The sequence below is a fragment of the Abramis brama genome (genome assembly GCF_963993115.1).
Source record: "Abramis brama genome assembly, chromosome: 3".
Taxonomy (NCBI): Eukaryota; Metazoa; Chordata; class Actinopteri; order Cypriniformes; family Leuciscidae; genus Abramis; species Abramis brama.
In genome coordinates this window covers 24985234-25229026 of record NC_139965.1, presented here as the reverse complement: position 1 = coordinate 25229026, position 243793 = coordinate 24985234, and the positions used below count along the sequence as shown (strand labels likewise).

At 37.9% G+C, this 243793-nt stretch overlaps 9 protein-coding genes across 17 annotated transcripts in view; 5 read left to right on the top strand and 4 right to left on the bottom strand.

Moving 5' to 3' along the window:
• Window positions 1–415: 415 nt before the first annotated feature.
• On the bottom strand, window positions 416–2275 carry mcee (methylmalonyl CoA epimerase). The gene is made up of 3 exons (XM_084107605.1): window positions 2145–2275; window positions 1592–1938; window positions 416–821 (listed from the first exon to the last, which is right to left on the bottom strand). Exons 1-3 carry the CDS (start codon window positions 2182–2184, stop codon window positions 669–671), a joined length of 540 nt encoding a protein of 179 aa, XP_083963731.1. The 5' UTR covers window positions 2185–2275; the 3' UTR covers window positions 416–668.
• On the top strand, window positions 2227–6651 carry mphosph10 (M-phase phosphoprotein 10 (U3 small nucleolar ribonucleoprotein)). The gene is made up of 11 exons (XM_084107604.1): window positions 2227–2535; window positions 2868–3531; window positions 3609–3781; window positions 3877–4036; window positions 4431–4572; window positions 4652–4719; window positions 4906–5043; window positions 5591–5701; window positions 5827–5934; window positions 6075–6299; window positions 6393–6651. The coding sequence occupies exons 1-11, from the start codon at window positions 2255–2257 to the stop codon at window positions 6540–6542; spliced, it is 2220 nt and encodes a 739-aa protein (XP_083963730.1). The 5' UTR covers window positions 2227–2254; the 3' UTR covers window positions 6543–6651.
• Window positions 6652–7388: 737 nt separating this feature from the next.
• On the bottom strand, window positions 7389–37417 carry mtmr10 (myotubularin related protein 10). The gene is made up of 16 exons (XM_084107603.1): window positions 36944–37417; window positions 35778–35838; window positions 26061–26197; window positions 23470–23542; window positions 20366–20508; window positions 15032–15125; window positions 14084–14231; window positions 13149–13236; window positions 12783–12871; window positions 12119–12249; window positions 11718–11787; window positions 11451–11521; window positions 10995–11167; window positions 10715–10885; window positions 9948–10136; window positions 7389–9809 (listed from the first exon to the last, which is right to left on the bottom strand). The coding sequence occupies exons 1-16, from the start codon at window positions 37001–37003 to the stop codon at window positions 9207–9209; spliced, it is 2301 nt and encodes a 766-aa protein (XP_083963729.1). The 5' UTR covers window positions 37004–37417; the 3' UTR covers window positions 7389–9206.
• A 1783-nt stretch (window positions 37418–39200) lies between these two features.
• On the top strand, window positions 39201–88839 carry myo1ea (myosin IEa). 3 transcript variants are annotated; one of them, XM_084108012.1, is made up of 29 exons: window positions 39201–39444; window positions 56239–56382; window positions 57857–57946; window positions 58701–58795; window positions 64430–64517; window positions 66862–66951; window positions 67638–67769; window positions 69191–69325; window positions 69481–69613; window positions 70967–71163; window positions 71249–71329; window positions 71748–71834; window positions 72025–72111; window positions 72937–73104; window positions 73900–73985; window positions 76405–76486; window positions 76666–76772; window positions 78608–78706; window positions 79265–79409; window positions 82036–82150; window positions 83422–83591; window positions 83699–83844; window positions 84665–84811; window positions 84966–85123; window positions 85237–85326; window positions 85415–85625; window positions 85810–85839; window positions 87197–87366; window positions 87569–88839. In XM_084108012.1, exons 1-29 carry the CDS (start codon window positions 39442–39444, stop codon window positions 87643–87645), a joined length of 3363 nt encoding a protein of 1120 aa, XP_083964138.1. In that variant the 5' UTR covers window positions 39201–39441; the 3' UTR covers window positions 87646–88839. The 3 variants fall into 3 exon arrangements, with proteins under 3 accessions (XP_083964138.1, XP_083964137.1, XP_083964139.1); XM_084108011.1 differs by having other exon boundaries at window positions 85807–85839; XM_084108013.1 differs by lacking the exon at window positions 85810–85839.
• Window positions 88840–88952: 113 nt separating this feature from the next.
• ccnb2 (cyclin B2) lies at window positions 88953–93341 on the bottom strand. 2 transcript variants are annotated; one of them, XM_084108023.1, is made up of 10 exons: window positions 93223–93341; window positions 92049–92192; window positions 91923–91968; window positions 91649–91765; window positions 91292–91561; window positions 91045–91203; window positions 90619–90855; window positions 90384–90524; window positions 90170–90280; window positions 88962–90030 (listed from the first exon to the last, which is right to left on the bottom strand). In XM_084108023.1, the coding sequence occupies exons 3-10, from the start codon at window positions 91938–91940 to the stop codon at window positions 89920–89922; spliced, it is 1164 nt and encodes a 387-aa protein (XP_083964149.1). In that variant the 5' UTR covers window positions 91941–91968; window positions 92049–92192; window positions 93223–93341; the 3' UTR covers window positions 88962–89919. The 2 variants fall into 2 exon arrangements, with proteins under 2 accessions (XP_083964148.1, XP_083964149.1); XM_084108022.1 differs by lacking the exon at window positions 93223–93341 and having other exon boundaries at window positions 88953–90030; window positions 91923–92217.
• Window positions 93342–93393: 52 nt separating this feature from the next.
• Window positions 93394–136679, top strand: rnf111 (ring finger protein 111). Of its 4 annotated transcripts, none has more exons than XM_084108014.1 (15): window positions 93394–93827; window positions 103905–104890; window positions 110297–110423; window positions 118782–118939; window positions 121676–121888; window positions 121989–122335; window positions 124428–124680; window positions 125747–126113; window positions 126833–126958; window positions 128127–128244; window positions 128663–128743; window positions 130484–130579; window positions 130914–131000; window positions 131489–131592; window positions 135005–136679. In XM_084108014.1, the coding sequence occupies exons 2-15, from the start codon at window positions 103987–103989 to the stop codon at window positions 135120–135122; spliced, it is 3099 nt and encodes a 1032-aa protein (XP_083964140.1). In that variant the 5' UTR covers window positions 93394–93827; window positions 103905–103986; the 3' UTR covers window positions 135123–136679. The 4 variants fall into 4 exon arrangements, with proteins under 4 accessions (XP_083964140.1, XP_083964143.1, XP_083964142.1 ...); XM_084108015.1 differs by having other exon boundaries at window positions 93396–93827; window positions 124431–124680; XM_084108017.1 differs by lacking the exon at window positions 130914–131000 and having other exon boundaries at window positions 124431–124680.
• A 5874-nt stretch (window positions 136680–142553) lies between these two features.
• On the top strand, window positions 142554–156016 carry sltm (SAFB-like, transcription modulator). Of its 2 annotated transcripts, none has more exons than XM_084108330.1 (20): window positions 142554–142736; window positions 143471–143558; window positions 144741–144796; window positions 147102–147129; window positions 148215–148794; window positions 149416–149459; window positions 149640–149743; window positions 149882–150031; window positions 150169–150281; window positions 150380–150540; window positions 150648–150745; window positions 150823–150879; window positions 150989–151131; window positions 151218–151398; window positions 151493–151617; window positions 151712–151885; window positions 152037–152360; window positions 154956–155091; window positions 155174–155331; window positions 155481–156016. In XM_084108330.1, the coding sequence occupies exons 1-20, from the start codon at window positions 142602–142604 to the stop codon at window positions 155575–155577; spliced, it is 2952 nt and encodes a 983-aa protein (XP_083964456.1). In that variant the 5' UTR covers window positions 142554–142601; the 3' UTR covers window positions 155578–156016. The 2 variants fall into 2 exon arrangements, with proteins under 2 accessions (XP_083964456.1, XP_083964455.1); XM_084108329.1 differs by having other exon boundaries at window positions 155171–155331.
• Window positions 156017–159773: 3757 nt separating this feature from the next.
• mindy2 (MINDY lysine 48 deubiquitinase 2) lies at window positions 159774–184870 on the bottom strand. Its single transcript, XM_084108331.1, has 9 exons — window positions 183940–184870; window positions 182243–182300; window positions 174347–174411; window positions 169243–169401; window positions 168504–168606; window positions 167387–167529; window positions 166113–166286; window positions 162448–162639; window positions 159774–160358 (listed from the first exon to the last, which is right to left on the bottom strand). Exons 1-9 carry the CDS (start codon window positions 184759–184761, stop codon window positions 160194–160196), a joined length of 1881 nt encoding a protein of 626 aa, XP_083964457.1. The 5' UTR covers window positions 184762–184870; the 3' UTR covers window positions 159774–160193.
• A 2456-nt stretch (window positions 184871–187326) lies between these two features.
• adam10a (ADAM metallopeptidase domain 10a) overlaps window positions 187327–243793 on the top strand; it is a 66534-nt gene continuing 10067 nt past the window's right edge. Inside the window, exons 1-6 of one of the 2 annotated variants that reach the window (XM_084108019.1) lie at window positions 187327–187555; window positions 203399–203549; window positions 229585–229703; window positions 236980–237138; window positions 243391–243491; window positions 243743–243793. The exon at window positions 243743–243793 is cut by the window's right edge and continues 108 nt beyond it. In XM_084108019.1, the coding sequence (XP_083964145.1) occupies window positions 187489–187555; window positions 203399–203549; window positions 229585–229703; window positions 236980–237138; window positions 243391–243491; window positions 243743–243793 (648 nt within the window). In that variant the 5' untranslated portion in view covers window positions 187327–187488. The remainder of the gene's footprint in view (window positions 187556–203398; window positions 203550–229584; window positions 229704–236979; window positions 237139–243390; window positions 243492–243742) is intronic. The other variant, XM_084108018.1, reaches the window with a different exon arrangement.

Genomic DNA, 243793 nt, shown 5'->3' with positions numbered 1-243793 from the left:
AGGACCTTTAGAGACCACACATTAAGAAAACCACAAGCCCACAAACTAATCCCGCCCCTCTAAGAAAAAGGCAGATTTAAGGCATAAGAACAAAAACAACTTTCTATTTGGCGGCGGGTTGACGACAGTGGAGAGATGGATATGAGCCAACTTGTCTTCCAAATACATGGTTGTCGGCCAAAAAAAGAAAGCTTCAATCTGTCTGTTCCATTTAGAGCCAGATGAGAAGCTTATGAGGATTTCAATTCAAAATTCATAAACATGGCAAAACTTATCTACCATTTTATTATAGCATTTCCACGAATTTAATTGAGCTTATTTCAGCTTCTATCGTTGTAATAGTAGGCTAGATACAGAGTTAATTTATTACTTTAAATTTGCAATTACTTAAAAAACCTAGTGCACCCCATAAATATAAATACAATAAGAGGAAATTTTATTTACAAAAATTTGTACACATTTTGAATTTGTAAGAGGTTAAAGGATCATTTCAAACTAACTTAAATTAGTCATTTATTCAAGTCATTAAAGAAAATCATTACTTAAGGGAAAAAAAAGGCTCAAGTCATAAATATCAAACACTCACAACCATTGCAATGATCAAATCTCTTAAGTGTCAAAACTGAACAAAGTCACCGTTTACAAGATAAAACTCTCTTGTGTAAAATCTAAGCTTGCTCTATCTCCACAAGAACCCCATCACAGTCTTTAGGGTGGAGGAACATCACAGGTTTGCCATGAGCTCCTATCCGTGGCTCTGGGGAGAGCAGTCTGATTTTCTTTTCCTTCAAATCAACTATTGCTGCATTGATATCATCCACCTGCAATCAAACAGGCAACACATAAATGATGGATAAGTTTAACATTTATGATAGGTCATTACTGTATTCTGTCCACTAATAAACTGATTACTCTCTGATAGCATGAGAAAGTCTGAAGACACCTACAATAAGATTGTACAAAAAATGTAGTTTGTGAATTTTCAGCATTATCCCATCTAATGTTACTTTTATATGGGAAAATTGTAAATGGAATGAACATATAAAGTAGTATTTTAATATCGTATTCTGGTATTTCATATTCATTCTAAAAGCTATTTTAAAATATGTACTGTATATATAATGATATATTTTTAGTCCATTTACTTTTTTTAAATAAAATATATTTAAAAAAAACTATTTCTATCGCCTAACCCAACCCCTCCCCCCAAACATAACCCTCACAGAAACATGTGCGAAACACTAGATTTAGATAAAAAACAATGTTTTGGCCTTTTTAACTAGTGATGACCAGTAAAATATACTTTCTTGTCAGTTGTCACATACAAGTGTACCCAAATCTGTCCACACACACACACACACACACACACACACACACACACACCTTCCCCCACCTCATTAACTATTATCTTTCTTGAAAAACATACTAAATCTAAATCTTAAAGAATCACTAAACATTTAATATATATCGTTTATATATATTTACCAGAGGAAACATCTTAGCTAAAATGGGGGACCTTTAAATATTGTGTATATGTTTTTTAGACAAAAATGTTGACAACCACTGATCTAACCTAATCTTAAATGTTTACCTCAATACAGATATGATGCATCCCTCCAGCCTTATTCTTCTGCAGGAATCCTGCAATGGGGCTTTTTTCTCCCAGAGGGTGTAGAAGCTCTAATTTGGTGTTTCCCAGTTCCACAAACACAGTGTACACTCCATGTTCAGGGAGAGGCACAGTGGCGCTCACCTGAGCCCCCAGCACATCGCGGTACAGCGCTGTGGCTCTCTCTAGGTCTGGGACTGCGATAGCCACGTGATTCAGCCTGCCTAACTTCCACAATGACTGAGGGACACCTTGACTGACGGGTCCTGTCAGAGACAATGCCCTCACTGTGGGGACACTGAGCCGCGCACATCTCGAGAGACCGGTCACTGCATGTGAAATGAGATTGCAATATGGATGCAATATAGAAAGATAATTACAACAAAAGTAGTCTATGATGGATTTTATTCACGACAGTTCTCAAAAGGTAAGATACAGACAACTGCAGGTAGAACAAAACAGCTCTGAATGTTAAAAACAGTCAAACGAATTACATAACGCAAAAACAAACTAAGTTTACTACTAACTTACTTACCTGCAACCTTCAGTAAAGAGGAAGCCATCTTTGCGGTCATTGAAAACAAACAAAACTTTATTTAAACAGCTCGAGGCAGTCGTTCAGTTACGTGTTCTGGTAATAGACGCATGATTTACCCATATAAATATTTTCATAATATTTTAATTAAAAAAAATCATGATTACGCTATACCACAAACAGTAAATTCTCTAAATATTGAAACATTGCGGTTATGTGGAAACTTCTATGTGGAACGCAATACAGTGTGTAATGTTTCCGGGGGATGTATTTACCAAGCGCACTCGGAGACCCATGTGAGTGCTGAGATGGCGAACGGGGATGGCAGCACGCTGGAAAGCTGTTTACAGCTATTAAGCAGCAACACAGTTCACCCGGAGTTATTTCTCAGGTTAGATGCACGTTGAATGATTGAAATACTTTGTTGAACGGGTTGTTCATCCTAGTTAGAACGTTTTCTAACGTTAAGCGAGCCGAAACGGGTATCGGGCCACCCATGTGCAAAACTCTCACGTTGTGGTTGAGCGTATATGTTAAGTGAAAATGTTGCTCGTACAGTTTAACATGTCTCTGTTCATGTCATTTTTCCATGGTAGTTTTATTTTTAAACTCTAAATAGATAATTAGTGTGTAATATCATGTTATTACGGTGATATTAAACAGTAGATGGGTGCTGGAAAGAATGATTGACATTTCTCTTTTATGCTCTCAATCTTTATTCAGTGTCCAGGATGCTTTGGCAACAGACTTCACATCACTTACCAAGACTCTTTATGATCTGCATAAATCCTACGAGCCTGCATACTACAAAGGCAGTCCACTGGTGCAGCTGGCCATCGAAAACTTTGATGAGGAGCAAATCTGGCAGGAGCTGGAGCTTCAGAACACTGCATTACTGACACGGTTTGAGAAGTCAGTTGAGGAAGCTGTTGCAGATGACACGATAACATTTCTTGAAGATACGGAGGAGGAGGATGATGATGGGGAAGTGGATAATGGTTTGGAAGAAGAGATTGAGGGTGAAGATGATGATGATGATAAAGATGAAGAGGAGAAAATTGAGCAGAGGCTGAAGCCATCGGCAAGCAACGAGGAAGACGACTTCTCTGGCGAAGACTCAGATTTGGACTTTGATGTAGATAAATTTGAGAAACAAACCAAACAGAGACAGTCCGCTACCAAATTATCAAAATCTAATGGGACTCCATCAGAAGTGGATGACAGGTTTTTCAAACTGTCCGAAATGGAAGCTTTTCTGGATAACATGGATAAAAGAGAGGGAAAGGAGAGCGTAGATGAGGACATAGACTACTTTCAGAATTTGCCATCCGATGAAGAGGAGGAACTAAGGTTTGATAAACCAGTCAAATTGAAACAACAGAAAAAGGTGATGGTGTAACAGGGTTTTTGAACATAAATTTAAAGTACCATGTCATGAAACTCACAATGTCTTTAATTTTACAGAAGAAAAGCTCCAGAGATATGAAGTACAAAGATTTCTTTGCTCCAGTGGATGGAGCGCCTGAACAGAGAGATCCGGATGAAGAGAATGAACCAGAATCTAATGATGATTATGAGGGAGAAGATGATGATGAGGATGAAGAGGATATGAATGAGGAGGACTTTGATATGGAGGAGTAAGTCATGACTGCTGTCTTTGTTGTGTGTTAACAGAATATAGTGATACAGCATTTTCTTTTGGAGATCTAATGCTTTCCCCTTCTTCATTTAGGGATGACATGGGTGATAGAGCAAGAGATGCTTTACGCAAGGTGACCTTTGACCTTCCTGATGAGAGTGAGGGGGAGGATGCGGAAGACATTCTGGGTGGAAAAGCAAAAAATCTGCTTCAACCGGAGGTCAAGTCATCCTTTGAAAAGCGACAGGAAAAGGTTTGTCTTTAAAACGACCTGTCCAGTAGCCCTCAAACTATGGATTTGATAGTGTTTTAGTTGTGGTGTGTCCAAACTTGGTCCTGGAGGGCAAACAAAAATTTGCAGGACAGTGTGAGCAGGATTGGACACCCATGTTTTAGTAGGATTTATTCAATATAATTGTTATTATTAATATTTTGAATTGGCTTTTAATTTAGTATTTTTAGTTTTCATATATTTAATATATTCAAATTCTGTTTTATGTACATGTTTATAAGGTTTAATTTAGTATTTATTTATTTTTTTTCAAGTTAATAAGTTAAACTTATTTCAGTTAGTTGCTAAGGCAATATAAAAATAAAAAAAAATGTATTCAACAATAATAACCCTGGTTTGATATGATTTGAAACAGATGAAGAAACAGATTGAAGAGCTGGAGAATGCTGCGTTGTCAGAGAAGCCGTGGCAGCTGTCGGGAGAGGTGAGCGCTCAGACTCGACCGGAGAACAGCATGCTGGAAGAGGATGTGGCGTTTGACCAGGCCTCTAGGATGGGTGAGAGTTTCATGCTGGTTTCCATTGCAAAATAGGCTTATTCTTTATAGATTTGTTCATTACTTTTTCTCCTTCGCAGCTCCTGCAATCACAGAGGAAACTACCTTACAGCTTGAGGATATAATTAAACAGAGAATTAAAGATCAGGTTTGTTTAGACTTCCATGTTTATGTTGAGGGGCTTCTTTTTTGAATGCGAGCAAAGTAAATGATTAATAAATCCAATGAATAATGTTCTGTTTGTTTTATGCATTTAACGTACGTAATATTTTTGTCACATAGTATCTGAATAAAGGGATGCTGAGCTCTTTGTGTTTGATTTGTTGTGTGTCAGGTGTGGGATGATGTGGTAAGGAAAGAGAAGCCCAAAGAAGAGGTGTTTGAATATAAGAAGAGACTCACTCTGGACCATGAGAAGAGCAAACTGAGTCTGGCTGAGGTTTATGAACAGGAGTATATCAAACAGACACAGGTGAGTCCTGTCCCCTGTCTCTCTCTTCCATGTCCTGCCCATACTTGTGTATGTATGGTTACAACTGAAATTGTGTTTTGAGGGTATATATATATATATATATATATATATATATATATATATATATATATATATATATATATATATATATATATATATATATATATATAATAAAAATAGTAATATTTGTCAATTTTATTACAAATTTTTATCATATTTTATTCCAACCATGTATTTTATTTCTGTGATGTCAGCTGAATTTTCTGCATCATCACTTTAGTCTTCAGTGTCACATGATCATTCAGAAATCATTCTAATATGCTGATTTGCTGCTCTAGAAACATTTATTTTTATTATCAAATGTTAAAAACAGTTGTGCTGCTTAATATTTATTAAAATGTAATAATTTAACTTGAAGCATTTCTTTGAAATGGAAATCATTTGTAACATTGTAAATGGCTTTACTATCACTTTTTAGTGATAAAGAACTATTTTTATATATATATAAAAACTAACCTCAAACTTTTGATTAATTGATTGGCCTCAGGACAAGAAGGAAGAGGAAGAGAACCCAGCGCATGTAGAAATCCAGAAACTTATGGACACCCTTTTCCTCAAACTGGATGCTCTGTCAAACTTCCACTTCACACCAAAACCAGTGAGTAAAACATCCTTTGTGGCTCGAGCCAGCTATAGTGTGTTCCTGCATGTGTGAAATGTGAAAAAAAACATGTTCATTTGAGTCATTCTTTATTAAAGAAGTGTTGTTCTTTTTCTGTTTAGCATGTTCCTGAGGTGAAAGTCGTTTCCAACTTGCCTTCTATTTCTATGGAGGAAGTGGCTCCAGTCAATGCCAGTGACGCCACACTGCTGGCTCCAGAGGAGATTAAGGTTTGTGCGGTCTGCTCGCATCTCTTCCCGTTTATCCTGTCAAGAAAGAGTTTGCCTTGTAGTGTTTGTGTGAAACATTTTCACAAGTCAGATTTCAAAATCTCCATGAGATGTCAATGCATTTCATTTTCTTATCTCAGGAGAAGAATAAGGCAGGAGACATACTTGGAAACACAGAGAAAACCACTACCGATAAGAAACGAGAGAGACGAAAGAAGAAGAAACTGAAGCGTCTGAAGATTCAGGAGCAGGAGAAGAGACAAAAACTCAAAGAGGTGATGAAAGGCAACAAAAAGAAGAGTAAAGCTGAAGTTGAAAAGACTCTCAAGAATCTTACTAAAGGAGGAAAAGCGAAAATACTCACGGTCAGTAACTGAAGTCTAATGTAGTATTAATATATGTAATTATGCTATTATGGTTTGTGTATATTTTCTAACTGTTCCTGTATTTTCCAACAGAATGATGGCATGGATAAGGCCCTGCGTTCCTCTCAAGCTTTCTTCACTCAACTACAAGACCAAGTCAAGAGCCAAGTCAAGGGCTCAAAGGACCAGACAGCAAAGAAGAAGAAACAAAAAGAGATTTCTGTAAGCAAGCTGAAGTTGTAATGTTATAACTTGTGTCAAAAACAATATGTACAGTTATTTGTTTTTTGAGAAATCTAATTGACGTTATATCCTGTCATTTTTATTCAAATACAGATTTCTTTTTCCTGTATATTTGTGTCCTGGAGTTTATTTTTCCGGTCTATTTTTGGACTATACATTTTTAGTCCAAAGGTTAAAATTGTATTCCTTACAGAGAATGAGTACTATATTAATAGAACAATCTTTCATTAAAATCATTGATATATAATGTCAAATATATATTGTATTTAATTTTTGGCCATTTTTCATGGATGCATAAAAGTTCCCATTAATCACATTAAAAATGAACATGTTCTATGGCATTTTAAAACCAAAAAGACTGTTTTTGAACAATATACTTGTTGCATTAAAAAGTATCTTTGTGCTATATTTTTTAATAAGTTTTGACATTTTGATACATAATGCAGGCATATGCCTTTATTTCTTGTATAGAAAATACTACCAGTCTGTGACCACTGTATATCTTTCAATAAGTCAAATGCATCATCCAATGGAAAAAAAGTATTTAATTTATATTTATTCATTGTCACTGTATGATTCACCTGAGCATTTACTAATAATAGTGTCTTCTAAATGAATACATGTAGATCCTCATGTTCAGTTAGTCATAGCAGTCAGTGGTCAGAAGGGGGCAGTACTATTGAGTGAAGTGTCCTTACTCCGGTTACAGCTTGTTAAACCTGAACTCGTTCTGAGAGCATGAACAAATGGAATTTAAAGACTGCTTTTGCTAATTTCTAAACTCTTAAAACCATTAGAAAGTCATATTTAATGTGCTGAAGAACAAAAAAGGCAGATAATAAGTCATATGTGGCAATTTTTTTTATTTGCATGATGAAAATCTGAAGAGCCCAATTTTGCATATTGCCTCAAAACAAGGCTCCCCTGAGTTCACAAACCAAAACTAAAATAACAAAACTTCATTGAGTCTCCACAAAGACAAAACTGTCCAACCACTGATATCTTTAACAACTTCCACACAAAGCTTTGGAATTAGTCAGCGTTGTTCCACTCGCACATCAGAGGGGAAACTCCTGTGATGTGTTTTGAAGCATTTTTTTCATATCCAGAGGAAAAAAATAAAAGAAAGAACAGGTACACTGCAATTCAGGGCCCACAACAAGGCACAGAGGATTTGTACAATATCCCTGTTTCAGTTTCTTTGCATAACTGAATAAATATCAGTGCTGTTTGACAAATCAAACCGTGCCATTAAAGCAAACAGTTTTCATACTCTTGACAGCATTAGTGGTAAACTACACAAATACTGTGCATTACTTCAGACTAATTAAAGGGCATCAGGGAAAAAGGGTAAGTACCAGTTCTAGCAAAAAAAAAAAAAAAAAAGAATATAAATTTCAAACTTTTACAAAAAGAAGTCCCTAACCATAATTAAAAGAAAAATCTAAAATTAAAGAGGCTACATATCAAACCAAGACCAAGGTTACTGTTGCACTGATAAAAATAAGCAAAAGTTCACAGGTGCATAAGCACAACTTTCTCAAATTATAATGTCTTATGTGACACTGGGATGCTGTTTAAGACACTGACTGCATGACTACTTGTCAAATCAACCAGCTGATTGGCTCGAGCAGCTGTCAGTCCCTTAAACAGCCATGGTGTGCTTCAGAAAGCGCAGGGTCTGACAGACAGGGATCCAGCCAGCCTGACAGACACCCATATTGTGCACAGTTATTGCCTGCTATTGGGGTTTATGCTGATAAACCCTGTCAATTCCTATATCAAGATTCACAATTTTGGTTATTAATTTTAATAAAGCTAACTACGGTTAGACCTTACCAGAAGGTTTCAAGAAATCTTAAACTAGTTAAAATATAAGCACATTTTATACCATAGATTTAAGTTATAGTTCTTCGGTAACACTTTATAATAAGGTTCAATTCGTCAAACATCAATTAATGCATTAGGTATGGAGATCCAGCATTCAAGCCTGGTTAATGTTAATTCAACATATACTGTACTAACACATTTTTAAGTATACATTCACTTTCACTAATGTATTATGAATACATGAATTAGCAAACAATAGCTTGGGGTCAGTAAGTATTTATTTATTTTTTAAAGAAATTTATACTTCAGAAATCAGCATATTAGAATGATGTCTGAAGGATCATGTGACACTGAAGACTGGAGTAATGATGCTGAAAACTGAGCTTTGCCATTATTTTATCAAAAACACAACCCCAAAATTTTGAATGGTAGCATGTCTCCCATAAAAAATAGTTCATGATATGCGCTTTAACTAATGTTAACAAATTGAACTTTAATATAAAGTGTTACAAGTTCCACGTCCTTTCCAATTAATGCCACAAGCTCCACACAAAAATCCACCAAGTATTTTAAGCTCAACACGAGGAGAAAAGTCCATACAGGCAGTGTAGAACAAATCCAAACAATCCTAAGTCAGAAAGATGTGCGATTGGAGCTTTATATTTAATCATGTGCAAAAATCCCTCACCGACTGACAACTCTCAACAGACAGGTAACTGTAGGTACCCACAAGGCTGCACATTCAAAATGAGAACTAAATACAAGTGAGAAGATCTTCAAGCCTTGGATCTTCATGTTTGCCTGACCTCACAGTCCTCTGCCAGCAGTGTGCCTTCAAATCGTCTCATTAGCCAGTGTCTCCGTAGAGAGCCATATCTTGGCTCCATTGAGGAACTTGCTAAGAGGAGTCCCCAGGATGCCGGGGCGGCACAGGTTACCCATAGGAGAGAAGGGGAACGAGGAGCTGAGGTACTCTGGAGGAGCATGGGACTGGTGAGGGGTTGAAGTCGCCTTAAAGTACATTTTGCTGTGCTCTGTGTGTGGGTTGTTGGGAGTACAGCCTGCTCCGTTGTACTGCCTCAACTGGTTCTGGAGCATTTCAATCTCATCTGTGAGCAACGAGAGCTTGTGGAAGGTGGTGATGGGGCCGCCCTGCGGGATCTGTGCCTCGGGAACCCAGCGGAGGAAGTAGAGCTTCCAGACAGAGAGGTGAGACGGGAGGAGCTGGGGCAGCAACAGGCCCTGCAGGTCAACAGGACAAGAGAACCAGTCCCGAATGAAGCGCTCCGATGGGGTTTCCTGCTGCTCCCGCACCTGAGACAAATCAGACCGGAGACGCAGCATGAGGGAGTTCCGGCGTGTCAGGGTGTCGTTCGGTCCAAGCGATCCATTTCGCATGGCGGAGGGCAGACCCCGCAGCGTGGAACTGTAGTTTTTCTGAGGGAGAAGCAAAAAAGATGTTTGCATTTATTAACCTTTAGCCTTTTAAAAAAGAATTTGCGTTCAATTGTGGATTGATTTCGACTTAAAGTTTAAATCATCATAACATTGGCTTGCAGACTAGTAGAGATTCACCTTGCTGCGTCTGTGCGTGAATGTCTTCACTGTGCCGTTTTGCACACAGTTGGCGATCTTGCCCACGTACAGGGGATTGTTAAAAAGAGTCTGGTCTTTAAGACTAAACTGTTGGGACCAGTCCCACACTGATGGAAAGCGCAGAGCCTGGTCCTGCCCCAGGTGAATACTCTTACTGCTCGCAAAATCCTGAAGAGATGAGAGAGGAAGAGGCAGACAGACAGAAGGGTAGACATCAGTTCAAAGAGGTCAAAAAAAGTGAAGGAAAATAGTATTAATATTGATTTCTTGCTATTAAATATAAACTCATTGTAAAATAGCTGATATCCAGTTTAACTGTTAGTTGGCGGAATTGTTGACAGTACATGCTTATGCTTAAAATTAATTCATATATTTAAAAGAAAAATATAATAAAAACATAATACTTCTGTTGTCATGTTTTATATAGCTGGAGATCAAGAATTAATGCTTGCTTTATTTATGTTTATTACATAATAAATAAATAAATAAATAAATAAATAAATAAATAAAAATATATAAATAAATAAATATATATATATATATACATAAAAAATATAAAAATTGTATATATTACTAAGATTATTATTATTATCTTACAGTTTCCCAAATAGGACACAGGTGATAGTGGCAGTGCAAGAACTCCCTTAGATGTTAATAAACTAATCAAGCATGCATTAATGCTTTTTAAATGGAATAAAAGTGTGTATTGCAAAACTAATTACAAAACTTGTCAAAAAGCATCTAACCCTGCTGTGCTCTGCTCTCTGCCGGGGGCAGTTGAAGAGGAAGGTGCTGAAGACAGGGACCCACATACTGTCCCCCAGCACTGTCAGGTACACCTCAGTGAACTCAAACGCTGCTGGGTACTGATTCCACAGCTGCCACACACAGTCCAGGAACAGCAGGAACAAAGGAGACTGTAGACAGAAAGAATATGAACAATAAAAACAATTTACTTCACATATAAGTACCTCTTATAAATGAACAAATAAGATACTGGAATCTAACTGTTAAAAGCTGCACTACCTCCTCTTTGTCACTCTTCTTCAGATGGTTGCAGCGGTCCAGGAACCGATGGCCAGCCATCACCCACTCCTTCTGAATCAGACCCTGGAAGCCATGCAGACTCCTGCAGTGAGGATCACACATCAGCTGCACCAGACAGGAAATCACACAACTCAGGTCCCGGTCCTCCTTCTCTGCTCACACACATACGGAATAAAGGGGCAAGATCATTTATCACTTTACAACATATTACATTTGTCTATAAGAGACAACAGAACAATAAAAGGAATATCCCAGGTTATTTATAACTTCATGTGTGTGGACAGCATTTGTGGGATCCTGATTACCACAGAAAAAAGTTTGCACTTACAATGGATGCCGGCAGGCAGACAGCACCATAAATAATTTTGTTTCAAATATGAAAATTACAACCACACAAAATAATATAATAGAAAATAATAGAAAAGGGCTTCTTACCTAGGAGTATGACAGACACGTGTCTGCTTTCCAGCATATAGACTACGTCTACTGCGTGCTTCAAAAATGTCCTGTAAAAAAACACATACCACACCAATCTTACAAGTGCACACAACTATCAACATCTGAAAACAGATTTGTTGAGACTGAATGCACAAACAGAAAGCCTACGCCTGTTTCCAACATTTCTAGCACGAAATAACTTCTGGCACAAGCTGAAAGCTCAAATATGCTGTGTGGTGACTACTGAGTGTTTCTCAATCATACCTGACATACTCCATCCATCTTGAGCTATCTAAGGATGACAGCCACTTCTCTTCAGACTCCTCAAAGGGCTCTGCATATGCATATAAGTACAGAAGCAAGCAAAAAGACACATTAGAGCTAAAGTGGACAAGGCAATAAACAGATTATATACTGAAAGACCGCTTAGATCATTTAATAATTTTACAGATTTTAACTAGTAAGAGTATCAACAAACATGTTTTTAATGGCACCAGGAAGCACTGTGTGGGATTCTTGGAATAACATTCATGGGCTTTACTGTAACCCAGTCTTAAGCTAAATTATTAACATGAATAAGCCTGGTAAGTATTTCCTACAGTTAAAGTCTTATTAAATTGAGTGTGTACTGCAATCCCCCCTTTCTCCAACAGGGTATTAATTACCTATAACACAGATCTGCCTCAGTTTCAGAAGAGCAGTCTGAATATCCTGGATGTTTGGGAGGTTTTTGTCCAAATCCGACTTGAAGACATCACTGCGCAGGGGGTGACTCTTAATGATGGCACTGGAAATCCTACAGAAACAGAGATGATTTAACCACTGCGAACTGGTGATAAATACAGAATATGACAGCCTGTATCTTTGGATATGAGCAGATCTGGCAACCCTAGATCTGAGATGAGTAAACAAGCACAATCACAACATTTGATGAAATTTCAAAAGCAATGAAATGATACATTTTGGACAGTTATTTTCCCAAATATTATCAAATAAAGCTGATCTGCTCTCTTACAACAGTATGATTAGTGCTTTATTTAGGCTTAAAACGGAGGTCAAACTAAATCTATTTCCCTTAAATTCACCATGAAATCAAAATTGAATTTGATCAAAACAAATTATTCATGTGTGCTTGTATTCTTTAATCAAAAGAACTTGCAACGACATCGTTTCTCTTCTCTGATGACAAGGGCAGGATAACCTGTCACTCACATGAGATCACAGCAATAGCAAACCACAATGATCCAGTCAATTCCCCATGGACAAAATCAAGTCCTGCCCTAAATTTTTTCTTGTCTGAGAAATGTTTTTCTTGTCTCTCTTTCTTACCGCTGCTCCACCTTCCTTTGCTGCAGTGGGTCACTGATGTTAGACATGCGGACCAGAGCGCTCCCACTGGAGTGATTCCAACACCATAACTACAAACCAAAGCACATACACACATAAATACTCTTCAAAAGATTAGCCTATGTATTTTGACACACATGGTTGACTCACAACTATTCAGTGAAAATCCATCCACCAAGTAAATATAAATACGTCATGATTTCTCATTCTGCAAAGTTTTAAACTAAGACACTAACTGATGACTCTCTCTGAGTAAGAGCAAAACAGACTGGGGTAGTAAAAGTGATTTGTAGATTTCCTCCCCTCTAACTCCAAAACTAATAATCCAGTCCAGTAAACGGCGCTCACCGGGATGCGCTGGGAGTAAAAGCAGCAGGCGTATTGCTTCAGATCCTGATCTGCCAGAGATACCGGAACCACAAAGAACTCTGGGAGACTGCAAAGAGCAGAAAAAAAGGAATTAAATTCCACAAAAGGGCTCCTGAAACTGTCAAGCACAATGAAATACGTGACGCTTCTTTGTGTTAGTATTATAAACACAATGACCTGATACTGAACTGCATGTGGATCAGTGAGATCAGTGCTTTCATTCCAGAGGATTACTGCATTCCTGTCTGTCTGAGCAGATTCATATGAACCTGTCATCATTTAATCAGTTATCCTCATCCTGTCAGGAGATTTATTAGGATGACTTTAAGGGGCCTTTTACACAACACCGTTTACAACTAAAAACGAAAAACGTTTTATGTGTTTTGGCCGTTCATTTACAACGGTGCTTTGGGGCCTGAAAACATAAACTTTAGAAAAGGGGTTTCAAAGTGCAAGTTATTAAAAACGATTCCTTTATCGTCTCCGTATAAACTACAAGAACATGAATTTTTGAAAATGAGGACGTCATGTGCATTACATGTTCAGTCTATAGGTCCATAGTGTTTCTTTACAAAGTGACATCGCCAACTACTGGCCTGGCATGCATAAGAGAACACAGCTTTGTAATCTTTGTTGCGGATCCGTGTGAACTGATCATTTTGACAATGTTGTCGTCTGTACGCGTAAAACGTAAAGGAAAAACCTTTCCGTTTTTAATACATCATTGTCATGTAAGCGTACCATAATTCATGTTCACTTAAACAATACCCATTTGTCCTGTGCATCCCTGTGTTTCTGTTACATTTACTTTCTACATGAAAGTTATGAGCAGCAATGAGCTTTAGCCTAAGATGCTTATACTAAAAGCTGTTTGCAAAATAGATCATTGTGAACTCTCATATATGCACACTCACCTGGGTGAGATGAAATAGCCTTGATTTATGGTGCACACCCTCCATTCAGAGGCACCGGTACGCTTGATTTCTCTGTCCCAGTCTGAGGAGCAGTCGAACAGGGGGGTCTGCAACCCCCCGCCAGGGTCAATACCATTCACTGTCTCATCTAAACAAACCAGACATGTACATGCTTAAGGATATGCTTACAGTGCATTAAATAATTGTGATTTTCTTAAAAACATTAATGTTATAATAAATTATAATAAAAATATATAAATTATAATAATAAAATGTAATAAGTAATTACATAATTTCATTTTAATAATAAATCTCATTAAATAAAAAAACTTCTATGGCCTTGAATTGGCAAAGTAACAGTGATAATGGAGACATACACTACCGTTCAAAAGTTTGGGGTCAGTACAATTTGTTTTTTTCAAGAAAATAATACTTTTATTCAGAAAGAATGGATTAAATTGATCAAAAATTTCTATTCATCAAATAATCTTGAAATCAGTTAAGTAAATATTAAGCAGCACAACTGTTTTCATCACTGATAATAATAAGAAATGTTTCTTGGAATGATTTCTGAAGGATTCTGATCAAAAAACAAAAACAAAACCTTATCGTCTGTAACAGTAGTGTATATACTGTGTATAAAAAACAGCCCTCTTCAGATCGACATATTGTAACATGACTTTACACTGAAAAGCAGTAAGTTTGCATTACTGGTGGTGTCACATTCTCCTACATGTTACATTCTGTTATTTTCTTAATACAGTGTTACAATGCAGCCCAATAATAGCAGCCATAATAATCTTAATATAGGCCCTGCTATTCACATGAGCACTTTGCACTCCCTGGAAAGTGTCCTCATGTTTTGACTTGCAGGGAGGCTGAATGTATGGACAGCTCAACTCAGTTTGGCAATCATTTGTGGTCACAGTCGCACGTGTGTTTTCATACCCGTTGATCCATGGTATCGCTTTCCGACGTATTCAAAGCCAAAGAGTAGCTGAGGGTCAGCAGGGTGGGAGTAATGAGCGATGGCCAGACAAACCTGTGGGAGCACACAAAATGACCTTCATCATTAGTTTCACTGTAACAGAACAAAAACATGACTAACAATTACTAACAAATTGTTTGAAGTCCAGTTTACCTTTGCAAATACCAAATGCTCCATTACAAATGAGAAATGTACTTAAATGTACGTAATCTTTGGAAGAGATTTGAAAGAGCTTTTGGGAGAGAAAATTAGCCTGTGTTCAAATAAGCCATCATAACTGACATTCCTGCCACAGGGCACTGGAAAAATACCACCTGAACTGCTTGATTTAAATTCTAGGCACAAACCAGAGTTAGGTCCCGAACTGGTTGATATCCCCACACCCAGGACTATATAGTGCAGTTTAGGAATTTTTCTCCCTTTTATCTGTTTTCCTGCAACACCTGTTGGTCAGATCAACTGTTCATTAATTCAGAAGAGCTTTTCTTGGCACAGATGTTGGATTCAGACATGGAAATATTCAAAAGCACTGAGCGCAGAGCACAGGCTAGGCTGGACTTTTACCTTAAAGGTGCTCTAAGCGATGTCACGTGTTTTTTAGGCTGACATTTTTTTTTGTCACATACAGCAAACATCTCCTCACTATCCGCTAGCTGCCTGTCCCCTGAACACATTGTAAAAAACGCGGTCTCTGTAGACAGCCCAGGCTCCACAAACGGCAACAAAAACAAACGGGCCCAGCCTGGACCACGAAACATAACAAACAGTGTTCCAGGCAATAACCGACAAGAATGATTTGGGGATGGGGGTTGGGGGGTTAGTGCATGTGCACATGAAGGGGGGTGTGGGGAGTGGAGGAGAGAGAAGCATGAAGAGGGAAGTTAGCTAGAAGTTACTTCCACTATACTACTTTCCATTGTTTTTCTAAGTAAACATGTGGTAGAGGGATGTGTTTGACCCCTGTGTGACCCCATAGTGGTTGAAAAATATGAGATGGGAGGAAAAATATCAAGTCAATGTTTTTGCATACTCCTGCAAAATATTTGAGTTCCCCTGAGAAACTCACTCGTTCCCCTGCATTCACTCGCAAAACCTTTGCATTCCCTCACAAAAACGTTTGTTCGCTTGCAAAACTTTTGTGTCAGGGGAACGCAAAACATTTGTGAGAGAACGCAAAAGCACTGCCTGTAACAGATGTCCAACCCAAGAGCAGTTTATATACAAACATAAAACAATGGCATGGCATGGCATGGCATGAACTATGAACTATGACCTATGAATGATGAATTATGGACTATGGACTATGGACTATGAACTATGGACATGGACATGACAAACATGAGGGCTTAAATACACAAGGCTAAATGACAAGACAAGGGACACCAGTGAACAAAATCCAGACAATCAACCAATTAGAACATGACACATAAGGCAAGGGAACACATGGCAGGATCACATGATGACTAAAACAGGGGATCACATGACAGACATGAAACAAGAACATGAAACAAAACCAAAACGTGACACTGCCAAATAATTTTTCATCCCATCTCATATTGTTTTCTTCACCATGTCCATTTAGGGGCTCTGTATGACTGTATGTCACTGTGTTCTAAAAAAAAAAGCAGCGCTCAAGTTAAAAGAAGTACAACCTTAAAAATACGCATCTCTAGACCTTGTTTTTTTTTTTTTTTTCATTACACATAATTTCAATGCAAAATCGCATTCTTTGTGAGTGGCCTCTAAATCTTGTGCTTCTCAAAGAAAGAATTGAATGCTTGTACTGGTAAAATGACATCAACGTTTTCAGATGCTTGTTTGTCAGAAGTGTTTTCCTAAGGAGATAGGTATAGGAAACTCTGAAAAAGAAAAACCTGCTCTAGGGACAGAAGTGCTGGGAATTAATAGTGACAAATATGGAAACACAACAGACAAGTGATGTGAACAGCAGCTCTGTAATTTCCAACTGGATATTATGAAATTACCAGTTGGCTTTTTTCCATTGCTCATAAAGAAAAACAAAGTATTTTTAATTCCACTCAATATTTAGCCTAGCCTATACGAAAACGGCTCATTAAAACCCAAAAGCACACATAAAAGAGTCCCTCCTCCATAATCCAAATACAATATTTGACATTTAGTTCCATTTTTGTCCAATCTGAGCTGAGATGTCTAACTGACCCCCAGAGCTCTCTGCATTAGACTCCATATGGCTCCTCCATAATACTAGCACCAGAATATGAATAAGCAGTGCGCGTTGCAATGGCTGTCAAGGAAACGCACTCTACTTGCCCTTCACGTAAGCTCCATAGTTTAGCGTTCAGAGGCACTGAGCAACAAAAGCATCAGAGAAGCTCTGGAACGGAACTTCAGGATAAATGTGTGTGTTTGCTAAGCGCTCAGAAAGTGAGAGCCGCGCTCAATGGGCTTTTTGTTCCTCTTGTTTTTGTGGTGCTTTTCTTGCCCCTTTCTCCCCCTTCCTTCACACATTCTCAGGAGCTGGCAGACTGTTTAGAGCTGAACTCTGGCATCTCTTTTTTCCTCATCCCCCCTTACTTCACTCCTTCTGTACCTCCAGTTATTCCCCTTAGATTTTGGGCCCTGTACTTGGTGGATAACTGCAGGTGAAAAGCTTGGCTTCCCTCACAGTCTTTTTCCCATTGCTGAAAGGAAAACTCCCTTTTCAGCTTTCAAAAATATAAACAGCTCTTAGTGCAGCCTTTGAGATTCTAGTGACTAATACATGATGACTAACAATCATTCCAAAGATGCTGTGGAGACCATTCATTTCGCTCTGAGTCATGCTACAGGAATGGCCAATCAGGGCTCATTATGCTGCAGGAATGACGAACAGGAGGCCGTTCTCCTCTTCTGACAGCCTTTGAGTCAGGAGCACAATGTGGAATGTTCGTTTTACACAAAGTTCCACATTGCCTGGCAACAGCAGCTGTTGTGAAGCAACAGGATGGGTTTGTAGGCCGGTGTGAGTCACAGAACTCGGACTTCATCGCATGATCTGATCGGCTTGTATAAAGAGCTCATTTTATCTGCTTTATGGCACAGATATATATAACGGGAGGGAGAGACATTCCTCAACAGAACATGCTTTATTTTATGAGGCAGAGAGCCTCTGATGGTTTTGGTTGGAACTTTCAAATACTTTACTGCAGTGCATTTTTTGTCCTTTTAAGTCTATCAGTAGAGAAAAGTGGAAAAAAAGAAAAGACAATTACCTTTAAAAATTAAATTACTCTATAAATCTGAATAGATTTTTTTTTTTTTTTTTTTAGTTAGAGACCTGAGGTTGTAATGAAATGCTAATCTAACAATTGGATGAGACGGTATGAAAAAACAAAATCATCAAATCACTACCGTTCAAAAATTTGTGAAATATTATTACAATAATTAAAATATATATATATATATATATATTTTAATATATTTGAAAATTTAATTTATTCCTATGATGAAAAAGCAGCCAATACATCAGTCTTCAGTGTCACATGACCCTTCAGAAATTTGCTGATTTGCTGCTCAAGAAACATTTCACATTATCAATGTTAAAATCAGTTAAGTGGTTTAATATTTTTGTGGGATTTTTTTCAGGATTTATTTTAATGAATAGAAAAAAGAATAGCATTAATTTAAAATTGAAATCTTTTGCAACAATATAAAAGTCTTTATCGTCACTTTTGATCAAATTAATGCATCCTTGCTGAATTCTTAATAGCTGAAGTATTAATTTCTTAAAAAATAAACGGTAGTGTATGAGGTTAAATAGTTAATAAATTACTCATTTTATAAATCGCTCAAACACTGTCCAGCAGCAACACCACTGGACAAAGTTTATTTGGCCTCCCTTGAGCTCATTTTGGCCTCACAGATGTCCTTTAAAGTGGAGTGCATGTGAAGGGGTTACTGCAAAACACATGTGAAAAGTAATGTTAGAGGAACCAGTGCACTGTAATTGTACGTTTTTGGCTGATTACACCGTCTTTATTAAGATTAACGCCTGACTCTTTTGACTACAAAAGGTCCACAAATCCATATCAATGAAAACTGATGAAAATGAATGGACTAATTACAAAGTAAACAACTCGCCCATATGAACATTACCAATGAAATTCCCATGCAAATGGAAATGAACTTAAAATGATCTTTGAGTAAGTTTTTAACCACAAAGTTTGGTTAAATTAAATGTTTACAGGAGTTCATGATTAATGATTTGAATAGAAGGTGATTCTTAAAGGGATAATTTCACCCTCAAATGAAAATTCTTATCTGCAAAACACAAGAATAAATGTTGAAGAATATTTGTAACCAAACCATTTTAACTTCTATTGTATATAAAAAATGTATAAATAAAACTAACCCTAACTCTAAACCACAGATGAAAAATAAGTAAATTATGACAGAATTGTTATTTTTGGATGAACTATGCCTTTAATAATTAGAGCCAAACATCAAATTGAATTAACACAAGAAATTGTGTTACTGACTGGCTTACTGTTATAATATATTTTGAAGCAATCTAAAAATATACGGTAAGTGGGAACTCATATGTACGTAATCAGGAAACCATGATTTAATTTCTCTTTTTTTATTTGTATTTTATTGTATCCCTTTGAAATTGTACAGCACTTTGGTACACTCAGTGTTTTGTTTTTTAAGGTGCTTTATAAATAAATTTTTATTTGATTTGATTTGATTTGATTTGATGAGGGCTTTGCATGCGCATTTCAGAATCTACCAAATGCCACTGGTTTTGCAGTGGGATCAGTGTCCGCCAGACAAAGAAGGTGGATGAAAGCAGTGCTGTCTAGGTAAGGAGAAAAACTATAATCCTCTCATCCTACAACCTCTCAGTAGGGAAGGGGAGACGACGAGAGGAGAGACTTCCTGAAACACCACAGGCCTACAGTTCTAGGAAAAGATTCTTGCTTAAGTGGGACACTGACAAAAAAAAAAAAAGATCAAGGCTAAATGAGTGCATAAAACCGCATACACAAAGAGGCAGAACACTGACTGAAATTAATACAAATCATAAATCCACTTCATTTCAGGACTGGACCCAATAACATGCAGGAATTTCTCATTCATGTTTACAAATTTTACTTCAGGGAAAAACATCCAGACTTCAGCAGGGGCTGCAGTCAAACCTATTAGCTCTTAATCCTCTCTCAGACTAATCCAAAAGCGTCAGGAACGCGGAGGAGGCTGTGAGGCTAGTTATTTTATTGTGTGTGTGTGTGTGTGTGTGTGTGTGTGTGTGTGTGTGTGTGTGTGTGTTGTACCTTTTTAGCACTCTCGGGTCCAGCTTCATCAAAGCGGAATCGGATGATGCGGAAGTCTTTGCAGTAAAGGATAAGCTCTGTAGGGTTAAATTTCAGCTTCTGATTGGATCCTAAAATCTTCTGCTTCCCCTTTACATCATTCACTATTAAAAAAAACACACACAAAACAATCTTATTTGGATTTTGGAACCATTACTGACAGTGATGAAGAGAAAGAGGACAGGTAATGATGGGGAGACGATGGGAAAACAAGATTGTGGCAAGAGGCAGAAATTAACTTGTCATTTGCACGAACACTACAACACTACAGAAACGTGTCAGAGAATGTGTACTTACTGCCAAGTTTACAAATCTCACTATTGGATAGTACATGTGCTAGTGAGCAGGGGGAGTATAATCTGTATTATGTGTAATCTGTATTGCATAACGTTCAGGCAAACAGTCTGAAGGCACAAAAAAAATTATGACCAGGTCTGAAAAGTAACAACAACAAAAAATAATAAAGGCAGTTTTCCTTCCCTAAAGTAACTACCAAAGAATACAGAAGTGATAATTAAGATGACTTTTCCATTTTCAACATTCCGAGTTCTAGAGAACACAACACTATTTTTATCATAAGAGGAGTTCCTCTACCCAAGTATCATGTATATCCAGCCATGGATCGAAAGAGGAAACGCTCATATTAACTTCATGTTAGCAGAACTGGTGTATTAAAAATCAATATCACACAATCATGCTGTTTATACATGTATTGTAAATAGAATTTAAATTTTAAAACTCGCAAAATCAGATTAAAATCACTTTTGAGACACTGAAGTGCCTTGAAACGCACAGCAATATTTAATGTGTTGACGTAATTTCCACTGAAACAGGAAGACAGGGCGAGACATATCGAGCAGCTCTTTCCCTTTTTATAAATAGCCAATAATGTTTCATTTATATCACAGCTCAGCCAGAGACGTTGAGCTCGGCAAAGCCGCATTTGACAGCCACAGTCTAATAGATTTAATATGAAACTGTTTATTAAAGCAAAACAGCGACCGTAATCGTACTGAGGATGTGTAGTCTGAAAAGTGTGTACTTTATGTTGGTGCATGGCACCGATGTTATCTCTTCAACCTGTCAGTGCTGTATCTAATGCCGTGTCTGCCTAACCGTTTCTCCACCTAATCGCCACCATGTCGCTTTAAAATACAGCATTCTGTGTAGAATTCAAATGGGTCCAAGTCCGATACGTTTTGTGGTCTTCGTATAATGCTATATGAAGACCACAAAACGTATAATTCTGTTCATTAATTGATGTTTGTTCATAATATATCAACTGATGTTAATTAATAGATCTTATCCTAGATTAATAAATGCTTCAAAAGTATTGTTCATTGTAATTTCATGTTAATAAATGTAAATTACAGAAGCTTATTGTATAATGTTACCAAACTACTGAAGGCTCATTGTGTAAAGGTGTAGTATAAGTAATACTTTTGTAAGAAACTTGTATTATTATAAATAAAAAAAAGAAACAAACAAATATGAGCAGATAAGGTCTGTGTGATGTGGTTCAAAATTAGCTTTCAGTCCTGTAATTAATACAGTATAGACAGCCTCCAAGGGCACTATCCCAGACTGCAGGGGTCACTCTGCCTTACTGACAGATCGAAGCCTCAAAGAGAGTGTTTTTTCCAAGCCTGAATCTCTTATAAAGGTCTTTTTGTTGAATCCACACAGACAGACAGTGAAAAAAAAAAAAGGCTTCATGCTATATCTGTTTAGCACAGCAATTCAACACTTGGGGGGCTAAGTCAGCAATGAGGGGAGTGCAAGGATCTAACACAAACAAGATTAATCGCGGCCGGGCTCAGGCTGCAGTCTGGCTGGATGAGCTCATCTACAGCTATGCTAAAAACAGCCACCCAAACAGGTTCTGCAGCTACGCTACACTTTCACGAATGTACACATCGCTCGTGGAAAAATCCAAGCGGACAGGGTTACAGTCATGATTGTTTTTGTTATGTTAATAAAAATGCTGGGAGAACACACAAGGGGAGATTAAACTAAGTACTGGTTAGTAAAAAAGGTTACACTTTTTTTCTATGGTCCACTTTAGACATTCTTCTAACTAAGTAACTTTGCAATGACTTGTCAACTAACTGTCATTATAGTATTAGTAGACGGTAGAAGACTGTTATATTATGGTTGAGGTAAGATGATATGTACTTGCAAAGTGACTTATAGTCAGGAGAATGTGTGTTGGGGGAGCATCAAACTAATGTGCCAGCATTATGCTGACAGTCTACTAATACTCTACTAATACTGTAATGTGAGTTAGATGACATGTAGTTGCAGTTACTTATAGTTAGTAGAATGTCTAAAGTGGACCGTCGAAATAAAGTGTTACCGAAAAGAGATGGAGAACAACCCAAGTTTAAAAAGAAGGAAACCAGCGACTGTATAAAAACACATTTGCAGGCACTGAAAATGAGGAGAGAGGAGAGAACGTCAGAAAATTCAGAACAAAGATCACAGTGCAAAAGACCCTTCAAGACCCTTGACTGGGTGATGGAAGTATTTTTTTCCAATCATTTCTTGGATCAATTCTCTTTAAATTTGAACAATTTAAGCTTCAAACCAAAACAAATTGAATCGCAACTTTACAAACTATAATTTGAAGCAAAAAAAAAAAAAAAATTGATGGATGACTTTTTGCGAACATCAAATCAGCAGCAACCACACATTGCAAAAGTATTTACTATTAGCATCAAATACAATATCATAAAATTATTAAAATATACAAAATCTCTTGTTAAGAACACAATATTGCAAAGTTCACTGCAAGTGCAGGAAACTGATTCGATTATGTCGTTCACAACGCTGTACGTGTGTGGGAGGATCCAATGACAGTTTTGGGTTATGAAATCCTGCCATAGAACAGTTTAGTCGAGCCGTATTACTCTCCTCTATAGTGTGCACACTATAACTGCTAAGCTGATCTTTGATAGTCATCCAATTGATAGTAGAAAACAGCAGCAGAAAAAGCCTGAAGAGTGGCAGGTGGTCTGCAGGTGTTGTTAAGCATGGTGAAGTATGTTCACGTGCTGTTGAATTACCTGTTACTACCTGCTCCACACAAGCCAGTGAGATATCATGCTCGCCCAGGAGGCGGTGGGTGCACTGGAATCTCTGTGAACAGTAAAAAAGACAAGGATTATTTTTGATTTTATTATCGTTTTGTTGACATTATCCTGCAAAGAGAACCTAATGAGCTATGGCTTCCATATGAACAGATGTAATGGGTGACCTTTATTATCTTTAAAGAATGTAACAATTTACTTCTCTTTTCAAAGTAAAGTCTGATCATCGGTTGTCTTAGCGAGATTATTAACAAGTTTAACTTGTTTGAAAGCTGCTGAACAGCAAGGACTATAGAGGTTAATATGTAAAGAAGATTTCACTGCTCTGGAAAAGAACTTTGGATTCTTTTCCATGAAATGGTCTGAAAGACAGAGTATGTATTTCCTTCCTTATATGCCACATTTATCCACTCTAGTTGGGAGTAATACTCATGACACCAATATAATCAACTGTATTACATTGTATAAATGCATAAAACTGTAAACAATTTCACCTATATGTTTGTGTATTTAATTCCTCAATACTTAAAGCTGAAGTGTGTATTTTTTAAATACTCTGTCCTATTCCAGTTTAATGAATCAACTACAGTGTATGTACTGTAAGTCATTAGTAGGTTCATTCAAAGCCACTGGAAGGCAAGCCTGCAACCTTTAGCCAAAGAAGTATACCGGTACAGCTTTGGAAGTACGCGGGGAAGGAGACAAGAGGCCATTTTTTTAAATGGATGTCAATGAAGGAGAGGCTTCACTACGCTGAATAAACAGCTTTTGTGAGGAAATAGCTAATCATTTCATGAATCGACAGCCTGTTCGCTAATCAATACACTAAACAATACTTTTGTTGGGAACTGTGTAGATTTTACCTTGATAAAAATGTTTTTTTTAAGAGAAGGCAGAGTAGGGAATGTCACGACAGGTACTGTAAAACTCATTCACGGCATTACCACCAGCAAATGTGTAGTAGTATTTAATAATAGGTGTTGTGTAATATTGAGTGATATTGTATTTTGTCTAAAGAAAATAAACAATATCAATGTTTTTTTTTTTCTTTGCCTTTCAAGTTTTACTAATTATAATAAGACTTGAATGACTATGACTGCCATACTGATACACTATGATGCTGATATAATGCATTTTAATAAACAAAGAGAAAATAAATAATTTAATTACAAATATTATATCATCATGTTGTTTAATGAAAAATGAAAAATAATGATGTGTTCATCTCTATGGCTTCCAGGTTTCAACAAATAAATTAGACTTGAATTGTAATGATTTATGACTGATGTGTATGTCTAATAATGATAATGAATGAAGGTAAACAAAATACAAAGATTTTAATAAATAAATGTATTATTTTTATGGCTTCCAGAAATTATTAGTGACTATATCACTGCTGTGTGCCCAATAAAGCTGTTTTTAATAAACAGATTCAAATCTAATCTTAAATACGGTTTTATGCGCACTGTAGCGACCAGTAATCTGCAGCTAACAGAGCAATTTGTGCTCTTTTTTTCGCTTGGTAAAGCACATTCCACAAACATTGCAGTCCTAACTGTACATTTACTAGCGATATTACACCAAATATAGAACATTTTTCACAAGACGAATGTGCTCATCCACAAGAAAAATTGTGCAACGTAAACTGTAACTGACTGTCATAAAACACTGATGTCACTGCCACAGACAAAAAAAGAATGTCTTAAACCAGACACTAATTCGCACTGCTCTTTGTAGACTGAGTTGGTCATTATGGAAATGATCTGGCTGCGTCTGTGTTCTTTAATTTGCGTTAAAGTTATACGTATTGCGTTAAGTTTCTAATTCTCACCAACAAGTTATGGAGAATAAATGCTAGACTACACGCCAACCATGATGCTCACAATCCTTTGCCTACATTCAGGCCTTGAAAAGAGTCTTTTTTCTTCAACTACAAGAGATGTTTCTGGGCTAGAAGGTGAATTATTTTCCACTTCACACTGAAAATAGCTGAACAAGCTAAATAAAATTCACACACTTGTATTTTCTGCAAGCAGAATTGTTCAAGTCAGCAATTCACCAAAAAAGAAATAAACCAAACAGAAAAAGCTAATCTTTTTTTTTTTTTTATGTTGTGATACCATTCAATAAAACCTGCAATATTATAAACTAAAACCATGTTTTGTAAGTGTTTCATAATAACCCATATTATAATCACTGCTTAAAGGTGGGGTATGTGATTCTCTTTTTTGTCCATTTTTTCAAAATCACTTGAAATCCTATTCCTAACCCACTTACAGCCACTGAGTTAGAAGCACTGAAATGAAAATTAAGCAATTTAATCATCTGTGGAACAGGCAGGACTCGAAAAACTCCAGCCAATCATTTCCAAGACCACCTAGAATCATTGGACAGTAAGTTCGTCAATCAAACGGTCGTACCATACCAAAAATCTGCTGGCCGTTTTGCAAATCCCATACCCTACCTTTAATGTCACTGTGAGGCTTCTTTGTATAAATATGTCTTTAGGCAATAGGCTTCCAAATCAAGGCAGGTAAATACTGACTTCCAGATAAATCTGAGCTTACCTGTAGTGGCAAGGAATTATGGGGAATGAAGGAAACCTTGAAGTTGGTACACACAAGTTTCCCCCAGAGGCCATCCTGACAGCTTTCTGTGCCGATGCATTTCTTTACAAAGTTCGCCTCATTCACAACTATTTCACCTGTAAAGAAGGAACAAGGAAGTGAGATTTAGAGGAAGGGAAAATACTACAATCAGCTGAGCAAAGGATGACTAGCTCACATTTTAACATATTTAACATATACGTTAAAAGGAGATGTTGGTGCTTCACCATGCTTGTATTTAACATGTACCATTGATTTGTTTTGTTCTACTCTGCTCCAGCAAATTTTCAAGAGCTAAACATACATCAATGAAACTGCAATCAACCACTTCTGGCTGCTAAATAAACAAGCTGTAACACTACAGTTCCTCCACAACACACAAGCAGAGTCTTATTAGACTTTGCACTCTCCACATAGGTAGAGTTCAGAAGCAACTTCTGGATCACTGACCAATAGCCACTCATGTAACACACACTCGAGCCCCTTCATAATGGCCTTCCAGGGAAAACCCTCTCCTGAGAAGCTACTGCTGTGACTCCTTTCATGTTGGTTGAAAAATGATGCCCTATTAAAAGAAATTACCTGTTGTGCTGACTAAACAGTCACATAAACTTTTACCATGTACCGAGAGTGCACATGCATGCTGAGAGTCCTGAACATTCTCTCTCTCTCTCTTTTTTTTTTTTTTTACACAAAGCAGAAATGAGCAGAGTTCAAAGGCAGGTGTACCAGGAACCAACATAGGCTTTCAGGATGCAGAAACACACCAGGTTTGGGGAGAGAGACTTTTGTTTGCACTAATAATACTCATTGGTGCAAGTGTCTATGCTGAGCTTTTGAGTATTTAGAGTGGATCTAATATAATTCTAAAGAGACATTCACACCAAGGACAATAACTATATATTAGATATTATTTGTGTTATGTTATGGCAGATAACCAATAAATGACCAATACTAAAAAGAAATTACAATTAGGTCTAAATAAATTAAAAATAGTTATGATAGTATGTTAAAAACTAAAATCAATTGTTTTAAATGCTACAAACAAATTTAGGCAACACATCATAATGTACAGTGTTGAAAATGGATATTCATTTTAAAGTTTTAACATCGTTATTGAATGTATATAAACAAAACATTTAAGAGGGGAAAAAAACTGAACTTGAGTAGTCAAAAGTACACTAATTCAGACAGAGCATGGTTTAAAATTGTGGGCTGCAGCCAACATCTTTACTTCCGTCTCTGGTTGAACTCAACATAAGTCACACACATGGGAAATAAAGAAACCCACATTGCTTCATTCTAAACATAGAACTTCCTCCGCTTTTTGCATCCAGTCACATTAAGAGGTAAAATGAACAGAGATGTGTGTATATTGGAGAAGAATAATCAAGCTGCTGAGAGAAAGAGTGAAGGAGAAGAAAACAAACTCCAGCTCTTGTGTGAGCGCAGTGCGCAGTGTTTGTCTCACAGCTGGGACTGTTTCAGGGGTTACAGTAGGGCAGGATACAGGCTAGCTAAGATGGAGGTTGGGCACTGTGGCAAAATATTGGTGAACACTTCACTAAACGTCAAGCCATTAAACCAGTAGGTCAGCCAGAAAAATGATTAGTTTATGACTGCACCTGCTTGGAATTTGAGCCTGCAGAATTCTGGAGAAAGCTCTGTAGTTTTCTGAAGATTCTGAAAGTCTTAATTAACAAAATTCTAAACATCCACCACTACTTGCATATTTAACTAGATAGTTTAACTAGATTTAGATAGTTTGGTTAATCTGATAATGCTTTCAGTTAGTGTAATCAGTTTAACACTTCCATTTTAATATTGTTGTTTTTTCTCTCTACAGTGAGAGCAGATAAATTAAATAAGTCTACGGATTCCATGACGGCCTTTATAGCCTGTAAGGTTGTGCATTGGCCCACTTGAAGAGGTGGGCTCGTGCACAGATCGATTGCACTAAGGCGCGGTCTCGCTAATTGTGGCAGAGAATTGAACAGATACTACTTGTGTGTGCACTACTGTCAACATTACAACAAACATCTTATCTTTATTACTTTATATTGAGATACATAACAGGTCTGATTCTCACCTTATTTATGAAAAGTAATTGTACTTTGCGAGTAAAGCTGCAAATTCCTCCCTTAACTTCAGCTGCCGCCGTAATAAACATCTTATGATACATGCAGCATGATTAAGTGAAAATTGCTGCGCTGCATAAGTGATAAATCTATTAGGGAGAGCACATTTCTTCAAAACAAATTGTTGCATCGTAATGAAGTAAGCGTGCTCAAGGCATGGAATGCTAAAGCGCAATGTGAGTGCAGGCCTTCATGGGAGGACAATGGTGCTCGGTACAAGGCAACTGTGCTTAGTTTGAGTACGCCCTGAAGGCCCGTTCACAACAAGTACGATAACTATAAAGATAACTATAACTATATCAGTGTCCACACCAGCGGACAATATCGTTCCGTTTATTAAGCATGCGCTGCAGTTTTGTCGCCTGCAGCTTTAAATGCTCAAGCTCTTTAAAGTAGGATGAATTCAAATTTTCTGTCAATGTTTTTATCATTCATCAGCTGAAAAAAAAAAACGTGATTCACTCCAGAGACACGTAATCGTTATAGCTGTAGTGTGGACTCTGCTATTCTTTTATATTTAGAATGATTTTTAGAACTATATCATTATCGTTAGTTGTTCTTGGTTTGAGTGAACGGGTCTTAAAGTTCCCCTGTGGTGAAAATCACGTTTTTAATGTTGTTTATGTCTATGTGGTGTTTTTAATATGCTTTAAGACAACAGCACTGTTGAGTATTTTCTCCTTAAAACTGCAGTGAACAGTCTCAAAAACGTGATTTGAAATCGCTGGTGTTTCTGACAACACAAACTACGACAACATGTAACCGCCAACGAGTGTATCTCTGAGCTGGTGTGAGTGAGTGGAGGTGGGGCTAATTTGAATATTCATAGAACCGCATACAAAATGAAGAAAGGGTGTAGAGTTACATTAAAGCTATTTCGAGGAAAAAACATTTAAATATGTGATTTTGGATATCAAAGATGAGTTTTAAGGGATAAAATTGACTACAGAGGGACTTTAAGATCTTGGTATGAAGCCACAATCTCTTATCAACCATCTTCTCACGACTCACATATTCACAGGCGTTCGCCCACTCGCAAATTTCAAACAACTTCCGCTCCACAAGCAGCTTGGTAAATGGCCATGACAACATATCAACGTGTGTCTGATCAGCAATCTACAGGGATTAACCAGCAGCTCATCCTCTCTAATCAACCAGTAAGCGGCAAAAGATCAGTCCAGGCTGCTGATGGGAAGGAAATGCACATGGTAGTTTGGCAGATGCACTATATGAATGCAGCAAGATAACACCACATTGAAACTGTACAAACAATATTTCTTAAAATAACAGCATCAAATATTTATATACCATGTGACCAGGCTTCCTGTGTTTACATCCTGTTAGAAAAGGGGGGTTAAGCTGGTGGCATGTTTGATCAGAACACCTTTGGTTGTGTTTTTCTTTGAATTTGGACAACAATTATAGCAGAGCTAAAGTATAAAATTGTTTCTATGGCTGAAGCAGGGACAGAAGATGCTAAATATTGCAAGTGGAGGAAACTGTGTACTTAAGGTCGGATCGATTTCGGCACAGGAATTCTCTCTTGTTGCATTGTGCTGCAAAAGTTACACTTCAATGGATCAGAGCAACATGATAAGAAGAGGCCTAACAGAGAGAGTGACAGAGAGAGAGATGTGTGCGTGGGTTTGTAAAAAGACACCATTCATGAGACAACGGCCATGTTTTGTTGAGATGACTAGGCACTATTAGGCTTCTATGTGTGTAGGGAGTGGTAGAGTGGTTTAAATGGAACAGTCAGTAGGAGGTCAATCTGAATGGATACGTTGTACTAAAATGTCACCAAATTCAGGACTAAAACAATCCACAGAGTTTGACGAAGACAGATTATTTTCTTTTTCTTTACAACACAGAAAGCCATTAGGCCTTTTGAAGTAGAATGCACCAAGAATAATTGTTATGCCTAACATGCCTTTGATTACCATCTAATGCTCACATCAAGTTATAGTTTAAAAACACTCATTTAATAACACTGGTAAAGGTAATCTTTAGAAAATCCCCAAACGAATATCTATTTTTTATACCGTACATTATAACTTTAGGATGCTGAAATTCTGCTGAAAGACTGATTTTAGTTTTGTGTGTTTTATTTTAAACTAGAACTATTTTAACATCCGCAATTTATTATATCAATAATGTGAAAATAATTCAAAAACCAGAAAAACAAATAAGAGTGAAATATAAATAAAAACTACTTAACTTTAATAACTTTATATGACACAATGATATTGTGGTCTCAAAAGCTTAAGAATCAGAAGGTTTTAAAGACATCTGTTTACTTCAAAAAGCCCTGCTCACAATAATTCATGTGCATTGCAAACATTATATCAGTGTTCAATTATCATAGATGAATTTACAACATACAAAACTGTTAAAAGTTTGGGGCGTTAGGAAGAAGTCTCTTATGCTCACCAAGGCTGCAAAGATACAGTAAAGTAATATTGTGAAATATTACACTTTAAAATATCTGCTTTCTATTGTAAAATATTTTAAAAATTAATTTATTCCTGTGATGGCAAAGTTGCATTTGTTCCTATCATCAACAGTTGCGCTGCTTAATATGTTTGTGGAAACCTTGATAGATTTTTTTTTTTCAGGATTCTTTGATAAATAGAATGTTCATTTCATAGCATTTATTTGAAATAGAAATCCTTTGTAACTTTATAAATGTCTTTACTGTCACTTTTGATCAATTTAATGCAATATTTACAAAAATGTAACAAATAATAAAAAAAGCATCTTCACTAAACCCTAACTTTTGAATGGTTGTGTACTTGGTCGACTTGTCCTGGTCAAAAAAAAAAAAAAAAAAACCTTGGTAAAGGAACCAGCCCTTGATATTCTGGTGTACACTGTACACTAGCCAGATTATTCAAGCTTCTGAATACATTTTACCACACCGTGTGCCACCCTGCTATCACCACAGTCCACAAAACACAGTGACAAGGGAGGTTTTGTTTTAATTTCAGATGAGGCACTAAAAAATGCATAGCACGTCTATTTTGGAAACAGGGAAGGTCCATGATGTGCGGCTTAATTATAAGGAGTGAACGCAGAGTACTTCCTGAGACGCCACAGCACTACAGCCTTTCTGTTTATTTCCCAACACTTCTAGGAACAGAGAAACTGTCTGGATGCATTAAGACCTCCGCCATCACACAGCTGGAGCTGACACGTGTTGTTAAAGGGTTAGTTCACCCAAAAATGAATTCTGTCATTTATTACTCACCCTCATGTCATTCCAAACCCGTAAGACTTTCGTTCATCTTTGAAACACAAGTGAAGATCTTTTTGATGAAATCTGAGAGCTCTCTGTACTCTCCATAGACAGCTATGCAACTACCGCCTTGATGTTTCAAAAAGTTCATAAGAGATCAAAAAACGAATCCATATGAATTGAGTGGTTTAGTCCAAATTTTCTGAAGAGACGCGATCGCTTTATATGATGAACAAATTTAATTTAGGCTTTTATTCAAGTATAAACACTGATCAGCGAACATAAACAGAAGCTCAATCTAACTTGCTTGATGTGCGAGAACAAATCTTTTGCGGGAGCTCAAACGTGAATGAACACGAGACTGAACCTCATTAGTTCTTGCACGTCAAGCGAACATGCTTGAGCTTCTGTTTACCACAATTGATGTGTGAGTTGATGAATGTTTAACTGTGAATAAAAGCCTAAATTAAACCAGTTCATCATATAAAGCAATATTGTCTCTTCAGAAAATTTGGAATTCATATGGATTCGTTTTATCTCTTTATGAACCTTTTGAGGCATCAAAGTGGTAGATGCATAGCTGTCAACGGAGGGATAGATTTCATCAAAAAGATTTCATCAATCTTTATTTGTGTTCCGAGGATGGACGAATGTCTTGTGGGTTTGGAACGACATGAGGGTGAATAATTAATGACAGAATTTTAATTTTGGGGTGAACAAAACTAATGGCTTGGAAATATTGGATCTGCCATTGCATCGGTTAAGAAAGGTAACAAAAAGCAAAGCTTTATATTTATTAGACTGGGAGGTTAAAACCACCTGTCAGAACATGAAGCCTTTATTCAGAAGAACCCGGACATTAGGATTAAAGGTAGAAGGGTACACACCCTATGCAAGTGTGCTTGGCAATGGTAATTATAAGACATACGGGAACAGGTTTGATAACAGATCCCATTTCTAAAACCAGGATGGGATAGAACAGTCTCCTAAAGATAAGTGGTCGTGATACTGATCAGTTGATTTAGCAAGCACTAAACTAGTCTTGAATGTGTTAAAGTAGGCAGAGTACACAAGAGCAAGGCTGCTGCATACACTTTCCTCATTGTTGCCATAGAACAAATTCTTCATTCTGTACAAGAGTCGACTAAAAAGGGTAATTCACACAAAATGAATTCCAGCGTTATCATTTACACACTCATGTTGTTCGAAACCCATATGACTTGCTTTCTTCCATGGAACACACTATGCACTGCTCGCTCTTTTCCATGCAATTACAAAGAATGACAAATTTTAAAGCGTAAACACACACACACACACACAAAAGCACTAAAAAAGAATCATAAGAGAGGTCTATATGATTCATATGCTATATTCCAAATCTTCTGAAACCAAACAATGGCTTTTCATGAGAAACAGATGAAAATGTAAGCATTTTTTTATGAATAACAGTTTTTAATTAAACAATTGATCCAGTTCACAAAACTGGTAATGATTTAGTCACGATTGGACTGAAACAGGTCACAGATCTGAAAGTCCCTTTGCAGTCAATAATTTTATCCCTTAAAACTCATCATTGATAATCAATACGACATTTTTAAATGTTTTTTTTTTCTGTGGAAAGAATTTATTCATGCCATAAAATAGCTGAAATGTAACTCTACAGCCTTGCTTCATTTAGTATACACTACTATATTCATGCGCTATATTGCTATATGTACCCGGTTTTTCCTGTCCCTTCTTAAAGGTGTTTTTGTGTTCACTGTGTTAAAATGCCCACAGAGCAATAGAAAAAGCCCCGCCACGCACTATGACGTTAGTGACATCACCAACCCTAAAATTTACATAAACCCTGCCCCCGAGAATGCGATATATAGATTATCATGACAGAATATGCTAATCAACGACTAGAAGATAACTACACATAAGCTACATAAATTCATCAACTAACAATTCAGAAATGTTGTCTACATGTTGTCACTTCTTCTTGAGTCTCTCCATCATTGTCTGACTCCGGTTTGAACATAAAAGGCTAAAAGTTTTTGAAATTTTCAGGACACAAGCTGTTGAAGCTCCGCCCCCTGTGCTGGGAACAGCAGCTCATTTGCATTTAAAGGGACAGACACTGCGTTTTTGCTCACCCTCAAAAAGTGACAATTTTAACATGCTATATAAAAATATATGTGGGGTATTTTGAGCTAAAACTTCACAAACACACTCTGGGGACATCAAAGACTTATTTTACATCTTGTGAAAAGGGCATTATACCACCCATTTAAAGGAAAGATTATCAGTAAACAAAGAGGTAAGTTTGGTCTGTTTCTCACTCAAAGCTACCATAGGGATTTAGAAGGCATGGAATTTAGAGAATAAGTCATAATGACCACTTTTATGGTGATTTTGTGACTTTTGATGAAGTAGCTCCAGTCTCTAGATCAGTGACCAGTACATCAAGATTTCTCTTTTAATGTTCCACAAAATGAATACCATGTCATTAATATCAGCTTAGCCACACATACCTGCTCTATTTACAGTTCACAAATCAGGAAGTGTGGCATTAATAATGCCTTCTAAAGGGAAGTAGACCCTCTGTAAACTCTTCAGCTGGCATCAAAACCCAAACACAACAAACCAAGGCAGATCACAGGCTCTTTATGAGAGGCCACGCATTAAAAATTCAGAGGCTGCACAAGTGCAGGAAACGGGTTGGATAAGATACTGTTCCGTATACAGGAAGGACCTCTGTGAATATCACGTTCAACTGATCTCTAAAGACGACTGAGACATCATTTCTATTTCATTTATCTCGCTGTCATACACACTTTTCTCCTGCCAGAAGCACAGAACATGTTCACCACACAATAGCAGAAGCTGATTGGTGATGCAATGGTAAAAATAGAAAAAAAGGCAAAGACAGCTGATTGCTATGGCAACGAAGAGGCGGGCATCTGTTCATAATGTACCAAAAATGCAGCTATTTGAACAGCCAGTTAGTTAAACAAACTCAGGTTTACAGGATTAGTTTTGAGCTGATCAAACCAACCCAATCAGGCTTTGTTGGTATCTTGATGCTGATCATTAACTTTCTTCGCAACTAGCTTGAGTTCACGTAGCGCGTGCACATGAAAGTGTGACATCAGTAGCGAACAGCCAATCACAAGCCTTGAAACTTATATACAGTGCTGGTCAGAATTATTTGCCCCCTTGGTAACGGGGCTGTAAAAAATAAATCTGCATTGGTAATCCTTTTGATATTTTATTTAAAAAATTAGCAAAAATCTAACCTTTCATTGGATTTATTTTTTACAGCCATCTTTGATCATATTTACCAAGGGGGCAAATAACTCTGACCAGCACTGTACGAAGGTATACACAGACTCAAACATGTAAGCTCGCATGTAGTCATTTTTAAAGCTTTACCTATTGATTCTAAAGGGTATTTATATTACTTATTTCTGTATATATTTATATTAATTTGAACTAAATGCTTAATTATAATCATTAAACTAAAATTGTAATGATTATATAAAAAATTATATTAAAAAATATCAATCATATAAAATAATCATAATAAATAATCATCACTATCATTTTGTCTTTTTTATTATTTTACTATGTAGTGAGTGACCTTTAACTAGGAGCAAAATAAACTGGGAGAGTGATTTTGTGTCAGAAATGTGTCACTTTGCTCACAGCTGATTGGTCCCATTTTGGTTTGAGATCCCTTACCATAACCTTACCAGGAGGGTTAGCCATGGAGCATAAGTTACTATGGTATTACGTATTAAGACATGTTATAAGTGGGAGTGTTTTACTTGTGCTCTGCTTTGTTCTGTTTGTTTTCTTTCTCTCAAACTCTGCTAAAGACTATCAGGTGGAGTTCAATGTTGATTTCGTTGATGAAGATAGCTAAAAGTCACTTTCATGGTGCCTGAAACCCAGGGATGGCACAAACAAATCTGAAACATACCTGGCTATCCACCTAAATTGGGTTCATGGTATAGGCCCCAGTTTTGATTTGCAATGTCTTACCCAGACCAAAACCTGCTCCAGAGCAGGTTAGCCGTGTAGTGTAAGATAACATGGCAAAGAACACAGACCAACTTCTTGAACTCGAAAAACCAGAGTTTGCTCAAACTTGACTGGGTAGCCACTGAAACCAGCTTTGTAAAAAAAAAAAGGCCACATGGGTTTAAACCTACATTCAATTACCAGACCAAATCTTCAAATACTAAGCCACACCACTCCAACCCTGTGATGGTTCTGAGTGGTGATGGTTCTAAGGAAATAGTTTTGAAAATCACTCACCTGGTAGAAGTTTTGCTTCTAGTTTCTTGATGGGCAGTTGAGGACTTTTCTTTGAATCAGTCTGTGAAACATTAAGAACACTTAAAATCACGTAACCACTTTCAAATATTTGAGAGAAAGTCCTGACTAGATATTTACTCTGACATTTTTCTCCTCACCAAAGATGGAATCTCAACACATTTAATGAGTCATTTCATCTGAACATCAAAATTTGTCACATTTAGTCAGTCAAATTGGTTAATTGATCTAATTATGTGTCTCTGGAAAATAGTGTATTGTGACATTGCATTATGTTGAATATCAAAGGTTTTTGTGTCAATTTGTTAATGGGGAATTTGTGGACACATTCATGCTTTTAGAATTGCTGAGTACTTTAGAAACTTTTTGGTAACAATTTATTGGGTGACGTAGTTACACGTTACTACATTTATTTACTATAGTAATAACAGTAAATTATGCATAATCATACATAAACACTAACCGTAACTCTAGTAAGTGCATGTAGTTAATATTACTTAGTACCTATAAAAGTTGGGTACAATGTAACTACGTCACCTTAAAATAAAGTGAAACCAACTTTTCTTGAATCTGAAAAGATAAAAGATGTCTCCCTGTAAAGTTAGGGTTAGGATTGGGGTTTGATTTAGGGTTAATTGCATGTAATTATGCATAATTTATAGTTATTACTACAGTAATTACATGTAACAAGACACTGTAAAATAATGTTACCATAATTCTATATTTAATTGTAAATTATGGGGTTATTATTTAATAATTCCATTAGTTAGATGAACATTTCAAACACCTCGCTACTCTTGTTTTCCTTACTAACACACTGGCTGATGCATCGACCAGCACATGCTAAATCCACATTGTTCTTAAAGGAGGCATCTTCACCCATCTTATTCTACATGTCTGAAAACACGGTAGTGGCGTGGTGCTTTTGGATACTAACTAAATAACAAAGTGAATAGCACTGTGAACAGCTGACACCTACGGAGTTAACGTTACCACTCTCAAACCAAGTAAAGACATAACTACAGTATGAGGTTACCAGTCGTCCAGATGTCAAACATATGTGGTGACACAGTTTTCACAATAGATTAATAAATACGATTAATAACTCTAGTCGTTGCTAGTCGTTAGCATGCTAGTGTCTCACTCACCTGAAGTGGAGGAAGATAAGACTTAAAAGTAGGCTTCGTTTGTTTACCGGAGAACATCATTTAAACCGGACGATTTCACAAAAATGCGACCTGTAAATCCATATAAGAGCGTTTTAAAACTCTTAAGATGTAAGCCAAACTGTTTTGGGTTACTTCAGACCTTTAAATCCAGGGTTTCCTCAGCAGCTGATGTGTTTACATGCATAATTTCCATAAATGCAAAAGCAGTTTTTAATCTCAGCTGTGCCTGCAGTAATATCTCAGCTGGATCTGGTCTGTCCCGCTGAAGTCTCTTCGTTAGCGGCTGTCAAACTCAAACTTTTGCTGCTTTAGTTTCCCACTCTAAACATTCACGTCATGCTCAGTCTTCTTGATTCAACAGTTTGAGTGTGTGTGAGTCCTGTGGTGGTGTGCAGACGGGCTCAGTCCTGTAATTCACCGTCCGTTTTCAGTTCAGCCATGTTTATTAAAGGCGAAATGGGGAGGTGCAGCGTGCTTGAGCTCTGGACCACAAAAAACAGGAGGAGTGAGCTATGGCGAGCCCTCTGGACCATTGGAGCGTTCTGTTTTTAAATATTCAAATTGTCCATAACATTAGAAAAAATATATTACATTAACACATTTATTTGAGTGAATATGTAAACTTTGAGGTGGAATTTAGCCTACTAGAAATTTATATTTTCGAATGCAGAGAACACATTTACAATTATTTCAAAAGCCCACTATTTAAATGATTCGCAACTGCGTTGCAATGTCGAAAACAGCATGCATGAGTAGATAGTTTTCATACTGTGCATATTTTGGCTCGAGTGTATTATTGTACTCTTAGCGCCATCTGCTGGAGTGATCTGAATCCTGCACGCACGGTCTCTATAAGGCCACAGAACTTGACTTCCAGCTCCCCCTTCCTGAACGTCATGTTGAGCTTGACCTAGTCCAGCTCCAGCTCTTGTGGATCTTATGGGTGGGGGGGATAGAGTTATGGGTAGGGTTAGACTAGAGCAGGGGTGTTCAAACTCAGTCCTGGAGGGCCACTGTCCTGCAGAGTTTAGCTCTAACTGTAACTTGCCTCAACACACCTGCCTGGAAGTTTCTAGTATGCCTAAGGACTTGATTAGCTGGTTCAGGTGTGTTTATATTGTAAAATATTAGGCTATTACAATTTACATTTTCTGTTTTCTATTTTTTATATATTTTACAGTTTTCAGCAGCCATTACTCCAGGCTTCAGTGTCACATGATCCTACAGAAATCCTTATCATTCTAAAATCATGATATCATGTATCCAGAGATATTGTCAAAACAAGCATCAGCTATCAATATTAAGATGATTTAGCATTTCCAATGCATGTATTAAATGATTATTAGTATTATTGTATTATTAGGGAAGGCCTACTTTTATTATTAAATTGATAGCCCAGGTAGCAAACAGACGTTGGCCCAACGTCTGTTTGCTACCTGGGAGGCTATTATAATTAATTTGCCATGCAATAATTTCAAATATCCTGTGAGGATAATAAAAGATTACATACCTCCTCATTGAAAATTGTCTGAAAAAATAAAGGTCCTATAATTAAAATGATTAACAGTCTATAATATTTATGAACACTGCAATAATTAGTTTCAAAAACAGTTTGTTTAACATTTTTTAACAAATTAAAGGGGCACGGTAGCTATCGCAGGTGGCTTGGAAGACGTGGTGGGTAATATATGGTTTATCCATTTTGCAACACAAACTGGAGGTAAGCAACAGTAATTTGTAGCTAGTTTGATAGCTACAGAAATTAAGATCTCCCTCTTTCATTTTCTTTCTTGCTGCAGATGAAACGGTTAAACTTCTGTTTTCGCGCAGGCGCAGTGAGGGAAACAAACACTGAGTTTAGGGCAATCGGTTCGTAGCTTTGCTTTAACTGTGCGATATAGTCACGAGGAGCGACCAAAATTTCTGACATGCCAGGAATTCTTCCGACCATTCGATTGCCGGTCGTGAGAGGATTATGTACACTGCACGAACACTGCACGACAGACGAAAATCGCACAGTGTGTGTAGTGATGTAGTCATTTATTTTACGCAGCCACACTGCGCATATAGGACACGCTTTAATACGCCTGAAATCATCTGGTGGGATTCCCTTCGGAATGACGCGCTGCGCTGCGCGGCGCTCCTATTGGCCAAAGGCAACGCACGAAATTCTCCATTTATGGGTTGTTTGCCTCTTTGATTCCGTCAAGCAGCAGCAGCCACAAAGTTTAACTTTGTATTGTAGAGCAGCAGACGCTCACTGCAGTTCAGTCAGTCAGTGCGCTCGAGTTTACCGGTGCGGTGTACACTAGTATGGAGCGGCGACACTGGTCCTGAGGAGACATTAAACAGCACGAGAGGCCAAACGAGACAGTGACATCACACCGAGAATTTCAAGAGGTTTATTTTAATTGAATAAACAGTTACAAAACGGATTATAACAGAAGATCGTCTGCGCTGTGATAAACGAATAAAAAATGGTGAGTGAAAATGTATTTCTCATCACAGTCGCCTATCGCTTACAGAGATAAACATAAGGGATATAGTCTTCTGCTTCCAGCATCCTTATCGACATGCAGAATGCTGATGCTTGGTGTTATTATTTTCAACTTCTTTCTATAGTCTCATCCCTATGGATGTGACGAAATCTTATAGGCTACTAATATATGTAGCCTACTTGGCATCATAAATGCTTAAAATTCAGATAAAAAGATTTTCACTGTGATCAAAACAAGTACAAACTTCTACTAGTTTTTTATTTTTTCATTTTAGTGGAATTACAGATATTTAAATATAGACCTATCAGGGATTTGTAAATGTACATGCACCTTATGTACATTTTAAGATTACTTTTTTTATTCTATGGCCACGTTATTATTATGAACATATCATGAAGGTGGTGTCTGGTCTACTGGACAAACACCCTCAGTTGTGTGTCATATTCAGCTATTGTTTGCCCTGCATCTCTTGTTCACTTAGACAGAAACAGCCTCCCTGTCCCAGCCCTACTGAACAGGTTGTAGCTATTTATACTGGTCCCAGTTACAACCCAGTTTCTCGTTTTATTTTTTTTATTTTTTGGCACTGTGTGTTTATTGAGGCTTCAGACATGCTTGAATCGATAGAGATCACTATCGTGTTTCCACTTTCTCAGATCAGTGTGGCAGTTACACACATTGTAGTATTTTGATCTTCACTCATTATTAACGTAGCCTATTCTTTCATGTCATCCTGACTTAGTGTTACGTAATAGTGGAAAACTGCACGTTACACACATTAGTGTCCATGGTTACAGCACACAGAGAGATGCAGATAAATGTAGTTGCATGTGAAACTCACTTCCGTACTCATGCCCATAAGGATGGGTTGGGTTCTGCTTTGAATAAGTGTGTGTGCTTATTCGTGTGTCCACAATGAGACCGTTTCCTCTTGTTTTGGTGGAAAGCGACACCGTTTTTCATAGCTCCTCAAGCAATATGTTACGCTTGATTGTTTTCGGCTTTGTATGATCCCAGATCCCATGGCAAGATGCTTTCACAGACCCTGCTTGTCTCACATTCAGTGTCCTTTTCGGCCTGTCAGCTGGTAAAGAACTGGTACAGATCAGGTGAAAAACCAGTAAATCCAGTTCAGCCGTCTCTTCAGCGCACACCGAGACATTCTCTGCAAGCCATGTAACCGGTAGAACTAGTTTTCCCTTGGGCTTTGCACATATGGGACAAACCTTTTCTGTATAGTCTCCGTGCTGCCTCTGGTATTTAGTATTACAATATTATAATTAGATCTTCATAAAGCATTTTCATGCAAAGAAAAGGTTACTTGTGGTTGGCTGTGCTTATGTGGTCACAATTTTACAGATACTTATAAGTGGTCCATTAAGATGTTCTGACAGCTTCTATAAATTAGGCTAAAACCAACAGTGATTAGTGTGTACAAGCATTATTCTTTAATGTTATCCTGCTTGTGAATTCTCCACCCATTTCTAATGTCACATATGATTCCAAACTCGGTATGACCTACAGGCATCTATACTTGCCTATATATATATATATATATATATATATATATATATATATATATATATAGATAGATAGATAGATAGATAGATAGATAGATAGATAGATAGATAGATAGATATATATATATATAGATATATAGATATAGATATATGTATATATGTTTGTGTGTGTGTGTGTAATCAGGTGGAGTTTTGAGCTGTATTTGTTTTGACTGCAGTTTTACGTCAGTGTCCTTTTATGAGTTTACTCATTTTGGTTACAAAGTTTGTCAAAACTACTCATTTTACTCATTACTCATGAGTCGACCCTACTCATGACAGCTCAAAGGATATGGAATGATTTCTGAAAACTGAACCAGCGGTTAATGTATGTTACACAACAACATTACCTAATTTTATGATGTATACCAGCTGTGAAAGAGCAATTTAGGTTAGATTTTGTAATATATCAGTCAGTTACCTATATATGCCTGTCTGCTGTATTTAGAAAAATAATTCAAAAAGCTTTGTGTGTAGTATTTTTAGGACATTTTTGCCCATATTGCCCACGATCAGGCTGAACACAAGGCCACAAAAGCAAGATACATTTGTTCTTCTTGTTTCCTCTCCAGTGTCTATCTGGGTCCCGTTTGCTTGGTCTCCATATTTCAGAAGTTGCTTTACAGGTTAAGCTGTAGTAGCATGGTAGCTTGATTCACTTTCTTTCTTCCTCCTCTGCACTATCTCCTCTTGTCCTCTTTCTTTCTCTGCCAGGTCCTGAATAGTAGGTCAGTATGGCAGCATATGTTTTGCATTAAGAGCTGCAGAGGGGCGGTACATGCTGAGTAACATCCCCCTATTCAAAGCATCTATGTCACACCGCCACAGGATTGCTGAGGAATCCAGACTCTTTCTGGAAGAGTCAGCAGCCCTCACCTAAACAAGAGAAAGATCTAGCAGGATGGCTGACATCTGTGGTCCCCATAAGTCAGTCCTTTCATTTAGGGGGGTTATTTTTGTACATGAACATATTACAGTCATGGCAATGAATATCCCTCAATATCAGCTGGCCTCTTTGATGCTCTTTTATTGTTGGTTCTGAACTACACTTAACTGAGATTGTTAAAAACATCCAATTCAGAACTTCACTCCCATTAGTTTAGATATAAAAGATAATATCCACTGATGTGTTCAAATTAAGATTTATATGGTTTGTTTACTGAAAAAGTTGAAAAGGATGAAGGAAAACATCAGTTAGACTGAAATAAACCCTTAATTGAAAAATCTCTATTGACATTTTCTTTGTGATGTGCACCATATGTTGATTAACGTATTTGCCCTTCTTTTTTTGTGGTGACTCTTTGAATGGTGGTTTCTATTGACTTCAGCCCTGTTAAATGTGAAGTGAAGCCACTTTCTTGAGCTCATGAAAGTAATTTTGTTGAACTCTAGTGCCTCATCACCTACAAGCCTTCCACATACAGGGGCGCCTATGATTAGCAGTGTATCTGCTTCTTTATGCAGCTTAGGCTATAAAGCACCTTTTCTTACTCTTTTACTGAGTATTAAGCAGCACAACTGTTTTCAGCATTTTCAAAACAAGAAATGTTTCTTGATCACCGAATCAGAATATTAGAATGATTTTTGAAGGATCACCTGACACTGAAGACTGGAGTAATTTCTAAATATTACAGTTTTTATTGTATTTTACATACTGTAAGCATGAGACTTTTCAAAAAAAAACATTTTATTGGTAAAAGCAGTTTAGAAAGACCAAAAACAATGCTTCATAGGTGAAGAGAAGGAGAAAGAATGAACGCTTTAATGATTTAATCAATCTGGATATGGGTGCTATAACCACTAGGCCACGGCTTTAAAGGAACACGGCGACTTTTTGGGACTTTAGCTTATTCACCATATCCCCCAGAGTTAGATAAGTCCATACATACCCTTTTCATCTCCGTGCGTGCCATAACTCTATGTCTGATGCACCCACCGCTAGCCTAGCTTAGCACAAAGACTGGAGGTAAACGTATACGGTATAAACGTATAAATGTATACGGTAAGAAGATGGCTGTGTCTCATGTGTTATTTGTACACGCTGTGACTATACAAATCACAACATGTAAATAGGAAAATGTTGGCGTTATTTTGTCACTTATTGGGAGCAGTATGCTAGCTGGAGCCGTTTACTTCCAGTCTTTGTGCTAAGCTAGGCTAGCGGTGGGTGCGTCAGACAGAGTTACGGCACGCACGGAGATGAGAAGGGTATGTATGGACTTATCTAACTCTGGGGGATACGGTGAATAAGCTAAAGTCCCAAAAAGTCAGCGTGTTCCTTTAACAGTATTTTTCTTTTGATTACTCCATGTGAAATCTCTCTTCATCTGCATAAAAACATGATTAGACTCTAATGGAGAGCAGGCCCAGTTTCCTTAAGGAGTTGGTTTTGAGAGATGTGCTGTCAGCTGTAAAATGAGATCATTGTCACTGTGCTCCTGCCAGCTCACGTTCGGCTCCTCTCACCTTGCCTCTCCTGTTTCTCTCATCTGAATTAGTCTCTTATGTGGGTTCACTGGTGCCGTCTTCTGAAAGCAGGTCAAGGGGACTGGTGAAAACATGATATCAAATATTGTTCAGTTTTGAGAGTGGATAAACAGTATGCTCGTGTGCCTCATAAACAGACAGAATGCATGCAGAACAGTCTCTAGTTAATAATATACAGTATGTGCAAATTCATGGCTGATGTTTGCTTACTGATAGAACAGCTCATAATTTGTTTAAACTGCAATAAAAGCCATAATGATTGAAACCGATATTTAGTATCTTAGTTGGATATTGTAGAATTAGATTTGTACTACATTTTCTTGTTTGTGAAGAAATAGTAGAAAACAGCAACGAGTTATGAGCTGGTGTTTCTGTGTTTCTGTCTGCTGTATAGTTTCTGTTGAGGTGACCGTGGGCTGACTAAGCTGTGTTTACTCCGCAAACTCAACTCAGGGCTACAGAATGACTTGTGTTCAAATATTCTCACATGCCTTAGAGATAAATGCAAGTGAGAACATTACAGGCAAGGTCATAACAGTGCTCTGTTTAAAAAATGTAAAGGTTATTATTTCATATTGCCAGTCTCTTTCCTGGCATACACTTAAGTAAAGGTTCTTTTTTGGCATCTATGGTACCTTCACTCTTAAAAATAAAGGTTCCAAAAATGTTGGTTCCCCAAACAACCTTTCATTGAACAGTTCTTAAAAGAACCATTTTTTCTTGGTGTTAAGAACATTTTAATAATATAAAGAACCCTTTTCCACTATAAGAAACCATTTGTGCAATTGAAAGGTTCCATGGATGTTAAAGGTTATTTATGGAACGAAAGATGTCATTAAAGAATCATTATTCTTAATGGTTTTAGTGGAACCTTTCCATTGCACAAAAGGTTGTTTATAGTGGTAAAATGTTCTACACGCTTAGAAAAACAGTTCTGTTAAGAACTGTTCCCTGGCAGGTTCCTTGGAGAACCAAAAATGTTTTTATGGCATTGCTGCGAAAAAAAACCTTTTGGAACCTTTATTTTTTAAGAGTGCAAGTACAAACGTTATGTGGAAGACCATACTTTTTTTTTTCTTTTTTTTTTAAATATTCACACGCTTCACCTTCATGTTATGCATTTCTGGCCCAAATATTACGGCAATGTTTCCTCAAACCGCTCAGTTTTAGCTCAACAGTGTCTCTGTTTATCTGCAAAGCTGACCGTGACTCTGAACCCATGTTTCTCTTTTTCCTCCAGCACAGCCAGTGACATACAGTATTTGTTCACTGACATGATCAGTCTCAGTCTGTATCCTAGTCATGTATTTGCATATGCTTTATTATGGGAAACTGCTCTGAAATTCAGTTGACTAAGACATCTAAATGTCCTGGCTCAAATACGCAATCTGAGATTCACGAATATTCACGAATAATTCACATTGATAACAGTGCATAGCTGCTGTCAAAATATATAGTACAGTTGTAATTGACAAGTTACACAATGGTACATTGGTAACAATTAAGGAATAGTGAGTTTAAAGATTTGAATATAGACTGAATAAAGATTTTGGCTGACCACTTGAATAACTGTAATTGGCCAAGATAAGATTTTTCAAAGCTTTATGCGGACGAGTGATGCGATGCTGCAGCAGCCAATGGGAGTGCAGACAGTGACATGCTGCCTAATGCTGTTGAATATTAAAGCTGAATAAAAAGGTAGAAACCATCAGATCTTCAGTGTGAACAGGACTTTAATCTGACCCATAACTGCCTCGGTCATCTCAATGTTTTCCACAGTGCATGAGGCCAACCATATTTATCCTGTGTCATTTCCCAGAGGAAGTATGATTTACAAAGCTCTTCTTTCATATGAGGGCCAATCGGCCATTGCCAGATAAAGCTGTTGCTAGTATTGTTTTCTTGTCATTATTAGTTTTAGCTTATAGTTTTAGAAAACTTTTCTCAATTGAATAAACACTCCAGAGGGCCCGAACAATTGAAATAATTTCTGACTGTTTTGATGCTTAAAACAATGAAAAAATGTTATCCTTCTTGCCGAGTCTCTTGCTGAGCCTTTGAACTCTTTTGTCATTTTCAAAATGAGTTGAGAGATCAGACAGTTGAGCATGCGCGGTGCCTGATCCACATGTTTGGAGGAATGTAAATATTTGTGCTTTTGATAAACCTCTGAAAGAGCTACGCAAAAGCTAGAGGCATGTATTTGGGTGATCATTCACTTCAAAACCACTTTGACTCAATTTGTCGGACCTTCACTACAGCACGATGTTATTAAGTAGGTCAGCATATGTGTTCAGCTTCTGTCCTTCATAGACAAAATAAGTAAGAAATAGCTTTAAATAAAAATACATGCTTATTTTTGCAGTAAACCTATAGTGCAATGCTAATTATAATATGCAAATATGTGTTTTTCAGCACATTATATATTCAGTTCATGCAAAGTAACAGGATATAGCTGGGATTATATAGATTTTGTCAGAGCATTGAGTCACATGAGTCACTATATTTTAAGTTTTAAAAATGATTTATTTGAATATTTCGGTGAAGTCGTTCCTTGACCAGAGCAAAAAAATAACATAAAATGTTCTGAAGAGAGGGTAAGGTTTTTATGGAACTTTTTTTTAATAAGATGGCATGGACCTACAGCTCAAAATCATTTGGTGTTGGCATCGAAATATAACACTAAAAATGTATTTTTATAATTGTATTTTAGATTAAAACTGTAATCGTGTTATGTAATTGGTGAAGATGGAAATTGTCACCTTAAGTCTGAAGAATTTTAAAAATAATTATAAAAGATGGATGATGTTGATGTTTTGTGTTGTTATGCAAAAAATAAATCAACACATTCCCAAATTAATACATTAGTCTTCATTTTGATATAACATGTAATATAATGTAATAAAACATGTTTTATATAACACAACATGACCTGTTCCGCATCCTGAAACAGTATTGGACAATTATTTACATGAATGCAAAGGTACTTTCATTTAACCTCAGTAATTAAGTAAATTAAAGCTGTCTGACTATCAGAGTGATCGAGCTGTGTGCTTGGCAGCGGCACTAATGCGAGATCTGTGTTTGCTGTTTCTGATCAGAACCATTACTCAGTTGGAAACTGTGAGATTTCTTCTCGTCACTTGCCAGCTCCCATTTCCCGTTGGCTATGTGTAAGAGCCCCTGATCCGAAACATTCCTCTGCTGGTTCTGTTTACTCTTCCCTGAGTCTGCCATCGTGAGTAACTCGTGCACACAGGCCTGACCACAGCAAACCATCCCGCTGAGTCTCCCGGCCCATTTCACCCTGTCTATACAATTACGGTAGACATGAGATCTGTACTGATATTAGATCAGTTTGAAAGGATGACGTTGACAAATACCACTGCCATAGACCTGTCTGACTGGCCCTTCCATACGGTTGTGCATTTAAATGCATTCTCCTCATTTTTATGTAGGTGTGCTCTAGGGTGTTGCTAAGTCAGGGCTCTTGATTCTTAAAGATCAGCTCAAAATAGACAGCAGCGAAATAGCTTGAGGTTACTTGAGCTTCACTGTTGTGTTTAATCAAGTTCCCACACATGCCTGACTTTGATTAATGACCTCATTACAGGCTTCACATGTGGGCTGGTAATATGGCCCCTATCTGTGGAAAATTTGTTTTGACGGGACAGTTTTATGAGGCAGAAGTTATTTATGCTACCGAACACTTGTAGTACGGTAGGCACCATGAATACTGCTCTTAAAGGGATAGTTCAGCTAAAATATGAAAATGGCGTCATCATTTACTTACCTTAATGTTGTCCCAAAACTGTATGCCATTTTATTTCTTCTGCGGAATATAAAAGAAGATATTTTGAAAGTAAATGAGGTTCAAACAACATTGCACCCTACTAAAACTTTGTTTCACCATAAGAAAGTCATACAGGTTTGGAATGACATGAGGGTGAGTAAGTGATGACAGAATTTTCAATTTTAGGTGATCTATCCCTTTAAGAGTTTGACTCTTAAAGTAAATATTGATTCTTCTTGCAAGGTCCTTTGTGGAAAGACAAAACCGGTATGGAAATGATTTTATTACTTGAATTTCTTGGTCAGCCTATTCTGTGAGACACTCCTTTATTTTGAACCAAATGACAAGGTGGCATTTGTTTGTGTACACAAGAAGCTGCATGAAATGGTTATTATCTGCTTGTCTTTGCGTGGAATATCAAACACGGTAAAAGCCTTCCTGATATTCATCCTTGGAGAGATTGTACCTCTCTAAAAGGTACAAAGCACACCATATAACCATAAATCTGCCCCATGGACATAGCCATAGGTTTTTATTTATTCATTAGTGTGCATCTGGGAAGATCTATTGTCATGTATCTTTTAAAAGCAGACAATTAGAGGATCCATAAGCCATGACTGCTTCTAAGCAGAATAAGGTTATCTTTAAAGCATGGGCATATATTACCAGTTCTCATAGTCAACTGAAATATTTGGCAACAAGATGACAAAAAAATTGTTCTATGTTTTATTTTGTAGTCAACTAATTAACTAGTTGATTGTCTCTAGTCTTAACAAGAACGTAGTGGGTTGTGGCAGGACCAGTGGCCACTGGCCAGTTTGCATGGCTTCAGTTTGCTTAAAGTAAACAGAATTAGATGATGTATAATCATGCTTTTCTTTGAGAAATTATTTTTTTTGGCCAGCATTTAAAAACTGGATATTTATAATTTATTCTGGAAAAACAAACCTTGTTAAAGAAGCATATGTATTTTGTCTAGCTACAGTTTACAATTCAAGACCACCCAAATGTACTGTCACACAAAATACACACTCTAAACTAAACTAATTTCTTCTGATCAGCCATCACTTTGTGCAGTTAGTTGAATATTTTAGCAAAGGTCCATCTTAAAAGGAGTGTGGGATGCCAATCACAGATATTTATCATAGATACCATGAATTGGAAATACAATGATTTGTATATATTGAACAGTCAGACTCAGGAGATGAGATGACTTCCTTGATCCCGAGTTTAAAAACGGCTGTCTGTATGATGATGATGCACCGTCACCTTGTCTCATTAGCTGCACTATTAGAATTTCAGCACTTTTTTTAGAATCCTAGTCTAAACATAATCTATCTCTATGTGTACTTCAGGGAAAATGATGGCGTTCCAGAATTCCCCATCAGACAGAATGTGCTACATTCTTTTCCACTGCCTTCAAAAGCAGGCAGAAATAATATGGCTGGGCTGAACTTGGCACAGAGTTTCCTGGCTGTAGCCAGACGCTTCAGAGCCACTCCTATCTCGGTTTACACAAACCCTCTGTGTTTGCTGTCTCTGGAGAGACGCTATAGTCAGCCCTGCCTTCATTGCCATTTCTTACCCAGAAACCTCTCTCTGCTCCTCTGGGTGTTCTCTCCAGCAATCTCCGTTACCCAGACCAACGCCCCTAGAGGTATTTTACTCCACATCTAGTCGCTGAGATTAATTACAGCTTAATTATGTAATGCTAGAAAACAAAATCCCTTTTCCAAATCACCAAAAATGTACGATGACTTATTTTGAATGTGTAACGTGTTTATGTGTTAAGTTATTGCACACCTATATGATTAATCTAATCTCTGGGCTTGGTACTTTGCTTGAAACCTCACTGTAGTGTTACAGCATTGAGGGTTTTTTTCAGCAGTTGAGACTATTTGTGCCCTGAGTGTTTTCAGTCTGGATATGGATGGGCCTGTTTCTCTTCATCACATTGCAGTGAATTTACTAGCTTGTTGTGTCTGTGTCCAGGGTTTACAACCACTCAGAATGTAGGACAACCACCTTGAACATAGTCCAGGCTGGGAGTATTTCTGTCACACATTTTCCAGGACCGCTTAAGATTGTAAGGGCTGTGTGTGAAGTGTCTACACTTTTACATTTTGGCCTGGGATACTCATCAGTATTGATTCCCTTCTGACATTGTTTAAAATCGCCAATGAGTCACATTCAAAGGGCTTGTAGTCACACTTGTACTTTAAGTTTTTTCTTTCATTATCATGCCAAAATTCAATTATAATGCATCAGATTGTCAATGGTTGTCTTTTGAGGAATTGATTGGATGGGATTTACTGTACTGGTAATGACCCAGGGGTCAGAAAGGACATATTTTATGTTGTTAACATAGAGCATTGATGGAGAATTTAGACAGATGGTATCATATTTTGGGTTGCAGCCTGCAAGACTCACTAACTTTCTTGCAAAACTAAATGGCCTAATACATTGGCATAAGGGTAAGTACAAATTACAGTCAGTGACTGGCTCCATGAATTATTTTCATATGTAAAAAAATTTGTTTATGGCCTTGTTTTTCTTCAGAAGTTCGAAGGTCCTGTTTACACCTGGTATTAAAGGTGCAGTAGGACATCTGGGAAAATGCTAACTTTAGCCTGATAGCACTAAAAGCATACGTCCCACCTTCCCTGCAAATCACCGTCTAAAGCCACTCCTCTTGAAAGCTTGAACACACAGCCCAGAAGACCAGAGACAACGTTACTGCAATACATCATGTGTCATTCACCGGTGAGAAAACTTTATAGTACAGTTAGTAACAATACTACAATACCAAACATAAACAAGTTCTTAAAAACAGAATTATATGCAGCAAGTTTTCGGTTTGTTTAGCTAGCAAAACTTGTCAGTGTGTAATAATATTTCTTGCATGCCAGGGGTTCACCGATGAGAGTCTGGTTGTTGTTGCTGCTTGCCTGCCATTCTCGCTCTGTCTGCACAGCGTACATGAACCGTACATGAACCGTACATGAACTGTACGTGAACCGTACGCGCTGATGACTTCTTATGTCTGTGTGAACAGCCTGCGCAGTGGTATGCAAACACACATTGATAGGACCGTTCGGACCGAACGCAACGATTGAACAAACATTCTATGGTCCTACGCCTTCCACAGACGACATATATTTATAAAAATACATTTAGACCGCTTAACAGAGTGATTTCTATCAGGATATGAGGAGACTTTTAACCAGCATAACAAAAAAAAATTCTGCAGAGAATCACTTACGGCACCTTTAAGATGCCTTTTGGTTAATCCGATCACAAGTGGATGATGCTAAATACAGGTGTAAACGGGGTCTAAAACGTTTTGAGCTTGTCCAGTTTCGACCACTTCCAGAGGTAGTCGAAAACGCATTTGACCAGATTGCTTTAGTAGTGTAAACGCTCATGTGGTCGAAAGCGTTCAAACAGCCACAAAAGACCATCTACTCTCCGCCTACTGACCTAACGCATAAACATTATGGGAAGTGTGCTAGCCAGACGGGATTTAAACTTTGTTGACTGAAGCCCCAAATTTGGTTTAAAGACAAAAAACATACCAAGCACAATGGTCTCTTACCATTCCTGATTTCTAACACGCTCTCACTTCTGTAAAAGCCCATACATTTACCTACCCATAGACCCTCCCGTTGAAGAAATCAGGACAGAAGTGGTTAAAAGTGGACAAAAGAGACAGATTAAAATACCAGGTGTAAACTGGTATGTGTCTCCCTTGTCTACTTGTGATCCGATTGACCAAAACGCATTTTATACCAGGTGTAAACAGGGCCTAAGAGATGGTTATTATTTACTTACCCTAATGTCATTTCAAACCCGTAATCCTTTGGTTAATCTAATCTGGTTTAACTAGCATGCTACTGTAACAGATTTAAAATTTGCTGTTAAATCTCATCTCCAGTTCTCTCTGAAGAACACACAATATCTCTTTTGTTTAAATCCGACCCTGCATGAGATCATGCAGGTGATCCCTCTGGCATGATAATCTAAATAATACCTTGTAGTGTGTGATTAGCCACGATTTTCAAATATTGTAGTGTGTGCATATTTGTGATTTGAGAGAAGAAAATCTGTAAAGATTCTCCTTATGTGCGTGATGCAACCAGATTTTATAATCGGTGGTCAGGATTTAAAAAGCCCGGTTTAAATGATGACAGAATTGTTTTGTTTTTAAGTGAACTATCTGTTATGAAGTCCCAACTCAGTTCAGCCTCTTTTAGAATATTTTACCTTAATGCTAAGCAACAGTATTAACTACTGTAGGGAGACATTTTCTTTTGTTTTCTTTAATACAGACATTTAAAGAGTATAGGCTAATTGGCGACAGAAGTCATGATTTACTCCAACATTATTTGATTTTATATTTATTTTCTTTGTTCACTGTTCTTTATTTATTGACTTTACTGGTATTTAGAATTGTTTTACTAAAACTTACACTAGAATACACTAGAATGTCTTTTTCATCTTGGCCAAAGTGACTTAATAAGAAATGTGAATCTGTAATATGTTGAAAAGAATTCCTGAAATAGCTCTCAAACTTCATTACACATTCCTACCTTAATCTGCTATTAGCACTGCCAGGTCTGAGCTGGATTCTCAGCCAAACCGCAGTACTCTGGGCCATATGCTAAATGCATTAAACGGCGAACCAGACTGTGTCTTGTAGCTTTAACTGCATTCTGGTTGTATTCACTCATTTGATAATATTTTCAGTTGAGAGGCATACTTAGTGATTCTGGGTGATTTCAGCTTTCTCTGTCACTTCAGAGTAAAAGACTAGGGCTAACCTGATCCCACTTCAGCTCTGCCATCCTTGTGTGAATGCAGGTCCTCTGTGTGATATCCAGATGGTTAAGGAGGTGAAAAAATTTGCCGCCTTATTGAATCAAACCCAGTCATTTCCTGTGCCTGAGTCTTCGCTCTTCTCCACACTCTCCATATAAGGCAATGGTATTTGCATGAGGGAACGGCCTGCCGTGTCAGTATGGATCTAAGACTGGTGCTGCTGACGTTTTTCAACTGCTGTAGGATTACAGTGGGGAAATGATCTGTAAGGTATTCTCTGGCAGGGTCTTGCAAGGAGAACAATGGATTTTTCTCTCCTCCTTTTTATGAATGAAGCATTTTTTTCTTTCGGGAATGTTTTTGTACAGTTGTACATTTTCTAAAACTGCCACACACGTAATAAGTGGGTATAATGAAGGACAGATCTTCCTCTGTGTGTGACGCTAGCGAGACTCAGTTGGAAGGATGATGTTATTGTAGCTTCCCTCATTAGTAGTATATATACTCTCCAGATGTGCCATTCAACAGTATGGAGAGTCACATTACACTGACTACACAGCTGCTCCTTAGTCAATTAACACAGTGAATTTCCTAATTTATTATGTAGCCATTTGGATAACTTGATTATGCTTGGTCAGTTCCACCATTTATCGGTCAAGTATATCCAGATTATTTGCCGTCATCCATGGCAAAGTGGTAACATGGTGCCTTCAAGTCATGAATGACTCATAAATGACTCATAAACACACATGAATGCTTCTGCGTCTGTAGATAATGGTAAATTTGTTGAAATGTATGTTGTTGTTTTTTTCCATTTTCAATAAAACTAAGTGTTTTGTACAAAATACAATAGTGTTATACGATAGAATATATAACAATAAAGCAAAAACACACCTGATGCGCATTCTTTATTCATTATTTTGTAGTTGTACTTTTTTCATAGGACTTCTCAGGAGAACTTACACATTGTTTTCATACTCGCATTTTCTTATTTCATATTTACAACTTGCATTTACGAAGCTGTTATGTTCCCACTGTTTCTAATAGTGAGTGAGCATTAATGTAAAGTAGTTGGGGTTGAGATGTTTTATGCTAAGTTTTATGCTAAGTTTTATTTTTATGCCTTCCCAGGGAGTTTGGGGTTTTGACCTTGCTTGGTGCAGATGGGTATCATGTTTGTCATGGTGTAAATGATGCCTGCTGTTCCTGGGTGAACCACAGCACAAGCTTAGTGAACTTTAGCCTCCCTGGTTTCCGGTGTTCCTTTTACAAAACGGAACATTTTCATCCCTAAATAAGCCTAGTGGGAGCAACTATAGCTCTTTAAAAGCAGAGATGCTGTTTTCTCTCTTTTGCTTGACTTTGTGTGGTCTATGACTTTGAGTTTTGGACAGTAGGTGTGGTCATTCTCTAGAAGGAGGAGAGTAAAATTATGGTGATGTGCTTTGTCTACATGTTTTTGACCAATTTTCTGTGGTTAAATTAATTGTTTGCCAATTAGATTAGTTCAGAATATGTAGGGAACAGAATATGTAGGAATTTTCAAATTAAATATGCTACAAATGAGCAAACAGTAAAAGATTATGCTAAGCCAACCAGTGATGTCTTCATATTATGATGATGATTATTAATATTATTATTATTATTTAAGTCCCATTTAAGTCATTGTGTGTTCACATATATAGCATCCTGTTTTGCATGTCTTTGCTTTGGCTCACAGTTTATAAGGAACATGTGCTGGGAATGAAGATCCTTTTCAGGTGTTTCTGTGTCCTGTGGTGTGACAGTGATGTGAACTTAAACACTGTGAAAGAAAGGGTTCAGTAGAATTGGAAAAACAACCACAGGACAATGAACTCTCTCTCTGTTATATATGCAAAAATAAACTAAACAAAACAGTCTGTAAAGATCTGAAATAAGTGGTTACTGTTCTGTTTAAAACGCTGCTTTCCTCCTTAATTGCTTTTGAGGTAGTACCACTACTAATAATGTTCAGGTGAAGTACCTTATTGTTGTCATGGTGTTCAGCGGTTATTGTGTTTCTTTATTTTCCTGTAATTTACCTCAAACTTGTACTGTGCTCGTTTACGATGGCAAGTTAATTAGTCCTTCAAGGGAGGAAAGAAATCTTCCATACTTGGTCTGCTTCTACTTCCCTGCGCAGCTAGATTGAGAGTTTTTCAGTCTGTGGAATGTACAATTTTGAGAATGTTAAATGACTTTCCAGTTTACCTCATATCATTGTCATGGCATTCTTCAGCTTGGGAAAATTGCTGTAAGAAAAGAATAGACAAATGTGGCCTTCAAATCATACAAAATGCACTAAATGACTGAACATAAGAGAGGGAAATGTTTAAAACAGCAGTGCGTTTGGATCATGTGCTCTCCAAAGCGGTACACTCACTGTTTGTGTCTGTCTGGCTCTTTTTCTGTATCTGACCTCCTTTCTTGAGTCACACTCATTGTACGCATCTCTTTTGATGTCCTGTTAAATGCACTTGAGGCTTTGTGCCGTTCTGAGTAAGTGGCCGGTTCCTCACGGCGGGGCCATTGTTACCTCAGAACGGTAGCCAGAAGCCGTTGACTCACGTCCCATGATGAATGACCCAAGCTCTCTGGAGACACACCCTCTGCAAAAACATTACTAGAGCGAAAGCAGAAGGAGACTGAAATGGGAAGGTAAAAAGGGGGACAAGGGAGAAGAGGAGAAATGGTGAGAACATCAGGAGAAGATCAAAAGAAGTGTTTGTAGTTCTCAAGGAGCTTTAGGGAGACTCCTGACCATGCACTTTTCATCGGTTTAGAAAAACAAAATCAACATCTGCTGCGGTGAAAAAGAACGAGCTGTGTTAAAAGTGCTGCAGGCGGGGAATTGGACGTGGTCATTTCGCTGACTGGACGGTTTGCTCACATTAACTGTTGTCAGCAGCAATGCACTGTTTATCAGTGTTCATGACTGAATGAGATTCAGAATGGAAGTTAAAGTGTGTAATGTCTCTGTCAGTGGCGACATTAAACAAGGTTGCAAAATATTAGTTTGTTTCTGAACAGGTTATCAACAACCCCATCTCCCCATCTGCCACTGTACAGGTGAAAAGGTAGTTCGGTCCATTGGGGTTTTCATGATACCATAAATATGGCTATTAATATGATATCAGCTGAAGGATCACAATATCAAATTGAAATTCATTCATTTCAAACCCTTCTGATAAAAACATCTTAAACCAGCTTTAGCTGATTCACTGGTCTTAGTTGAATTGTTATTTTACTGCTGAAGTATTTATTAATATTTTTAATTAGTTTTATTTTTTCAATTTTAGTTTTAGTCATTTCAGTCATTTTTATGTGCTTTTAATAATATATTTCTATATAGCGTTAATTCAGTTTTAGTAATTTTAGAGTTAGTTTAACCTTATTCAATTCAAGGCAACATTTCTAATTTTTAGTTTCTTGAATTTGAATGTTTATATTTTATTTCAGCCTCAATTACCGAAAAATTTAGCACAAAGTTTTAGTTTTAGTTAACAATAACAACACTATTTAGTTGGTCTGCTGGCTAGTTTTAGAGCCATTTTGTGCCATTTTCAGGTTGCTAGTTTATCACCAGCTTGGTAGGACTTGTAGGCCATCTTAAACCAGCTAAGACTAACAAACAATCTTAGGCTGGTTTAAGTAACTTCTTTAAGTTAAGTTTTAGAAGCATTTTCTAGTGACAGGGAAATTGTTGTTGCTTAGGTACCACATGGCTTGCTATACCACCAGTATCCCTTGCTAAACTGCCCAAAACTCATACTCATTAGTTTAGAAAAAGTTAATTGAACAAACACAGCAAGTGTTAAAAAAGTTCAACAGAGCTGCAATGTTTACATTCTTCTGGGAAGTCAAACAATGTCTAATGGCTTACTTACAGTTGTCTCTGTACATTAACTTTGGGATGAGAGAAAGTATTTAAACATTAAAAATATGATGCTATCCTTAAAGGGAAATCTAGTCATGGAATGTCTAGTGTTGCCTTTGGGATGTGCTAATTCAGTTTCTGCCAACTAGCTACACAAAAGCTATGGGTGTGTATACAGTCTAACGAGAGTTTCTTGTTTATGTTTGTGTTTGCTTTCACAGGGGAGCCGGGGACACTACCGGTACCACTGGCAAAGCCACAATGTCAAGCAGAGTGGAGTGGATGACATGGTGCTGCTCTCCAAGATCAGCGAGGATGCCATTGTAGAAAACCTCAAGAAGAGATACATGGATGACTTTATATTTGTATCCTTTTCCAGCTTTAGTCTATCTGTCTAACTTGCTAATATCTTAATCTGATATGAAAATGATCCTAAATAGGGAGGTCTTTGCAGATGGATGTTTTCCTGTGGCTCACTAGAAAACTGTTCTTGGATTCCATCTACTCGAGTGAAGATTACATCTTGATTGGGTTTATTTTTACTAATGTTTCTTTAAACACTGACATTTAACGATGACGAAAGTTGTCCTTAAACTCTGGTACAACTTCCAAATCCATGTTGTCCTATTTTCCCACAGTAGCAGGGACTGTTTTTGATCAAAGCCGCATGTGTGATGCTGAGAGCTTAGATTGCTGAAGGCAGCCAAAGAATGCTGGTTTACCTCTCTTCTATTTGAACCCAATGTACTTGGCAGGGTTCATGTCTAATTCAGCACACATTACTGGCACTAAAAATGACCTTCTTGATAAATCGCAGCATTTCTTGATGGAAACCTCACTAGCAGCGTATTTCTATTTTCTGCCCTTATTAGGTTTATGGAGACTTAGCAGACTCTGGCCATTTTGGTCCCAAATCAGTCCTGTGATTGTGGTCAGAAAATAGCAACAACACCAAAGTGTTCCAGTCAGTAGCATATGGAAATGAGGTCACAGTATGCCAGGCTCAATACTTCCTTTATTTGCAGTGAGCAACTTAGAGCCAGGCGGCCAAATAGCTCCAATCACTCACTGCCGGCTGTTCCCTTCCCATTGCATTCAGAGGAGAGCGCAACAGCATCTTAATAAGGCTCTGACCCATTAACCAAAATCTTCACTGCAGCCACATATAACTCTTCACTGATGTCACCAGTCCATTATTCACACTCAGGCCATTTTTCATCTGCTAGTCCAGACAAAGTTTTATGAATACTCTGAGTATTAACAACCACAATGAGTAAAATGGTCCTAGAGGTTTTCCTCAATTGTGAATGCTAAACCTCTAATAGTTTTCAGAGAGAGAGTTTTCAATCTAACAGTTTCACATAGAGAGAGAGAGAGACATATTTTGTATAGAAATAGTTAGTCATCCACCAATGAAAATTCTGTCATCATTTACTCACGATCATGACACTCCAAAACTGTATGACTTTCTTTGGAACACAAAAGAAGATAATTAACATTTCAACTGTTTTTTGTCCACATAATTGAGGAGATAGTTGAAGAGAGTCCCCCTTCCATGTAAAGTGCTTTGAGTACCCAGAAAAGCGCTATATAAATGTAGCAAATTATTTTTATTATTATTATATAATGAAAGTCATTTTGGAACCAAACCAACATTGGGTCCCATTGACGTCCATTGTATGTACAAAAAACACATTTGTGTGTGTGTGTGTGTATATTCAACAGGAAAGAGAAAGTCATACAGATTAGGAGCGACATGAGGGAGACATTTGAAGTAAACTGTCCCTTTACTGACACCTTTTCTTTCACAATCTTTTGAGCCTTGACCTTCTCCTGCAGACATACATTGGTCCTGTACTCATCTCAATAAACCCTTTCAAACAAATGCCTTACTTTGGGGACAAAGAAATAGAGATGTACCAAGGCGCAGTAAGTAGTCTTTCATGGTTTCCTGAAGTTTAGTCCTGATCCAGAATAGACTGTTTACTGTGGTGCAGTGTTGTTGATAACTAAAACTATTTAAAAAATGATTTTCATTAATTGAAATAAATCTGAAATCAAATCAAATATTAAATGATATATTAAACTTAAAAAAACAAACAAACAAACAAAAACAAAAATCAAAAAATCACAAAGGGACATAACTAAATTACTAAAACTTAAACTTAAATGAAAATCAAAGCTGAAAATATAAAAATAAAAGCTATAATAGTATATGATAATAATACTAAAATAACACTGCTGTTGGTGTCCAAGAAACAGTTTTGTTGTAAAAGCTGTAGCCATTGGAAATCATAATAGTTTCAGTAATGATTTTAATAGTTTTTTTTAAAGTGTGTAGGTGTGGTGCAGCTTTTAACAGCTGCATTCTTAATCAGAAAAGTAGCTGCACAGGCCTGCCTTATCCATTGAAGCCACCTGGCAATACCTCCACAGAACAGCATGTACGGGTCTATGTTCTCAACCACACTTGCCCAGAGGTCTTGGCTCCTCATCAAGCTTATGGTTGCTGTCAATAATCATTAGCTTGTGGAGGCAACAGCAAAAAGACCATTGAATGTGTTTTGACTCGTATGCCACACAGTAGCTTATTTATAAATCTGAGCTCAGGCCATCCTAAATATGAACCATAATGTAAATTATGAAATGTATCTGCTTTTCTCCATTTCTCCCTCTCTCTCAGGCTCAGTATGAGAACCCTCCTCATATCTACGCTCTAGCCGATAACATGTATAGAAACATGATGATTGATCGTGAGAACCAGTGTGTCATTATCAGGTGAGAGAACTTTTTAACTTGAACTCTGAACATATCATCTCTAAACATCAAACTTGCTGTTTAGACTGTAGGTGCTTTTAGTCACAATATTCTTAATTAGCAATTATCATTATTAGGATTCTTTGTTACACGTTTTAATTGAATTATTTACATTTAATTCTGATTAATTAATCAAATTGATTGGAATAAATTAATCAATATGTGTAGAGAAAAGCCCCCAGATGAAGATAGTTTGGAATACATAACATTAGGCTGCTGTAGTATATATTCTGTATATTGGTTGTTTTATTTTTATTTTATTTGTATTTGTCTGTTCTACTATCTTTTAAATCTATTAATTATATTTTAATTCTGACCTATGTACACATCTTTGGTTGTGTAACATCTTGCTGTTTTTGGAAAATCCACTATGCTATTTACGCACACGATTAAATGTGCTAGTTTTTAATGCGTTATTATTGTTTTGTATGGCTTTACTGGATAGGACAGTGTAGCGATCAGACAGGAAAGCATAGGGTGGAGAGAGAGGAACGGGATCAGCAAAGGACCTAGAGCCGGGAATCAAACTCGGGTCACCGGAGGCACAGTTGCGCTCAGTGGTTGCGTTAGTGGTTGCGTTAGTGGTTAATGTTTTTAATTCCAGTGGTACTGGTGGATTTCCGTGGGAAATTCAAGCATGTTTTTGCGTCATTACGTCACATCTGTACACATAAAGAAGTGTCTCGGCTACTAGGCTATATTGCACGTGAGGATGTTGGAGGTTGAGATTTATAGCCTTTTCTCACAGCACTTGATATAATTAAACTTATCAATTTGATGGCGGATCCAGAAAGGTTCAAACGACAATCACCAGTGACAACTGGAGATTCACCCGTTGTAAAATGCAAAAGACTTTGGACTTCAGAGCGGCTACAAAAAAAGAGAGACTGCAACCGGGCCCATGCGAAAACAAGGATAATATCGGAAGGGCATTAAATGTAGTCACGCAATGCTGATGTTGTTAACATTAACAATTTGAGAATAAAGTATAATTTCCAAGGTTTGACGTGATATGATAAGCAATCGTTAGATTTAATCAGCGTGATTTACTTCAATGCTTTTTTTCCCTTAGTTGGTCGGAACAAAAGTGGATGTTACTTACTTGTTCAGATGACATTTTCCGGTGAAAGTTCTTATGTTGGTCATACTTCCAAAAAGTATAATCTGTGATTGCGAATGACAGTATCCACACCGGCGCGGTGACTGACAGCTGCACATTCTCCTCAAAACATTGGAATCATCCGCGCTGTGCCGTGCCGAGGCACAACCCACGTAAAGTTGATAATTCTGCGAATAACTGCAATTGCAGATTTCGAACAGAGATGGCGACAAAGAGGAAAAACTACGGACTGCAGCTTTAAATAGCTTTTGGTTTTGTTAAAATTAAATTTTTGATCATGATCTTACAGGACCAGCATATAGACTAGATTATGCATTTATTTTTCCATAACTGCTAAAAAAAAATCAGTCAGTGACGGAAAATATTCGGTTAACACGACCACTGGTTGCGCTATATGTCAGAGCGCTGCCCACAAGGCTATCGGCTCTGACTATTGTGTTATTCTTTATAAAATGATTTGTACTAAATTAACATGTTAAACTGGCAGTTCTACTTTTCAAACCATGAAGACTAAGTGTTGCTCCATTCTGTTTATGTGTGACGTAGAAAGGGTGTGACATACAATTAGGTTTGGTATGATATCAGTGCAGACATTGCAGTGGGAGAGTCACCTGGCTGTCAGTTGGAGTGAATACATCCTCATTACTGTTTTGGTTATGTTATTGAGGGTGTACAGTTACATTACAGTTGAATAGAACAGATTCAACAAGCCCAACAGCCTCAGTGGTTGAGTATAATTTTACCCCCCTTTGATGATATGTACAAAATAAAGACCAAAGGATGTAAAATTACTTTGTCTATTGTTATATTTTCTCCAGGATGTAGGGGACACAACGCACAAGAGCTTTTGTTACCTGTGCTTCCTGCTCGAGCACAGGAAATGCACTTGTAAGGCCCTTGTAAGGCTACTGTAAATGGAGGAAACTTCACTGAACAGCCAGTTGCGATGGGTGTAATATTGCTTAGTATTAATAGTGTTTCTTCATGAAGTAATCCGGTAATTCATGAAGAGTCATTGAATCAAAACGAGTTTCTTGATTGGAGAGCCACATAACATAAGGAGTGTCAATATTTCCTATTACACTTTAAACAGCTTTTTCATCATCAACACTTTAATCTATCTCAGTTTATATTTATATTTATATTTACCTTCAGAAAAATGAACACTGGTTCTTTAGTGCATTCAGTATTGCACTGTTTGTTTGTACAGCAGCTAGTTGTACAGCAGCCAACTTCTGGCTCAACAAGTGGTGTGCGTTCTAGGAATGAGCGAAGAATTGACTAATTTGATAAGAGCATTGTTTTTGCTCTCACTTTTGTTGCTGCTAGTTGTCCAGGTTAAAAAAAGTTGGGGAATTTTAGCCCACCTTAGTTTAAGAAAACAACATGGTGAAGGAGGGGAAGTTGCTAACATGGAGATTTTCACTGCTGACCTGGGCCATTTCTTTCAGATCGCATAGTCACCTGTGGGCTGGATGGTGACTGTAGTGCTTACTTCATAGTAAGTGACTTCAGTTTCAGCATTTTTCTCACCCATTTGTTTGTATAGCGGGAAAACTGCTTCCAGTTCAGTTAGACCACATAAAGAGACTGGAAGTGGAATTGTGATGATCCAGATTAGTAAACAAAACCATGAAATTGCTGCCCAGGCATCCTGTGGTCAAGCTGTATTTTGGTTAGAACAGGCACAGGACCATTATGCATTAAAGAAAGATCCTTTTCACATGGCCAGTTACCGTTCAAAAGTTTGGGATTTTTTTGTTTGAGAAGTCTTCTTTGCTCACCAAGCATTTATTTGATTTAAAAAATAAATAAAAAACAGTAAAAACAGCACTATTGTGAAATACTACAATTTAAAATAACTTTTTAATATTTTAAAATGTAATTGAATTTTCAGCAGCCATTACTGTAGTCTTCAGTGTCACATGATCCTTCGGAAATCATTCTGAAATACTGATTTAGTGCTCAAGAATTATTTCTTATTATTATCAATGTTGAAAACAGTTGTGCTGCTTAATATTTTTGTGGAAACCAGAATCCTCTTTTTAAGGATTCTTTGGAGAATATAGGCTTCAAAAGAACATATTTTCTTTTTTAACAATGTAGAAGTCACTTTTGATCAATTTAATGTGTCCTTACTGAATAAAAGTATTAATTTCATTTAAAAAATAAACTTACTGACCCCAAACTTTTGAACAGTAGTGTATGTTGCCACAATCTATGATTTTTTTAGGTATTTTGTTTGGAATGTTGTGATCTTCATTGTGTATGGTGGTATAATGGTACGTTAAATCAGTATTGTCTGGTGGAAACAATGAGGAAGGATGTGGCAGAATCTGTCTTACTCTCCCAACAGAGGAAGCCATTTATTTACATAATTAGGCTTTGTATGTGTTAAAGGACAAATAGACTGACCATTTCGCTGAGATCAGTAACGCTTCATCTTGTTAGTATGGCAGACCTGGTGGTCTGTACAGTTACAGTATGATATACAAAAGCATTCCCACTCATCAGTGTGAGCCAGTGCTGTATTTGCTGAGCTGATGTTTCAGCTGCTGAATAATCAGTCTCATGACTCGTCACTTACTGAATGAGACTGAATGGCTGATGTGTCTCTCTTTCTTTCTCTCTGTGTCCGTTTTTGGTCAGCAAACGTATGCAGGAAGTTGAAAAATAAGCATTACAGCATACAAATTACAAATCGCCCAAAGACATGTTTAAAAATAGTCATGGACAATTAATCTAAGTGGACTGAGTGTACAGTGTACAATAAGAGTGTGTTCCCAGAGCTTTCATCGCCTGTATCCGAGCAGGGACATTTCCTTTAAGGTGGAGAGCCTATAAACTCGCAAGACAAAGGAATGAGAACCACATGGCGGACTAAATCTCTTGTAAGAACTCTTGGAGCCGCCACGAGAAGATTTTCTGCATGTATTGCAAGGCTCTCACGATAGAACGAGGTAAAAAGAAAGGTGTGTAGTACCACTGCTGTGTGATGTAATGGACTTCTTACCACTTCCCCAAGCCTCCTTTAATACGCACAGCTGTGCCTTCTCGAAATGGTATTACTGACATGGGTAATAGAAGAAGTATAGAAAAATAAACCAGCTCCTTCTTGTCATCATCCGCCAAACCACATACATCTCAATATGTATGGCTCTGCCAAGGCAAAGGGCAAGCGGAAGGATGCAAGTAGAGGGTAAAGCAACTGAAGGAAAAGAAATGGAGCCAGCGTTTCCAAACAGGATTAATGAATGGCATTTTCATCAGCAAATTTTCCTGTGTATTTCCTTGGCTGTTAGTACCTAATTATAAGTAGCCCAGTTATTGTAATTGCTACAATAAGTACTTAGTATGTACATGCGGAACAGGACTGTGCTAACTTTTTTTTTTCTTTTAAATTGATGCTTTTATATTATAGTATGTAAAAATAAAGACATTTATAACTGTTATCACAGTTTCCACAAAAATTTTAAGCAGCACAACTGTTTTCAACATTGATAATAATAATAATAATAAATGAGCAGCAAATCGGCATATTGGAATGCTTTCTGAAGGATCATGTGAGAATGAAGACTGAAGTAATCACAGGAATAAATTACATAAAAATACATTACATTAAAATATATTAAAATAGAAATCAGAAATAATATTTCACAATATTTCTGTTTTTACTGTATTTTAATCTCATAAGTGCAGCCTTGGTGAACATAAGATGTGTGTGCATGTGTGATTGTCATCTACGTTTTTTGGCATTCACTGTTCAGATGTATACATATCACCTCGTAAGAACATTACTGACTACATAAACAAACCTTTTGTTTTATGTGCATTCTGTATTCAAACAAGCCATTCACATATTATGTAAATAAGCCTGTGCTCCCAGTATCCAGCAACACAGTGCAGACTGTAGCTCACTGTGGAGTAATATAGAAACATATTTAGTTCATTAAAGGAATCCCCCTCTCGACAACACCATTCTACTTGATCTGCATTAATTGAGGATAAGAATCTACTAAACCCTCTCTGACCCTCTTAAAAGCTTGCTGAGCAGATTTTAGTATTGTGCTGTGGGGCACACAGGGGCTGGTTTTACTTGTTAATGCCCTCCTGTTCTTGTTTTTAAACTGCTGTAGGTGAAAGAAAATGTGAGTTTTTAATATGCTCATAAAAATGTTGATTGTTAAAACATTAAATGCAGTTGCTGTTATTTTGTAACAATCATTAAAAGTCTAATATATGTACTGTATAATAGCAATAAATTATTTTTTTAAGATCTATACATGTATCCGTGTATACACTACTGTTCAAAAGTTTGGAATAATGTTTTCTCTTATGTTCCGAAAGTCTGCATTTTGTTAATAATTCAGATCATTAAAAACAGGAATATTGTGAAATATTACTATTCATTTATTTATTCATTTATTTTGACAGAATTAACTTAATATTGTCATCTTTTTCTTTGTTCTTCACAGTGGTGAGAGCGGAGCAGGGAAGACAGTAGCAGCGAAGTACATCATGAGCTACATCTCCAAAATTTCAGGTGGAGGTCCTAGAGTTCAGGTGGGTTGCACAGAGACACTATCAGGATTAGTTAAGGTGTGATCAAATAGAAAAGAGAAAAAAAACCTTCCTGTATCTGATGACTTTACTGAGACTCTTTCTGACAGTTAATGTTAGACAGAAAGTTGGGCTCATGACATCATTCCTCTACCTCCATTTCTTAGAATTGTTCTTTCATCCCCTAAATCCAACCAGCAGCCATCTGTCCCCCACAATCCCCCTCTGATCTATCCTGTGTCCCCCATGTGAGTGAGCTCAGAGTCAGAGGACTGACACTTGTTGATTGCATTAATCTGACTAAATTAACCCTTTGTTGATGAGTGTATATAGTTCAGTCCAAAAGTCTAAGAACCCATAGTGAAAATGCATGTATTATGCACAACATTCTGAGTGTAAATTAACATGACCTTCATTTGTTTTTTTCCGGCTTTTGCTTCAATGACAGCATCACTCGAGCTTCATGAACTCCATACGTTTGTTTAAAACCTGATGATCATGTTTTCCAGCATGATTTGAGAATGATCCAAAGAGAAACTTGATGTGAACTTCTGTACACTTATCAGTCACAAATTTACTTATTTGATTAGTGACCTATAATACAAAATCTGAAATGTTTCATGTTAATAAAGAAGTCAAAGACAGTACATTATTGTTTCAGACAGATGCATTGAATAGACATCACAAAAAGTGCTTTTACAAGTCAAAACACTGTAAAAAATTATATTCTTTTGGAGTATTTTTGTCTACTCATCCAGGTAAAATATCTAAAAATGTGCTCCGAAACGTACGGGTCAGCAGCGTGCACGATTACTTGCATTGTTTTTTAAAGCCTTATTTTGTTTGTTATTAATCACACTGAATTAACGTCTTAGTTTAAATGAAATTTTAAATCTCTTTATTGTGAATTTTCAATGTGGACATTTGAGTCCCACTGTACTTTTTTGGGACTAAGAATATCCATCATGAAATGATTCCCTGTGGATTAAATTGAATGATTTGATCATGTGTTTTGATGGGCATGTTTGTTTGCGTCTTAAACAAGGTAGAGTATTGTAGTATAACAGAAAGCCCCTCTGCTCTGCTGTGCCTTTGTCTGTCTGATCCCTCGGATGTCACTGTGCCTCATGATCATATGACCATCACTGTTGTATGGTACATCCTAATTTCTGTGATGTAATAATCATTTCCCTCTTTCTTATTTTTTGTCTCCTTTTCCCACTGTTTTCCTGTCTTTTATTTGTCTGTATCTATATTTTTTAGGTGGTGAAAGGTGGTACCCTTTCTCTTTGTGCAAATTATCCATGTGTGTTTTTCCTGGTATTGCAAATGCAAACAAGCTTTCAGCTCTAATTTGTTTACATCAGCAATGTGGCTTTTTTTTCAAGTTCATCATTTTATTTTTGGGGTCTGCTAGAATAAAATTACATGATTTAAAGTAAAAAAAAAAAAACATTATTTTTCTCATACGGTACGTTGCTGCTTTTCACCCTCTGTCTGAAATGCTCTGTTTTAGTTCCCTTGCCTTTAAAGCCCACCTTTCTGAAATACCCAGTCTGCTCTGATTGGTCAGCTGGCCCAGTCTCTTGTGATTGGTCAACTGCTTAGAAGCGTGTGTGTCGGAAATGTTATGCCCCTTACCATAACTGGGTTCCAGTTCCCAAGGCAACTGTAAACAGTATTATAGATGGTAACTATGGCTTCAGTATTAGAAGTCCATACAATGTATTCTGCCCTTGCCGTGAATAAAAAACAGCGTCTCCTCAACATAGTAAAATCAGTTACCCAACTGTTCTTTTAGAGTGGCCAGAAGAAGCCAGTAGGTGGGAATTATGCAAATGTATAACATGAAACTCATGGAAATTAATGGCAGGACTACAAACGGGTGTTTTTTGTTGGAGAAATTATAAATATGCCCTTTAAATATCTTTATGCGGTTTGTGCCCTATATACTGTATGCTTGATAAGGACTTAAACATGGGACTTCAGTCTCCAGAAGCCTATTGTTATAAACAGTGATGGTTTTTGGATATCCCAGAACTTCTGCATCTGTCTGTCTGTCTCTTGGCTGCTGAGTCGAATGGCTCAAACTAGACAACACTGTGCAAATGCTGTGTGGAATGTGCACATGTATTGATATCAATGTATGTAGGGTGGATTCAGGCCATTTAAGCCACTTTTTGACATCGAGATGGCCAGTTTTACCTGAATTCACCCTACAAACTGGATGTTTCCTCATCCGATCAGTTCTAGATCAGCATAGGTGCTGTACTTATTATCCTCCACAGTGTGCCAAATGTCAATGTAACTCTCAAACCCTCTCTGTTTCCTGTTTCTTTCTACACAGCATGTAAAAGACATCATTCTGCAGTCCAACCCTCTTCTGGAGGCCTTCGGGAATGCTAAGACAGTGAGGAACAACAATTCCAGTCGATTTGTAAGCAGCATTCCTTCTCCCATAGATTTATTTTATTGAAGAGAGCAGACAGCAGATGTCTTGTGTTGGGGTGTATCTTGTGCTCAGGATAAATTTGAGAGGAACACAGTTGCACTAGAATCAGCAAAAACAGGGTGATCATCCAGTTTAAATACAGAAAGAAAGAAAGAACAATTTTGCCACTGAAATAAGAACATTTGATAAATATGATGTTATCGTAAGGCTTTAACCTAAACGTGGCAAGTACTGCCCTTAAAAATACTCACAGGCCAAAGCAGTCATTACAAACTGTGTTTTATACGCCACATTTACTTGCAGTTCTGCTACATTTATGTCCACACATGTCTTGTTTTTGGGACTGGTGTAGTTTTGTTTTAAAGAAGAATGAATTAGAAGTAATACTAATGGATTATGTAGTGGATGTAGATGTTTTGTAGATGTAAAATCATTTTGATGAGTTCAGGGGCTGGTAATGTCATTACAGTTTTAAATCTGGGCATGTCTGGTAACCGTGGACAGCTCAGCACACATAAATGGATAGAGAGAGACACATAAATGATAGTGAAGAGTGTGTGTGTGTGTGTGTGTGTGTGGCACCCATTTCCTTTTTTTCTGTTCTGGGCATATGCACATCCACCTGCAGAATATCACGTCTGTGCCTTTTTAACATTCATCTTCACTGACAGGGGAAATACTTTGAGATTCAGTTCAGTTCCGGCGGGGAGCCAGATGGTGGGAAAATCTCCAACTTTCTTTTGGAAAAATCACGCGTGGTGATGAGGAATCCTGGAGAGAGGAGCTTCCACATCTTCTACCAGGTGAGAATGAGGACATGAGATGGGCTTCTTCCCTCAGAAAATGTCACTGTGAACGTCAGTAGCAAAGGTACACAATGTTATGAGGAAAAATTGAATGAATAACCACAGTAAATTCCAGGAAAGGGAAGATGGAGCCATTTGGCTCTGAAAAGCAGGTCACGTTGTTTTGAGTTTACCACTTGAGCTCTTTGGAAGAGGGAGATACTGTCTAACCTCCTCTTAATAGGTCTCCTCGCTGCTGTTTCTTCTTCACAAGTTTGGAGAGTTTGACTGTTTCTTATGGTTGAGTTATTTAGGACCTTTTGGATTTTGGTGTTTCTTCAACTATGGACACTTTTGGCTCTGTAGGCTTTTAGAAAATAAATTCTCTTACACTTTTCACACTCACTAGGTTTTTTATTTCTTTTCTGCTAACATTGTCCATGAGAATTCCTACTTTATTCCACCCCAGAGTGTCAAAAATTCCCAACACAGTATCGTTTCCTCCACATCTAAAATTTTGTATTGTGTTTAATGGCTTTCTGTAGTGAAAATGACAGTGGTGACGCTTTTGGAATAAAATGGCTGACTCCTTTGTCTTGCTGTCACAAGATACACAACATTAAATAATATTTCACACTAACGTTCAAAAGTTTGAGGTTGGTAAGATTTTTTTGAAAGAAGTGCTCACCAAGGCTGCATTTATTTGATCAAAAAATAACATTTCTTATTATTATCAAAAAAACGGTTGTGCTTCTTAATATCTTTGTGGAAACCGTAATATTTTTTCAGGATTCTTTGATGAATTGAAAAGTTCATTTATTTGAAACTGAAAACTTTTGTTACAATTTTGATAAATGCAGTGCACCCTTGCTGAATAAAAGTATTAATTTCTTTTAAAAAAAAAAAAAAAAACCTTTCTGAACTCAAACTTCTGATTGATAGTATATATGAACTGACAAAATTTAAACTTGATAGGAAATTATACATAAAACAATATTCTTCTCACAACTGTTATTTAAATTGTTTAGGGCTGTGCAACAATTAATCCAAAATAAAAGTTTGTGTTTTCATAATATATGTTTTTGTACTGTGTATAAATACACACAAACTTTTATTTTGGATGCGTTTAATCGCGATTAATCATTGCATAGCCCTCATTTTTTTCTTTTTCTTTTCTTTCTTTTCTTATATTTCATCTCAGGCAAGCTCTTCACTGACACTGTTGTTTCCTTAAAAACTATTAGATAGCAAAAAGCTTACAAAATGTTACAAAAAAGTTTTAATGTGACCTTCACGTAACAAAAAACAGAAAAAAAGTTGAAAACTCTTGGTTTTAATAAAATCCTTTGGACATAAAATTTCTGAAGCTGAAGAAACACACTTTAATGAAAACTCTGAAACGAATTTTATGTAATAAAATATATAATTTCTCTTCACAGCTAATAGAGGGAGCCAGCGGAGACCAGAAAAGCAGTCTAGGTATCACAAACCTGGATTACTATACTTACCTCAACCAGTCAGGTTCCTATAAAGTTGACGATATTAACGACAAGCATGATTTCCAGGAAACCTTGGTAAGTATGATTTAGGCAGCTTGCTATTTTGAGATAGACTCTTCTGTTCTTTAGCTGTGAAAATTTTACCTGTTCAAATATGACAACTATTTTCCATATCCCTCTCCCCTCTTTTCATATTCCCTCTCCCCTCTCTTCTCTCTGTCTGATCCCAGCATGCCATGGACGTGATTGGTATCTCAGGGGTGGACCGTGCCCTGGTACTGCAAATTGTGGCTGGAATTCTTCACCTCGGGAACATCAACTTTAGGGAAGCAGGGAATTACGCTGCTGTAGAAAATGATGAGTGTATGTACCTAGTTTTGCGTCGTCCCTTGTTTTTGGTGTCCCCGTCTGAACTATGTACTGCTGATTTTTTTTCTACATTAGCTCATGCCAAACTGTCTTGCCACACCAAATTAGCACTCTGTTTATGCGCTCTTGGTATCTGCATATTACATCACACAATAAAATTACACAAAGTGAAACTCGGAACGTTCAGCCCACCCCTCTATTTCCCTCTCTCTCTCTCTCTCTCTCTCTCTCTCTCTCTCTCTCTCTCTCTCTCTCTCTCTCTCTCTCTCTCTCTCTCTCTCTCTCTCTCTCTCTAGTGTCTCCAAGCTTTCTCAGGTGGAGCAATGCATTTGAATGACAGAGGCTGTTTGCTGTGGCATAAAGCCATGCTGTGCTGGGAGCAGATCAAGTTAATCTGTGCCTTTTCCTGTTCCCAGCCCCCCAACCCCTCTTCCTGTCTGCCGCCAGCGGCTTTCACACATTTAGTGTTGGTTGGCCAATGTAAAAAGCACACACGCCACAACTGCTCAGCTGCCTGCTTATGACAAAACCGTATGCGAACAGTTATAGATAACATCTTCAAATCCATAGATTTTTATGAAGGTCTTTGACTGACATCATGGTAGCTTTGAGAACCATGGACAGTCTCAGATCTTTTTATAATTGCGTTGTTTTGGGAGGTCAGTTTTGTGCGCTCTGTTCTACCACACCCGTACATCTGAATAATGAGCCATACTTAAGCAGTATGACGGATTGTATCACTATCAGGGCTGAATGAGGGAAGTTTCTTTTTTAAGGCGGTGAGTCAGTGATGAGGTGGGGTTGCTCAGAAATGGAGTGAGGCTCAGGACTGGTGTCTCACCCGTGCCTCTCTCCTCAGATGAGATCTATTGTTGTGACTACACAGAAATAAATGATCATGAGTCATTTTTATGACATACCCCTTTTTGTTACTTGTTTTTTTTTTAAAGCAAAGTAATGTTATGTTGTGTTATATTTCAAAAGTTTGGGGTCAGTAAGATTTCGTTTTTTTAAATAAAATGAATGCTTTTTATTCAGCAATGGTGAAAATATTAATCGGCACTACTGTTTTCAACATTGATAATAACGAGAAATGTTTTTAGCACCAAATTAGCATTTTGGAAGGATCATGTGACACTAAAGCTGAGAATTAAGCTTTACCATCACAGGAATTTATGACCATAAAAACATTACAATATCTTACTGACCCCAAACTTTTGAACAGTAGTGTATATTATATATTTAGAAACACTCATGTATGCCTTACTGTGCAAATATATATATATATATGTGTATATGTATATGTATATTCTAACTCTACCAAACTGTTCTCTCTCCTTCTCGAAGTTTTGGCATTTCCTGCCTTCCTGTTGGGCATTGATCAGAATCGTCTTAAAGAAAAACTCACCAGCCGTAAGATGGACGGCAAGTGGGGGGGCAAGTCAGAGTCCATAGACGTAACTCTGAATGTGGAGCAGGCGTGTTTCACACGCGATGCCCTCTCCAAAGCTCTGCACTCTCGTGTTTTTGACTACCTGGTTGAGGTACAGGCAATATGCACCTACATCCCTTTTAAAAACAGAAGTTACAGAACAAATAAGCACTGAATGGGTTCCTGTTTTTCTTTAGTCAATCAATAAAGCCATGGTTAAGGACCATCAGGAGCTGAACATTGGAGTATTGGATATATATGGCTTTGAGATCTTTCAGGTGAGTGTTTTAAAATATTTTTTCTAGTCACTATTTGAATTTGGAGCTATCCAGTCTACATAATGAGATAAGATGAATGAGATGTCTGATTTTTAATTGTCTGGATTGGTTCACCTCTCTTTTTGTAAACAGATAACATATTAATGAGCTTGACTAATCTGATAATCTCTTGGTTTAGCATCTGGTATTGAGACTATTAAGATTACTACCTGTGTTGCCTTCATAAGAAGGATAAAGCTAGATAACAGGGCTTTCAACCCTTTTAATTTGATCCTGTGCTGCTCCAATTCCAGTTTCCAGAAATATGTTGAATCATTGTTTGTGATATTTACATCTTGTTTGTTTTCATTTGACTACTGGTATTATTTTTGGTTCATAGTTATCTATCTGTCTTTTGTGTTTTCATTTGCTCTTTTAGAAAAATGGATTTGAGCAGTTCTGCATCAACTTTGTGAATGAAAAGCTGCAGCAGATTTTCATTGAGCTGACTCTAAAAGCTGAGCAGGTAACACTTCATTAGACCCCTGTGCTTTTATTGTTGTTGCAATGTGGATCTTGAATAAGACTCTTGTCATTTTAAGTCACACCTTTCCCTTAACCTTGTTCTGGCAGCACAGGAAGTACTTCTGCTCCACCCTAGTATAGGATCATTTTCATCATTTTTCTTTTCTTTTCTGTCTTTTTCCTCTCTTCAGGAGGAGTATGTACAGGAAGGAATCCGATGGACTCCCATAGAGTACTTCAACAATAAGATCGTCTGTGACCTCATTGAGAGTAAAATAGTAAGTTTTGCCAACTGTGTAATTCTAGCATCCATCTATTTCAAAAGCTGGATCTTATCTGCCCTTGCCAAGTGCAGTTAAATCAATAAAACTAACATTAACACACTAAGAAGTTCTTCCCATGACTGTTTGTCTAATGGCCTCAAAATGGTTGATATGCCTCCAAATTCAATTTGCTCCACTCACAGAGAGACTAGACACAAAGAGCCATGAAATTCACAACTAGGGAGAACCTCTGTATGACAGCATGTGAGAAAGTGCTTCTCTGTGTCACTGCTAAAAGCTAATGCTTGTCTGTGAGAAATGTACAAGCTGTTTTCCCTTTGTTGGACTCTGTGTGGATAGAGAGATGTCTGAATTTTCTGACAGGTGTGATTTTACTAAAGATTAATGTATGATAATAGTTTTGATTAAGCTTGAAAGGTCTGTGAATGTGGACTCAAACCGTTTCAGACACTTTAGGCATGAATGTTTGTAAATTTAAATCTTTGTGTACTATAGTATGGGGGTACAAGTTAACATCCTGCAATGCAACATGCTATACATTATCTAAAACTGTACTACTACTGCTGCTGCTGCTGCTACTACTACTAACAAAATATTTTATTTGTATACCGCAAATGCAGATCAAGATGCATTGATATTTTGGCTCTGGTTGCTTGTTATCAAGGCTGCATAAGAATCAACAAAATAAAACCCTAACAAAAAGAGAAAATGAAAAATTAAATAAAATGACTAATAGGAGCCTAATAGGATGTCTCAAAATGATTATGAATGCATTTTACAGTATAAATGTCATTTTCATTTGTTTGTGTCCTTTCCCAGAATCCTCCAGGCATCATGAGTATACTGGACGATGTGTGTGCTACTATGCATGCGAAGGGTGAAGGCGCAGATCAGACGATGCTGCAGAAGCTCAGAATGCAGATCAACAACCACGAGCACTTTAACAGCTGGAACCAGGGCTTTATCATCCACCATTACGCTGGCAAGGTATTTATACCTCTCTCTGTCTCAAACATCTCTTTATCACTCTTGTAGTGTTATTAAATGTTTTACTTTCTACTTCTACTCTTTTGCCTGTGTTTCTAAATTGCATTGTCTCTTGCTGTTTCTTTCCTTTCATCTCTCTCTTAGTTTCTTGTATACTCTTTGTTGGCTTGAAGTAGTTCAGTATGGGTACCTTCCACATACCCTGTGTTCAATGAGGCGTGCTCTGAGGGGAGGCCCGCCCACATCCTGCACCATTAGATTTATAATAAGTACATTCAACAGTCAATGGAAATCCCATGATAAAAAAATGAATTTTATATATATATACATATATACTTTTATATATATACTGAACAAAATTATTTTTAAATGAACCAGAACCAAAATTATCTCGGCAAAGGAGAAGTGCTCACTAACACAGATTTAGACAGATTTGTGAAAAATATTTGAGAAAAATAGGCCTTTTGTGTACATAGAAGTTCAGAGTTCAGAAGAGTTCAGTTCATGAAAAATGGGGGCAAAAACAAAAGTGTTGCGTTTATAATTTTGTTCAGTGTGTTTATATATATATATATATATATATATATATATATATATATATATATATATATATATATATATATATATATATAGTTACCCTGTTGTATATGCAAAGACTAAGTAAGTCATTGATGATAGGTTGAACTGACTTTGATCTGAACATTTATTGGCTCAACGTGGCTCAAAAAATTGTTTGATTTTCTAACCCTGTTCAGAACGCACAACTGATTTAATGCTGTTATTTGTCCCCCCCAGGTGTCTTATGATGCAGAGGGTTTCTGTGAGAGAAACAGGGATGTGCTGTTCACTGACCTGATTGAGTTAATGCAGAGCAGTGAGATGTAAGTGTCAATCCGCCATCATAACAACAGCCAGTCTCGAATCATTCAACAGCTGCTTGTAACAGACTCTCAGAGAGACCTCAGTCACTGTGAGCACTTGAACATCTTAATATATGTAAATCATGGATATAATCAGGCCAGCTGAAGGCTGAGGGCCTATAAAAGAAGTGTGCAGGAGATTAGCATTGTTTCTGAGTCCAAAAGGCCCTTCTATCTCTCAAGGGAGTTGGACTGTAGAGCGTGCCCATCACTCTTATGTGCTCCTGGCCCTCTTTTGTGCTTCAGAAGCCATCTGTGCAAACCGTCTCCTCCAGCAGCCCTTTGTGAAGCTTTCTGGGGGTCCGCTTTTAGACGGCATTCAGACATGTGCTGTCATGCATATATACACACCATACACACATGCAGAGTTTGCAGAGGAACTTCCTTTGCACCAGCCAGCAGGTCTTAAGCACAAAACAGAAGAAAGAGAAATCTTAGTTGTCAATTCAGTGACGAAGCAGGGCTTCCTGTCCATCTGCGCAGACGTGGCCCTGCAGCTCCACCCCCATTGAGAGGTTAGAGCAAAGCAAGAAAAGCTGTTACCATCATATAACTATGTGGATTTTCTGGTATTAGAAATATTATGCTCGGATTTTAGAAGAGAAAAGAGCTTTAAAAATGTTGTTCTCTTCATTACTAACGTCACCATTATCCCTGACTAGGTTCAGTACAGTTCATTTGAACTCTATCGACTACATTTGTGGCATGCCTGGTTGGCTGATAATAATTTCTTGTTATAAAATCTCTTTCTTAATCTCTTAGCAAAAGTTTGTTTATTATAATGTGCTTTCAGTGGACGTCTGGGGGGCAGGACATTGCACTGGAATAGATGTTAAAATACATGCTACATTTTGAAAGTATAGCAACAAGACTTAAACATTATATGTTTTTATAGCCTTTTAATTGTATAGCCTATAACTTTCACATAATGCACACAAGAATACCAGAAATGGATTTGCATTAAGAAAAATCCACCCACAGGTATAAAAAGGATTATTTAGGGCCCACTCACATAGAATGTGTTTTTGTGTTTATAAAGCAAGATTTCTTCCTTTAACTTGAGTGCCGCATTTTACAAAGCTGTGTCATGCACAAGATGCTGCTAAAGACACAAACATTTGCAATTGTCAAACATGTCCGTCTAGTGCATGTTTACATAAAAAATGTAATGATAATAAATATAGCTGCAAGCAGCAATTAAAGGGCCAAGCACATAAAAGGCCAGATGAATCATGGAAGCCTGGCTGGGAGCATTAAACCAACTGCAACAATGAGTAATTAAAGGCATTTTTAGATTATTTTAGGCAAAATGGCTGAAAAATCATAAACACAATCACTTTTAATATGATTTAATCACTTTTGACCAATAGGTGACGCTGTTACCAAATTATGTCATATGGAATGCAATCGAATCATCTTGAACCAAGAAATCAAGAAAACTGAATTTTGTTTCTAGCCCTTTTATGGTTCAAAAGTTATTAACATAAACGTAAGTAAAATTTTGGACAGTTAGTGGCGCTATAGTGATTGAGTTAGAGACTCCAAAATTGCTGTGGTTATTGTTCAGACTCTTCTCTATCAGTGTGCCAAATTTCACAACTTTTTACCATACGGTTCTATGGGCTGCCATAAACTTCCATGGCAGAAGAAGAAGAAGAAAACTACTGGATACAATAAGCCTGTTAATAAAATTAGATGCCTTAGTAGATGATTTTTTGTTTTACTACCAGCTGGCTTCTGGTACAGAATCTGTCCAGAGAGCACAACTGTGCTAAACAAGGAATTTTCTGAAATACTAATAGGGTTTTATGAATATTGAAATCCAATAAAAACAAAGCATTTAGTTCTACAAGCTCAGATGTTCCTCATGCCAGAGTTTAGTATCTCTTAAACATATTTTATTAAATTGTTCTGGTTTAAGTTCTCTTAGGAAATTATATTACAATACATTTTTAAAAGAGGTAACATAGAGGTCAGTTTTTATCTAAAGCAAACTTTAAAAACATCATATAGTTTTTTTTAAAATTGCTTTTTTATAGTGGAACTAGTTATTTGCCATGAAAATAGCCAAAGAATCTGGCATGTCATTAAAACACCAACCAACCAATCTATAAGCTTAGTAAAAGGCTTATTCAGGAGGCAGTGAGACTAAAGGATAGTGAACACCAGCGATTAAAACCCACAAGTATTCAAACTCTTACCCTGTCCCAGTGATGATGAGCTCCAAAACAATGTGCACTGTGGCCTGCAGGAATTCAAGTGACCCTGGTCTGCAGCGGAGAGACACGATTAAAATCATTCCTGTCTGTTACAGTCTGTATTTCTTTATCCTGTATTCACCTTTCAAATCATTCCTATCTGTTTTGATTCTTTTCGTTAGACCTTTCATCCGTGCCCTGTTCTCAGAAAACCTCAATGCTGAGAAAAAAGGCAGACCCACTACTGCAGGGAGTAAAATCAAGGTGAGTTGAGTCTATTCTGCAGGCTCTTTGCAGGTTCTCTGTTTCACCTCATATGACTAAACCATTTTTCACACTTTCTGGTTGCCTGACTGTCTGTGAAGTGGTTTGCAGGTTTAATGGTGTTTTCTTCTAAGCTGCTTTAGCTTTTTTACATCCTTTCTGTTTCTTTCTAATGGCAGAAACAAGCCAATGATCTGGTGAGCACCCTGATGAAGTGTACACCTCACTACATCCGCTGTATCAAACCCAATGAGACCAAGAAGCCCAAAGACTGGGAGGAGAGCAGGTAAGATATTATGGTGAAGTTGAATTCACGTTCATTCAAAAGTCTCTTAAAGGAACACGCCGACTTTTTGGGACTTTAGCTTATTCGTGCCGTAACTCTGTCTGACGCGCCCACCGCTAGCCTAGCTTAGCACAAAGACTGGAAGTAAACGGCTCCAGCTAGCATACTGCTCCCAATAAGTGACAAAATAATGCCAATATTTTCCTGTTTACATGTTGTGATTTGTATAGTCACAGCGTGTACAAATAACACATGAGACACAGCCATCTTCTAACCGTATACATATTGGGAACTATATTCTCAGAAGGCGAAGCACTGCTACTTCTGCGGAGTGATTTACTCCAACTCTGAGCGAACTCTCTGCTCCTCACCACGGGGCTTCTCAGGTGCTGCGAGCAAATCACTCCGCCCAAGTAGCAGTGCTTCGCCTTCTGAGAATATATACACAACATGTAAATAGGAAAATGTTGGCATTATTTTGTCACTTATTGGGAGCAGTATGCTAGCTGGAACCATTTACCTCCAGTCTTTGTGCTAAGCTAGGCTAGCGGTGGGTGCGTCAGACATAGTTACGGGACGCACGGAGATGAAAAGGGAATGTATGGACTTATCAAACTCTGGGGGATACGGTGAAAAAGCTAAAGTCCCAAAAAGTCAGCGTGTTCCTTTAAATCTTTGTCAGTGCTGTGTTACAATTATATAGGAAACTGATATTATAATGGACATAGTTGAGATTTCTTATTAAATTATTATATTCTCTTAAAGTGGCCATTATTCATATTGAAGTAAAAAAAAACAAAAAACAATACTTTGAGAGGAAAACATCCTCTTTAATGAGGCATCTGAGTTTGTTTGTGTTTTCACAAGTCACAGCAGTTCTGCAGAAAAATCACAGAGAAACTTTCTCAAGGAAAGCATATCAGCAAATTAAATTTCTGTTATAAGTTCTAAGTTTTTTTATTTATTTTAAGTCAACACTACCATTCAAAGATTTGTGGTTGGTCCGTTTTTATAAAGTCTCTGCCTTGATGCACCAAGAAATTTTTTTTTTTCTATTTTAATATATTTTGTGTAATTTATTCCTGTGATGGCAAGACTGAATTTTCAGTATCATTAATCCAGTCTTCAGTGTCACATGATCCTTCACAAATCATTCTAATATCCTGATTTGCTGCTCAAGAAACATTTCTTATCATCAGTTTTGATATTTATTTGATATTTAAAATGAAATCTTTTATAACATTGTAAATGTTGCTTTTGATCAATTTAATGCATCCTTGCTGAATAAAGGTATTAAAAATCGTACTGACCCCAAACTTTAAACTGTAGTGTAAAATGGGAAAATAGTAGCAACATGGATTCAGATTTTATTTTTCAGCATGGTTGTTCTTTGTCCCGACAGTTCTTTCATCTTTTTTTGTTCGCTTTTCTTGGCTTTTTCATCTTTCGCTATAGTTTTTTTTTTTTTTTTTTTTGGAACGAAATGTGGAATGAAATGTTCTGATCCAGGGTGTTGGATTGTTCAGGCTCTAATGGTCTTCCTGTTATGAGAGTTTGTGAGCATTGTTCATGTTGGACACAATGGGCAGTATAATTAGCACTCACACTTCATTCTCAGGATGTGTATCAATGAGATTTGCAATTATTCAGTCATTTATTTAGGAAAGGCTGATGGGGAAACCACCAGAAATGCCTTTTTTTCTCTCTGAAATTGTAAAAAACTGAGATGAATTTCTGTAAAGGGGCTTTTTGACTGTTGCTGTATATATATTAACCTTCCTTCCTCTCCATCTCTCTCTCTCTCTCTCTCTCTCTCTCTCTCTCTGTCTCTCTAGAGTGAAGCACCAGGTCGAATATCTGGGTCTCAAAGAGAATATTAGAGTAAGGCGTGCCGGCTATGCTTACAGACGAGTCTTCCGCAAGTTCTTGAACCGGTAAAGACTGATTTCAAAGTCATCTTTAAAGCCTGACCGGGATCTCTTCATAGAACTTCATGGAATGAGAACATATCTGGCGTTACAATTTTGAGATCCAATGACAAGACACCATATTTTCACAAGAATTTTACAAAGAGAAGGAAGAGAGATCTTTAAATTGGTAGTGTGTTATAGTACTTTTATGTTGACGAATTTTGGTTCCTCTTCTGTTATGGGCCAGTAGTTGGACAGTTTCCTCTTATTGTGTTGGTTTAAGGGTCTAATATGATCAATTACTTCACATGCTTCATTTGGTTATTAACTTTTTACATAAAGTAAAACCCTGGCCTGAATCATCTTTTGATGTGTTAATATTTTTTTACTCCACCCTGCAAGTGTTTATCTTGCACACACAGACTGCCTACAGTACTATATTTACACAGGGCTCCACTTCAGAAGACAACTGAGCATTTTTTACTTTTATATGAATGAAAAATATGTAGTTTAATAAAATATGATTTCATTCTCAAAATGATGAAACCTTCCTCATCTTCTCTCTCTGTTTCTGTGTCTCAGGTATGCTATTCTGACGAAGGAGTCGTGGCCAACATGGCGGGGGGATGAGAAGCAGGGTGTGCTGCATCTCCTGCGCTCCGTAAACATGGACCAAGACCAGTATCAGCTCGGACATACCAAGATCTTCATCAAAGCCCCTGAATCGGTAAGTTCAATTTTTCAGCAACAGGATATGATATCATGCCCCAGGGAGTCTGTTTTTAATCAATAAAAAGTTATCCTAACAAATTGTAATACATTTAAAATGTCAAAATGCATGTCTACTCCACTTTGAAAAGTCAGTATTTCACATTTTGGTCCTCTGTCAGTCAAATGTCTTTTTCACTACAACAAGGCTTGGTGGGAGAGGAACCTTCTGCACACTTGTTTGCACTCTGACTCTCCCACATTCACATACAAATGAATGAAAGTGAATGGAACACAAAGTCTAATTTGGCCATACCTTAAGTTTGACAGCCAAAAACCAAGCAAGTTTTTTGCTTGAACAGTGTGCTTGTACCATCTTTCTTTAAAATACACGACCGTTCAAAGGTTTGGGGTCGGAACACTTGGTAAATGCTACTTTTTTGATATTTCATTATAACGCAATGACGCTGATACATTTTTAAATGTTGCTTCAGTATCCTTCTACTTTTGGATTGCTCTACAATATGCACACTTCAGAAAAATACATCAGACTAGATACACCAGCAATACTTGACACAAGCCTCCCTATCAGCAGCATGTTGAACATTGTTTTTTCACTTTGGTCAAGATTTAACATTTGAGTTGTGCTGTAATGGCAGAAGAGAGGCAAAGTGTAAGAGTCAGCCTTTGTCTGGCAGACACCAGCTCAGCTCAGAGTGGGTTGATGAATAGTGGGCAGTCAGTAGGGAAGGAGGAGGGACACTGGGCTGGTCCCACGTCAGCACCGTTAGGTCAACATTGCTCTGGATCTGATACACACAGTGCTGTGGTAAAGCTGCTTCTGTTATGTCCAAGACAGCTTTGCTTTTTCCACTACTTTTTTTTTCAGCTTGCTTATGAAAGCACTGCTTGTGGATGTGCTGTGATCTCACTGTTGACATTTAGATGTACACACGTATACATAGAGACACAGTATAAGGCTCTGTGGCTCGGCATGAATGCACCAGATTATCCAGAGATGTGTGACTTTGGCATGTATGTGTTAAAACGTGGCCTTTTCTGTGTAAAATGTGTGTGTTTGTGTAATATAAAATTTAGGAGGGCCCAGATTTGAACTGCACTGCCTCTCAAAACAAAACTCTTTCTGAGATAAGGTGCTGATACTGAGTAATTAGTTCATGACTACAGGAATTTCTTTAGTGAGAGAGAGTGTGTGAGTGTGTAGTAGAAGTAGGCGCTCTTTAATCCTACTGAGAGCTGATGAAGTCTTACAGTGTTTGCATGAGACATCCAAACAATGTGATTTAATTTCACAAACACTGTTAAGAAATGTCCAGGTCATATTTTACCACAGAATTAAAAGGGGGAACATTTTAAACAAATACAATTAAGATCCAGATATCTTAAGGTTTTTATATTATGATAATTTTTTTATGTCAGTTAAGCATATTTTGACCATCCTTCCCTACTTGTCAGCATCTGTAATGCAAAAAGAATCTCAATCTCAGCACTGCAACAACAATATTATACATTATTGAAATAGTGAAATATATTTGTACATGCATTATCATTCAAAAGTTTGGGGTCAGTAAGATTTTTTTTGTGTGTGTGTTTTTGAAAGAAGTTTTTATTTGATTTAAAATACATTGTTAAATATTGAGAAATATTGTTTTTTTAAGAAATACTTAAAATAATTCTTTTTATTTTCATATATTTTAAAATGTAATTCATTCCTATGATGGCAAAGCTGAATTTTTTGATTTTTTTTTCCAACTTTTTCATTCTTCAGTCTACAGTCTGTAGAGTGTCCCATGATTCTAATCCGTGAATTAGAATGATTTCTGAAAAAAACAAAAACGTTATTATCGGGATTGATGTAATCTTGGCTTAATGAAAGTAATACTTAAAAAAAAAAAAAAAACACTTATGCACTGCACTTATTTAATGTTTTATTTGTATTTATGTTTTTCATTTATTTGAACAAAGCAAAATAAGAATCTGCCATTTATCAGTTAATGGCAATAACATGAAAATAATTATCAATGGGAGGTGTGTGTCTGTTTGTTTGTTAGTGTGTGACATGGAAGGCAAAGAGGGATTGTGTATTTGCGTCTAATATCTCATCCTGTGCCAGCCGTGTATGTGTGTGTGTGTGTGTGTGTGTGTGAGGCAGTGCCAGGCCTCTGTGATAATGATAGGATCTGCTGTTTAGTCTACAGTGCGGCAGAGCTGTGACAGTGTGTTCTGAGATACAGGAAGCACAGTGGATCTACACAGTGCTCAGAGCATTATGGGATGACCGCAAAACACTTGGACACAGCTGCTTACTGAAAAAGAGAAATAGAAAATCTGAAATAGAAAAAGAGAAGTTGCTGCATGACAGACAGGACAGACTGAACCCACCATGTGTCATAATGGGCCTTGTCTTTCCGGGACTGTTTAATAAGCTCCAATGACAAGTGACCTTTAGTGTAATGGACATGTTTATGCAGCTCTATTTACTAATGTTATTTGCACTATTAGATGTTAAGTCGGTTTAGTGCATTTTTTTTTTTAGACTGATTTAAATGGATATCTTGTGAGTTTTTTGTGAGTATTTTTGATTTGATTCATGTAAAACAACCTGCATTATATTCTATTTGCAGCTCTTCCTGCTGGAGGAGACGAGAGATCGCAAATTCGACGGTTATGCCAGAACCATTCAGACGGCCTGGAGGAAATTTTGCGCACGCAAGAAATACGTTCAAATGAGGGAGGAGGGTGAGTTTAACCTTCAGACAAATAGTTGGACAAGCACCTACGTACAAAGATATTATATGAAAAGGGAAATCAATGTTGTTTTACATGGCAGAATGTGTCACAGTTTGGGTTTTCCCCCTGTACATCTTTGGAGTCTGACCACAACTGCTGCTTTCAGCTGAATTATTGTCATTATGTTGAAAAATAATAATACACACACAAAGAAAACAAAAAAAACCTCACACCCTGTCTGAGTGTCCATGTTTGGGTGTTTCTTCAGCTACAGGCTCTTTTGGCCCAGTTTTAGTATACAAATTCTACTAAAACACGTTTTTCCACTCTCACTGGTATTTAGTTGAGCTATTAACAGTGTGCAGTTATGGACATACGCTATCGTTCAAAAGTTTGTTGTTAGTAAGAGTTTTTGAAAGAAATCAATACTTTTGTTCAGGAAGGATGCATTAAATTGAAGTGGCAGTAAAGACTTTTATAACGTTACAAAATATTTCTATTTCAAATAAATGCTGTTCTTTTGAGTTGTATATTCATAAAATAATCCTGAATAAAATGTATCAAGGTTTGCACAAAATATAACAACTGTTTTCAACATTGATAATATTAAGAAATGTTTCTTGAGCAGCAAATCAGCATATTAGAATGATTTCTGAAGGATCATGTGACACTGAAGACTGAAGACACAGTAATGATGCTGAAAATTCAGCTTTGCAATCACAGGAATAAATTACATTTTAATACAGATTACAGTAGGTTACAGTCATTCTAATATTTCACAATGTTTTTACTGTATTTTAATCAAATAAATGCTGCCTTGACGAGCATAAAATACTTCTTCCAAAAACATTAAAAAAAATCTTTGCAAACCCAAAGTTTTGAACGGTAGTGTACATGAAACCAAGCAGAATTCTGTAATTGTTTTCCCCTGAACCATCTTTTTTTTTTTGTAACAAATATAATTTCAACCACGTATCCAATTTTAAACATTTTTGCAATAAAATGGCTTACTCCTTTTTTCTGCTAATTTTATAGCCTGCATTTTTGTAAATCCTACATACACACAATTAAATATTTTCAGAGTTTTTGTATAATTTGACAAAATTACAGCTTGATTGTAAAGGATACTCAAAAATTCTGTTCACATATACAATTTACTTTAATTGGTCCTGTTTTCTGGGGAATTTAATCTCATCTCATCTTTTGGACATGGCGGGACATGGCACAAGAACTAAAGCTCTTTGAGAATAACACTGAAGATGTGTTCTATCTTCTTCCAGCCTCTGATCTGCTGCTGAACAGGAAGGAGAGAAGAAGGCACAGCTTGAACAGGAACTTTGTTGGTGATTACCTGGGTATGGATGACCGGCCTGAGCTCAGGCAGTTTGTGGGCAAGAGGGAGAAGATTGATTTTGCAGACAAAGTCAATAAATTTGACAGGCGGTTTAAGGTGAGCATACCAAAATTAGCACACGGATGTGCCCGAGTATCAGTGACTATTTTTAGCACATTACATGAAGCATTTATATGCATGTATGGGTGTTTTTATCTGTCCAGAGCATCAAGAGAGACCTGATCCTCACCCCTAGATCTGTCTACCTGATTGGAAGAGAAAAGGTGAAGCAGGGGCCAGAGAAAGGGCTTGTGAAAGAGGTCCTGAAGCGCAAAGTTGACGTAGAGAAGATTTTGGCTGTTTCTTTCAGGTACGTCACCACACAAGCTCAGTCAGTTTAATTAATGTAATGGCAAGCTACAACCAACCTTAGCACTCGAGGTGATCTGACACACACACACACACACACACACACACACACAGACACACACACACACACACACAATTTTTTTTAATTCTGTTCAGCCACAAGAAGCCAAAAGAGCTGCAGCTTCCCTCCCATGTGTAAAACAGAGCCTGTATTTTCGAGCCCTGTATGCAGTCCCATAATGCCTTGGATAACCATCTGCTGAATTATAGGCGTAGAGACATCAAAGGTCCAGTTAGATGTTCGAGCCTTCGTCTGCCCTGTGTTACTTAACACATGTTGAATCGAGAGTGTCTGGATATACAAAGCTTCAGTCTTTTAAAAAACATTTATAGTTTTTTTAGTGGTCCCTGGAAATGATTCAGAACATTCAGAACTCTCTCAAAGAAACCTAAAGATCTTACAAATAAGGGCCAAGGAAGCGGTACCAGCACCCCACAACCTTGCATACTTTGCTTTTGTGAGTGGGGGGTTGTCAATAATGTGAACCAGGTGTTGCTGGGAAAGGAGAGTATACCTTGTAAAAAAGTAATTAGAAAAGACTTAAGTTTATTGGGTGAAGCAGGGCATCTCTGCATGTGTCCCAGACACGAAAACTCCCAACAGCCCCCGTATCACTTGCGTTTTTTGTGACCCGACAACCTTTGTGTCTTTGGAAACCCGTAAAAGTGCCTCAACACGTGTTACCTGAACCGAAAGGCATTGAATGATCGAACAAATGTGGATATTTCAGGTCTTGAAAAGACATTTGTCTCTCCTACAGCACAATGCAGGATGACTTCATGATCCTGCACGAGGAGGAGTATGACAGCCTGCTGGAGTGTGTATTCAAGACTGAGTTCATCAGTTTACTGGCACGCAGATACGAAGAGAGAACGCAAAAGAAACTACCTCTCAAATTTAGCAACACGTAGGTTGAAATATCTTTCACATGGCAAAGGCATGAATTTTAAATACAAATTAAACAGAATAATACATAAGATGATTTTTTTAGGATCTGTATTTTTATCCAGTGTTGTTTTGCGGCCGCTCTGTTAATCATTGACTGTGATTTGGACCTGCAGGCTGGAAATGAAACTAAAGAAAGATGGATGGGGACCCTGGAATGCTGGAGGATCAAGACAGGTGCAGTTCATCCAAGGTCAAGGGGACGTAGCTGTGCTGCGACCCTCAAACAAAATGCTGCAGGTCAGCATTGGACCGGGTTTGTCCAAAAACTCACGTGAGTGATCACTCGTATTGTGTTTTATTCACAATGTCATTTAATATTATTTAATATAATGCTATTTGTTATCCATGCAAGATCTCATACACTCAAATTCAACCCTCATTCAGGTCCTACTAAGCAGGGCGTCACTCAAAGCCGCCCCAACACGTCCAGGACACACCACCACACCCCAACACGAGTCGCACCTGGCCCTCCAGGTACGTTTTCCCATTCAACTTAGTACTATTATCAAATATCCTAATCTTCCATTTGTTATAGTCAGTAAGCATGCGTGTTTCTCAGCAGTTGCTCACCAAAATGGAGGGCTGAAGAATGCAAATCACACTGCCAATCAGAGGAACTCGCAACATCACAGCAATCAGAGGCCGTCATCAGGAAACACGGCCCGTCCGTTCCTGCCTACTAATGTCAGTCAGCTCAAGGACAGAGGCAGCAGACAGGCACCCCAGCAACCCAACATGGATTTCCTCAAAGTGCCAGACCAAGGGGCTGCAGGGTGAGAGGACACAGCACACACATTTTAAAATATATGGCTAACAACTATCTGAGTACTGAAGATGGTTAACATTTATCTAATTGCTAGATGCATAGCTGAAGCTCATCTACCAGACATTATCCATGCAAACAAAATCGTGAGCTATGTTTGAATGTAACATGCATGTATCTCTTTACCGTAGCAGAAATCATCAACCATCTGGCAATGGAGGAATGTGAGTCTGAGCATGTGTGTAGTTTCTGTTAGGTGGCAGTGGTTGTGGTTCATTTGACTAGTGATAGATCAACACCAGAGATGCCCAACTTCAAATCCACCCTTGCATTCTTTCTCATTCTTGTTTTGGATTTCTGGTTCCTTACATTAAACTATCACATTTAATTTTGATTTACACCATTGTTCAAAAGTTTGGAACTGGTAAGACTTCGGTAATAAGTCATTTATGTTAACCAAGGCTGCCTTTATTTGAACAAAAAGGCAGTACAAATAGTAATATTGTGAAATATTACTACACTTTTCTGTTTTAATATGTTTTAAAAAGTATTTAATTTCTGCAATGCAAAGCTGAAGCTTCAGTGTCACATGAGCCTTCACAAATCATTCTAATATGCTGGTTTGATGCTCAAGAAACATTTCTAATTATTATTAATGCTGAAATAAGTAAAAAAAAAATGTGTTGGAAATCTTGAGAAAAGAACAGCATATTTGAAATGTAACAATGTAAGAGTCTACTCTTTACTGTAACTTTTGATCAATTTAATGCATCCTTTCTGAATAAAATTATTAATTTGTTATTTAAAAGTATTAAGGCCAGTTCACACCACACAAACAAATGCCAACAAACAAGTTTGCCATTGGATTTAGAATTTTATGTCATGTTCACACTGCCCGTACAGACACCAACAAACGCTGATTGAACATGTTCAGTGGGGTGAAAACAAATAAAACCGACCAACGCCGACAGGGAAACACTGATCCGACAAAACCCAACAAACATGGTTGTTGGCATTTGTCTGTGCGGTGTGAATTGTCCTTTGAATCTGACAGACCCCAAACTTTTGCACAATAGTGTGTTACCGAATGGAGATCAGATTGTGAATAGCTAGTCATATGAAAGAGGATTTTCTTTCTTCTTTAACTTCAGCAAGGTTAAGGACTCTGGATTGGGCATTTTCTAACATTTTCTCGGTTGTAGTCATGATGAGGGTCGACTCAGACACATCATGAAGACTGAAGGGCTAACAAATGGCCCTTCGTTGCAACAACTGAAAAAAATATATATATTCTGAGGTGGAGGATCAACTGAATGAAGTCTATTTGGGAAATGTAGACTAGTTCAGACTGACAGTGCCACAATGGATAAATGTGAATCTGTCGCCACCTAGTTGGGAACACATGAACTAACACCACAAAATCAGACCGCTAACCCTCTCACAGCAGCTATCTGGTACTTCAAGATCCTAGTTGACTTCACACTTACCTTCACTTGTAGAAGCATGTTCCCATGGTTGCTGCAATGTTAGAAACGTCACCTGCAATTCCATCAGTTAATGTCCTCTGTGCTTTTTTCCAAGGGCCCACAGACAGTCCACCAACAGGCCCTCTCCAGGAGGTGGTCGGCCCAAACCGGCCCCCAAGCCGAAGCCCCAAGTGCCTCAATGTAAAGCCCTTTATGCATACGACGCCCAAGACACAGATGAGCTCAGTTTCAATGCAGATGACATCATTGACATCATTAAGGAAGGTGAGAGCGTGCAAAATGCTTATTTATGAAAATTATTTTCTTAATGTTTCGTGAATCCAGTCCCTGTTTGTAAAGTTTTCATGAATATTGCTGGCATTTTACATATAGGGCCTATCTGAATCTTTTTAAAAGATACGTTGTGGGTCTTGTTTTTTTAGTGGCAGAATGTGGTCATTTTGATATGCATTATTTGTTTGTCTAGATGCCTCTGGATGGTGGACAGGGAGACTGAGAGGAAAACAAGGTCTTTTCCCAAACAACTACGTGACCAAGATCTAACGTCTTCTGCTGTTGATGACCTGTTGGCGACCAGAACCTCAGCAGACTTGTTCGAAGAAGGACAAGGACAAAGAAATTAGGGAAAATGGAGATAATGAAGGAACGAGCGAGGTGTGCTGTGGCTGAACTCTTCATAAGCTTTGCGTTGTGTTGCCACAGACATTTGAGGCCATGCGGGCAGACGCCGACCGGACACGAAAGTTTTCTCCAGGGCGCTGAATACTGAGCACTCCCTGTGAGCACTGATCAAAACTATTTATTGTATTTATATTACAGCATTCTACAGTTTATTTCTGATATGGTTTGTTCATCTTTCATTGATTTTATAGGTGATCTTAATTCACTTAGCGATGAAGTAGCCATTTTATGTGGGAACAGGCTTTTTTTTATTTTGCTTTTGAAATGGATAGATTTTATATGTAAATTAAGGGGCTTGGCTTTAGAGTCACCTGCTGTTTGTGATTTATGTTTTTTTTTTTTTTCAATCTCTTGAAGTCATGTCCGAATCAATAGTTTTAGTGGGAAATGTTTTGCTGCTAAGGAACGTTTTACCATGTTATTGCCTTTCATATTGTAGTTAAGAGAAACCCAAATGTTTAAACTGCACTACAGCTCTTGAAAACCATGGATTGTACTATGCTTTTGATGTTACGTTCATAATCTTATAACAATGCTGAATGTATCATTGTACAAAAGATTCCAACAGTTTAAATTTAAACTGCAGTGGTATTTCCATTCATTATTTGGAAAACCCATACTCACCACGTTACTGTATAGATATGAAGCACTTTATGAGTACAATATCATTCAAATGTACTGGTCAGGTCATCGACACCATTCGTCAAGGTGCTAGTCAGTGAAGAGATGAAGCGGGGCTGGATCTACAAAAATTCTTAAAGGGATAGTTTGCCCAAAAATGAAAATTCTGTCATCTTTTCAAGTTTCAACCTTCAGGTTGTTCCAAACCTGAATTAATATTTTTTTTCTGCTGAACACAAAAGATGTTTTGAAGAAAGTCGGTAACCAGTTCATGGGCCCCATTGACTTCCATAGTATGTTTTTCCATACTATGGAAGTCAACTTCTCAAGATAAATTCTTAGATGTTTGTAAGAATGTACCCAAGATCAGTTCCCATATATTTTACTGAGAACATCTTAGTTTTTTTCTTAAGAATAAAGTGACAGATATTGGTGTTTGGTGTCTGATTGTGTACTATCCTACTGATGAGGTTACCTTGTCTAATACAAATACATTGGTAAATCTTTTTTACATTAAATACAAAGTTAATTGGTTTGGACAAATCATTAGACATGTTACTTCCATCAGGAACTTTATTTGGGGAACACACATCAAAATAAACATCTTAATTTGGGGCATTTGTAGAATATCTTAACTTTATTTACATTGACAAACATTTAAGGACAAGTTGTTTAACAAAAGTATTTGGGAGATACACAAGCTAACTTTTACAAAATGGCAAAAAAAAAAAGTTTCATGAATGCAGCCCATGTAAATGGTCTAAGATTGGAATGTAAAATGGAAGCAAATGTTTCATTTAACTATTTTAGAGACACATGAGTTTGGTGGAACAGTTAAGCAAGAGGCATAATTGATGTAAAAAAAATGCCCACTGGATCAAAGACAATAGGTTTCAATCACTAATTGCATAACCACAAATTTGCAGGACACCTGCATCTAAACAGTTTCACTAGCAATGTACTTTTGTACTAAGATTAAATGGAACAACTGAAAACACACAAAAACACTCTGCAGCTTAGTGTTATAGATAAACTTCACCTTAAATATTTCAAAGGCACACATTTGTGAAATAGAATTATTCATAAATAAGGGATATTGCATGTGTGCAATATCCCTGACAGCAGGTTGAAAGTCTAGGGACTTAATTCACTTAGCAGTTGCATAATTTGTGTTTTAAACACAAATGATGCACAAATTTAAACCTTTACCCCAATCCTAATTTATGACATCATTAACACAAGTCAGAAAATGGCATTAAATCTTTGGATTTTAATGATTTCAGCTCCACTTTTGCCCACTACGAGGTAAAGCAAATACAGCTACAAAAAGTTCATAAACAATAAAACTCATTTAAACCCTCAGCTTAAAAAGAAAGTAATCTTAAAATGTAGAAACATTTATTAACAGACAATCCAAAAGTATGTACATCGGTTTAAAAAGCAGCAGTCCATCTCTCAAAATGGCTGACACAAAATAAAGTGCAAGTGTTAGCGTTCATTCCCACATAAAAATCCTCAGGAGCTGGACATCAGAGGAGCAGCCAGATCCTTCACAAGTGACGACTTCAACTGAGGAAGGAGGCTGATCTTCATGAGCCTACTGCTGGAGTATTTCTTTTTCACAGTCTGTAAGAGATGGGACAACATCAGCCTAGAATTCAGTACAAGTAAACCCATGCTTTCGTTCCTTTTTTGCAAGTCGCTTTGACTCAGAATCGGCCAAATCCATAAGTGTAAATGTAAAGACTAATAGAAAAGTGCTTACCACATGCTTTGAGAGTCCTTCATTGACTGTAACCACATTTTTGGCAATATGCTGCATGATAGGCTTCAGGTGGGCCTCATCATAGGTGGAGTAGTGTTGTTGGGTTGGTGACTGGAGCAGCAGGGGAAAATAAAGTAATTTATAAAAGTGTGTGCCGGGGGTGTATGTATGGCAGAGAAGAAATTTTTTTTTTAAAAATAAATAAAAAAATTACCCATTTCTGGCCATCAAGCACAAGTTGAGAGAGGCACAGAGCAGCAGCAGCAGTCTCAGAAGGCTTATAGTGGACCATGTCATAGTCAAGTAGTGTCAGTTCAAGGAAATATTTTGCCAGCGTATGCTTCTCAGCATCCGCCTAGAAAGCAGTTTTAAAATGCAAAGACTTAACATCTGAAGCTTAAGAAAAAGAAAACTGCCAAACCACAGTGATTATAAAAACCTGTACTTGCATTGCCAGCCTTTGAAGCTCTCCGCAAAAAGTGCAAGGGCAGAGGACGTCCAAGTTCAAAGTTCAGCTCGCTGAGAATCAACATCTCCATCTCTCTGATCTGGGCTTTCGTGAAGGCATCGTCAGCGATGTAGGCAAAGTCCCCAACCAGCGGCACATACATTTCCTCATATTTACAAGCAACCAGCATTGCAGTAACCCCCACTAGCTGGAGCTTCTTACGGGTCACAGGCTGAACCTGAAAGTGCAAGAAAAAGGGGTTTAACAATTCCATACTTCTGTAGATTTTTCAGATCATAAATAACATCCGTTACAAGGTTGTAAAATACAATTTGATTAAGTCATCACCCAGAAAGTATTCACCAGTATAGCATAGGAAGTAAGGTACTGCATGAACAAGAAAATACCAAATGGCTGTAACGGTCACCTGGAGAAAGCGATCAAGGACGGCTACAGTCATGTACAAGGTTTCCTGCAGGAGCTGAAATCTTGAGTGCACCTGAATCAGCCAATCGACCAGGAGAGCACGCATTCGTCCATTGATATCATAACCACGCATATAACGGGGACGAACCGACTGCTGAACCTGCAGTGAAAGCACAGAAGCTGTAGGAGGAACGAAATGTGGAAAAACCAAGAAAGAAAAATACTATAAACAGACAAGCAGCAAGTACCTCAAGGCTTTGCAGATACACATAGATGTCCTTTACATATTCAGGACACAGCTGAGGCATGTCAGCATCCCCCTCATCGATGTCTTCGACTGGAAAGAGGGTGTTGGAAAAGGCTTGACACAGTTCCTCTTCCTTCATGCTCACATCAGCTTGAGCAGAGGGGGGTAACGCTGGGGCAGGCTGAGGGACACCGTGCTGTACCTGGGCACGTTTGGGTTGCACAACAGCTGGCTGGGCAGTCGGTTTAGCAGATAGCAAAGGTTGAACCTTCTGAAAAGGAAAGAAGAAAGAGAAATGTGTGGCATCATGTCGTTCCTCAAACGCACAAGTTGCACGGTGGTCAATAAAGACACGCACCTTGGTCTGAACTGGTTTGTGGGAAAAGTTGGAAAGCTCGCCAAACACGGCCCTCCTCGCTGCACCATTTCCAGGACCGCCTTTGCCACCGATAAAAATAGGGTTGTTTGCATTTCGCTGTATGGGGAAAGGAAGTAAGAACTAAAACCATGCTCATACAAGCTATTTCAACACGACTCTTAGCTATTTAAGCTAACGAACATGAAGCTGCTTTGACGCTAGCAAGCCTTTTATCAGACAAATACAGACGCATATTTCTGCATTTAATACTCACCAAAGCGTGCATTTCCATGATGAATATGCTTTTCGAGAGATCTCGCCTAAATGAAATTTAAAAAATATTAAAACAGGCCGTTTAGCTTCGCTTAATGTTCCTTGTCCAACTCAAAACAAACCGTACAGTACAAAGGCCTTCTGGTGATTCAAATACCGCTCCGTGCTGTCTGATTGGCCACTGCCTCACGGAATACTCGACTTCGATTGGTTGAAAAGGGAAGGGACGCTTTTCAATCATCCCTCATCATCTCTGGTTTCACATGTAGCTCTGTAAAACACGACGACATTGAACTGAACTCGTTTAAAAGTTGTTTGACTTGATTCCCTTAGTAATCGTTAGTTGAGTAGTCATGTATTTAGTATGTTGTTGATAATAGTGTCTGCTGATCAAGGACCTTTATTTTTTAAAAACTGGGCATTTTTAAAATTAAACACCCTCTTTCAATAACTCACAAACAAATGGAAAAGCCATTTGGGTCTTTGAATATTGTTGGAGTCCAAAGGTTTAGAACCTCTGTAATAAAACACAATAAAAGGAAAATTCATGCTTGTCATTCATGTAATGAGAAAGCACATCTGAAATAGGGATTTGTTCATGAACAAATCTTTTAAGTGAATGAATAATTCTTGTTCATTTCTATGTTCTGACTCATGCTTAACTCCATTTTGAATCAAATGACTGCTGTACGTTAGAAAAATGATATTACAAGTGTTAAACATATTCTGAAAGTAGTTTTTTTCCTAGAGTGCATAATATGAGTGCATAACTCATGTTGAGTCAGTTGAGTGAGTTCAGAACACACACAAAAAATAATTACTTGTCGCCACCTAGCGTAACCTCCATAAATGGACACTGAACGAATATTTGATGAGGGGCTCAAAAGATTCGAGACACCGAAATACAATGGGTTGATAGTAGATTACGGGATTTTTTATTTTTTTTACATAAAAACAAAGTGGTTTTGTCGCCTTTGACTTCTCAAAAACAAACAAACAAACATTAGAATCGAAATTGGTACCTAATCAGTAGACTAATATCATTAAAACGGTAATATTGCTTTTACCAGAGTTGTGATATTAAGGCCAATTCTGTGTTGTGTTGTTTCTATATTTTTTATATTTAAATAACGAAAACCCCATAAAAAACATACAAGCTTATTTTGCACCTTCAGTTTATGTGTACATGAAGCGCTGACACATTCTGCCACTAGAGAGCATGAGGCTACCAACTCCCTAATACAACACAGTATCATATTGGTCAGCATTCATAAACTGCACTAAAATATCTATAGACTCACAAGAGTCGGTAGTCAACCGATCATTAACGGTTATTCACAATATATTGTCATTTTCGGCAAGCCTTATGGCGATGTTGTTGTCCCGGAGAGTCGTCAAGGATGCGAGAATGTCGTAAAATGTCGAAATGCTCGCTCGCGCGCGTGTGTGTGCGTAGCAGCAGGGCTGTGTTCACATACACACACATAGCAGCGCTCTAATGGACGCCGCGAATAGGCAGGAATGGGGACTCGCACCCGAGGGCAAACGGGGAGGAATTCGAAACATATATGACCGCTAAATTAAATGTCCTCTCCGTACGATTAGCTCGCCGTGACGTTAAACGTCTGATACTGTAACTCGCGTGCGTATTCTCATACACTTAAAGCGTAATCGTCGAAATATCCGTCCGTTAGCGGGGAGGCTAAAGCGCTGGGCCTCTCTCTCTCTCTCTCTCTCTCTCTCTCTCTATCTCCCTCCCTCTCCGGGTTTATTTGACTGTCAGTTTCACACAAGCCTCCGCTGACGTTCACTCGCTTCCCCAATACTTTTCTACTTATGTCGACGAAAATTGTACACTGGAAAAGGGTTTAAGTCCAAGAGGGATAGTTTTCCGACGTGTAAAGAGGTAAGTGGCTCTGTTTATATTTGTTTTAATGGTAAATTTCAATTGGTATGAGCTATTGTTTGAGTAACTGGAGAGGCTAATAGCCCGCCGCTAGCAGTTTCAGTAGAGAGTGTGTTTGTCCCAGCACATCCAGGCCCAATGGGCTACTGATACACAACATTATCTGTCACTATTTGTTTAAACGTGTCTTAGATGTCTGTTTTAGGATGTGTTTTATAATCTGTATTGCTGTCACCTGATGTGTCGAAGGAAGTGAGAGCAACAACATCAACATGCCATCGGTGCCTTTCTTTTTCTGTTGTTTATCAAACCCTCGTTGCCTTTGTGTTATGAGTTATTGAATCGACGTTGTTATTTGATTGGAAATGGAGAAGCTGGTTTCATCTGGCCATTTTGAGACGGAATTGGTCAGCAGCTCTTTTTTTCTTGAACAGCCAGCTGGATCAGATTCCAGTCTTTGCATTTACAATATCATTTTTAATGTGCCCCCCTCTGGGAGCATGACATATGTGCTGTTGACTCCCATAAAGCAGTGGCATCTGAAAAGAGATTATTAATGCCACCATGGCTCAAACTACTCCTCAGTGATTTGTTCAAATAATCTTCTCTTTCACGGTGCACTTCCATCATCTGTTTTGAAAAACAAAACCTACTTGTGTTGCTACTTGTGCTCCCAATTGCAGTAATCTTCATATTCCATCCAGATGAAAATGCTATTCCTGTCATTTGTCTTAATGGCTTATTAAAAGATATAATATAATATATGCCTCTATAAAGGATTCATTTGTATGTATTAATAATAAAGTGTTTCTGCTTTCCAACATAAGACATCATGCTTGGTGAAAGAACTAGTGTTTTCTTTAAAACCTGTTAATGTAATCTGTGCTTGATCTCTCAATATTTACTAATGGTCTTTTCCAGCTATACTAACATTGAGGAGAAAATGACTGTCACAGTTGTTTGGATGATACTTTTTAGTTAATTCTCTTAAATTGTAGAACAATTGAAAATAATGATGCAGGGCTGTTAAAGGGGTCAGGACATGGATTTTCCTTTAGGTTCATTTATAATGTTAATAAAGTTTTTTTTTTTGTACAAAACAAATTTGCTTGTTTAAGATACAAATGATCATTTTCAAGCTTCATTCTGATTCTTTGTCTGAAATGATCCGTTTTTAAGGGACGGCTCCTTTAAGGCTTGTCAGTAAATACCCACTGTTATGATTGGCTAACGTCATTGCATAGGAAACGGTAAAACTTCCACTCCCTATTAGTGTTAGTCTACGTGAGTAAGTATTTAAAAAACATTATCCCAGTGCTGGAACGGCTTTGTATTTATTCATTCTTGTTTTATTACTGACTATTGCAACAAATTACCTCATAAAACTCATAAAAACACAAATAGGCTACATTGAGTGAGCATACATTTTGGTGAGATGATTGTAATTTCTCTTTAAAAAATATGTATAAAAATAAGTTTGTTTAAGTATTATTGTTATTGTGTTTTTTTTACCGTGGTATTGACTTTGGTATCGAGTATCCTGTACTTTTGGTGGTATTGTGACATCCCGATTTCACGCGAAACAAAACTCAAGTGCCAAATGCTAATGGATATTATAGCATAGCCGCTTAATACGAGCCTGCACATTTTCAGGACTCACAATCGCATTCAGCGACTGTGTAAAAATGGTTTCCCTCATTGCATTATTATACATTATATTTAACATTTATATCTGAAACGACATGAGGGTGAGGGTGCATTTTGACTGCAGTTACTCAATGATGACAGAATTAAAAATTTTGGGTGAATTATACCATACAATAGGCTGAGCCTTGGATAAAACTAACTCTATATCGCTAATCATATCATTTACATCAACAATATCTCGATATAATGATGTATCGTTACAGCCTTATCCAGTGCGGTTCCATTCATTCAGCGCAGGTTTGTAGAGAATGCAGTTGTGAGTCCTGTCAGTTCGGTTCTAAAGTGGGATTGTCATGCTCGAAAAAAACAAAATGCTGTATGAACGCTGCCATACTAGCCATTAGCTTCTGCTCTAGAGTTGTAGTGTTGAACATGACAGAGGATTATGGATGAACATAAACAGCCTAATTGATTACATCGACGCGTCCTTCCAGCCCTACATTATCCGTATAAAACCGTCATTTACAGACAAAGCATTATGAAATCGTTTGCTTAAGGTTTGTGATGCATGCTGTTAGATCCAATACAGTTGGCTGCTTCATCTTTCAACAGAAATTTCTTTGCAAACTCTATTACACTGACAAAACAAAATGCTCCAAACAAACATGCATTTCTCCAAACGTGATCCGGGATGCCATTAAAATAAACCATCCACTAGTTTCTTATGCTGGGATCCTTCTGAAGTCTCTAAATAGACACAAACGTTCTTGAATTGAATGCGTCCATTAAAGCAACACTAAGGAACAGTTTTTACCTTAAAATAATGTTTCCAAAATCGTATCAGTGGTTCAAGTCGTAACAGGGTGAAAGGCACTTCTGCCTCCGCTTTGCAGCCCTATATCTGCTATAACCACACTATGCAAGTTTGCCAAACCGGGTCGCGTTTCTGTAGTTCTGTAATGAGACATAAGAAAACTACAAATTTGACTTGCTTTACGTCAAGCGTTACAATAGTCATTATTTAGTTTTCCTTCGTTTCTGATGTCGCAATACATCATACTTTCATGAAATCATGCAACATACTCTACCTTGTCTGTGGACATCGTTCTTTCCAAAGCCGGTGCTGGATAAACAGCGAGTGTGCGTGTGACATTAGGCTGCGGGCGGCAAAATTATTTACGACAGCGGTAATGGACAATTCCGCTTCCAACCTGTAGGGCGACCGAAGAGGAAAAGTTCCTTAGTGTTGCTTTAAGCGACTGAATGTCAGTGGTTTATGGTGCGATGATGTAAAACCATTCATCCATGTCTTGCTCTGGAGGCATGTTTTTTGGAGCTTGATTAAATAAATGTTTGACATCTTAAGCATATCCAGTCAGAAATGAACCACGAACCCTCTGTTTTTATATTTGTTGTTGTCCAAGATTTTATGTATTTTACTATATTTCATTATATTTTCGTTATGTTCCATTACAGTATCTAGTTATAGGGTTGTGCCACTGCAGATTAGTGTATTCAAAATTAATCTTTTTAGTTGAATGTGTTGCTAAAAAAATCCAGTAGCACCTCACTGCAGTACATGAGATCCAGGGGGCGGAGTTGGATCCAGATTTAAGGGGTGGAGATTGGTAGGTTTAGGGGTGGGTTTAGGGATCAGGGGGTGGAGATGGGTAGGTTTAGGAGGTATATGTAAGGTGGGAGGAGTTGGATCTGGATCCAACTCCTCCCCGTGGATTTTGTGCTCTGCAGTGAGGACCATCTCAAAAAATCCCCAATTCATACTTGAAAAAGCAGTTACATCAATGTCTTCTGTGACGGTAGACAGTGACTGCTGTGTCTTCTGTTACTGCATAATATAATATCTGATGATAATTTATTTATTATATTACTATTAATTGCGTATTGACTGCAAAAACCTTCTTTCACTTAGACAGTTACTGACTTTTTGTGCCTCTGAACCTTGATTTGTGTGGTGAATTTGTAGTGATATTTACAGTTATTCTCTTACGCTTGGGCTGTGTGTCATGCTATTGCTTATGGCGGAGCTACTTAACATAGATATACACAGCGATCCCTGGGGAAGGAATTAAAACAGCGCCCTAAAATCCCCTATCTTCTGAAATCTGTATCCACCTTGGCGTCAAGAGGCACTGCCGCAATGGGGCCCTCTGGGGCCGCTTCATATGGAGGTGATGTGGTGCACTTTGTTGTATGGCACAGTGGTACATCACAGGTTGACAGGATCAGCCTCAGAGGAGCCTGGGAGAGCAACGATGAACGCTATTTGAGCTCTTATTTCTTGATGGAGTGAAGAGTGAAAATTGTGCTAAGAAATGTAATTAATAAATCAGTTTAGTCATGCAATAGAAGCCCTATTGTTTTTATGTGGTGCAAGTCTGGATTCCTCATCTTGTTTTATCTGAGTCTTGCAGTAACAATAATATTTATAGCAGGGATACATTTTAAAACCTGTTTTTGTGTGTGTGTGTGTGTTTTCTGATTATAAATAAAAATGTTTCTCAATGTTCCCCTTTTTTTTATAAATTCACATCTTTATAGGCATAGGTTGATGGGTTGTTAGAGGGTTTCTCTTGGTTTGCTTTTGTGAAACTGGATATTGCTCAATGTCAGTGGGTCATAAAAGTTAGTGGTCTTGATAGAATAACAATATTACTATAGTTACAGTAAAACATTTTGACTGCAGTTACTGGGCACTTGACTTTGTTTACTTTTATGGAGGACATTTTGTAGGGGTTTTATTCTTTTTAATTCTTTTTGGTTTTCACCTTTCTGATACAGCGACGGTTTCTAATTTATATTAAGTCTAGGCTATATTAATATTCTATACATTGACTGCACCCAGTGTTTGCAAGTTAAACTGCTTTCAGTGAGTTTGGGGTAAAATCTAGATGTTTCTTGAGCACCAAATCAGCATATTAATGATTTCTGAGGGAACATGTGACACTGAAGACATGAGTAATGATGCTGATATCAGAGATAAATTACATTTTAAAATATATTCAAATAGAAAACGGTTACTTATTTTACATTGTAATAATATTTCACAATATAACTGTTCTTGCTGTAATTCGATCAAATAAATGCAGCCTAAACTGCAAATGTTTAAATGGTATACAGACCATATACCTAATTTCTTTATGATACCAATAATAACATAATGGTGTTGAAATTAATAATTTATGCGATGTGGACGTGGACAATTCTGCATCGATCCAGTAGGTAGGGCTGGGCGATATATATCGCATGACATTGTTATGCGCATCTCGTCAGTAAAGCCGGTTCCTTGATTAGTAGTAAATCGCCATCACCTGCTTTCAGACGGAGCGGCATTTAGAGCCGTAGTTCACTGACAAGCTGAGCCATATCGCATTAATTATCGCAGGCGATACGTCCGTCTGAAAGCAGGTGATGGCGATTTACTACTAATCAAGGAACCGGCTTTACTGACGAGATGCGCATAACAATAGCCAGGTTTCCATCCAAGTGTTTTTTTGCGAAAAAAGGTTTAGCGCATCAAAATGTTTACCGATATAGCTGATGGAAATGGCAATTATCGATATTTTTTTGCAAATGTCGACACAATCCTTTTCCGTTTAACTTTAGCGCATACATTCTATGTCGACACTTTAAATGACGCGAAAAACTAGTTTGGAAACACTTTTTGTCGAAAAAAGGGCTTTAACGCAAATAAATGTGGTGTCACATGATTTTCATCACGTGAGCACTAGCGGCGCCAGGATTTTGATTGTAGGTGAATCAAAGAAAACTGGATGGGCCAGTTAAAATAAGCCAAAAAAAAAATAAAAAATGGGTTCCCCTTCATCTCCGTTTCAGCGCTTTTCTGCGGCACTGAGGACAGCGACTCAGTAGCCTACCTGAATTTAATGCGTAATTAGCATAGGTTTAAAAAAAATTAAACAGGAATTTTTTGTTGCTTTTTTAATACAATTACAATTTCATTTAATTTATTGTTTAATAAAATTATAGGCCTATTTATTATTTTTAGTTTATTAACAGCAACAACAGCTGTAAAGATGAAGTTGACGATCACCATCTCCGTAGTAGTGAACGCGCCTATAGAGAGAAATGCACATCATGGATTACATAACCAGAGAGTAGCCTATTTCTTTTCGTTTTAAATTGTTAAAAAGACATTTCAAGCTTTCTTAAGATATATTTCATGTCTGTGAGGCATATGCTGAGTTTCGTTAAGTTAGGATGAGATGCGCTCCTGTTCACGAGCAATGCAAGTGACCGCGTGGGCGCCTCTATGATTGTTGTCTGCTATATTTAAATATTTTTATTTATTAAATGCAGGCAATAGGTTGATAAAAAAAAATATTAAAATTAAGATACAATTTATACAAAACGAAATTCACTTTAAAAAAAGTCTTTCAGCAAAACTTAACTTAATTAAGTGGTCAAAATCATGTCTGACCCGCTCCATGTCTCTCGATATTGCTCATCTTACTCGTGCGGTTCACTTTTCATAATCAACATAGATGAAAAAATAACATTATAATATTTTAACAAATATGACACTAAATGCGCTTATTTAATGGCAACAACACAGTAGGCCGCCTACAGACTCTCTATTTGTACAAATTGCTGCACATTCATTTTATTCTGAATTTTGCACAGATAAGTTGAAAGGCATTTGTTTGTGCATGCATGTAAAACATATCTGCAACATTTATCAAGTTCACTGATAATTATGCGTGCATTTATTAATTATTATCAGAGAGAGAGAGAGAGAGAGAGAGTGTGTGTGTGTTTGTGTGTGTGTGTGTGTGTGTGTGAAACGGCACAGGTTTTGTGATTTTGGCTAAAAACGGCATAATCATCATTTAAAGACCACTGAGAATGTTTAAAAATAGCTCAAAATATGATCGGAGTGGGACTTTAATGAATAAATCCACCCAGCATCTCAAACGTCGGCCGTGTCATTCTAAAATGTTGCACCTAGAGACTTTCTGTAAAGTGTCTCTCCACAACTTCGTCCCAGAACGTCGTATTGCGTGGTCTCTCCCAGACCCCTGGACTTCGTCGCATAACGGTAGTTAATTTGAGCCCTATCAGATGAGCAACTGTTTAATTCTGCCGTCGTCTTCTGATATTTCGGACACTTGCAATTATTTGTGAAATTGAAATGACAGCTGGCAAATTTCAATTAACTGCCTGAATACTCTCTCCATTATTATTATTTTTTTTATTTGTTTGTTTGGTGTTGGGGGGGTGCTGACTGGAACCCCAAAAGGTAGAATTTGCGATAAAAAAATAAAATAAAATAAAAGATGTATGGAAACGGCTCAAGGGCACTTTTTTTTTGCGATACACCAAAACATATGCGACAAATCGCTTTCGTCATTCGTGACGTCATCACGCACACAATCTTATCGGTAAAAGGCCAATTGAATGGAAACAGTCTGGAGACGGCAAAGTTCGTAATGTTTTTTTTATCGCATATTCACTTTGTCGATAACATAACAGCGCAAAAAGTGGATGGAAACTAGACTAATGTCATGCGATATATCGCCCAGCCCTAGCAGTAGGCCTAATGTACCATAATCGATTATAGCCTAATGACGTTTCTCTGGCTTTATTCGTTGCATATGCGCTTGTCTCACTAGCATAAAATGACGTAGGGAGGCGAAACACTAAAGCGAGTAATAAAAAATCCACCCACTATTTAAACATTTACAGTGTGAGAGTGCGAGTGTGTGCGCTGTTGTAACTCACTTCTTGACAGTTTTGTGTGCTTTTAGAATTTTTCTAGTGTTTATTAGTTCCAAATGCTCCTGTCATATGCTGTGTTCAGACTAAAGTTTTGTTTGATTACATTCAGGAAGTGTACTTTCTTGGAGCAGATAAAATTAAAAGGGAGTTCATATATCTGACTACTTGTATTCATTTACGAAAATGTAGCCATGTGCAGTAATATAGCAACGCATCGTGTTGCATTGTGATATCGAATCGTTGACTTGATAATCACAATCGAAATTAAGCGTGAGATCAGTGACGATTCACACCCCTAAATGGTGTATGCATAGTATAGTAAAACATGGTTAAAAAGTCTTCTTCTATAGTCCTTTCATTGTAAGAGGCAGTACGTTTTGCAGGGCAATCCTTTCTTTGTAAGTTTTGTTTCTAATTTGGATGTTAGGTCGATGTGCTGTCCTTAAGCACGCACAAACTGTGGCCATATTAACTCCTGGAATGTTTCGTCTTTAAATTGCTGAATACAGGAAAGTAACTCTTTGACACTGTTACCAGAGACAGAGAAGTTGACTTAAATAGAGAGACTATATGCCTTATGAAACAGATGGCTGCTTTCATAATTTACAGGTAAGGGAACTCAGGGCCTTACTGTGGCTTTTGTGAAGGCGTTTGGGGCATGGTGCCACTCTGGGTGCCGAGATGTTAATTAGGAATGGCTGAAGAAATGTTAGCGCATAATGGGATTCTGGTGAATGGAAGAGTGATCGGAACACAGCGAGATTTTGATTAAAGAGGGAAAGATGGTTGTGAGATGAGAATAAAAGAGGTAATGAATAAAATGGCTGAATTGTTAGATTTTCATAATGAAAGGAGGAAGAGGCTTTGTGGACGTTGGTAATGATTGTGAAAATTACGGGCAGTGATGGATAAATACCCATTATGCAAGCAAGCAGGAACCTAATTTGAGAGGGATTTAATTAGGTTGCTTCAGCCCAAATAACTGCATTATATAAGGATCAAGATGAAGAGGCTCTTCATATACACCTGTATTGAACACCATTTAATGCAAAACAACAAACAGCTTTCTGCCATTAGGCGTCACATTGTGTGAGAGATGTGGGCTGCAGCTCTTTTCCTATGCTATTATCATAAGAATAATGGAAAACTATAGGTGAGGTTGGGAAATAATGACCCCTAGCAGCATTATCCTGTGCATGGTAGATTTATGCGTTTAGTCTTTTGCAGGAGGTATTAATTCGTTCCTAAAACTTGTATGGTTGCTCATTTCTGTCTATGCAGAAAAATACATTGCGGAGCAGAGAGGACACCGTGCTGACAGACAGGACAGAGCAGGTTACTGTTGATATGAAACGGTCTCAACTTTCAAATTTTGAAAATTTAAATAATAAATACTGTTTTGTGGCTTTTTAATGTGTCGCTGTAGCGCCTCTGTTAAAGTTGCTCATGAACCGATCATCTTTTCCTTCTAGTTAATTTATAGCATCAAGTAAACATGAATAAACCTCAGAAGAAATGTTGTTTCAACTGCAGAAAGAAACAGTTTTTTCAAGTTCAAATCCACTGACATTAATTTACTAACTCTCGTGACTGCTTTGTCGGACAAAATGGCGGATGGTGGAATATGATAGGTCAGATCGTCTGTCAGTCAAATTCCCAGCGAAGGGTGAATTGAGCACCACCTGCCCCACTTATTTTATGTAAACTTTTCTCCAATCAGACCAAGATGATATAAATCCTCTTTAGCTATGTCTATATTAGTCCGCATTAGGTCAGTAGCTAGTTGTGTAACGTGGAGTAGTGTATCAAATTAATGAAAGTATAAATCCTTTTATTTAAATGTGCTCGTGTGAATAGTTCTGTTGTGTTTGTTTCATGTTTGAGAATAGACATGATTTTCTTTTCCTCACTGGAATTCTTCCACACCTTGTGATATTTTAAAGGAACACGCCGACTTTTTGGGACTTTAGCTTATTCACCGTATCCCCCAGAGTTAGATAAGTCCATACATACCCTTCTCATCTCGGTGCGTGCCGTAACTCTGTCTGACGCACCCACCGCTAGCCTAGCTTAGCACAAAGACTGGAGGTAAACGGCTCCAGCTAGCATACTGCTCCCAATAAGTGACAAAATATTCTCGTCGCTTGATAAACTTGGTTGAGCCACTGTAGTCACTTGGACTATTTTAACAATGTCTTTAACAATGTCTTGAACTAACCCTTTAACTCCATAGACGCGCTCTTTCCGCCACAATGCGCTCGTCGTGCTGAAACACTGGCAAACAAGAATTCACAACATTATTTTACAGGTGTGTTCTTATTATAATGTTATGAAGCTTATGTGACAGATTTGTGCTGCACATGTTGCAAGTGATTCCAATTATTCAAAACCATAATGGCGATCAGCGCGCATCTCTCAACTAAAGTAAATAATCTATTATCTATTGGCTATGATAGATCGGCCTAATTTTCTTATCGGATTAATAACGATAACATTAAAAAAAGACAATTTATTGGCCGATATGATATCGATATGTGGTCAATATATTGTGCATCCCTAATATGTATGTATATGCGTATGTATGTGTGTAATATATGTATGTCTTGATTTAATAATTTCTTTGTCTTTTGGGGACAATATTCTCATTTTGTGCATATGTTTTATATTTTCCAGTTGTAGGATTGCTGGATCTCCAATGGAACCTTAGGATTCAGCGTATTGAGCCTTGGTGGCACTTCGTTGTGGGTTAGTCGCAATGAAGAGTGAGATTCCGTCTGATGCACGACGTAAGCAGGAGCCCCTGAAGGGGCCTCTGGCTAACCCCGAACCAATGGAGACCGCTAAGAGCTTCCCTGCTGAGATGGAGGTGATTGGCAAGGCAGGAAGTGATTTCCCTTCTCCGCTGTGTGCCGAGACCAGGCACCGGCCTTCACGTGATGCTGGAGGTCGCAGGGACTGTGACAGAGGCTTGTCGGGACGCAAAAAGCGCAAGAGCCAGCAGCCTGGGCCGTCGTATTGTTCTCTGAAGGAAGCGCCGGTGAGTGAGGCAGCCCTTACTCCGCCCCGCCACAGGCCCTTGCTGCTAGAGACACGTAGCGAGGACGAGAGGAACCCAGAGTCCTCATTGAGTGACTGTGCCTCTTCGCCCTCCTCCAGCCTTCGGTTTGGTGACTCGGACACTCTTAGCTCAGAGGAGGACGGCGGGCTGATGACAGTGAGACAGCAGCAGCAGCTCAAGGCTCCTGGTTCGGCCTCCACCGGCAGTGCAGTGGGCGGCACGGCAGTAGGCATGAGGCCACTGCTGGCCCGGACTCGTGCCAGCAGGTCGCATAAATGGGCTCGACTTGAGCCAGAAAGCAATCATGTGAAACGTCCATGTCTCGGCTCACGCAGGCCGTTGCACAGAAAGCGGTTTGTAAAGGGTGGGGCGGGAGGCGGGGCCCAGCGGACTCCAAAGCAGAAGGAGCGATTACTGCTGCAGAGGAAGAAGCGGGAGGTGATCGCACGGAAGAAGTACGCCCTCTTGCACAGTACCAGCAGCTCCAGTGAGGAGCTGACCTCTGACTCCTCCTCCCCTTCCTCCACTGAGGCAGAGGATGAGCTGTACGTGGATGTTAGCAGCAGTAGCAGCCAAGCCAGCAATGCGGCTGTGGCCTCAGGTAAATCGCTTTTTACCTTAACCCTAACATCATTACATTCTGTTTTTAAAGGAAGTTGTAGGAAGGGCACAAAGAGCACATGGTTAGTTCATATTGTGACTGAATGAGAACATTGGCTTCTCTTCTTTTCCTGTTGACTCTGAAAATAATATTTTGTATTTATTTAAAGAAACACCTTTAGGTAAATACTTTTCATATTTACACAATTCACCAAAAACAACGATCCACCACAGGTGTTTGGCAGGTGAACAGGTTGAAGCTGTGTAGTAAAACACTGCTGGAACACTGTATTGAACACTCAGCATCCAGTATTGACATTTTTTCAGTATATGAATAAATATAGTGAAAGTTTGGGGTCAGTAAGATTTCATCAAATAATCTTTAAAAAAAAAAAAAAAGGTTTTCAACATTGATGACAATAAAATAGTTTCTTGAGCACCAAATCACCACATTAGAATGATTTCTACAGGATCTTGTGAAACTGAAGACTGAAGCAACTGAAAATTAAGCTTTGCCACCACAGGAATATATTACATTATAAAATGGATTTTTGTTCAAATAAATGCAGCCTTGGTGAGCATAAGAGAGAATATTTTGATATTCTCTTTGTTTAAAGTTGATGTTTTATGAGGACTTTTTTTGTATGCTGTCTCCCTCTGAAAACACAAATGGCAGATCTATTTCCTTTTAATCTTTTGGATTCTACTTCAGTTGTCCTTGATTGTGTTGTTCTCATTCAAGTTGAGTTGTATATTGCTGATCTGAGCAAGTCTTATTTCTTTATTCCCCCTTAAGATTGTGTGGCAGCTGGCAAATTAGATATAAACACAGTGGGGAAAATAGCTACATTCTATAAAAAAAAAGTTTAATATTTACTGTACTTATTTTGCCATTTTATCAGGCAAACATTTTGTTGTTTACGAATGAAAAAAATGAATGTGCCCTGTTCACAAGGCTAGTTGTGTTTTATAGTTCTTATAAAGCCATGGCTCTTTATTGGTCATTACTGTGCATATTTGAATGCAATTATGATGTTATGGCCATAACTTCTGTTTTTGAGAGATGGCTACAGAGGATAAAATGGAAAAGTGCATCAACAAGCTGTTCCGTGCGTGTTACATGCCGCAGAATGTTTGAGTTTCCTGTTGAGCAACAGCAAGTCCTCACCTAACACTCTGCCACTGCTCTCTCTACCGTACCAAGAAAGAATAGCTAAACCTTGCACAGAGATCTAAACCACTCGATTGAACATACACACATCATACCCATAAAACCGCTAAAATGTGTTAAATATCTTCTGCAGCTAAGCATGCATCAGAGGAGAACATGCATAACTAGTGGACTAGTGCTTCATCTTTTCTCTCTCACTCTCTCTCTCATCCTTCCACTCCCCCATGCCAGTATGTTTACAGATGTACATGTGAGTGGTTTGCCACTCAAAAACGCTCAAATACTGGTAGCAGTCTAAAAAGGCAGATAAATTGGCTGAGATGGATCCCTCGTGGTTAGAAATATCTGTGAGTTTTAAAAGGCCTTTCAGGCCTGGATAAGACATAGCCTAGAAGTTAGACGAAATCTATGAATTTTTTTTTTTTTATGTTGTTAATGAATGTAGATATTTCTAGTTATGCTTGGCTCCTAAGTATTTTGTTGACTAATTTGTACTTTTTGATTACAATCTCTATAAAAGTATTTTTTTTATAAGAATAAATTCTTATTCAATAATCTCTTAAAAATATCTTGTGATCTTTAACATAAAAAGACATCAGAATATCACTATAATAATAATAATAATGTTTATTTTTTATAGCGCCTTTCAAGAACCCAAGGTCGCTTCACAAAATAATACAAATAGTAGACAGACAAAAGAAACAAGCAATCAGCTTATTAGGCTATATCAAGCAAACAAACAGAAAAGCAGATGGAAACAAGCAAACAGTCTACAAATAATGAACATAAGTCAGAGATAACAAACATATAGGGCCCTAAGCCTTTTTAGCAACATATAAATTTCAGCAAAGTATGTGAAGTATTCATGTTGTTTGAGTTGGCACACTAAACTAAACCTAATAAAGAGTTATCGGGTCGTTTCTTTGTAAATGACTGAGTGGATGAGATCAGAGCATCTCTCCATCTCACCTCTGGGGTTTCCATAGGTCATGTCTTACATGTCTGCAGGAGGAACCCTGTTGTTATATCACTTCTAAGGCTGTAGCAGTACACAACAATGACTATTCCAAATGTACATCAGTTTTGAAGTCACGATTCATTATGCTTTTGGTATAGCAGTGGGGAAAACAAAACATCTTTTTTTTTTTTTTTATCAAATGTATGCTAATGAGTTAGTTTGAATCACTTAATAATAAAGTACGTGCCATGTTTAGGACAACTTTGATCAGAGCACTTTTCCTGCAGCAGATCACTCTGTCGTCCTCTATTCTCTATTTTTTTATATGCGTTAGCAACAATGTGCATTGATATAAACGGTATTATAATCTATCTGACAGGAAACGTCTGACGCGTTGCAGATTTGCAAACAATCCAAAAAAAAAAAAAAGTCTTCCAGATCAAATGGACGTCTCTGTGATGTACGTGTGCTATCTGAGAATGAAACATTTTTAAATAGACTGCAGCAGTTAACATTTTGTCAGCGCCTCTAGTAAAGTACATGTTATTTTGTTTAGTTGTCAGTTCAGAATCGTGGCAGAGTTGCGATCTATTTAAAAAAAAAAAAAAAATGTAATTCTTGAAAAAAAAAGAATCGTGCAGCTCTACGGCTAAACATGACATTAAACAAAGAACGCATTTATGAGAGCACATTTCCACAGGATTGCAGAATTGTAACTATGAGTGGTAGTGCACGTTTGAACATGCTATATATGGCTGCGTGTTTACTGCTGTAAGTTGAAGTTATGTTTGGTAGTGTGATCAGTTCTTGTGGGGAACGGGGCAAGAGCCGAGGTGCTAAGCAGCAGCACTCAGTGGGAGAGCCGACCTTAACAACACACCCCAGAGAATGATGATGAATCTCCCGAGCCAAGAGCTTCTGCCTCAGTGCACAAACATGCCTAACACAGATAGTACAGCACAACAACCTTACAATGCTGAAGCAGAGTTGTTTTAACATTGTATATTTGTGCAATTGGTGCACATGCTAACTTGTGCCACAGTGCTCTTGAGAGAAGCAAAGGTTTAATTCTGACTCGTGTTTAAAAAAATAATAATCTGAAATTAAAAAAATAATGTTGGAAGGCTGATATAATGAACCTCAATTAAGTCTTTTTTCATCTTTTACTGTAAACTGTGTGGGGATCACATCACTACTGTAATAGTTCAGTGTTTTTCAAATGTCTCTTTCATGCATTTCTGGATGTGATTTTCTGTAGAAAATGGAGCTTGAGTAGAAGTTGTTTGCCAGTCGCACTGAAACATGTACCAGCTATGTTTGTGAGCTTTATTTTGAAACACACCCTGGGCCTCTTGACACCAAATCCAGGCAGAGCTCGAGTTAAAGAGGGAATGAGAAGTTGAGCAGGAGAGCCAATCAGAAGAGCGATAAATGATTGTACTACAAAAGCCTGTGTCGGCACACTGCAAAGCACATCTTTGACTGACCTACATTTAGTGTCTCCGGCACACACACAAGCACGCCTGCCTGAAGCATTGGTTGGCTCCACTGCTGCACCAAACCATCATCAATTAAACAGCTGTAGCTACTGAGGCTGATATTGCTTCTGCTCTAGATTAATGAGTGTCCTAGTGTTGCTTTCAGAAGACTTGGGGAGCTCAGATAACACTACAAAAGTACAGATCGAGGCAGAATATGACCACCAATCTCTTTGATGGTAGTGTGTGTTATGTGCTTCTCGTCAAAAACCTGCGGGGATTTTGCTAGATATATTTAAAATATGCAAAATGTATATTGGTTATACTTCAAAAATAAACATTTTACCAGAGGAGCCCTTCACTGATTCTAGTTCTGTTTTGTCTAGTAGTTTTGTGACGTCAAACATCATCATATGTGAGGTTTAAAGATTTTCAGTGACCGCAAGTTACAAGCAATAAGATATGGGCATCACTTTATGCTGTGTTGGTAATATGTTGATTTTGTTTTTAGTACATTTATGAAGTTTGATGCTTTTGAGAGGATGGACCAAAAATGATTTTTTAATTACTGCCTGATTGTTGCATGTAAAGTTTGCATTTGCAGTGCTTAACTAGCCTGGTAAGCCAGACCTACATCAAGATGTTAGGTCTGGCAACTCACCATAGACACGGCTCAATCCGAGGGGCGGGATAAACGGCTGTCTTTCAAATTCCCTCTGCATGCAATAGGACAGCGCTTCAACCAACCGGAGCATTTTCCCACCAACGGAGCTAGTTGATAGATTCAACGTTTGCCATATCTGGCCGGCAAAACTACGAACACATCTTCCTTTTTTTAAGAATGACTTAAGTGCCGTTCTTTGCTCTTTTCTCAAAGAAAAACTTAACTCCAAGTCCTCCAGAGTCGCGGCCAAAGCCGACCGTCGCAACTCTGTCGTCATTATGTTAAGCCCGCCCCGACCCAATTTAGGTTTTTGCAGCTCGAAAGTCAATGGAGAGTTGCTAGACTACCCTGGCTGCAAAATACATTTTGCTGCCGCTAGGGTGCGTCTAGATTTCTAGGCTAGTGCTTAACAACACCATTGATCAAAGGGCTCAGTCAATGCTTTGGCAAGATAACAATGTTTTTACCATGTAGTAAAGCTAAGTTCAAAGTCCAATTTAAAGAAATTGTAAAAAGTACACAAAACCTGTGTTCTGTTAGGGCAGTAATTTTGGCAGCCGAGAAATCACACCGTGAAATGGGCAGATTGTGTAATATGGCCCAGTGTGTATTGTAGAGGCAAAATAAATAAGGATATTAAGTAGATAGGGATTTTTGCGTTGGGCATCGAAATGGCCCTGCCTGCCCTGGAGTCAAAAAGTTTGAGAACCACTGCAGTGTATTCTTTATTATAGTAGTTGTTGTTTTCAAACACACAATTATTAGTTTTGCAATTCTGTTTGGTGATATTAGTAACTCCATGCTAAACAATGGATCATCCAATACAGATTTAGCATGTGCAGTAGCTAACTTGCATTGTTGCATCAAATTATTTAATTTATTTTTATTTTACATTAAATCATTGTGAATTACCATTGTGCATGAAATGTGCTATATAAAGAAACTTGCTTTGGCTAAATGTATACTACTGGAAATAAAATGGGTAGTTTATTGATTACTCGGCTACATCTCTTCATCTTCCTGTTCAGTATACATAATTGTGCTCTGAATGGTCAATATTTGCTTTTTACAAGTAGATTTCAGTGCACTGTTGCTTGAATGTTAGCATTAATGAGCTTATCCATGTTATCTATTAGGTGTCCTGGATGAGGACGTGGTTGTGATCGAAGCGACTCCTGCACCTGCAGTGCCTGCCAGTGAGGAGATCAATGTCACCTCCACGGACAGTGAAGTGGAGATCGTAACTGTTGGAGATGCCTTCAGGTGAGATTTCTCAAGTCATTGCTGCTAGATTTGAGCAAGTACTGTAATATTTGCAGAGAACAGCTGTTAAACGTCTGGTGAAGCAGATATAAATATGTTCTTCATATGCCATTATATGAAACTCATCTGAACTGCACTGAGGTTCATGGTTGTTTACAGTTCTCTGAAATCCCCAGTGAGGAGCTGTTGGTACCCCAGTCCAGATGGGAGGGCACATCTGGGTTTAGACATGAAGCTGGCAGTCTCCAGTGTTATGAAGGCATTCCACTAAGCTTCCAGCTGTTATTGTGTACTTTGAGGATGATCCCCATATCAGAGAGAACGCCCTCTCTTCCTTTCCTCTTTCTGTGTAACAAAATCAAACAAGGTTCTCTCAGTTCCCTGAATTCTTTTTTTTTTAATTGTCTTAAGACATGCAGGATGTTCTCACATTCTTGTGAAAGGAGTTTAGTACACTGCCTCTGCTTGAGTTCTGTAAAGATTTCCATTGAATACACAGAAAAGCAGAAACTTTGCATGTAGATTTAATTTGTTTTAAGCTTGCTACATGCCTTATCCATTTAATAAACTCTAAAGCCTGTGGTATTTTGACTTGGTTTGCCCAAACTATGTCAGACGGAGCTCTCAGCATGCCTGCCCTTTGAAATCTGATAGAAGCTCTAAACTCAATCACATCTGATATGGTTTTGTTCAAACTGCGCCACCTCTTCCCATTGCTTGATTTGGTTTTGGTGTCCCACATCACTCCTAATTGTTACTGAGGCGTATGTTCCTAAGCTGAGAATCATTTCTTGATTCTATTACCTTTTTTAACGGCTGTCAGAAATAGTACCAGACGACACCACACGCCTGCCAGCAAAGTCATTCAGTCAAGCCCGTCGAATACAGAACTTTCGTCATTGTAGGCTGTGCGTTGGAGGTTGATCGTGGTGGTGTTTTCTTTTGCAGGACCTGAATCGTTGAGACTTTAGAGTTGGATGAGTAATTCCTCAGGCTGTTTATTCACATGTTTGCATGTTTTATCCCATAGTGTTCACTAAAGCCCATAAAGTTCTGTGACAGCATAATAAATAAGTCATTTTATGGTTGCCAGTTGTAATGCGTTCTGGCCTTATTAGTGGACGTTCAGGATGTGCTGGTCACAGGAAAGCAGGCGTGCCTGTGAATTCGGACATACTACTCTTTTCACATACAGTTTTTCGCCTACTAGCCTATACAGTAGGGAAGGCATATTCAGACACCGCAAAAGCGCAAATGTCAAAATAAAATCCTTCAGAGCTTAGTGTTCGCAATGCATGTCATAAGTGATCCTTACCATAGATTTATCCTGCAGTGTACAGCGTATGCTAAGTATACGGTTAGCAGTATACTAGTATTCTATTCTCATATAGACTCATGTGACTCCATTGGTTAATTCACATGACAGGGATGCCAGTGCTCCCTCTGTCCCTACAGGTGATGTGTGTGTGGTTTTCATGCCCCGCCTGCCGGCCATGTGCTTGTGTTTGGGTGTTGAAGCGCATCCTACCGGAGAACCTTGAGAAAGTCTGACTTGCCTGCTGATTTTGCTGTCTAGGTATTAGGTTAGCCAATTATACAGTGAGCAGTTATTTATAATATATATTTATATAGTTGCTTGTTTGTTTTTAGATTTTTCCCTCTTCCTCTTGCAATTTTTTTCCTCTGCACCAGATTCAGTAAGATCAGCTCACTCATGTATTTGCCTAAAGGTCATGAGGACTATTATCTCTGATCAAACAACAGCACTGGAATGCAGCTGGAATCATGTGGTCCTGCCGTTATATGGCTTTAGTGTGGAGAGTTAGGATGGGAGAGACAGATAGTGTGCAGGAATGTAGGCTAGTGTGTTTGTGACTGAATGCTGATCGGCTGACCGTGTATCTGCTGTGCGCTGTGCTGTGGTTTGGATTGAACTTCAGTGAAGGGGGAGGGAGAGGCTTTACAGCTCAGGAAAACATCACGTGGCCAAGGTCAGAGGAAAATGGGGGTCTTTTGTGAGTGCACGTTTTGAGCAGGGTGAATGTGTAGTTTGTATTCACTGATATCCAGAGACATTGCACTTGTTATTTGAGATATAATGCAAAATATCAAATGCATAATCATTTAGATTTTAGACATTTAGACATTTTCAATTTACAATTAATTATTTTAATATGGCAGATTCTCTGATTGTTCATGGGACAGCTTTTCACTTTATCTTCCCTTCTGCTACATATATTATATAATTTATTACACATTATATTAATGTGTAATATAATATGAGTACTAAATTTACTTGGCATTTAAAATGATTTTAGTTTTAACAGTTTTATTTATGTATTAATGTTTATGTATTTTAAATGTTGTTTTAAAATGTATTTAGACAAAATAGTATAGAATTGTTCACAGGGGTTGTGAAAGTAACTGCGGAATCCAGGCATAAAAATGGATTTTTATTAAACCTCAAAAACACTATTTAAATAAGAATCCTGCATGTTCTACTGCATGTCTCTGTGTGAATGAATGGTGCAGACGTGCGGTTTCATTTACCACACACACTGAAGCACGCGTGACGCTCGCGGTACTTTCAGCCTCTGCAGTCTCACTATATGAGGGCATGAATGCTTGAACTTCGTCCCCAGAGCCGCTCTGAGAGTCACTCCATCAGCAGTTTACCGCTTCATCTGAGAAAAACTATCGTCATATGTCATAAACACACAGATGCTGCGTCTCAATTCGCCTACTTATACTACACCCTAAAAGTATGTACTCTTTTTGTGAAGAAAAAGTGCATACTTTTGAGTGTGTAGCAGAAGAGTAGACAAGCTTTGGGACATACTATCACATCATACAATTGCGTCTTTAACGGTTGCTCTCTGTCGCTTAATTACATGCAAACTGGCCTGTCAATCATTTTGTCAAAGATAAAATCCTCCACATTTCATTTAATTTCCTACTGTATCGGAGAGAAATGCAGTATCACGTTGAACTCTCCTCATATTAATGCATGATGATGCAAAAGTTAATGGCCAAACGGATCTTTATAAAAGTCCACATTGTTATTGCAGATGAAATATAACATGGATAACATTAAATAAATATTTTTCTATCAGGTTAAACTTTATAAACTTTATAAAACTTTATAAACCTTTATCTAAACCTCTCACTGTCGGCCGTGCATGTCCACTATGTTTTGTAGTTAAAAAAAAATTTAGTCAAAAAAATAGTATGCACACTGAGACACAGGGAGAGACTCAAAGGTCTTCATAGCAACCCGTCAAAATAAAAGTTCAGGTTAACTTGAAATTACAACAGAATTATATTACTGTTGATCAGTAGAATTTAGCTACCTACGTCTCAATGCAACAATAATACTAACACTAATAATAATAATAATAATAATAATAAAAACTTTATTTTTTAAGGAATAATCAAAAAATGTCTTCCATGTTTTAATTTTAACATAAAGCTCTTTTGTGCAGCACTTTGCTTGACAAAAAAGGTATATTAATTTCATGATTAAAAGACTAATTAAATTAATGTTTTATGCCTTCATTTGATTGTCAGAAAAATTTAAATACACAACTATTGATTCTTAAATCATTGATTATTAAAATTGAATTAAACCATTAAAATAGAATCCAGAAATCTTAAAACAGAAAACACAGAATATGGTAAACAAAATGGAATTTGAGAAGAATAAAAAACAGATTTCCAGAAACTGGATGTGTGTTATGTAGCGAGAGTGGTCTCATTTAATCTTTTCCATCTCCCTGAGGTGCCTGGACTTGCAGCAGAATGCTGAGTGTGTTTCTCAGCTGGAGGAGGGGCTCTGGGTGTCTAAGGTCAGCTGGATGAGCAATGAAGCTCTTCCACTCAAAGATCCTTTGTTTATAGTGCATATGGAGAATGGCGAGGGAAAGTATGAGTGTAAGAAATTGCATAGATTGACAGACTATTAATTCCTGGGGGTTTGGGTGGCGCTCACAATATGCACAAGCAGCTGTGGCTATTTTTATGTTGTTTGCATTATGCATTTAAATAGGACATTTGTATGTTTGCATTATGTATTTTAATTATTGTTCTTGTTGTCATCGTCATCTTGCCTGAAAATGTTTCTTTATCCCTGGAAAGCGAGATGCTATCCGATGGTTGTGCATGGTCACTTGCTTGGCTAGTAAGCAACTCCAACGACTCTTTCACCCCTCCCCCATTTCATCACAGCACATTGTCTTTAAATGCAGAAGCTTGCAAAACTTGGCAGACGTCTTCCCACACACACAGGCATCCTGAGGCATTTGACACATTTTGCATGGACTTCTGTCGTTTTGCATAAAGAAATGGCTGGCTGGCTATTAAGAAAGCCCAGTGAAGAAATGTCAAGACTCCCTTTCAAATTCTGCACAGGGCCCCTCATCTGACCTTTACACCTTCAGGAATACGCTAGTGTTGATCCCGCCCACTGTAAGCTAGGGTAAGACTTACAAGAAGAATAATTCCAACAATACGTTTGCAAACAAAGCACTGTGCAGTGTGAACAAAGATCTAAAATTCCTCAAGTTCCAAAATAATCCTACTTCCCCTCCCTCCTTAGTACCACCCTATCAGTTCCTGTGTTTACAGAGCCCGTCCTAACCATAGACTCAAAATGCCACGCTGGTGTAATTTACAAAATAATCCCAGACCTGCTTGTGGGTAATTAGAGGCAGGTCTCAGGTGATTTTTCTGTCTCAGCCTGTGATCCTGCCAATTAAAGAACAGTGTCACACACAGCCTCGGGTATTCCCAGCACCCACGCCTGATTTGACACTCTCAAAGCTTCCTCAAGAACTTTGGGCCTTGAGTATTTTGGGCATTAGTAATTTTTATTTTTACATTGATAGTTCTGTATATAAAATTTAATTGGATGTATTTTAAAACACATGACCGCACACATGTTGACTAGAATGTCACGGGTTGCCATCTCTTAAAGTGCCCCTATTATGCTTTTTCAGATATTACCTTTCATGCAGTGTATAATATAGCAGTTTCAAAGATCAAAATGCACAATAAAGTTATTGTCTCCCAAAAGAAAGAATCGATTCTGAACTGCCGAAAAACGAGTCGTCAGTAATTCCAGTCTTAGGCTACTTCCGTAACATGCATACGGAACAATGTAACAAATTTACATAATGCCCAGCTATGGTCTTCATTGGCTGATTGTGAACGTTTACTTTGGCCTGCCCTCAAACACTGTAGCTGGTTCATGTTGTCTACATGTCGAGAAGATGCTGTTTTCTGCACTGCAAAAGAAAATTCTCTTTGTATACACTTCCAAAATTAGAGTCAGTGGTTAAAATTACCACGGCATTACTACAGCAATCTTTTGATGCTTTTCAAATCTCAGTGAGATCTAAATGGGATTTACAAAACACTTATCCATTAAAGATGGTTCAGTACCCACTTTATTTGGAACAACTTACTCCTCAGAATCACATCCACAAGTATGATAATTTATTCATGTATATATTTTCTACCGGGTGTTCAAAATACGTAGTTTATATATTGTGTAGGTCTCCGGCTAACTCACATTATTACTGTCTTACTGAAATACTTCTGCTAATCAGTAGTGGCCCATAAAATATTAGAAATATACACGTCGGTTTGTTGATGGACATAGACTTGTTAATGCTGATGGTGAGGAATTACAGTTGCAACATCTCATAATGTATTACAAACGGAGAAAAACATATCACTGAGAAACGTCCTGCTCAAGTTGTCCTTGCGTTGGAGGTTCAGGTTGAAAAACTAGTTCTTCAAATGTTTCATCATCGGACTCACTTTGAATTGAAATGGTAAAATCGATGCAGTCGTTACTGTGCTTTACAGTGTATACAATCGCTGAGGATTTATGAAGCCTCTGGAGCTGACATTCAATTTCCGACATGTGCTGTAAGCGGTAGACCAGTCACAACAAACTGGGCCATCTGACCAATCACAGCTGAGCAGGCTCGCGGAAAGGAGGGATTTAGAGAGACTGAATCTTCGGAGTTTGACTTTGGATGAATCGTTTTTAGAGTCTTTGAGAAATGAGGTGATGTGTGCATACCTTTGATATGCATGTAACCTGTTGTAGGAGACCTCCAAAACAAAATTAGGAACCTTTAAAATGGCATAATAGGGGCACTTTAATTACGCTAGTTATGGTGTGAAGGCAGCATAGATCTTTGATTTGGTTCAGGAGGAACTGTAAAAGGCGGCTGCTGTTTGTTTGCGGTGCTCTGTGACTGTCTACAACTCTGCATAGCCTCATGAAACATGCTGATGACGTGATGTCTGCGCGAGCAGGGTGCGCGGGGGTATGGAAATGCATAAGTTGACAGGCAGGTAGGACATCCTATTATTGCATTCCGAATGGATTAAAGAAGCAGGAATTGTGCGTTGAGGGTTAATATTAACAGAATTTGTGTATTGTATTTGTCCTGAGTACAAATATTCTGGAGGATGCCTTCGGATGTTTTCTGTAATAGTTTTTGCTCTGAATACTGATGCTGAGAATTCACCATTTAATCTGATTTGCTCCCCTAAATGTTTTTAAATCAATAGCAAAATAACTATTTTGTTGTTGTTCTAAGCAGACAGTCAGTTATTTAATTGTGAAAATGTGAGATGACTAGCTCTGTCAGAACGTAAATAGACATGCACACATTGAAGCCAGAAAAGGTGCTTACAAGCAGAAGGAAATTGGGCAAAATCTATGTTTGCTGAATTGATTTTGCTTAAACTGCTGTCTTTTACCTTGTATAAAAATACTGTTATATGACCTAGATATTGACAGTTTATTAAGCATAATCGGTGTAAAATTGTGCATGTAAACGGACTCACTGAGGCGTTCTCAAGGAAACTGAATATTCTGGAGTCACGCCCCTGGTCTCAAGAGAATCCCTCAGCCCTCCAAGCCTGTTGGTAATCATTTTGTTTTGATGTTTTAATGATGCAATCTGTGGTTAACAGGCTCACCAGTGTTGGGTTGGGAGGCAGGGGGCTTCCCTACTCTCCAGACACAGGGGCTTGGGGCCGCTAAATCCCAGACTGGAGAACAACTCAATTCCCAGACACACACTGCTTTACGGCAACCAGGGCCGCTGCGCCCCTGCTATGGAATCAAATCCTCACAGAGGGGTAGAATTCCAAGACTGATTACAGAATTCCAGAATAACTTATTTGGAATTTTGGAAAACCGCCATGTTGTTTAAACTCTTCTGAAACTAAACTCTCCACACCATTTAACAGTAAAAAAACCTCACTGCTAAACATCACAATTTTTATATTATGTTATATACTGCATTTCTAATTTTTAGAATTCATGTGAGGTTCTGGTAACTCTCAAAGACTACAATATAAGCTTTGTGTCATCCGTATATTTAGATCCAGTTTTGGTCTTTGACCGGAGCTGATCAGTTTTGTGCTCTCTGCGTGACCCAAATGGTGCATTCTTTTATTAAAAATAAAAATAAAAAATGAATTTAAAACTGCCTTTGCTTAAATTCGTGTTGCTCAAAAAGTAGAGCACGGCACTAGCAACACCAGGGTCATGGTTTCGATTAGTTTGAAAAATCACACCCGGTTTCAAATACGGTTACGGTTACTGAACATATCTGAAGTTATGAACAAGCCTGTTTTTTATTTGTGAGAGAGCAGGATTAGCATTAAGCAGAGGCTGCATAAGAGAAAAACGCAGCTGTCTTAATACGGAAAGAAAAATAAGTCATTTGAAAGAAACTTTGTGGAAGAATCGTGCATGTCATGGTATTCAAATTAGTGCTGTAATACCTGTGACTATAATGAAAGTTCATGACATCAGCCCTTGACAGAGGGCTTGCATTTCAGATCTTCCTGCACACAAACCCCTCCCCTTTCCACCATACACAAGCTCTTCCCCTCCCTTCACACTGTTTACACCAGGGAGCTCAGGCTTTGAGGAGTAGCCCTCTTCTGGATTCTTGCTCAAGCAAAATACATTTTTATTGATGCATTCTCCTCAAAGGTCTTGGATCATGTGGCAGGTTTAGCCTATTGTTTATCTGTTGATTGCATGGTTTGTGTCAGGTTATGGTGTGCGCTCTAGCTTTCATGTCAACTGGCTCTTATTTACATTCCAGCTAATGAAGTTGCTGCTATAATGCCCTGTTGCAGCTCACTAGAAACAACAAAACTTCAAACCACAAACACAGGTCCACTCCTGCAGTACATTTGCTCTGTCCTCAAACAGTCATTCACTTTTACCAGTCACATCACTGGCCAGATTGAGTTTTGCCATTGTTTTTAAATAGTTTTACAGTTATGTTAATGTGGACTGTCCTCTTGTGTGTTGTGCAGGCCGCGTTCGGTAGGGAGCCATGGCAGGATGCACTGGGGGCCCAGCTGTTCCCAGAGCCGAGCTCAAGAGGGACGTGGCCGTCATCGTCTGTCCACAGTCATCCAGCCACTCAGACAGAGCGCTGGAGAGGTGGTGGACCTCACCGTGGACGAGGACGGTGAGGAGACCTTTTCTATTCATATTCTTTTCGGAGATGTACAGAGCCCCACACATGATATGCAGGATATTAGAAAAATTAGATACAGTGGCCACAAATTAAGAATTTGTTCCCATGACTTAATTGTTTAGGAATTTATTCCCTTGGTTAGATAAATCGTGGACACATTATACTAATTTTTGTTTTAATTTAGTTATTTTGTTGCCACTTTAAATTAAACTCGGGGAACAAATTTGTGTAATGTGCCCATGATTTACTTAAAATGTGGGAATAAATTAATAATTGACTGAACGAATTCTTACTTCATGACAACAATAAATAGTTTTTTTCCCCCTGCTTGTCAGGTGTGGAGCTCTGTATGAATCCACCAATATTAAAATTCTGGCTGATATGATAAACCGAGAATTGCAATATTATGCCAAATGTTAAACTCTTATTTTATCTAAAAAAGTTAACAATTAAACACTAAAAACTAAAATCAGTTGTTTTAAATGCTACAAGTGAATATGCATTACAACATTATAATGTCCAAAATGAAAAATCTATATTTTGAGACAGGCTAAAGATTATATTTAACAGTAATATGTTTTTTTATTAATTATTAGATTTTAAGTGAGTGCTATGTGGTCTTAAAGGTAATCTAAATGTAAAAATAATGGACATGGTCATGCACAATTAATTATCCAATATAGACTGATATCGATAACTTAAATGCCTAATATTGGCAGATAACCAATATGGTACCAATGTATTGTGCATTCCTAATATTCTCCTTTGTGCCTTCTCTGTATCATTACCCCTCTCTCTCTTAGTTTGTGCTATTTCAGTCATAGATGTAGAGGAGTAAGAGTCTATAGATCCATGTGTTTTTCATGATCACTGGCTGCATCCAGCACTGAAAACCACCATCCATTCAGATTATCACCAGAGGCAGTTTTAAGGAGAAAGCAACAGGAATATAATATCCTCTCATTTTAGAACATAAAAAGGCCTTTCGAATGTTGTTCTGGTCACGACCTCTTCTCTTGCTAAAATTCAAATGCTCTATATACATGAGCTGCAAATCCAACTTTTCAAACAACAGACATGCGTTGCGTAACCAAAACAAGTAAAAACAATCTGCTGTCCACTTTTGCTGAGCTCTGAAATCAAGGGAGAGATTATTTTGTGCGTGTCAGCCTTTTTTTAGAAATGTAACAGGTTTGATGAGTATTTGATGAGCGACTTGGTGCTGTAGTGATGGTCTTCAGGTCTGGAACATAAAAGGAGGGAATGAGAGTTAGATCACCCAGTTCAAAACTGCGTGGGTTTGGGAAATATTAGATGTCACATCTAATCTACTCATCTTTCACTGTGAGCGGTCCTCCCTCCCTCTCTCTCTTTGAGCTGTTTCTCTGTGTGTGAGGGGGGAGGAGGAAAGAATCTGGTAGATTCGGGTAGTGTTGTTCAGCGCTGTGGATTTCAGTTCGACTGTGTGTTCAGGACCCGTTCGTAATGATTAATCTATATAGTTTCAGCATGCATAGCAGCATAAATAGCCTCTGCAGCTGCACAGCATTCTCTCACAAGACTGATGGACACCAAAAGCATCCCTTTTATTGTGTGTGTAATTAGTTTAATTCTGATTTCATTTGCAGGCACCGTAATGAAGTCTGTCTGTTATGCAATCAGCCATTGGCTCCAAAGACTCAGAGAGAACTACTATATGAACCAATTAAACTGCCATTCTGAATAAGGAAATAAAATCTTTGTAGTGTTATCTCATTAATCTGTGATATGCTCCCAAATCTCAAGGTTTGTCAAAGGAAAACTGGTTTACATTGTTTCACTTGATTTACTGTCATAAAGTGTCTCTTTGTTTGTCTCTTTTTCTCTGGGGGTCTGTAGCTGGTGGGCTGGTAAAAGAGCAGGTCGAGATATGATTGCATTTGCATTTCTTTTGATGGAGTGAGAAATTAATTTGCAAGAAAAAGCAGATGGATTACTCGCAATGGAATGTTAATGAGTAACTATCCTCATGGGCCACTTCGTGAATAAAGTGTGAAAATGCACACGTACGCTGACACTGATGTTCTAGAGCTGGAGAAAACCATCTGTTCTCAGTTGCAAGAAACCCTTTAAGTTACGAAAACTCTTATTAAAACCCTTGTAATTATTATTAAAGGTATACTTAAATGGGATTTTGGGTACTAGCTTAGTGAGAATTTGTCAAAAGTATGGAATCACAGATTTTACAATTCTGGCTGATACGTACTGATAATTAATTTTTAATCTTTAATCATTTAAAATAAAACACTCAAAAAACTGAAATTAGTCATTTTAAATGCTACATGCAATTTCAGGTACCTCCACATCATCCCATCAGAGGAATAATGTACATTTCAAAATATATTAAAATAGAAAACAGTATTTTATACTATAATATTTCACAATATTACTGTATTTTTGATCAAAAAAGAGAAATTTCATGAACATTCTAAAAAAATTTACCAACTCCTAACTTTTTAATAGTGGTGTACATTTTGAGATTTGCTAAGAATGACGTTTATCAGCCTTATTAAATCATTTTAAATCAATCTTTATTAAAAGTTAACTTTAAGTGATTGTTTAATGACTACGACTGTAATCTGAAAGTAAAAATATGGCAAATAAACATGAACAATTAAATATCTATTACTGATCAATACCGATAAATAAAAAATGTGTTTGTCTTTCTTTATGCTGTTCCATCTTCAGATCTCTCAGTCGTGCCAACCACTTCTAACAGCACACACCCACAGCTGGTCAGTTCTTCTTCTTCTTCCCATAATGCCTGTACCTCACAATCGCCACAGGAGGGTCCTGGTCCCTCCAGTAGCTGCTCAGCGGCCGCCCCTGATAGCACACTGGCTGCTCAGAGCCACGGTGGAGTGCCAGGACCCAGCACCACCAACACCACTGCCAACGAAGGTAAACTATCAAGATGCTGCTATCTAATAATTGACAGTGACATTGGTTACTGGCATGTTTGTGTTGATTTTTAATTCATGTGTTCTTTTGCCTCAATCAGATGACAGCAGAAGAAGCTTGTCGGGTGAGAACGGAGGTGTGGCGATGCCTAGGTTGCCCTCTTGTTGCCCCCAGCACTCCCCTTGCAGCGGGCCATCTTCAGGGCACCTCTCCCTGGGGCACACCCACTCAGGGTGCCTGCAGGGTGGGGCGACGCAGCAATCCGGCCCCCCGCAATCTGGCACCCAGCACTCCCACAGTCACCCGCACCACTTCCACCATCACCACCATGCCAACCCGGTCCCTTCTTCTTTAGCCTTCCCAGAGTCCAGCTGCCCTCTGGAAAGGCCCACTGCCATGCCTGCACCCTGTGGAGGGGTGAGCAGCAGCAACCAGTACCACGACCAGGTACCTTCATACCTGCATGTCAGCTTCTTGAGAACCTTGTATGTCAATATAGGAGAAAGCGAGGATATTATAATCTTCTGTAGCAGTTGATACCGAAACCCATAATTCTAGTTCTTATTTCCTTGGCTTCAATGTTAATTGTGTGTGTGCATGAATTAAACTCTTTTTGCTTCATAAATTTAGGGGGGAAAATGTTTTGCTTCATAAATTGAGGGGGGAATAATCAAAATAACATGATGTCTGTGCAAAGCATAATGTCCGTATTGTTGACAAAACCCGTCTGTTCTTCATTTTACACATGGCTTTCATTTAACAGCATATGTTTTTGTTTGGAATTATTTAAGATTCTTCCTTCATGAACTACTAAATCGCCCTTCATGTTTTGACGATGAAAAGGCAAATGCACCTTTATGAAAAAGGTATTCTTCTGAAGCTGAGCTTTTCCACAGGGGAGTTTGTTTGAGGCCACCCTCTCAGTCTTGTTAAATAATTCACACTGAACTAATTGTCTTGGCTGCTGAATTCTATTATTTACCAGCATAGAGGAGTGTTGTGTGTGCATGAGTATTTTTGAGTAAGTTTTTGAGTGTCAAAAAAAGAAAAGAAAAGTTGTGTATGAATTTTTTTTGTTGTTGCTTATGCTGTAACGCTGTCTCAGTGCATGCTTGGCTATCATGATGTTTAGCATGAAAAGAGGTTCTATGCTGAATGCATTCAGCGAAAGACTAGTATGGCCTTTGATGGGGGCACTGAGCAGTAATTGCCGTTAGCTAGTCATCAGATATGCGCAGACTGGGGGCGCTAGCGAAGCGAGGTGATGTCAGGCATGTTTTATACATCAAAGTGTGTAAAGGATTAGGTTTGGGGTGAATGCCCTCATTTTGAGAGGAATTTAATACTGTTTTGGTTTTTATCCATGTAATTTCTTTGGCTAGTGACATTTTTAAAAGATATGGACCTGATTTGTGTATTTTTTGAAGTATGTGGAAGATATGCAGCTCATATTTAGTGGTACTTGCTATTAAGATTGCTAGTTCTTCAACAAACCCCTTAACCCTACATATTAAACTTTAGGTAGGTGAATGAGAGAATACAAATCAGCCACAAAAATGATAAGTGAGACAAATCTCATGTGATCTGAGCATGTACATGTCTGCTGCAGACTTAACTTTGCATACTTTAAAGGTGTTGTAAGAGATGTTAGTCATTCTGGAGCTTCTTAACTTTTTCCACAACCCTGTCCTTCAAAGATATTTCGGTACCGTTGTTGTAATCAGAGGTGGAGCAGAAGAGCAGTAGCACATCATTTCAGTGTTGTCAAAGTTGTGACAAGCAGAATAAACTGACAACTCCTTATGAAGCTAAATGTTGTGCATAACTTTAATAATCCTTTTCAACTAACAGTCACATTCTTGCAACCCATATATGACGCGTGTTATTTCCCAGGTAATGTGGAGTGCAACCCTACTAAAATCTCGCTTATAGCACATTTAAGAAAATTGTCAATTGTAGTGTTGTCATGTCAGACAGTAGTTTAGTTTATGTAAATAAAGAAGCAAATGCTGAACTCATAACCATTTCAGGATTTGTCAGCTATCATTTATTGTCCTCTAGTGCCATTTTATCAACATTTCATCAGAACAGCTAAAATAGCTGAAAACGATCAGTATTTCCTTCAGTCTGGCACAAGCAGTTGGCAGCGCATCAAGATTTTATATGGAGATAAAACAATGCCCCTGAAACTTAAATGACATAATATATAGTAAAATAAAAATATTTTGTTTAAAAAAAAAAAAAAACTGTAATAAAATGTGCAAAGTCAAGTCTGTAGCAGGTTGGCCACATGTTCAGATGTGAAATTCATCTCTTGACTTTGCTTGTTTTTGCATCTACTATTAGTTTCTATTAAAAATCTGTTCTGTACGCTCTAGCAACCACCCTGAACACCCTAGCAACCCCAAAGCAACACATTTATATTTTCCGTCCGATTCAGTTTATCAGCCATACGCTTATGGGACAGGTGTTTTTGTTCTAATGTATCACAGTTGTCACTGAATTAACTGCTGGTTTCTGTCTTCCCTGTCTGTCTCAGCAGACTCTGCCGGTGGATCTCAGTAGCAGTGCAGTGCGTAGCAGTGGATCCGGCAGCACAGGGTTCCACGGCACATCTGCCTTCGACCCCTGCTGTCCAGGCTCCGCCTCCCGGCCACCTGCTTTCGTTTCCCAGGCTGCACCTGGACCCAGCCAGCAGACTGTGGCCGACTCGTTCAGCTCAGCCATAGTGGCCCAGCCTCAGCCCCAACCTCCTCAGCTCTCTTCCTGCAGGCACTACATGCACCCCCCCTGTACGTACTTTTACCGTAATATTATAATCATATCAATCCAATATTAATGATCCAATGCTGATTTAGGGGTGAAATGGTTCCAGTTTCATCTCCTGTATAACAGTTCTTCTGAAAACAAAAATTTGAATTATAATTTATATATTTTATTAGACAGTAAAATTTATATGTAATTTAACAGTGTGCTGCATTTTGGTGAACCATATAGCTTAATGCATTTAAAAGTTTTACTTAATACATAAACATTACAGCATTCAGATAAATAATGGTTGATCACAGTGTTAATTTTTATTGTATTGACTGCAAATAATCTAATCTTTACATCCCTAATACCAATGTACCAAAATATTTACCGAATCAATAGGAGACTGCAGGACAATGATACATGGAGAAATTCAAACCGTTGCACCCCAAATTTATTGGATGTTCTAAATAGAAGGCAATAAACTAAAAATCGATGTGAGATGATGCTGGTGTGTTCTGTTGTGTGTGAGTGTGAAGATTCTGCGATGCTGGCGCCTGTGCTTTATGGTAATTAGATGAAACACCTGATGTTTAATGTGTTAAGTGCTGCAGGTAGTGTGCCCAGCAGTCCCACTTAATTGCCGATTCTGCTCACAATAGTGTTGTGTGGAATATAAATGAGCGTGGCAGGGCTCCCTGGTGGGCCTGAATTTAGTGGAGTAATTGCCACTCACAGCTCACTGGAGCACCTGTTTGCACACTCTCCTGTTCTCCCTCTATATTTATCTCCTGTATCTCGCGGTCATTATTTTTCTTTGTTTTTCTTTACTTTCTCCCTCATTCCCTTCTGTCTGTCAAATCCTTAGCAAACAGTACATCTCGTTCGCTCCAGGGTAATCACGCTTACACGGGCCATATCCAGGCCATCGTGAAGTTCCCATGAAACTTCCATCCTCTTAATAGTTATCATCAACACAGTTCATTGTTTTTGATGCATTTTTTAACAGACATTTATGCCAGATTTGTATCATCCAGGAAGAAAAGAACAGGAAAAGGAGATTACGTTCTGCCATTTACACTAACGTTTATGCTTTTTCTCTACCAGATGGCCCTCTGCCACGCCCCCTGCACCACCAGTCCTCCTCCTCTTGTCCTCACTCCCATGGCAATGCCCCTCCCCCTCAACAGCCACCTCCGCAGGGTGATTATGTCATCCCACACCCCGTCCTCCCCTTCCACACCCCCCTGCCTTCTCATGGCCCGGGCCACTCGGTGCCCCCTGCTCCTCCACCCTCCCTGCCTGCCCACCATCTACCAGGCTCCAGTGCCCCTCTGTCTCAACATCTTCCCCCTGAGCACCAGGCACTGCAGCACCTGCCCGTTCTGGGCCCAAACCCTGTCCAGAGGCTCCACCAGCACGACATACTGCAGAGGATGGAGGTTCAGAGACGCAGAATGATGCAGCACCCGACGTGAGTCACTGTGTGATTCCTGTTTTACTTTTGTTTTTAACTCAAGTGTTTCATTATGTTTCATTTCATCATGATGATGCTGTTTTGTAATGCTATACTATATGTTCAGCAAGATTTAGAAAATCTCTTCTGCACACCAAAGCTACATTTTATTTGATCAAAAATACACCTATATATACCTATTTTATTACATTTTAAAATGCAATTTATTCCCGTCATGGCAAAGATGAATTTCCAGCAAGTTGGTGTTTAGTGTCACATGATCCTTCAGAAATCATTCTAATATGCTGATTTGGTGCTCAAGAAACATTTCTTAGTATTAATGTTGAAAACAGGTGTGCTGCTTAATATTTTTGTGGAAACAGTGATGTTTTTTTTTTCAGGATTCTTGGATGAATAGAAAGTTAAAAGAGAACAGTGTTTATTTGAAATAGAAAACTTTACTGTCACTTTTTATCAATTGAATGTGTCCTTACTGAATAAAAGTATACATTTCTTTATAAAAAAGTCTTACTGACCCCAAACTTTTGAATGGTAGTTTACCATTACAGTTGATGTTTTTTTTTTTGTTTTTTTTTGTCATACCACCCACCTCTAATCTCAAAGCTTTGTGTAACTAAAATAATCTAAAACTTTAAATAAGGTGTTTTGCTAATGCCTTGCAAATGGTTTCCTGCTTTGTCTTTTTATGTAACAAATTGTATTCCTCCTTCCTTAAGGCGAGCACATGAGAGACCCCCGCCACATCCCCATAGAATGCATCCTAACTACGGTCACGGGCATCACATTCACGTCCCACAAACTATGTCATCGCACCCTCGGCAGGCTGACCAGAGGACCACATGGTAGAGTATATTAAAAAAGTAGAATGTTTCTCTGAATTAATGTTTCAGATGGTTTGGAGCCATTGGTTCCCTCAGGAGTTTTCAGATTATGCTTACAAAATCAGGATTTATGGTTAAAACTGAACATCTCTGTAATATCATGATTAGGGCTGCACGATAGGCCTATATCGTTTTAGCAGCGATATCGCGATGTGTGCATCCGCGATAGTCACATCAGAGGATGTACGATGTCAAGTATTGGGATCGTAGTTGATCCGGATGGACCAAGCACCACGGTTCGAAACACACATCATGATTCTTAGATTAATTGCAAAGTTTAACCATCATAGAGCGAAAGTTAATCATTTGTTCAATCACGTGTTTTAGGTCCTGTCATTTTAAACATTCAAGCGATTTTAAACCATTTTAGTGCAAGAAGACTTGAAAGATCTCATTTCAGAAGTCGCATGCTGTTTTCTGTGATGGCACACAGAGCCACACAGGCAGCACGTGAACACCAAATTCTGCTCTCTTCTGCTTCTATTTGTGCTTGAACAGACACATACATGCATAATTATGTCAAAATGCCCATGCCTTATGGCCTATGTGAACGTAAACAGTTGAGAAAGAAAACGGATGCGTATCACTATATTGGATACGTTTATTCGGTAGTAAAGTGACAGCAGCCCAATATTCCTGCTGCTGCTGTCTATGTCATTAATATTAAATAAACAACAATAGACAAAGAAAATATCACTTTTATAGCTTTAACAAAGATTAATTACATTTACTTTATAAATTGAAGACTATGCAGTGTAATTTTACACTTGATTATTAAATTTGTTACACTTACCTGAAAAAGGCCTGTTCGTTTCATTTGTATCTTTGTTCTATTGTATTTATCTATGCTTGTAATGTTTATTAATTTCTATGCAGATTCACTCCCCTACAAAATCACCATAATCATTCTAGAATGATTAATTATTTCCAAATAGAGCTATTCAAGTCATCTGGTGACATTTATTTTCATATCGCAATATATATATTGCCGAAAAACAAAGCATCTCAATGTTCGTTTTTTCCAGTATCATGCAGCCCTAACCATGATCTGTTAGTCATGATGTTGGTTTCAAACAATATATTGTTCACTGATTTAGCATGCCGGTTGTCGGTCTTCTTGCTGTTTTAGGGAGCTGGGCATTGAAGCTGGTGTTACTGTAGCTCCCTACCCTTCAGGACACCTGCACCCGCATCTGCCTCACTATCACCCTCCACCCAGACTGCACCATTTCCCCATCCAGCTGATGGTGAGTCCTTTCTCCCCTCCATCAGCTGAAATGTATGCGTACATTAGCATGAATAAAAAAGCCCTGATTTGCTCTCAGGTACGGCACAGATTAATGGCGGCAGCCCCAAGCCGTGTATCCACAGCATCTGTTATTACAGGGGGATGTGTACGGGTGCATGAATTATGCATCACAAGTTATAATGGAAGCTCATTGGACATTTCAAGTGTGAAATTTGAATTTGATTTATTTGAAAGACTAAAATTACTTTTGAATCATATAGAGTGACATGCACGCACAGATGTGTGAAAAACTTCTAATGCCTTTCATAAATATCAGAGGCCAAATTGCAGGTGTTTTTTACTAAAATAGTTAGTGTCCTTTCGGTCTGTTTTCCCATTAGGTGCCATCACTAATTTCATGTTTTTGTTTCCTTTAGCACACTGGCTCAATGCCTGAGGTGACATATCCACATATTCGCTACATCTCCTCCCGAATGACTTTTGGCCGCACATATGAGGTAAGATCTGGAACATGGACCAAAATCATTGGTGATCTAAAGTTTCTTCCTTTCTAGAACAAAACACATTTCTTGAAGAATGCATAAGAAAATTAAAGTATTTGGTATATGTATGTGGTATATACATTTTTTTTTTATATTTATATATAAGTGAGGTCTTCAGAAGTGTGTGTGTGTGTGTGTCTTTAAGAAATGCCCCCTTTCTGTGTAAAAAGATTGAGCGTTTTTTGGTTCCGCTCACTCATAGGCTGCGAGTTTGAATTATTTTTAACTCCCCCCATCCTTCAATAACAACCTCTTTGCACAGCCTGCATTACATTTTGATATATTCACAGCACAATCCACTCCACATCGACTGTTAAAAACGAAGATCAAATTTTAAATAATCTCCCTTCTAAAAGTGGGATTCTTAAGTTAGAAATGTAGACCATCAGCTGCTACACACACGAGGTTCACAGACTTTCGCATTAGTGGGAATTGGTTATTGTTAGTTCTTAACCAGTTAACCATCACACACCCTTAAACCAATGCACTTGCGTACACTTACTTACAACACACACTTACAAAAACCTTTCTTCTCTGTTTCTTCTCTTCTCTAGCTTGCTTCCTAAATAATCTTGGCTTTGTATATTACGAATATTTTTGGCTCTTTGACAAATTGCTTTTGCTCTCTTGTTAGGGCTGCACAATTAATCGAATTTCTAATCGCGATTACGATTATGGATGCCACGATTACGTAATCGTCCAAAGCCGCGATTAAAAAAAAAAAAAATCCACTCTGCGTGCATTTAGAGCATGTAATGAGAGGCAAATCACAACTACTTCAGAAAACCCATCACAATAGGAATGAACTACCAGGCAGCGACGTATGTGTACGCTGAAATAAAAAGTCTTTCACCTCAGAAAAACGAACGTTCCTGTCATGTCAGCCGTTAGGCTACTGTGTTCGTAAGCGCACACTCTTCAATTGCACGCGCAAATGCGGCGACGCGCGCTGTGTATAAAGTGCAAAGGAAACTACGAGCATGCAACGTTGTTACGTTGTAAATTGGTAAGTCACAAAATAAAAGTAAAATACCAATAAATCACGTTACTGGTACGTCGTGTGTTAGCTGAGAAGGATTTGCATGCAGGGATGATTTTCATTCTATTCACCAGGAGCAGTTTTCATGTTTCATTAACAGTTCTTGTTAGTATTGTGTATCACCATGGTAACTGTCGTTTTAATATTAACCCCCAAATGCCACTTTATTTTCACAAAAAAAAAAAGAAGTTATTTTTTATATAAATGACTGTGGTGGCTCATACCAACATTGTATTTACAAAAGCTAGTTTGGGACTGCTATTTAATAGCTGTAGCATAGGCCTAATGTTTATTTCTTAGTAGTCTTTACTATTAGTCATATTCTTACAATTTATGTGTATGTTAAGTAAAGGGGGACAGTGTGTGTCTTCACAATTTTTAAGTAAACATATATAATAATATGCCTATATATATATTTCAATGTAAATTGTGATAATCGTAATTAATAATCGCAATTACAATTTCAAGGAAATAATCGACAATTATGATTTTTGTCATAATCGTGCAGCCCTATCTCTTGTAAGTCGCTTTGGATAAAAGCATCTACTGAATTCATAAATGTAGATGTTCTGATGTTTAACCTCACTGTGATGAAGAATTCCTCATGATGTGACCCGTTTAAAATCAGTAATGTAACCAGTAGTGTGTTTTAACAGGATCTGCTGCATTTAGAAGAGCGACTGGGGACTGTGAACCGAGGGGCCTCTCAGGGAACCATAGAGAGGTGCACCTACCCACACAAATACAAAAAGGTGAGAACACTTACAAACATTAGTGTTTTATGTGAGGTGGTCAAAATAACGTCCTGTTTGGTGATAATGGACAGACAGTCTGCAAAAAGACTCTGAGGATATAATGTAGGGGCATCCTGTTAGACACACACAAAAAAAAAAAAAACTTCACCAGGAGCCTAATATCAGAACTTTTGTGTCATCACAAATCCTCACCCAGTCCTTTTATTGTCAACAGCTGCATAGTGTAGACCTTTGAAATGTCACTGATATGTAGGAAAAGGTTCCATGGAGATGACAGAATGCATTACATTTCTGAATAACAGTAATCTAAAACCCTGCCGCCCTAATACAGAAGGTGGTGGAGAGAGACACTGAGGAACAGTTAGCACCTGAAGCATGGGCATCTGTTGGGAAAAATATGCACTCAACCTCAAACTCGGTGAGAAAAAATGTGAACAAATAGTTTGGGAAAACATGTTTTAGCTCACATATTGTGTAGATGTTAACGGGGGCAGGAATAGTAAAAAAATGGCGTAGTCAATCTAGTTGAGGAGCACATTGACAAAAATGTGTGTCTGTGTTTATTAAAAAATATATAATGTGCATTGTCTGAAGTTTAGGTTTTGTTTCTGCTTGACCTGTTTATGATCAGCACACTGTTCGTAACAAAAAACACGGTTGCTATGTTTATGTAACGTGTTATGCTGCTCTTTGTGGTTATTTTTTTGTATCGCCAGCATTAACTGCAGCAATTATTATTAAAAGATACCAATTATAAACATTCATATAAACTATTTGCATATGCTTTGGGGGAACGAAGACACAGAAAGAGCTAATATGTGTGCTAGTGTTGCTCACCAGTTCATGAGAATTGGGGTGCAGTGAGACTACTCATAATGGTTATGCTTTTTTTTTTCTCATGCACAGAGAAAGCTGCATGGTAAGCAAGAGGAGGAGGAGGAGGCAGAGGAAGACACGGAGGAGAAATGCACCATCTGTCTGTCTATACTGGAAGAAGGGGAGGATGTCAGGTAAACGCTTGCAACACTGTGGATTTGAGATTGTAGCATCCTTCAAATGATTCTTGCTTTTTTTTTTCTAAACGTCTTTTGAGAATGAGGCTCTTTACAAAAGGCACTCAATTGTGTAATTTATTAAATGATTTGTTTTATATGTGTGTGCGCGTGTATTAGGGGTTGAATGATTTTTTAAAGTGGACGTTTATGTGATGAAAGTCGAGTCGACGTCGACTAGTTGCTGATGACGTCATTGATGAACAAATAAGCCTGAACTTCGAGCTGAGACTCGAACGCGGGTTGCTTTGTGCACAGCTACGGAATATGACACAGCGCTGCCCACAAGGCTATTCACATAACAGCTTATCTTTTAACAGTTCTTTATTTGGATTTATTTTATATGAATGCGTTAGTGAGAGTGATTGCATGCAAATTAATTCTACCTGGCAGTGTCTCTCTACTAATAGTGCAGCTGTGGGTTTTAGTTACTAAAGCCCCTTTCACACAGAGATTCCGGAAAATATGTGTATAAAGTGACCCGGGATTTGACCCGGGTTCGTTTGATTTTAGTTCATCACACTGCCAGTGATTTTCCGGAATCAGAGAGTGTGTTCACACACAACCCGTAAAAATCCCGTAAAGACACTTGACATCGACGTGACATGTAATGTCTCAGCAGCGTCTTAAGTTTGCTTATGAGCTGCAATTTCTGTCTCGAGAAACCACGCTTGTGCATTTTTTTTTCTCTGATTCGATCATAAACTCGAGCATTACGTACCGTTCACTAGCTGGCGAACGATCCAGGCTTCAGCGTCATCATTCCGACACGGCATTTTTACGGCTTTTGTTCACACAGCGCGCGTTCTGGGACTGAACACGGCAATGTTACTAGGTCCCCAACCCGGCATCAATCCCGGGTCGTGTTTGCATTCACACAGATTTCCCGGGTTCAAAGCGCTGTGTGAAAGGGGTTTAAGAAATATATGCTTGAACTTTTCAGTTTCTAAGCTATTTTATTGATAAATCACAGAAGTGTTGACAATACAGGCCATGTATATAGGTCATGACCAGCGACCAGAGGTGTAAAGTCCAGGTTCAGAAAGTAAAAGTCCTCCTCAGTAGTTTGTTCCAATCGCCTGGATTTGTTAATTGGCACAGTTTTTCAGCCAGGAGATAGAACTAATTAGTGAAATCAGCTGGCTGAATTCATGGGTGGAATAAACATATGGCAGGACTTTTACTTTCTGACCCCTGGACTTTACACTGCCAGCGACTAGTGCCAGAGCGTGTGTGTGTGTAGATATAGGTATATATATATATATATGTATATGTATATGTATATGTATATGTATATGTATATATATATATATATATATATATATATATATATATATATATATATATATATATATATATATATATATATATATATATATATATATATATATATATATAAATATACCTATATATATATACAGTGGGGAAAAAAAGTATTTAGTCAGCCACCAATTGTGCAAGTTCTCCCACTTAAAAAGATGAGAGAGGCCTGTAATTTTCATCATAGGTACACTTCAACTATGAGAGACAAAATGAGAAAAAAAATAATCCAGAAAATCACATTGTAGGATTTTTAATGAATTTATTTGCAAATTATGGTGGAAAATAAGTATTTGGTCAATAACAAAAGTTTATCTCAATACTTTGTTATATATCCTTTGTTGGCAATGACAGAGGTCACACGTTTTCTGTAAGTCTTCACAAGGTTTTCACACACTGTTGCTGGTATTTTGGCCCATTCCTCCATGCAGATCTCCTCTAGAGCAGTGATGTTTTGGGGCTGTCACTGGGCAACATGGACTTTCAACTCCCTCCAAAGATTTTCTATAGGGTTGAGATCTGGAGACTGGCTAGGCCACTCCAGGACCTTGAAATGCTTCTTACGAAGACACTCCTTCGTTGCCCGGGCGGTGTGTTTGGGATCATTGTCATGTTGAAAGACCCAGCCACGTTTCATCTTCAATGCCCTTGCTGATGGAAGGAGGTTTTCACTCAAAATCTCATGATACATGGCCCCATTCATTCTTTCCTTTACACAGATCAGTCGTCCTGGTCCATTTGCAGAAAAACAGCCCCAAAGCATGATGTTTCCACCCCCATGCTTCACAGTAGGTATGGTGTTCTTTGGATGCAACTTCTCCTCCAAACACGACGAGTTGAGTTTTTACCAAAAAGTTCTATTTTGGTTTCATCTGACCATATGACATTCTCCCAATCCTCTTCTGGATCATCCAAATGCTCTCTAGCAAACTTCGGACGGGCCTGGACATGTACTGGCTTAAGCAGGAGGATACGTCTGGCACTGCAGGATTTGAGTCCCTGGCGGCGTAGTGTGTTACTGATGGTAGCCTTTGTTACTTTGGTCCCAGCTCTCTGCAGGTCATTCACTAGGTCCCCCCGTGTGGTTCTGGGATTTTTGCTCACCGTTCTTGTGATCATTTTGACCCCACGGGGTGAGATCTTGCGTGGAGCCCCAGATCGAGGGAGATTATTAGTGGTCTTTTATGTCTTCCATTTCCTAATAATTGCTCCCACAGTTGATTTCTTCACACCAAGCTGCTTACCTATTGCAGATTCAGTCTTCCCAGCCTGGTGCAGGTCTACAATTTTGTTTCTGATGTACTTTGACAGCTCTTTGGTCTTGGCCATAGTGGAGTTTGGAGTGTGACTGTTTGAGGTTGTGGACAAGTGTCTTTTATACTGATAACAAGTTCAAAAAGGTGCCATTAATACAGGTAACGAGTGGAGGACAGAGGAGCCTCTTAAAGAAGTTGTTACAGGTCTGTGAGAGCCAGAAATCTTGCTTGTTTGTAGGTGACCAAATACTTATTTTCCACCATAATTTGCAAATAAATTCATTAAAAATCCTACAATGTTTTTTTCTGCATTTTTTTTTCTCATTTTGTCTCTCATAGTTGAAGTGTACCTGTGATGAAAATTACAGGCCTCTCTCATCTTTTTAAGTGGGAGAACTTGCACAATTGGTGGCTGACTAAATACTTTTTTTCCCCACTGTGTGTGTGTGTGTGTGTGTGTATATATATATATATATATATGTGTGTGTGTGTGTGTGTGTGTGTATATATATATATAGTAGCACAAGTAGCTGGCATGGTGCTAAATTATAATCAAACAAACACAATTTATTCTTTTTACATTTGGGACTCCTCAAGGTTCCGTTTAAAATTTGATCCAGATTAGGCAGTCGGTTATCATGAATACTTTCTCTCTTTATATTCTCTGCTGCCCTCTGGAGCTGGAACATGTGAATTACTATGTGTTTTAATATTAAAAGTCTGATTTCATTGAATAGAATGTTCATTTTTAAAGTCAACTGATTGTATTTATCCACCTATCTTTTTTTTTGCAGGCGCCTTCCATGTATGCATCTCTTCCATCAGCTGTGTGTAGACCAATGGCTCCTCACTAACAAGAAATGCCCCATCTGCAGAGTGGACATCGAAGCTCAGTTATCTTCAGAGAGTTGATGCTATTTTTCTTGCAACCCTTTTGTTGGACATTTATTTGTTGTTTTCCTTTTCATTTTTGTCAGTAACGCATTCAACCAAAGATGGCATGAAATACCTGCGCAACTATGGGGAAAAAAGAAAAACAACAATCCACAAAAAAAGCATCAAGCCTAGCGTGCCAGCTATCATGTAGTACCAGTACAGCTAGAAAAAACATCTTCATTAAGGGTTTTGAATTGTATTGTATTTATAAAGGGTTTATGTAGCTTTTGTTTTCATAAGTGTCATTGTATTTTATTTTTGCATGGTTCCTTGCAATGCATTTCTTTGCACATATAATGAAATAGGCCTCAGAAGGCCTGAGAACTTGCAGGTGAGGATTGCTGCTCTAGTAAAGAAGCATTTTTACATACCTGATGCCTTGCTTTACTGGAATAGAATGTCAACCTCCATTTTAAAACATTGCAGGACTCAATTTTATGATCAGTATATTGATTAGTTTTATGTTTTAGACAATGTGATCTATCTGAAATAGATTTTTTTAAGTGAATCAAGACATTCCTTAATTAGGAAACAAGATCATGGTTAAGAGATCAGCTGCTGTAACAGTGTTCACCCTCACGCCAATTCACTCTCAACACGGGAAACTGGGCTGGAGTCCATTCCGTTTCACTTCAGCTCATTAACAGTGCTAACTGAATTCAGGAAGCTGGTTTAACAAATGCTCCATGTACATTTAATTTTAAATTCATATGCATTAGATCCTGAACTGATGGCTTTGAAATGAATTCAGCTCCAGCCCTGATGAGAACCAACTGCACACTTCACCGCCATTCACACGGTTGCGTTCCATCAGTCCCCTCTCAGCACCTCAATCTGACGTCACATGTAACGCACTTCACCTAATGTATTTTCAAAGAGAAGAGAAAGAGAAAAAAAATGAATGTCACCTCTCTGTATTCTGATTGTTGTTTTTTTTAATAGTATAATGAAGTTGGATTTTTGATTGGGCAATGGGGAAAGTGTCATTTCTCAGAGAAGCTCGATATGTTGACTTGGTTCTGTGAGGATTACAGGCCTAAAAAAACAGCCACCGCAAGTGTGAAGTGCTGGGAAATAGATTATTTATTATTTCATCAGGGTCTCCTAGCCTGCTTCATTTATCTCTCTCAGCAACCTAGAAACTGACTCTTGTTATCTGATTATTTCTTCACAATTATTATCATTAACATGCATTTTGTTCAGCAACTGTGCAGCATTTTATTTTATTTTTATTTTTTTGCTGCTGTGAAATCCTAACACTAATATTAATCTCAACTAGATATCTTGCATATACTTGCACATGAGAGACAGACGACAGGAGTGTTGTGAGAATGAGAGTGTGCTGAGGCCGTGTATTTCCACTCTGATTGCCGAATTTCGAGGAAAAACTGTAATAATTTTGAATGGAGTGTTGGAATGCAGTACTTAATGGCAGGCGGCCATGCATTCATAGACTTAATGGCCCCAGGATGATATTCCATGGGATTTATATTAGTTTTAAAATAATGAAATTAATAAAGTTAGGTAACTCTTTTATGTGTCCAGTTTTGTGCCTCCTTGAATCCGACACCCTTTTGAAGAATTTAACCATGCGGACTAGTTTCCATCAATACCGTGGTTATTTTATTCTTTCTAAAATAAAGCAGTAAAGTTTGTATTGGGTACTATAGTCATTACCTCATTACAAATGTCTTGTATACTGTACAACGGAGACAATTGCTGCCCACTGCACCAGATGTGTGTGTTTACTACTCACTGCTCTTAATGTGTGTGCACTAACTTGAAAGGGCACTAAAGGACAAATTAAGAGTATGGGTTACCATACTTGACCTTCACATCACTGTCACTTTACAAAAAAGGTAAAACGCAATAACAATGTCAGCAATGGGACTGAGAAAAATGTTTATGTAGACCGTGTACTACACAGCTTCGAACATATTGATAGACGGTCACTATTAAAAAAAAATACAAATTGGGATATTAAACTTATTTTAGGAATATTTTATCTTATAAACCTGCTTGTTAAAAAATTTACCTTTAGTACTAGACAAGAAAAAGTATATTGTGTTTGTTTTTGTCTTGCAATATTGATGGAAATGATGGAAAATCTCAAGATTTGGGTCAAGTTGATATAGGTAGTTCACCTAACCAAACACAAAATTATTGCATTAAATTTAATATGAAGCAATTCATAAACAGTAATAGTAATGACAGTGACTGCTGGTTACACTGCAAAAAAATAATAATAATAAAAAAAAAAATTTATGAAAAAATGAGTTTTATTAACAGACCACCTAAAGCGTGCGGTGGGTTTGGTGCAGGTGTTGTGCCGAATTTCGACCGGTAATAATTTGGCAGGGGGTCGAAATTCGGCACAACACGTGCAGTTAAGAATAAATGTGGGAAAGTCACATAAGAGGAGGCAATGCCTCCATCAGGCTGTGATTGGATATATTTTTGGTTCGTGCGCCTTCGCAATGATGTTAGATAGGCCTACTAGCGCATCAAACTTGAAGTGGACTGAAAACATAATGACTGGGCTTTTTTTTTTGTGAACAAATCGGCTTTGGTGAGATTAAAAGTATAGCCTACGTTGTGTCTGTGACCAGGAAAAGAAATAAAAAGAATAGCTGACATCAGTTCACAAATAAAATACGATACCCAGCAAACACATTTACATTGTGGCAACGTCTGTGGCACGTTGCATTTCTGCTATAGCAACGTCGCTGTCTACGAGTTCGCAACATTGTAACAACGTAGAATTGAAACGTTACGCGATGTAGCAACTAGAAACGTTGTTGCGCAACATTCAGCAACTGAGAGACGACGTTCTGACAGTTTTTTTTATTTATGCTCCCATTTAGCATTTTATGTTTTGAGGTTAATTTTTAATTAGTCAGATGTTAGATATTTATATACTTTTTAAATATTGTTTATCCTTATTATTATTGAATGGGACTATCAGTAAATGAACCTAATTATAATCAGCACCTGCAAGTGTACACTTTGAAGAGTAAAAATGACAGAAGTTTACGTTAATTCAACTTTATTAAAACTGGTAATCAAATTGCACTTCCAAAAGTCATACATTTGTAAAAAAAAAAAAAAAAAAAAAAAAAAAAACTAAATAAACGAATATACAAATTTGCAGACAGAGGAGCGTAGGGTCTTTATCTCATTGCACGATGACGAACGAGACAACACAAACAACACAAAGTTGAAATTTAAAAGGCTGATTTTCGCGCTTCAGGGCAGTGACGAGTACATATGTAGTCAAGTGGTTGTCCTCCAGACACCCTAGGCACAACCTTAAGCAATGGCCCTGAACGGTGGTTAAATGTCAACATTGTGTCAACGCTGTAACAACCTTCACAACACAACGTAGTTATAGCAACCTTTTGGCCATGTTGTTAAAACGTTGTTAGAAGGTTGGGTACATTCTGTGTTTGCTGGTAATAGGCATAGAGTGCATTTATTTAGGCCTGGAATAAATGTAAAAATTCTTAAAAACACTAACTTGATGATATTTATACTTCGTTTTAATAAATAGAACATTAATTTGTAGACGTGCCGATAGATGATCATGCACAATATTGTTATTGCAATTCGTGGGCACTTGCAAATACCATGAATAATTCCTTATTGCAAATTATTTAGAATTTTAGAATGCATTTTAAGAATACTTTTCCATCAACGGGTTAAAATGTACAACACTGTCTGTCTGCCTGGCTGCAGAGATCAAGGCATGAGAAGCTTAATGGCGGAACGAGTGAAGAGCATAGGTGAAGAGACGCGCTGAATGAAAATGCACATTCACTCTCTGACAGCAGATGGCGCTGTGATGAAACATCAAACATGCAGCGGTTACCCCGGTAACCCCTTAAACAAAGCAGCTGTGCTACTTTCTTTTTCTGAACAGGATTGCAATGTTTCTAACAGACATTCAGATTTTTGTATTCGCTATAGTATTCATCACACTGCCAAATACTTAATACTTATATACGTAATTCTTAAAGACTTAATTGGCTATTTATTTTCGAACTTAAACATTTTTACATTTTAATCTGGACTAAAACATGCCCCAGATATTGATTGAAAATGTTCTGATTCTTTATTATTGTTCGGTAGCACTATATATACACAGTAAGGTTAACATTTTTGTTAATTTGTTAGTTAACGTTAACTAATGATAAAAAATACTTCTAAATATTTTATTTTATTTTAATTTCAACATTTGATACATTAAAATGAAAGGTTGTATCTGTTAATATTATAGGCCTATTTAATGGAGATGGACTAACATAAACTAACAATAAACATATGTATATTTTATTAACTAACATTAACAAAGAATAATACTAACAAATGTAGCTATTGCACATTGTTAGTTAATGAAATGACTAACGTTAATTATGGGGCCTCAATGTAAAGTGTTACCTATTATCTCTATATTTCTTTTGCACTTTAATCTGTTTGAAACATTTGTTTACTTTATACATTTTTGTGAATTGTTTTATTGTATTTAAACGTTCTTTTTGTTTTTGGTATCTTGATTCAATACTGTGATAATATAAAAGCTTAAGAAATTATCGTTTTGTTAAAATTTTATACCATCACATGCCTATTACATTGTCAATGTACAAAATAGAATTATATTTGTATATGTATATATATATATATATATATATATATATATACATATACATATATATACAGTATTTTTATTTTTTATTTTGTGATGCAATGTAGGCTAATGTTTATTTAACCAGGAAAATATAACAGTATAAGTGTAACATGAATTAACATTTGATATACACATCATATATATAGCCACTTTTCCAAATTATTATGCAAGTGACATTGGATTTCGGGTATAAAAATTCAGATTTTAGTTTTTCAAAGAAAGTGTTTGTTTGTTTGTTTTATTTCTCATATCTTTTAAGATAACTGGTATCAATCTCAGAGATGTTTGATAAATAGTTTGTCAGGTCTTCTAAGGTAAATGGAAAACCTGAAAATAGGTCATTCCACATTGTTAAGAAAGTCACAGTTCTCATGAAATATGGGGAGAAATATCTCCATGAAGGCTGTCAGCTGTATAGCCACCACATTTATTCACTGAAGAATGCTGTGTTGCAGTGGATAGTTCAGATGGATGGGTTGCTGAATGGCCACCGTGTTCCAACAAGACTGTGACGTCAGCCGGTCAGCGGGTGATGAATTGGGCTGGAATATTGGGAAGTGAGATGGAAGGTCCCTTAAGGGTCTCTGAGGGTGTCAAAATGACTTCTGCAAGATATGTGGCGTTTATAACGGACAATGTTCTGCTATAGTACAAAAAGAAGTGTTGTGCCTTCTCAAATAAAAGGATTTTCACGCAGAACAATGCACTATCCCATGCTGCAAAAAAAGGCAATAAAACTGTTTGAAAATGTATTTTCTACACTGTAAACGTTTATCTTTGTGAGTTTTTTTTATTTATTTATGAGTGGCTGACATGCAACTTTATGCACAACTGTCAGTCTGCATCTCCAGGTCTGGAACTCCAGATACACCAGCAGTTTCAAATACCTGTTTGCTGCTCAACTGTGACTTTTTTTTTAAGCTGCCCTTTTAATACAACTACCCCTGGTTTCACAGACGAGACTTAAGCCTAGTCCCAGAGTCCCAGACTAAAATGCATGTTTGTGTTTGAGCTGTTGTAACTGAAAGCAATTTGCACTGACAAATCTTAAAATATGTCATTGTTTTATCTCAAGATGCACACCAGTAATGTTTTTTTAGGGAGCGTTTATGGGTCATTCCTGGGATTTGGTCATATTTCAACTTGGAAATCATATAAATCATTTTCTAAATACCCCACATCATTAGGCACATATCAAACCTCCAACAAAATCATATTTTCCCATCTCAGGCATTAAAGACCTTTTATTCATTTCAGTTTTTGTCAGATTTAAGCACCTTTTATTCTCAACCTCGTAACGGACAAAATGGACTTGGTTTAAAAAGGATTTTACACAAAACTTGCTATAAAACAAACATCTACCCATCATGCCCATAGGTATGTTTTTTTTTATGTATGTATATGTAGGTTATATATATTTGTTTGTTTTGGTGGCTTTGTCAAATATGGTTCTCTCCTGTAATATCTTAATATCATACTATACTGTTTATGTGAATACGCTTTGGACAGAGGTGGGACAGGTTGGGGTGGTTGGTTGTGAGGAAGAGCTTTAGTATGTGTTTAGTATAGTATTACAGTATGATACTACTTACCATTTTATGCAACACTGTTAAAAAGACCTGAATGATGTCATTTCTGGTAAATTATGTCACGTATGGGTGGAGTCTAAATTATTAAAGGTGAAGAATAGTTGACCTCATGGGGCTGAGTTCAGACTAAGGGACATCACTTTTCTTTTCTTTTTTTAGCATTTTAGCATTTTTTAGAAAATATTTTTCACAAGAAAGTAACACAAATAAATAAAACATTGCCAATGCCAACATTTTTTGACACTGTGCACTTTTTGTTAAATATTTTCTAAGTACAAATTCAGTGAAGTATAGGCTACCTCAGGGACATGACAAAATGCTTAGTGTACAATAGAAATAAGAAATAATTTGATGATAACAAATTACTTAAATGCAATCTTTTTTTTTAAATTAATTATAATGGACATACCAAAGTATTGTGAAAAGCTTTTAATATTTAATTGAGTGAACCTTTAAAAAGTCTGGGGGACTGAAATATTACCGAATCCCAGGAATGACCCTTATAAATATAGCTAGTTAAATGCCCTAAATGCCCAATCCTGGCTTAATCTAATAATAATCTAATCTGTCTGTGAAACCGGGCCTTAATTTCTTCTGTGCTCTATCACTCAAATCATTTTGATAATCTCTGTTAAGTTTTTGCAAAATATTATAGTTGTTTTCATGCCTTTTGCAATTTTCAGTTTTGCAAATCTCTTGCTTTTCATCTTCAGAAAGTTCTTTCTTCCTCCCCATTTTGCATGACAACGGCGACATGCTTAGTAATGTGGAACAATACTGTATTTAAACATTTATAAACTATGAGGATTTGCCTCATCAATTCAGAACACCATTGCACGCCACTAATAGAAGCTCGTTTTTTTATGTAATGTTCCTTCCCAAATAATTGTATTTTGTATATAATTCTTAGATATTTGTAATGGAAAACAAAACAAATAATACTTTTTGCATTGTAACCTTAGAAATTACTTTTTGGTTAAGGGACACTGTGTTGTCAACATAAGTAAAACCTTAGCGCGCGTAAAATATGTAATAAAATCTTAGATAAATGTGTCATTGTATTTGTATTATCATGGATAGAAAATCGTCAACAAGGGTTATATGTTTGCATGTCCTGTGGTGCTCGTTGAGTGTGTCGCTGTCGCGCTCGCGCACACACACAGATCCAGTTGCACGGGTAAAATGGCGTCGGTGGCCATTTCAGCGGAGACTAAGAAGATTACAGATTTACGCGTTGTAGACCTGAAATCTGAACTCAAAAGACGAAATCTGGATATTACTGGGGTAAAAAATACACTCATCGCAAGACTGAAGCAGGTAATTTTAATTTAAAAGCGTAAATTACGGTGACGTGTGGGCAAACGCTCGCGATCTAGCTTGATGGCTATGAGTTAGCATAACGTTAGCCATTTTTTTTTATTCAAAAAAATGTTTGTATTCCCGGCGTTTTTTAATGGGTTTACTAACAACGTAAATGTAATGCCCGTATTTCGTTTTGGTGAAAACTTGAATTTTAGTGAAATATTTATTAGCATTTGAAAGAAATGAATCTGTAAGTTAAGGATGTGTTAAGCAGGCTAAATTATACTAGCGAATGCTGCTACACGCGCTCAGATCAGTTGCTTCAACTTTAAACAATTTCACCATCTCTATTTACAGTCTTTATGTGAAGTTATTTACAGTTGAAGTTTCAAATTATGATGTTGTGTGTAACAATATAAATAAATATGTGTTACTAGATATAAATTAGTAAGGCTTGTGAGATGCAAAACAGCATACTACCTGGTCGTTGTTTTATTGTTTTATTATAGTTCATTGTGCAGAACTTTTAGTTCTGTTCAGTGTAGTACAAATTTATTTAACCAAAAATTATGTATCCTATTTTGCTACTCAAACCTTCTGCATGCAGCCTTGTGTTTACTACCTGCACCTTCACACTTCGCATTTTCATATCATTATGCAACACAGTTACAGTGTGATTAGAATGGTCGTTGACCAGAAATTCCCATTCTCAGTGTTTTAAATTGAATGGTTTGTATTTTTGTGTGCAGGCGATAGAGGATGAAGGTGGTGATCCAGACAGCATTGAGCTCACCATGTCAGCTGACACACCCACGAGAAAACATGGCAAATCTAAAGGTAAATCTTAGGGATGCAGGGATACCATTTTTTCAGAACCGATCCGATACCACAAATTCTGAGAATCGACCGATACCCAATAAGTTACTTTTTTTTTTTTTTTTAAATCAAGTAGAATTTCTATAACTCTTTGTGTTGAACTGATAATCACTCTTTTGTGTGTTAAACACAATCTACTTAATACAGACAACTTCATTATAAAGTTGCAATTGAAAAAAGCCACCACAAACATCTTAGAGGCCGCAGAGAGGGCTTCTCGGTGGCTGTGGATCCGTAGGGGGGATCCGTGGAGCAACATGCCGCTTGGACACAAGCCGGGGACTGATCACCCCCGGCTGGGTCGCCCGGGTGAGGGTGTATGAAGATTAAAGACCCGAAACACCCTATGACCCCGGGTTCTTCACTGATGACGTGTCCAAGTAGCACCAGAAGGTGTATTCAAACTCTAAAGAAAAACAACAAATAAAAAATATATACGATCATAATCTATGACAAAAATGCTATTATAAACTACAGGGTGGGCCATTTATATGGATACACCGTAATAACATGGGAATGGTTGGTGATATTAAAGTCCTGTTTGTGGCACATTAGTATATGTGAGGGGGCAAACTCCTCAAGATGGGTGGTGTGTACTAATATATACTAATGTGCCACAAACAGGACTTTAATATCACCAACCATTCCCATGTTATTACGGTGTATCCATATAAATGGCCCACCCTGTAGATTAGTGGATAATTCAGCAGTAAAATTTAGTCTAGAAAAATCTGAACATTTAGTGAAAAAAACATTTAGTGGGGAACAAATTCGAGACAATAAGTGTAGCACTAAATCTGGTAAAACGTTACACATTGCTCTTTGTATTTTTGTTAAATACATTCATGAAAAACAAGATATCAAAAAGATCAATTATTTTATTAGATTATATTATATTTATTATTGTATGTTTTTGTGCCGTTTGTGGGGCTTAACAATAACACAGAATAGTATACGCACAGTATCGGATTTGGATCGGTCTTGTCTGACCGATACCCGATCCGGCCAAGAATGGCAGTATCGGAGCCGATATCGATACTGAGTATCGGATCGGCGCATCCCTAGTAAATCTTCACTATCTGAACTCAACTTCTTTAATTAACTTTAATAAGTTGATCAAATTGCTTTATTACACATCCTTAGGAAAGAAGACAGACCTGGATGCTGACACCACCATGGAAGAGGAGTCCTTTTCTAAGGTATGAAAAGTGTTGAAACTAATAAATGCTTAATATATTGGTACGAATTTTGGGTACATTTTTATAAAAGCATTTATAATATAAAATGAATGATTCAGCGTTTTGAACGAATCATTTGAGTCAAAGATTGTGACCAATTCATAAATAACTGCCTCATTCTTTAATGAATCGGCTGTTTGAATGAATGACTCAATTCACTCATTAAGATGTCACTTGCCGCTAGCTACTGGCGGCTTAGTTTCATGTTTAAAAGTCAAATAAGTTTTTACCCAACATAGTATTTGTATATTTAAAAAAAATTCAAACACAAAAAAAATTTCAGACAATAATATATCATAACATTATTTAATGCAGTTGTAATTTTTCTGTGTAAGTGATTTAATTTGATTGGTAATAGCCCGATAGTGTCTTAATATTCTAATTGAAATTATTGATCAAATTTAAGAATATGAAATGAAAGATGAAGTATACATTTAATAAGATTTGGAAAAATGCCTTTTAGAAAGTTTTTTTTTTTTTTTTTAAGCCTCTGGGTAAATATCACAAATATGCAGATTTAAATATGTCAAACCTGATAGAACACTGATAAGAATATTGCTTTAGATTAAATTATATTTACACCACAAAAAAATAATAAAAAAAAATTCTGCCAAAGCAAAAGAATGACTGAGTCTGGTTGGGACGTTGGAGTTTTCCCCTCTTTTGCACCTCGCTTTTAAATCGCTTTTAAATTGCACACGGCTGCACAGACATTCATAACGATGAGTGTCCACTGCCACCGTGCAGAGCGAGAGTTTTCAGTGAATTCCTATGGAAGCTGAGATTCACTCTCGTGCGTGAGCATTTTTTTATTGGAAAACACATCTAACCCTTTGCAGGTTCTCTATTAGCATCAGGTTTTAATCCAAAATATTGCCAAGATTTGGTTTCAAAGCAAAATGTAAAAGCGCCTATTTGGCAATATTTTCTGTCTGTCACTCTCATAACGTGATGAATGAAATCTGACTCCTGCTGCTGATCTGTGCTGCGAGTCTCTCGGCTCACACTGCATTGAGCAGACACGTTCAGTTTTTAATTGTAGTGTCTGTTCTCTAACTGAACTAAAGGATTTTTGTATATCAATGTCATCGTCCATCGCAATGTTTCACTGTAGATGTCGTCTGGTGCCAATTTGGTAGTCATTGCCCAACCCTAGTACATATTTCTTAAAGGGTAACTAAACCCCTGGTCAGAGCCTGACTCCACCCACTGGCAATATTTGAAAAATGCTGGGCGTGGCAAGGGCGTGGTTAGCTGGTACCCTCTGACGTCAGAGGGTACCACAACTTCCAATAGGAAAATTCAACTGCAGTAGCCATGGTTCAACCTGAAGAGGGCAGCACTCAAAGACGTTTTTACACCATATATTGTAGAATTAAAACACTTTAAACCCAAATGTCAAAAAAATTACTTGAATCAATGAACAGCATTTATAAAGCCCCAGTCTTATAGATCATTAACTAAAAAAAGTTGTTTTACTGTTTAGTTACCCTTTAAATTCTATTATTGCGCAACTGTTACGCTGCAGATTGGTTGATTTTTAGGTCAATGTTTTGGCTATAAGTCAATGATGCCCTCTGTCGGCAGGGAATCGTAAGAAGTCCGCTCAAACACCTCCGGTGGCTTCTCCACCAAATGGCAGTTTTGAACGCAGTGAACAATCCAGTCATTCATAATATATAGATCTGTGGTTTGATCTATTATTTTGAAATCGCGATGAACAATTTGCATATTTATAAACATACTGATGTGTTCTTGCGTGTTGGTGTAGGTTTATAAATGATTTCCGTTACAAATCTGTAGAAATGGTGCATCTAGTGTTCCTAAAGTCACAGCTTATGCAGAGATGGAATTTGTTAACCAAGCTGCTGAGATGCTCTCCAGGCATGTAAATGATAGCAGTGCATATATTTATTTAATTATCATATGCAGTAAAAGTCACAATTAGTCTGTATAATGCAAGCACGGTAAAAGTTTTGCCACAAACTCAACTTCATCATGCTGATATTGTGAGACAGTTTTTTACATCGATGAGAAATATTGTCATGTTTTAATATCGCGAGATCATGTGGCATGGGATCTCATCACACCCCTACCATTAAGTGCATGTTTCTGCAAATAACCTTTGTGATAAAAATATTCCAGAATAGCGGCTTTTTTGTTTGTTTGTCTTATAAGTTATTGATTAGTGAGTATCAATGAACAATTTCCCCCAATTCTTTAGAACTTTCACAAATTCTTATATCAGTTTTTGTTTTATTTTCAGGAGACTGAGGAAGAGGAATCTGAAAAAGGTATGTCTGGTCACTCATTAGGGTGGAGATGTAACACTTGTTTTTCAGGTTTCAGAAGGTTGGACTTCTCTTGCTTCCTTTTTCTTTTGCTGTTTTTCAATCTCAACGTTCTAGCCGTGGGTCTTGCAACAGTTCACAGACATTAAAACGTTCCATCTGGACCATGTGCTGCATCAAAGGACAGATAATGCTTCACCATTTGTGTTAACATCAGTGAAACTCCTAATCTCATCATCTAATTTGTTCAAGAGCACATTACCCTGCCACCACATTTCATCAGCAAGAGGAAGCCTTTCACCCACTCAGAGAGTTTCCTCTGTTCAGAACACCACCAAAGGTTCAGCAGGATGCCTCTTTCTTTCTGTTGAGTCTGGACTACCTCCTGAAATGGAGACGGCAACAGGCTGAGTGCCTTTGACTGGTCAGAACATATGTTAACCTCGTTCACCAAAGTCTTGACACTTCTCTCTGACTGCAATATAGCCGACATGGCTTAAGTGGACATCAACATCACTGCTTGTGCTTTGAACTCATTCAAGACTGGACGCGGCTCAGTGGACACCCATTTTTAGCTGTGTTACTGGACAGAATGCTGTGAACAAGGCCAGATTTCTCTAACGGATCAGAGAAGATTTGCCACCCTGTTTTTGATTCGCCTTCACCAGCTGTAAACTGAGATGGACAGTCAGCGGAAACGTTTGAAAGAAGACCCTTGATGTGACCACAAGAAGCTTAGTGACATCTGGCAGGAGGACTTGCGTTATGGTATAGATTTGCAATTTCACTCTGACTGAATGCATGTCTGTAAAGCAGAGAAGTGTCAACATCACCCAGTTGTGGAACCTTCAAAATGTGGACCAAGATAGATTGCCATTGGTGCTTATGTTCAACTTTGCGAGAAGATTGTTCGACCTCTTCGTTGTTCTCTAAGGAATGTGTTTTATTTATAGCTGTGGTTTCCTCACCCTCGATGACCACTAACACTAAACTTGCTCTTTGTTGTACTTTCTAGGTCACGTAGCACAGAGATGTGAATGTTAAACAATGTGTTTTTTGCCATGTTTTATGCTTGTTAAATCCCTCAGATGTAACTGATACTGATGATGCTACTCGTGACAATTCTAAAACCTTCTCCTGTGAAGACGGCCTTGGAGAGCCTGAGGCTGAGGCAGGAGTGGAGCCTGATCTTGAGGCTGAGGCAGATGTGGAACCTGAGCCTGATCCTGATGTGGAGATTGAGGCCGAGAGAGAAGCTGAGTCTGAAGTCCCATCGATGGAGGCCATGGAGAGCGAACCTGCTCCTGAACCCGTAAAAGAAGTTGAGGATGACAATATATCTGTCACCATCCAGGCCGAAGATGCCATCACACTGGATGTGGATGGCGACGACCTCCTGGAAACAGGTAAACATGTGAAACTTCCAGATTCTGAGGCAGACAAGGGCTGCGAAGAGCCTGAGGCCACTGCTGAGATGAGGCAGGAGACAGATTCATTGACTGAAGCGATAGATGGCCACAAGGATGGTAAGAGAGATGACGGGCTGAAGTCTGACGCCGCCAAGAAAGACAACAGAGAGGCCTCGAAGAAAGGAGAAACGGGAGACAAGGAAAAGGATTCTGGGAAGAAAGGCCCCTCTTCAACTGGGGCGACAGGTCAAGCAAAGAGGTTTGTCTTTCTATGTCAGTTCTTTAAGATACTACTACCAAGTTCCAGCTCAATAAGAACTCAGCATTGTGGGTAGCCGCAAGAATTTTTTCATAACACGTTGTTCATTGTACCTAATCCCTGCCTTTGGTTTGCTCTTTTGGTTTGGTTTGCCATTTTTTCGAGTTTGGTAATTGGAGTTAAACGAGGAGCAGAAAACACGTCTGTTACGCACACATTTCCAGCACTTGCTTTTCCAGTCCCTACTTATGGGTTAAAAAAAAGAGCAATAGTTCCAGTGATGTCAGAGGGGTTTGTCAGTCCAGTGAAGTGATTCTCTCTGAAGTTGAACACCCTCCTGAGGATGTCATTGGTCAAGGGAATAAATTGGCAGAAAACCTGACCCACCTTGCTCCTGTGGAAAAGCAAGAGAAAGAAGCCTTATTGGAGTTTTGTCCGAGTGCAAGCCTTGCCTATGGGGATTTTTTTGTTCTTTTCCTTTTTCTGTAATGCACCAAACATTTGTATAACCTTTGTTGTTCATTTGGAGATGTACCTCGGTGCCAACAGTCGTCTCTCATGCTCTGGTACTCATTTAAGTATTTCTCTCTTCTTGTTGCTCTCATAATATTCACATTTTAGCTCTTCAAAGGACAGAGATGGAAAGACTACAAAAGATGATAAAGGTATGACTTTATTTCCTAAATGGGTTTGCATTTTGGAATTTCAGCCTGTTAGCCTATTCTGTTTTTGAGGAGCAGTAAAAATCTGCCTGATACAATTTGAAGTTTAATTATTTGGAAAGTTAGTCTGCTCTGATGCTCAAGTTGTCATTAAAGTAGCGGCATGTCTTGTTCTGTCTTCAGGAAGTGGCAGCAGCACCAGCTCTACTCGCAATCTGTGGGTGAGCGGCCTGTCGTCCAATACCAAAGCAGCTGATCTTAAGAACCTCTTTGGCAAATATGGAAAGGTAACGGCTCTTTGTATGTTATACATTAGCACCAGCTTCAATTAATGTGCTTGTGTTGTTGTGAGGGATTGTAATGGGCCTACATTTTTTTTACAAAATGTTTTTTTTTTTTTTTTACATACATTTGTTTCAAAATAGGTTTTTAGTGCCAAAGTGGTCACCAATGCTCGTAGCCCAGGAGCCAAATGTTATGGACTAGTTACCATGTCATCCAGTGCAGAAGTGGCCAGGTGCATCTCTCACCTGGACCGCACAGAACTCCATGGACAACAGATATGTGTGGATAGGGTAAGAACTTCACCACTGTGGGATACTCAACTTACTTAAAGGATTTTAAAGGATTTACATTACTGCAGTCAAACATCATCAGTTGTGTTTCATCAATTTCATACTTAATCTCTGATCTCGTGGTATCATCCTCGTAGGTAAAAACTGACCCGTTCAAAAAGGACTTCTCAAAGAAAGAGGGAGAAGAGAAGACAAGTTCTAGTAAAATTTCTGGAGAAAAGCGCACTCTAACTGGAGCAAAAACCTCCAAGTAAGAGTTTATGCAATTTTAATATCTTTCCATTCTATTAAGGGCAGGAGTGTTTCATTGGTTATACACTGGTTATACTTTCCTTCTTGTTTTAATAGGACTCCAGTTTCATCTAAGAAGGAGGAGAAGAAATCAGACAAACCCTCTGAGAAGGACAGCAAAGAAGCAAAAAAACAGGACCCCAAAAGCAACAAATCTGATGCACCATCTTCCAATTCAGGAGCCGACGTAGCAAAGAAAGATGATAAGAAACATGGACGTATGTTATAGTTTGGTTATATTCACTTACTGAGAAAGTTTAAGAACTTAAAAAGACTTTCTAGTTGTGTTTTTTAAATATCTGTATCCATCCCTTCCTATCCACAGGAAAGAGTCCAGGTAATATGGTTCTCGACCATACTAAAGGAGAGCAACACTTCAATAAATCTCGACCTCCTTTCAGAAGGGGTGGAAGGTTTGAGAAGGTACTGCAGACATCCTCCGCATGAACTGTATTATCATGAAAGAGGTAGACGACATCTGATTGTGTATTTCTTTGCAGCCTGGTCCACCCAACATGATGAACCGACGTCCCAGATGGTTCATACCACCTGAGGAGGTTGGTTAACTCCTTTATTCTGAGAAGACATAACCAACCGTAAACACGATCTGAATTATCTATATGCACTCTAGTATTTTCTTTGAGAGTATTTTGTTCATACTTGCAGATGGAGATGATGAAGAAAGGACGCCCCATGCTTAACAAAGGTGGAAACAAAGACATCCTGCCATTTGAGAAGATGAAGGAACAGCGCATGCGTGAGCGCATGGTCAGGATGGAACGCGTTCGCAGGGCTATGGAACTGCGTAGGTAGGTGTACGTTCTTTTACGTTCACACACAAAACAGCAAAGTGCTTGAGCTGCAGTCTGTAATGCTGTTTTGGTGTGATATACAGACGGCGCGAGATAGCAGAGCGAGAGCGCCGGGAGAGGGAACGCATCCGTATTATGCGCGAGCGTGAGGAAAGGGAGAACCTAATGAGAGAGCGCCAACGACTGGAGGTGGAAAGACAGAAACTTGAACGCGAGCGCATGGAGAGAGAGAGACTAGAACGGGAGCGGATCCGTATAGAGCAGGTACAACCACGAAATACCTGCCTGTGGAAACTCAAAGCAGAGATTTTGTCTTTGTCTTTTGACGTTGATGTTCCAAAATTGTATGTGTGTGCAGGAGCGACGCAAGGAAGCAGAGCGTTTGGCTCGTGAACGTGAGGAACTGAGACGGCAGCAGGAGCAGTTGCGTTACGAGCAGGAGAAACGAAACAACTTAAAGAGGGGACGTGATGTTGACCAGAGGTGTGCAAACAATACTGTTAGATATTAATTCTTGGGGTCTAGTGATCTCTATGGTTCAATATAGTTAACAGTTTTTCCATCTCTGTATGTGCAGGAGGGAAGACCCATACTGGAATAGTGGTAAAAAGATGCAAACGCAGCCAGAGGGTCGGATTGGTCAAGCTGGAGACTACAATAGCCGACAACAGAATCGTTTTAATGATTTCAACCCCAGAGACCGGAACCGATACCCACAGACATCAGCCGGGCAATCCAACAACTTTGATAGGTAAGCAATCACAAAAAACAAAAGTAGGACAGGAAGAAGAGACTGATTTTCCACAGACACTTTCATTCCAATGAGTAAACCTACCAAATTTCCGAATTGGCTCAAGTTATGAATGAACGGCAACCGATGAATCCTTTTTTTTTTTTGGCAGACGCAACCGCTTTGACAATGAACCTGATTCAAAGAAAAATCGCCCTGCTCCGCGCCGAGAAAGTTCAGGGTTCGACCGCTATCCAAAAGACTTTGAAACCGTGCGAAGAGCAGAGCCACCACCTCCACCTCGCACAGAGCTGCGAGACAGCGATCGTCGAGAGATCCGTGACCGTGATGAGCGCAGGCAGGTGTCCATGCCTGATCGACCTGCTGGAGGCAGAGCACCACCTCCTGCCATTGCTCACTCTCGCACCCCCAGAGACGGCAGCCACGCTGGCTGGAAGACTGATGGGGGAATGAATACAAAGCAAGGAGATGTCAGGTACAGATGAGCTTCTGTTTGTGCTCCCTATGTTCTATGGTTGGGAATTGAAATTTGGTTCTTATTCAGTACCTATTCAGTAATCAAATGATTTCCATGACAATTGATTACATTACCAGTTCTTCTGTACTTCTGCTTTGTTCCATCAATGTGGACAAAACAGTACTCTGTCAGCAGTGTTAGAATTTTTTTATTAAGGGGAGACATTTACAATTGATAACTATTGATTATTTGGTAACACTTTTCAATAAGGGACTGTTCGGTATTTATGGAGTGGACCACTGGAGGAAAATGGGGGAGGGGCATGTCTTTTTATTCTTTGTTGAGGGGAGGGTCATCCAACTTTTGTATTCATGAAAACAGCAAAATTTCAAAGTGGCTTGTTTGGTGCATATTTTTCCATATAGCTCCATGTAGTTCTCTCAGTCTCGGCCCCCCATTGCTAGCAGATGGGTCTGACCCAACAAAAATCCAGTATAGCGCTGTTTGACATTGCGCGCGCGCTTCGGGCGTACGCGCTCAGAAAGCGATCGATCAGTGGCGCGGATACTGTGTTCTCTCATGGCTTGTGCACAGTCTTCACTCGGACACGCGCTTCAATCCGTTGTGGAGACTCTATTCTTTACAAAACAAAATGCACACAAACATGTCCCTGCCTGATATACAACCACTGATAAACATAATCGGTTTTGATGATGAAAAAAAAACCTATACGAGTGCAGATTAGAACCCAGAACCTCTGACATGCTTGGCAAAAGTTCTGCCACTGGACCAATTTAAAGGGATACAGTAGGATCTATGTTAGACCTCATTAAACAACAGATTAAACCCAATGTACTATTTAAATCGATTGCTGGACATTGTAATGTTATTGTACATGCATCTGATTTATGATTTAGCATTGTATTATTAAAAATAAATAAAATGCTCGGTGGAGTCATCCAACCAAAATGCAGCGTGAACACAACCAATCAGCTTGTGCAGCGCACAAGTCCCACCCCTGAAAGTTCCTGAACTTTGAAAAAGTACTACCTCGTGAGCAGGGACTATCGGAGGGGGAAATATTTACCCGGAACTTCATTTAGACCCTGGTTCCTGCAGTGTAAACACATCGAGTACCAGCCCAAAGTTCCTAGTTCCTGGGGAAAGTTCCTGCGGTGGAAACGCGGCTAAAGTTATGCCACTGGATGTGAATGTACGTCGAGTTTTACAGTATTGGGACTGAGGCGCCAGAACTGCAGCTGATAGAATGTGCGCTGTAGCACGATACTACCATATTTTAGTTTCCATGCTTATTGTGTTTCCACAAAAATTTTAGTGAGTAAATCTACTGAAATGGCCACCATAACAGTGGAGTGTGATGTGTAAGATGAGAAAGCAGAGGTTAGTCGTTTGTCATGGTTGTAAAAAAACAATGGCTATCTGAACATCTGAACAACAACCAGCACAGAAGTAATCAATAAATTATCGGAGAGGGTCATGCCTTTTTTCACAGTCATTTTGGAGGGTCATAGAAAACATTATTGCTGGCGAAGGGAGGGTCAAGTCTATTTTGACTGTAGATCTCAAAACTCCTCCTGTAGCCCCTTAAATAAAAAACGAACAGTTCCTAAGGTTTCATTAGTTAACATGAACTAAGAATGAACAATACTTCTACACCATTTATTAATCTTAATGTTAATTTCAACGTTTACTTATACATTCTTAACATCAAAAGTTGTATTTGTTAACTTTAGTTAATGCACTGTTAACAAACAATGTACAATGGTATTTTTTTTAACTAACAAAGACTAATAAGATTAACAAATGTATTGATCATTGTTAGTCCATGTTAGTTATTACATTAACTAATGTTAACAAATGAGACCTTTTTGTAAAAGTGTTACAGATTATTTTGACCATTTATAAATCGCATGAAATCACAGCATCTCATCCATTTACATCCAACACAACATATTTTTTATTGTCAATAAGACAAACAATCATTTCTGTTACTTTTTTATTGACACATTATTGTTATCAAATACAGAAGTAGCTGTAAATGATGCACACAATGTCAGGAAAGAATCATCCCTCTGCTGGAATACATTTTAAATGCACTATGGGGCATTTTTGCCCTTACATAAAAATAAAAATAAAGATTTTTGAAAAAAACTAATATATAGCCACCAGCCTCATTTATAGAAGCACGTAACATTGGATTTAATCCTAAATTTCATATTTCATCTGGCATTAAATGTGAGGAACAAATCGATGTTTAAAGGCAGAAACATTAAAAAGTCCTTATGTTTATGCCAACTGAAGAGCATGCGCGCAAACTGCGCTCATATACCAGTAATTATTATAATCCAACATCGATTAAGGAAAATATTTTGTGCATACGGATGACTTGTACATAATTCATAGGAACATTTTAGAAACTGTTGTACGACTATTAGGAATATTAATGATCCTATAAATGAGGCAACTCTCAAATCAGTCTTGAACTCACAAGATATCAAATATCTCACTGAATAAACACCATCACAGACTGATATTTCAGGCTTGCCATTCATTGAGCTTCTGGTAACCAGTGATTGCTGCTGACTATTGCAGAGCCGTGCGAATGCGTCCAGAACGTCCTGGCAGAGAAGGTCCCGGACCTGCCATAAGAGGGGTGTCCACAGCCAGCCGTGGCAGAACCAGCTTCAACAGCCGAGACGGAGGCAGACCTGTGGTTATGGGAGAGCAGGTGAAGTGCATTCCTCTGACGCTTAGATTTGCAGAACTCCAGCAAAAGGAATGACTAAATAACCTTCATCTTACCACAGCAGCACTTCGGCAGTGGCAGGCAGGTGGTGGTGGAGCGGCACGGGCGCGATCAGGGCCCCAGGAAAGACTGGCACGGGGCAGCAGGCTCACAAAGCGGAGGATTCACAGATAACCGTCGAATGGGGGACAATAGGCCTGGCATGATGGCACCACACTCCAGGTTTGTTTTGATCTAGAGTGCATATTTCAATCTGTTATGTCTTTTCTATTTATACCATCTAGCCACCTTATTTTTAATTAACAACAGGTGAATAAGTTTTAACGTGAATGCTGACATTGCATGCATACTGATTGCGTTTCTTTCTGCAGTCATTCCTCCACTGGTTTAAACAGAATTGTGCAGATCACTAATGTTCCCATGGCCGGTGGCAGTGGAGGATTCAAGCCCTTTAAAGGAAGGTTCTAGCATCTGACTCTTCACAGCAAATAAATATAAATACTTTTTTTGTTTCCTTTTTTTATTTTTATTTTGAACTTCTGATGTTTTTAATTGGCTTAATTTATAGCCGCGAGATTATTGTAAAGATCCACATTGATTTAGTTTTTTGTAAAAGGCTTTACATGTAGGTTTTTCTTTCCTGAACTGTACTCTAGTGATCTGTAAACAACCTTTGTGCACATACATGTTTTCTTGACATACTGTAGGTGCAGCTGTACAGCTTATTTCTTAACATGTGTTTGTTTAGATGACCATAACTTCCTGTTCCAGATTCTCTCATTTGCTTTGGGCAGACTACTGTGTGTAGCACTGAACACATCTGTAATTCCGTTAACATTTCAATGTGATCTTTTTTTTTTTTTGGTTAATGATTATTCAAGTTCATATTAAATTATGTGGATTATGACGTCTCTGTGTAGTTTGATTCTGTAAGTGCAGCCATGCTTGCCCATAGCGGAGTCTGTGAAAGGAAGACTTTAGATGACAATCAAAAGAATCACACACTCACTGACCAGATTTCCTTTAATCAGATGTATTGTCCCTCATCTAAGGCATTTGTTACAGAAAAATTGTCCATCTACTTTTTGACACTGTTGGGCTACATAAATGTTTTTGGTCTTTAATGAACCTTACCCACAAGGGAATTGTAATATCCTAATTTTTTTTGTCCTTTTTTCTTTTTGCTAAGTTAAAATCTTTTGTGTAAATATACACGTATAAAGGATATAAAATAGAAATTGTAATTGGACTGTTCCTTAAAATGATTTAGGAGTACATGTTGTATTCAGCTGTTAAACATGCATCACAATTGCATTTCCATCATGGACTGACCCGGTAAAATCGAAACTTCAAGACAAATGCACCAAGAGAGAATCCTTTCCAGTTCCCATCATTAGCAGAAAGTATGTAATGTGTGGCATTTCAGTGTCAATGAAGTTCAGAAAATAATCATCCTCCCTGGTCATTAGTAATGCCCTGTTTCAACTCAATCAAAAGCTCTCTCTTCAATTGCAGATTTCTTTTCCATATCCCTAGATGGCACTAAAATATGAAACGTCAAATTATATTCATGAGAAGTCTTGCAAACCCTTGCTATCTGGAAACGGGGCAAGGAAAATAAAATCTAAATGGCAGCATTTAGAGTGGAACTGAACCATTAGCAAGTTCCTTATGTTCAGTTCTTCATATAGCTCCATAAATATAAGCCTTATTGCAAAACATGGTATTTACTGGGTGTCATGAAACAGGTTCAGCTGTAACCACTCAAAATCTGGTGATTCTAATTGTGTATAAAAAGAGGTATATTTCTCATCTAGTGCATTCAATGTAACAGTGCATAAATAACTAAAATGGTCTATGACCTATAACGGAGTTTCAAAGGGTGCTGCACACCAATGGCCAACTTAGCAGACAAGGCCTTGGAATATTTACTGATATTATTTGGGGGTCAAAAGATCTAGCTGAACATATTAGACGGTTACAAGCCATTTTCCATTTGAAATGGGCTTTCTGATTTTTAATTTATAGAGCTTGCACCCACAAACTCCACCACTCCAGCCCCCCTCTATAAATATGACATTTGAGTATTTATCCCACTAACATGTAACTTCTTGTGACATTTCACACAGATCATTTTAGAAGCAAATGGTTAAAGCTGAAGCACATTACAGATGAATAAAGTTATTGGCAAACAATACAAACGACATAAGCTGATGCACAGTGGGTACATATTATATGTGCTGGAGAAGTCTGTTGCACGTTGTCCTTAATCACTCCTTTATCAGACATGCCACTGATCAAAAGCACCCTGGAATGTCCATATTTAACCTGACCTGCAAGTATAACAGTTGAGTGAGTATTTGACTTTCGCCAATGAACTGGATCAGAACTGAGCGTCAGCTTATAATAATGATAAACCAAGTTTGTTGTCGGTTAAAATGGATGACTTACCAGTTACAGATATATAATATCTCGTGTCATCCCAATAACCTAAGTACAAACCTTTTAAGACATTTCTCTCCCAAATCTATCGTAACTAGCTTGCGCTTCCTACCGAATGACACCAGTCACAGAAGCTCGCTGACATTTATGAATTTAAATATAGTTCTTGAAATGTGAAATGATACCGTGAATGCTATTGAACAATAAAAACATAAAAAACAAAAACAGATTAACACAGACTGTGTTGTGCACTTCCTGGCTAAACAATATTAGTATGCCAGCTAATTCACCTCAGGTAACAACAACTTCAAAAATAGTCATGGTTTGTCTTAAAAGCCCAATTCCTCGAGTTGAAACGGTAGTTACAGCTATACATTTTAAAGGGCCGTTCATACCAAGGACGATAACTATAACGATACAGTTTTAATAAGTGTTCTGATTCTATGAGAATAGGGAAGTCCACACTACAGCTATAATGACACAGAGGAACAATATCGTTGGAATCGCTTTCAGAACGATTACGTTTTCCAGCTGACGAAAAAAAATAAAAAATGTAACAGCTAATCAGAATGCACTCGGCTTTAAATCCGTTGGTGTGGACGCAAATGTAGTTATCGTTGTAGTATCATTCTTGGTGTGAAATGACCTCAACAAAGGTGACTATTTCAAATCAAACCCCGTGTTGTACATTAGTTTGAATCTATATCCGTTACCAAGCAAGCTAAAACACATCAAACTGTTTGCAAGACACTCATGGATATGTTCCTTCTGTGAAGGCCTGTGCGGTTTTCTGTCTATGGTAAGGTCTACAGATTGTCTCAGTCTTGTCTTGCACCTATTTGTGTCAGTATAAAAGATCCTGTAAATATTGTAAGGCTTTTTATATACAGAGAGTATTGGCCGCTGAGGGACCAAACGTCAAAGGAACAGCTCCAGCCCACGACTAGCATAAACAGATTCTACCAGTGCTCCCATGTAACCGCTGGGCAACCGTCTGTTCTACGACTACACCATCACAAGCTTGTCTACATGCAGGATTTGTTCATTCGTACATTGTGAGAGCAGAACAACAGGGAAAACAGCCCAACGTTAGCGTTTCTCTGAGTCTGAGTCTCAGCGCAATGCTCAGCTCAAGGCATATAGCTGGAATGTTTGTATAGAAAAGACTTTGTCTCTCAGGAGGCAGCACTGGAACAGGATGGGCTTGAGTCATCCTTTCCTACCTTACATCCATATAGCATATATGAGTATGTACAGTGTACATGAAAGAGTCTGAAAATTATAGCTGTAGTTAGTGATGGACTGATATATGTCGGTCAGCTCGATAACTTGGCCAATGTTCAGCCACTTTTTCGGCATTGGGTGAAAAGTGTCCGCCTGGCCGATTAACAGAAGTGTTAAATCTCCTCTTGTTATTTCTATCAGGAATCAGCCAACCTGCTCTCCACATTTCAGTATCAACATCAGCCCACTGTAAAACCGATACTGCTCGACCACTAGCTGGAGGAAATCCCAAACCATTGAGATAAAACAAGATTTCCTTAACCATTCGGTATTTGGGCAATAACGTTGTTCATTCAACAATCCCAGGTTTCATGGACAATGATCCTACTCAATTACTTAATTTATAAGGCAAATATGAACCAGACTTTTGGCTGAAATGTAACAGGGGTGGAGCGAAGCAAAACAAATGGCCATGTGTTTTTATATAACCTAATGACTTTGATATTTTAAAACTATGTACATTAATATTAGTGTCAGCTGTTCACTGAAAATAACAGTAAATGTCCTATTGGCAAAATCAGACACATCTATATAGCCAAATTAAATTTCAACAGCTTAAAACGGAAAAACTTTTTAAATGCATCAGTTTCATCAGGATTACGCTCTCTAAAATGGAGGTGACTCCTACAATATCAACATTGTTCAATTTGGCATCAAACTGCCAGGCAAAGAACTGTGGTGGCCTACATCATGTCCTGAGACATCACCTTTTGCCAAGCGACTTGTTGGCTTGCTACCTGCACATGTGAACGGCCTTTCATTAAAAGATCTCAGATATCCTTCAGTTAAACAACAGAAACTGACCAATACAACAAATCTACATATGCATATATATATATATATATATATATATATATATATATATATATATAGGTCAATCGGTATAAAATAGCTTATAAACAACAGCTATAACAGAAATCCCCCCAAAAAATGCTTTTGTATAATGAAAAAAGTAGTGGCATGTTTTTTTTCTTCTTCTTGTTTTTGGGGTGGGATTTGTTTTTTTTGCCTAGTGCTGTGTACATTACCTTGTTTTACTAAAAACAGAAAAAAGAAAATCCACCCTCCCTGGTGACCCCACACAAATATAGTGCACTGCAGTGTGATTTTCCTGCTGAGAACATTTGGCCAGCTCTACGAAAGATGTAGTGATAGTCCTTGTAGTGACACCCCTCTCTGCTTGTCTGCATCTTCAGAACACAGAGGGTTAAAGTCAGGCACAAGTGGCTTGAGAATGGCAAGTCCGTCACGCTTCATCTCTGTTGCTCGTTCTCTCTCCACCTCACGCTGGGAGATGCGTTGCAGAGCCACTGGAATTAAACTGCTGCCCGTTTCGCGCTCCACGTAGTCCACTGCTGTTACAACAAGATGCATTTGTCTTTGTCCTTGGCTTCCTTCTTGGGTTTGCGTTCCCCCGTAGAGGGCTGTTTTCCTGGGCTGGGAGAAGCCGTGGCTCCCCCTGCTGAGGCTCCAGCGGCTGCCGCTCGATCCACCTGCTCAGCACCCGCTGCTGGCTGTTGTCCCTGCAGACAGGAGAACAACAAATGAACCTCTTATTTGAACTCTTTCAAACTGACATTAAATGAACATTCACCCCATCTTATTGTGAACGACTCATCCATGCGTACATTTCATTTTTGACCTTTTGACCTATCATTTTTCATGAAAATGTCATAATTCAATCTTCTAGTGAAATGACAGTCTTCTCTCTACTGACGTTTGCAAGCTCGTTTAAAATGCATTAGTGCCCATCCACTTTTAAAAACAATGGAGAATTATTCATTGAAAGTTTGTTTACAAACAAATATTTGCACGTTAAGACTAGAGTAATACACTATATTACGTTCATTGCAAAATATGATATATATGTATATGTAGTCAAACCAAAAATTATTCAGACACCAAATATGATGCAGGACACTATAGTTCATTTATGTAAGTGAGGTTTAGCCTAGAAATCTAGACGCATCCTAGCGGCAGCAAGTGAGGACAGCAAAATAAAGTAAACTGTGACATATTATACCCAAACATTCTTCATACAGTGGACTACCAGTAAATTTATAAAAATTTGGGCCCAAAATTTATTCAGACACTTTGACCTGACCATGTTTTGCCGAAGTGTTTTCTCTTTAATTGCTAAGGTGAACTTTTTACACCACAGACTGAACAAAATTAAGCATTGCTTGGTAATTGGTTTACCTAAATTGCTATTATCTAATTGTGTACTTAAATTTAACAGCTGACAGCAATTCAACCTATTTGATTTGTGAGACAGTCTAACAGAAGGATGGCCAAAACCAGTGAAATATCAACTGATTTGATAACTCTGAGTTCTTGTCATATTTTATTACCATTTTCTAAACTATAGCCAATAAACTGTGATAATGTGAGAAATGTTGAAGGTGTCTCAATACATTTTGGTTTGACTGTGTATTGAAGGGGGTGGATTGGAATCCACTGCTGCTTCAATTTATATGTAATTAGTGATTATAATCAAGGTATTAATCAATATTTTTCCTTCTAAATATCAAATGAGTTGAATGACTTCTCTGGAGATTTTACTTTGTTAGTTACCAGTGTGATTACTAAAATGTTATTTTCATGTATTTTTTAATATCTGTATTTGATATCTGAATGTAGTAACAGTGCTTGCTTATTTAGCCCGGCTTCCAGAAATGAAATAGGGACTTGTTTTGTGTTTGTCTTCAACATGTTAAAACATTTAGGGGTCATTGAAGCCAATAGTTTAAGGGATCATTTCTTTGTTAAAGCCTTGCTTTCCAGTTAGACTAAAGTGTAGCTCTCCTTGAGAGAAAGAACATATTATCTTAATGTTTTGAGAGGACTTTCCTGTTTATAGTTGGAAAAGCTGTGTGTCGGTGTGTGTGTTAGTCTTTTTGGTTATAGGTTAAGGAACCACTGGCATTATTGGAGATTGACTGAGTTGTTGTTCAGGACATGCTGGCGCCCAGCAACCCAAATCTGCGACCTGGAAGGTCACGACGTGCCTAACTTCAGGGTCCGAGTGTCAGCTGCGTAATCGATGGAGATATGCTTTCGTCTATCTGTATATGTGTGGAAAATTACAATGTTTATCTATTTCTTACCCAATCAGAAACTGCAACCTGAAGCAAGAACGTAGCTTAGACCTTGGTGTAGGGCAGGGGTGCCCAACCCTGCTCCTGCCGATCGACTGTCCTGCACAGTTCATCTCCAACCCTAATCAAACACACCTGAAGCAACCAATTAAGGTCTTCAGGATCACTTGAAAATTAAAGGCAGGTGTGTTTGATTAGGGTTGGGGATAAACTGTGCAGGACAGTCGATCGGCAGGAGTAGGGTTGGGCACCCCTGGTGTAGGGTATAACTGCTGTGATCTTTGTAACTGTAAGCGGGGCGGCCTACGCACTCCTGTGTGAGTCTTGAAGCTGACTTCTGCTGAGGAAACTGCAAACTATCTTCAGTAAAACTTTTCTTCAATTATTATAATTCTGACTCCGGGTCATCTTTCAAACATCTGGTCCTTGGGTCCTAAACTGTTAACCCCTAACAGTATATATATATATATATATATATAAGTATTTTGAATGCAAGTTTATTAGGGTAACTCACCTGTGCCTGTGCAGCTGCTGCCGCTTCTGCCTGCGCCTGCTCCTGCTCCTGATAGTACTGTGACGCTCTGCAGTCCTCCTCCTCCTGCAGCTTCTTGGCCAGCTCTAGATCACTGATGCCTTCTGGGATCTGTTCCCAACCCAGGTCTGAGGCCTGCTGCTCCTGCTGCAGAGACAGCGCCATCAGGTAGTCCTACGCATACAGAGGGCAAAACCCATATGATTATTTTTCCATGACCCAAATTGAGTTATTTGGCAGATTGTCCAGGCTGAACAAGAGGATGATGACAGCGTCGTATAATGAGTGTACCAGAATTTATGGTAGAAGGCAATAATACATAGATGTATATATTATATTATATTATTACATGGCTTGGTTGAATTCCAATGTAGAATGCAGTCTGTTATTTCTTGATAACAGACCGCTGCGAAGTATAACACACCGTTGCCATGAAAAACAGAGCGTTGCTATGGACGCGGAACGGACTATTTTCTTTAGCGGAAGAAGTACAATCGTTTTTAAATCAATAAACAACTTTTTAAATCAATATTTTGTGTCAAATTATTTATTTATTTTGTAGGTAGCCATGTAAAAAGCGGGATAATGTATAGCGAGGCGGTTGTTATAGCGAATAACAACCCCTTCAGGCTGATTCAAGACCCCCCTTCAGCCTGTCGGGGTTGTTATTCGCTATAACAACCGCCTCGCTATACATTATCCCTTACTTATTAACAGTAACATTCAAAAGTTTGGGGTTGGTAAGATTTTTTAATGTTTTTTAAAGAAATATCTTAAATAATGCTGCATTTATTAAAAATATACAGTAAAAGACAGAAATAGTTATTTTAAATTGTAAATTATATTTAACAATGTTTTCTATTTTAATATATTTTAAAATTGTATTTATTCCTGTGATGCAAAGCCGCATTTTCAGCATCACTACATATGTCACATGATCCTTCAGAAATCATTCTAATATGATGATTTGGTGCTCAAGAAACATTTCTGAAAATGGTTGTGCTGCTTAATATTTTTGTGGAAAACAGGATACATTTTTTTTTTTGCAGGGTCCTTTGATGAATTGAAACCATTTATTTGAAATATAGATATTTGTACCATTAGAACTGTCTTCAGTCACTTTTGATCAATTTAATTAATCCTTGCTGAATTGAAGAATTAATTTCTTTAAAAACAAAATCCTACTGACCCCAAATTTTTTAACAGTGTATTTATTTATTATATATTTATTTTATGTACTTTTCATGTATACTACTGGTTGCCCTCCCTCCTCTTTTAGTGCAGCCTGAACACTCTGCTAAATAACTCCTTTTGGGTTCCAAAAAATAAAACTCATACACCTTTGGAACATAATGAGCTCGCGCGAGTAAAAGAAAAAAAATTGTGGGTGAACTATTACTCTCTGTAGAGCATTATAATACAGCTTAGCCGGAATCCTTACATTAGTAATGAGCTTACGTTACATTTCATGAAAAAAAGAGTTAGAGTTAGCCCATGACCCATGACCATTTAGTTTACTTAACTAAACACCAATTAGTTTGCTGACTGACCAAATGTTTAGTGTTTAGAGCACGGTGATCTCCAAGCCCTAATAGACACTTCATTATTAAACAGCCAATACAACAGCAGAAGAAAGAAAGGGAAAGAAGGAATGTGTGTTACGTGAGGCACTTTGGTTTGGTCATCAGGCATTAAAGGCTCCCAAAGGCACAGAGGGAGGGTTACACAGAGCTGGAGGAAGGATTTGGGAGCTTTTAACATCAATAATTGAGGAGAGTTTCCAGCGAGCAATGGAGCAGAATTGGTGCTAGAGGACAGCAGTGCACTCCTCTCTCACAGAGCCTGGCTGCGTCTCAACATTCACGGCTCACTGTAACATTAGTCTCCAGAGCTTGCCTTTATCTGAGGGTCACTGTGGCTTTGCACAATCATGAAATCTCTTAGTCACCCTATTTGGTACACACACAGGATATTTCCTGAGTGATTACTTTAATACCACAAATAAAATATCAGGAACTGAAATGTTTAAATGGGTTCTTGATGTCCAGAAGCATAGGAACTATTTCAAAGCCTTGAGGATTGGATCTTTAAAAAGTAATTAATGCCGCAGGGCTGGGCTTCATGCTTTTCATAAGACAAGTACCTGGAAAAGACCCAGAACATTTTATCATGCGTTGAAACATTTTGGGACAAGTAACCACCTGAATTCCCAACTCGCTCTATCTAATATCTGCTTAATGGCATCAAGGCAGGGGTTTTTGTGATAATTCACTGTAATTTATAGCATTTATATATATATATATTTTTTTTTAATATGCACTACTGTACAGCATTCACTCGGATTATGCGACGGCAGTCACCGTACAAGGGCGCCAGTGCGCTCACCACACACCAGCTACAGATGGAGAGGAGAGAGAGTGATAAAGCCAATTCAGTGGATGGGGATTATTAGGAGGCCATGATTGGCAAGAGCCAATGGGTGGAATGTGGCCAGGGCACCGGGGTTACACCCCTACTCTTTACGAGAAGTGCCATGGGATTTTTAATGACCACAGAGAGTCAGGACCGCGGTTTTACGTCTCATCCGAAGGACGGTGTTGCTAGTAATTATTTTTAAACAGTGTCATTTATTTTTGGGAACACAATCAATTGTATAATGTTGTTGTCAAACAGATTAGGAGTTACAACTTTATTTGCAGTGTGTGTATCATAAAAGATTGTGGTCTGCTTTCTATTTTAACAGAAAAGCAAAGCTGAAAGTTCAGCAGCAATTACTCCACTTTGCTGCTCAAGAAACATTTTTTATTATTGTCAATGTTGAACATGGTTGTACTGCTTTATATTTTGTAAAAAATGTGATACATTTTTTTTCAAGATTCTTTGATGAATATAATAAGTTCAAAAGAACAGCATTTATTTGTAACCTGTGGAATCTTTTCTAACAATGAATGTAAAGGTCTTTAGGCCGCGTGTCCACCAAAGTTCAGCACTTGCCGAGAGTTGAAGAATGTTCAACTTTGGGTAAAACGCAGCGCTCATCACTGTCATTTTTTACCCAGCTGTCCAATCACAGTGGAGGAGGGGCGGGACAAATACCACACCAACCAACCGCCACATCCTGCTTGTACAACGTCAACAGATGACAACATGCAGCATAATAACGGAACTAAATAATGTAAAGCAAGAGCAAATACTTTACATTGTATTGACATTTTTATATAGAAACAATACATACAGAAACAAACTATCTGAAATGAGATCCTAGTAACACGCCTCAGCTGAAGAGAGAAAAAAAATTGCGCTGCCAAATGCCTCTCAAGCGCCCACAGCTAGGCGTTTTCAGCTGGATAAAAAACCTTTGGTGGACACACGGCATTACTGTTACTTCTGATCAATTTAATGTGTCCTTGCTGAATAAAACTATTTATTTCTTAATAAAACTAGTAATTTCTTAATACTAAATGACTGAAATTACACTCACAACTTCATCAACCCCAGTGAATAGTGTGACATCTCACTGTATGAGCTTTCTCATAGTGGCATCATGCAAATGTTCTTTCACAGACGTCAACCTAAGAAACAATTACAGTACTCAGTGTTTATGGCTGAATAAAACGTAGCACTCCTGAGGAGTGACTAGTCCTGACCTGATCGATCTGGTCCTGCTGACCACGGTACACCGTTTCCGGGTCAGAGGGCGGCCTCAGATGAAACTCTGAGTCGCAGAAGTTCCCATCTCCGTCAACATTATGCAGACTTTCCCAAACCACCTTCTCCTCAGTGAGAAACCCCTGATCTGTCACTAGCAAGTACAGCTGGGCCTGAGGAACACAGAGAGGGCATTTATAAAAACACTTCAGCGGCCTAAAACACTCTCGTCCATCAATCTTTCAGCACACACAGACCGAGCAGCAGTGGTGTCAAGTTCTGAAGTGTGTACATGAGGATCATGGAAGAGTTTTATCTGTGGGTGAAGTGTATCCTGCTGTTACAGAACAACTCCACTTCCTCCAGATAAAAGACAGAGGCTCTACAGTCTCCCTGATAAGACAGCTGGTGGTTATATAGTCAACATCCAAAACAATTCAAATTCTCTGTGACTCTCACATTCAGTTTAGCCCTGAATTAGTGATTGATATATAATTTTATAACTAAGATATATAACTAATAAAATATTAATTCAAACAAACTATAAAAGTGAACAAATATAAACAAAAACTAAATAGAAATATACATTTTTGTATTTTCAATGAATTCTGGATGGTTTGAATTAATCTCCCGAGCCTGACTTTTGATCATAGGTATATTCTGTATAAAAATCCTGTTGATGTTGCTGAAAAATATATGCCAGTAGTTACAATTTTACTGCTAATTATAGTAGAAATTGCGAATTATGAGTGCATTTCACTGTCAACATGTATTAGTTTGATTTGTAGTAGTGCATTTGATGGATCAAACACTGAACAGACTTTGCAGGGTTTTTTTTACTTTATATTGTTTTAAGATGTTTCTGATGTCTTGTGGTGTTTTTAACATATGCAGATAGTATAATCTGTGGTGTGTCATATGTGATGAAAACAAAAACTATTAATAGCCTAATTTTTTAACTTTACAAACATAAAAAAAAAAATAATAATAAAAAAAAATAATAATAATTTGACTGCATATCAGTTTACTTGCATGTGATTATAGGCAGACCTTGACCTTTCAAAGATGCCAAATCGTGGTAATTTGGTATCCCATATTTATAGTCTTCACAGTAGCAGTTTACATTTCTGTTGTTCGCCACTGGGGGGCACCAACATACCCTCTATAGACAATTTCATTTACTTATAGGAGTGCTTATTCACAGCAGCACAGAGCCATCTTTCAGCATCCATCATCTCAAAACGCTGCAGAAGTAACACTTAAATGTAAACACCTTAAATTTGGTCATAGTGCTGAAGTGATTGTTCCTGAAGAAGACACACAGTTCTCCCTCCTGTACGGTAGAGGTGAGTTCGCACAGGCCGTGGTATGTTAGCTGAGTCGCTGTGCTGTTCAGAAACTGCTCTGCCACAAATCCTGGAAAAGAAAGAGGCAGTGGTGGAGACACACATTAATACCTCTCTGACACACACAATACAATACAAAATCATTTTATGAATGTGAAATCTTGCTCTCAACCCTAGCTCTCCTTGGCACATCACAATATCTGATTCGTAAACAAGCCTGATCGTTTCACATAATTCCGTTCGCAAAATAGTTTTGAATGATTAGTTCACGAACCAGACTGATTTCACTGACTCAATGATCCGGTCGATCACGATCCATGACGATTGTCAGTGAATAACGGCTTCTGTTTTGGTCCGTTTCTCACACAAAGCCTTCGGAACACTTGGAATAATGTGTATGAGTCATATGGACTAATTTTAGGATACTTTTATGCTACTATATTTTTAAGTCTCAACCTCAATTCATTGTAGCTTCAAATTTCTCCAGACAAAAGCAAGTAAGTCATACAGGTTTGAAACAACAGGATGAATAAATTAAGAAAAAAATCACGATTGAGTGAACTACTCCTTTAAACACACTCGCTGAAACTATATAATGCACAAAAATAACACAGCCTGACACATGCAGACTCACGTATGCTTGTACAGGGATAGAGTGTAAGTGGCAGAGGCAGAAAATCAACTGGAGAGAAAAGGGCACATATCAGTGCAGCAACAGAGAACAGACAAGACTTACAGAAAGAGAGAGAAAAGATGGCGAGGATGATATATTTAGACACAAACACTAAGAAAAGGAGAGAGGGTTTCAGACAGATAAAAACTAAAAGGAAGAAGGGTGCTTAAATGACACTCTGATAGTTGTTTATCTGAATGATGCAAACACTATTCAGGACATAGAGAAATGTATCCCGAGACATTAATACATCCAAATGCATGACACCCAGTCATAAGGGGAAATGCTACGGATGAGCACTTGCATTCTGTAAGAAGAGGCCTGGATGAATGTGTGAAAGGAAAAGACAGATAAAAGCAGTGAATACCCACCTTCCCCGGCCAGCTCGCTGTTGTCTGACTGCTTACAGCTGATTATCTTCTCCACCAACTGGTTATAGCTGCAGTTCCCCACTGCCTTCACTATATCAGCCATCTACAGAGAGCCATAAAAAAGAAAGACAATATGCCGGTCAAAATATTAGCATGAATGTTTCTTTTTATAAGGGCTATCAATTTAATGTGTTCATTTAATCAATCAATTTAATCTGTACATAACGTACCTACAAACCGCAGCACGTTTTTAACAGCTGAAATGTTTTTAACTTGATACGCCATTGTGAAACCATGATGCTCAATGCGTAAAAAAAACAAACATTGACTGACAAACTCAAATGAATAGATTGTTGTTGTAGCCCAGTGATGAGCTTATCTCCACTGATATGGAACTAAAACCAACAATATACTGATTTTAAAGCCACTTTTAGTGAAGTCTACTAAAGAAAATGTAAATAATGTGTATCTTAATTTGAGGGGTTTTCTTAGCAAGTACTAATATGTGCAATTATTTGCAATTAATTGGATAAATTAGCATTTAATATATTTATAAATATGTATTATTAAATCATCTTTGCCATTTTGTAATTAATTATTTTAATGTAATTATTTATTGATAGACAGTCCTTTTGATTTTTTTACTAAAGCTGCTTATGCACTGCATATAATGTATTTGTGAAACTGAGCATATAACTACAGTAGAATAAGATTCTGAAATTAAAGCCCACATGCAGACCTGTGGGTCGACCAGCCATCCGTGGTAGAGTGGGATATCCAGCAGGTCGAAGACGATGCACTCGGGAGTGTACTCGAATACCCGCACATCTGTAAACTTAACGTTTACATCCAGTCCTGTCTGCAGTTTATGCAGCACCGCCATAGCATCACTCATATTCTAGAGATTAGAGAAAGAGAGAGAGAGAGAGCAAAGGAATTATAAAGGCAAATACAAAAACAATGAGGGAATAGTAACTTCTTTTCTTTCTTTTTTTTTACACAACAAATGCATGCATTTCTGTTAAATGTCACACCCAATGAATTGTCTCACTACCCCGAGCAGGAAAAATCTCATAACTCTAGACTAGCGCCTAAAGAGCTCGAAACACCCAGAGTTCACCTCCTTTACTTCCGGTCTTTCTGTTTTGATCATAATGACCCTCCACTGACTCTCAAACACAAGCCACTGCAAGACTACAAACTACAGCGCAGTTCAACAGTTAAAGTGTGAAGTTGAACGTGTGTGCGTGTGTTCGGCATTTTATATTACGTTCCAGATCCTATGATAATAATAATAATCTGTCCAGCTCTCCACTCACTTTTAAGGACTCACAGTATGACCATCTGTTATGCTGATCGGTCACAGCACAAAAAAATGAGTTTGTGTGGACAGTTGTTGGGATTAGAGCTTGTAACACAACCATGTATCAACCACATGATACATCAAACCCCATGAATCCCTAGAAACCAGTGAGATTATCTTTGCCCTTCTGTCTCTGGGAGATTTCTGCCCTGGCCATTTCCTGGTTTTACAAGGGATTTCCTTGCACTTTCACTTAATTCAGTCCCATTCACCGGAATTCTGGATTTGATTTAAAACGTTCCAGTTCTGGAAGCTGACTGGTCAACAGCATTCAGTGTTGTCTTTATTCATTACAGCGAGATGGTCTTTCTGCTGGGCCTTAGGCCTGTCGCACCTCCAGCGGTGCCTGTGGTGGACTGTGCATGGCAGGGGCGTCCTCTTCCCTGAGGCAGGCCTAAACCTGACCGCATACTGCATGGTTTTGCTGCAGGGTCTTCAGCTGGGGGCCACCGCTCATTGACGTTTCGAAACGCCCTTTAACCCAGAACATCTCCTGGTGGCGGGGCAGTGAACAGGGACGTCTCCCTGACACCCCCTGCAGCAAAACCTAATTGGATGTTACTCCCCAAGCCTTGTCTTGTCGTTTCAGCCAGAGCCAGTGGCTTGTTTCTCAGCTTCCTCAGAGAGCTCTTTGGTGGATCTACACAGTGTGGCTCCCCGCAGTCCCAGGTCCTTGAGCAGGCGTGATGTTGATCTGCCCACAAAGCCTCTGGCTCACACCTCCACCGGTTGAACAGTTGTCCATAATATCTAAGTATAATTAATAATCTATTTTAGTAATTATACACATTTTAAATGTGCTTTTATTTTTATATGATCAGTTATCTTTTATCTAATTTTGTTATTGTGCCTTTGTCATTTTTATTACTTTTTTATTTCAGTTTTAGGTTTAGTCATTTTAGTAGCTCAAACAATGGCAACATTTCTAATTTTCATTTAAGTTTTTTTTTATTTATTTTTTTAGTTTTCCTCAAATATTTATATTTTATTTCAACTTCAATCGAAAACTATTTTTAATAGTTTTAGCTAACAAGAACACTGACAACGTTCCAGCTGTGCTAAAAGCATTCTAATAGAAATCTGTGTAACTGTTTTATAAAAGGCAATAAGGCAGTTAAGACCATCCTAAATTGTGAACAGTCAAAGGGGTTGCTAACAAAAAGCCTGTATCTGTGACTTTATTCATGATAGAAGTTTTTCAGATTAAGCCATTTATGACTCTCACTAGATCCCATTTCACTTTCATTCATTTTCACTTTGAAAACGTAAAAAAACGACAATACGTCCCAAATCCAGTGTTTGGGATCCAGAAATGTATTTACTAAAATGTGTGACTCTCATTGTTTTGTACACAGACAGGATCAGATCAAATACTGAAGTCAATCCTCTTCTAGCTATAATCTTGATTAATGCCTAGAACGATAGTGACAGATAATGATAATTAAAATGAAGACTTTTTGTTTTATGTCTTCAATGATTAAATTCTAAACTGCATTTCAGGCAACTCACACTGCTTTCATCCTCTTAGAACATATCAAGAGAACAAATTTGGTTTTGACTTAAAATTTCAAGTAGTCATTTCCGATTTAGACAGCAGTCCATCTTTGTCGTACTCGAACTGTATTTAGCACTCGAAACGAGACAAAACCTGACAACCATATTCTGACACCGAGTGAGCACAGCCTTCATCTCACCTTGACTCCGATCAGAATAGCACAGGTCATCATCTCGCAGCTCAATACCAAAGTATGATGTTTCCAAACCAACACTAGACACCTTTAGAGAACTGCCGAGTCATGAGTCCCAGTTCTCCTGGAACACGAGCCAGGATGAATCAGTGTGGCACAGGCTGACCCGATGGCCAGTGGGTGGTTGAGAGCATGTAGAACTGGCACCGGGGTCAGATGAGCGTAAACAGATTAGCCAAGACCTATCCACCCACAGCTCCCATTCAGTCCGGTTGAGCCCAGTACCGCTTCCAACCCCCACCCACGCCCAGCCTGTGTGTGGCCCGGCTCTGTCCCCGTGCCCCTGCCAGCGTTTCTGATCCACTCCACTGCCCTGACCCACTTTTCCCAGCTCTTTTACTCTCGCTCCAGTGCAGCAATATTCACTGAGATGGCTATAAAAGCTTTAATACAATCAAAACATCTATTAGACTGAATAACGGCTGCTAAACACAGTCAAACCTGAGTGATGTTAATACATGCACTGTTTGCACAGGCTAAACACACAAAGAGAGAAGACAGGCCCATTAAAGTTCTTCCGGACCTTTTGTGTGTGTGTCCCTCACTCTCTCTTACTGCCAAAAAAGCGCTTCACTAACTGTCAACACACACACACACACACACACACACAGAGCCTGGCCAAAGACAGTCAGCTGACCTACAGTGTAAAGAAACAGCATTATTCAAGCATGAATGAAGCGCAGTTAAACTCTAAACGATAAGTACATTATAAAAACTGAACCTAGATCAAAACACAAGCACAAAGCAAAATCTAATTTAGACAGCAGTAGAAGAGCAGTAAAGGAGCGTGAATCCAGTCAGCCTCCACCTACTCCAATAAACAAGAACACACACTCGGGAACATCAGAAACATTGTTGTCTTAATCCTCACATCCTCAAACTCACATACAAAATAGACTCGACTTTGAACTGCTTGGAAGTGAGATATTTTAAAATGAATATATTATAATAGCAATTAAAAGAGACTCACATTAACAATATTATAAACTATTTAATAAACTATTAACATACTGGGGGAATATCAAAAAGACTGTCAAGAACCTGATGTTGGGGTCATAATTTATCCCCAAAACAACTGGGAAAATTTTGAAAATATATATAATAAATTACCTTTCAAAAGTTTGGGGTCAGTAAGATTTCTTTGTTTTTGAAAGAAGTCTCTTGTCCTCATTAAGGCTGAATTTATGTAATGAGAAATACATTAAAAAAAGTAATATTGTGAAATATTAAACTTTAAAATAAAATAAAGGTAACCCCTTATATGGCAAAGCTGAATTTTCAGCATCATTATTCCAGTCTTCAGTGTCACACATGATCCTTCAGAAATCATCCTAATATGCTGATTTTGTGCTCAAAAAAACATTTCTTATTATTATCAATGTTGAAAAACAGTTGTACAGCTTAATATTTTTGTGGAAAGCATGGCACATTTTTTCATGATTCTTTGATGAATAGAAATATTTATTCGAAATAGAAATCAGCTGCAACAATAAAATTCCTCTACTGACATGTTTGATCAATTTAATGCATCCATGCTGTATAAAAGTATTAATTTATTTAAAAAAAATTTTACAAATAAAAAAATACTTTTGATTGGTAGTGTATGTTTTTTTTGCCCATAAATTGGTGTGGCTACAGCCTCTAACTAGCCTTAACTGACAATCTTACCATAACTGACCTGAATAGATTCTAGAATATAGACAGATTCTACAATAGATTATTATTATTGTAGTACAATAACTAATTGGCATTCTAACCTGAATTCAAGGTCGTGATAAAATGGAGTCAGATAAAAGCTTAATTGGAATCAAATTACTCCACGCGGAAAATACAGTAACACGCAGTAAACCTTCACCCGCTTATCAGACACTGTCGTTGGACCGATTGGGCAGGCCTACAGTAACGAAAATCATATTCTATACAATTGTTGTTGTTTTTTTTCTCCAGTATTTATTTACTGCATTACGGTAATTAGAATTAGACTCACATTTTGGTAATGATAATTGGGGGTAAATCATTATTTGCTAAATATGATTTTTCCTCTTTTGATTTGGGGCTGAAATATGACTCGTTAATTTTTGACAGGCTTTGTGGTGTAATAAATATTATAAACAATCTAATAAAGAGAAAGCCCAGAACATGCATCCCATACCAGCCATGTGTGAAGAGAAATGAGCCATCTCTCTTGACCCGATCTCCTTACATGCCAAACGCTGTACAGCAAACAGCTCTATAAAAGGTTCATACTCTCTCAATGCAACACAATGATGATATTTACTCCTGCCATTATATAAACAGTTGGATCCAGACAGAAATGGACCATTTTTTCACAATTCCTTTAATTCATTGGTGATTCCATGCATATTTCCTGCTGGGATGGATGGGTGTTGATCTAGATGACTAACACAGCTTGTTTCCTAAAAGTACTGCAATGCCACAGAGAATAACTGGCTGTTTAATGACAGAGAACCAAGCCATGCTCTCTACAAGAACAAAGGGATATTTTGAGAAGAGATGCAAGAATGTGAGAAAGATATCTTTCTGTCTAAGTGTCTACATGTGTCTTGGCTAATGTCTTCTCCCCTGTCAGAGCCTTAGGCCTCACCTTTCACTCCTCGTTCTGAGTGTTAGCACTGCACCACCACACAAACACACTATGTATGTAAACAGACTGGCTATCTTCGATAGACTTCAATTCTGTGAGTCACAAGCAAAACTGCTGTTTCTGTTACCTGTTCGTAGTTCAACCGCTGAGCCTCTGAGATCTCTTTTGGCTTGGCTTCAAGGATATAGTCTCCTGTTGTGATGGAGTGAAAGCAAGAAAGAAAAAGAAAGGGAGGGTTAGTGAAAAAACATTTCAGAGACAGTGCACTTATGGAAAACACATGCTCACAGGAGACATCACTCTCCTCTTCACCCTGTTGCAATTAACAAACTGTCTACATATGGTAATAAACCAAAAGCAGTAGATATATACAACCCCAGCCATTCTGTATTTACAGCTTTAGTGTGAATGTCTGTCAATACTGTGGCAAGACAGTGATTGGAGCCTACCTGTTTTAGTGGATGGGCCTACAAGGTCAAACTAGCATGTTACAAAGTTTGTTTACATGTGCATTTGTAAGAGTTTTTGTGTTGTTGAGCAATAAAATTACATATTAAAATTCATGTACAGTATATACAAATAGACTAGAGGCAAACTGAAATCTGTTTAATGTGTATACATGTGGGGCAAAGCCGAGCGAGCAACAATAGCATTATGTAGGTCTGTTAGTCCGACTTCACAAAAAACAAACTACTATGCTTTCAACCAGACTAGAGCTGTTACATGACGCTGTAAAAAGACTATTGATTTCATCAGGCTGAAATACAACTTAAAGTGCATGTAAACATACTCGGAGGTGGTCAAAGATGCAAATATCACATTTGTAGTGTAAACGTAGTTGTAGTGCAGTTACCTTAGTGAAATTTCAGCAAAATTTCACGACAAAAGTTCCACTGTCCAATGTCAATAATGTAGTGATGTGAAGCACGGGTCATACAGAAGTCTCTTTTAAACCAAACAGCTTTCTATTGGTCAACAAGGTGAATTTGTGAGACAAATTTGAACCCAGCGTGAAACCTTTCGTCCTTAAGTTCCTATTGAAATGACTGGATTTCGACTGAAAATTCACAGAACAATGGTAAATGCGGCTGTACAAATGTATTCTTATTTGTGAATGACTGTCTATTCATGTAACACATCATTGTGCCAAAACAGTTTTAAAACATTGCTTGCTAGATACACTTTAAACAACTGTTACTGTCCGATCCAAAAATATGGTATGCAAATGTATGTTAATACAGGTGTAAACAGTGAGACTGTCAAGGAAATAATGTACAGTAATGTATTGTCAATGTACACTTTCTTCTATTCTATATCTATTTTAAAAAATATATGTATACTGCGTTAGACTAAACTGGGAAGGGTCACAGCAGCACTTGCATATTGTTGTCCTATTGTTAGTTTAATTGCTTCTATTGTTCTCCTCATTTGTAAGTTGCTTTGGATAAAAGCGTATGCTAAATGATTAAATGTAATGTAAATGTAAGTAGGGCTGCACGATTAATAAAACCAAAATCACAATAAGGCTTAGTGCGGTTATCAAATTGCAAAAGTCAGGGCTCCAAACAAAAAAATCAATTAAGGAGCCAATGGCTCCTATAGGGGAAAAAAACAGGCGCCAAATAATTTTTTTAAGAGCCACATAACAATGCACCTACTTTTAGTCACCCTGTTGTGTGCATGTCTCTCCTCTTCTTACAGTTTCAGCATTTTCATCTAGTTAATGTTCTGGGAACTGGAGCTTATTTGGTAACTGAATGTCATTTCCGACTTATGAACTATTTCATAAGTTCATATTTTGGCGCTTTCACCCAGTGAAATGTTCACGCAAAGCATCTCATTTCATGACGTTAACAAAACAAATGAAGCGATAGGCTGGGCGATATGGCAAAAATATCATATCACGATTTTTTTCAGGAAAATCACAATTCACAATTTTATCACGATTCTTTTTTATTAGGGCCCGAGCACCGATGGTGAGAGGACCCTATTGTTTTGTTGGTTTTACTATTTTGTGACTGAGCATTACAGCCAAACTAATGTCCATATTTTAAAAACAAAGCCTTAGGTAACAAAATATAAAATAAAAAAAGAATGGCAGAAAGGGGTGAAGATAAAAAGTGTAGTCATTATTTTCTTTGTTATTAAATATTAAGATCAAAGATAAACATTACACATACACAACTTAATATACAAATGAAATAAAGAGTGTTTTGTTTTCAGCTACAGTAGGTGTATTTAACAGTAGCATTGAAGAAAGTAATTAAATTAACAAATATAAAAATAAAACAAAACATAGACTTCACTGTATAAATTATAAATTGATACTTATTAAAGCTACTATTGAAGTTATCAGTCAAGAGCAGTGAGTGATTTTCTCTTTACATTTTGTTGTTTCATTAACATTAAAGGGATAGTTCTCCTAAAAATTCAAATTGTCATAATTTACTCTCTCAAGTTGTTTTAAACTTTAATAATTTTTTTTTCTTATGTTGAAAATAAAAGTTATTTGGACGAATGTGGGTAACCTAACAGTTGATGTACCCCAGTGACTTCCATAGTATATTTTTCTCCTTTGGAAGTCAAAGGGGACCAGCTACTGTTTGGTTACCCACATTCTTCAAATTATTAATATTAGAAAATATTAGAAGGAAATTAATACAGTTTTGGAACAACATTAGAGTGCGTAAATGAGATAATTTTTATTTTTGGGTGAACTATCCCTTTAAGGACAAGCGGCAGCGTGTTTACAATTGCTACTGTCTCTTTAAGAGCTGAGCGCGACACGTCTAATGTACACGCATTTGACAAGCAGATTTTCTCTCAATTTTCTCAAGTTTGCTTTCACTTTAGACATAACCGACTTTGTTTATGTAGTCCAGTATCCAGGCGCTGGTAGACAGGCTTTTAGTGCATGTGAGCTTCACATGTACGCGGCGCGCTGAGAAACACACACACACGTTAGAACAGCGCATCAGCAAGCGAATTAAATGTTTAACCGACAAGGCATTAAAGCACATGCAAATTATTAACTTTTGTGAACTGCAGCACTGTCCCGTTCCGCTGCGTTAACATTTTATGTGAATATACGTCGCATTGTTCAGTATGTTGGGACAGAGGCGCCAGAACAGCGACTGATAGAATGCACGATTCTACGATATTTCTTCAAAAGCAGATCGTGGAGACATTTTAATCGTCCACGATCAAAAACCTTCATATCGCACACCCCTACGATAGGCTACTGGTTATAAAACATGCACGTAGGATGCAAATTTTACAATCAAAGGGAGTAAATTTGTATTGTCGCCAATGGCGACCTTGGCAGAAATTTCACTCGCAAATAAATATTTTTGGTCGCAAATGCGACCATTTTAGTCGCAGTTTGGAGCCCTGAAAAGTGGTGATTTAAAGGGATGGTTCGGAGTAAAATCAACCTAGGGTCCTTTGCACCATGACCTCGAGCCAAACACCCCCCCAGAAGCTATTTTTCCCTTGGTCGAACATTATTAAAGTTAGAGCTTATTTAGAGAAATCAGCCGAATGGCTTAGTGCAGGCGCTAATGGATCCAAGGATGCATCTCGTAAATTACCCCACTAATAAGTACAAATAGGTTCTGTACTCATAAAATGAGGCATTGGAAAGTTTGTAAGTACATCAGGAGTTTATTTAAATAACACTTGCCTGATGGCTAACGCTACCGCTAACCCGGAAGTCTACGTCACTTTAGTGGTTTGGGAAAAGCACGTAAAAGTCCTGGCAGAAAGCGATGCATAAGGATGTAGTGTAAAAAAATGTAGTGTAAGCTTGGCACTATGTTCTTTCACATGAGCAGCTCATTATCCGCGGGTGTTTGCGGCGACTCAGAGCAGCATCTACTCTGAGTTTGAGTCATTTTAACGTGCATCTTTTTTTCCTGTCAATTAAAAGTTTGATGGTTTGACGTTTGAAAATTAAGAAATGATCACAGTAGTAATATTTCTTATTTTCATTCATTATTAATAATTATTATTTTTGTTGTTATTATTCATTTAAAAAATGCATTTCAACTTTTCCCCAAATGGTCTAGTGGTACAAGGAACTGACCTCAAAACAAGTAGTTTCAGAATTCAATTCAACATTTAGTTTGACCTCTACGCAAGTTTTATCATTGTCCTCCTTTTATTGTCTTGTCCGGACTAACTCTCCTGCAGATCAGTGAAGCGGGCTGGAGCAGAGCGAGAGGGCAGCCATGGCTGCTGGCAACCTGGCAGACATGATAAGAACTGACCCTGGGTTTTGCTCTAATACAGGAGCACCTGTCATCCGTCTCATTAACATTCTGAACACACATACAGCTCAAGGTACAGGAGCATCGCTCGACTGTACTGACCATTAAATCAAGGCCAAATCACTGCAAATTCCATTCCAGAGCAGTCTATTGCTATTGATCACCACATACTTGTCACCTTTCAAAGCTTTCCAGTGACTTATCATTGTACTAATAATTCAGCGACACCGAATTATATGGTTGCACCAGCCATAGCTCAAAACAAACAAGTTCAAAATGCCAGAGGAAGCCTAGATGTTTCTGCTCTGACAAAGCACGAACGTGTGAGAGAGAAGCGTGAAGCTCGGCTGTTTTATTTTCGGCCCACTCCCTCAGACTCCAGCTTCCTCTGATCAGTGCCAAGAATGCGGCCCAGCACAGGCAGGTTCATTTGGGCTACTTTCGTTTATTTTTGCTTAGCAAAAACACTTTGTTCCAACTCCCGCCTCTTCATTTCTCTTTCAGTTCATCTCCAGCTGATCTCTTCCTCAGTCAATTTCTTTGTCTCTCCCATACCAGGCCTCTCCTTTAAACAGAACCCATTAAAAAGCTTCTGCTGCTGCTCACATGGCTTTGCTGCTCTCATTCACTTTATAACATCAAGCTGTAAAGGGATAGTTCAGCCAAAATGAAGATTTTGTCATTGTGGTCTCATATGGCTCCAAACCCGCATTACTTTATCTTCTGTGGAACACAAAAAGAGTATTGTACTTGCTGCACTTTTTCATGATAATAGCCAGCATGGAGATGAGACATTTTAACATAAAAATGTACCATTATATATCATAAAAGTGGTCCATATGATGGCGTGTGCCATATTTTGAAGATTGTGTGAGTAACAGACTGATATTTAAATCTTTATATACTCGATAACTCTCAAAACTCTCATGAATAAGTTACAGCCAATTTCTGCCAAATAACAACTTTTTTGGGGGGTCTGATTGTGACACAAATTTAACATCAAAAGAAAAGTATGCACAAGAATATGCCAACTTTTATGGTGATTTTGCATTCGTTTTTTTGAAGCTGGAAAGCCTCAGTCTCTTTTCACAGAGCGACCAGGTGAATTCTTTCAAAATTATTCTTGTGTGTTCCACAAATAAATAAAGTGTTACAGGTTTGGAATAACATCAAGCTGAGTAAATGACAGAATTTTCATTTTTGACAACAGGGACAATAATGAGACAAATCAAAGTTTCCCCAAGTCTTACATTTTCATGCTACAATTGTCTTTTTTTTTTTTTTTTTGATGAACAATTTATTCAGGCCACCAAAAACATATAATGACAAAAATCAGTCATCAGGGTTTGGCCAAATTGTTTTGATGCTAATAAAATTAATTACACTTCTGTATCAATTTAATGCATTGAACACTGATCAAGCCTTTAGTGTAAAAAAAACTTATTGGGTTACTTGAGAAACATACTATAGTAGATGCTCGGAAACTGAACAGTAACTGAAGTGCATGCTTTGATCAAATCAGATAAGACAGTGCAGTTGACAGGGTTTGTTCACGGGCCACTGACTTTGCCTGGAAATAAAACACTAACAGTGCCGTAAAGTACAGCAGAGGAGAGTGAGATAGATGCTGTCTAATGGAGTTAAACAGCTTACTGCACCTAGGGAAGAGAAAAGCAATTTACAGATGCCTGTGTAGCTAACCATGGATGTCTCATAGAGCGAAAGTGAGTATGCTTCTGAATAAATGCAGCTCTAAGCTATGATGGGAGTACCTCAAAAGGAACATTCAGAAGGTCAAACATTCAACAGCAAATGTAAAAAGTACCCAGCTGGCACACTCTCCATCTGACACGTTTTTTATCTAGGGGATTTCCGTTTCTGTGTCAGGCAGGCTTTAAATCACATGGATGTGTGTGCTTATCAACAGCTCTGCAAATATGAGGAATACTTCAGAGTGGTCTCTAGACAGACAGCTGGGAATGGGGTGTTGGCCTTCAATGAAGTCAAGTTTTCCAAGCTGCAAAACGGACCCTGACCAGCTTCAGGGGGTAGTGTTTCTCACCTGAAGCTGTTGTACCCTTGTCACTTGTATCTTATTATGATGATGATGCATGCTCTCCCATTTTATTGCAAGTTCAGTCAAGAATGGGGAATTATTAGAAGAAACGATTATTATATACACATTACATATAATACAAAAATACATTTAAAATTAAATAACATTATCAGGCTTTCTAAACTTAACTTGAACATTTTGTGTATCTTTAACCACACCGTCTGCCATACAAACACACATGCTTAATAAATACTCTTATTCTTAGTGGATAAATGTCTTGCATACAAAAGTTTGTCAAGTTTTAAAACTGAAAATATACACCAAAGTGACCACACCTATGTAAGGAATGACATTTTGAGACCACATCCTCTGCGGTCACAACCACAGCACTTTATGAGGGTGAGCAAGGCACAAGCTTGCAAAGTTCATAAAGTCGAGACTTTCCAGAAAGATTTCAAACGAAGCACAATCTGAATCCAGTAAAGATCACCCTGATTAAGGCTCATTAGCCGCAACGTGTCGGTTTTTAATTGCCTAAGCCATAATGAAATCAAGGCTTTTTATATACATTTACTTTAACTCTCGAGTGTGCCTTGGCTTGATTTGTTTTTATGAGTCGCATTTTCCTTAGATCCAGAGAGCACCGGGACACGGATTTTTACACCCCGTGCAGCGCTTTTTTGCACTCCTTGTCTTCTGAATCCAGTAAAGATTGTGCATTTTATAAATCGCTTGTGATGTTCCGCTTTGGATAAAAGCATCTGCTAAATGACTAAATGTGTTTGTAAAGGTCTTTAAGGAGTGATAAGAGAAACCACTGAACATACATCGACCTCTGAACAACACCTACAGTGCTCATATCTAGATTCATCTCATACTTGGCATTTCTGGAATGTGTGAGGCTAAATAAACCTTTTTTTCTTGAACAATCTGCTTTTACATTCCATCACTGATATTTAAGACTAGTGGACAAGATGCTTTTAAACTATTAAACACTTTTTTAAAACTAGTAATAAAAAAGCTAATGCAATGGTGAGAAACTGAGGTCCAAGCAACTGTCTCACTGCAGTAATGCAACACTTCTGTGTTCAAGGTCAACATGCCACAGTGGAAATAGGGATCTGGATTCTGTGACGTTACAAGAGGACGAGCCCTCGGGTATTTCCCTGATCTGGTGCTGTCCATCAGCACCTGAAGACATATCACATTTTCTGGTTCTCTGATGTTTATCAGGCTGTTTATCGAACGCACAACAGAGTCTAATTTGATTTACAGACTAATGTTATGAATAGAAAAGCTCAGATTTTCTCGAAGAGGTACATGCAGAAAATAACCATATGTTGAAATTACATTACACAATCCTATAATTAGGATGACATCCCTAGCTTTTGCATGATTCCTACTATAATTTGGTGTCCTATGGTGGATAAATTTAAATTTTTGGGAACGAACTAGCAATTAGTGACATGAAGCTGCAGAAAGAAGTAGACAGAAAGACTTTAGCATAGCTTTCCCTATTATAGTGTTGTCAGCGAGCCCACCATACTTTGCATCACTCTCTACATCTTTTTTTTAATTAGCTCTTCAAATGAAATAAAACCTGAAACATCTTTCTTCTACTGAACCCTCCATTGGATAGATACTGTGTCAACAAGACCACATAAAGAGTCCACATTTATAATGCATATGAAATGCTTACCCAGATATTCCATCAGCTGCTCTGCCGTTATTATCTCCATCATAGGTGGCAGCTTGACCTGTGGCAAAACCAGAGAGAAATCATTTAAAAAGCAGTTTAAATGACAAATTGCTCATGGTCATATACAAGGCCTCTTATCCTTCGACAATGATGCTATGTAACACACATACATAAGGGTTACTAATGGTGTTGAAATGGCCTGCTGTATCAGCATAAATGCACTATGAGAAGATTGAAGGAAATAAAACAGGCATCATCTTAAAAACAGCCTGAAAGTGTCTATCATCTCCATAAGATGCCAGTGGCTTTTAAAGCAGTCACAGCTGAAAAACATAGTGCCTCTTTTTTTCAAGATGAAAGACTGAGCACTGAAATAGCGCCTCGTGTGCCTGCCAACTCACTGTCAAAGCCAATAATTAAATGTCATCTTCATAATACAAATGAGTCCAAGGCTGAAAGCCAGAAGTTACTGGTGTGTCTGTCAAATGACTGTTTAGGATGTAACCATGATACTGGTATGCGTCTACAAATAAAGGGGATGTTATTTAAAAATCTGGAGATAGAGAGACAAACCTGAAGATGAAAACAGAATTTCAAGTCAATCTCAATTAACTTTTCAAATGCTATTTTTACAATTTGTTTAGTCAAATATGGACTATAGTTTAATAAGTCACCATTCATTAACAATTAATGAAATGTAAAAAATATATATAAAACCAGCAGTGTTCACACTGTGATGATGCGTTTCCACATTTATCAACATCAACGTGAATATTTTCAATTTTTTCATTTAACAAAATTTTTAACGCTATACTTTGTGTTATATACCATATATATGTTATATGGCAGTACATTACATAAGTGAACACTGCTGAGAGGGTTTTTAATACAATGGCAGAGGGAGTGACAGCAAAGATCACATCATTTTCTCTACAAACTGCTGCGATCAATCTCTCTATATTCGTTCCATTTTTTGGAAAGTCGTGGAAACGTTGTAATGATTTTTTTTCTTTTGTTATTTGAGCAAATGGAAATAGAAAAAATAATATTTGCTGTCATCTCCCATTCACCACTATAGAAGTTTACGCAATTATGACGACTTCCACTTCTGAGAAAACCAGAAATGTGAAAAGGGTCCATATAGTACTTGTGGTTTTTATATGGACTTTATATTGACACTTTTACCTTTACTAACAGCTTGCTGTGCAAGCTGCATTGTAGTTTGTTTTATCACTCAAGCAACTTTAGATATTATATTTTGTACCCATTCTGTTGGACTTTCTAAATCACACGCATACTGTCCCATACCATCACTAAATAAAGTAAGTATATATTATTTATTAATAACTTTGTAAACAGCATTACACAGTGGGTCAAGAGATGTCAACATGGCAGCTCCCATGAGAGGGCGACCCGCACTGTGCAGAATAAAACATGTCTAGAAGACAAACATGATAGGTTATCCTTAGTGTTCTTCATTTTAATCAAGTATATTTTGAATAAGCAAATAATTTATGAATGTGCCTTTATTTAACGCCAGTGACAACTGGTGTGCTGGTGCTTACCAAGTAGACAAACACAATCCAATAAAATGTTTTAAAGGATAATTAGAACACCGGGTAAAACACAGCAATTGCACATCTATAACTTGGGTGGTAGTGTGACCTGTCAAACGAGCAAAACCTCATCTTATTTACCTTCCATGACAATAGCAGGACATTCATAATAGCCAGCAGCGGGCACGGCCCGTTCTCATTCTGTGTGATGATAGGCGTGTTCTCCTCATTCCACTTTATCCACTTGATGTGGTACAACGACTGACCGGTCACCTTGTCTTTAAGACAGGGGATTTTCGTTCCCTCGGCCCCGTATTCACTCTGAATAGCCAAAGCTAGTCCCTTGTCCTCCAGTCCTTCACTGTTGAGGTCTGAACTCGGGCAGGAGTTCAGATTGGAGAAGGACTCTAGTGAATCAAAGCTGCGGGACTCTTCTGCGATGCTGGGCTCACTCCCACTCGGAGGACCCTCAGAAACGGTGTGATCGTTTGAATTCGAGTTTGCAGGTTTTGCTTTGTCTGGACACAAATAAGTAGGTTTGGCCAGCTTCGTCGTTTCTGGTGTCCCTCCATCCAAACCGCCCGCTTGCACGTTATTGATGTCGGATTGCTCTCCCGTGAGGTTGTTTACTAACTTTGAGGTGCCACCCTCTTTATTCCCAGCAACGGCCATCAACGGTTCGTATCCCATTCCGTTGCTCAGCTTATCCGCCGCATCGGGCGACAGTTTCTGTGGTAAAACGCTCGGTTGTGCGCTCTTGCTTACTGTCTCAGCAGCATCTGATGTCTGTGTGCAGGGTGTAGCATTAGCACCGCTAGCACTTGCACAAGTACTCAAAGTCTCTCTCTTCTCGCAGACATCTTTCATTCCGCCGACTGTTTTGATATCTGCGGGTTCTGCACGGATAGCGGTGCACAGGACACTTCCTCCTGCGTCTCGATGAGGGTTTGCATTCTTCTCCATTTCGCTGAACGCACCAACGACAACCTTTAACTAGATTGCAAGCTCCAGTCTCAGCTCCGACGACGCCATGACATCTCCACCTCTGACGTCATCCCTTCATACACACTTATTTACCGACTATACACAACCACTGACTGTATGTGTCATTTTACTAGCAGCTTAAAGGTATACTCCCCTTCATGTTGTTCCAAACCTGTATTACTTTTTTATTTCGCTTAGCTCAAAAGGAGATGTCTGGCAGAATGTTAGACTGACAGCCTTAGGCAATGAAAGTGAATGGAGACTGAGGCTGTCATCTCCTTTTGGTGTTCCACAATGACACAATTTTAATTTTAACTCTCATTTTAACATAAAACTTCTGAATGAATACAAAACAACATGATCAATTTTATATCGGTTATACAACTCCAAATTTTGTATTTTGACATTTTGTAAAATGCAATAAAATCAAGAATCTGTGACAGGGCTCTAGCCCTTTGGTTGCCCTATAGGCGAGATTGAGTTTTGCGAAAAAAGTTAAAGGTTTATAGATTATCCAAGTTAAACTCTTTTGAAACAGTCCACAATAAGTAGGTGAATTGCAAGCAAAGATGGGTCATCATGGCTCATCACAGTTTGAGAATCATGAGAGAATTCTCAAACAGTTTAAAAATCACATTTCTTAATGCAAGATTGCAAAGATTTAAGTCTTTCACCTTCTACCATACATAATATTGTAAAAAGATTCAGAGCAATCTCAGTGCATGTATGGCAAGGCAGGAAATCTCTGTTAAAAGAGCCCTCAGACAGCATTGCATGAGGAACCGTCATACTCTGTTAAATACAGCCATGGGCTCGGGAGTACTTTGAAAAACTATTGTCACTTAACACAGTCTGCATGCATCAAGGAGTGCCACAGGAATCTCTGTTACAAAAAGATAAATCTATAAATCAGTTTTATGCAGAGATGCCGGCACGTTCTCTGGGCCCGAGCTAATTTCAGATTATACAAAACACAGTGGAAATCTGTTCTGTGGTCAGATTTCATCTTGTTTTTGGGAAAAACGGACATCGAGTTCTCAGTCCCACAGACGAAAGGGACCATCCAGATTTCATCAGTGACAGGTGCAAAAGCAAGCATCTGTCATGGGGGTACATCAGTGCAAACAGTATGGGTGACTTGCATATGTGTGAAGGTACCATTGACTTGGATGTGTATATTGGGACAGAGACATTTAACTCAATTCCCAAACATTTTAAAAAGTTTAATTAAAAGGAATGGTGATGTGACACAGTGGTGAACATGCCTCTCTCCTAACCTTTTGGAGTGTGTTACAGCCTTCAAAATCAAAATTTGTTTATATTTACAAAATACACTTAAGAAAACTTTGAAAATATTTTTTTGTACTTTTGTTTGTTAAATAACAATAAACAAATCACAGATTCTTGATTTTATTGCATTTTACAAAATAATAATAATGAATAAAAACAAATTTGGGGTTGTAAGTTAGTGTACTTATTTTTTTATTACTCCAAAATTCAAGGTTTCAAAAAAAAAAGAGAAAAAAAAAAAAAGAATAATGTGTTTAGAGCCCAACTTACATGGTCGGCAGCCCTTTATGGATTTCCTCTATAATGTACCATTATGTAAAGTTCTCGCTGTTACATTTTTTTAAGTGTCTGCCTTGCTTATGTTAGCCCACTTTTTGTTCTTTAATTGGTTTTATTTTGTTAGTTTGTTTTCTTGTTATTGATTTGTGCGTATCATTTATTTGTATACTATATTATGTTAAAAACATGATAAAATAGGCCTATATAAAAAAGAATGTGTAGATTTTTTAGTTTTTTCCTGATAACTGTCACATAAAGTTAATCTACACGTGATGGATTAATGTAATCTTTCATGGATTTAGAATTTTTCCTCACCACATATATACCGTGGTCACGTGTGAAAGATTGTACGTCTGTGTCTTTCATGGAAATTTGATGTGACATCACGCAGTATCAACATCAAACCCATCCAGAAATGTTTCTATCCACCGCACGATGGCAACGTTGAGCTAGATATCGTTTCCAAATAATCATTCTTCGCACCTATAACGTGTATGTATTGATTTAACTGTTATTTGTGGACAAATTTGTCCCCAGAAGTGAGTTAAATTTGATAAAACCTCAATTTAGGGACGTTCTGTTTTTTTAAAAAGATATATAAAATGAAGTGTAGGCTATGTATATTTGCACAAAAAAACAAAACAAAAAAAACAACCAACCAAACAAAAAAACAGACAAAAACAAAATGTTTCTGTTAGGTATTGGGTCAGTCTATTTATAATTAGCTGTGCATAAAACAGTGAAACTATTAACATAGCCTACAAACAAACTATATCAAAATGTATACATACAAACACTAGGTATAAGTATTTAGCATAAGGATCTCAAAGAACCACAACTAATGTTAATTATAGTTTAAAATAGCTGTCATTCTCATCCAATATAATTTATTCCATTATGTTCTACAAAGTCTCAGTACAAAAGCGTTCATGTGGACATCCTTTCATGTCCTCGAGTGGGCGTGGTTTACGCTCTGCCTGCGCCTGACGTCAGGCCGTTAGAGACAAGCCCGGAGCCGAGGCCGCACAGCAGCAGCATCCGTCACACAGACATTCACAAACACTCACCGAGGGCGACTGCGCCTTTAAGACCCGCAAAACTAACAATCAAACCAGCCTCAGTGTCAATGTGCGAGCGATGAATTTACTCGATATGGTTTTGTTCAAACTCTTGATGTTGTTATACTGCTTAAGCGACACCAAAGGTAAGTGTGTTTTGCTTTAGTTCTGGAAAAAGTGACGGTTAATCGGATTGTGCTTTAGCTGAAGTGAGCTATATGGGAGGGGTGAGCATAGAGAGACTGAGCGTGAGTGCGGAAGTGAAACTAAACACTAAAAATAGGCAACTTTTAGTGTTAAACACGTGGAATTTCAGGTTTATTCGCATACCAGCATTTTATATTAGACAGTTTGGTGAGGAGTTTTCAAAATGACTTTGGGATATTTTAGAAGAATGGCAATAAATGTCCTAGCTAGCTGTCTGTCAATGGGAACCCAGCTAGCTAACTTGGCGAGTGTATTCATTCACATTAGAGTAATGAGAATGGAGACAGATGATGAATTCGTTCAGTTTATACGTTTCTGTTCTGTTTGCCTTCTTGGTTTGTTATTTCAGAAGTGCGTTGTCGAGTGCGCAATGTTAGTCAGAAAAACAAACAAAAAAACAGAGTGCGAAATGAAAGACTAACGTTACACACCTTTCCTGTTATCATTTTCACTCGAGACGAGGTCACCTCAGTGCTGGTACTTGTCTAGTTAACTTGTGTTTTACAAACGTATGTGTGAGATTTTACGAGAATTTAAGGAACAAAATATATCAAAAAAGTAAAAATAAATACATAAATAAAAAATCAACCATTGACAACCTTTACGTTCTACAGTGTATTAAGTCCACGATTAGAGTTTGGGTTGGGATTAGTCTGTACTAGTATCTAACTATAATAAACATTGTTGACCAACAATAGAACAATCTGTTGTAAGTAAGTTATCCCTTTAGCTAGCTGGATAAGCATGGCTGTGTGTGGTAAGACAACAGAGCTACTGCAGATTCTTCAAAGAATGAATTTCACCACAGGTGAAGTTCAGATTTCTGCTGAAACATACCGTGCCCTTGCTGGCAGACTAGAAATGATGACATCAGATGAGTGCTAGTGAATGTTATCTTTCTGTTTCCTCCTATTTTAGTTGTCTGACATTTCTTCACAACCAGGCTTTCTAGGGCTGTTGAACTAATTCTGAAGAAGTGTGTTTAAAAGATTAATTCACTCCAGAGTTAAAATTTCCTGATTATTTACTTGCCCCCATGTTATCCAAGATGTTCATGTCTTTCTTCAGTCAAAAAGATATTTAGGTTTTTGAGGAAAACATTCCAGGATTTTTCTCCATATAGTGTACTTCATCAGGGACCAACGGGTCGAAAGGTCGCTCGTGACGTAGGCGGAAGCGGGAAAGTGGGAAGTGGGAAAAACTCCATCTCATTTTCTCCTCCAACTTCAAAATTGTCATATCGTTGTTTTACCTTTTTTTGTAAAGGGCGTTTGACTTAGTCTTTGCACGTTCGCTTTGTAAACACTGGGTCACAATTTGGACCTTCAACCTGTTGGTCCCTGTTGAAGTCCACTATATGGAGAAAAATCCTGGAATGTTTTCCTCAAAAACCTTAATTTCTTTTCGATTGAAGAAAGGAAGACATGAACATCTTGACATGGGGGTGGGTAAATTATCAGGAAATTTTAATTCTGGACTCGAGTGATCTAATCTTTTAAGTGTATCTAGATTTAGATTTTAGATTTAGATTTATCAGGATGGAATGCTGGGCAGTTTTGTTTTGTTTTGGGATCTGTTTTGGTTCAGCTGAGTTTGTTGCTATGGGATTTTATGTTTTCTAATGTATTTGCTGTTCATTTAGTTATTTTTTTAACTGGGCTAAAGACATACACTTCTGCAATATTCCCCTTTGTTGTCACTAATTGCCTAGATCCCGATGGTGTTTCACATGCTCTGTGATCTTTGAGATATGCAGTTTTTTTACATCTCCCATGAAAAATGTATTTATTCATGTATGTGGAAAAAAGGAAAGCTGCATTCTCAAGTGTATTTTCAAGCCATTTTAGATGAATCATAAAAAAGTTTAATTAACCTCTATATTCGGGCCACATCACTGTGTATAAGGGTAGGGTAGGCAATTTCTTTTATAAACTATTTTTGTTATACTGGTTGAAACTCTTCACATCCTGATAGCAATTAATAATAGAAGTAGTCTAAATATTAAAACATGTACACTTCTGTGGAAGTCTCAGGACCAAAAAATGCAAAAATGCTCCGAATGCAATGATACAATCTCCTTCCTGCCTGTCAACATACGTATTTGCTGCTCACGCAGACATCACATGTCATCGGCGAGATCCGTAAAGCTATGCAGAGTTGTGGACAGACAGTCACTGAGTGCCGCAAACAAACAGCAGAACCTACAGAACCAAAACTATAAGCTTATGCTGCGTTCATGCTAGGTCGTAACCGTAATTACAAGATGGCAACCTGTGACGTTCAGACTATGCGTTTCTATGTCAACACTGCAGCACAGGTGGTACAAGTAAGAGCTCTGCAAGTTGTTTACGTTCATTATTATTGTTATGTTATGTGCTTTGAGACATGAGGTAATTTAACACTCTCTCATGACACTTTGCAGGAGGCGTGGCTTTGGGTAGCACTGAAGGGAGGGTGGGATCTCATGCTTTCAAAGCTAGCTTGCTATTGCTAGCCTCTCCGAAATTGCCTACCCTACCTTTAAATGTTTAGTAGTAGTATCCATTTTGACATTGCTCTTTGTTGCTTTTGTTAGCCAGCTGTGAAAACAATCGCATAAAAAGCTTTGATGACATCCCTTTTTGCTCAGATATCAACTCAAACATGTTATTGTGTGCCTGCAACATCAACATTAGTGAGCTGTTTTCCATCAGCAATTTGAGTTTTTTTTTATTTATTTTTTTATACATATTGTGAATTAAGACTGAAGGTAACAAATATGTTTGGGGTCAGTGTCATCTGTTTGAGATTAATAATGTCTGTGTGTACTGAGGCAAGTAAATGAATATTACACCATCCAGTGATGAAATGGCTTGTTGAGCAACTTGAATAAACTACACAGTACGCATAACACAAACGGTTTTGTAGGACAGCTTACAACCGTTTTTGGTTGTTTTTATGTGGTTAGCTTCTTCTCCAACTTGCTAGTTGAATCGTCCCAAAAAGATGTATTTCTGTATGATGTGCCCAGGGTCTAGCATTAAAGGTCACTAGTGAAAATTGGCTTATGGAGGTAAATAAAACTTCATCTGATTCTGTTTTTGTTGTAAGTGATTGGACTGCTAAAAGCAATTTCTACCTCAGGGAAAAATGTGCTGTCTGGTTTTTATATCTTTTAGGTTACCTAAAGCTTTTTATTGTTCTCCAGAACTCAGTGTGGCTGCACACATATGGAAAATTCCTCACATTTAACCACAAAAACTAAAATATGAAGTGCAAAATCTTAATGTGCTTGTGACAGATGCACTGCAAGAATGTAAAGCTACAGGATATTTTTGGCAATAATCCAGTGGAAAAATTCCATTGACTTACAGACAGATATTTCATTTCTGGCAAAAAAATAAAATAAATAAATAATAATAATAATTCTGGAATCTGGACAGGTGCTTCAGAACGAAAAAGATATTGTTGAGACTTTATCAGAGGAACAGAACACAGGTTTACAGAGGAAACGGGTTCCTCGCCAGTGGCAGACGGCAATGGTCTTTCATGTAATAACAGGATAAGCTTTTGAATGGAGCATTGAAATTGAAGAAAAAATGTGAATTAGTGTTTGAGGGTTAGAGGGTTTATTTACAATTCAGATGATTTCTTTTTCAGTTTTAAGGAACACCACACGTTATGTTTATTTAAAGTATGCTACATTTGTAGTAGGGGATTATTTTATCTAAAGCTCTGAAGTTGTTTTGCTTATTGCAAAATTAGCAAATTTCACATCTTGAAAAAGACTATGCATTTTTATATTTTGTACGTTTAACTTTGGTGCTATTTTTTACCAAAGGCTGGATGTAATGAATAATTGAAAGCAGAGTTGACTGATAACCCTCCTCTCTCCGACCAGTGCAGTCAGCACTATATTTTTAAAGAGTTGCTTTATTTTATAAGATATTTTTTATTTAGAAATGATTTTGTCATTTTTGGTTTGGAGATGTGTGTCATGGGAATGTGGTCATCATGTAAATTTACGTCACCACTAAACTGCATAGTGCCTTGAAAATATTAATCAAAGCAGCGGAGGGTAACGCCAGGCCCCCCTAGGCCCTCAGAGACGGCCTAAACTATTGTAAAAATAATACTGGCAATACAAACTTTTAAATAATAGTCTAAAAAGTACAAACTTTTTTAACACAAAGTCATCAGTTTTAATTTTATAATTGGAATTCATAAATTGACAATAAACATCTAAAACCTTAAGAGGAAATAAACCCTTAAAATCTGCCTATTCAGTTGTTGTAGATGCCCATTTTCTCCATATTAGACTTTTTCCACCTAATGTTTTCAGTTCTGTGATTGGTGGTCCAGCTGTGAAATTACAAAGGACCAAGCCGAAACATATCGTCCCTCTAAATGGGTTTCAATCGCTGTAGGGAACACAATAAAACAATTTTTATTTTATTTTAAATGATGAAATAGCTAGCGCTATTCGTAATGTTAGTGAGGAGGACATCGTTGCTAATTTATTATCCACAACGTTTTTGTGGATGGAGCAATTTGCAGAAAGCCAAAGTAAATTTTGAAAGCATTTAACCCAGGTAATTATGATAATTAGCGATACCTCAGGATGACCGCATCAACCAAGAAGCTAAAGCTTTTCTGCTGGAAATGTTGGCTGTTTGGGTAAGTTATTTGAAATCTAATAGGTCACGAGCCAACCAAGTTTATTCTGGCCATCGCTGCTACTGTTTTTATACAGAATGTTACACTTTATTTGAGAAATTTTGCAGAATTCCTGGTCAATCTGCCATAATGCACATTTGCTGTAATTCTGCATATATGGTCTGTTACATCCATTTCAAGTATCATCGAGTTCTGTTTATCACAGATCTTACTCATAAATTGAAAAACTCCATTATAAAACCCTATAGGAAAATCTCAAGAAAACCAGTGGCAAATTAATCTTCCGGGTTTTGACGTCATCCCTACACCACTCTGAGCTGTGTTCTCCCCTCTGTTCTGGCAGAAGAGGAGCAAACACACATACACACAGGCTCATGGATGCCTGCCCACAATGATGTGATGAACTTCACCTTATTTTCTCTAAACTCATGTTTTCACAGAAAGTCGATCCCTTGTTTGTGAACCACATGTTTGCGCTTTGAGATAACAAGCCAAAATGACACACCCACTAGATATGCTAACTTTATTTAATATCACTTCCTTGCAGGCTGCATGGGTGTCCCTATCGGTTTTCTTTTTTCAGCTCCCCAAACCCTCACAGTCAGCAGATTAATATGCCCATTACTCATAACTGTTTGATATTTTCATTACTTGGTAAAGGGATTCCAAGAGGCATTACCACTAGAGAAGTTTTTGATCTGTAGATTTTCTATTGTGACATCTGGTGTTCATGACATCAATAAATTGTGTACCCAAAGTAAATGACAGTTCCATCCTCTACAAAATGATACTTTCCCAGTGTCGGTGCTTATGAGCTTGAAGCGTTGTTCAGTAGACCAAATGCATTTTTAAGATATGGAATGCCGTTTGCAATATAAGTTTGCAATATATAGCCATGTTTTAATCTGTTTTTAGCTGTCAAAAGACCACACTGTTTTTGGATGTTTTTGTTTTTGTTTTTGCTGTTTTTTTATTCAGGATACTCCGTCTGGCGCGTGCAATGATGACGCAATGAATAGTGACGATTCTCTCTGACCAATCTGCAGTCTGCCGTGTTTTCACGTCACATTTTAGTATCGCCTCAGCTCGCTTAGAACCTCGCCGGAGGTGGTACGAAAAAAAGTACCTGGAAGCAGGTACAGGTACAACTTTTACACAGTGGAAAACCAAACAGAGTCGAGCCGAGGCGAGCTGGTACTGTGTAGTGGAAAAGCGCCATTAGTCTTTCAGTTGCTGCTACTCAGTACAGTTATTCCATTCTGTTTGGCTTCATTTCTGTTGTTGCAGGCTGCAAACCTCAAAGCTGTGCATAACCAGCAGGAAATGAAATATGGTACTGAATATCAGCACAGCTGTTTACCTGCAGTCTTGTGCCTGCAGCCAAATAGCTGAGCTGATATTCAAAACAGCACTCCTGCTTATGTTGGATTGCTTAAATATATAAATATGAGAGATAATTTTGTGTGCATCTTATTGTATCATATATATATATATATATATATATATATATATATAATATAATATATGGCCATTGGCCATAAGAGATCTGGATTGGCATCAGTCATTAAAAACCCATTGACCACTAATGTGAAGTATTCAAATAAATACAGTGCTATATTTTTAAATAATCTCTTTTGGAAAGGACTTTTCATGGTTTTCCAGAGTCATAAACTTTATTGCACTATGAATATGTAAGCTATGATAAAGTGTTTTCTATCAGATGTTGCTAAATCTATCTCTTTATAGTAGTTTCTTCCTCTTTAAGAAGATGATTGGCATTCGTCTGTCTATAAATAGTGCTACATATATAATCCGATTACTCTTCCTCTTACCAATTTCACTCTGAGCAATGTTAACAAACAGATGGGTTAGCTTCTCTTCTCTCGCCCTGCCCTGTGCCCTCATAAGACCCAATCCGGTGTTCACACATCATACCTTATAGTATATTTGACTTTTTTTAAACTCTTTTCCAGGACTGTTTGAGTTCTGCACCATAAAGATAGGTCAGATAGACCTTTAATTGTGTTCTTGGGACAAATTGCCAGTCCCTTTTTGCCATTTTATCACTTTCAGCCAGCTCAAGCTTTTTGTGAAGTGGAGTTTATTTGGCTGCTGAGTTCCCAGGCTCACTTACTTGAAAATAAGTGCTGTTTTTCCTTCCTAAAGTTGACAGAAATGAAGAGGGTAGCATCTTTCCAGTGGTTCGGTTCAGCTCCTCCTATACATGCATTAAGTGTAGTCCAGATCTTGGCATGAAAAGAAACAATGTATCTATGCTATTAAACACCCACCATCGAATGCCCACAGCTCGGGCAAAACAAAAGCTGATTTGTGTCAAATCTTCTGCCATGTGCTTTGAAATTTAGGATTACTAAATCTGGGTTTGCATTTTTTCATTTGTCATGTGGTTTCTCCACAGAGCCGTGCCTATAACCTCTTATATGGCATTGACTGTAGGAACATGAGTGTAAAGGTCACTGGCCCCTTACACAGACTCTATGAATCATGAGCCAAGCTGTTTCCACTTCCTTTAATTTTCCTGTGCACCACCCAGTTCAACTTCATGCTTCAGTGTTTATGTATACAAATTTAATTTAAGTGACATACTGATTGTATTTTTGATGGAATGTTTCATCCTGCATTCATCTTGTGTCCTTTATTAAATTTGTTCAGTCAGTGTTGGTGCCAATATGAAATTCACATAAGCTGATGATGTTCTAAAATAGTTAACTCTTTTTTTTTTATTATGTTGGCTGGGCTGAGAAATAGAGTTTTCATGCATCAGTCAGCATTGTGTTCAAGATTGGTGGTGCATTCAAAACTCAAAGCACTTCTTAGTGACCTTTCTATGGGTGCAAACAATGGAGAGGAAATTGGTTGTTTGCGTTTATTCTTTTTTTTTTTTGTCTGTCGCAAAACTCGAGTAGTGATCCGAACAGATGTTTTCATTATTCGCATTTTGTGTTTTTGAATGTTATAGAATTAGGACTTGAACATAGACAGTCTTTTGCCTCAAACGGATGCAAAGTGGGTGCTAATATTGACTTTTTTCATTACAATAAGTGTACATTACTATTCAAAATTTTGGGATCAGTATTTCATATATTTTATCAGCATTACTGATGATAAAGTACATCGATTAGCCTAAAAGTGAGAGTAAAGAATTTGACATTGCAAAATATTTCTATTTCAAATGTTGTTCTTTTGAATGTTTTTTTTTCCATCAAAGAATCCTGAAAAAATGCATGATGTTTTCCAGAAAAATATTAAGCAGCACAACTGTTTTCAACATTGATTAGAATAAGAAATGTTTTTTGAGCACCATATTAGCATGATTTTTGTAAGATCATGTGACACTGAAGCCTAAAGTAATTTTGCTGAAAATTCACCTTTGCCAAAACCAACCCCAAACGTTGAAAAGTATGTGCTGTGCTATTTTGGGGACTTAACAATGCAGAATCTATGATGTTGTTGGTCCATGTGTATGATTTCTTATATGATCATTTTACAACTTATTTGATCTAGGGATGTCCCGATACCACTTTTTTCAGAACGAGTCCAATACCGATACTTTAATTTTTGATACTCGCCGATACCGTAACCGATCCCAATTATTTAATCCAATTTTGATACTACAACAAAAACTACCAGCTTAATTAATGTGAATTTAAAACAAGTAAGCAGTCAGTAACAAAATAAGAACAAACAATCGAATTACAAATAGGACAAATAAATACAATAGAACAAAGAAAGGCTACAAATGAAATAAACAGTGTTTTTAGAGTTTTTCAGGTAGATCCAACAGGTACAGAAATTTGAATAAAGTAATCAAATGTGAAAAAAGCATATTCATTACTGTATAAATAATATATAGATAGATATTTTTGTAAAGTTGAAAAGGGTAGCGTATTTAGTCAAGAGCAGTGAGTATTTCTTTGTCCTTTGTTTGATTAACATTAAAACACAGAAGCAGGATTATCAAACTGCTGCCCCTTTAAGACCGAACGCACGGACCGCATTTGAACATGGCTATGTTCATTTGAGATATAACCGACTTTGTTTACTATAGGATACTCGCCAAGACGGGCGTTTTTACATAATGTTGTGTGAATTCGTCCGTACAAGCGCAAGACGTGAAAGACAATTTAATTCAGTATTCGCGCGCTGAGACGCTGGTTTGCGCTTTGGATGTTTGCATTCATGGAACTTCTTGACCTGTACACGTCCTGAAATATTGTAGGGAACCACTCATTATACTTAAATCACGTAACAGTTCATGTTTTACTTTACTTGCATATACGATTTAGTTTTCATCCAAATAACATGTGCTGAGTGAACGATCAGCAATCAACAGAAGTGCGCTCGCTCGCTCTCTCTCTCTCTCTCTCTCTCTCTCTCTCTCTCTCTCTCTCTATATATATATATCTCTCTCTCTCTCTCTCTCTCTCTCTCTCTCTCTCTCTCTCTCTCTCTCTCTCGTCAGTTAACGTTAATAATAATCTACATGCCTCGTTTTATTTTCTTTGCCATTGACATCCCACTGAACAAACTTTCCACTGATGTCTGTTTAAAGGGATGTGCTCGCAATATGTACGCGGTATCGGCGAATTTTTATGAGTACGAGTAGGCTATATGAGGACAGTATCGGCCCGATCCCCGATGCCAGTATCGGTATCGGGCCATCCCTAATTTGATCACTTAAAGGAATTACTTGCATTGTAGATTTAGACAAAATAATCCCTGATGGATGATAGGCTTTATATTATGGAGGCAGTAAACACTGAAAATATATTTGCTTGTTTGCAAAAGTGTTGAGCATTTCTGGATGCCAAATGAGTGGCTCAGTTTAACAAAACCGAGTTCATCTGATTATAGAAATGGTGGCTGCTATAAAAGATGTGTAATCACAGGCTGTCACAAGTAGTGTGGTTTAGTTTTGTCACATTTCTGGAATTTCTAACTTAGATACGATACCTTGAAAAATGTAAATTTTCGATACCACTAGGGAAAAAAAAGTCTTTATTGTAAAAATGAAATACAGATTAGGCTAATGCTTACAATAAAATTTACAAAAGTTTTTCGGTCAAGAGCAGTCGATCTTTTGTTCTTTGATTAACATAACACTTTAAGAACTTATGCACAGATCCAATACTGTTACACAACATGCGTTTTCAACTATTTACATTCCAATACTGACTGTGTTTACCTGAATACTCGCCAAGATGGGCATTTTGGTGTAATTTTGTTTGTATTTGACAGTTTAAGCGTCATAGGCTAAGCCACGAAAAATAACAAAATTTGGTAGTGTTTGAGAGGCGACTTTATGTGCGCACCACTCTTATAGATCAGTGGTACGCACATTTTTGGTGTGAGGCGAGCACAAAACCTGCAGGATTGAGAAAATGAACAACACTATTCCATCGGAGAGTGAGAGGAGGCGAGTGCGTTTCAATTTGCGTCGGAGAGAAGAGAGTGTGAAAACGCGCAGCTGGCATTGTTGTTCAGGTCTTCCACTCGTCTCATCCAGTGGTGCCGTGCGTTACTTCTGACAGCTCTGCGGTTATCTTTGTGTGGGAGTCCGCTGCTTTTGTCCTCACATGTGGGGTAATTTAGGCAGAAATGAGGCAGCTATTGTTTGTGCTTGTACAAAAGTGCTCAGTGTCCGCCCTCCTTTCACAGAGTTATGCCTTTCTCTCTGTGTCTGTGCATTTCTCATTTACCCTGAAATATGTTGTCATCTATAAATTCTGTCTGTTCAGGCCTATTCCGGGATTGCCTGTGCTCTTAATATAGTGCTGAATAACTCCCAATTATCATGACTTTGTCAGTGCATCAGAATTGATCTAAATGAAAACCTTGTGTTGTCTACCTAGATAATTTGTTTACATGCCTTACCCACTTCTCTGGTCTCCCTCCTCTAGAGCCTGTCATGTGAACAACCAGCCAATAATAATACTAATTTTACTCTGAGATCATATTTCGTGCTATACGTTTGTTGTTTGTCGTTGTTCATCCATGAAGACAATGCAACATACCGTACATACCTAAGTACTAATACTCAGCCCATTTAACTAATTGTACCTAGTGTAAAAACTTTTGAAGTGATGCTTTATTCAGGTCCGCAGCTGAATAGCAGGGCAGAAAATGCTAATCTTAAGTGGACTGACTCACCTCTCTGCCTTAGCTAATAGACCTTTTGCTTCTGATGAAACATAATTTCCCTATCATTACACCGTTATGCTTCTCAGCAAAAAGGTTCACTGGCTGACTCTAGTTTTAGGTTACAGGGCTAAGGATGAGCGAGCAAATTACTCGTTATTTTTTTTAAAGCAAAGTGCCAAGTTGCTATAGAAACAATGTGAAAATGAGTAGTTGTCTATTAGTCCATAGATATAAATGTCCTTGTCTCTCAAGACACATCATTTGACAGTGTTTTTCTTTTTCTTATTAACTTCTAAAATTTGTGAGCTGCCTTCATTGACAAGTCATTATAGGCTGACTGCAGCTTAAAAAAACTTCAAGGGTCTCTTTAAGGATTCATGGACTTCATCTGTCTGCAAACTAATGCTATGCTTCATGTCCTTTGACTAGGGGTGGGCGATATACCGCTAGAAAAATTATTAACCGTTTTATTTTGGATTTTGGAGATTTTGGAGTCTTCTCTATCGCGGTTACGCTCTCGTGACGTCACGTTGCTGTGCTGCGCCGCCACGAAAGCTTAGATGCATGCGTTTTTAACCATTGCGGTTTAAAGGAGAACTCCGGTCAATTTTAACATTGAGCTATGAAACATCCTGTTTTCGGTCAAAGTCCACAGTAGTCGACTGTCGAGTTCACGCGCATAGGTTTAGTACATCACGCGCGTGAACTCGACAGTCGACTACTGTGGACTTTGACCGAAAACAGGATGTAGCCTAAATACAGGTATGTGCGCTGGCTGAATAAACATCATTTTTATTCATATCTTTCACATCTACTGCAGTCAGATTCACCCGCGTTCACTCCGAAGGAATCACTCACATGACCTGTGCACTTGTAATGACACATCAAGGATGTTAAGAGGCTAAAAGCAGGTTTAAAACTTGCCCCATTGAAGTCAACAGGGTGCAAATTTTAAAAAGAGGATAACACGGTGTAGGCAACACCGATTTTTGTCGTTGTTCTCTGTACTGACAGCACTCCAAATGTACAAAAAAATTAGCTCAATGTTAAAATTGACCGGAGTTCTCCTTTAAAAACAAGTAATTTTAAACTGCTGAAGCACATTAAGCAGTAACAATCATTTTGCTATATGCGCGTGCTGTCAGATAGACTTTCTGAGTGCTGTCTTCGATCCTAAAGTGACAGCAGCCTAATTAATCTGCTGCCGTCTGTCATTAATGTTAATTAAAGAACAAAAGAGAGAAAATCTCTCTCTATCTTTTTTATATGATTACTTTATACTAGGACTGCACGATTAATCGCAAATAACCCAAAATCGCGCTTAAACCGATTTGGCTTAGAGCGATTATAAAATCGCAAAGGCTGGGTAAAAAAAATAAATATATATATATATATAATTTTATTTTATGCAAAGCTTGTCAGTGAAGCACAGCTCTGTGATCAGTAGTAAACACTGCTCCATCTGAAATCACTGCGAGTTTGAGTCGCTTCTAATGTGCATTTGAAAAAGCAACACACTTCAAACATCTTTCCTTAAATGAGAGGCATTTATGAACCTCTTGTCCAACAAAAGACAATATATATGGAGATGATTAGGAGGCCATGATGATGAACAGAGACCAATGGGCAAATTTGGCCAGGATGCCAGGGTTAAACCCCTACTTCACTGACAAGCTACGCATAAAGAAATTGCAGCCTTTTCTTGCGCTTTAATTTCTTACTAGAGCTTGAAGTTTTTCATTTTTGTCTTTGTTCTATTGTAGTTGGTCTTCCTATATGCTTGTAATTTGTTTTGTTTTTTTATCACTGTTTACTTGTCTTTAGTAAGCTTGAGAGTTTTTTTGTACTTGGGCTAGTAGTTTTTTTGTGATTGAAAATGGTGACTAGAACTTATTTCAATGGTACCAAAAATTTAGATGCCATAAGTCCATAACCTTATTTAAAGCACAAATAATTGTGATGTATTTCATTATCGAGAAATAAAATTACTCATATCATAATATAAGATTTTGGTCATGTCACCCACCCTTAGCTTTGACGTAAAAAGTTTGCTGTCAAAGAGCTTGAGCCAGTCGCCAAGCTCCGAAGGAGCTCCAAGCTGTTTTGTTGTAAGTCTGTGACATGCCACTCAGAAATCGTGGTTGGCTTGTGGTAAGAAATGTGGTCAAATATGACAAAAGCTCAGTGATGCTGCTGTTTAAAGGTCAGTTCCAGTAAATAACGTCACAGAGTTTTAACAGCACTATTTTTTGGTGCTGATGTTTGAATGGCTGTAATATGGAAACAAAACTGAAAGCTGTTGCATTTGTGAAAGCAGATCAAAGATCACATTGACGGGAATGTAATCTGCAAATTGTACTGTGATATTCAAGGGTGAACGTAGCTAATTATTCAAAAGGAAGCTATAGTTCATATAGCATCTCCGTCTATCTATAGAACTTACTCTCAAAGTTCAATCCTAAGTCCCAAGTGACTTTGGTAATAGACATAAAATATCTAAAATCTTCACAGCGAACTGTGTAACCTTAACCATATTTAGCTCTCAGGTCTGATAACCGTGCCAACTTACTAAACCGTGAAGGTAACCACAGACATGAAGTCATCTTACCAAGCAGTTCAATGTTCCTTTATTTTAACCTGCATGGTGCATTGAATGTAGAGCGCTAAAGAAAAGAGTTTGCCTTGATAGTGTGATAGATAGAGGAGAGTTGGGGAGGTGGAGCACTAATGTGTGTGGAATTGGAATGAGTGTTGAGCGTTCTGCTCCTCTGAGGCAGTGCTGCTCCTGATTTCTGCTCTCTCTTTCTCTTTCTCTCTCTCTCTCCACAGCAAGATGAGAGGAGAATTTTATCACGCTGTACAGGTGGACAAACCATCTGCACTTATACTCCCAGCCTATACACGCACACTTTTTCAGTCTCCCACCCACTCTCACTCTCTGCCAATTGTGCAGTTTGTTTCTGTCCATTTTTTTTATTTTATTTCTTATATTACTGTTTTATCTCACAACCTGAGGTTGTGTTTTATGATTAAAGGTGCATCAGACAAGGCTGCAAATCATCAGGTCAAGTGTTTCTAAACTTCTGTCAAACCTCATTCATTAGAAGCTGAAAAGAAGCTTTTTGCTGAAGAAAGCTATATTTTTATTTGTTGTGTACTTGTGTTCCATTGGAAAGACACTGATGATATTTCACTCAGATTGACACTTTGGTTGATGGCAGTCTGCCATGCAGAAATTATTGCTTTAGCTTCCAAAATGTCTCAGCATTTTACCAATGTGAAGTTTTGGTAGTGTTGCAAATATTTATGTTTTGTTTTTCTGTGATGTTCATGTATTTTGTTGTAGTTTATTGTTCGAGGGAGAGTTGTGTTCATGTGAAACACAAAAGCATAACATTGAATAATGTTAAATGCAAAACGCGTTTTTCCATTCCACTGCACTACTTAACGAAATGAAAGCTGCTGCTCTCTGTATGTTTTTCTGTTGTCTCCGGGCGTGTTCATATGTAAATAGTTTGAGCTAATTTTGTCCATTTGAAATCAGTTCTGACGGTCTCCAGACATGACCTGTCTGCACAGGGGAGGTAAAGTTTGATTCAAAACAGGAAAGGTTGGTTCTCTGTGGGTTGTGTTTAATAATGGAAAGCCAGTGTCAAAGTTCTTCCTCTGAAAACACATCAACTAGAGGTCTTATTAGTCATATTATCTTATAGGCTGATTATAAGATACAAGATATCATCATGTCAAGATTTCAGGGCTGTGAAGAAAAGGGACTAGCAATACTTTTCATGAGATGAAAAGTGTGGACTGCTGTGGGTAATTTACTTGTACAACTGTTGTTGCAGCAGATACTATAGTGTCGTGACAGAGTAAATGCTCCCTGCTAAGGTCAGGCTATTCTTAGCATAAATGCTACTGTGCCAGGAAGTCACTTTTTAAGTCTAAGGAAGTATGGGAGGAAAAAACATGAATACTGTACTTTCCTACAATAGAAGTGGAAAATATAGTGCCCTTGTGTACATTATGACATTTATAGTTATTTTTTTCTCTTTCTGTTTTCTGTTCCCTTTTTCAATTTATTTTATGACAGTATAAGGCCAACTTCACACATAAGCCACACATTTTAGTGCCCATATTTACAAGTTGCAGTATTCATACTGCATATGTTTAGCCTATTTTGCTGTGCGTTTTATGAAATTAAAATTTTATATTTACATTTTTAAATTTGTATTATTTATACATTCATACTTTTATTTTAAAATAATTCAAAATATGATTTATCATATATTTTTTCACACAAATAAAGTTAAGTTTTGTTAATTATACAGTTATTTTTATACAGTTATTGTAATCATACAGGAAGCTCCAAGGCAGAAATAAATCCATTACCACTTTTGCTGGACAATGACCACATTCATGGCCAGATATTACTGACTGGTTTGTAGTTTATCACTTTGTTTCATGTTTGGCCAGTTCCCAGTGACAAATTTATAATTTGCAGCTGATATTTAAAGGATAAATTCAGTGTGGTAAACTGAAAACTCTTTTTTTTAGTCTTTGGCCCTACATGGTGCCCCCTCCCTGATGGGTCTCCTTTGGGCACGTGCCCTGTAGCCATCTGCTTAAAACAGCCTTGATAGAGCCGCAGATGTATTACACAGCAGAAACTCTGATGTTTGAAAGTTCAATGCCCTGCTGTTGCTGCTGTAATACTAATTTGCCTACATGCTGCAGACACAGAACGTGTGAAACGGGTCTAAGCCTTGTAATTTACGGATAATGAGTCATCGTGTTGCAGCTCAAAGTGTAATTCCAACCGTCACAGAGGTTTATTCCCACTCTGTCACCACAGTTTGCCTGTTAACCTTCTGCGCCAAGTCTTGTGTTCAATAACAGTTAGTCTGATCACAATCTGTACCTAATTTTCAATTTTCATTCTTTCCCTCCCTTCTTTTATTCCACAGGTCAATATGAGAAACGCCTGAGCAAGTTCATTCGACATTACGAAGGCCTGACCTACGACGCAGACGTCTTGCACAGCAAGCATCAGAGGGCTAAGAGAGCTCTGTCTCACCAGGACCAGTTCCTCCACCTGGACTTCCATGCTCACGGCAGGTCAGCCAAACTGGTCTTACTATTCCTGCTCATCAGTTATTTTTTCTTTTCTGGAGAACTGGATGTTCTGGTTTAATACTCTCCCTCAGAGCATTTATGAGCTTCCCAGTCTTTTTCTCTTTTGGACTGACATTGGATTGTTCTACTTGAGGTTACCCTTTCCACAGAGAATGGTAGAGACCCTCTGTGACTCAGCGCTTCAGGCAATGCAGAAACAGCAAACAGCCCGCTGACAGAAAGCGTCGCATTTCTGTTGTGTGAGAGCATGTCTTTATGTATTGCCTCAGGTGTAATTATTTGGCACCATTCGCACCATTCAAGAACAGAGCAGTGTAGTAATATATGCCCTATCAGCATTTACACAGGATGTGGTTTTGATGCCAGGTTTTGTCTTACCGTGACTGGCACTGTCTTCCCTTACAGGTTTATGACATAATAACTCACTAGTAAATTAACAGTTCATAGCTCACTTTAGTAAGTTTAATACAGCTGCCAGCTTTTCCCTCTACATTCCCCTCTATATTTAATCTACAGAATTCATCGGACACAACCTATTTTTGTAGTCTTTATTTCAGTACAAGGATTTTAGCGGGATTCATTTTTCAGTCTCTGAAGCAGAGAGACTGATGAAATTGCAGTGGATTTTCATGAAAGCAATATTGCAAATTCAACACAAGTTAACCTCTGAAGCATCCGTTGCGTTGTGTTGATTACCACAGAATATAATAACTCCTACCTCAGATTGAATAAAAATTATTAAACGTACAGGCTTATTATTTTTTTATTTTTTTATTTTTTATGGTTCCAACCATGTACAATTTCCAACATAAATGTTTGATGCATTGTACCAGAGTTAACCACAGGCTAATTTACATCTGCATCTGCATCTGCTTTCCCCATAAAAGCCTTTGGTGCATATTTAAAAGCATAAATGTAAAGCTTGTATTTTTGTTAACACACTTGTATGAATTATTCATTTGAAAAATATCTTGAACAGTAGAGTTTCTTACAGTCCAAAGGTCTGCTCATACTGAAAGCAATTTGCAGCAGCCAAGTGAAAGGATATTATTCATTTTTAAAAAGAGTTGCGTTTTTCGATGACACGAGCAAAAGAGACCATTGCCAAAGAAACAAAGTTGAGCAGCACTCAACTTAATGCAAATGAGCAATGTAACATTTATTTATGGCGTTTTAAACATGCCCCCTTAGGCTTCCATTGTACGTACATTACATTACTGTGAATTTTGTAACAACATTCTATAGATGCCTTTTCAACAGAGCTCGAGTTTATTTTTAATTTTTAAATAGGTTAATTTAACCAATATTTCAAATAATTCTTTTGACTAAGTCTTTGAGAACCATCAATGACATACAAGCCAATCTCAGTGTAGTATGCATGAGCAAATAAATGAATAGCCTAGTTTTATTAGCCTATGCTATTGGGACTTGTAAAAGGCTGTGATGCCACTAGGGTTGAAATGGTTATATACTGAGAATTTCACAGTATAACCGTCTTAGAAAATATCACGGTTTCATGGTGTAGTGTTCAGTATTAAACAAGTTATCATCATCATTATTATTATTATTATTATTATTATTATTATTATTATTATTATTATTATTATCATCAGCTACAATGACTGTTAAATGAATTAAAACAGGTTTTTAGGTTGAATAAATGCTTCTTTTTTTTTTAAATAACAAACCATATGTTAAACCATAATTTATTAACCTTTTTAAGAATAATAGTCCTTTTTTTTTTTTTTTTTTTAAATTCAGGTTTGTCTTTACATTTTTATGGATTCTGTGTAGAATTAATTTTGTTTATTTATTCTTAGTCCTGTGTCAAATGTACTTTTAAGTTTTATGCATTATTTTACCTCATCTACTTTCCTGATTTATTATAGGCTATTTATCATATAAATGAACACACTGTCTAACACATGTCAGTGTTTTCGCGTCATCGGCAGCGCTTCCTTAGTGTAGAGAGAGCGTGTGTGCATGGTTACCAGATTGCAAAGATTAATTAAAAGACCTGGCAGAAAATGTATAATTTTAAGAAAAAAAGTTCTGATTGGAGTATTTAAGCTTGTGACATCTGGCAACCACAAGAATGAAAGCTGGTAGTAGAGTCTTGTACAGCAGTCTGTAATATTTTGTCTGCTTTTTTTTTTTTTACCCCAACAAAAATAGTTGTTTGTAAAGTTATTTTTTTAACTACATTTTAGTCTCGTCTTTTTTTTGTCTACGGTATTGCATGTTAATGTAGTCACAGTTATTGTTTAATGACCTTGGTGTCATCTTTTTTGGAGTGGGATAGAGATTAGAGATAATAGCCTTTTTTTTTTCTGCTGTACGTTTGTGAGTGGAGCAAGAGTCTACTCTAAGCAGTCAAGTGGAAAGAAATTGCTTATGCACAGGTGAGGTTCTCCGTCCGTTTATTTTTTTCCCAATGCTGCTGATAAGCAAAAGTGCACGATATGATAATCATACATGTTCATTCTGTGATATACCAGTATACCGCTACAACCCTAAATGCCATTGCACAAATCAGTTTTGCCTTCTTTTATCTTAACCTCCCTTATTTCAGCAGTGATGTTCCTTTCTAAACCTTTTTATATAAACAAGAGCCAGAGGACTGGGAGATCTGAGCTTGCTAAACCCAGTGACATAATCTTACCTACAAAGAGACAGATCTGTCCGTGTGTTCCTGTGAGTGAGTGCTGAAAGCTTGTTGACAAGTTCCCTCATCTTGAGCATTTCGTTTTACTTTTTCTGCGTGGTGATCTTTTGTGCTTTGGAAACATTTATCAGGATGATACAGTAAATCTGTTTTCATGAATGAATGAAGATAAAAAGTGAGCATAGGCCAAAAATTACTGTTCAAGTACAGATTACTGTACTGTACAAACTACAAACGCTTATATGCACGTACACACATGTGCACAAGCACCAATCTATTCCTTTGTGTCGTGACAAAGGAATGCATTGTGTTCAGCGGCCTAAAAATAACGCATCCCCAAGCGTTCATTTATTTTCACTCTCTCTCCCTCTCTGTGTCTTTACATGAAGTGAGACTAAAGGTAGAGAACAGCTAACAAAGTAAGTTATGTTATCAGTGAGCGAGGATGCCACAACAGATGCTATATTAAATGGTCAGTAGCTATGTTTGCATCCAAAGTTGCGAATTTAACTTGTGCGCAAAATTGGGATATCGCATAAAACATTTGTGGATTTTCTATCCAGTGAGCCGAAGAGAACAAAATCGTCATTTTCTGTTAAACTGGCGCTGAATATCACTAAGAGGAATGGAAGTTGCTGCAGTAGAAGTCACTGTATATAATAATTCCATATATAATAAATTACTTGCTCCTCAGAATGCGCAGACGAAATGCGCACAACTGTGTTCCTAAAGAGCAGGCATCTGCCTCCGAAAGCAGTTACTGTATCTTGCTTTCGGAGGCAGATGCCTGCTCTTTAGGAACACAGTTGTGTAAGACAGTTCTGGGAGGTAATTATACTGAACCACTTTAATAACAGACTTTGCTCAGGCGTTTCAGAAGAACCCAAACCACATTTCAGGTGCTGTGCAACGAGATCGGTCCACTGGTTAGTCTAGTTATGGCGTCCCATTGCAAAGTCACATGTCTTATTTGATGCGCATCGAGGAATTTATTCGGTAAATGTGTTTCCATCATAGTTTATGCACGTTTTCTTATCAATATAAAGTTTATCCCACTCATTATGCGCATTTAGCCATTTCCATCCAGCGTTTTTCTTCTTTTTTTTATGCGATATCCCAAAATGCGCATAAAAATAGGTGGATAGCTAGTGTGGTCCTCAGATAAAAGTGGATGGCGCTAAATACAAGTGAAAACAGGGTCCAAACGTTGTGCTATCCAATTATTCAAACCACATTTAGTGATAGTCTGAAATGCTTGTGACTACATCATATATGTAGTGCAAAGACTCATCTGAGAGGCATAAATACCAGGTGTAAACAGCTATCTGTCTCATCTTGATCACCCTAGATGGACATTAATACTAGGTGTAAAGGGCCCTTGTTTGCATGAGCTCAGAGGGCTCCTTGCTCCATTCAGACTTCAAAGGTCTCTTTTGAAGTCATTGTACTTAAACATGATGAAGGCCATCTATTGTGAAGTGGGTTCTGGGAGGCCAAAGTGTGAGTCAAGTTGATGTTTAGGAACTCTAGAGTGTGGTACAGCATATGAAGTGGCCATTTGTCACATGTGAGTGTTTTTCTTTAGATACGTTATTCATGAATCAGCCTCATTCTTTTTTTAATTTAATTATGTAATAAGGTGAAAGTGCTCATTGAATGACTGCATATTTATTCATTTGTCTGTAAGTGCTTCTTGAGAATGTGTGGTAACTTAAAAGGAAGATAGACTCAATAATTTGAAGATGTTTTACTGTTCTTCTAAGAAGATTCATCATCCGAGGGTGGAGAATCTCTGGGATTGATTAAACCATGTTAATGAGCAGACAGAAGTCATTAAATATAAATAAGTTGCCATTAGATCAGTTGCCTTCATTTCACCAGACATATTAATGGAATAGTTCACCAAAAAATGAAAATTCTGTAATTTACTCACCTCAAGTTGTTCCAAACCTGTATGAATTTCTTTCTTCTGCTGAACACAAAAGAAGATATTTTAAAGAATGTCGGTAACCAGACAGTTGATGGGGCCCCATTGATGGAAAGCAGTTATTTTAATTTGTAATAATATTTCATAATACTGTTTTTACTTTATTTTTGATCCTATAAATGCAGCCATGGTGAGCAGTGAGCACAAGAGACTTCTTTCAAAAACATCTTTCAAAAAAATCTTACTGACCCCAAACTATTAAACGGTAGTGTACATCATGTATCAACCGACACTCATAACCCGCATGATACCAATATATCTCGGATCCCTAAATTATTTATAAAAAATATATACAAGGATCAGGTGATGTACACTAGCCTGGCTCCGCCCTCCTACGTACTTGCTCAATTTTCATTTTCCTTCAGTACTCCATCTGGGTTTGCAGTATAATCTTGGGTTTTCTCCGGCCAATTTTTTGGCGGTCCAATCAGCGATCCAATAGTTTTAAACTTCAACAGAGTTAACCTTCAAGGAAGTTAACGCTTGTCAGTGGAGAGTGGCCAGACTCTCTGTACGAGAGTCTAGTAGGACCAGGCTAGATATACACAACTTTGTAATGGACAATCAGCCCAGTTTTTTTTGCCCACACAAATTCCCTATAGACTGGAGTATAACATAACATCAGGCAGTGCTTTTGTGTTTGTCTAAGGAGGGTTTTGTTCAATAGGTACTATTCTCTCTGGCCCAAATTGTCCTCTGGCCCATCTCTTTATGAAAAGAGCCAGTGTGCTTTGTTTGACTGCAGGATAGTTTGCATATGACAAGCCTTGGTGTTCTCCGTTATCACTGAATGCTGTTTTGTTTTGTTCCTGACATTAACTCAACTGTATGTTCAGACACATGTGGGGTGTGGTGGTGTCTGTGGCTTAAGACCGTTGTCCATGGCTGAAAGCAGTGTATTGATTGAAAGAAAGCAGTGCAGCAAAATGAGTGTGTGTGGTGCGCATTTGGTGTGTTTTGCCTATTGGGATTAGCGGTTTAAGCCGCAGTGGAGTGGAGCATCATGCCAGAGGAGGAACAGGATGAGCCCTGGAGCTAATCTCTCCAAGGTGAGTCCACAGCCGCACTCACTCTCCTCCGCAGAAGCAGAGAAGCTTGCATGTGAATGAATATTTAACAATGCAAGAGATTCATGGGTGGTCATACACATCACCTTATGACTTGAGCCTAGTCAGTGTGAGTCTTGTGACTTAATACTGATATGCACATCTCGTACCAGATCAGTCTGTCACCTCTTATTACTTCGCTCACTAAAAAAAAAGATAGGCAATCTCTGTTCTGCTCCTGCAATGCCACTGGATCTCACACACGTGACTTGAAGTGATGTCAAAGTCAGAGTGAGCAGTGTATTAACATGACATTATACATTCACTTTCCATTCCAAGGTGACTTGGAGTGCATCATCTATATGGTGCAGTCCATCTGGAACAACAGACTCAAGTGTCTAGCTCAAGGGCACAATGGCTACAGGATCCCAGTTTTTCTCCTCTGTCATGAATGAGGGTTTGGACTGAAACTTTATGATGATCACAGCTGCCGATATATTAACTTCCCCAAGCCCTTGTATTATTGGCGAGGCTTTGGAAGACAAAAATCACAAGCTCTCAGTTACTAAACAAATTCTCCAACTAAACAAAGCTGAACTGAGAGCTTGTGATTTAATCTCTTGGGAAGTAACTGTATACATCAGCGTCAAAATAGCAGGAAGGTAGAGGAGGATTGTTTGTCATTTTTGGGTTGTTTGGTCCTTTGTACAGTGATTACTTTGACTGCAAAATACATACAAATTACGCAATACGAACGTTGAAAAGAATCCTCACTCTTATTGGCTACCAGCTCTTTAGATCTTCTATAGCAGTGTAGCGTGGTGTAGTTTCCAGATGCAAAGTGAAAATTAGACAATGGATCACACTTATTATCATGCTTTTCCAGCAGAGACAATGGACGAATCATTAAAAGTTGTAAAGTTGAAGAAGTGGAAAGTATCTGAAGCCAGAAAACAGTAGTGATGCCCAAGTTTGTTCTTTTTTGATGGACATGTAAGGGAATTAATTATTGTGTAGACTTGCTCTCTAAAAATCACTCATTTACAGAAAACTTAGAGATGATCATGCTGATCCACGTTGATAGATAGTAGTGCAACGTCTAACACCATTGCGGTATCGGTTAAGTTAACAGTACATTAACAGTGTTGCAGTGTGTGTGTATATATATATATGTTTTGGTGCCATTTAAAATGGCTGATTTTACTTTGCTGTTTTTTTATTAATTTGTTTACACAATATTATTTTAATAACTATAACATGAAAATAAATATTGACTTCTGACAGAATTTTAATATCTAGCCTGCATGAGGAGAATGTGTTTAATGTTTCAATATAATATAATAAAAAATACTACAACTTTCGCAATTTTATTGTTTTTGGTAAATACAGGTTCTGAAAATAAATCCCAACATTCTCAAAAGGGGGAAGTGGTATAACAGAAAGTGATTCAGACTTTGCTACGCAGACAGAGAGGCTGTTGAGAGGTTATAAACACCCTCAGTGTATATATTAGCCTGGAATTTTATTGATTACACACAGCCATGATCACTGTGAAATTCCCTATCTTTCCTCTCCACCGACTGCATAAATATACCAGTCAGCAGGCACAGGATGAACCAGCACATTAAATGATTGTCTTTGTGTGAGAGATTTATTTATTGAGTGTCTGATGTGATGTTTCGTTCTCTCCTAAACGCTGATGCTGCACTTCTGCCAGCGTGTGTCACTCATTGCTTTTCTAGCATAGTCTGTGGAGACAGTCTTTCTACTGATGGACTTGCTCTAATCACTGCAGGTGTTTTTTTAGAGGGCAGCTTTTTCAGCTTAATAATATTTGTTATCTGATATACCTCTGATATCTGTTAATCTCCATCACCTCTTTCTCTCTCCATTCAGTACCTTGTTCATGTAGGTGGAATTGCTAAGAGGTTTGTTAGTCTCTGAGAAGGTCAGAGAGAATTACCTCTGCCATTTGGCTCCGGCCTTCAGCTCTCAGAGGTAGCAAGCTGGGCTTCAGATGCCCTCCTCAATAATGTGAACGAACTCGCTTGTTTGTGTAACCAGAATTCAGTGATAGATGCAGTATCACTTCACTGCAGGATCTTAGCCAGTCCTGCTTTCCCACAGAGGTATCGTATAAGTCATGTCAAGTCACCTTTATATATACCGCTTTATAATACAGATTGTTTCAAAGCAGCAGAAAAATAATGCTCAGTGATGCAAACAGAATCCAATTCTGCTGTAAAGCATGCAGCTCTAAAAAGGAAATAATGTTGTTTTTCGGCTGACGTCAGTTCTATGTTGATTCAGTTCTGTTCAATAGCTGTGTAAAGTTAATCAATTATGGAAGGAGAAAACAGTGAAACAGTGATGCCATGGTCTAACTCAGTTCAGTTCTCATCCAGTAGTGTCAGTGCAGTCAAATCAATAATATTGCTGAATATAGCCTATAAGGTGTATTCTGTGTGGGAACTCAGTATGTGGCCTTTTTGCACAATCATGGTCAAAATAACACCATGTTTTGTTGCTGTGAATAAAAGAAGACACAGAAGAATGCATGCACTTAAATGCACACTTTCAAACATGTATTTATCAAATAAAATCTCATGCTTAAGTGTAGAGTGCTTGATGTTTCAATTAGACATACTCATTCGCATTTTATTACAATAGTTTGTTTTCTTTATAAGGCAAATTTAGCTTATGCTAGAGACTGCTTTAAAAAAAAGATTTTCTATATGTATTCCATGTTAAAATGTGGTTAACATACTGTATGCAGAATTTATTTTAGTCTGATTTTAGCCTTTGTGCTTCTGTTCATAAGATTTTTTCCCCTTACTTCAATTACACCACATGTGTACATGTATAAGCTGGAATTACATTGGCTTATGAAATTTTAAATGAAAATTGTCCCCTGAAGCAAGAGGATTGTAATTTAAAAGCCTTAAAGATAGTTAATAAACTGTAATTGACGCTCCCTAAGTTAATCGTCATGATTATGAAAATACTGATGATTTATCGTTATTTACATGATTATATAACATTATGTAGAGGATTATAGACAACTTAAAATTTAAATAAGCTTTGTTAAGCAAAAAAATAAATAAATTATAAATTACTCAGAAATATTAGAAGAATTACTTTTTTAAAGGACAGTCTGTCTCCAGATCCCCATTAAATAGATTCAGTACAACCAAAGAACCACCAAAACAACCTACAGAGATGAGCTGGAATGACTTAAATTACTTTTCTGCTGGAGACATTTAAATGTATAACTAATCTAAAGTTGTAGTCATGGTCAATTGAACTAGTTGGGGTGCTAAACGAGATCCCATTTCAGGAGTGCAATTCTACCATCCTCTTTACAAATTAGAAAATATTTGGAATATTCTTGAATATTATTTTAATACTGCTCCTGTTTTCTCATGCATGTTGATTTATTCATTTGTGTTAGGTAAGTCAGGCTAACTGATTTCTTTTCAGCAGGCAGGTCACATTTTGAATAGATTTTCAACCATACTGGCACTGAAGACTACTCACCGTAATCTGTGTTAGGTCCACTAAGAAACTGTGTTTTATTCACATGTCTTTCAGTGCATGACATAGGCTTTTGTGGAATGTTTGTGATTGAGGAAGAGGTTTTAGTTCTTGTCGTTGCCATGCCCAATCTAGTTTTGTAATAGTGTTGGAATTTTTTGTTGCTGAAACCAGATTAAATAATATTATTGTGGAACTAAGAGTACACTTCCATTTAAACATGACTTGAACTTTAAAATGGCACAGATTTATGATGACAGCATATATAGCATTACATAGACTCCTTCACTGTGGCAGTGCTCTTGAACTTTGCAACAGTTTAATTTTGATTTGTGATGGGGTTTTTTTTGTACCCATCTCATCCACTCCTGCTGTTTCCCAGTGCAAATAAAAACTGTCTGTTATGTCAGTACGAATGAGCGCAGAGGCATTAGATTTGATTGGATTAGATTAGATATTGAAAATGACTGAGCATTTTTAAATTACTCAATTTCTTTTCCCTTTGAAATATAATTGCAGAAGTGGTCATGATACCAGGCTTTTATAACTTTGCTAAGTCATGTTTTTTTGTAGTCATGAGAGGTGTGTGTGTGTGTGTATGTATGATAAATAATAAACATGGTATTTCTTTTGCTTAAAACAGGCAAGGCAGGGTCACATGTACTTCATGTGATGCATATCTCCCCTCTCACTCCCTCATGTGAGCTCAGAGAACAGAGAGATTAGGAAAAGTTGAGAATGAACAAAGACTCTCCTTACATTTCTCCTGAAATTCCTAAAGAATGAGTGTTGGGCATGTGATCAAAATAAGATCCCTTCTGTCTGTGAGAAGTCTTATTTTTCTTCTCTCACTGTAATGATACTGTAATGATAACGATTCAGTCGTGTGTTTATAAGTCATGTTTAATCAATCAACGCGTTTCAATCTTCTGTTTATTCAGCTATAGCAAAAGGGATTTCCTGGAATGATCTATATGGGGAGGCTGCAGACCTGGAGCCGGTAGATATATACGGCCCTGGCATTTTTACGCCCCTGTTGTTCCAGATGCGTCCAGTTGTGGGATATACTGCAAAATAACATCATTAAATCGACGCTCGAAACTTACACATTAATAACCGTCCCATCCATAGACTTTGACCAGTTTTGTTACGATTAAAATACGATTAAAATATCTGTCGATATTCAGTTGGGCTTCACTCTCTTCTCGCCTACAGAAGACTATTTGTTTTTGTGAATTAAAAAATTAATAATGCACATACTTGGATCAGATGACAAGTAATGATATATGACCTACTGTAGAATAGTTACTGAGTGAAATATGTTGTTGTGAATTTATATAAAGTTACATTTAGATACATTTAAACTTAGTTTAAATCCAGACATTAGACATCCAGTACCGCGTAATCGTATGGATCCTCAATGAAATATCTGCTGTACTATTTTCTATTGGTCGTCATACAGCTACAAAACATCATCCTACATAGCATTTTATGAATACAAACACAATACAAAAAAAAGTCCAAGGGCCATTTAGAAGAAAGAGACAATATTGTTCTTCACCAATTTCTTTTTTTTATTAACACCATTTATGAATTATGATGACTCCCGTAGATGACTCCCCTATGGCTTGCCACTCTTCTTTAACTGTTTTTCTATTCTCCTGTCAAAGTGCTCCTGCTCACTGATAAAAAAAATTAAACATTAAACAAATTAAAAAGGACATCCATGGTGAATTTGATCTTGTCACTGTGGGTGTGCTGCCCAGAATTGATTTCAGGTGAGTGTAGATTGCATCAATAATTTGCTCCTGATCTTCAAAATACAATGGCACAGGCACTTGTTGGTGGAACACTTTTGGAAAAAGTGTTAAGCCACTTTGATTTCTTTTGGCCATTGATGATGGACTGTGCAGAGATGACATTTAAAACATGTCCATGTATGTCTCTGTAAGTCGTTTATTTACCAGACAAGCTATTGGTTTGGAATGCAGTTAAAACAAGGAGATGGGTGTTTATAGTTTATACAAGTTGAGAGAGAGCGAGAGAGAGAGAGATGTTCATTTCCTCAAGTAGCTAAAGCAAACACACATTTGAGATGCAAGTTAAAGAGAACTTGGTAAAGACAGAGTATGATAAAACCCACATTAATTGCACATACCCTACATTTTAGTCCAGGTCAGTAAGCTATTTTAATAAAAATGTATATTAAGATATAAATTAGATAATCTCATTTATAAGAAAACTCAAACCAGAATCTACATTCAAACCGTATGGGAAAAGTTTTTAATGTGGGTTTTATCATGTATGATGTTGGAAATAATCAAAGTATTTGAGTTAGTGTGCAGTTCAACTCTTTACTTAGAGAGAGAACATACATACATATATGCCTATTATAAATGTGTCTTTTAAAAAACAAGTTGACATATTTCCAAATGTCTACTGTAATGTTGCCCCAGAAACCATGTGGAGTATGTTTTAATGCAAGGAGTAAACAGGGTCTTACCAGAAGAGGCCATCTCACGTAAGCTAAAGACAGGCAACAAAAGAAGATTAAAAAGAAAATAAATTTTTAAAGTGAGTAGATAAGACTAGGGGCAGCTAAACCTACACGTGGTTAGCTAAGTTTGAGCGAGACAGAACAATCAACCTGACCGTCAAGAACTTTTTGTCTCTCGAATTTTTTTTTAGACCCATCCATTTATATATATATATATATATATATATAATATAATATAATATAATATAATATAATATAATATAATATAATATAATATAATATATAATATATAATATATATAGAAATTAATTGATATCTACCTACCCTAGCTTTATCTAGCTAATCATTTATAAATAATAAATGTTGCATCATTGCTAAACAACAATAGCTTTAGCAGATTATTTAACATGCCTCAATTCGACACGCTGTACAGCCTCCCCTTACTGTGCGAATCAGGAACAACAGGGGTGTAAAACTGCCTGTTTGTAAAACTGCCTGGGGCGTCCGAATAATGAGCGTTATTGTACTTCTGCGGCGGGGCATATTTGGCGGGTCTGCGTTGGAGCGCCCTCTGGCGTTCAGATGGAGCAGCATTTACTACCGATCAGCCGCGCATGCACTGACAAGCTGCGCATAAAATAATTGCAGCCTTTGCCAAATGTGGTTTCATTGCGATTAATTGTGCAGCCCTACTTTTAATAATTCTGATTCACTTCTTCTTTAGCTCTATAATTAGTAATTGCCTGCAATGACGCACACACTGTTTGTTGTCTTTGGTTTTAGAAGCAAAAAAGAAACTGAGCAACACACAGCTTAAAAATAATATTTCATGAAACTGCTGAGTGTTTTTCTGACTGTGATCTTCAGGTTTTTGAAGTTTGTTTTTTTCAGTGCAATGCCCTTCAGATTTCCTGCCACACAAAAACTTGTTCACATTTTTGAAGGATTTCATCTGCTGTCCATGATCACTGTAAAGGGGCTTGAAGCACAGAGGTGGCTGAAATAATAAAGAAAGTGCTGTGAGATCAGAGCAGGGTTACAAAACTTTGCGCATTAACACACCAAAAGGACTACAGGTAACTGCCAACTAGCATGTGCATTCTGCACCTGAATGTAAGGAAGTGACTGCTTATTTCAGCAGGTATTAATCAATAGTCTGTATTTGTCATTCAAAAAGGGAAACCAAAACTAGGACTGCAGATACACAGACTGTAGAACACAACAGCGCTTGCTTACCATTTTTAATATCAATCACGCTGATTACTTGCTTCATTCCAGGTGGCTCCTGTTGTTATGAAAATATTTGCATATTAGAATGCTCAGGCAAGATGACAAAATTAGAACACCCTTCAGTCTGTGGCGTCTTGACTTTGCATGCTTTCATCACTTTCGCTTTTATTCTCGTTTTATTCTCGATTTCTCAACGTCAGCCCCAATGCCGGTTCAACATGCTAAATTGGGCGAACTCCCACCGACGTGAAACCGACTAGAGTCTACTTGTGGAACAAACTGCAAAAACTAGCCCAACAGATGGTCACCGACGGCACAGTGTGTCATGGCCTTAGTAGTTTTTAACAATTTTTTCAGATGGATTAGAATGTTGAGTGTCGAGACTTGGACAGTTGTTGTTGTTGTTGTTGTTGTTGTTGTTGTTGTTGTTGTTGTTGTTGTTGTTGTTGTTGTGTCTAAAATAACTCTTAAACAACAAAGTGTGAGGATGCTCTGGGTAGCTTAAAAGAGCCCAGCCTTAGGTCTCTGAAATTCTTGTCCATATATAATATGCGGTAGGTACGATTTTTAATGTTTTTGAAAGTGTATAATGCTCCCCAAGGCTGCATTTATTTGATAAAAAATTCAGTAAAAACAGCAATATTAAAGTTTAAAATAATTTCAATATATTTTAAAATGTTTCCTTTAATGGCAAAGCTGAACTTTCAGCAGCCATTACTCCAGCCGTTAGTGTGACATGATGTGGTGTTCAAGAAATTTCTAGTGCTGTCAGATCGATTAATCGCATTTAACATGTCTGGTTCGCTATATTTGTGGGGACTCTCCATAGGCATAATGATTTTTATACTGTACAAACTGTATATTCTGTCCCCTTACACTAACCCTACCCCTAAACCTACCCATCACACACAACTTTCTGCATTTTTACATTTTCAAAAAAATATAATTTAGTTTGTTTATTAACCCATTTCCCTGGCTGGTCCCCACAATGTAGGAGATCTCAGGTTTTACTATCCTTGTGGGGACATTTGGTTCCCACAATGTAATATAAACCTGTACACACACACACATATTCGTGATTAATCGATTTGACAGCACTAGTTATTTTCCAATGTTGTAAACTCCTGATATATTTTTTTTCCAGGATTCTTTGATGAACAGAAAGTTCAAATGAACAGCATTTATTTGAAATAGAAATCTTTTGACCCTCCTTCAATGCAAGCCAACATGATTTATTTGCCAGTTTTATCGTCAAGATCAGTCACTTAGAAAAGCAATAGCACAATTTAAAGTTCATGTCTGTAGTTGCTACAAGATGAGTTTCAATAGCAATACTGAAGCTTTCCTTTGCAAGCACTGCTAATGATTCACTCACTCACTCACTCACTCACTCACTCACTCACTCACTCACTCCTAACAAACACGCTTCATCATCATGTCAGTGATCTCTACAGTTCAAATATGTCTTTTGTGTAGTGGTATGTGCTATATACAAGAGATGTTGACTCATCACCAGATGTTTTTTTTTTAATGAGGTTTGTACTGAAAAGTTCTTTGAAAACTTTCCTGTCCATTCATCAGATGGATTAAAGCGCCTGCACCTGAATCTCTGCAGCTGTGCTCTGGTGTTCTTATTCATCTACACCACTCACTGTCACTGTGTCCTCTCTCTGTACTGGAACTCCTGCTCCAATGGCTTGTCCCTGATGTTTATGTCCTGTTGCTCTAAATTGGATTTGGAGTGAGGTGCTCCTCTAGGGCATTCTGCAAGGAAACTACTAATCTTACTGTCTTCGGATTGCATCTGATAATGAAGGACAATACCGTGGCATGGTACATGATAACAATATAGTGCACAATTAAAGGGGTGGTTCAGGATTTTTAGCCTGGGTGTTATTTATCAGTGGAGACAGTTTTCAATATTTTTCATCCAGTCCTTCCAGTTGCATATAGTTCGCCGGTGCTAGGCTAGCGCGAGTCAACGGTATCTGCTAGCCTGCCATTAAAAACAGTTTTACCCACTCCACAGTACACCAAAAGCAAATAAATTATAGTGCCAGACTATCGATGTAAATGTCTGTTGAGAGAACAATGTTAGAAATCGAACTACTCTTGCATCTCAATGATCGCATTACATTTACAGGAACTAGTTTCTCAGCAGTGGCGGAATTTTACTTTGCTCCGGTTAGTAGTACTGCGCCGAAAAGTAAACACAGAACAGAAGCGCACTACAGTCGGGACGTCTAGCTAGTAGTAGCCTTGAACAACGATATTGAAACATTCGATTGTAAACTAAAGAATTGGCAACATGGTGATTCGGTGTGCATTTCAAAATTGTAAAAATAAACCATATAGATGGTCACCAAAAAGTTTCCACAAATTTCCATTGAGAGATCTTCATCTTCATCGTCTCCAAAGTCCGAAACATTGGCATGGCTTTCAACCGTGGCCATAGTCCTATGTCTTGTTGATTTCTTCGTGAAATATATTCTGCTTCTGTAGTGATGAGTGTCAGCGGCAGGTAAATACACTTAATATCACTTGCCTAGGTAACTTAATATCACTCCACCGCTGCTGTAGACTGTGCTAATAAAAACAGGGAACAAAGTATAACTAATGCAATGCAATGAAAGGGTACTTTGATTTCTAACATTATTCTCTCAACAGACATTTACATCGATAGTCTGGCGTTATAATTTATTTGCTTTTGGTGTACTGTGGAGTGGGTAAAACTGTTTTTAATGGCAGGCTAGCAGATACCGTTGACTCGCACTAGCCTAGCAACGGCGAACTATGCAACTGGAAGGACTGGATAAAAAATACTGAAAACTGTCTCCACTGATAAATAACACCCAGGCTAACTTGGAAATGAGGTCCGATGTCCAAAATCCTGAACCACCCCTTTAAGGTTTGGGATCAGTAAGGTTTTTTAAAATGTTTTTGAAAGAAGTCTCTTATGTTCACCAAGGCTGCATTTTATTTGATACAGTAAAATGGTAATATTGTGAAATATTATTACAATTTAAAATAACGGTTTTCTATTTTATTATATTTTAAAATGTAGTTTATTCCTGCTGAATTTTAGCAGCTGTTGCTCCAGTCTTCAGTGTTGATCCTTCATAAATCATTCTAATATTCTGATTTGGTGCTCAAAAAACATTTATTGTTATAATCAGTGTCAAGTAATCACAGTTGTGCTGCTTTGTGGAAACCGTGATGCTATTTTCAGTCTGTTTCAAGAACTATTGAATAAAAGTATTAAGTTCTCTTCAGTAGTTTTTTCTTGCTTTTGGTTGTCTCACTGGGTATTGTAAAGCACTATTCTTCGCGAGGCTACTTCAGAATGATTCATATTTTTGGAAAAGTGCTGTACAATGAACCTTTTAATTGAGTAGAATTGGATCTAATTATATAATTGCATTTATATTCTAGGAATCCAATTTCTCACCTGTACTTGCCCGCAGTGGTGCAGTCTGCAATTAAGTCTGTTGTATTGATTCTGTGTGGCATGTAGCATTGAACACAGACAGACTGGCAAGGAAAGTTGATTCAGACCCGCTATGCACTGCAGGATCAATGGCTTCTCTGGCGTCTGACAATTCATTCCCCATTTTCTTGGTTTTTGTTTACTCGTAGAGCAAGCATGTCTACAGCCCTCCAGCACCCAGATGGGCCGATCTGTGTCTTGAGTAATGAGTCTTTGGAATGGAGTGTGATAAAAATAGGTAGCTTTAAAGAGGAGAGAAGGACAGGAGGAAAAAAGAGAGACAAGCAAATGAGGCAAAGTCCAGCTCATAGAAGCCAGAGCCCTGATTTCTGCTGTGATTCACTAAACTCTCTCGAGGTTTCCTTATCTTCTTAGCTGTCTGAATTTTGCTCATTTTCCTGACCAAAATTGCATCGTCCCCATTGCATCGTCCGTGTTTTTTCTACATTTTGTGTCATCATGTCATCAATCATGTTATGGCATCAAGTAAAATGAAGTAAAAAAAAATGTTGTTGTTATATACATTTTTGTTTTTATTTTTAATATATTAATTTCAACTAATGTATTATCATTTTTGTTTTGTTTAATTTATTAATAATAATAATAAATTATTGATTTGCTTATTATTAGTGATATTATTGTTGTTGTATTTATTATTTTTGTATTATTATTTTATTTATTTAATTAATACTACTACTATTATTATTATTATTATTATTATTATTATTACTATTTAAGATTTGGTTTGCTGGTGATTGGATTAGTATTGTTTGTGAGTGATGATTTAGAGTTTACAAGTATCCTGTTCCTTCCTCTGTCTCTGTTATTTTTGTAAAGGTGAGGCGTTTCATTCAGGACAGGTAGAGCCCAGATCAGGTCAGTGAGACAGGCAGTTTTGTAATATAGGGATGTTCTTCTCATTTGCGCTTACCTGCTCTGTCCTGACCCAATTCAGCTGACAATTTCCAACAGTCATCTTTAACTAGCTTAATGCTTTATTTTCTCTCTCTCTCTCTCTCTCTCTCTCTCTCTCTCTCACACACACACTCAATATTCCCTATTGTTTTTTACCGCCTCCATCTCCCGTCTGTCATAGCACACTCTAGTAAAGCGTTCATTTATCGCTGTAGTAAACAAGGGAAGTATTATGTACTCAGTAATTCTCCTGTTGCTTTATCACTCTGTCCTCATAGACTTATAGTTGCCGTTTATGCTAGTTGGTGTCATCTTCTTTTTTTTTTTTTTTTTTTTGTTGACTGTCATTACCCTGCATCAGAAATCCACTTATATTCAGATGAAGGGGCTGAGCTGGTGGATGTCATTAATTTCAGATGCATTACTGTAAACGTAATTGAAAGTGTTGAGTGCTGGGTAATTACATAGCACATGCTGGTTGGAGTAAATTGGGTCTGGTTGGGATTGGTTGGGATATTCCCGGAACTGCCTTTTGCGGTGAAAGTGATGCTGTCAGGGGACAAATGATCACAGTGGGAACCCAGATGGCTCCCTTTGGCTTTTTGGATGTTCACACAGAGGAGTTTGCTGGGCGCTAGACAACTGCAAGAGAAATGCGATGATTCACTGTGGAGCTAATGAAGGCATGCTGGTGCTCAGCTGATGAGGGGGCCGTCTCTTCTGGCTCTGAGGTCGAGTGCTGCTATCAGAGTCTAATGATGTGTTGGTGGTGGGACCCATTAAAATCACGATCAGCCGTCTGAAATTAATTGTGGAACTTTAAGGGTAGGGTCACACCAAACCGGCGCCAAAGAACTAGTGCTGATGAAAGCCGACTGTATTGTCACCTCGCGTCGCCTGCGTCGGGGCAAAAAAGCTGCACTTGAACACACCGAGAGAACTACAGCCGACAACTGTCTATTTCTGCAGATGTATTCGTCTATATACAGTGAGGAAAATAAGTATGAACACCCTGCTATTTTGCAAGTTCTCCCACTTAGAAATCATGGAGGGGTCTGAAATTGTCATCGTAGGTGCATGTCCACTGTGAGAGACATAATCTAAAAAAAAAATCCAGAAATCATAATGTATGATTTTTTAACTATTTATTTGTATGATACAGCTGCAAATAAGTATTTGAACACCTGAGAAAATCAATGTTAATATTTGGTACAGTAGCCTTTGTTTGCAATTACAGAGGTCAGACGTTTCCTGTAGTTTTTCACCAGGTTTGCACACACTGCAGGAGGGATTTTGGCCCACTCCTCCACACAGATCTTCTCTAGATCAGTCAGGTTTCTGGGCTGTTGCTGAGAAACACGGAGTTTGAGCTCCCTCCAAAGATTCTCTATTGGGTTTAGGTCTGGAGACTGGCTAGGCCACGCCAGAACCTTGATATGCTTCTTACAGAGCCACTCCTTGGTTATCCTGGCTGTGTGCTTCGGGTCATTGTCATGTTGGAAGACCCAGCCTCGCCCCATTCTCAATGCTCTTACTGAGGGAAGGAGGTTGTTCCCCAAAATCTCGCAATACATGGTCCCGGTCATCCTCTCCTTAATACAGTGCAGTCGCCCTGTCCCATGTGCAGAAAAACACCCCCAAAGCATGATGCTACCACCCCCATGCTTCACAGTAGGGATGGTGTTCTTGGGATGGTACTCATCATTCTTCTTCCTCCAAACACGTTTAGTGGAATTAGCTGATTTCTCACCTTTCTTAGGATCATTGAGACCCCACAAGGTGAGATCTTGCATGGAGCCCCAGTCCGAGGGAGATTGACAGTCATGTTTAGCTGCTTCCATTTTCTAATGATTGCTCCAACAGTGGACCTTTTTTCACCAAGCTGCTTGGCAATTTCCCCGTAGCCCTTTCCAGCCTTGTGGAGGTGTACAATTTTGTCTCTAGTGTCTTTGGACAGCTCTTTGGTCTTGGCCATGTTAGTAGTTGGATTCTTACTGATTGTATGGGGTGGACAGGTGTCTTTATGCAGCTAACGACCTCAAACAGGTGCATCTAATTTAGGATAATAAATGGAGTGGAGGTGGACATTTTAAAGGCAGACTAACAGGTCTTTGAGGGTCAGAATTCTAGCTGATAGACAGGTGTTCAAATACTTATTTGCAGCTGTATCATACAAATAAATAGTTAAAAAAGTCATATATTGTGTTTTCTGGATTTTTTTTTTTTGATTATGTCTCTCACAGTGGACATGCACCTACGATGACAATTTCAGACCCCTCCATGATTTCCAAGTGGGAGAACTTGCAAAATAGCAGGGTGTTCAAATACTTATTTTCCTCACTGTACGTCATTCAAAGGGGAAACTGACTCTGCAGATACACACTGTAAACAAATCAGCGTTTGCTTAGCACTTTGAATATTTATTCCACTCCGCTCATGTTCATTTAAAAATATTCGCCTAGGAACACTCACATGCTGAATCGGCCCCCCAAAAAAACAGACTGCGTCCGACTAGAGCCAACGGTGCGGAACACACGGAAAAACTAAGTCGGCCAACGCTCATGGTGTGCTCTTGGTGTGTCCGGGCTTAACACCCCTTTCTTTCTCTTACCCACAAATATTTTTGTTGAGTGGGCATCCTTCTCAGTCTGCATATGTGTTTGTATTTTCATGTGTGTTTAGATTTGCTGAGTTCAGGTTTTTCTGATTGCTTGTATTAATGGCTAGTAACAGACATCCCAGATGTTCCCTTCCTGTCATCACATGGGGATAAATATAGCCCTCTGCAGTAGTGGTAAATGGAAAGGCTGCTAATTTGTTTGAGGAGCAAAAGTGGTGACCAAGGTGCTCTGTAATCTGTCTCGTAGCGTTGGGCTAGAGTCCACCTTAGTCGAGTCCAAGTCAAATACAAGTCTTTAACCAAACAAGTCCTAGTCCAGTCCAAAAGGTCAGAGTCGAGTCTGAGTCCAACTAAACCATACTGTATTTCATTAAATCAATATCTTTTTTTTTAACCAACTTATAAAACGTCAATTTTAAATTTAACAAAAGCGAACCTCTATTGAATCTTGCTGTTTTGATTTTTGATTTCACATCATCTCATCATAAATATTATCAGCAAACTTAAAGTTATGTAATGGAAGTTATGGACGATTTTTTTGTATTTTGACATTTCTGTATTTGTGACAATTATTGACTTTCGTGACAATGCAATACTGACTTTTTGGGTGGGGTTTGATTGTTTTCCCACCCTTGAGGGTTAAATAAGTTAAAAGTTAAATAAATGGTGGATCGTGGATGTTGTTTGTGATAACATACTGACTGAGGTTCTCTGAAGACAAACACCCACATTGTTCTGCCATGTAACTAGATGATTGATATCTAATCAGTGATTTAAAGATTGACTGAATAGTACAAAGAGCTGGATTCATTGAGCATCGTGCAATAATATGAAATCAGCCGTGTCTGATTTTGTTGATGCCTACATAAATGATTGAACTTGCACTGTTGTGCAAAATGACTTGTGAAAACTTTGTTTGTGAGTCAGGATGGACTTCCTGCGTCACTTCCTTTTGTCTGAACGTAACATTTCACCAGGTTTCACAAGAAGGAACATGTTATACACTCATTCCTTGAATCTCTGCTACTTTGTCCCCAAAAAATGTAGTTATTTTTACCTGTCACTGCTTGTTCTGAGTGCTTGTCTTTTGTGAGTTAAAGCATGGGTTAGTGACAATGTATGAATGCTATGAACATGTACTGTATGTTCTACGGAACTAATGTCCTTCTGTGCTAGAGAATCTGTTCTGGAGGCTGTTAGGTTTACTGCCATATGTAAGTTTGCCACATTAACACATTCAATTAGAATCAGTGTGTCACAAAAAAACTCTCATCTAATGAAAATTCTGTCCTTATTTACTCACTCTCATGTCTAAATCCATATGACTTTTTTTTCTGTATGCTTTTATATTTCTATGGTTAATTTTTTTTCTTTTTTTACCTTTTTGAAGCATGACATCTTCAATCATTCATTGTAATTTCATTGAAAAGGGGAATTACTACGTTGTGGGGACCAGATGTCCGCACTAAAATAATAATACCAGTAATTTTTAACCTATGGGGTTGTTTTTTTTTTTTGCGTTTTCCTTTAGCTTATAAATAATACAGAATGATGTTTTTTGAGAATGTAAAAATGCAGAACATTTTCTGTGATGGGTAGGTTTAAGAGAAGGGTTAGGGTTAGGGAACAGAATATACAATTTGTATTGTATTAGAATCATTATGTCTATGGAAAGTCCCCATAAAACATGGAAACCCAACTTGTGTGTCTCTGTGTGTGTCTAATTGACCATATTTTGGGGACAAATTATTTGTTTTCTGTTTAAAGTTTTCTATACATTGAATACATGTTTTCTTGTTGGAGTAAGATTAGGCATTGTCTATAATTAATATACAGTAATTAGATTTCTGTGCTATGTCCTCATTTAGATGGCTGAGCAAACGTGTGCATGTGTGCATGTGTACGTGTGAAGGGGAGTTTTAATTAGAGTTCTGAGAATGGCCTGACCTCCTCCACCTGCCTGTTCTACCTCCAGGACTCTCTGTCCTTTAGTTTCCTCTCCCTTTTTTCCTCCTCCTCCTCCTCTTCATCTCTCTCTGTTTCTCTCACATTGTTGTTCTCCCTTTCCTCATGTCACTATTGGTGTATGTTAGCAGCGAGTTTCACCCACACAAAGGCCAAACCCATGCTGGGAGGAGCACAGAGATGTTTTCCACAGAACTAGGAGTGTTTACTACAGGGACGGGGCTCCACCCCTTGGCTTTTGAATTTTCCTGTTCCTGTACTGAGCCTTTTATGATATTCAGCTTTGTTTTTTTTAGATCAATACCTTTTGTTGTTTTGCACATTACGGTAATATCTTCTCTCTAGCTAACATTATTAAAATCGCCCCAGATGAGGCACATCTTGACCGCATCTCTTGTCTGGCTACTTTAGTCCCTAATGTATTAGAGACAAAAGCTTCACACACAGACACATGCACACACATCCATACTGGGGCTCAGCTGCACCACTGAAGCATGGTTGACGCCTGATCTCGTTTATCCTGAGGGAATAGGATGTCAGTGATGGTGCGCAGGGTGGTCAAGGCCATTTCAGCAGAGCAGGACATTTCTCTCTGTCAACAGAACAAATGACTGATGTAATCTGCACACAAATTACTCTGCAGAAAGCTCTGCGGATAACAATAGACTTGTAATGCCATATACATTCCCCAACCCTTGCATTTTTGTTTATTACAAATTATTGGGTGAGCAATATATTTTGCTGATAAGTGTCCGCACTTGTAGTGACTTTTATTTTGACTCTCCGGTGGACTTTTTATTTTGAGAACGCCAGAGCCTGAGGCCCTGAGCACACAATGCTCACATTCTCCGTCTCATCAGTTTACGATCTGTCTAATACGTTATTAGATAGAACTGTTATACAAAGATATAAAAAGGTATATGAAAAATATTTGCGTTTGCCATGTGGTTGATGCCCAATGTCGCTAGCTGAGCAGAAATACATAATCATCTTTCGCTTGGTGCCCTCAAACTTGCGTTGGATTTTCTCATTAGCGTAAAGGTTGAGGTCCATCTACCACTGTTTTCCATGTTTGTAGAGTTAGTTCGTGGAGTAAATATATAGGCTATAATCTGTGCATACCATAGTGTGTACATGGCTTTTATTTAAATGGTGGTGTAACACGGTATGTTGTTGTGGGAAGGAGGCGGAAACCGGCGAACGTTCAACAAATTTTAATAAATAAATAAACACACACGAAAACGAAAGTAAGTAGTTTGTCAAATAAAGTGCCAAGCTACGTCTTGTATAAGTAACCTTTAGTGGTGAAACTTTCACACTGTGCCTTTTAAACAAAGAAAGTGGATATGAAAAAAAAATACTTTCTATTAAAAGTATGGATGATTTGATAGTTTGATAGTTGATATTGATAGAGAAGTGAAGTATTTTAAATCCATTTCACAGGTCCAAAGATTTCCGGTGCAGAAAATAGGTCAGCAGATTCTTTCTGGGCCTGATGGTGGGGTCTTACCCAGTGACTTACCCAGTGGAGTGCACAATACACTCCATTACATATTCCTACATGTCAGTATGTCACGAGTTAAAGAGCATCTTGCAGGTAAAAAAAAATCTAAATGAATATATAACCGTGTATGAAAATACAATATAAAAAGATAATGCAGGATTTAAAATGTTTTAAAACGACATAAGGACACCAATTTAGTAGATAAAGTTGACTGCTCGTACAAACCGCTTTTTTTCAACATCGCGTCATTTTACGTCACACGAGGGAGACGTGTGCTGTGCTCTGCCGCAGCTCAGTGCAGAATAGGTTGGTATTCAGTAAGAGCGGTCGTGAGTCAGTGTGTTTACACTAGTTTTTGTATTTCAATTTATCATCGTCATGGTAAATTTATGTGTTTGTGGAGCTTGCAAAAACTCCAGCCTGTCAGGACATCGAGTACACCGGTTTCCTAACAAGAAAAAGGACGGTGCTATCTTTCGTGCCTGGGTTTGTGCAGGTGAAGAAACGGGATTTCTCTTCCGCGTCGGCTTCGGAAAACGCGGTCGTGTGTAGCGTTCACTTCAGATCGGAGGATTAGGCTATCGTCCCGGCGATATGATGGAGTTTAACATGGGATACCGAAGTAAGAACCGGGTGAGACTCATACCCCTTTTCCACCAAGGCAGTGCTGGTGCCGGTTCGGAGCCGGTGCCTACTTGCGAACCAGTTCTTTGTGTTTCGACAGCCAAAGAACCGGTTCTCGGCCAGGAAAATTGGTTCCAAAGCGGCACCAACTCTTTACTGGACTAGAACCGTTCTTTAACCACGTCATGCTTACGTCGGGGGGTGGGGTTATTGTCAAACTTCTTCTCGAGCATAATCTCCGTCTATAGTAATCCAGGCGAGCAGCACAAATGTGTTCTGTCTTCTTCTGACCCCAATATAGGATCGCGAGGCAAGGAGAAACATTTGCAGAAAGAATGTAGTCCAACATTGTAATTGTTATGTTTGAATTTGGCGCAAGCCTTTCTAGGAAAGCTAAGACGTAGCCTATGGCAACGTACACAGTGATATAACGACGTCGCTCGCTGGGCTCTCTACGTTAGTCAGTGGAAAAACAAACAGGTTCTGAGAAGGTTCGCAAGTTGAACCAACTTTGAACCAGCACCAGTTCCGAACCAGTTCTTTTTTGGTGGAAAAGGGGTAGAGCTGGTGCGGTTCCTTCAGTGCACGCATCTTCGGGTTCTCCCGCCGGATGTAGGCGCGAGCACAACATCAACTGGCTAACGCAATGTAAGCGGAACGAAACTGAGATACTCGTTATTGTGTGGACCGTTTATCAGTTTGGACCAGTGCAGCGCGAGCCTGATCAAGCAACACTGTAACTGCGATATCCAGTAAATAAAGCATTTGAATTCGCCACTGAAGTAATAACATCGCTGCGAGATCTAGTTTGAAATATTCACATTTCTCCGTTATTAACGGATCAAACAGCGCTGACGTGGAAACCAGGAATAAACATGAACATGCAATGAATGCACGAACTATCCAGTGTCCACAGATCAGCAACATTCACCATGGCTTTATTGTAGTAACACTAACTGCAACCATGGAAGTTTGGCATTTTCCACTAAGGCCCAGTATGCATCCACCTCCCTGCAACACTGACTTTCCTCAGCTGTAAACATTGCCTCGCATTTCCCACACAAGCACCTATGGAACAAAAAATGTATCAGGAATAAATATCTCTGTCTCTCGATGAGAAACCGCTAAGTTATATCACGTAACGTTAGTCTGGGCGGATATTAATGAGCATGACAAACGCCTGATCAAAGCTTAGTTTCTGTTATTGTAAGTTCCAATATGTTCTGTCTAACATTAATCCTGGCCTGTCCCTGCTCTCTTGGCAGCCTAGCAGGCTCATAATTGTATGGCTGTGGTCCGTCAACAATTTCCTCAGCGTCCGAAATGTCATTGCGATCCACTTTTCCCTGTTGTTTGAATCGACCGCTCTCCCTCGTGCTACGTCATGCCCGTCACGCCCATTTTCAGATGCGGAAGTAAAATTTTCTCACAAAAACGACTCCAGAAGCCACTGTAGCACATTTATAATTTTTTTTTAAAGAAAATCTAGTTCCTACATTATTTTTCTATACATTGACTTGTTGGGTCTTCTAACCTGCAAGATGCTCTTTAATTACCCAGATGCCTCATTTTGAATCACTGTGAGTCATTCACCAGCACCTAGTGTTTTTTGGAGAGTCCTAATGACCTAACAGGAAATGGAATAATCTGAAGGGAAGATATTATTTGATTATAAATGCTAGTAAATGAGGAAAAAATAATTTTGCCATTGAGAAATGCTGGTTGGCAGACTTTCCTTATTCCTCCCTTATCTCAGTTTAAGTAATGCTCTGCATTCTAATTCTTGGCTCAGACTGTTTGTATTGTTGGTGTATTTTGATATTGAGCATTTCAAATATTGTGTGTCTTGTACGTATCCACCTCTGTTGGGACACATTGTGTACATTCATGGGCAACTTCACAGTCCATTAATCTTGTTTTCTTTCTCTGTCTCCTTCCATCAGGCATTTTAACCTTCGGATGAAGAGGGACACCTCTCTCTTCTCTCCTGATCTGAAGGTGGAAGTTTCTGGAGAAGAGATCCCCTATGACACCTCTCACATTTACACTGGAGAAATTTATGGTGAGCATGGAACCTTTTCAGCACTATCTCATACACACACTTGCACATGTGTCCACCTCAACACATGCTCTGGACTGCTGCCACATAAACGTTGCCTCCGTCTATTGTATGTGTACAGTTTTTTTAAAGATGTAGAGTGATTTTGTGCAGCTCATGTGAGGAAGAGAGTAATTAAAAAAAGAGAGGAGATTGTGAGAGAATCTTCTTTTATAAAACTACTTTTTGGGTGGGATTGTGCTTTCTTATGATTTAGAAAAAAAAAAAGAACACCCATGATTAATTATTATTTGAAACATCCGATATATTTCTTACTTCTTTTCTAGGCTTATCTAGTTAGACAGGTGCCTCTGCAGCAACATTAGTGATATGTTGCTGTCAGAAAAAGGGGGGAGAAAAACGAATTAATTCTGTCTAAAATCACTGACTGTAAAGAATACACTCAAAATCCCTGCATAATCAAACAAACACTACTATTATTATCAATGGTAAAAACAATTGTGCTGCTTAATGGTTCTGTGGAAACCATTAAGCCATTTTATCAGGGTTCTTTGATGAATAGAAAGATCAAAAGAACAGCGATTATTTAAAATGTATCTTTTGTAACATTATAAATGTATTTACTGTCACTTTTGATCAAATTAATGCATCCTTTCTGAATAGAAGTATTAATTTTTCAAACAAAAAAAACTTGAACTGTAGTGTAAGAATCAGACAATTATTTAAAATTTCTCCTAGCAGACTATTATGTAATAACAGGGTTCCCACACATCTCAAAAAACCTTAAAAACCCTGGAAAATTGATGATACATTTTCCAGTCCTTGAAAACACGTGGACATTTTTCTTTTGTTCCGGACCAAAAAACCCCCAAAACATTTAGTCCTGGTCTGCTTAGCATTCATATGGCCATTTTTCAACACCGAACCTAAAGATACTGCACCTAAAGGCATAAGGGATATATTCACAACCTGATTGGTCGGCTTCATTGACATAGCCTATATTTCGAGACGGAACTTACCGAACATCCAAAACACTTGTGAAGAGCTTACAAAATGTGTAAAGGAGTCAAAACGGTGGTGGGAATCCCTCCGTCTCACACATAAATATCTGTGGGGGTGGGGGGTCTCATCGTCCTGTTTTTGGTTCGTTTACATGTCTTTGGTCCGTTGCATTCATATTTAATTCAAACCGCACCAGAGTTAGTTTAGAAGCGGACTGAGATCCATCTTTTCAGTGGTCTGCTTGTTTGGCACGCACCAGGGTTCGAATGGCAGCGTTCACACTTATTCAAATGAACCCCACTAACCGAGCAATCGCACCAGGGTTCGTTTTAATCGAACCAAACATGGCAAGTGTGAACACACCCTAAAAGAAAATGTAAAATGTCCTGGAAAATCTTGTTGTTGTCCTGGAAAATAATTTTTTAACAAAGAGTTTATCCCTGGCCCAAAACAATTAACAATAGCTGCAGAAATTGATATGTTCAGTCTGACTGCTCTGATCGAAATTTGCATGGTTTATGCGACTTTCTCACTCCACGTAAAAAGTAATTTTCAGATGTTGTTCTTGGAAACATCGCTGCAGAAGCAAGGTTGTGTTGTTACAAGTGTCGGGTGGGCAGAAATATATAGTTTATTATTTCTGACATTTTTGATCTTTTGATCTGTGTTTTATTGTTAAGGTTGTAAGGGGTATAGAGCAGGGGTGGGCAAACTTTTTGGCTCAAGGGCCACACTGGGTTTTAAAATTTGACAGAGGGCCGGCCCAGTAGCAGATTATGAAACACGATCTCATGAAAGTGCGTATCTATACCACAAATTTTATTTCTCGTGCCATTTATATATATATATATATATATATATATATATATATATATATATATATATATATATATATATATATATTATATTTATATTTATATTTATATATTTGTTTATATTTATTTATTTATTTATTTATTTATTTATTTATTTATTTATTTATTTGCGTGCATATGCTACGCACTCTAAACCCCTTGGTTAGGATTAGGGGTGTGGAGTGCGTGCCTATTACACGCCATAAAGTGCGTATCATATGCACGCGAAAACTGCGTATCATAAGCACTACAAATACAATTCGTGGTATTCGCTCTTTCATGAAATCGGGCTGAGCAAACACATTTACGTTGGCAACGTCTGCGCGAAATTCAACAACTGAGAGACGACATTCTGACAATACATTTTTTATGCTAGATATCCCCCATTTAGCATGTTATGTTTTGAGGTTAATTTTTAATTAGTCAGATGCCTAATAATTATAGCCTATACTTTTTAAATATTGTTTATCCTTATTATTATTTAATGGGCCTAATAGTAAATTAGAAACAACACCTGCAAGTGTACACTTAGAAAAGTAAAAATGACAGAAGGTTACGTTAATTCAACTTTATTAAAACTGCATGGCAATCAATTTGCACTTCCAAAAGTCATACATTTGTGGGGAAAAAACTAAATAAACGAATATACAAATTTATTTTAAGAATAATAAAATAAAACATAAAAAACAAAGGCAGATCAGACCATTTAATGAACAAAACCGGGTTCTTTACATGGCAGACAGGGGAGTGTAGGCTATTCGAAAGCCGGGCGATAAAGGTCGGTAAACGGAATCAGTCAGGATACAAATCCAGAGGAGCAAAGAAATAAATAGCAGACAAATCAAAGGAAAAACTAAACAGGTGTGCAAGCGGTTACCAAACATTTTTTTCTCTGTGAGTTTCCAAAAAAGGAAAAAACATTAACGTGCACAAAGTCTATGCGCTTCAGTCGCGGTCTGTTTGGTTTCCATGGTGACGCGTCATTGCTTGTTACGTGACACACCGCAGCCACAACAGCGCTGAATGAATGATGATCTGCTTTTATGTCATTTTTCCTTTTTTACATTTGTTAGCTATGGCATGAAATATCTGATATTCCGATTGTCAAATATATGCAACGCAATATATATATATATAACGCAAATTATTGCAAGAAAAAGGCAAAATGAATGCGATCTTAAGACCATTTTTTAAATACTCGACGGGCCGGATTAAACAGCCTGACGGGCCCGCGGGCCGTAGTTTGCCCACCCCTGGTATAGAGTCAGGCTCTTTCTTCGTTTGGTTTGTAAAATGTGAAAAGTGAAGGTGTGCCCTGTCATAGAGCAGAACCTCTGATGCACACATCCTGCAATGATGATATTTGACCACTGCACACCTCATTTATCTCTCATGTAACTCTATTATTTTTTTTATCAATAGACACTGCATGAAATTATTTGATGTAGAACAGTCTTTTTCTCAGTCCTAAATATCTAACACAAAATTACTCCGCTAGGACACAGTTTATATAATTGGCTGGTTCTTATGTTAGATTATGTAACTTTCTACTGTCTGCTCTGTCATTGTTGATTTTAATGCCATCAATGCACACATTTTTAAGTTTTGAGCATTTTAGTGGAGTCTGTGTTTTCAGACCTCATCTTCTGCATAAGTGAATGAAATGTCATGTTCGGTTACTCTTCATTTTTGCATGATCATTTCTGAGGCTTCTGAGTTGACACCAGGACCTTATATTAGAGAATGCCTCATCGCCTTATTCTCATTATGTACCTTGTAATGGACTTTGAAGCCGGTGAGCCATTGAACCTGATTGATGATGGGTACAGCTTGGGATAAACACGCATTAGTGAGATCTGAGAATTACCCATGTACTTTAAATGATGGACAGACTGCCTACTGGAGGATGAAAGCGTATTTCCATTTTCTCTGATCAGGCATCCTTCTCTCATTGTCTCTGAGCCTCTCCCCTGACCCTAGTTCTGACATATCCTTTCAGCCTCTGAATTGCTCTGAACAGATTCATGTAATTTCCTGCTCACCCCAGGATGTTTCATAATAACTGGTATTGAGTATTTCCAGGAGATGACGTTCATGTGATCTGTTGACAAGGATGAGTGGAGGACTTCGGGCCTGAGGAAGTGAATGTGGTTGAGGATTCCTCTGAACTAGTTCTTTATTGGAAGTGATGAATAAACACTAACAAATAATCCTATCGCTCACCTTTAAAACACAATAGATTTTTGAACACACCACAGATGGAGAAAGACAATCCACAAGTTGTCAGATCAACTTTTCACTGACAGTTTAAGGATGAAACTGATGGCATTTTTTCATTGACATTTTATTTTATTTTATTTTTTGTCAGCAGTAGTGAAGACAAGACGCCTCTGCATTCACTATATTTGAATCGATTTTATTTCAAATTTACTGTTGATGAAAATATACCCAAAGAAAATGAAAAAACTGCAAGATATTAACAACATGACTAATAGCACCCTATCTTTTGCGTCTCATATTAATAAGGTTACCCGGTCTGCTTACTACCATCTTCGAAACATCAACCGTCTGCATCCTTTCCTCACGCCTCACTCTACTGCCATTCTTGTTCATAGTTTAGTCACTTCTCGTTAGATTACTGCAATTCCCTTTTGTTTGGCCTCCCGCATAAAACCCTCCATAAACTTCAACTGGTCCAAAACTCAGCTGCTCGTATTATCACTCGTACCCCCTCTATTCATCACATCACTCCTATCTTACAACAGCTCCATTGGCTCCCCATCATTTACCGTATCAACTACGGTACAATAAAATACTTCTCCTCACTTTTAAAGTCATTCATAATCTTGCCCCTTCATATCTTTTTGACCTCCTCCATGTACCCACACCCGCTTGCACTCTTAGATCCTCTTCTTCCATCCATTTCACTGTTCCCAGTGTCTGCCTTGTTACTATGGGGAGCAGAGTGGAAAAGTGGAATCTGGTGTAAGCGAGTTCCAGAGCTGAGGAGCAGAGCTTTTCTGGGCGACATGTAGTGAACTGCAGCCCAAGTCTCATGAAGACACACGTCCTGCAGCCATGCAGAGAAGCCCCAATGGCAAAGCTTAAGAATATTGCTAAGGAATACATTAAAACGTTTGTTTTTTTAACTAATCCCTGTCATATACTCCCAGAACACTTGGAATATGTACGGCACTTGTCACATGGAATCATTCTGTAATACTTTTGCGTGTTTTTTAAAAAGCTTGATGCTGGTCGCTATTCACTGGCATTATGTGGACGAGCATGAGCGGTACTTTTTTTGAAATTCTCCTTTTGTGGTCCATAAAAGACAGAAAGGCATACTACATTAGAACAACACCAGGGTGTGTAAATGATGGCTTAATTTTAATTTTTGGGTGAACTATCCATTAGCACTCTTTGTGCTCTCTAAAGGATAAACATCTTGTAACCTCTAATATTCACAGTAAAGAGTTTGAAGTAGTCTGGGATGGTGCAAATTCTCTGTGGAATGACATTGACATTAACATTCATTCTCTCTTTAGCATTTCTCTCTTTTTTTTGTTCTCATCTTTTTTTACTCTGAAGTGGATGTCATCTCTACCCCCAATCCTACTCATTAGCCACCAGAGTACTTCTAGTCAAATTCAGTCCATTTATTAGGATTGACTTCATAAGTATGTTGTGCCAATATCCTTCTTGGCTGTTGCTTGTTTTTTGTTCTTGATTGTCTTCATGCTTCACCTCATCAGCTTTCCTGTTGTTTTAATCTGTAAACATGAGAACAGAAGGTCAGGGAGGGATGGAGGAGAGCAGTAGTTTAATGTTACACAGGGTGAGAGAGTGAACCTCCTCTTGTGTTATTATCAGTTTAGGGATGAAGAGTTCAAGAGCTTTTAGAGCTCGTTCCATTCTGAAGAAAGAAACCAGATTGCAGGTGGTTCTTCTTTGCCTGAGAAACAGACAAAACACACCACCGCTTTCCCACAGCCTTTTAACTGTGATAGCAGAGAGCTCCTGATAAAATCCCATTAACCGTTTTATTGCAATATGTTTTCAACAAAGTTATTGCAGATATAAAATTCAAAACGGTCAAAATGACCACCATGGCAGTTCTAGTGTTAAAGCACTTATGGTGCTTGTAAGATGCCAACACTTGTGAAACGTTCAAAGCTTCTCTTTCATTTGTCTTGTTTAAAGTGGACCTATCATTTGAAACGAGCAAAAATGTTCTGAGATTTTGATAGCCTAAGATGTCTAGAACATTATGGACAACAACTCCTTTTGTTGGTCTGTTCTTTGGCTTCTATATTTTGTTATTTAAGAGTTCATGTACACACAAATAGAACTTGGCAGTCTGTTTGAATTTGAAGCAGAATTTTCCAGGATGTGCTGTCGTTGTAGGAAGCTCAACTCCCCTGTTTGTTTCTGTGCTGCTCCTCAAATTTTGATGTAGTTAACTTCCACTGTTCCTCGGTTGTAAAATAATTTCCCCAGTTCCTCACTACCAAAAAATAGACATGTACATTCTCTGAATAACCCATTTAAAAACTGTATGATGGTTCTGTTTTGTTTTACCTTGTTTTACACTGGATGTAGTGTGATTTGTAGTTTTGTTTTGTGATTGTTGCTTTTGCTTATCAACAGTACTTTTTGAATGTGTTTTAGTTGTCTTTATATGTCTATATGTTCAATTCTATGTTTTTTTTTGTTTGTTTAATCTGTAATTGGGAGGTTTGCATCATCTCAATATTTGCATAGGTTTCTATGGGAATGTATAGGTATGTGTTCACATTGGTTGTTAAAGTGCAAAATAGCTGCATAGTATGTTTTGAAAAAAAGGTAAATAATTCTACTGTAGTTACCTCTGAGTCTGGAACAAACCAAAGCATTAATTGGGTTAATGCAGTAATTCTTAAAATAAGAATTTTGTACCAGTGTTCTACTGTATCCCTTTGTTCTTGGTTCTGGTTGACATTTCAGACAATTACTGCCTCCTTATTACTCATGTTTGTTGTTGTGTCCTCATTTGTTAGTCACTTTGATTAAAAGCATTTTCTAAATGATTCAGTGTAAATGTTGATGTCCATCTGCCTACTGTTGTGGTGTAGCTCTAGACGAAGTTCTAAAGTCTGTAGATGAAGAACGGGTCTGCTTTGATCGTCAGAGACAGTAGCCGGGGATAGCTGAGCTCATTAACGTTCTAAAGGTCAAGAGCTTAGTTGCGTTATGTGCATGGTGTGTTTATAATAGAGGAGATGAATCATTGGATCATTATATGGAAGCATTTCTTTATACATTTTCCCTCCGTCATATTTCACGCCCTCTGTCTACCAGCATAGAGAGAGAGAGCTGTATCTGTGCCTTGAATAACTTTACAACTGCCTTTGGTCTTTAACCTTTGGTTTGTTTTTATCTTGCAGGTGAGAAGGGCACTCTGACCCATGGCTCTATCGTGGATGGGAAGTTTGAGGGTTTCATTAAGAGCCATCATGGTACATACTACGTAGAACCCTCAGAGAGATACCTCAAAGACCAGAATGTGCCCTACCACTCAGTCATCTACCATGAGGATGACATCGGTAAGCTAATATTAGCATTAGAGTGACCTATATCATATCCTTAATAATCTCCTATTTCATACTGTGCATTTTACTGTGCATGTGTCCAGTTTACTGATCAGATTTAGTGTTGTGATAGTTTCTATGGATGCTTTTAGATTATATAGATATATTTGGCTAACAAACTTGTTTTATACACTACACTACTGTTGAAAGGTTTTTTAATTGTTTTTGAAAGAAGTCTAATGAAATATTATTGCCATTTAAAATAATAAAAATTTATTCCTATCATTACTCCAATCTTTAGTGTCACATGATCCTTCAGAAATAAATCTAATATGCTGATTTGGTGATCATTAAACATTTCTTATGATTTTCAATGTTGAAAACAGTTGTGCTACTGAAACCGTGATACGTTGTTTTTTGTTTTTTTTTGTTTTTTTGTTTTTCAGGATTCTTTAAATAAAAAAGGGCAAAAAGAACAGCATTAATTTGAAAAAGAAATCTTTACTGTCACCTTTGATCAATTTAATGCATCCTCTCTGAATAAACATATTAATTTCTTTAAAAAACAAAAATCTTACTGACCCTAAACTTTTGAATGGTAATCTACATAAATAAAAGTAGTTTGAAGCTAACCAGTTCCTGAACTCAGCTTTAAATGCTGTAAATGTAAATAATCTGCTTTTAGCATAATCAAGTTTACACACAGTTGAAGATCCATATTATGTTTGCTTTTTTAGGAAATGATAATAAATGTGTCTGAGTGGGTCTGTCTCCAATCACTGATGTTCTGAGACTCTCTTGAGTGTGATGAGAGCTGTTAAAATGGCTGGAACATGTAATTGGTTTCAAATTGCATGTTTTGATTGCTTTTGGATGGAAAAGTGCTGTTAATGTTGGTATTACAGCACATATGATGGTCATTATAATCTTTTGAAAAGGTGTTTTGCATCATGAGAATGAAATTGAGTGAATTAGTGTAATATAAAGCATTGGCACACAAATAAACACAGCAAAATGCAGTGAGCTTCCCCTTCTCCTCTTAAGGCATAGAATACAAGGTCAAAGGCAACAAACTTGAGGATTCTAGTGTGCTCTAGGCCAGTGTTTCCCAACCTTTTTTTTTAATATTATTTTTTGCCTTGGTATAAGTACAAACCACACACCACTAAGCACTAAAATATAACAAAATTGCACAAACATGCATTGCTTCAAATGTCATATTAAAACTGGATATTATATTAAAAGTAGTACTCGCATTTAATGTGAAACTTGAGGTAGGAACACAATAAGGTCATATAGAAGCTATGATGTTGGTGATAAAAAACTAAAATATTATATATAATACCAGGCGGAAACCTCGTATTTTTAAAATAATTGAACACCGTGTCGTCATTTTATATATGGTCAGACACTTGCATGTGTCATTATAAAAAAACATTTTTTAAATTAATTTTATGAAAATCAAACGCAAACGGAGATAAAAGTTTTTTGACCAGCGTATGACATGTTTTGTCCATCACTGGAATAGCTGACATTTGTCATCAACTTTTAACATTGTCATCAACTTTTTCACTAGTGTGCCACTGCACAGTGGTTGGAAAACACTACTAGACTTTACTGTGTTTTGTCTCACTCTCTCTATGTTGCATTCTGTCAGTCACTCACCCTCTCAATCAAACATAGTGGTGCACTTTTCCTCCTCATCAGGCTGATAGAGCCTCTTAAATACTTCTAGCATATGTTGTCACTGTTAAGATGTCCTCAAGTACAAAGAGGTGAAACATTACATCACAGCCCTGTCAAAGATTAGCTGCTTGTAAACTGGTATGCTTTCCTCTTAATATACACCGCTGTCCAGAAGTTTGGGGTCAGTAAAATTTTTGTATTATTATTATTTGGAAAGAAATGAATTCTAGGGAAAATATGTTACAGTTCCCACAAAAAAATAATCAGTACAACTATTTTTAACTTATAAAAGGAAATGTTTCTTGAGCAGAAAATCAGCATATTAGAATGATTTCTGAATGATCATGTGACACTGGAGTAAAGGCTCCTGAAAATATATTAAAATAGAAAACAATTTTAACATAAGTTAACATAAGAGTATAAGAAACTGTCATATATATATATATATATATATATATATATATATATATATATATATATATATATATATATATATATATATATGTATATATGTATATAGTGGATTAATCTGGGGCTGGATGCTAATTGGTCAATATAGCTTTCTAAAATATATAGGAAACAAGGAAAGTAGCTTGTTCTGATACTTATAAAGTATAGTGTTAGCATGTGGAAGTGCAAAAGGAAATGGAGTGTCTTTTCCACACTGCTGTTTCATACTGTGAAGTAATGAAGTGCTCAGTATCAATATCGGTTGTAGGAAACACAGGATGACTAACTCTAGTTTACGCATATACACCATTGTAGATTCGGTTAAACAGTCAGATGACTGAAAGCCTTGTGAAGACACTGACTCAACTCACTCCAGCTTGTATGTTGAGTGTGCACATGCACAATAAGTGAGAGATCACTAAAGAGAGCTAATGAATGATCACTGCAAAAAATGGATGAGGTCAGTTCGGAACAGTGAGTTTGTATCTATGGGAGGGAAAGAGAAAGCGTTAATTGTGGTTGACAGTGGTCTATTGAAGCTCAAGGACAGAGGTCAGAAGGAGGGCAGCTGGAGAGGGAGTGAACTCTGGATCACTCACTGGCTCATGCCAGGCTCAGAAATGTGGGTGTTTCTCTCCTTCTGAAACATACACTTACAGGAAAACCTCACTGATGTCAAATGATAAAATCAGCAATTGTGACAATGCAGTTGAACATATTTAGGCTCTGTTTCAATCAATTTCTCTAAATAAGGAAGGCCTAGGATTATTTAATCTCTCATTGGGCTGTTGTTCCTAAGGCAGAGGCCTTTAGGGTAATGATTCTCACTTGAGTAATTTAATGCTTCAGCAAAGCTTTAGTCAATCTCCTGAAGGCTGATGAGAAAAGAGACCTTACAGAATCACAAATATATCCCTTTCAAAAAATCATGAAATTTGTAATTTCTTCTACATGCATTAATTACATTGAATGCATCTACTAAACTTTATTGATGCGGATTATTGGATAACTGACATAAAGTGTTGGGTTTTGGGCTGGCAGAATTCTTATCAATTTGTTATTTGCCTCTAACCATTTACCCATGATGCCCACTCGCATTGGGTTGTTCCAGGACCAGCAAAAGTGTGCGTCATAATTTGCAGAGTCAGCCAGCTTAGGTCCACAATAATGGAGTTTTCTGAGAATTTCAGCTGGTATTATTGCATATTTTAATAAGCTCAGTCTTCACAGTATGGGTTGTTAATACTGAAACTGTATTGCCACTTGAAGCATGGCACAACCTGTCACAACCACAGTTGGATTTAGGGGCTGTTTACATGAAACCGTTTTCAACTAAAAACGTAAAACTTTTTTATGCGTTTTGGCCGTTCATTTACATGTCAACAGCGCTTTTGGTTCGTGAAAACGCAAACTTTTGCAATTGCAAGTTTTTTAAAACGCTCTCCGTGTAAACAACAAAATGTGAATCTCTGAAAACGATGACGTCATGCGTATTACGTGTTCAATCAATAGTGTTTCATCGCCATCTAATGACCTGGCAGCAGAATACAGCGTTTTTAGTCGTTTTCGTGGATCGCTGTGAATGGGGGTCGTTTTGACAATGGTGTCGTCTGTATGCGAAAAACTCCAAGGAAAAACTTCTCAGTTTTAAGCATATCGTTGTCGTGTAAACGTACCCTTAGTCTTGTGTTTCTGAGTGGTTGTTTGTCAGTTTTATTTATGTGTTGTTTTTTGCTGTTCATTACTCAGAACAAATGTGTCAGTACATGAATAATTTTCACTCGAACAGTCCACATTTTTTATTGTGTTCACTTTCTTAAGAGTAAAAAATGAATCTGGGATTTCAGCTAAAAGCTTGCCATGCTTCCATTTCAATTACTTTGACAAGTCAGAGACTTTTCTCTTCTCAGAAGACAGATTTCTATTCTCTCCTCGAGACACTTGTCATTTTCTTTTGCACTCGTTTCCTCTAGACAGATGTCTCTCTTGTTCTGCCCAACAAAGATTTGCATTTGAATGGGGTTGTGTGGGGTATTGTCCCAGTGTGGGACAATAAAAAGCTCATAGAGAAGAAATTGAGTTTTTGTGATCAGAGGTCAGATTGTCAGTCTTCACTAACATCCTCCAAGACACATGCAAGCACATACATATTCTGTAGTCCTCCATGCCCTCACATTAAAGAGCACATTTTGATGATTCATTGTCTGTAGGCCTACATGCCAACATTATTCCACCACAGCCACTTCCTGCATGAAGAAAACTTTGCTAAAGTTCTCTCAGGAGAGTGATAGATGTTTTTAGTTGAGCTATCTCACATCGAAAGCTCAGTATCTTCACGCTTCCTGTACACCTTTTGGCCTGTGACCTGTCCAGGCACGGATAGGCTAATGCAGCAATTCCACTCAACCAGAAGTTTCATCAAGATGTCATGCACGTGATGCTGAATTGTAAAGATTATTAAGAGAGTCGCTCATGTGGGATCCTCAGTGTCTATGTGTGGTTATTGTTCTCTGTGGAGTTCTCATACATGCTCTGCTGTCTCATTTGACCAACTCTCTTTTTTCACTGAGAGTGTCTGTCTGCCTGTCCTGGAACTGAGAAACCATCAGAATAAACCTGTCATGGGTAATTAGACTGGTGTGTGTAAGAGCTGCACACGTGTGCACTGCTTATGATCTATTTTGTTATTTTTACCATTTCTTTACAGTCTGTTCTTATCTAATCTGTGAGTTGTGTAGATACTGGACTGGTCATCAATCTTCGGTCAATGACAAGCTGATATTTGTCAGAATGACACCCATGCCAAATTTTAGGGCAGTGACTATTCCTTGTTGTACTGACAGCATTTTACATTTTGATATGAATATGATTAATATCCAAAGGTGCTCAACATACTGGTCACATCATCGTCAAACATTTCTGTTACAGAATGCTCCAAATGTTTGATAAAAGAATCTGAATTTAAGTCATCTTTTATTTCAAGTAACAGACACATGAGTCAGTTGGTCAGATTGTGTTAGTTGAACTGTGTGCATGTTATATATATAACGTGTGTGTACTTGCCATATTATTATTATTATTATTATTATTATTATTATTATTATTTATATATATTATTTATATATAAATATTTTTTTAATTAAATTTAATTGGAATAATACAGAACGTTTTCTGTTAGGATTAGGGTGTGGAGAGGGTTACGTCATAGTATTTATAACTAGCTATATATAAAAACAATAGCTGTCTAAATGTTCCATAGACATTCTGTTAGAGTGTGTGTGTGGTCCTAGTAAACCCTACGTTATGGGAACCAAATGTCCTCATAAAGATAGTAATACCATGTTAATACCAAAACATTATTTGGTCCCCATTAGGAAAACTGCTCATTTATTTGATCAAAAATACAGTAAAATCTGTAATATTTGTAATTATTATAATATAAAATGTTAAAACGGTTTTCTATTTTAATATATTTTCAGGAGCCTTTACTCCAGTGTCACATGATCCTTCAGAATTCATTCTAATATGCTGATTTGCTGCTCAAGAAACATTCCCTTTTATAAGTTAAAAATAGTTGTACTGATAAATATTTTTGTGGGAATAGATAGATAGAGATAGATATAGATATAGATGTATATGATTTGTGACAAACAGCACAGGTGTTTGCTCAGCCATCAAATGTAGCCATCAAGAAGTGAAAGAAAGAAGTAAAGAAACTGTCAGTGCTGTAAATAGTAACCAGTGCAATTGATATAAGATGTTATGCTCTTCAGCCACAGGAATAGGTGGACTTGGTATCAGCTGCATTCGCAGTTCTTCCTTAGGTGTAGTGTGTGATAGTACTTTGTGCAGTTTCTTCGCTGAGAAGCTTCCCTCAGGATAAATATCTAGTTTTGACTCAGTGTCTTTTCAGTTATGTATCATATGTTGAATATTGAGGTTTAAAATGGATACAAATTTTGGAAAAGGAAAATTAAGTCTGGATAAAAGGGTATTAATGAAATTAATAGTTCAGTGAAGTAAAGGTTAAGTGCAGCAGGCTGCTTAATTAGAGACTGGACATGTTAACAATATAGTTTTAGCATTGTGTTGCATTGGTTTTCAAGCAACTCTTGAATTTTCTCTTCCCAGATTACCCTCACAAGTATGGATCAGAAGGGGGCTGTGCAGATCACTCTGTATTTGAGAGGATGAAGAAATACCAGGCATCTGCAGTGGAGGAGCCCACCCAGGTCAGCTTCAACAGCCCATTATACAGCTCAGCTGAACACCACTGATATCACCAACAGAAACCCCGTCACACGGAGATCTGGAACATTGGAACATCTCTTTCCCATGATTCTGAAGTTTAGATTTCAATTTGATAGCTGGCCAGAATACACCAGAGAAAGATTAAATTCTGATTTGAAATAAATGATTCAATGTACCCCAAAAATGTCTTGTCTTAGTTAAATTCTTATGTGTCCTGCTGTTTTCTCTGCAGCAGACAAACCTCATTATAGATGAAGAGATGGCTGATGGGCCGGTGATCCTG

Coding starts and splice junctions, on each gene's coding strand:
- myo1ea (XM_084108011.1), top strand. Junction 83,592..83,698: donor AATTTGACAGGCGGTTTAAG/GTGAGCATACCA, acceptor TTATCTGTCCAG/AGCATCAAGAGAGACCTGAT. Junction 84,812..84,965: donor CCTCTCAAATTTAGCAACAC/GTAGGTTGAAAT, acceptor TTGGACCTGCAG/GCTGGAAATGAAACTAAAGA.
- ccnb2 (XM_084108023.1), bottom strand. Junction 90,856..91,044: donor TCCTTGATCGCTTTCTCCAG/GTGACCGTTACA, acceptor TTGCACTTTCAG/GTTCAGCCTGTGACCCGTAA. Junction 90,281..90,383: donor TGCTTGATGGCCAGAAATGG/GTAATTTTTTTA, acceptor CTGCTGCTCCAG/TCACCAACCCAACAACACTA.
- sltm (XM_084108329.1), top strand. CDS start 142,602: ATGGCGTCGGTGGCCATTTCAGCGGAGACTAAGAAGATTACAGATTTA. Junction 151,132..151,217: donor AGGGCTATGGAACTGCGTAG/GTAGGTGTACGT, acceptor TGTGATATACAG/ACGGCGCGAGATAGCAGAGC. Junction 151,618..151,711: donor GGACGTGATGTTGACCAGAG/GTGTGCAAACAA, acceptor CTGTATGTGCAG/GAGGGAAGACCCATACTGGA.
- mcee (XM_084107605.1), bottom strand. CDS start 2,184: ATGACCGCAAAGATGGCTTCCTCTTTACTGAAGGTTGCAG. Junction 1,939..2,144: donor CTCTTTACTGAAGGTTGCAG/GTAAGTAAGTTA, acceptor TTTCACATGCAG/TGACCGGTCTCTCGAGATGT. Junction 822..1,591: donor TGCATCATATCTGTATTGAG/GTAAACATTTAA, acceptor GTTTGATTGCAG/GTGGATGATATCAATGCAGC.
- rnf111 (XM_084108014.1), top strand. CDS start 103,987: ATGAAGAGTGAGATTCCGTCTGATGCACGACGTAAGCAGGAGCCCCTG. Junction 128,245..128,662: donor ATTTCCCCATCCAGCTGATG/GTGAGTCCTTTC, acceptor TGTTTCCTTTAG/CACACTGGCTCAATGCCTGA. Junction 128,744..130,483: donor CTTTTGGCCGCACATATGAG/GTAAGATCTGGA, acceptor GTGTTTTAACAG/GATCTGCTGCATTTAGAAGA.
- mtmr10 (XM_084107603.1), bottom strand. CDS start 37,003: ATGATGTTCTCCGGTAAACAAACGAAGCCTACTTTTAAGTCTTATCTT. Junction 20,509..23,469: donor TGTGGAGCAGGTAGTAACAG/GTAATTCAACAG, acceptor TTTTTTTAATAG/TGAATGATGTAAAGGGGAAG. Junction 15,126..20,365: donor GACCCGAGAGTGCTAAAAAG/GTACAACACACA, acceptor GTGCTCCCACAG/GTTTGTCTGGCCATCGCTCA.
- mphosph10 (XM_084107604.1), top strand. CDS start 2,255: ATGATTTACCCATATAAATATTTTCATAATATTTTAATTAAAAAAAAT. Junction 2,536..2,867: donor CACCCGGAGTTATTTCTCAG/GTTAGATGCACG, acceptor ATCTTTATTCAG/TGTCCAGGATGCTTTGGCAA. Junction 5,702..5,826: donor TCCACTTCACACCAAAACCA/GTGAGTAAAACA, acceptor TTTTCTGTTTAG/CATGTTCCTGAGGTGAAAGT.
- mindy2 (XM_084108331.1), bottom strand. CDS start 184,761: ATGGAGAAGAATGCAAACCCTCATCGAGACGCAGGAGGAAGTGTCCTG. Junction 162,640..166,112: donor AGCAGGACCAGATCGATCAG/GTCAGGACTAGT, acceptor CTGTATGCGTAG/GACTACCTGATGGCGCTGTC. Junction 160,359..162,447: donor CAGCAGCTGCACAGGCACAG/GTGAGTTACCCT, acceptor TCCTGTCTGCAG/GGACAACAGCCAGCAGCGGG.